We start from the raw sequence: 254,442 nt of genomic DNA on the forward strand, positions 1-254,442 counted from the left end.
AATGGTAACTTCCGGTTGATCAATGTCCCTCGCCTCGCCAAGTTGTGCCTTTGCCCCTGTTCCTTTTGAGGGAGAAGGAGGGAAGTGGTATCATGCGAGAATGCTTGCACTGCATCAATAGTTTAGGATGCATCAGTTAGGCGGAAACGTGCAGGTCGATTGGCCGTCAAATTGAGGTGTGAGCGATCTCAGCCATTACAGAACTACCATATCATATTCTAAGATGCCAACAACCGGTAATGACTCCGTCGTCAGGTTACTCATTTCATATCCTAAAACATTAAGGATGACTTTTCTGTTACTCAATACCTAGCGAGACATCATACTTCACAATGGTCAATAAGAATTTAGGCTGGTAGATTCTTTGGTGCTGAAGTAGATAGACATCTTAGACCATGCAGCACATCACAAATGTCATCACATAATCAAATCAACGGGAACAACTGTCAGCGAAATCATTGTGATATTCGTGTCTATCGACGTGCTTCTATGAGCATTGAACAAGTAATCAAATATGCTTTGGTAAACCCCAAGGCAGCCAAGACTCAGTCAACCCATATGTAACCTAGAGTCAGGCAATGAAGAGAAGACGCGACCTTGTAAAAAAAGCCAGCACAGACACTCATCGTTCACCCTCGCTCCTTACGCGCCATCCCTGTTTAATATCATTTTGTTTCATAGACGCCAGGCATGTAAAGTTAAGACCATGATGAGAAAGTTGGCCGTGTGGCCCAATGTTGAACGAAGAAGATCGTTAAGTACGATGATGCATAACGTACATTGAAGAATCGAAATGAAGAGAAAAAGGAAACAGTTGCTGTAGACGTGGTTGGGAGGCTACGCCTTCTTCCACCTCACTAGATACAAGTTCTTGCCTAAGAAAGATTGACAGGGCTGTTCTGTAAGATGGATGTAGAAGTGCGCCTTTTCCGATCAGTGAGGACTGTGTCTGTGCTCCTAAACAGTAACACGTTTGGCTCCCTCGGGCTTGAGGACGTTGTCGCCGTAGCGGCCACCAAAGTTACCTGGACATTCAAAGTTAGTCTGGCTCCAAAACAAAAGGGTTGAAGTGATGCATACCCTGAGGGTTGTAGTTGCAAACTGTGTACCATGAGGGGAAGCTGAGGACAGTCCCCGCAGCGCACTTGACAGTGGCACAGCCGACCTTGGTGGAGTCCTTCCAGACAACCTGGGTGAAGTGACCGTAGAGGTCAATGTTCATGTCGGAGGGGGGGTTCTCCTGGCCATAGAAAGCCCAGTTGGACATCTCACTGTCGTACCACTGGTTGGTAATACCACCAGCAGCAGCCTTGTTCTTGAGTCCATCAATGTCGCTGGTAGCACCCCAGGATGCGAGGTTCTGGCCGTAACCGCCATTCCCTTGGTCCCTATCGAATTTGTTAGTGAAAATGTCGCTAGGTGTACAAGTATCAACTTACATGTCGTGCTCGAAGACACAGCCGTTGGCAGTGTTCTCGGCGTAGCCGGCGAGCTCATCGTCCCACTCAAGAGCGGGGGCAGAGTGGTTCGCGCGGTGGATGTTGTGGTAGGCAAGCATGACGGTGTCGTAGGCACCCTCGAGAGAAAGATCAGAGGTGTCGATGCTAGCTTCAACGGTGACCTTGGGCTCGGCACGGGTGGGGGTAGGCTTGACGACCTTCTTGATGGTAGTCTGGGCCTTCTCGACGACTGGCGCAGGGGCCTCGTAAACAGGGGAGGGAGCGGCAGGCTTCACAACGACCTTCTCCTCGCTGTACTCCTTGACAACCTTGGAGGTAGGCTTAGGGTCGACCCAGACAGTGACGACTTTAGGCTTAGCAGGTTCCTCCTTGACGACAGGAGCAGGAGCCTCCTCCTTGACAACGACAGGAGCAGGAGCGGGCTGCTCCTTGACGACCTTGACAGCTTCCTGGGTGACCTTGGGAGCCTGGGGGGCCTCGTAGACAGTGGCGGTGTGAGCAGCCTTCTTGGGCTCAGCACCTTCAGTGACAACAACAGTGACAACCTCGTAGACCCATTTGGTCTCCATGGCACGCTCCTGAAAAGCGTTTCCAATGGGACTGGCCGAAGCCAGAATGGCGCTAGCGCCGACCATAAACAAAGATGTCTTCATGATGATCGGTGAAGAGGCACGAGTGGAAATTTGGTGAACTGGAGATAGAGTTAGTTATATACGGCTGCAAGATTTTAGGTGTGGCTGTTTTCGGTTCAGTAAACGTCAGACCAATGCCGCTTGGCAATAGCTGTTCCCGTGTCTTGGATGAATGCGATGAGGCTAGCTGGTAGCGAAGGCGGAATGGTGATTCTTTTTGGAAATGTGTGGGTAAAAACGTGTAAGACATTTGGTGTTGAGACAAAATCGGGGGTTAAAAATAGACGTGTCGATATATCGAGTCCAAGGAGGTTCCCTCGCTGGGATATAAGTAAGGGCTTGGTTGCCGCTATCGAGGTTGACGACAAAGACACTGCCCTTGTTGTTCGGCGATATTCTGTTCATGGCAGAACCGAGTCGGCGTCATTGAAAGGGAGGTTTATCGAACAAGACCTCCCTCAAAGACTGACGTAGGTGTAGAACAAGGCAAGACAAAGAGGACAAGGCAGGCTGACGCAGGTACACAAGTGTGCAAGGTTCAGACAATGATGATTCAGAATATGCTTACCTTTAGTGTGTTGTCTGTTGGTATCGGATGTGATTCAGAACCAGTCTGATGAGCGGATGACAGCACTGTTGGATTTGAGATTCCGTCAAGGAGTCTCGAGAAAAAGCTTTGGTTTGGTGTGGTTGAACAATGGTGGTCGTTCAACGACGAAAGGAGTGACAGAAGGATGAACCGAAGGAAGGACGACTTGAATTGATGTTGCGGTAGGTAAGTAAATCAGATCAGATGGAGATGAGATTTTGAGGGAAGTCGTGAGATATATCAACGGTTCAACCGGAAGTCTTGGCTTTAGAGTTTTGGTTTTGAAGGAGTGGACTGCTATGTACTAGACACGCAAACAAAGGAGTGGCAGGCCCTGCTATCGTTCGACGAAGACTCTTGGAGGGGGTGAGAGGAAAGAGAAGAGGTCGAGATGGCTTCGGAGCGGACGACGACGTTAAAAAGGAACTGCTCGGCGGGTCGCAGACGGACAGGCACTGTTGGGCCAGGGGGCGGATTGGCTGAATGGTGCGGTATTGATTGGATGCTTTGCAGGGGGTATCTGGGGATCTGGCGAGCCTGTAATCGAGAATTAGCTGGGGGGTGTTGCAGATGAGAGGAGCAGGGGTGTTGGCCGAGAAGCGACGTACCTAGCAGAGTAGAGCTCTATCAGAGTAAAGAACGACGGCGGTGGAGAGCTGTTAGTGCAAAGGAATGAATGAGTAGAGAGTGAATGGTTGAAGGGTCTAGACGCGAAAAAGAGCGGAGAAGGATGGGTTGTGTTTTGAGGGAAAGTGAAGGGCGGACCCAAGGAAGAAATGAAGCTACTAATGTTTGGACTATTCGACCACCTGCCCTACTAACATGTCTGCTGTGAAGCGCTGAGCTGCCCGGACCCCAGGTCGTTTTGGTTACTGAGCTTGACTTCCAAGGAACCAAAGTCTATGGCAGCTGGCAAGCACTGGCTGGCACTGCTCGAGGTGTTGTTGTTAGAGTAACCCCTGGAACATGGAGCCGTGTACAAGACCGGCGCTAGTGCCTCACGCTAGTGCGGGATAGCCTGGGCGCTAGAAACCTGGTGGATGTCCGCTGCAAGGCACCAGGAACGAATCATGCACTAACCCATAAATCGGACGCTGACTGGACAGGTCTGTTGATTCATTTATTCAATATTGGAGTCCTCAACTATGAGCTGAGATATTGAGGAACCAATTACTAGATACCCATCGTTGTCATTGGCATTTAATGAATGCTCCAGAACTATGTAGTAATTTTGTTCTCTATGGAATTCAATTATAGATACTTGACTTGTTATACTGTACTCTTCTACTCGGCATCCGGCAGATGCACGGGCCCTGCACAATCATGATGAAACTCGTGGCTTGCTTGTTGCGTGTTGCTTGTCGACGTTCCCCTTTTGCCGCTGTTCACCTCCATCTGACGCCTCTGATGAAAGATATTCATTGTACATCACCACTTCAACTACGATGACAACTGCCGGGTCACCAATTGCATCATGGTCGCATCACGGAGGTTCGGTAGAAACATCGCATATCGGTTTCAAGACCACGACGATCATCACATGTATACTCCGCACATACCATTGCAATGCACGAATGGTATTTTCGCTAGTCGACACAAACTCACATAGCATATCTCAATATATTGCATTGCATTATCGTTGGATACAGCTTGGACTGATCTGTTGCGCTGGCGTCTGACGGCTAATCAAACACGCGACCCTGGGTAATGACACGACAAGACCCCGGTCATGCTCAAACCAAAGCGGGATGAGAATACTACCTAGACCTAGACCTTGGCCAGGTTAACAGGGCACCAGCTCAGTCTGTCTGACGCAGAATTTGTGAACGCCAACGCCAACAAAAGCTCCAGTTAGTCTCATCATCTCAGAGCCCGACGGCCCAGTCAAGACGATTTACTTTATTTCTAACGTCAAACCTTGTCGGGTTCAACAGTCTAGACTCTTCCTCGATCGATGCCGAGGCTTTGTTTTGAATTTCGATACAGCTTAACCCCCGCTCATCATTTCCTCTTGTCCATGCTTGCCACTCATGATGATCTAATGGGTTTGTTAGTGATCATGCTGGAGTAGTGGCTTTGTTTTTTTTTTGTTTTTTTTTGCTTGTTGATTACGTGGTCCTGAAAGCCACCCGAAAGTTAAAAGCCAAGTCTTCAAGCCTCTCTGGAGTTCACTAGTCGACGTTTAATTGAACATCTTTCTTAATCCGTAGTTTATTAATCAAATGCACTTATCAGAGGCGTCGATGCTCACGATTTGACTTCCGGATGCAGCGTTGCATTATGTACGCACCGCTACTTTGGTAGCAGGATGAGATGCCATCCCATCTGCCGGATCAACTCAACTCCAAAAATCGAGGTATTAAGATGAAGGTCTCGTATTATGCCGGATTGCGCACGGTGTTGATTGTGGTCAAGCTGCTGTACTGGGCTGAGGCCTGTTGTCTATTAGTCAGCATCAACAAATACGAAACGCATTCCTAATATATATCTCATACTCGTGCATCTAACGCATTGATTTGTTCTTTACTAGATCACTTCAGACTATCCTCAGCCAAGTCGGATCCAACAATCCCGTCGGCTTCAGTGACACTTCCTAGGCAGGTACGTATATGATCTTCCACCCCCTTTTTACCCTTCCATACTGCTCCGACGATTCACGCGTCTCTGAGAGATTTAACCCAATCATGTTTCCATCATAAGATATGTCCCCATCAAACAAGCTATTTGCCAGGGATTTTGAAGCGGGTTATTGTGGAGTCTCAGTTCCCTTGTCCAAAGGAAGACCCGCTGGAGCCAGCCTTGAAGTCTGAAACCGACCTAATTTGAACGATGCTCTTCTCCTGCTCCTTTCGTCATCTCCCAACCAAGGCTTTTTCTCTCTCTAAGATTGAGGTCTGTTCGTCGCCTGCTTTTCTATCTGGAATATGCCGAGCTATCCTGGCAATCGGATGTTACTACGCATTTGCGCTCATTTCCAATTCGCGAGCCGTGATTTCTCACAACATAGACATACCATACAGCCTTCCCGTAGCCAGCCTAAGATCGCTTCTGTCAACGGAATTATAGCCGCGGGCAAAGTCACTCGGCTCATTTCCTAACCTTTGTGTCCTGTCGAGTTCCACAGTCGGACATTGGCGTGTCACAGACTGATTGGCTTTTGCACACAGCCTCGGACAGGACGACGGGCTGCCTCAGGGTAGGTGGTCGTCGTGAACCCAGGAGCTTGGAACTAAGCTGAACCTCGCTCACTCTGTCTTGGCATGGCAGTCTGATATACAGTCCTGGTCAATCAGTCAATGGCTGTCCACACATGTGGAAAACAATGAATCAATCAACACATGATCATCAAAACCCGTCCATATCGAGGTAAATTACAAACTCTTGATCGACTGTAGTAGTTCAGTAATAAACCATTCATGATGATTCGACTTCTCACACCCCCTCCTCTTCTCCCTTGGACACGTTGACCTAGCCATCAATGCAATTGTCTTGAAGTCATCGAGTCGATCACAACTGCGACCTCAACTCACCTCAACTCCGAAATTAAGCGACATGACACACAATCCATATCTTCTGGATAACCTTGGCAAACAACGTTAAAGAAGCATGAATTCCTATTAGAGAATAGCATTCAGATTGTGGCGTCTGATTTCATTCCTGCATCCCGAGTTGAGCAACTTTATTCTTATTTCCTAGTCCAGAACCATACATTTTAGCCCATAAGCGGCTCTTTCAGAACCCCAGTATTACGCGGCAAGTATTCTACAAAGTGATCGCCTAAAGGCTCGAGGACTAGTCTTGTCATCGGCTACACCGAACTCGTCTATCTGGGTTCAAGTTTGTGGAGAGATATTACGGTGGCTCGGGAATGCCGATCCTAACACTAACACTAACACCAACGCTCAAGATATGATTCTTGAGGCCTTCATTTCGAGCACTACTATGGCCATGATCAAACTTTGATCTGATCAAGCATTTTGAACAAGAGCCCAGACTAGCTGAACGGGCTGAGGGTTCTATACATAGCATACCTAGTTTTTGGCATTCAACTGTCTTCTTTTGCTGATCGATTTTTATCACATGCAAAATACATTCGATAATAGCACGCACCAATATGCTCAAGTCTTCCTAGCATGACATCCTATTACTGATTCAACTAACAGCTGCAGCACCACAAAAACAATACTTATTTTTATGACCGACAATTCCCTCTCGCAGGGCTTGCTTTAACCGCTCTCCTTGATCCTTCCAATAGTAGCTTGCATGTCAGGTTCAGGTATATTATCCCCACTGTTTCACATAACGTCAATGCGGTTGTTATTCCCATCGATGGTACGGCGCTTAAATTCGACCAAGTTGACTCGCCGGTTCTCACGACCACGATCGAATCAACAATGTTTGTACGTGTATCAAAGCTTGTTTGTTTTACGTGGAGTTTATCCTGGGTACTCTGCATGTCTTGTATCCAAATCCGATTGAGTTATACCTAAATCGTCGGATAGACCCTTTCCTTGCAGTTTACCCTGTACCTAGCTGAATACTAATCAACCCAAAATGTTTTATATTATCACATACATCAGTGGTGTTTAATGCAAAACTTAAAGAGTCATGAAGATAATAAATTAACTCCATTAGTAAACTTGAATGCAAGAGGATTACTTACATATTTCCGGGAATTTGATGAGCCATAAATCATCATCGAAGCTCAGCCCCGGAGTGTAATGGAACAGATATGTGAAGTAACGACACAGACAAGTCCTTTAGTGATACGAAGAGAGAAGTTTGAATAATCCAGAACTAAGTATATAATAAAAAATGGAAACAAGTTTCCTTGGACATTGTCATACGTCGCTAGAAAACAAAACAGATCCATCACTCGGGCGACTTGCGAACACAATGTGATACAGCATTTATCTCTTCTCGAAGCAAACTTGCAACCTCGTGTAGCATTCTGAAGCGATACCAAAACAAGACAATATCAATCCCTATAGATTTCTTTTTGACCCTTGGTAAACGCTCATGTAGCGGTATAAATGTCAACAGCCAACCAACGGTGTGCCCCATCCAGAGCATCAAACATGGGCGCTTGGAAGGCCCGTTTCTTTGTTTCACTAAGCGCATAAGCGCCGAGAAACAATGATTCTTTTTTACATCGAGGTTTGATTCAATGTTGCAAATTAGACTGGAAAGAATACTACTTGGCAAATAAAATTAAGATCCCTGCTTTGTGGCTGTGCTTGGTTCGTTCTTGAGGTTCGCATTCAGACCACCAATCGTCTAATAGGCGAACTCTTCGCCAGTATGCAAGGCAGGTTTCCGTTGCCTGTTGCATGCATCAAATCACCATACTCTGTTTCCAGCTCATACCACCAACCCTGCAGACCAGACCAATCGTTCCCGCTGTCGGTCGGCATTCACTTGAAACGAGACGGGCAATTGCATGAAAAGAGTTACCATGCCTCAACAGACCCAAGTGAGGCCGAAACAAAAGCCTCGGCAAATGGGACAAGGTGCATGAATGCCACCCATGGTCATGTGCATGGTCTGGGTGCCTCGCTGTTGTGGGCGAAGGTGTGCGACTTCCGGGACCAGTCATTAACAAGATATCCCTGCTCTAGACCGAAAGATGCGGCTCTTGGGACTTGATGGGGCGTGTTTGTCAAATTTCATACTTACTACTGGCTCTTGTCACCGGTTTGTGCAGGCAAACATAATTGAAGCAATGGTGTACTGAGCGCCATCATTGTTCACCGGCACTGAACTCGAACAATGATGACCTGCTCTTCTGCAACGCTGAATCTCGTCAGCTGGCCTACACCACACATACAACAAAGATAAGCCAACCACGGCTTCACATCTTAGCCGAAAAGCAGTGTTATGAAATTCTCTCGAGTATCTTGAAGTGCCGTGCATTGGGCGTCCAAGGCTCACTGCAATATCGCTCTGCGGCTCACATGTTATTGCATTTGAGGTCCGTACTATCGTGACAGGTAACGTTGTGCTATCATGCCAGTCAACATGAATACTATTAGGTTAGAAACAACTACTATAGAGATGGACCATGAGTAGCCTAGGTAGGTATGTCGTAGTAATGAATCGCAGAAACAAGACTGATTAGCAACCGTACAGCTTGGTGGTACTAATTAATGTGAACGACGGCCCTATGAGCCAATATATTGCCCAGCTTCAATGACACTGAGCATGGTAGCTCATGCGGGGAAGATATTGTGATATGGTTTTGTATAAGAAAAATGGACGAATTTTTGCTTTGATAGCTGGTAATCCACTCTTTGATTTATCGGCAAATATACATGATCGAGCCTCGACCTAACTTTAACTGATTCCAGCATTCTATTGCTGCGCATCCTCCTGCCCCGGAACAAAGGGCTTACCATCACCAGGGCCGATGCGCACGTCGGCAAAGATCTGCTTTGGTCGGAGGTGAACGGGAGTCGAGTTGGTGGGCTGGTCAGGAATCTTCTTCTCAAGTTTCTGCGCATTATGTCAGGAATCCTGCCCAAAACGTAGGAACACAAGTATCGTACCAAGTTATCGTAAACGCACTTGTTGAGCTTCCACTCAGCAGGGCGGCACTGCCATAGCTGGTGGTTTCGGTCTTCAAGGCATTCCCAGTGCTTGCGGAACTCGGCCAGACAGTGGGTGTTGATGTCCTTGATGCTGTTTGTTCGTTGTCAGCTGCTGGTCCCAGCAATGGAGCTTGTCGCGCCCCAATTATATCGCCAGAATGAGTGTTTGGCTGGCTTTCAGAACACATACACGCTGGAGGCACATCTAGTGACTCGTCGACCTTCCTTCAAGCACTCAAACTCTCCTCGGCCGGGGTTGTCGTTCTTGCATTGCATGTAATCATCGCTGTAGTCGCGGCATCGAGCGCCGATGAAGAAAGAGGCTGAAAGAAGAGGCGCAGAACTGGCACCGACCTCCTTGACAGCGGGAATGTCCGAGGGCAACGGAGTGGTGTCGATAAGCACCTGCTGAGAGAATCTGATGGATCAATCGGTTAGCCAATTATCAGGTGTTGTAGTACCCAATTGCACCCGCTGGCGGTTCCCGAGCAAAGACAAGAGGTACACCTCAATAAAAACATACTGGGGCCTTCGGGTAGACATGATGCCGATGTTCTGCGAAGCTGATCGTCGAACGTTGCGGTGATTCCAGAATCCGGGAGTGGTTATGTGAGGTCGCTCGGCTAGGATTTGGTAGCGTAAGGTAGGAATTGACTTTCTGTGATTGGTTAGAAAGTGGGACAAGGCTGGGTAACAAGGCTGCGATGGGGCCCCAGTGAACGTAGCTCTGTTTTCGCGTCGCCCAGCTCCAAATATTTTGAGCCGCCAAATAAACAGTGCAAACCATCAAGCAACATAGATTTTTCAGCCTTGCGATCCTGAAAAAGCCCTACTACGACTTTCCGCCTATCGCGTTAAACAGTATTACACCGTATCGAGCTGATAATTTCTCCTCTCGACCTGGGTCTTGTCCCAGTAACGCATATTATTAGCTAAAGCTCAGGCTGAGCTCTCCGACCGACAACTATCAAGTCAAATCTTCACACTATCGCAATCATGTCGCTCTTCGGACAGGCAAAGCCTTCGCTATTTGGGCAATCTCAGCCTGCTCAGGCCGCTGCTCCAGCTCAAAACACAGGATTTAGCTTTGGCCAGTCGCAACAACAGCAACAAGGAGGCGCATTCGGCGCATCGATCCAACAACCACAACCACAACAGATGCCGGCTTTATCTCAGTCTAAAGCTCAGCTTTCCAATTCTCTATGGCAGCCTGGAGAGGAGACACCTCGTATGTTCTTTGACGAAAACGCACTCGTCTACGCCGTAGTACTGACACATACTCAGACCAGAAGCCGATTCTCGAGCAAATGAAGCTCGTCACTGAAAAATGGGATCCCGCGAACCCTAACTGCGTCTTCAAATACTACTTCTACAATAAGGTCGACGAGAGCCACGTTCCTTACTACAAGCCCCAGCCTCATGAGGACCCACGGGAATGGGAGGAAGCTCTGCAGAACAAGCCAGCCCCTGGTTTTATGCCTGTACTGTGCTCCGGATACGCTGGTGTTGCCGACCGCCTTAAAACACAGAAGCGCGCTGTTTCCGATTTTAACACCCGCTTGCATCAGATTAACGGCAGCTTGGATGCTGTTCTTCAACGTCACGAGCTGGAGACCGAGGTCCGAGCTGTTGCGGCCCGTAGACGGCAAACAACTATTAGTGAACGATGCTTGGCGCTTGCTGCGCGAGTGCAAGTTCTCCGAAACCGTGGCTACGCTCTCAGCGGCGACGAGGATGACCTCAGCAGTCGATTACAGAACCTGGAGCGGGAGGTCCAGGATCCTGCTGTAGGCGCAAGGGAAGAGGAGCTTTGGAGCCGCCTTATCGTCCTGCGAGGGTACGCTGATCAACTTAGCAAGGAGATGGATAAGCCAAGTGGCCTGGAGGAGGAGACTATTGATCCAGAGCGAGAAGCCAAGGCGAAGCGGGTAAGTCAAGCCACAATATATCGGCGATACGTTACTGACTCCTTATTTAGGTACTTGAGGATTATGAGAAGCAGATTCAGCACATCAAGAAGGAGCTTGAGGCTCTAGGAACTGACTATGCAGACTGGGAGAAGACCAGAAACCCACACTCAAAATAGATGGGCTTAAACAGGGTAAATTGTTTAGCGGTAAAGACAGTAAGGATCAAGGGCAGACAAGTGTCTGAGATAGGATCTATATTGGTGGCATAGAGTTGGAGTCAGGATTGGGTATTCATCCTAGGCGTCACAGGATGTGAAACATTAATCTTCGTAAAGTCTGAGCACAATATTGATACAGCAAGTGATACCACAACAACGGTTTTTTGAAACAGAAGATAGCAACGAAGATGCCAAGGCATGTGTTATCACCGAGAGTGATGTTGTTGCGCGGCTTTTCCCGCGTCTTGGAAAATATATTGGTACAGATTAATCATAAGTATTCCGTCCGTTCCATCTAAACCGGTTTTATCGTACATGGCGTGATGGCAACACCATCGTCCGCAAGGATCATAATACCATTATCTTCGCACAAATAGCTCTGCGTTTACACACGGGATGATTGTAGTCTAGAAGATCTTGCCGACAAGGTCGATAGCGAAGGGGGCTGGAATATAGTTAGCACCACTTTACGCAAGAAAAAAAAGATTCGATTAGGCATACAGAGGTACAGAAGAACAGCGGTGGTGATAGCACCCTGGACAGTGAAGGCGGCATCGGCCTCGAGGGCGCGGATCTCCTCCTGTGATTGCTGAGGGGGGGCGACTGTTGAGGGTCAGTTCACTGTTCAATATCAAAATTGGGACTGTACGTACATCCTCCGAACATTTTGTGTATTTAATTAGAGAAGAAAGGGTTGGGTGGAGGGGTAAGAGTCGTAAGAAGCTTGTGGACTGAGGTATGATGCTATCACGATTTGCTGTCATGGGCCAAAGAATTTTGAACAAGCGCGGTTCATGTTCAATTAAGCGCAAGCCAATCAGATGCGGCATACTATGAACCCACTCTTCTTAGCTCTTATCGATAACGATAACGTCCACTCAATATGTCATTCTCAAAAGCGACATAGTCTGATAAAGACAACTTTCGATACTTTCCTTATAGAACATTTGTTCCGCTTGCCAATTACTTTAAACCCATCGAGTCATTTAAGCATTTCAAAAATAACCTGCAATTTGATCACGGACTGCTCATGAAAATGATTGTGGCCAATATCTAGGGTATCATCCCTTTGAATCTATTCATTTCGTAATCATAAAATTGCGGAACATGACTTCCACATAGCGCTTTTCCTCTTCTATATACCATTTCCCAGAACCGTTGATTTTACCAAACACTTAAGCCTCAAAAATCAAGGCGACACCATCGTCACCAGCTGTGACAATCCTCTCTCCTGTCTGACCCTGGGCAAAGCCGAGGACACCACCGCCCTCACCATCACCACGATGGCCCTTCCACTCCTTCTGCAGACCGGCCTCGGCAGCTGTGGCAGTGGCGTTGGGGTTTGTGGCACCAGCACCTCGGAGATCCCAGCGACGCACGGCACCGTCCATGCCGCAGCTGGTGAGTTGCCATGAGTTGGGGATGAACTCAAGTTTGACAATGGCGTGCTCCTCGTGAGCGCCAGAGATGTGTCTTCGGACAGCGAAGCGGCGGGTGGCGTCGTAAACAACGATGGAGCCGTCTACAGAGCCAGCTGCGAGGAGGGTGGTTGGTGGTGTGTTGGGAGTTGAGACGAGGGCAAGGGACTCAATGCTCTCGGATTGTGTGTGTAGGGCGGCGAGAATCTGGCCACCAGGGGTGGCACTTGACTGAGCAGCCTTGCCTTTAGGGCCAGCGCGAGCCTGAGGCTGGGGTCCACTAGGGGCAAGTCGTGGAAGAGACACAATCTTGATGGCACCAGTGGCACCTCCAACGGCGATAAAAGCGCCCTTGGGGTCAATGGCAAGAGAGTAAAGACCGCCCTCAACCGCGAAACGCTGATCCTCGGCGGTCAAAGCTACAGCAGTCATACCATTGTCGCCAACAAGGTTCTTGGCCGTGGCCTCACCCCAGACATCCCAGACGTACAAGCTACCATCCTCAGAAATAGTGGCCAGAAGAAGACCGTCAGGTGTCCAAGCACCAGCAGTACAGCTTCCAGTGTGAAGGAAGTAGGATTGAACGATCTGGAGAGGGTTGGCCTGATCTGTAGGGTCAACTGTGTAGACCCAGACGGAGCCATCAGAAGCACCCAATGCAACAGTGTTGGGGTTTGTGGCAGAAGGGCAAGGCACAAGCCAGTTCACCTCGGGAACTTCCTGCGCCTCACCAAGGAAATCCATCTTGAGCGCATCGTTTGAAATGGTCGCCTTCCAAGCGCGCAGCCTTCCATCAAGTCCACCGCTGACGAGGACATCTCCTCGGGGAAGAGTCCAGGTGAGTGTGTTCACGGAGTCCGTGTGGCCATCGAGGCTGAATAGAGAGTTGACTTGGGTGCTCTTAAGGGCGTCTGCGGCGGGATCGCTCGAGTAACTAGCAGGTAGCGGAGGTCGCGACTGGACGGAAGCGGTGTTGAAGACCCATCCTGCACCAGGAGCTTCATCCTCTTGGCCGGCTGAACCACCAACAGCAATGATGGAGGGGTGCTGGGGATGTTGAGCGATGGTGAAGAGAGAGTCCTTGGGTTCGTCAAAGTAACCGATAGAGTCGTTTTGGAGCAGGATCTCCTCGTTGTCGGAATCCATAGCAATGTCCTCATCGGCGGCGATTTCCTCGGCGGCATCATCGGCAGCGAGCATGTCTTCTTCGAGTTCTTCGTCGACAGGCTCTTTTTGATCGCGGGGGTTAGAGGACGACATGATGGCGGGGTAATTTTATTAACAAGCTTCAATACGTTGTGTTGTTTGAAGGAGGGGAAAACTTTTGGAGATGTAATAAGTATTGAAGAGGAAAAGGGGATTGAGTGTCTAGAAACGCTAAACGGAAAGTGTGTTCTCGAGTTTGTCAGTCGAAGCTTGCTTGATAAGCAGGCAAATGTTTTTTTTCTCGACTTTTTTGGTTGACGGGACGAGGATTTTTTTTCCTGACTGCGGGGTGGCGGCGGTCGTTGCAGCCCAGCTTTTTACTCAAAATGGATCATGACAGAATTGTACATATAGGTTGCGGGTTAACTTTTATTAGACAGTTGAGGTTTGATCATTCAAACAAATAAATACTACTACAGAATAAGAGAAATTTTTGAAGAGTTGAAATGTAGGTGCATTTGTTCTAAAAGATAAATTAGAATCAGAATACCCCTCCATGACTAGCAAGCAGTATGTATTGATCTTGGTTGAAGTATAATCCATACGCCACTATTGCAGCTGCTACAAAGATTCTTTAAATACCTACCTCTTGGAATCAATATCACAAAATATATATTGAAACACACACAATCCAATGTGTATCAAGGAACTTGTTATTAATTATACATTATTGAGTACGTCCCACAAATGGAGGGACTGGTTCTACCTAACAACAAGAAGTAAGTTATCATGACTCCTGCACGTAGTAGAATCTAAAAAGCTTGTTGCAGGGCTATCTGCAGCAACGATTCAGGAATCGATGTACGTAGAACAGCAGAGAGGTATTTCGCATGCGCCAGCAACGCCTGAATGCAAATCTCAAATCTCCAACACCTCAACCCAGTTGTTCTCCGATTGTTTTCTGTTCCAGCGTTCCTTTGCAGCCTGGCGCATTACTCTCTCCTCCTCTCCAACCTCGTCAGCTTGTGTCGCCATCTCACGAATATGATGCTTGAGACCCGACGAGAGCATCTTATACCATCCGCCATGAATCTTGCAGCGTTTGCGATCGCACATGCCCCGCACTTCGTCACCTTCTCCTAAGGGGTCGTCAAGCCGAGCTGCTTTGAAGATAGCCTCTCCCTCTGTTGACTTGGCGAAAGCGTCGAACGGGTCTCGTGCACTGACAGTATCGAGACGTTGATCATAGCCACAAATATCTTCTTTGAATCGGCCTGCATTGATGGCTGCCTGGCGACGCTCGTGAGCGTACTCGAGGAGAGTCAGCATCTTGTGGCATAGAACAGTCTCTTCAGCCAGCTGAAACCGCGCTGCAGCGGCGTTTTTAAGATACTCCTTCTCCTCTTCAGAGAGATGCAACTCGTCGTTGTTTCCTCCCCCTGCGATATCTGTTAATCATTTGTACAGTGCACATTAAATAGTAATAACTTACCATGTCCACTTCCGTTGACGGCCTTTGCTTCGCCCGAGAATGGTTGCTTGACCAATCGCCAAAGGCCCTCCTCGTCGAAACCTGAAAGGCCGCTCTCCAAAAGTGCCATAAACTCCTCCTGAGTAAGCTGGTCGTTGTTACCCCCCTTTCCCTTCCCCTTAGGCAGTTTGGCTACCATGCGCTCCCACCATGTTTGCGCATGTTCGTTGGTGCAGAAGGCGCTTGGCTCCTCATCGGTCAAGCGGGCAGGTTTTCGACAACCGCCCAGTGAGCAGGTCTTTTTGTATATGGTTTTGCGGTCATCAGTTGTGCAGAGTGGGCAGATGAACCTCTCAATCAGCGACTCGCCAATCTCTTTGTTCAAGTCGATACATTCTCCATGGTACCAATCTTCGCAGTTTTCGCAAAATATCATCCATCGGTGATCGTCTGCACCACGGCAAATGCAATACGGTCCGTGGTCAGACTCTTCCAATTCGGATCCTGCTGATTCAGGGGCCTCTCCTGAAGTTGAACCAGACTGCACAGATTTGGCTTTCTTTGCCGCTCTTGGCCCGCCAGTAGTATTAGAGCGCTTACCGGACTTCTTAATGGCCGAAGCAGTGCCCTTTTTCTTTGCTGCTGTTTGGGCGCCCATGTTGTTTGGTTGTTCGGTAGAGGTTGGAGGATGCAGAGGAGATTTGGAGGAGAGATTTTGAGCGTCTGATGGGGTTTGTGCCACGGCATCGTTTTTTGCGTCATTACCAAAAGTTTCTGAGCGAGAATTTTCGCTTTGTCCTAAGTTTGATGACTGTTCCATTGTAGACCGTTGGCGCGTATGTATAATTGCCAACTTAGGATGCAATCACAGGCTTTTAGCGAATGAACAAGTCACTTGACATATGTATGATAATATCATAGAGCTGAGAAGTAATTGTTGAAACGGGTTTCCTATAGTTAAAGAACAGTTTGTCAAGTTTACTCGTTAAAACAACAAGTCCAACTTCGGTGTAAGTTGCAGCCACTGAAGGAGGTTATGATGGGAGAACTACATGGCTGAGACGAATGACTAAGCACCAGCACAAGCCACCACGGTAAAAGCCCGGACCCACGTATTTTTGAAGCTTATGATAATCGAAAGATGTAAGTTTACGTAGTTGATAGCTTTTACATGAGCTTCACTCGACTTATCCATTGAGGTAAATCACCATGTCGAACTCGGTCGCGACGTCAAAAGCCCTTAGGGGTGTGTTTTCATCTCTCTCGACACGGCAATGTCAACGATGTTTCTCTAGCAGCGCTCTTCAGCCTAAGCAGCTCCGGCCGACCCTCCCACGAGCGCCAATTCAGTCGAGACAACCCATTACTCAGCGCCGAACGAAGTACAAGACGATCGAGCAGGCTAAGAGCCGATACAGCAATGGGGTACGAATTGGAAAATTCCAAGAGAAATGCGATCCAATATGAGCAAGCAAAAAGCTGACAAATGCGCAACAGCCATTTTCTTGGAAGGCCGGAATTCTTTTTGTCGGCACTTGCGGCCTGTTGGTGTGGTACTTCGAATTTGAGAAGGAGCGCATGCAGCGCAAGAGAATAGCTGAGGCTGCCAAGGGTGTTGGACGACCAAAGGTTGGAGGAACCTTTGAGTTGGTAGACCAGGATGGAAAGCCTTTTACGAGCGAGATGATGAAGGGCAAACACTCTCTGGTATGTTAAAGAAGCGGGAAATACAGCTCAGCCCATGTATGACATTGATATCTGACATTTGTTAGGTCTACTTCGGCTTCACTCGATGCCCCGATATCTGCCCCGAGGAGCTTGACAAGATGGCAACCATGTTGGATATTGTCGAACAAAAGGCCCCCGACGCACTCCTCCCCATCTTCATCACATGCGATCCTGCCCGCGATACCCCCAAGGCTCTTAAGGAATACCTCAGCGAATTCCACGACAAGTTCGTCGGCCTTACCGGTACCTACGACCAAATCAAGGACCTCTGCAAGAAGTACCGCGTCTACTTCAGCACACCGCAGAACGTTAAGCCTGGGCAAGATTACCTGGTGGACCACAGCATCTACTTTTATCTTATGGATCCGGATGGTGACTTTGTGGAGGCTTTGGGCAGACAACACTCGCCTCAGCAAGCTGCTGCCCTTATTCTTGACCACATCAAGGACTGGAATGACAAGAAATAAAGTGTTGACCATCTAGTTGTCATGAAAAACTGGCGTGGATTGTACGATGACAAGATATTGCGGGTTTTGTAAAGATATTGTACCATCAAAATCATTGACTCATAGACGTATACTGTGATGTATTAACCACTCAATCAATTGTAAATATAGATGCTCCAAAACATAGTAAATATGTAACACTCATGAGATTGTTTCATAATCCAATAATAGCAGTGATTTTCCGAGTTGTTGCTAGTTCAAGGTGATCAATGCTCGGCTCATGTTGCTAGATTAATGTGGGCGGGTCTTGCCGATGAGCGCTCTTATCAACCATGACTCTAACAATCTGATAACTTACAACTAACTTGGAAGAGACAGCCCCTTCCAAGCTCTTTGTTTTGTTTTGTTTTGTAATACAATCAAATACAAATTTCCTATACATGCAGACTTGATTCTTCTCCCTGGCACTCGGTACTTGAACATGCAACGTTTCGGTGTCGTCGGCCAATGCCGATTCGCTGCACGTCGGTTGACGCTGCCTCGGTATGTCGCGCCGGTAACAGCGACGGCCCTGAGGGCTTCATGTCTGTCGCAAAGGACATTTCATACCTCTCGTACCGCTCTATCGAAACCTAAGGGATCATTGGGCGTCAACCCGAACAACTTCGAAGAGCCCACCGATCTGGCACGCAAGATATTCTCCGAATTCGCTTTTGCATTTGAGTACGTCAATGGACCTTCATATATAGTTCCTTCACCAAGTACAGCCTATACCGGTATTCAAATGACACATTACTAACCTTTCGCAGTATTGATGGCGTCTTGTATCAGGGCCGTAACAGGGTGGACGGAGCTGATAAGGTTATCAAAATGCTCAGAAGCAATGGTATTAGATATGTATTCTTAACAAACGGTGGCTGCGTTCCCGAGAGCAAGAAAGAGGAAAGTTTGCAGGAGCGACTTCAGATTCCTAAGCATGAGGACGCCATAAAGGGAAGAATGATTCTTTCGCACACGCCAATGAGTGGTTGGAGTGAGGATATAAAGAACGATGGCACGATTCTGATCACAGGTTCTCATCCTGAGAAAGCCCGGCAGATTGCTCTTGAGTAAGGACTACACCACTATGACTTTTGTATCTGCACTAACCAGTCGCAATAGTTATGGCTTCAAGCGCGTCGTCACCCCAGCAGACATTCTTGCTGAGTGTGGTGATGTGTTCCCCTTTGAGCGCATCGAGGGTGAGATCAATGGCAAACCTGTGCCTCTTCCTGATGGCAAGCGAATCCCTTTGCTCAAAGATCCCTATTCCACGAACATCCCCGCAAATGCCCTAAAGATTGACCATATATTTATCTGGAACGACCCAAGAGATTGGTCTCTTGATATCCAACTTATCCACGACCTGTTGATCTCTCATCAAGGCTACCTTGGCACTGTTTCGAACTTGAACGGCAACGAGAAGCTACCCAACAATGGATGGCAGCAAGACGGACAGCCTGGGTTGTGGATATCCAACCTTGATCTGTTGTGGAAGACAAACTACCCCGTGAATCGATTCGGTACAGGCGCTTTCATGGAAGCCCTGAGGGGGATATGGTCCACGACGACCAACGGAAAGGAACTTCAGTACAGCGCTCTTGGCAAACCTTCCAACCATACCTACAAGTATGCTCACGAAAGACTATTGCAATACTACCACGACATGGCGTGCAACCGCGGTCAAAGCCCTGGGCATGATACGTCCAAGTGCCATCCGCTCCGCCGTGTCTACATGATTGGCGACAACCCGGAAAGCGATATCCGGGGAGCTAGCGAGTTTGAGGCAGAGGACGGAACTGAGTGGGTTCCCATCCTGGTGCGAACAGGCGTCTGGAGACAGACCTCGACGGAGAAGGAGCCCCGGTACAAGCCAGCCGTCATTGTAGACGATGTGGTAGATGCCCTGGTCTGGGCGCTCAACAACGAGGGAATAAAGGCTGATAGGGAGTGGGTCTTGTCTGCTCTATCGCATACCAAGGGTTACGTTAAGCTGCCGCCGTTGGAGGATGGTGTGCATAATGGCGATCTGGAAGTGGGAGCCAAGTACCCCAGTGAGTTGGAGGCTACTGAAGCGAAGTTGTAGACAACAAGCATGTCTGAACAGAGTTCTACCTCGCAAGATGATTGCTGTTGCCTCCTTGTCGTCATTGGCTGTTGTGTCTATATCTAGGTCTACAACTACAACGTTGAACTAATAGGTAGACCTTCCTGACGGAGCTGTGTCTCAGCCCTGCTTCCTGGCGTAGGAATGAGCTGATGATCTATGAACTTTTGCTACATCTACAAAAGTGGTTAAGAATTCGTCCATCGGACATACCGGCATGAAATTGCTTTTTGCTGCAGATGTTGTTGGCGCTAGCATGTTCGTATGTAGCAACCTTGTAGCCAATATCACGACCTCGTTTCAGCTCCCAGGTCGAGGAAGAATCAATTCAATTGTTTGAAACTATGCTCACTCATGTCATGAACTCAAAGGATAAAGGATATGTCTGGTTTTCAAATTGCAAATTAGTAGTATGCTCTATAAAGTCTCACTGGCTAACGTAGAGACGGCAGCAGGCTCACCAGATCAACACCCATGTAAGTGGTTGGGATAATCTTGACAAGGATAAGCCTCAGCTTGTTTTAGGAGCCCAGTCTGCAGCAGTGAGTAGACTATGTCTTGATCACACTGGCTGAATGAGATGATTGCCTAGCCCCCTCGCGAAGAGGGAGGGTATCTAGGAGCTCCCGCCTCCTTCTGGAGTCCCTCGACCTATAAATGGGCTGACTCCTCCTTGCCTAGAATATAATGAAAATTAGCCGCTATCAGCACGAGAGACGAAACCAATAGGACACTTTATGCAATTTAGGCCAGACTTCTTAGGTTGTTTATTTTTGTACTCTAAGACTTAGAGGAACTTCTCTGTTACCCACTCAGCTTCTCGAGTCTCATTGATTTCTGGCGATCATCACTTGGAATGAAACCGAAAGACAGTCCGTCTGATGCCTTAAGCAGCCTCCGCAAGGCGATTGGTCTTAGTGATGGAGACACGATACGTTGCTTTGCTCAAGCTCAAGACGATAAATACTGTATCGGTACCTTGCCAAATACACGAAAGAAGAAAAACAACACTCTTCTACAGACCTTGGCTCTTTATGAGCTTGGTAGCGAAGGTCCATACGCAGCCCAGACGGTCGAGACGACTCTTGCTGAGTTGACCCAAAATCTCATCTGCCGCAGACCCATCATATCGCATGCGGCCAAGTTTGAGGTTGACGGAAAGCGCTATAAAGACAATCTGGAGTATGTTTACTTCTTGTTGACCTCGAAGTTTGCGAACTGGCAGTTGGAGAGAAAGGCGGAGGAATTATGGAACAATCGACAGCATACGCCAACTCGAACTTCCCAAAAACCCATGGCCAAATCCAAGGGTTATGCGAGCAACTCAAAGAACGTAAGATGTTCTGATGAAGATGCATATGAGGACAGCGAGGAAACAGACGATGAAAGCAGTGAAGAATCGGGCGATGAAGACGTGTTCGACACAACCAAAAGAGAGAAGCTCCAAGGACCTAAATTAGTCAGGGAGAGTCCTCATGGTGAGCGAGATCTCTTGGTGACGCCAGTGAGAAGCCGACGTACAAGAAATCGACGCATGGTTTCCAGAAGTACAAGAGCAGTAGAAGGGTATTTCGAGCCACCATTATCTCCTTCACCTAGCGACGATGGATTCATCGTTTCACCAGCATCAGTCACATCTCCGGATCCCAGCGAATTGTTTACTCCGTTGTCGGCTGTCTCGACGCCCGACTCACTTGATAGCAGTGTGGGGATTGAATCTCGGTGGTCTTCTTTCAGAACTTCATATAGAAAGCGACAAGATGCAAGCCCGACACGTAGGGCAGAACTCACAAATCTTGATATTCTCTCAAAAGACATGACGCGAAAGTTGAATCTAAGTAGGAGCATCTCTGACAAAGAGGAAGACTCTGATGATGAGAGTAGCTCTGACACCCAGGGTCAAAATTCTGGATCGAGTCAAAAGGCAGCAACTGGCCCAACTCCTCGTCAACTTATAACCTTTCATCGGAAAATACAACCCGTCCGCGACATTCTTGAATGCATGGCAAAGTCACCTGGTAAAACGGGTTTCGCGTCTGGCTGGATATACGGCTTCACCGACCCAACAATACAGGGCGACCACATCAAAATCGGATACACAAAATATCCTGTTGCAAGAAGGATGAGAGAATGGGAAAGATGCGGCTACAAGCCTCTTGTCAAATTCGAGGTATCCATGCCATGTGCAGTCAAGAAAATGGAAAAGTTGATACACTACACTCTACACATAGAAGAAGAGTACGCATCTTGTCCAGCCACATCGTGCAAGAAGAGGCACGGGGAGTGGTTCAATATATCAGAGGGCGATGCACAGGGAGTTGTCGAAATTTGGGGAAAGTTTAGTAACCTGATGCCATACACCGAGACACGTCAACTGAACGACATCTGGAAGAGTATTGTGACGGCTCAGCTAGCAAAGCCTTGGTCATCAGGTACTAAGACGTGGTTGAAGGAAGAACTGCTTACAATAGTGTCAAAGGAGGCAAAGCTACAGGACAACTTGGAGAAAAAGAAGCAGGAAAGAAAGGAGATCAAACAACAATTGCTAAAGATCGAAGAGGATGAAGAGCGACTTCAAAGACAGCTGGAAGGGTTGGCGATTGGTAACAGGTAATAAGTAAGTCAAGCTGGTATGGTATATTTGGGATGTTTAATCAGGGCTATTCTGTATTTTGAATATGGCGTTCTTTTGTTTGCGGTAATGATGGTGTCTTGTTTTGGAAAGATAGTTCATGTATGATAAACACGAGTTATTTTGATGCTCTGAAAGCTGATGCAGTCCGAGAATTCGATGTTGCCCACACAGATCGATGGAGCACGGTACAGCGGCAACGTTGTGTATAGCCTGTATAAATTCCCATAGACGAAAGAGTAACATCGCAAATAGCCTCTTCGGAGATGGTCACTTGACACTATGCCGAGAGTAGCCCTACTAGAGCTTTGACGCCCGAGAGCGGGTCAATAGTGTTCGGGGCCGGCAAGATGTGATCCGAGAGACCAGGGGAACAAACCTATTTAGGTCAATTGAGAGCAAAACGATGATAGTATATGCACAAAAATAGGTGTATAACACAGCAAAAGACCCTTCTTTGTCAATATCTATCGTTAGAGGACCCCTGGAGCTCTTGTCTTGGCGGTGAAGCGGAGCCCCAGCGCTGAAGGTAGCATGTGAGACACTACCAAAAGCGCTACCGAAGGTCGCTCAAAAGGGTATAACGTCACCGAAACTACGTCACCCCTGGTAGAGGCTCGGTCTGGACTCTGGACTCTGGGGACCTCTCTCCATCTGAACAGCTTTTTTCTTTGTCTACTAACCCTGACTGGCTTCCTGTTTTTTTTCTTTTCTTCTTCTTCTTCTTCTTCTTCGGTGAAGTGGTTTGGGTGTAAACCTTCAGAGAAAGAACCAATTGTTGTTGATGTAAACGACATGACGTGGAAAGACTCTTGGCTCCAGCTACAGTACATTACATTGCATTACGGTAGACGCTGGGCGTTGATGGCGATACCTGTGACGTTGATTCAGGTAAAGGAGAGCGCCCTAAATCGTGCCCATCCATCCATACCTGGTCAATGGACTTCTGTTTTAGTACTTTGATTCTACAATTGAGATCATGTGGCCTCCTTCCTTTGTGAAACTGGCGTCCTTTCGTTTATATAGATGGCTACTAGCCTTATCTCTCTAGTTTCTGTTCATATCTTTCTCCTTCTCTATACTTATCTACAGTACAGGACCCTTTATCGGTGTCATTTTAAACTTCAATCAGGCGAATCATCTCACGAACCAGCCAATACGAATAAGTGATTTCAACCACACCTCAAAGTCCCCGGTTCTAATAATCGCACTCCCTTTACCCTGTCTAGGCCTGCACTGTCAGCCACAAGCGAGCCAGTGACCCTTGGACCACTTTTTTTCTTTTGAACGACAAGTCGGGAGGGGAACAATTGACAGGCAGCTTCCTAGTTTCCTTGCATATGCAGACGCCTCAATCCCTCTCTCTCCCTCTCTTCTTCTTCTTGATCCTTTCTTCACCACGATTCATTCATTCAACTATATTCTTGGAACATCACCTACCTAGAACCCCATACGGCAGCCAACATACATCGGCAACAACTTTACTTCAACTCAAAAGTCAAAAACCCCACCATGTCTACTGAGCCGAGCCCCGCGATAAACGGCTCGTCTGCTCAGCAACAGCAGCAGCCTCAACCTCCCCCGTTACGTTCAGCCCTCAAAAGTGAAGAGGACATTGAACGCCCGCTTCCTCCAAGCGGTCCCCTTAAAGGTGAGTTTTAAATTTTTGTTTGAAAACAGTCATCGCGCCTCGAATACATTGTATTCAGTACAATGTAGCGTCATTTGGCTGGCGCAATCCAATCGCATCAAGCATGTGACAGTGCAATACGAATATTGTATTCTGGGCACGGCATGTAGTTGGAATGGGCATATCCAGAGCAGAGCAATGAATGTGATATTGCATTGGTTGTGTCCGTGTTACTGCTTCCAAGGTCCTGCTCAGTACTATCCCAGTACTTTCACCCTTGCCTTTCACACTCAGTATAGAGTAAAGTCCGGAGCTAACAGACCACAGCAGTCCAGATTGCAGAATCCGAGCCCGAGATCCAGACACTTGAGGACGACTCTCAACCTACAAAGCAATTCCATACCAAACTTCGACGACGCCTAAGTGGCAAGCCTCCACCTTCTCAGCTTCCCAACAGCTCTTCCAGGTCCTCCTTAAGCGATGGCCCTTCCACCAGTCGCGCGCCCGAAGAACCTGCTCCGACTTCGAACCCCTCTTCGCACCACCATCACAGTCACCGCCGTCAGTATTATAGTGAGAAATTACTCGCCCAAGTGGGAGATTGGTTGGAACATGAACGTGCCAAAGCACATGCCAGGAAATCGAAGAAGACGAGCCGCCGTCGCAAGTCCAAGTCGCCCAACAAGGAGGATCAGTCCAAGAGCATTGGAGAAACTGAGCCCGCATCCGCATCCGCGCAAGGATCTGAACAGAGCAACAATGGGCGGCCCCGCTCTAATTCTGTCGACTCCGACTCCAGTGATACCTCTTTTGATAGACTTCAGCGGATTTTGGAAGAGTCTCTAGCTCACATGGGCCTTAATTCGGTGCCTCATATGACCCCTAAGATGTCCCGACCAAAGCAGCGAAAAGTTCCTTCTCGATCTTCTCTGCTTGGCCCTTCTTCCGATACCGAATACGCCGATGGTGATGCAATTGTGCCCAGCTGCGACGTTTGGCTTGATAACACCAAGACAATGAGCTACGCGGGTGGCAATGCAGATGCAGAAGATCAGGACATCAAAGATACTGATGTCAAGGCTGACAAAGAGAAAGAGGGTTGGCTCAGTTTCAAGAACGAAATCATTCGCATCGCCCACACCTTGAGGCTCAAGGGATGGAGGCGTATTCCCCTGGGTGGTGGTGACATCATTTCTGTTGTGAGGTTGAGCGGTGCCCTGACCAATGCTGTATACGTCGTCACGCCTCCCAAGGAAATCGATGAGGCCGACGGCAGGCGAAAGCCCTCCAAAGTCCTCCTACGTATCTACGGACCTCAGGTCGAGCACCTCATTGATCGAGACAATGAACTCTCAGTTTTGCAAAGGCTGGCACGCAAGAAAATCGGACCTAGATTGCTCGGCACTTTCCAGAATGGCCGCTTCGAGCAGTACTTCGAATCCATCACACTCACCCCGAGGGATCTTCGAGACCCTGACACGTCTCGCTCTATTGCCAAGCGAATGCGGGAGCTCCACGACGGCATTGACCTGCTTCCCCACGAGAGAGAAGGCGGCCCTGCCACATGGAAAAGCTGGGATCAATGGTTGGATAATGTGGAACGCATCGCCACTTATCTCGACAACGAGTATGAAAAGCATGCTGGAGCTCAGCACGGTCAACAGGACTCTGTTGCGCATGCTTGGAAGTCGCGAGGTTATGTGTGTGGAACCACATGGCCTGAATTCAGGAACATGATGACGAAGTACCGGGTTCACCTCAACAGCTTCTACAAGGGAGGTCAACGAGAGGTCAAGGACAACCTCGTCTTTGCGCACAGCGATGTAAGTTATTTCGGCACTGCTCTTATGGGTCTCTACTAACATACTGCCAGACTCAATATGGAAACATTCTTCGCATTCGCCCTGATGACGAAAAGTCACCTCTTCTTCAGGCTGCCAATAAGCATAAGCAGCTCATCGTCATTGACTTTGAATATGCGGGACCCAACACTCGTGGTCTTGAATTTGCCAATCACTTCAACGAGTGGACATACAATTACCACGATGCTGCGGCGCCCTGGGCGTGCGACGTGCGACGATATCCCACACCTGATGAACAGCGTCGTTTTATCAAGGCTTACGTCGATCACCGTCCCCGGTTCCAAGGCAGTAACTCCACACCCCGACTGGCCCCTGCTGATAGTAACGCCTCCAGCGGCATTTCGACGCCACTTGCGACACCTGGAAACCCTGCTGCAAGCAGCTCAAGCTCTATCGTTGAGTTTATGCTTGATGCACGAGTACCCCCAGGAGGTTGGAGTGCTGCAGAACGAGCCAACGACGAACAGAGAGATCAACGCGTGCGAGAGTTGTTGGAGGAGACCCGACAGTGGCGCCCCGCCAATCATGCCCATTGGATTGCGTGGGGCCTTGTCCAAGCCAAGATCCCAGGTCTTGATGAGTCTATCAAAGAAGAAGACCTGCTGAGCCCCGACGAGTTCGATTATTTGAGCTATGCCCAAGACCGTACCATGTTCTTCTGGGGCGACTGCGTGCGCATGGGACTTGTTAAACTGGAACAGCTGCCACCTAAGCTGCAGCAGCAGGTCAAGACCGTCGAATACTAAGGGCGAGTGTCAAGATGTATTGGAGGAACGATGCATGCACAATAGGTGAGTGTATTCCGAACCGAAGACTGTGCCATGACTTTTTTTTACGTCATTTTGGAAGATGAGAAGCATACTTGGTACCTTCCTTAGCTTCGTCAAGCTCAAGATAAAGACTTGAAGTCAAGCGATTTGCGTACATCAATATTTCCACTCTTGGAGATGGTGTTTTGCACTAAACAAAGAAAAGATCAATAAATACCATTTCGACACTTTGTAATTTCATAATGCATTCTTCGTCCTCTATGTGTTTCATCTACTGTTGAATTTATGCTGCTGCAAACGAAAGGCCGTAAGTCTTTGTAACGTGATATCTATAGGAAACGGTTTATGCATCTAGCTTGAGACGATCAAGCATGGCATCGATCTTGCGCTGTAGGATCTGGTAGTTGATGGCATCTGAAGCAAACTCATCCTCTGCTTCAGCTCCGTCCAGCGTTCGTACAGCCTCTCCGTCTTTGGCTTCCCCATCCCCATTCTCCTGTACTCCGTTCTGGCTCTGATTTGAAATACCGTTCGTCGCATCTGCGGATATATCTGCTTGTTGTGCCATGGCAGCAGCCAAATCAGCATCGATAATGTCTCCCGACTCGTCCATCATATCCTCAAAACCAACATCCTCGAAGCGCAGTCTGAATCTATCACCCAGGTAGTATCGAATATCATCCAGCAGTTCGATAGTATCCGTCTCTTCTCGCACAGTGATACGTTGGGCAGACTCGGCGATGAGTGCCTGGAAATCTTCCTCGTCTATGTAGTCCTCTAGGCGATATGCCAAATAACGCGCTGCGAACTCTTCTAGGCGCTGGACACGAAGATCCCATGCTGCATGGATAACGTCGTAGATGTTGATGGGCTCCATCTCGGCTTCCTCAACTTCCGACCCAGCTTCGCCATTCCTTTGCGCCTCGCCGTGTGTACGGTCCACGAGTGCATTGGCGTTTCCACTACCAAGAGTGCTGATAGCCTGGGCGGCTTTGCTTTTAAGACCATCAAGGAAGAGCATATCTGCGGCGTATAGCAGATCCAGAGCGTGCTCGAGGGGACACACCGCGGATTCGGTGTAGAGGAAAGCAAGGATGATCTCGAGAACTGCAGGTGTGCAGTCAACAGTGATAATTCGGAGATGATCATCGCGCTGGGATTCGACAAAGTCGCCAGAGAACATCTTCTCAAAGTACTCGCTGCGGATGAGCATGGCCTTGTGGGCGGGATAGAGGACGGACTTGCGCTTGACGACAGATTCCTGGTCTCCAGCTGGGCCAATGGGTATGGTAGGGCCGTCTTCCGTGGGGGTTGCTTGACCTGACTTCTCATCCTCGATATCGATGGGCTCGTCGGCGCGGAGGATAACATCGGCGAACATGGAGTTGTCGTACTTCCACTTGACGTTCTTTACCTGGTCTGTATCAACTATCATCTTGTGGCCCAGGACATTTTGTTTGAAAAAGTCCTCGAATTGTCCTCTCGCCCGCTCGACCTCGGCTTGGTATCGCTGTCGAGCGAGCCTCCTGTCTCCGCCTGCAAGAATAGCTTCCCACAAAGACTCGACTTCCAGCTGCTTGCTGACTTTGCCCAGCCCCTTCAGAACATCTTCTTCAGAGTCTGCACCACCTACAGGCGCAATATCTCGCGGTACTTCACCCAAGTAAAGATATCTCAACACAATAAGAAAAGACTGCACGGGAACAGTGTGAGCAAGCTTCCAAGTGGTTGTTTCCGGAACAGCAGCAAGTTTGGAACGGAAGTAAGGAGATCGTGCGACAAGGATGAACTTGTGTAAGTCAAAGGAACGAGAACCTGAAGCCAGGGTAATGTCTGTCGTCTTTGGGCTTGTGCGGCCAAGAAGGGTTGAAATGTGAGTCGACCAGTAGACATAAGGATCTGAAGACTTTGAGAAATCATATTGGAGAAGCAGATTTCTGATGCGATCGTTGAGGGCGTTGTAAATGCATCGTTCTCCTTGGAAGGTGTTTCTTTCAGCGAGAGCACCTAGCAAACGTATTAGCGGTTTGTTCATGAAGGGTATATAAATCAACTAACTCACCGGATTCTAATAGTAATTGGACAAGTTCATAATGTCCACACAAACTGGCCTAATCATGTTAGTCTTTACCTAACAAGAGACTCCCTAACATGCATACAACAATGAGGGGCGTGTAGTCAAAGTGATCCTTGCCATTGATGTTCACACCTTGGCTGATAAGCTCCTGGCATCTTCTCAAATCCCCTCTTCGACAAGCCATGAGGAAGTCATGAAATTCGGGGGTTTCATCGAGAGGATTCTCATCGAGGAGAACGCCACTTTCGATGAGCCGAGCTTCCTCTCCAAGCTTTCCCTCGAGCTCGAATTTGCGGAGAACCATGGTTGTGTATATATAAGTTAAACCAGATAAAGAAAAGAAGAACGGAATCCTTTTTCTAGTTGAGTCTATAAATATATAAAAACAAGTTTATTGTGTAAATATTTTTTAAATGTCCGAAAACCGCCGCTCGTTTCTTTAGTAGTTCATGATTATCAAAGCATGGAGATCCCCCTCCAAAAACGAAAGAAGTCGCCATCATCGCAGCGGGTTTGACGTAGCCAATTAGATGATCCATGTCCTTTCCCGTTGATATGTATCGCGGAGTCACGTGGCTTTAATGGGTAGCTATCGAAGCCATACCTTAGTACTGAATAAGCAGTACTTCTTACTTTGCCTTGTCTTAATCTTATCATTCATACAGATATACTTTGGCCGCCGTTATACATTTGCATTATTGTTTCTTTTTTCTTTTCCATATCCTTCTCATTGCGATAAAATGATACCTTGATTTATCCTTCATATTTGCAATCCTTTCTATGCCAAGTTTCTTACTGACTTGGTAAATCTGTCTCTTACATTCTTCAAACCCCCATTCTTAGTAGTCCGGAAAGATGACTCCCTTAAAGAAACTCATTCTTTTGATTCTCTTTATTTCGTTCATGGTCTTTGTGGCCTTTTTTGGACGCATACCTGCACTTCGGTTAGTACCGAAACAATGGCTTTACACTCAGGAAACTGACATTTCGACTAGACGAACACCGATAGCTGCACTGCACAGGCTAATATGGATTCATATACCAAATGGAATCATGAGAGTGGACCAGGTGCTCACTGGGGGGAGAGTATCGACCTACCTGTCTCGATTTGGTAACCATATGCTGCATGAGCGACACTGGACTATAGTGGTAAGTTGTCACACTGGCCCTACAATGAGACGCCAAACTAACACCCTCAGCTCTTCTTCTCACTCATTATGATTGTGGGCGAGTACATGTTTATTCCTCAAGCATGGCCAAAGATCGGACCTCTCACGAAATGCGTTGTCGCCATCACGGTCTTTCTCCCTTACCTATTTCTCTACCTGGCATGTTCCGCCGATCCGGGCTACATCACGCCTGAGAACCATGCATATTACATGTCACTCTATCCGTATGATCACACATTATTTCACCCAGGTCATGTATGTCGGACCTGCAAATTCCTGAAGCCTCCTCGCTCCAAGCACTGCAGTCTTTGCAAGCGTTGCGTCGCCAAATCTGACCACCACTGCGTCTTCATCAACTCATGTGTTGGTTATGGGAACCAGCACTGGTTCTTGTTGTTGCTGCTGTCCACTGCTTTTCTATGCACCTATGGTGGCTTCCTCGGGATGTCAATCATTACAGTGCGGGTGCAAAGATACAGTCCTGGATGGTCTATATGGAAGCCCAGCCATATGACTGTTACTCAGTATCTGGCCGGTTGGGGCTGGGGCATCCAGGATAATGTCAATATGGGAGCTTCATCCCTTCTTGCTGCTCTTACATCTCCACTTGTCTGGGGACTTCTCCTCTACACACTGTATCTTGTTTACTGTGGTACTACGACGAACGAGACTCTCAAGTGGTCAGAGTGGAAAGAGGACATGGCCGATGGGTTTGCGTTCCGCCGGTCTATGCCCGCGGATCGCGAGAAGAACGAACGAGTCGAGCCTCGTTGTGCGCGCTGGCCAGTTGATGTTCAGCAGATAATTGTTACAACCCAGGATGGACAGCCTCCAGCCGAGAATCTCCGGCTTCCTGGGCAAGGCTCATGGGAGCGTGTCTGGAATTTGAGCAATGTTGAGAATCTATACGATATGGGATTGTGGGATAATTTGGTTGACGTCTTTGTGCCTGACTATGGATTTGGTCAAAGGGCTGACGAGCCAAATGCAGAGAGACGGCGTAGGAGATAAAACTTGTATTTCCATGCGCTGATATACAACAAACAATGAATGTAATCTGCTTTCAGTGTGTGATCTACAGGCTGAATCTGCGGGGTACCTTAACTTGACTGCAAAACTTAAAAGGATGACAATCCTTGTCAACTGTCAAGCTGATTTATTGGCTTCTGCAGAATCACCAACAAGGGGTTCGAGCAATGTCCTGCTGGATGATGTCAGTTGTCGGCAGGACGTAACAGTATGATGATGTGGAGATAACCTTGACTTTTGAACTGTTTAATCAAAGGATCGTTAAGCCCTGAATATGCAACCGACTGCCTTTGCGGCACCAAAGAACTCGGCTGCTAAGGACACAAGAGACGAAATCGACTCCAGACATATCCTTGGTTATTTATTGTTTGCATCTTAAGGCCTAAATCATCTGTGTCGAAGCCAACTCGCCATGACTCCACTCGATTCCTCTCGTTCTCGACGACTTCAGATGCTTGGGACTGCCTCGCTATCAGCGCTTCTCATCGGTGGGCTTATCCTCATTCTGGTCGGTGTCAATGCCCTCTCAAACTACGATCCGAAATCAAGTCGTGGCTATGATCGAAATATAACCCCTGCCTTTATGATGTCGATGTATATGAAATCAATAGTCTCAGGCCAAGTCGCTTTCAAGATTGGTATCACATGGAGTCTCCAAACATGGATTGCCATTACAGGCGTTGCTTTTGGATTGTTATCATTTGGCTTCGCAGAGACGTATATGCATATATTTGATCATTGGTGCAGCCGACAAGCTCAACGTGGTAGTGGGCTCGACTATGCTCGGTATCTCAACTCTCAGGCCCGGGCGCCAGTACTCTACGGCCTTAGAGGATTTCCAGCCTTTGTTACTCTGAGATACATCATTATCTCCATGGGTGTCGCTACGTCCGTTGGCTACAAGTTCGCCTTTATTACACCAGACGTTTGGGTTGCAGAAAACCTCCTTCGAGATACTGTCCGCTTTCTACCTCATCGAATGTCAATGATAACAAATGACACTTCTTTCTCTGAACCGGAGCCTTGGATCTCCGACTTTCCGCTTGAGGACATCAGTCGCTCGTTTTCGCATATCTATCAGCGAGAGCGATTGCGGCAAGGCAAGGTCGAATATGACGGTGGTGCGAATACAACTCTCCCACCCAGCATGTTGGTTATGGCTGGCCATGCCAGTTGCCTCCATGGCAATGCTTCTGATCCTCCTTTTAGCCACAAAGATTTTGGGCGCATGGCCACTCGAGAACTGGCGTTAACAGCTAACAGTTCAATCGCCGAAGGCACATTCACCATGACAGAAGATAAGGGCGACTGGCAGAGGATCGAGGTACCCAACAGCAGATTTTTTTACCCTCCACAGAAGGCTATCATCGAATATCGTGTTCCCAAGTTTGCAGAGCTTCAAATACAATGGGCAAAGGCACCCAGCAATTCTTCAGGCACATGGGAAGTGCCCGTGGTTAATCGCACCCGATATGTTATGGACGCAGGCGTGTTTCTAGTCTATAGATACGTGGAAGCCCAGAACTGCATGACTATTGCGGGAAGGGGTGGTAGTGGCATGCATCGACGTGCTTTCAACAACGACACTTTCGAAAACTTTCTCCGAAAAAGGGGAGTGATAACAAAGGAGGAAATAGGACGAGACTATGTTAATATCACCGAGAAGATGCCTGAGTACAGTGTTTGGCTAGAAGCCCTTATCAAGACCCAAGATACCACACTTCTCACTGCCGTCAGTGCAATTATCAGAGTGGTCATGGCCGCTTATAAGATGGATCTGTTGCCGACGGGATATATTGAGGATGACGATATGCCATTTGAGGAAGAGTTCGAAGTTTATGGGGCCAAATACACAGGAGAAAACAGGCTAACTTACGAGGGAACCCGAGTGGGCAGGTACTCGGGATGTTATATCGCTGCCGCTGTTGTCTTTGTTATTCTCGGCTGTTTTGCTATCTTGGTTACGATATTCCGCGTGTGGCTTGGTCCACCTGTTCTGACTTCGTGGATGGGACAACATGCATATCTGGCTCGTACGGAAGCTATTTCTCTGTCTCAGGAAGTGTCAGGTTTGGCTTCGGGGTACCAAGTGGCCAGGCGGGATCTCGGAAGACTACGGTTGCCAATCCAGAAGGGAGAGGAAACGGGTGCCATGTTGAAACACGACAATAGCACCGATTCAGAGGGACGATCGACGAAGGAACACGTGGACAGCGGTGAAGTCAATGGAGTTAGACCACATGGGGACAGCACAAGATTGATGGAGTAAAAACAATAGAGTATAGATATTGTCAACAATGAGTAAAGGTGTTTTGAGTATCATTAGCAACATAATTTTTCATGGCGAAGAACTAATTTTATATCATCACAACAGTATCGTATAGCCGCAAATTGTATCCATGGATGATGCATTATTTCGTTTTTACGTCGCTCATAATATCATAACCACACGCTCCTAGGTCTTGCGTAGACCACCCAAGACGACGTCCGCCCTCCTCCACCACAGCAGTGACTTTAACCCAATCACTACCCTCATCTAGAGAGCGCATTGTTTCTTTGAACCCCGGTCATAGCCCAACTCCACGACTCCTGGTTCTCTTCTTTCGCTTACAGAATGGTGCCGAAACTGGAAAATGTCAGTGGCTGTGGCACAGTATGCAGCAGGTATATGTGCGACTTACCCAAAGGTCTGCTTAATGCTCTTGACATAGTACTCAAGCCAGTTGCGCTTGGTAACGTCTTCCTGGCCGATAGGAACACCCTCCCACTTAACTCGCATAACGGTAACGTGGTCAACATCGTTCTGGTCAAACTCCATGTGAAGCTTGGAGAAGTGACCGGCGGGCCACTGGTTCAAACGCCAGCTCTGTGTGATCTTCTTGGGCTGCTCGAGCTCGAGGTACTCGCCGGAGACGTTTCCGCCAAACAGTTCAAACTTGCCGCCGACCTTGGCACCATCGAAAACCTTGGGAGGGGATCGTGTAAAGGCAGCGATTCGTTGGGGGTCGACAAAAGTCTGGTATAGCTCTTCGGCAGTGGTTCGGAACTCCTCGTTATCAGTCACCGTGGTAGTGTTGACGACGCTACCAGTCTTGGACTGGGTACTTGTGGTGACGGCAGGCTTAGGGGTAGAGCTCTGGGGGTGGACCTTGGGGGTCGAGAAACCGCTTGAAGGGTTTGAGCCTGGAGCATGCTGGATATCCTTGCCATGCTCGGCGATGAGGGCGCCGGCAAGCTTCTGGAATTCCTGTCGCAGCTGGGGCACGATCTTTGATCGGACAAGGTCCTTCACGGGCTGCTTCTCCTTGGACTCGGCAAAGATGTCTACGTCAAACTACGAGGGGTCTTAGCGGATTTATTCTACGGCAACACGGAAGGCGAAAGAGCAGGGGAGGTTTTACGTACCACGTACTCGTCTTCTTCCGTGTCGTGGGCGAGCTCAGGCACGGTAATAGTGCCAGAAACATCATCCTCACCGGGAGCAGATCCTGCAAGGTTAGTTTCACGTCTGTAGTCTAAGTAACCGCATTCCCTTACCAGAGTACTGGAGAACCAGCTTGACGTCAAAGATGGTAATCACCTTGCCCTTACGTTGGCTGACGTCGACATCACCATCCATGCTCTGGATCTTATCGATCTTAGCCTTGACCTCACCGTCCTCGACCTGAACCTTGGTGACAGACTCGTCGAGGTAGGACCTGGCCCATCCTGAGACGTCCTTGTTGACCCAGTGCCAGTTGTTGGGGTTGTGCAGAACCATTGTGAAGTCGTGGAAGCGCTGTTGTGACTGTGACTTTTGAAGCTGTTAGCTTTTGATCGGACAGAAATTGAACGAGTGAAAATTGAATGTCGCAATTGGAATCAGATATGGTTCTAAGACCACAGCATATAGGTCATCAATGGAGGGAGTACAAGTCACCCTATGACTGGTGCCAGCTGGTATCTCATCATGCAAGATGCGACGGTGTACGAGACGAACGTTTGTGGTACTTACAATTTAGTGAAAAGGGTATTGAGATTGAAGAAGGAAAGCAAGAGAACGTTGTTTGAAAAGGCAAATAAATAGAAGAGAAGGAAGAAAGCAGAGCAGAGCAGAGCAGAATATGAAGAGATGGAAAGAGAGGAGAGTTCTTTTGGAGAAGAATCCTCTAGAATTTTACTTGAGCCTTGTGCCCCCACATTTGGGGAGCTTCAAGTGGGGCTCATTTCATAGGCGGGCAAGACCCAGCCTCGTGTTTTTCGATCTCGATCTCTTCAGCCTCGAGATGTCAGAGTTTGTCAATGAGCATAGGGTAGGCGATTTCAAGTTGAGCTTTTACTTGGTAGTCATGGAATGCTGCCGTTCAACTTGTCAAGGTTGATAGCCCATATGCTTTCCCCTTCTGCAAGATAAAGTTTATGCATATGTTGCCAACTGTCCTGAGTCGTTGTCGTTATCTGCGTAGTAGGTTTGCCGTGCTAACAACTCGTGGATTGAGTTAAAAGAAACGGTTTGTTACCGGATAAGCGTAATGCGCATGTCAGCTCAAGCAATCAATGGAACCTGAAAGCATATTATCCGATTAACAAGTACTCGCTCAAGGGAGTACAAGTCGGCAACCACTGACAGATCCATGGTTATGATGTTGGTTGATAGCAATAACTAGTAGAATCGGACTGGTGTGATATAAATACGAGTAAAAATCACAGAAATAACTTGGCATACGAGTCAAGCAAGACCCGTCTGACTTGAGACGAACATATGCTTGGCTGATTTGAAACTCGAGTTTGTTGAGTGACAGCTGTGGGATTGATTTAGCCAAAGTGCTATAAAGCAACGCCGCAAATTTAGTCAGCTGTTGCATTTGTTGCTCTGAGAGTGCTGTTCGAATACACTAAGCTTTCTGTCTATTTATTGTATTTGATGCACTGGCCATTTCTATTTAGAGTATCAAAAAGGATATTTGAATTTCACATTTGACCGTCTTTTGCGTTATTAAGATGTCAGTCTGTTCACTCGGTACTATCATGTCCCGTGCTCTGGATGGAACTCTGCGCAAGGATCTCGGAGTATTCGCAAAGCATCCCGTCGAGTAGAGGTAGGTAGGTAGCAATGTATAAAACTCAGTATCAGCCCACGATCATCCCCCTTGCACATACTTATTATGCAGCTACTGTTAGTATTCGATCCAACCATGCAGATTTTTGAAGCGAACGGCTTTTTAAGTCATGGGTCTTGACTTTCTAGGAAATGTGACAGGCAGCGAGGGACGTCGATTAAGCGCCGGCATCCACACCCAACCCGCATAGTCTACCCACCTTGTCCAATAGAAGTAAGTGAAGGGCAACAGCATGATTCTAAGAATAGAATGCTCTGTCTGCAAGTCTATCCCAACCTTTCCACTCAACGGGGTCTGAATTGATGCGATTGCCTACTATAGGTAGGTAGTGACAATCTTCCAGCCATTGTATGTGAGAGGAGAGGCAAGCAAGACGGTGATAATCCGGGTAGATTTTGACAGAATCTCATATGTGCCTCGTGCTCGCAGATATATGCTCCAGCATCAAAGACCAACAGATGAACAAGCACCCTTTAAGATTGACGATACCAAACTACGGTACAATCAGGACGCCATCTCTCAACTTTGTCAGCTGAGTGTCTTTCTTACAAGAAGCGGTCGAAGACTTTGAACTACCATTCCTAGTAAGAATCCCCTCAATACGTGCGTATAGTAGACCTGTAGATCCCCCTTACTGTTGCCCATCCCGAACCAACAATTGGTCATCCACAAACTCCCCACGAAGCGAAGCATCCTATCCATGTCAACTCTCTTTGTTCCACACTCTGATAGCGTTCATGCCACCCCAGCAAAGTCTCCGCCAAGAAGACACCCCAGACAGGGCTCGGCTTGATTTGTCTAATCGGCGATAAACAGAAAGCAGAAAACGGTTTCAAGTCAACATCTCACTCTCGCTTTATTTAGTTACAGTGCCCTCTTGCCTCCTCCTCTCTCCCGCTCCCACTGAGACCCCCGAATAGTGAGCTGTTGTGATTTCAAACTACCTGCTTCGTACCGTACTTTAGGTACTTCCTCGCAGGGGTAGGTTAGTACCTCCTGCTTGTAACAGAGCCCCTCCTCCCCAAAAAGTTCCCAACCCGACCACACTCTCTCTTATTCCCTACATCCTTGATAATCCTCAATCACATTTCTATTCCCATTTGGTTGGTTGTGCATTAAGGGACGTACTAATCGTCCTGGCTGCAGCTACTACGGATGGATTGATGAGAGATATTTCCGTCCTTGACAGTCAATTGACCGACAACTTCTTACACGCAGAGCCTCACCTGCATACCTACATACACTATTTTTGAGTGTCAGTTTCGTTTCTCCAATAAACGCAATCACCTCAAACAAGCAGCTGTTTGGTCAGTCAGATCAAGGTGATCGGCATCCTGTTACTTGTCGTCTCAGCTCCATTGTCGATTCCTGTTCAGCCTGTCGTGATCCTCACCTAAGCCCATCGACTCACTCCCTCTGTTCGCACGCGCCGCCACCCCGCGGATCCATCCTAGGACCCCACGTACCAGAACCAACCGCCAAAGAGACAGCGCTGATACGTCTGTCACTAAGACGTTCCTTTTGGCCTTGTCCCCATCACAAGGACCCTGGACCTAGCGGTCGAGTAAAGTTATAGTCTCTTGGCCCTGCTTAATCCTTCATCATGACTTCTCGCGATCCGGCGCGACTTCGCCAGGGCCTTCTTCCTCTCACGACAACTCCGGGTATCTACAACAACCACCTACAAACGCCCATATCTGCCGTGTCCATGACCTCCAGTCATTATCACTCTGCTGCCCAAACGCCCGGCAGTAGTATACAGCCCTATAATCCTCAAGAATGGGCTCCTACGCAGGCCGCTGTCGCCGAGCGTGCTGTTCAATATGCAGGCGAGGTTCAAGGCAAGTGGCTAACAGGGTCAGTATAATTTGTTGTCATCTGTGTCCTAACATTCGACAGTGTCGCCATTGCCTCCTCCGCCATATAGTCCACCCAGAGGTCAGCAGCCGAGACCCATCAGTACAGTCTTTGACTCTACACCGAATGGAACTCCAACTCCGCCACCCCGACTGAGTGCGACCATGCATCGGCCTTCCCCAGAACCGGCCAATGCGTCGTTCCCTCCTCCTCCAGGGACGCGCAACGGCTCACGGGATCGTCGTTTCCTTCCATCATTAGGCCGCCGTAGAGACACCGACAACTCGAGCACTCCACCACCTCAACCACCACCCCAGAGTCACCGGCAAAGTATGATAGTCCAGACTTCGTTTCATCAACCTAGTCCCGAACATGGAATTGGCGGAGTCATGCATCATGGCCCCCCAGCAGCCCGAAGAGCTGTTTCTGCCGGAGCTGTAGAGACACCCACATCTGCTCGCTCACGATCAACATCTCAGTCCAGGTGGGAGCCAGGCATGCCTCTCCCTCCGCCCCCTCCTGGGCCTCCTCCGCCTTCCTCGGGTAGGTCGCAGAGTGTTCAGTCTATGGACAGGAATTCGGTTCCAATCATATCCCCTCCTGTAAACAGACGACGACCGCCAGCAGGGGTAACAAATCTGGGACCTGTTCCACCTACACCTGCGGATTGGAACGAGAATGAAAGCCAAGCAGGACCGTCGGATCGAAGACGGTCACCGGGCCTTACTATCGATACTTCGATACCCTCCAGTCCACCCATTGAGCCTGCTCCTAGTTCTTCATCGAGTATTAATGGGCTAAACCGGCAAAAGGCAGTACGACATGACAAAACGATTTTGCAGCGGCGAACCGAGAGTCGAACCAGGCACAGCATTCGCAGTTCCATAGATGAGCGGACCCGTCCGGATTCTATGGCGGATATCATGGTGCCGAACTCGACGGATTTGTCGCGGGCGTCAATCGGCAAGTCAACACCTCTCAGCGATACACTTACATCACAAGATTCACGAAACTCAACCCCGAGAGCTCCAGCATCGGGAAAATTGCCTCAAGAAGCTGAAACACCACCGTTCTCCCCCAACGCTCATAAATACGTGCAATATGGTAGCAGTTCGAAGGCAGTCGCTCCCAAAGCGCTTCCTACCCCGCCTCCAAGATCCGGGTCTGTGGCATCAGTCTCTAGGGTCCGGGAATCCTCGAGACCACCCTCAGCCGGTCTCCCAGTGTCAAAGCATCTGGTAACAACACAGACTGCCAGCCAATTTGCAGAAGGGACGGTTGATCGATTTCGCGAGTTCGCTATGAAGGAGTCCAAAGCCGCCACCGATGCAGACAGGGTACGTCTGTTCGCCGATTTTGTTGTGAATGAGTCAAGAATCAGACGTGAACGATATTCTGTAGCTATCGGGGCCATGGGTTCTGAAATATTCGACCTTACCCGCGACCTATTCCGACCGATGGTAACCCAAACGAGAAGAGATTCAGCTTCTTCGCATGATCAGTATACACCTGGCTTATCAGAGCCAGGGCCGTCTCGTCGAGGTTCGGTAGGCTCCAACGTTGGGGAGAGCCCACAGTCTACCTCTAAAGCAGCCAATGTGCCAATCTCGCCAAGCGGCAACAACCCACCGAACGTGAACTGGTCCGGCAATTACATGCCTTCTTTGTCACCGATTCTAAGCATGAGCGTCAGCGAAAACTATGAGAATGGGAGTTCCCGAGGTCGCCCCCCAAGTCGTTGGTGGGAATCAGACTCACAGGGCGAGGCTTCTCATCTGGGCAGGTCCAAGAGAGAATCAAAGTATATGGGTGTGACCAAAACGCAATGGGTTGAAGAGGATCGACCTCCTGTGGTATATGAGGAACAGGGTTCGGTGTCTGAATATCCTCCTGAGAAGACAGGCTGGCACGACCAGTCGGAGCCCAGTCTTACGCCCCAACAGTTCGGCTTTGCCACTGCTTCCAATATGGGCTCGAGTCCCTCATCAATGACCAATCGTGATCAGCTCGACGTATCTCGACTCGTCACGATGCCACCTCCTTATCCAAGGCACCATCCTGCTGTTAACAACAAACACCCAGAGTTGACTTCAATCAGAACTGCAGTGCGAGCTTTGAGCCAGCTCGATGAGTTGACGAAGACGAGAGAACGGTTCACCGTCGAGAGTACCAAAAGACGAGAACAATTTTCTAAAGCTGCGGCTGAGCGCCGTCAGGCTTTGCGAGCACACCTGCAGAATGAGATCAACTCTGGCAGCTTAAGCTATGCAGACGCAGGAACTATCGATGCTGACGAAAAGGTCAACGAGATCGCAAAGAAAAAAGAACTGGAAAAGTCGGAATATGAGCTGTTCCAGAATCAGGTGGTACTGCCTTTGAACGAGTTGTTGACAGGGCGTATTTCACGTGCGACCGAGTTATTCGACGATTTGTCTCTGCATCTATTCGACAACGAACATATCGACGCTGACATGCCGCAAGAAGAAGGTGACGATAGACCAGAACTTTTGGAAAAGTTGACTCTGCTCAAATGGGTTTTCGAGGCACGAGAAGGTCTTCACCGAGCCATCTATGATCTTCTATCGGATCGTAACGGCCGATACTGTGAGGTTGTATTGACTCCTTATCGACTTTCCGGGAATACCGAGAAGCTCAAGTCAGCTGAGGCCTTCTTCGCGGAAGACTCGGCTAAACGCGAATATGCGTTTGCACACGAAGTTCTGGAACGAACACGAGACTTCAGGGGAGTGGTCGAAAAGGCTGTCGATCACGGCGTTGCACTGCAGCTGTCGGCGTTTTGGGATATTGCGCCCCCGCTATGCGAACTATTGGACAGCATTCCTTTGGATCTAGAAGGGTTTAACATTTTGATTCCGGGGTCTGAAATTGACGAAAATCCATCATATGTCGAACATCCAATGCAGTATCTGTTCAGCCTGTTGCTTCACGCAGAAAAAAGCACATATCAGTTCATCGAGTCTCACACGAACTTGTTGTGTTTACTTCACGAGGTCAAAGAGGCGGTAGTACATGCCAAGGGCAAAGTGCTCGAGACTCAAACACAGGATGAGAACGGAAACCCAATTCCCAAGGCCGACAGCAAGGCGCGAGCGCAGGAGATGCGACATTCAGAAGAACACAGACTTACTGAGGACCTGAAGGAGAAGGTCCGCCTAGTGCAAGATCAATGGAAGAGTGCCCTAGGCGAGAACATGACACTCGTCAAGGAGCGATTGGGAGAATGGCTGTTGCAGATGGGCGGCTGGGACGAGTCGCTCGAAGACGGAGGAGTAGGCGGAGTTTAGAAGCCTATATGAGAAGTGAGTTAATGTTGATACCCCTGAGCCATATATACTCGATCTTTTAGAAACGATTACTATTCTGTATATAATTGTCGATTTTGGACCAAACGTGTCCTTGGAATGAATGAGAAATGATATGATAATGAATTGTTTGCTCTCTATGATGCCTGGGTATTGCGTCTGTTTCATACACTTATTCGTACATTTTTTCTGGTAAGAAGAGGCCGAAAAATCTCTCCTGACATGTCCATGCGCTTTGTTTGAGCTCTTGGTGCTTTGTGCATTTCCTGTATCGTTTGATATCCGTTTCCGTGATGCTCGAGATTGGGTGTTTCATTGCATATGGTGACAGTTCTCTTTGACATGCTCAGATTTCGCTAATCACCTCCAGCCGTCTTCTGGATCCCTTCTATCGTTTTTGTTTCCCTTTTCGTGTTCATTCCAATTCGTGTGTGGGCTTTTCACTTGTACTCGACCGGCAGATCCATGCCAACTCTTCGCGCAGTCAAGCGAACACGCTCCTCCTCATCCATACCCATACCAGGGTTATATCGCTCGAGCAGCGTGGCATACATGCGCTGAGATCGAAGGTAAGCAATGGCCTGGGCAGCAGCATGAGCCCGGGCGTCGGGCGATGTCGCATCCTTTGAATCGGAAGTAAATGAATTTCGGAGGCGAGAGTGCAGGGCAGAGCGTGGTGAAGCGAGGACAGGTCGAGGTGGCAGCTCCCGGAGGAGGGAGCGGTAGAGAGAACGTAGAGATGCGGGTGATGAAGCCATTTTGGTGTTTCGTATTCGGTATAAGATGTGGTACTGAAAGCGTGGGAGAGGGATGATAAAATGATTTGGATTGTCGGGTTTGAATTGATGGGATGCTCGAAATGACGGGCCAATCGGATGGTTCCGCTGTGAACAAGGGGGGGAAAATGTCGGTACGTGAGAATGAGAAGGGGAATGAGAAAATGCCCCTCATTGATATCAGAGTCGAATGGCGGGGCAAAGTGGAAGTAGACATGATAGAGATAATAGCTTTTTATTGCCTTAGTCCAAATGACATTTAGTTATATCTCTGTGTTATTAATTACTAATATTGATTAAAGTCAATTGAGTTGATATCATTCCATTAGACTGAATTATACATTAAGAAAGAATGAACAGAGACATATACTCTACCAACTTGTAAATCGCTCCATCGCTAAACCAATTCGTCTCACGTCACATAGCTCAAACAACCTCAACAGCTCATCCCACTTCTTTTCTTTCCCTCACACTCTTAATCAGATCCTTCAATCAATTAATCCACATCCCACTCATCTTAGACCCAGTCACAGCGACGACCCGCCCGACGACCCGAAAGAGACCAACCATACAGCAATTGCGCCATCCCACGTTACCTACTACTATCCTACTACTGCATATAGTACCCAGTGGTACCTTGCTCTCTACCTTGAATGTCAATATTCTTTAGATCCCTCCTTTTCTTTCTACTCACTATCACCCTGGCTATCTTTCTGTCGCCCTCATTCATCCCCCGTCTCCGCCAAATATCTTCCCATCTTCTCATCCTCAATCGACCGCTCGCAACTATGGCCGCCCCGTCTTACGCCTCAGAGCTCAAGATCGCTGAGCTCGCCGTTCAGCGCGCCACCATCCTCACCAAGCGTGTCTTCCACGAGAAGGCCAAGGGCACCGTTGACAAGAACGACAAGAGCCCTGTCACTATTGGTGACTTTGGCGCCCAGGCTCTCATTATTGCTGCCCTCCGTCACAACTTCCCCGACGACGCTATCGTCGCTGAGGAGGAGGCTGCTCAGCTCAAGGAGGATGCGAACCTCAAACAGACTATCTGGGAGCTCGTCAGCTCTACCAAGCTCGACGATGAGGATGCTGAGAAGCAACTCGGCGGTCCCATCAAGGATGTTGAGGATATGCTCGAGTTAATCGACAGAGGTGGCAGCCAGGGCGGTTCAAGCGGTCGCATCTGGGCCATTGACCCCATTGATGGTACAAAGGGTTTCCTCCGTGGTGGACAATACGCCGTCTGCCTGGGTCTCATGGTTGATGGCGACGTCAAGGTCGGTGTTCTCGGTTGCCCTAACCTCCCAGTCGACGACTCAGCCCGCCTGACATCTGACATTGGCGCCAATGCCACCGACGAGGGTCGCGGCGTCATCTTCTCTGCTGTCCAGGGTCACGGCGCCAACAGCCGTCCTCTGACTACCAGCGCCCTCTCTGCCCAGAAGGCCATCTCTATGCGAAGCATCGACGATCTCTCCAAGGCTACTTTCTGCGAGAGTGTCGAGGCTGGCCACTCTGCGCACGACGACCAAGCTCTCATCTCCAAGAAGCTCGGTATTACACAGGAGAGTGTTCGCATGGACAGCCAAGCCAAGTACGGCTCCATTGCCCGTGGCGCTGGTGATATCTACCTTCGCCTGCCCGTTAAGGCGACATACCAGGAGAAGATCTGGGATCACGCTGCTGGTGACCTCATTGTCCGTGAAGCTGGTGGCCAGGTCACTGACATTCATGGCAAGCGCCTCGACTTCAGCGTTGGACGCACTCTTGCCAACAACAAGGGTGTTATTGCTGCTCCCACTGCTGTTCACAGCAAGGTTCTCAGGGCTGTTCAGGAGGTCCTGAGCGCCAAGCAATCATAGAATCGTCAGGAGGAATAAGAAGGGAAAATGATATGACTTGAATGAAAGCGAGAACTCCAAGAGTTTAAAAAAAATAGTAGTTTTGTATATGCTTCGTCAAATAGTACAAATTCTGTACATGATACTAGAATACACACGCCAGCTGCGTCCAATAGGCCACCAAGCCGGCCAATACAAGTTCCCCAAATGCCATTTCTCTATTTGATCTTCTTTTGCTTCAGCTTGATCGTTTGGTCGTTGATGAACACGCCCTTTCCCTTGTAAGGCTCCGGAGGACGCCACATGCGAACTCGCCCAGCGAAGGACATGATAACCTCACGGTCAACTCCCTCAATCAGGATACGTGTAGGCGCAGGAGTCGTAACGGTGACACCGCGGGGGATACCCTCCTCGACGGGATGCGTGAAACCCAGCTTGAGGCACAGGAAACGCTGGCCAGGAAATTCCTCTTTGGCACCTCGCTCTTCGACACTGGCTCGGTAACCAACACCAACGAGACGGAGAATGGCTGTGTGGCCTTCTGAAACGCCCATGATGTAGTTCCTGAGATAAGACCATGTAGTTCCTACACAATTATCAGCATCAATTGCGTCGAGAGCACCGAATATGTAAACCTACCCCACATTGCCTTTTGGTCCTTGGCTTCATTGTCCCGAACGCTCAACAAAACGCTCTTGGCGTCAAGATCCTGAGTGAGCTGCACATATTCGGGAACCTCGAGATCGAGCGATCCTAACAATCAGTCAGCAATTCGCTCTTTTCCCTCCTGGGGACTTATTCTAACGCACCCAACGGTCCCTTGATGTTGATGGTCTTCTTATACACCTTCTTGTACGATGTCAAATCCTTCTTCGCAACAGGTTCTCCAACGGAAAGCTCCACTCCAGGAGGAATCGAGAGAGGTGTTCGGCCAAGCTTAGAGGGCCGTTTCGAGGTCGTGGAGAAGAGTGCGGTAGTGGCTCGTGGTGCTGTCGCCTGCCATGCCGGCACCAAGAAGCCAGGAAGTGTGACAGGGCCAGACGACGAGGCCGTAATGGCTCGTCCTAATGCCTTCCCCCGGCTGGGAGCGAACATGGCAGCCATTGGTGTCGATATGGCTGTCGTGGGCGTGCTGCAATGCTGGCTGGCTTCACGGACGATGTTCAGACCATCGAAGCTCGACTTTTCGTGCTTAGTCATGACATCACGTGCTGTAGGAATCACTCAACAACTGATCGGGACAAGAGTGGTCCGATCACCGACATTCAACTTCATCTCTGTGTGTTCTGTGTGTTGAAGGAAGAACAAGTGGGCTGCTTAGCAGATGTTGCTTTGGTATTGTGCGAGAATAAGGTTGCTCTAAGAGCCCTATCTTTCGTGACGAGTCTGCGTGAATCAGAGCTATTAGACTTTGAGGAACACCCACATCAGTTCAACTTCATCTCATCGGCACATGTAGAACGTGACAATAAACGTTAACTCTATTTCCAATTTCAACTTCACAATGTTTTAGGACTATAGAATTGGTACAATAGTACTTCTGAATTTTATTTGACTGGTACATCTGTCGTGTACTGCCGATTGTGAGGATATCTTAACCCCGGAATTAAACAACTACACCCTGAAAAGAAATTGCAGGCCGGCTATTGAACGCAGACAACATAGACGACCGGTGGTTTCAGCACATTAGAGTATCTTACTCCTCGCCTTCAGGCAGCTCCTCCTCGTACTCCTCTTCTTCCTCGTCAATACCAGCATCCTGGTACTGCTGGTATTCAGAGACAAGATCGTTCATGTTAGACTCAGCCTCAGTGAACTCCATCTCATCCATACCCTCACCAGTGTACCAATGCAAGAAAGCCTTGCGTCGGAACATAGCAGTGAACTGCTCGCCAACACGCTTGAAAAGCTCCTGGATAGAGGTGGAGTTTCCAATAAAAGTGGAAGACATTGTAAGTCCACGAGGTGGGATAGCGCAGAGAGCGGTCTGGATGTTGTTAGGAATCCACTCGACGAAGTATGATGAGTTCTTGCTCTGGACATTGCGCATCTGGTCCTCAACCTCCTTCATGGCGACACGGCCACGGAAGATGGCAGAGCAGGTCAGGTAACGACCGTTGCGGAAGTCGGAAGCAGCCATCATGTTCTTGGGGTCGAACATCTGCTGGGTCAGCTCAGGAACGCTGACAGCACGGAAAGAGTGAGCACCACGGCTGGTCAAGGGAGCGAATCCGACCATAAAGAAGTGCAGACGAGGGAAGGGCACCATGTTGACGGCGAGCTTTCGGAGGTCAGAGTTCAGCTGACCGGGGAAACGGAGACAGGTGGTGACGCCGGACATGACGGCGGAGACAAGGTAATTCAAGTCGCCGTAAGAGGGGTTGGACAGCTTGAGGGTGCGCATGCAAATGTCGTAGAGGGCCTCGTTGTCGATACAGAAGGTCTCGTCGGAGTTCTCAACCAGTTGATGGACGGAGAGGGTGGCGTTATAAGGCTCGACGACGGTGTCGGAGACCTTAGGGGAAGGAACGACGGAGAAGGTTGCCATCATACGGTCGGGAAATTCCTCACGGATCTTGGAGATCAACAGGGTACCCATACCGGCACCGGTACCACCACCAAGAGAGTGGGTGATTTGGAAGCCCTGGAGGCAGTCACAACCCTCGGCCTCACGGCGGACGACATCGAGAACTTGGTCGACAAGTTCAGCTCCCTCAGTGTAATGACCCTTGGCCCAGTTGTTTCCGGCACCGGATTGACCGAAAACGAAGTTGTCGGGTCGGAAAAGCTGTCCGAAGGGACCGGCACGGACGGCGTCCATGGTACCGGGCTCGAGATCGACGAGGACGGCACGGGGAACATACTTGTTACCAGAGGCCTACACACGTGAGCTTGTGTTTTTCGTGGCAGGAGTGATGAAACAAACCTCGTTGAAGTAAACGCTCATACGCTCGAGCTGGAGCTCGGAGGTACCGCTGTAAACACCATTGCTGTCGAGACCGTGCTCGCCAGAGATGGTCTGCCAGAAAGCAGCACCGATTTGGTTACCCTAATAAACATTGTTAGCATCTCCCTCGGGCGAGATGGAAGAGCAGATAAATACTTACGCACTGACCGGTCTGAAGGTGAACCTATCGCAAAGAAAAAGATAAGGTTAGCTTCTCTTGTTTCTGGGGAAGAGTATTGATCAAGCTGCGAGCTATCATGCATTGTTGTTGAGCTGCCGCCGGCCGGCGGGGTACAGTAGGACCAGGAGCACAGAAGACAAGCTCAACGCGTGCAGTAGCTTGAAGTTAGAGGTCAATGGAAAGCACTCACAATCTCACGCATATTGACGGCTGTGGATGTAAAGATGGGATATGGAGAGTAAAGAGAAGAAGAAATGGGCCGAAGTAGTTCAAGAGCTGAAGTAGCCTTAGCTTTGACGGAGTAGGAGAGTGGGTTGGCAGTTCCAGAGGTGGGAGGGAATGTTGATTTTTGTTTGGAGAATGGAGGGTGAAATTGTTCACCGCCATGGTTCAGGGCCCAGCAAGGATGTAAACAAGGGGCAGGGCGGTACTTTCTTGACGATTGAGCCAGTGAGCGCTCTCCGTTGTTTACGTGTTGATCCGTGCACACTCTCAGAAAGGCAAAGCGCCGCCAGATGGGGGCTCCACAGTGGCAGGTACGCCAATTGAGCTTCCCCTGCTCCCTGTTGCTGTCACTGTTATCTAGCGGTTGACAGACCAGAAGATCAAGGCGACGAAATAAGATGGAAAGAAGCCTTCACTGTTTCCATGTTCAGTATCGCTTTTTTACAGATGAACGGTTATTTGTAAGTGACGAAAGGTGTGCTGGTTTCGTTTATAGCCGTTGGCATTGTTACCTGACATTCAGTGACCGTTGAAGTCAGCCACGTTGGTAAGGTCCATTCCTGGAACTCAGTAGCTTCCTCGGTACATATCACCAACGAACCGAAGAACGCCAGCAACATTTGCCCCGCAGCAATTGGCGATTGAACTATCCGAGATGAATAGACGACATTTGACGATCAGCATTTCAACATGAGTCGACCACCCAAGAAGAAACCTGGAAAGCGCATCTCTTTGTGTCACGATTTGCAACATGAATAAAACTGCAATGATGTAAAGATAATCACGATATGCATCATCATTCGAGCTCCGTTCTATTTGCATCGTAATTCCAGTTATGGCAGTCTTGCCGTCTATCAATGTCGAGCTATCAGGCATATATCCGTAAGACACACTCACTTATTGTGTACAGTCATGGCTACCTAGGTAGGCAGCAAGGTTTGTGAAGCCGGCATTCGTCATGTGAGCTAAGCCGAAATTAACAAACATACGAAGACGATTCCGGGACTTCAAGATTGCAACAACTTTTGCCGAATAGAGGCCTTGGAGACCGTGAAATGACCTGCTGCCATGCTCTCACTCGATCTAAATCATCTGGTAAGTAGCAGAAACGTTGGCTTCATAAGTCTTTGGGTATAGAAACAAGTGCATGCCTAAGGAGTATGATCTAAGTAGCATAAACCGACCTACTAATTTCGTCTCTTGCTTCTAGTGGCCAACTTTCTAATACCATAAGGAACACCTAAAACTCCATGCTTAATTCAGGATACCTGACTCTAGCGATACATGAATCTTTGTAGTCCCGGGCGCGTAACCAGTGGAAAACCAAACCCTAGATGCCAACGTGTGCCGCACATGATCGCTCACCTTGCTGAGATGGTGTTTCGATGCATCGTATGGTCACGAGCTATTCGAGATACTACGTAGTATATCTCAAATCTGAGGTCGCTATGTTGTTATTGAGGTGGTTTATTTTAGAAAGGGGGTGACTGAGACGGCACCCATCCTAACGAGAGAAACCCGCCACGACTCAGAAAACAACCCTCATTCGCAACACTTTAGCTTAGGAAGGTATGTCCTGGCTTTTATAGCTCTAAGTGCGACCCAAGACTTTCTTCAGGGAACGACACAGCAGCATAGACAGTAACTCGAGGTAATCTGATTACATTCATAACTCATGATCCTCTATCCCTTAATATCAAGCGGTTTCCCTGACTGCATGTCATGGCGATTAAATCCTCTTTCCCCGAGATCACATTCCTCGTGAAAGACCTGTCCCCCGCGCCCAATTCGTTCATCTCGCATAGGCCTATTCCTCCATGAGATACTGCCAGTACTCATCTCCGTTCTTGTTGTCGACGTGGACGATCTTAGCAACCTTAGTACCGTAGGCATCGGTGCCGTCGTCTCCAACTCCGCGTCGGCTCTTGCAGTCCTTACACTGCTTAAACTCCATCACGTTGTAGGAACTGCAGGTGCTGCCGTCCTGGAGGGTCTGGTTACACTTCCAGTAGCTGAGGTTCTCCCGCACGTGGAGGGTAGGTCTAGTCTTTTTCACTTCGATGATCTTGCTGATGGTATCCTGTTTGTCATCGGCTTCGGTAGTAGGGGAAGAAGCGCTGGACTCGGGCGCGGGTGAAGCAGAGGGTTCGTCGGTTTTGGTGGGAGTAGCGTGCTCAGTAGATTCGGTGCAAGGTTCGATATCGGGATCGGAGAAATCCATGGCCACTACAGCTTGAGTGGTTTCGATGCCCTCCATTTTCGCCAGGTGTTGTAGCTGTTTGGGTGGAGAGGAGAGAAGGAAGTTCTTTGACGAATACTCGTCAAGTTTGATGCACTGCGGGCAGTGGAGGTTGTTTCGAAGATGTGATGTAAACTTCAATGGAAGGTATATATAGATTCTGGGGGCGCATCATCTGTTGGGACTGTGACGAGATTCGGGGTCCATTGTTGTTATTGAATGCGCATTGTGTGTTCCGATCCTCGAGTGATAAAAGAAATTCACCAAATACATATATTCACTTGCGTCATAGGTAACACAAACCACGCATGGTGTATTCATTAGCATTATTAGGGTCCGATAATCTAAGACAGAGTTTTATTGTTAGGGTTTGCGAGGGCAAGTGGTGGCCGGTCAAAACAAATAAATACATTTGACTGCATATGCATTTCGTGCCACAGGTATTTAACAGAGTTCAAGCCAGATGTAAACAGATTAAATGTGTTATACAACGCAACAATCGTTTGATCAATTTGACTATATACTTAGTGCTGCTTAACAACACCGGCAGCATTGGCTTGCGCAGTAATCCTCTTCTTGTAAGCCTGGACATCACCAGGGAACTTCTCGACGGTACCTCCATCACAAACCCACAATGATGTGCACACAGTCTGCAACATGGTAACGTCGTGGGAAACCATCAGCACACCACCCTGGAATTCGTTGAGGGCCACGGCCAAAGCATCCATGGCTTCGATATCAAGATGGTTAGAAGGTTCGTCAAGAACCAGGATATGGGGGTTTGTAAGAGCCAAGCATGCAAAAGCGACACGAGACTTTTGACCTCCAGACAGCAGTCCCATCTTCTGGAGACCAGTTGTACCGGTGATACCGAAAGCACCAAGTCGGCGACGGTACTCTTCATCTGTTCGGCCGGGGTAGTTCTTGGACATGAAACCGACAGCACTGTCCTCAAGGTCGAGAGCATCGACGTGGTGCTGGGCGAAGAATCCGATTCGGAGACGAGGGTGTTGTGAGATCAGACCAGTGGAAGGACTTAGCTTACCAATGAGAAGCTTGAGAATAGTTGTCTTACCAGCACCGTTGGGTCCAACGATACCGATTCGAGAGTCCAGTTGAACGTCCAAATCAACGTTGCGGAGCAGAATGTTGTCCTTGTTGTAGCCGAAAGTAACTTCTGACATCTGCACGATAGGAGGCGAGAGCTTCTCCACTTCGGGGAAGTTGAACTTGACACTGTACTCGGCCTCTGGGGCTTCGAGGATAGGCATCTTCTCGAGTTTCTTGATACGTGACTGAGCTTCCGAGGACTTGGCGGCGTTGTAACGGAACTTGTCGATAAAGGCCTGAAGATGGGCTCGCTGAACCATCTGGTTCTCGTACTCTCGCTTGGCGACCTTCTTGCGTTCTTCCTTGGTGGAGTAGAAGGTATCAAAGTTGGCTCCACGGTAGTAATCGAGACGCTCCGAGTGCTGGTGGATGATGTCGGTTGCGACCTCGTTGAGGAATGCTCTGTCGTGAGATACGACGAGGACGGTACTGGGATAGGTTTGGAGGTAATCTGACAAGAAAGTAATGGAGGGGACGTCCAACATGTTGGACGGTTCGTCAAGAAGCAGCAGGTCAGGCTCACAGAACAGGGCTCGCGCAAGAGCCAGACGCATTCTCCAACCACCAGAGAAGGTCCTGGTAGCATGCTGCTGTCGCTCTGTTGAGAAACCGAGACCAGCAAGGATACTGGCAGCTCGTGACTCGGCCTTGTCTGACTCCATCTCAGCCAACTTGGATTGAACATCTCCCAACTTGGTGTCCTGTGCTTCCCTGTCGCGGTCAATTCTAGCCGCATCGGCAGATGTGTCGGCCAGGGAAGCTCGCTGCTGTTCCAACTCTGCCAAGCGTGCCGTAATTTGCTACAATTGTTAGATTTTATCCAATATTGGAAGGTGTTGGTGTACTAACCTCTTGCTCTCTAAGGAGAACCTTGCGCCAAACATCGGCATCGAGAACCGCCTGAATAGCTGGAGTGTCATCACCAGTAATCTAGTCTTGTTAGCTGTGCTCTCTTCTTGGGGCATTGATTGACTTACTTCTTGCTCGACGTGGAGAATAGAAATGTGCAGAGGAATAGCGACCTCACGGCGAGACAGGGCTCGGAGCAGAGTAGATTTACCAACACCATTGTTACCAACCAGACCATATCGGTGTCCGTAGGCAAGAGTGAGCGTTGTGTCTGTAAGAATACGTTGTCCGCTGATAGATACATCTATGTTGTCCAACTTGATATCCTTTGACTTATTAGCAGAACCGGCACCCAGCTGGAGAGGGTTGACGGCCATGTAAAACTCTTCGTAGGACTCTGTCGATTCGGGCTGGTCGAGCAGCTTTGAAGCCTCGTACTCGACAGTCTTGAAGGTCTTTTTCTGCTGCTTGGCTGCAATCTTTCGCTCAGCCTTTTCGAGCTTCTTGCGGTCAACCTTGGACTCGACCTTTCTAGCGTTGGCAGACTCCAGATCGACGCCACCTGTAGCCACAGCTAAAGTCGACGACATGTTGCGCTGCTGGCTGACCTGAATAGTTTGATCGAGACGCCTGACAGTTGAGGGTCCTCGATTCTGGCCTCCGTTGGACTCGGCGTACTTGTCAACCCATTTCTCAACAAGCTGCTTGATCTTCTCCTCGGTTTCCGGGTTAAACTGGCCTGAGGCGGAAAGTAGAAGTTCGGTGATGGCGGAAGCAGCCTCATTCAGCGGCGAGTCGCCCGAAGTCTCATCATCGTCTAAATAAGTAGTAGAGGCGTGAGTAAGGTAGCCCACGGAGTACTCGGAGACCACAGGGTCGATGTTAGGAAGCACAGCTCTGATATCAGCCTCCATGATGATGATGACGAGTAGACCTGGTGTCGGTTCAGACGAGCAGCAGTGTTAATTCAACAGAGGTCCTTCAATTATCCACAGCTCGAGTCACTTCAACGGAAGATTCGACGAGTTATGAGAATAGATTGAACTGCGATTGAACGGTTCAATTACCTTGAATGCCCCGCCACAGATGTCGTTGAAAATTGTGGGCGTAGTCATTGGGGTATCAAAAAAATTGGCCGCTAGGATCATTAGCGAAGAAATTAGTTGAACAGTTTATCCTCCTTAGTTCATGTATCTTAGGCTGTTTATTTATGTACCCTAAAGCTTAGAGCCACTGGGTACTAGTGAGCCACCACCCCCGCCGATGGCCGTTTCGTGCGGTCTCTAGGGTAGATAGATTGTCGCAAAATGAAGACAAACATGTTGGTAATATCTGCGTGAAAAGTAATCCTCTTACTTTCGTTCATCATTGTATTTCAAATTAAATATGAATGACTCTCTTTCTACCACTGTGATTAACTTGTAATGTTGATAAACCGCAGTTATAGCACCGCGTAGTGTAAGTGGTGTCTCCTATCTGGTTACTGCTGTAGTGTTCAAATTTACGTTGACATTTAGATGACCCAGAAGTGCTAACCAAAATTTTACAACAGAGTACACAAGGCAAACAGAGAATAGCCGCTGCTGGCAAACCCATTAAATCCGGGCCTTTAATTGTATGATGTGGATTGTATCAACAATCTGGTTTACACCTGCAGGAAGTCACCTAACCTATACTCATCTGGCCCGTCGACGTCGAACAACAGGGCTATTCCTTGACGACACAACCATAAAATGTCTCAATATGATGACAAAGGAAGTCGTAGCGCCTGGAAACAGGCTGTGCGTACGATAAGAAGCAAAAGGCAAGGAAGCTGGAGCTGAATCCAGACACGAGAAGAAGGGATGTCGCCGAGCCGGGACTATAGCAAGACTGCTATATCAAGACACCGCAGGGGGCCACACATACAAATGAACTTGTATGTATGTCTTGGGAACTATTGCTCGTAGTGAAAACCTTCAAGATCGCTGCGGGACTAGAATATGACAGGTTTTAGAAGTTTAATTGATCAGATTCACTTCAAGATTAACAATATTAAAAGATCAACCACAAACAACTGGCGGTGAAGCGCTCCCAATTTTGACGAGCGAGATAAACATGGAAATCTTTAGTTTCCCACCACCAGAAAGAACCTGTTTGTCAAACCAAGTAACTAACGAACATGAACATGCATGCATGGCGCGGTTTCGGCAACACCAAACCCAATAAGTTGCTATTATGCGAGCGCCAACGTCTCGACTTCAGGGCTCGCATACCATCTCATCCATCAGCAACCACATGATGAACTGACAAGCGCGGAAAACCGGATTTATCCTACAGGGCTATCCCAGCGATAGTGCCGTGCCTCAGGTCTACTATCCATAGAATTCTTCACTATTGAAAACACTGGCGTTAGAACTCATCAATAACCACTTGCCACGCATCCTAGCTCCATGCCGGTTTCAGTAATTGCAGGTTTTCAGCTGCGAGCGAGCGCACCAATCGTATCATTGGAAGCTTTAGAAAGTCTGATGTTGAATGTGTCAGTGTCAGTATTGTGTGCATACATAAACAAATCTCGACTTGGCGCGACGCGTTGATTTCAATTCGGATTGATTGTTGTTATTTTTGGCCTCGTCACGTAATTAAACTCGACCAATTGATCTAGAGCCGTAATCAAGGAGATTTATGCGCCTGCATTGGCTCTGCATAACTCAACATATTGCCTGCATTCAAGATTAGATCAGATGCGATACGTAGCCATGTGCATTGCGGGCGATCGATGCTGCATGACAGGAAGAGTTACATGTTCAATGCAGAGTCAGACTTGTGCTTGTAACGAGTTCTAATTGTCAAACATACCCAAGTCCTGATAAATGGAATGTTGATTGAAGAATACCAACTGATTCAATGCTGACAATGTCAGCAGTACCTTGGTAGAAACCGAGGAATTGAGTTCCATGATTGAACAAACATTAGTCACATTCCCTTCACACACTCAACTAGAAACAACACCTCCACCTAATTCTGAGACCAATAACCTCCTCTTTCTATCGTATTCACCTCGCTTGGGTTGACAAACACCAACTAACTAGTGGTGCCTGTCCATCGCTTGCCTCTAGGGTGAACGGCGCTTCGGCACTTGTGTACGCTTGAGCCTTTGGACGGGCACTCCGTTCTGTGTTGAAATGATCAAGCAACGTCATTTCAACACCACAATGCTAGAATGCTTGGATCACCTCCACTTAGCGCGACGATAGCTTGACAATCGCGCGTCGTCGAAACATGCCAAAAATGGGCTTCGAAGATGGAGAAACGGAGAACAAGCTAGGACCAGGCCTAGAATCCCAACAAGCGAAGCGAGGTTGTTCTCTGTCGTTACAATGATCATCATCAAGGCAGGTTTAAGAGCCTTAGTACGAACAGTTCTCTCACATCAATAGTGTTCTGGGCTCATGAGCTGCTGTACCGCCTGATCCGTTATGCGCTTCATGTGCTCATGATTATCGGTAGCCACGTTGAGATAAAGTGTAGAACATGATTGACGCAGACAGATCTGTCGATCATGATCACTCGGAATTTTTCTCCATGACTGCGGAGAAGAAAGTCAGCATTCCAGACTTGATGGAGCTATTCTGTAACTGTCTTCATGAGATGAGAGCAAGCCCCAAAGAGCCTCATGATAAGACCCTTGTCCGACTAGTGTTTGGCTGTCACTCATCGAATTTCGTGGCTGTCTGCAAGAGTCCTATCATAAAGCTGTGCATCAACATCTACAACCATCCAGCGGCTTTTGAGTTTGATACTATGACCAGAAAAGAAGCTGGCGCGTTGCGTCAGCTCTCATCGTGAGCACTAGGCACATCACTGTCGAAACTACCAAGCTAGCTGCCGTTTGAGCATGGTTGGTGGAAATTGGACTCTGTTGCTCGAGCCTCGAACCTTGAGGATGCGAAATTCGATCATGATGGCTTGGTTCGCCTATTCAGGTATCTCAGTTTGGATCAGCCTGAATGACTGAGTGTCAAATTTATGATCTGCATTTTCGAATTGGTTCGTCAATATCGGAGGAGAGACAAGTCGGAAGACTTCCGCTGTGCTGACAGATTTGTTTCAGGTACGGACTGGGGAAGTTCTTGCAGTGATTAGTCTCTACCACATCTACTGGACCATGTGATTTCGGACTCTGCAACAGCTCGAAGCCAAAATATACCTGTTTTAGGTATGTAAGTAAGCTTAGGTGCAGGTCCTGGGCAAGATTTCATATCCAGCCTTATCGAGACAAAAGACAGGGCAGGGGTTGTTGCTTCCTGCAACCTTTAACCCGTAGCCGCGGGCCATTGCCTCAACACGAGGAGGATCTGCTTGTGGCTTTTTCTGGGTGTGAGTGAAGCTGCGAGGTACAATTTCGCATCTACAACTTCTGAATGGTGCCCGCCTCAAGATGAGATACGCTCTAACTCAAGATACTCCGAGACCCACCGTCAAGACACAAGCGCCTCTTTCGGACCTTGATCGAGAGGAGAAGAAGCTGATCTTGTTGACCTAAAAAAACATTCCGATACTGTTCCCATGATTCTCTCGGGTCTCGTCAAATCACGCAAGGTTGTTTCATATAACCCCTCAGTAAATGCGAACCAGGGGCGGGTTGCTACTCCGCTCAGAAGGAAAAGGTCGACAGGACAGGCTTATACTGCAGATCATTGGATTGGATCTTTGAAGGTAGTGGCGTTGTTTTGTTGTTATTGTTTACGTTTATGTTTATTATTTGCGGTTCTTCAAATCTTGTGGCTGGCCTCAACTTTTGACAGCCCAGCTAGTAGATAGTTAGCCTAGGATACCGCAGACACAACTTTTGGTGTCTCCCCTCAGAGACACGGATCAGAAGTTGTATCTGCAAGGGCAACTCTATACACGTGTGGCTGATTCCTGGAAATAAGAGAAAGACACATGTCTTTGCTAGTCTCGATCTTAGCAAGAATACCAAGTGATGAGTTTTCTTAGCAAGCTGTATATAATTATGTACTTGGAATAGCTGTGTAAACGGAGTGGGGCCGACTTTGTAAAGGGCATGAAGTAGCTTCATTAAACAAGACCAAACTTGACGGTATACGTCTCATATATCACACAATAATGGGGAAGTTCTAAGAGCTAAGAAGACAAACGCAACAAGAACCTGTTTATGATACGCTACTGTTTGCATATGCATTGCAGACTGCTTAAAACGGCCCGTGTACCGCGTCGAGCCAAGCCAAAAGTTATCCAGACGAGAATCATCATCAAGGGCGTCCTTTGATCCGAATTTTCATGTGCAATGATGGTGCATGATGTAATTATGAAAACTTTGGACAATGGTCAAGCAACCCTCAGTACCCCCAGTGAACCTTTTCTTACCCGGATCTTTTGGTCCCCTTGGTCCCTGAAGTTTCAAAGTATATAATTATTCTTTCTCTTATTCGCTTATCATTTGCGTTAAGAGCTAGCGTTGCACATGATAACTAGTCAAGGGCGGCTGCAGATTGACGGTTGTGGCACAAAGAGGCGAGTTGCTGCTCTCTGGTCGTGGCTAGCTTGGTTGATGAAGCTCAGAGTTCCCTGCTGCTGTTGAAGGCGGAGCATGCTATGAAGTGTGGAGTTGAATCTAGTAAGTTGAAAGTCATGGTGGTCTACAGAAGACATTGCAGCATGTTAATTGTGAGTATGCCAACAATTGATTGCTTTACAGACTTCTGATGCACTCCAGTAAGGAAGTACTGCAGCACTTGTCGCGAATTGGTTAGATAAATGCACGCGGGATGGCGAACTGCTCCGAAGGATCATGGCATGGCCTGTGTTTGTGTTACTACTGGCCGGTGTACACAGAGTACAGGACAGGCAGCATCAACCATCAATGCCAGTCAGACAGATCTCAGGCTGTGCAATACCAATGCAAGATATAAAGTCAATGGGTGCACAACCCCTATCTCTATTTAGTCAAGAAAAAGTCCCCAATTGTACTCTCCGGATGCATTTCTTCATCTTTACTCTGTCCAAAGGCCTCGCAAATGATACCCTCTCCAGGAGCTGCTGTATTCTCAATAGCAGTCACATCGAAAACAACCATAGCAAGGGTTTTCTGATAAACAGGGCCGTTACCAGGGCCACTGCTTACAACCTGGAAGGGCCCTGCTGTGCGATGCCAGGGGCATTGTAAGATGCAGACGCAGACGCAGACGCAGACGCAGATGCAGACGCAGATGAGAAATTGATCATTATGTCGTATCTCAGCATACTCAACACCGGGTGCTCGATGGCGAGATAGGCCGGCCCTGTGACGGGCGGTACTGTAACCAAAGGGAGCGGATAGTTTCGATGTTGTTATGTGGCAGAGCAAAAGCAAACTCGGGTTGAGCAAGCAACGGACAGGGCTCTGTGTATTATGTTTTTCGGTCTCTGCGCCTACGGGCAGGGATCTTGTGCTGTTTTGCGCAGTCCGTTCCGGGGTCCTTGATCCCGTTGTGATCCCCCGTCGTCATCACCTCCGGGGCCGGTGTAAGAGAATAGCAAGCGAGTTCGACAATCAAGAGTTTGGCGATGAGATGTGCTTCTTCTTTTTCTCCATCATGATTCTAGCGTCGGTTCTTTGAACAGTGGACAGAAGAGGATCACCCGCTTGCTTGAGCGCTTTCTGCTATTTGATGCAGTAAGAGGCCGAAATGTAACCCCCGGCCAAAGCCAAGGAGCTCCCCGGTGAAGGAAACCGCCCGGAGATACAAGTACCTGGGTCGAAAGCCATGCCACGATACGGACGGTCGTGTTGCCGCTACGGGTAATAGAGGGAGAGACAGCCGGATCACATCGATCTGAAGATAATAAGCTCTCGTTCCTTGGAATGGTAAATAAAAACGGGGTGAGCTAGATAATAAGCGTTGCACCTGTCCAGGATTCAAAGTTTGTGTTTGAGACGAGATGGATCTCGTGTAGCATTAACGAGATATCTTAGGACTGGTAGTGGAGGAAAACTAGAGGAAGCGAAGTTTGAAGCAAGGCTTTTTCAGCTTTGGATCAATTGTGTCAAGTCAATTTTATTAGTATGCTTAGAAGGACTTTTAATCAGACCAAAAGAGTGCTAATTCAGTGCCTATGATATCAGATTGTATGCAAGTCATACCAAAGTTATTAGGTGGTCCGCTGCCCTCCACTCAATATAGCAACGTTTAATCTCTTGCTGCTCAGCGCTTGAGACGCGCCCCAGTTGAGACCCAATCAATTCCAGGTTTCTCTGCAGTACAGTGCTGCAGCCAGGCTCAGCACCTACCTCTGTGCCTGTTGGATTTACAGGTACCTCGAGGCCCGCCGCGACGCTAAATGTTCAGTGGCTCCATGCGCTAATAGTAATAAGAGACATCTGTGTGGAAATGGAACATATGTATGCAGGCTGGGGGACCTGGCCCTGGGTGCCCTGTTCTGCCCTGACCTTGGCCTGGCCTGGTCCATCCCGTCTGGAGTCGCGCGATGCTTGGTTGATGTACATCCCTGCAGAGACGATCCGTTCTCACACGAATCTTGCCTGCAATCTTGAGGTGTAAGGAAAAACAAGAGCGACTGTTTCTCTCATTCTTTTCTTTTTGTCTGCTCCGCTGCTAGGTTTAGTTTCTAATTTTGATATCCATCTAATTTGACTACCGACCTCCGTGCCTACGAAAACTATTGTTCCGTCGTGTTGGCAGCTGTAAGGGGATACGAATTACCAGGGAATTAAAAACACCCAGCGGAAAAGCAAAAGGGGACAACAGAGGAGACAAGAAAATAATCAATTCTCTATCATCTTTTTTCAATTTCAATTTTGTATTATTTTCTTCCTCTTCTTTAATCTCCTGTAGCGTTCTGACAGCGGCCGCTGTTGTTGTTGTTTGTTTGTTTTAATCTTGAAAGCCGGTGCTTAGGTTTCTCGCTCTGTCCCCACTGGCATTGCAGCAGTGTTTACCTTCCTATACCTTAATCGCGGCCGCAACTGACAGCCGAGCTTGGTTTGTTTTCCAACATTCGCTTCCGCGACTTGATCACATCAAATCAATCTCAATCGAGCTCAGAAGTCCCGTCCATTCGTCGTCTCTCATATTATTCTTCCACAAACTCAATTTTTTTAATTTTTTTTTTACCCATCCTTCAACCCCCCGCACACAGAGAGAGGCACAATCGACCGACTGACGCCGAGGGAGGAGAACATTCACTTGTTGTTTGTTTTTGTTTGTCCGGCCACCCAGCCAGCCAGAATCAGGTTTCGCCTAGCTTCTTCCCGTCTTTGCAATCATCCCCCGGAGCTATCCATCTTCTCTCAAACTCGGGGGGCCCTTTGAAGAATCTTGGCTTGGGAAAGGCGTGTGGGTTACAACGGTTTCTTGTCCTTGCAAGTATCGTCCGCCTTTGTCGACTGCGAATTCACCCCCAATAATCCTTGGGTCTATGGCTTCAACGATCATGAGCACCCCCGCCCTCTCGAGTACTGCCATCCTCCGCTTCTAAGCTAGAATGCTTGTCGCTGTGTTATATCTCTCTCTTGCTTGAGTAGAGCCCTCGGCTTCCTTCGCCATGGAAGCAACCATGCAGACCGTTCCAAGTGTAAGTTTGTTGCTAGTTAGCTTTGTACTCCCCGCAAATCCAATCCACAATCACATCAAGGCAACCAAGGATCACCACCACCACACACCAGTCATCACATGGCTGCTATAGACTTTAACCTATCCCACCTATTTTCTGCCTTATCCTATACTGATCTTGGATCCCTTCAAACCCTCTTTCTTGGTGGCTTGACCAACCTCTTGCCTGTTGCAGCAATAAGCGGTAATTAACTGTGTTTATCCATTCAGCTTATTGGAACTGGTACTGCTATCGCCGCAGCGGCCACTGGTTTGGTGTTTGGCCAACCCACCACTGAACCAAATACCTTCTCTCCTTCGACTCGACGTCTCTCCCATTCCAGACGAGTCTCTATAGACCGCGACCCAAGCGCACAGTCGCCATCGCTTGGCAACTTTGCTTCCTCACGGCCCGCCACGAGCAACGCCGCTGCTGTATTCGGCGCTTCCCACCATCACACTCTCCCGCGCCCAGTTACCGCCTCGAGGCCTCCCCTCTCCCGTTATCAGCGACCGCCTATGCCCCAGACGCAGTCGACTCCCCCACAGCTTAACAGCAGGCAGTCGTCACTCGTGAGGCGCTCCGAATCTCCAGCTATTATCCCCGAGTCTCGAGACTCAATATCCTCCAATGGATCTTGGATAAGGCGCTTCTCTGTTCGCCCGTTGTCCCGCCACGAAAGCACAAGGTCGAGTGTTGGCCCGGACGCGCCCTCTATCTTCTCTCACGGCTCAGCTGCCCCGATATTGCGCGGTTCTCCAGCACCGAATCTCCCTCCTAACAAGCTCGTTAAACGATCTACATCAAACCACATCGGCCCCGACCCTTTGCCAGGACGACGACGTGCGAAATCTCACCTACAAATTCTACCCACCCTACGCCGACCTGCTACGAGCCACCAGAGGTCCGCGACTCTTCAGCAATTCCGACCAGATTCCCCTGCGGTGTTCACACCAACAGACTCAAACAACGTATCATTTGACGATCAGGCACGACCCCACGAGTTCCTCGACTCATCCTCAATCAGAACCCCCACCAGATCGACATCTATTAGAAGCGGATGGAAATCGTATTTTCACTCTAAGAGGTTCAGCATTAGCGGACGTATAGGCTCGAGTAGGCTAGGTGAGTTGAGTCCACATGCTCGAGCCGTCTCTTTAAAGCGCATTCGTACCGATATCAACGAGCGTGGTAGAGTTCATCTGGTGAAACCAAGGATGGTTTCAGCGATACCTGCCCCTCAAGGTTTACTTCCTGCTGCTCAAATCCAACCAGAAACACGTCCTCCTCAGACTGCCGAGGACGAGCCAGCTCAATCCCCCGAGACTTCACCATTTAGCACACCACAAAAATCAGTCTCAATGCCGTTCGCCTCTGGAGAAACGTGGGCGGTAAGAACGACAGGGAGCACTCAGCGTTCCAAACGTGGCGCTGAACCCAGGAGTGGGAATAAGCGACGTGTGTCCGAACCGCTTACTGGTGCGCAATCTGGCGCTGTTCCTCGAACCAATCCGGACCTGGAATTGACCCTCCCCGCTACATCAACGATATCAGACCGGCAGGGATTGTCGCTTGGTTCAGCTGCCAATATGCAGTTGAGAAGTCGCAAGAGAAACTCGTCGTCGCCGGTTCCTCCACCTCCTAGACTTGCAAACTTTCATATGGATACGTCCCGGTTAGGGTATTCTGCTGGGGTTCCCACCCATCATTATCGACCTAACCAACCCTCAGGAAGTTCTACTAGCTCCACTGCCATGTCACAACTGAGGGGACCGCATCACGACAGGGCTTCCACCATGGAGAGCTCTGAGGGTGACACCCGAGATTGTACGTCGGTGGACGATGATGACACTGAATACAAAAGCGATTGTGTGTTTGACTCACTGCGCACAATTGGCTCCGGTCGTGCCCGTGCTGTCGAGACACCGTTGGAATCCGTGTATGACGAGTCACCGCCAAGCACTGCCGGAAATGGTACAAAGACTAAGCGTTTATCTATTCATGAGATGCTTGGGCGGACCTGGGATGAGGACGACAAAATCATGGAGGAGGACGAGAATGCATCCACCCCTGTCCGCACCCTAAATCGATCTGACGTCTCGCCGCATTTCAGACTCGAGTCGAGATTTAACTCGTCGCCCTACGATATTCCAACCTCTGCGACCAAGGAGTACAGCAGGCTGTCCTTTGACGATGAGTTTGATGATGATTGGGCCAGGGATGATGAGTTCCAATGTAACCCCTTATCGCCTCCCTCTAAAGGGAGCTCGCTGAATTCCAGGGGGATCAACCCTAATGTTCGCCTCGCCCTAGCCAATATCAGCGGTAATGGCGTTGCTGATACAAACGGCCACGATACCCATAATGATCGTCCGCTCAGCTCACTCTTCGACTGGAGCGAACCACCAATGCACGAGAAATCCGATACTGGACGATTACCGCGACCGATGACTTCGTATGCTAAGCAGATGGACCCTAGAGGCGGCCGTTCTGCTAACCGCAGAGGCCCGGCCCCCGCTCACGTCCGGAGCCAGAGCGTTCCAGTCGTTCACGATGCTCCTGAAGCTTCTAAACCTACCGGAGCAAAGTACGGCACTTGGGGGATGGCGGCCAAGCCAGTCAGCGAGGATTGGGATGACGATTTCGAATTCGGCGGCAGCGGTGTTGACAACAACGACAAGGATAACAAAATATTCGCAGTTCCGGAATCGATTCGCGCAACGCAACCTAGCGTCAAGGCGCATTCTGGACATATTCGAGAATTTTCTCTTCTTGTTAACGATCTGAAGCGACTCTGCCGTCATGCCAAGGACATGGATATGCTTGAAGGATCACAAAAACATCTGTGGAAAGAGGCTGATGGTATCATTGCTCTCGCATCACCCGATGAAGAGTCGTTTGACGACGACGATGATCAGAAGTCTACCTCATCTATCAACTTCGATGCTTTCGACATCGATGAACGGTTTGGTGATGATGGTTTTGATGATCACTCCATGAACCGTCTTGACGCCGCCTTTGACGGTCGCGAACCCCCCATGTCTAAGACCACGGTGGTTCGAGAGCGACACTCCCCGCGCCGAAGGTCCGTCTTCTCTCCAGAAGACGATATCTTCGGCAACTGGCCTATAACAGAGACGCCACCATCAAATCGACCTAGTCGTCCCAGAACACCCGAAAACAAGTATAACAAGGCCAATGATGTGTCAGGAGTAGTTCGTTCTGTCATCGGGGCGATGCAGCATCGTGTTCCTGAACAGGTACCGGACAAGGGCAAGGTTCACTTTGATACCAACAGCCTTAAAGCTCTTGTTAAGAGGGCCGGTGACTTGCGGGATACACTCTCCGACATCATTCGACAGGCCGACCAGATCACAGATAGCCCCATGCGCACGCCACGAAATATACGACAACAGGAGTCAAGTCCCGCCTTCACTCGAGTGTTTGACGATCCTGGCTCGAGCCCACCCAGAAGAGTGGCGCGAAGCCGCGGCACCAATTCACTTAGAGAAGCTGCGTCCTCTGACAACTCCCCACCTTCTGGCCTACCACAAAGAATGCAGATGATGACTGTCAGCTGATGAACTTGCGCCCGGTTGCTCTCCTCTGGATGAGCGTGTACAAAATAATAATATGGAATTTCATTTGCATAGCGAAGGTCTTGGAGGCCTAGGGTTACTCGATTACACCCGCGGCAGGAGTTCATTTTGCCTACTAGTTGTCACAGGTGTTGGTGTAACTCTTCCGATTTACTCGATTCACCAGGATGCTTGATCCCAACCCTTATGCTTGAGGATCAAGATTTCAATTACCGATGGACCACAATGCCTGTAATGAGGTCAGGCCTTGGACCAGGTGCTTATTACGAGAGTCGAAGGGCACTCGACATGCCCCCAAGCAATGCTCTTAATGACTTTTACAAGTAATATGGTAGACGGAACACGAAACGCAAATGTTGCATCAGCGATGCAGGTACTCGTTCGCGCGAGTATAGCTTGCGGGGGGCTGTCAGTATTATTGACGAATTTTCTTGCGTTCTCCCCTTTGTTTTTACGAGGAAACGTGATGTTTTCGTTTTCGGTTTATTTTTTATTTATTCTTTTCCTTTGTCGTATTCTTTTGTCCCGACGTACACTCTAATGCTTTGATGATCATTCAAGGGAAAAGGAGACGACAAGCCGAGGCAATGTCAAACCAGTCTTTGAACTCGAGAGAATTCATGTCTCTTCCCTCGATGTCACAAACAGATAGTTGCCACCAAAAAGAAGTCGTCTTTGCATAGCAGAAACACCAATGGACATACAAGAGTCAACTGTAACGAGGAGATCAAGAAGAAGAGCAGCATGTCAGGGATGTCAAGGCTGTTGCTTAGGATACATACAGGTTCGGACAGGGCAAAAAAAAGGCATATGGAGAAAAGGAAAGAAGAGCGAGCAAAGGGTGTTTGTATGTGCTTTTTTTTTAAACATGCATTGAAGGAGGCGTATATTTGTAGCCCTAGCCTGGCCTGTTCTTGTTATGACGCATGCATGCATGGATAGAGGTTATAACGGACATGATGATTCACTGCCTATTCTCTTCTCGTCTGTATCCCGGTGACTGGCATGATTCGTATTACTCTGCTCATCTGAGAGTGTGAAGTGGGCCATGTGTATTTGGCCAGCCAGCTTAGGACTGGATTGCAATTGTCTATGTTGGCAGCTAGCCTTGACACTTGCAGCAACCATCCCATCAATTTCTAGCAGCCAAAAAGAACAGCCCTGGCATGATTCTCTACGTTACCTCCCGCGATGGTTGGGTCATGACATGTTTCGTTCACAGTATCAGGCTAATCACAATAGATGGCCTTACAGTATAAACATGGCATGAGCGAAGTCAAGTCAACGTTAGTGGAATAGTCTTCATTCATTCACTTTAGGCACATTGAAATTGGAGGTTGTCTGGTATGATTTTGATCAATTTATCATTCGATATCGAATGCGTCAGAGACGTTTTGAGGCACAGGTTGACTGTGCTGTGTATGCTAATCATACGCTAGGCGTGAGCAAGAGAAGATGCTATGCACGCAAAAAGATACAAGATGCCTTGCGATGGGTGTACGTGAGCCCGCATCATATTCCAACGCCAGTAAAACAAGAGAAAATTCATCCAAAGCAACGCTCGCAATCCGTTTCGACCCAACTGCCATGCTACTGCAGGTTGAGAATGTTATACCAATCAATCGCTTTATATCTGTTATTTTGTTTTTGTTTGCAAAACCCATGTCCGAGAAAATCTGGTGATCGTAACGTCATGTCATACAACCTGGAAACCCGTAACCCCACGGGGTTGTCTGTCATTCCTGTTGTTCGCCAATGCAGATGCAGGGGTCCGTGGTTTACCACAGCTGCACGAATGACAGTCCCTTTCGCAGGGACCTGTCCATCCAGGATCCATCTTCGCGGCCAGGAGACTGAGGCTGGGCCCAGAGCGCCTGCGTACTGAAGTCGCGAGGAGTCTCGCTTGCGCCAGGGAGGAAAGCAGACGAGGAAGAGCCAGGGTACATAGGCATGGGGGGACGGGCCTTCTGGGTGCGACCACGCTGGGAAGTACCAGACTCGGAATACACTTGGTCGAATTCGCTCTTTGTAGGGGTCAATTCGAGGAAGCGGTTGTTCATGGGCTTCCAGAGTTCATCCGAGGCGATAACAGGCTCGTCATCAGCCTCAGGCTTTGACCAGAGCTGGTAGGAGCCTTCGGTATCGATTTCCAGGGTCTTGCCAGATCCCAGCTTGATGGCCTCGTCGAGAGCAGCGAGCCACTCTGCAGGAGTCGCGGCAGGGTGGGACCTCTCGGACTTGATGGAAGAGGTTCTGGTAAGAGCAGGTACAGACATGATATATTCGTCATCAGAGAAGGATGCAACCGAGGTTGCTCTCGGCCTGACTGTGGAGAGAGCGAGCCAGTTGACTTCGCTAACATCCTTGCACGACGTGTGCACGGACCAGAGGCTATCTGAGGTGAGCACCGGCAGAGATTGCTGCGAGATGCGTTGCTTGGGCCGTGTGTCAAGCGCTGCGGGGCTTGCGGAGGTAGTGCGGAAGGTGTTGCGGCGATGATTCAGGCTGAATAGGCCCTCCAAGACCAGTGAATCGATTTCACGCTGCAGCTTGACAGCAGCAGCGTTAGCCTTGGAGTCCCAGAGAGGAGCCATGTTCCAGAGATGGGTAAATCCAAAGTCGGGGAATGCCTCAAGAGCTCTTCGGGGGGAGCGTTCCATTCCTTGGGCAGCAGGTGCCATTTTTGTTGTGCGGTAGTTGGCGCGGCGGTGGCTGAGGCTGAAAAGGCCAACAGGCTCTTCGTCTTCAACAACGGCGGGAAGAGGCTCCCACAATCCAAAGTTGGCCACGGACATCGCCTTATCGCTGGGCGTGGAAGGTTCGGAGCCGCTGACCGAAGTTGCGGAGCTTGATCCGCTCCAGAGACCATCCTCGGAGGGGGTTTCGGAAATAACGGGTTCGGCGGGGGCCCACAGAGATGTGCTGTAAACAGTTGCAGGTTCGGCCTCTCTAGGCTTTACTCGGCTGGCATCGTCTTGGACGATAAGATAAGTTGCCCAGGTCTCCGCATCAGGCTGGGGAAGACCATAAGAAATCTTTGTGTTGACGGGAGAGTGAGTCCACATGCCAGGCAGAGGCTGCTTGGTTCCCCAAAGTCCGAAGTTGTTGAATTCAGCCTTCTTTGCTGGTGCAGTCCAGAGAGAGTTGCTCTTGATAGAAGGCATGCCGGCCTTTACAGGTACGAGGCGTACAGCCTCACCGGTGGGCAGGTATGAGTTCCAAGTGGCACTGTCGGGTTGAGGAAGTCCTTGGTTGGGACGAGTGACGGGAGTACTGGGAGTCCAAAGAGCCATGGAAGATTTGGTTGTAGCTGTTGTTGATTGTTGGAGGGATGAAAATTGAGAAGGAAGAGAAGAAGAGGATGGCTCAGGATATTCCAAGTTAATAACCAAGGTCTGCTGTCGGCCTGTCGGGGTCTCGGATTTGTAGATGACGAGCGGATTTGGCTGAAGCGGGCTCGGAGAGACAGCGTCGTAACTTTGATTTTCAGGCTTAGAAATTGGAATGGAACCCTCCAAGAAGCGGAACAGAAGCACAGGCGCTGACGGGTGCCCTGCGCTTGGAGCGCCACGGGACTTGGACTCCCTGTCAGTGCAGGGCTCTTCATCCGCATGAGGAGAATTGAGGACTCTGATTGGTGCGCCAGGTGAAGCTTGGTCCATGTCCATCAATAAGCAGTGAGCCATCTGCGGCACAGGCATGCTTATTGATGCAATCTGCTGCGGCTGCCGACGGTCTGGGACCCTAATTCGAGTTTTTCCCTCTCGGAGATCAAAATCCGTAGGCGTCATTGTCGGTGTTGTAGTGGGGGTAACTGCGCTAGTATCGGCTTTTATAGTCCAATCTCCAGTTTGTTCAATGTCGTGCTCAACTTGTGTGCGGAGACTTGTCCGTTGATTGGCTTTGTCATCGTTCACATCGCCGCTGCCGCTGCTGCTGTGCTCTTCTTCTTCACACCCACTTGCATTTGTCACTGGCTCATGCTCCAAGCTCTTGAAATGCTTCAAAAACATGGGTTCTGCTTCTGCTTCTGATTCTGAGCCAGAGTTAATGTCGTCGCTGTAAATAAAATTAATCAGCCTCACTTTTTCCCCAAAATAATAGTAATTAGAGCTGCCAAGGCTCACACTTACCCATACTCAGACTCTGATCGAGACTCTATTTCGTCCTCGTGAGATGCATGCGTTTTACCTTGTGGGGCATCCTGGAGCCATTTATCCGTCGTTGACTGGGCCACAGATACAGGCTCAACGCGCTCAAACATATCCTCGTCGTCGCTGTCGTACGTTTCGCTCGAATCGTAATAGTCTCCATCATCCTGCTCGTAGTCGTCCATGTCAAATTGCGAAACGTTGCTCTGACCCCCATCAAGCGCACCAGCCTGATAGATCATCTCAGACACGCTCATTGTTGACAATGGCCAGGGGTTCACTGTCGCACTATCTGATCGATCACCCCATGGGAACTGGAAAATCCCAAGTGTGCCGCGCTTATCAGGCAGTGGTTTGGGGCTCTCCAGAATATCTGGCAACAATGTGACACGTCTGATGCGTCGAGGGGGGTTGCGGATTGGCTTTGCCTGCTGCTGCTGGGATTCAACTTCCAACACTTGGGATTTAGCCTGAGATGTTGGCTGCCATAGTCCATTATCTGATGATGTTGGCTTGGATTCAGACTTCTCCCACAGTCTTGAACTTCCAATTACGAGCGGCTTCAGATCCTTCCTCACGGGGCCACGTTTCGATGGTCCTGGGATCTCCTCTAGCACGAAATCTCCGGCAGGTCTGGAAGCCGGGGTCCAGAGTGACAGCGTTGTGGTGCTGGTAGCGACACCGTCCGCGGAGATTGTGGGGCGCCAAAGAAGCATGGCCTCCTTAGCAGGAGTGTTCTGAACCTGACCAATCAGAGCATCCAGAGCATCATCATCGTATTCGCTCTCTTCATCAGTGTCTGGAGGGGTAGGAGTACCTAAGGGGGCTGTAAACCTGGGGTAGGTAGAGCTAGGCATGCGCTTTGCGTTGGCTTTCAGGTCGGTCTGAGGAAACAGGGCGAGAAGATCGTAGTCCGCATCTAATTCACCGCGCTGGACGAGCCTTGACCCACGGACAGTTGACTGGCGCGCACTTCCATACCCATACCGCGAATCTCGGCTATGCGGCGATCCCACTGTAGACAGCGAATCACGCGCCAACATGGTATGGCGAATCGTCTGCCATTGGTGTTCCTGCTGATTGAGTTCCAGTTCCAGGTTTGTCAAAAGCGCTAGTCTATCATTCTCCGTTATCTGATAAGATGCATGCGGAGAAGCAGAATCTTGTTTGTTGTTAGAATTGCTCATTATCACACCCAATCAATGCCATCTTCACTTACAATTCTGAGTAACTTCCTCCACGCTTACACTGTCGTCGGTTTCTACAGGTGATGGCTCAACATACATGTTGTCAGGCCGGCGGAGAACAAGTGGTGCTGGCGGCACACTCCGACGTAGTCTCGTCGAGTATCCCCTTGCTGAAAATGTTGGACGCACATCCCCCACCTTGACTTCAAGGTCCTCGGCACGTCGCAGCTCCGATCCAACTCCGACATTAGCATTGGCAGATGGCTTGTGCCTAGCCAGGGGTGTCTGGTGGCTCTCCTCTCTGAACGGCAATGTGGTATCCGCAACACCGAGTCGGCTCCGCTGTTGACTTTTCGGCGTAACAGTCACCGTCAATGCCCGTTGTAGGTGAACTTGCATCGCAGGTGAGCGGACATCAGCCATGTCCATTGTCATATCATCATCTCGAACCGTAGAAGGAGTGAGCGCACTCAAGTCCTCAATTGGTAGGATAGGTGACGACCGTCGTCCGTACCTGCTCGCTAGGTCTTGTTTCCAACACGGGCTTGTCTCTGATCCTGGCTCTCTAGGTAGATTAATGGTCGTAGTCTTAACGCTCTCCCGAGATTGTGTAGGCGTCTTGGCTGAGTTGAGGCTTTCTGGCGTCCTTAGGAACGTTGCCGACGCGTCGCCGTGGTCGATCTTTGGCTTGGCTTCGCTGAGCTTTGGCATCGGGGGCATCGGTTCGAGGTCAGCTGCTAGTATCGGGAGCGAGCCCATCGACCGTGATCGTCGCCTCGTATTGCGGTTGCTTGTTGTATCATTCTGTGTTGGTACATTGGCCGCAAGGACATTAGCAAACTCATTGAGTCGAGATAGATCATAATCGATAGCTGCCGGTGTGTCGAGTGGCTGCCTGGATCGATCGGCGCCGAGCGATAACGACCGCTTGTGGTTCTGGAGATTTGGAGATCCTCCAGTTGGGAAAAGAGCACGGTCAATGTTCGATTTCCTGGGGATGGGTCGGGGTCTGTGAACCACAGAAAGGGTTCGTGCAGAATCTTCCCTCTTACTCAGGATTTCCTTCGCGTTACTCCTAGGTATGGCAGCCAACGGTGCGGACTTGGGGGCCTGGTGCTTCACCGAGTGATTCGGATGCAATGCCTGTGCCTTCACAGGCAGAGAAAAGTTGACGATGTTCTCTTCCGTGGTTTTAGGAGTTTGTGCCTGAGATTTCACTGGAGTCGAGACCGAACGAGGAGAGCGTGGGAAGAGAGAGAAAGCTGGCGATAGGAGACGTTGGGGCGACTGTCGGGGAGACTGTTGAGGGGACTGCTGAGGTGATTGTCGGGGTGAGCGTCGGCGAACTCCCTCCATCCCAGGCGACAGGAAAGCTGATGTGGTGGCTGCGATTTCGGGTTCTGTTGATGGTTTCGCAGTTTCGCCCAAGTCCAGTCGTGGAGCAGCTCGGTTGTCTCCATTCTCCAACATTGCCCTTTCGTCCACGCTAGATCCTGAACTCCAACTATTCACCATCGTCTGCTCGGTCATCGCTTGCTGTACTTGGATCGGTTCTGTAGGAAATGGCGGTTCTTGAGTTTTCGGCAGGGGGAACAGTTGACCCAACACGGGAACACCACCCATTCCAATATTCGCTTGTCCAGCGGCAGGCATCGAAATATTAGGTAGTCGCTCGGATTCTGTAGCAACTGGTAGAGGCTTTGACATTCCTGTAAAGTCGCCCCTTGTTGTTGTCGCGAAGTCATCTCGATAATCGGAACCGCCTTGTATTTCGGTAGTGTACATCTGTCGGGTATCAAAGCCCCGCGAAGCATCAAAGTCGGACACATTTGGCGATTGAACGGGTTTGGGTGTTTCGCGAAACAACCGATGATGGAAGGAAGTGAGAAGACCTATAGAGTCAGTTTAGTTCTTTGGTTTACGGGTTCATACATACCAATCAAGATCAAGAGACCGACCGCGGGCACAGTCGTTCGTAGAACTATAGGCATTGGCCCAATGCTCAGCATCAGAGGGGCGCTGGTCTAGACAGGGTTAGCTATATGTATTAGATCTACATTCATTCAACTTACTCCTGTCCAGATGATGAAACCCAAGACAATAACTGCAACCGCACGAGACTGGTTGGAAGTAATAGCTCCCTTTTGATTTTCAGAGTATACCCCGCGGGATATGACTCTAATGAGGAGGAATGCCATGAAAGCAGTGTCTGTGACAGAGACTGTGATTCCAACCGGTAGAACCGCAGTCATCGTCACGCAGACAGTCTCGAGCTGTGGGCGCTGAAAGCCTACGAAGATGCCTCCGAGGACAAGTCGCAACACGACAAGTCCTTGCATGATGCCAACCTCAGTGAGGGAGACAAGGCTGAACGCACTGAAGGTCCATAGTAAACTTTGTTGCATACATACTCGGGCAAACTGGTCGAATGTTGATGCAAAGACAATCATAACCTGGCAGCTCGAGGTCGAGTCGGTATTAAGTAAGAAGGCGCCAAATTGTAATTGGGCCCAAAGGGCTGAGGAAATAAGGAAAGCAATGAGGGCCAGCCTCGGTGCATCTCGGGTGATCTTGGAGGTACGCTTGTTGAGAAAAAAGATAGCAGCGGTACCAGCGTGTGCGACCAAGCCGCTGTTGTTTTGTTATTATATTGGTTCTTTGGTGTAATTGAATGAATGGCTTACAAGGTAAAGGCCGCGATTAAGGCCTGACGGGTAGAGTCCGTCATGAAGACAACATTAGTATTAGAAACGAGTGTGTGGGAAAATTGATACTAGGAAAAGGAGAGTAAGGGGGGGAAGGAAAACAGAAAAGAGAAAAGGTAAAGACGAATGCGTTCTTGGATCAACCAAGACACCAAATCTACAATACTTTAGCAGTATGTGAGATTAGAAGGGAATGAGGGCGGAAAGAGGGAAAGGAAAGAGAGAATGAAATGCGATGCAACAATGGGGAAGGTCATCAAAATCTTTGACAGACGGACATGGCCACTTGAGAGGCAGAGGCATAGAAAGAGACAGAGTTGCACTTGCAACGGATATCGAGTTTCAGAGGATAGTCTTGGGTCAAACTGGCTTTGTTCGAGCCGACTCGCGTATACGTTTGTTTGGTGGCGCAAGACGTATCATGATTGGGTAGAATTGGGAATATCGTGATGTTTCGTCGAGATCCGACGTAGCATATCTGGTTATGAAACTCGACATGTCGGAGACGGCGGCTCTTACGGCTAGACTGAGACGATGTGACCAGGCCTGGTAGGTGTTTGATACAAGACGATCCACTGAAGAAGTATATTAGAACGGAAGCTGAAAGGCACACTGATGCCGCATGACAAGAATAGCAGAGGCGAGATTTGCTATTGCTATAACAGCGAGGTGATATGGATGGTCCCGTGGATCTGATTAAGCGGAAACGGTTCCCAACTTGGAAGGCAAACCAGGTTGGTGAAACAGGACGATGGAGTTTTTGACGGTGGGAATAAGGCCATATTTTCAAACAACTGGTTCGATTGAAGGGAGATGCCGTTAATAAAGGGAAAAGAAATAAATAAAAGAGAAGAAAGTCATTCTTCTTGATCAGATGAATTAACGTGACAGACACTCTCTCGGACAGTGACCGAGAGAAGAGATGGCGGGGCAAAGGAAGAGATGCTGTTGGCTGACAGTGACGACAATCAGGTTCACAGGCACCCTGGGCCTAACTGTCATGATGGTCATATTACCGAGGATATTGAATATCTACCTACCTGCCTACCTAGTCAGGTAGGTGAGTAACCAGGTAGGTTGACGGAATAATATCAATGGTAATGGTAGGAAATTTAGAATTGGACAAGGCGGACATTACCTAAATTCTATATATTCTCGGGGCCTTCAAGTCATGTGGAGCCTCAACTTGTACCCAACCCGAACGCGCCCGAGTAATGACAAGGAACGGGAGGAGAACTGGAGACTTTTTTTTCCTAAAGCGAACTAGCCACAGGCACTTGAGATGCAGCCAATTCTTACTCTACATGATACCCCGGATTTGAGTAATAACCTTACCCAACGCCCAAATTCTAATGTGTGTGTTCTCATAGGCTTGAACTCAAGAATTAATTAAATGATACTCGTAGAGCCTCTGTCTATAAGCCAAACGCTCAACATGCATGTTGCTTTGTTTAGGTAAAATAGTAATTGTCGTTACACAACCCAGCAGCAAAACCGTTGATCTACAATGGTTGATCACCGTAGCATTGCCAAAAACCCAGTCAACATCCCCAATCAACTCGGTGTAACCGCACAATCCAATCAATTAGCACGTAATGATTTGTTCTGCATAAACATAATCATCGCATGCTGAGCCATCACTTTTGGACATTTACCTGATCCACTAATTCAAGTTTGAAATTAACCACCACGGGCTGAACATATATCACTGGAGTAACAAGCACAATAAAAAATTGATAGAAAACAATGAGTAAAACGAGTAAAATAAGAAACTAAAATGTAGAAGAAAAAACAAATAAATAGACAAACAGGTTCAATTCTAAGCAATTCGACATATGCAAAACCACCACAATGGCTCGCTTTATTTTGAATACACTTACCCTAGAAAGACTAAGAGCACCATCTAAGACCTCGATGGTTACGGCCTCTAGCCTCTACACCACCCATCATAAACTCAAACATCCCATGGCAGCCTTTCCCCATCATGTTTTGATCTACAACCTCTACCTGTATGCTTGTGTCTTGACCCTGGGAGGTGTTGGTGCCGACAAGACATGTTCGTCAATGCCGTGCCACCTTCTACTTTTGGAAACCCATATTCGCTACACCGTTATTCTCAAAATTAAAACTGCTCCCGACAACGCCAAGATACCCATAGGTGGCACGACGACCGGAGAACTTGGGGCGTCAATTACATAGTTCATGACAAAGTTTGGACAAGGGGTTTGCCACTTCATATGGACGGCTGTAGAAGAAGCCGTGGCTAGGGTTGGGATGCCAAGCTACTTGGCAGAATTCTCAAACGGCATGCCCACGGATAGCAAAAAGTATACCATAAAGGCTATAACGGATGCAAAAATGGTTACCAGTCGGGCTGGAACAAGTGACTGTAAAATTGTCTATTTATGTAATGATGGCCAAGACGATATATCCACAGGATACCCTTGATATCCAAGACAGGGCAAATATATACATAACGGTACAGAGTATGTGCAGAGCAGATGAGACCAGTTTACCATTGTTCCCAGATCTTACCAGGAAGCACCTCGCGCATAATGTTCCAGTGCCCAGCAGCGCTAGACTGGTGCCACTTGGTCACCTTGCTGGTGTCGTTCTTGGCGAGGACATCTGTGCCTTCATCATCGAGGAAGACCTGCTCCTTGATCTCGTGCTTGGGCAACAACAAGTTTCGGCGGACCTGGCTGTTGAGAAAGTCACTGGTGCTGGGACGGCGGAACTTGATGTCTCCGGGAGTCTTGCGGCAGAAGATGACCATGTTGGTGAAGTCGCTCCCCCACTTCTCAACGTTCTTCTCGTCACGAGGGTGCTCACGGAAGGTTCTGCACGAGGGGAAGACCTGCTTGATGGTGCGGTAGACGAGCGCGGGAGTAGGAAGACCAAAATCACCAGCGTAGTTCTGAAGGGACATGTTAGTAGATGATCACAATACCGATATTCGAATAACCTACGATAGCAATAACTCCGTCAGGCTTCAACAAGTCGCCTAAACCCTGCAGAAACTCGAGGGTGAAGAGGTCAACAGGCTCAGCACCGCCAGTAAACACATCATGGACGATGTAGTCAAAAGTCTTGGATTGCTTGACCAGATCAGCAGTGTACGAGACCGCGTCGTGAACGGCAGCGGGGTTGTTCTCGCGGAGGTCAAAGTATTTCTGAGCAAACTCATGAACAACAGGGTCAATCTCAACAATAGTAGTATCGATACCATGTCTGACAAAGGCAGAAGGCGTGGTTCCGATACCAAGCCCGCTATATCGTGTTAGTGAGTTGCGGAAGAAGAAAAACTGAGTAGTCACCTACATGTTGAGAGCGCTGGCTTCATTGTCAGCCAGTGGAGTCTCCCGCTCAACAAGACGAACAGCCTCGAGCATGACAAAAACACCATAGATAGGCTCAGACACCTTTCGGCCGCCAACACGGACCCATTGACCTCCAAGAAGACTGTGGTCACATCGCATCAGACGGTAACCCATTTCCAAGCTCTCAATAACTGAGACGTAGCCAGTCAATGACTCGCGGCGGTCTAGAAGAGTCCAGTTCTGAGCCTGGAGTGTGTTGTTGAGAGACTCTGTGGCCATGGGTGTCATGACATGCGTGTTCAGAACTGCAGTATGCAACAGCGCAGGAATGGCCAGAACAAGGTACTTGGATGGTGCCATGAGAGCGTATACGGCTCCCACAACAAGTTCCAAACCAACACGAGTAAGCACAAAGGTGCTGCCAATAACACCCTGAAGCTTGTCCATTGACGTGTTCTCAGACAGTCTGAACAAAGACCAAGAGACGATTCCAGGCGCTGCATCGGCGAAAAACTTGGGGAGAACACTCAGATTCGCGTCCTCAAGAATATCAGCAACGGAAGCCGCTGAAGCAATAGCCAAGGGGAATATAGTGAGACCCTCGATGAGAAGAGGGCCCCACCAATTGCCAAGGCGATCAGTGAAGCAACCCATGAGAAACTGAACAGCCGGGATGTTCAGCGCGATAAGCGGAAGAAGCTGCATCGTCGACAGAGGAAGATACATGTTGAGGATCAAATTACCTGCCCAGCCGATGAAGCAGGCGACCTTGAGAGCAGTCGAGTGCGTGACTGCAGCGGGAATGGAGCCATAGATAGGGGACAAGCTAAGTTGCGACGCGCTCGAGGCGACGCCCAACAAGCCCAGGAGCATCAGTGTCTTGAAGTATACAACAGCCTGTCGAGTAGCACGCTTCGCAAAAGTATTCTCCTTGGCCTTTGCCGCAAGGTCCTTGAGTTCCTTCTCAAACCGTTCGGGAGTGAAGCCCTCAGGCGCGCCAGTCGCCTTGGCCAATTGGCCTTCCTTTTGGGAAGCCATTGAGAGTTAAGGGATAGATTGAACGTAAAAGAATGTACAAATAAGAAGAGTATAAGAATGAATAAACGCGAACGATCCGGTCTTGCGGTTCAAATGGCCTGCACCTGAAGCTCGTAGACGTATAACTGTTTGTTGCAGATGAGACAAACTCAAGGTTGACGTGGCGGGTAATTAGTCTTTTTCTTTATTTCTAGGCGGTGGCTAGTGCTGTGGCTACAGGTATAAATGTGGGACAACGATTGAAGAGCGTTGAAAGATAAACCGTAACTATAAGTGTATCTCGATATCTAGAACGACAAACAAGTGTTTCTTCAGGGTTCATCATGTCGGTAGATATGATATCATTAGATCAGTTGTTCTTCTTCCCCTGCATGGCTTAAGAACGGTTCCGAACAGCTATTGACAAGGGAAGCCTTCACTGGAACAAAACCTATCATAGTCACCATGTATCTCTGAGACGCGATATCACAAAGGGATCCCCAAGGAAAATTTATAAAATGCTGCTCATCTTTTGGCCAGCAAAATACTTTCATGAATCTAGTACTACTGCAAGAAAAGACGACATTGTAATTTTCCAGAGTAAAAAGTAAAGACGACAATTGAAGAACTTCTTCACAAGTAATGCCATTTCTCGTATTATACGTAACTCATAACAATCCATTCTAAGTAGACCATGTTGAACTAATTTCGCACAACACAAAAATCTCCATGCTTGAATCTCATATGCGCTTACATGCCATCCCGTCATGTCTCGAACCCTTCCAGAGGGGCCTCGAGAAGGAAACCTAGGTATCATTCGTCCCAAACCTTAATGATCAGTGATAAGACCTTAAAAGGATGACAACAATGCCAATGCCAATGCCAATGCCAATCCAACTCCGTAATCGTACCAAAACACAATACAGAAACGACAAAAACGCCCGAAAGATGTGAACTGTGGCTGCGTATTCCAAACAATACCTTCAAATCGCTCCCAATCTTCAATCATCGGAACATCGAACCCTTCTTCTTTTGTAGTGTCGTGTATGCCATCCCCCTCCAGCCCTACATCCGTGTTGGATAATCTTCCATGTCGTCGTCACTACTGTCCATCTCCTCCATTTCCTCCTCGTCATCGGTGCGTGGACTTCGCATGGCACTCATTTCTGCTGCGGTGGGCCTGCTACCCAGACTGTCCAAAATACCGCCGCTAAAAATAGGCGGCGCAGAAACCGATAGATCAGCGTGGCTTCCGTTTCGACTCATTGAAGGCTTTTCTGGTAGCTGTTTGAGCAAACCCGTCGAGATATCCAACATTGTCATGGCAAACTCAGTCAAGCCTGTGCCTTCGCCAGGTTTTGAGCTCACCGAGAGAGTCCATCGATACTCTCCCAGGCGTCGTCGATACCAGTCAGCTTCCTCGCGCCCTGGTGATGTCGCCCAAAGGAGAGAGCCAAACGTCCCGATTAACGCAAAATTAGTCTTGGAAGCAAAGTACCAAAACGAGCGCAGGTGGTTCGGTCCAAGGCGGTTGACAAAGTCCATGGCGGAAATAAGACGTGCCTTGGCGGCGCTGCGACATATGTGCTGCACGTAAGAGTCGACCGAGCTCGATGGCGAAGCAAGTGATCGAATAATCCGCCGATGGAGGGTGATTTCCGCCGCAAAGTATGCCAAGTGGAGATACCCGATACTCGACAACCTGCTGGAAGAAGGGTTAAGAGAGGAGTATGAAGAGTCCAGACGAATAAGTTGCGGCAATCCACCGTACCACTCCTTAAGCTTCAGCTGAATTGGCTTCGCGAGTGATAACACCAGTTGCGTTCCTTGCTTGCCCGCGTTTGCGACTGTATTCATGGCTTGAAGGGTATAGAATGTGTCGAGAATTTCTGAAAGGATTTCTGAAAGCTGCACTGCACGAGTAAACAACACTCGTCCCTTCTCAATATCAAGTTTTTCTTCCGGATCGTTCTCATCCCATTCGACATCTGGAAAGTCGTTTGCGGTTAGAGGCTGAACACCCCAGTTAGTAGCAAAGATATGCGATGGTCTCCCATGAACGAGAGCACCCCATTTGTCCTGCATGTAAAGAGCCCATGCCAGTCGTTTTCTTAAACCCCTTTCCCACGGTGGTATCTTCCAATGCGTACAATCAAGGTGCAGCCCCAGCTCATGACCGAGTGCCACTAGCTGAGCAGTGGGAGCCCATTGGTCACCCTCGGGCCGCTGAGAGAGCAGTAGACCGGCTTGGATTGTCGAGAGTTTTGGACGAAAGGTTGCCTCATCCAGAGTTGCCCTGATAAGGCTTTCGAGCTCCTTAACGTTGGGCCGTGGCTTTCCAGCCAACTCCCCGCTTTGATCCCACCAATTGATGGCAATTAGATACACAGCTGCCAACAGTGGCGGCGAAAACTCTCGGTAAGATCGTTCATACTTTTCCATAAAGACATGTTTTTGAATGATGGGAAATCCCGGATGAACAACTCTGAAGTAAAGATCGATAAGATGTCTTCCATGGGGCGCCACGAGGGACTCGATGTGATCGGCGTCTTGCGTCACATGCTCGTGCCCCGGAGTGCTAGAGTCAGGCAACATCAAGAAAGTGTCGTGTTCGCTGACTTTGCGAAGGGTACCTCTAGACAAAAGACTTTCGTCATGGGGATCGAAGGAAGAAAGATTGATAAGTGATGGTTCAAAGTCGGTGGTAGGGCCAATATATTGGCTGTAGCGGTCATCTTGGAGGCCCAGCGTGCGTTTCAGCATGGTAGGGCCACCGACATTGGCCATCTCTTCAAGAAACGAACTGCTAGCGGCGGTGCTTGAGAGGCTGGAATTGTGGTTTCGTCGCCTGGATGTAAGACCCGGTGAACTGTACGAGACCAATCATATGTCAGACAAAAGCATGCAAGGTAAAAAAAAACACGAGTAATGTGATGATTGTCAAAGAGAAGAACGGAGTACAGAAGGGAATGATAGACGCAAGGAGAAGGCGCGGGGACTGGTGGAGCAGTCAAGCCAGGATGAGTGTGGAGGGCTCTTCGGCATGAAGATGGAGATGGGGATGAATATGGGGATTTTGGATTGTTCTGACCTTCTTTTCCCGATGATATCTTCGCTAGCATCACCATTAAGCTTCCTCTTTCGGGACTGAGGACTGGAAGAAAGGGAACATTCGGAGCCGGCAGCTTGGCATTGAATGCAACCATCGTCATCATCGTTAAGAATACAGTTGACGCGTGAGTATCGGCATGATAAACAAGGTGGGATGGAGGAGGCGTTGAACGATGAACCCTCAATGGGTGCAGAGCTGGCAACTCCGTGACCCATCTCAAGCCTATGAAAACTGTCGTGGCGATAAGGAGAAGGTTCAGGGCGAGGAGGTTTAGGAGCAATGGCGATAGGCGCCGTCCTCTGTACCGGGGCTGAAGACTGGGGAGACATGGTGGGAGTAGATTAGATCCAGGGCGGTAGATAGAGATAGATAGATAGATAGGTAGATTCTCGCTATCAGTAGATAGTATGTTGCTGTCAGGGCACACACAACTCCAGGGGGATAGATCGTTGAGCTGTACTGTGCTGAGCTGTGCTACACAATAACACAAGCGCCCGCTGCCCTGCAAGTAACGGGCGCAGAACAACTGAGCCTCAGTGGCTCTTTGGAAATTGTCAGCCTCTTTGGGGGTACAGTTCAACGTCGTACAGCAGAATTCCGACGGTGGTGACGATAAGAAGGTACCGTAGGTAGATAGGCGATAGGCCCACGGGGACGACAGTGACAGTGACGCAATATGTTAAGAGCTACGACCACTGAGAAGCAAGATAGTGGTAACGATATCTAATAGAACCACGTTATCCAAATCCAGCTCGAGGGTGTTGATAGAAGATAGACACGCGACACAAGTCAATGGTTGGTGTGAGATAAGGAAGAATCTGGGGAAAGCGGGAAGAAACGATGTGAGGTGATGCAAGGCAAAGCCAAGCAGAGACGAGACAAGGTCAGAAGCAAGGCGGAACAAGCTGACAAGGTCCAGAATGTAAAGAATGAGGGAGGAAAAAGATAAGAAATGGCCCGAGCAGAGTGTGTAAGTGAGTAGAAAGTGAGGGCAAAAGGCCAAGAGTGGGATCCGTATGTAGGATCCAATCCAAGATGCTGGGATTGGATCCAATTGCCAATGTCAGGGACTAGGCTGGCGGGCGCAGATGGGCGCCGATGGAGTCAGAGTTGTTCGGTCGAGTACCGGTCGTTATCTGTCTGATAAGGCTTTTTTTTGCAAGCGGGGAGGCTATTGTTTGGATGGTATTGAGTGAGTATTAGTATTGACTAAGAGAGTCGTGTACCGAACTCGGTCCTTATTTGAGTCAGTTATTTTTTGTGATATGTCTCCCTCTCTCGCATCTATTCCATCCGCAGCCAATCCGATGCTATCTAGACTGTAATACGTTGTTTGCGTTACAGACAAGATGCGAGGCGAGACAATGCGATGATCCGGAAACTGTGCGGCGATGATGCGAATGCAGTGCGGCGCAATAGTTACGCGATAAACGGGGCAAGAGCTTGGGCATATGATACTGGCAGTACAGTAGAGTGACAAATTGCTTGTCTTGGTACGCCCGTCGTGAGCTGTCAGCTGTGCTCTGTTTGTCTGGTTGGTTGGTAGATTGACTGTTTCAATTCTGTAGGCGGGGACCAAAGCCTGGGGAACTGGGGATCAGGATTGGATTGGAATGCAAGCAAGCAGGGTCTTGTCCCTTCCTTCCTTTCTCGATCGCTGCAACCTTTGCTCTTGCCTGGCCTGATTTGATGACTTCCTTCTCTTTTTGGAGAAGGATATTCTGAACGAGTTGCACCTGCTTTTCGATTTTGATTTTGATATTGACAACGATGCTGCACCGCAGTAGCGCAGGAGCCCTTCAAGGCCAGGGAGTGATGAGACAGTAAGATAAGCTAACAGACCTCCTATCAGATTCGACGTCATTCAGAAAAAATGGCGCCAACGCCGTCACTCACTTTAGTATTTATATCAGAATAGTTGTCCGCATGTAGCCGTGAAATATTTGTTTGTTGGCTCCAGTACAACACTCGGTAAGCGATTGCCAAGAATTGTAGGGGAAGAAAGGTCAAAAAGGCAGGAGAGGAGTAGAGAATAGCAGAGGAAGACGACGGCAACGATGATGATGATACCGCTACAGTACCAACCAGTACTAAGGAAGTGTAAAGAAAAACAGCATGTGAGAGGAGGGAAACAAGACGAGAAAGGATACATCCGACTTGATGGCATTCCCCGCATGCAGAAAAGTACCTGACCAACCTAAACTACTACCATCAGTACCTAAAGCTTAGAACCTTTCTAAGGGTCCCGGGTTCTCCAGATCCAACCCCCCAAAGTCTTTTCGGCACAAGCCCTGCCAATGGTGCTTTTTCTCAAGCTCGTCTCTCAAAGTAATTTAAGAGCTACGGAGCAATGTTCCCAATATGGCATTTCAAGTTGGGCGAACACTGGCTAATACTCATTAGTGCCTAGATGATGTGCAGGGTCTGGGGTTGATGAGGTTATGGCGAAACGCCAAATCTTGAGACCCTTATTAAGACTTTATCTTCAAATGCGTCTCTGGTATCTTATCGACAGATATTGGCGGGGAAATCCTGGAAACATGAATCATGTCCAATCAGGTAACGAGATATAACCCCAGTCATGTATGCCTGCACAGAAGAGTAGCACGATGTGAGACGAGTTTCTCGGCTGCGGCGCTGTCACCAACGTAAAAACAACGAGACAACGCCCAGACAAGAGATCATCATCAACTCATTTTCGTTAAGCCGAGGGAAGAACCGGATCGGTCACATCATGAATAATTGAGGGGAGTCTAGGTCCGGGCCCAGGTCCAGGTCTGATGTCGCTGTGACTTGCGTACATGCGAGCGAGTGAGGATAAAGGTCGTGAGAGTTGAATGGACAATTAAGCTTATCTCTAGAAAAGTAGATGAGATAGAAATACATAATGGCAAAAGATAAGTTAAATCGCGACCCGACATAAGAAAAAAAGAGGAACCACCCCAGCATTGAGAGACATTTTTCTGCACAACCACAGACAGATGCCAGCTCCAACACCACTCTGAGGCCATTTAAGAGGTATAAAGTACACTATACTTGGTATAATATAATTAAGGACACCTAGTAAGAAGTACTCACTACCGGCTGACCAAGGGCGTCTCCCTGAGCCCATTACCAAATGGAAAACCATCTCTGGACTTGTCTTGCCTCATTCTGCATGGTCCGGCAGTTGTTGTAACGTAATGGCTCGTCCGGGGTTTTATTTACCGCTGCAGTCAAACACAAAATCCTCAGTAGCGGCTAAATTGATATTTCTTACCTACTATCTCATTGGTAAATTTCCCGACCGTTTCTTGATCCTTCCCGTCGGGTTCTCTTTCATCAACGTTCAAAACACCGCAAATCTCCCCTATCTCTATCAAATACTCTTGGTATAGGCAAGGTACGCAGGTTATCACAGACTCATTGCCATGCCCAGCGTCGGTTACAGGACAACTGACAAGATCCCGGTTCGACCCGATGCTTTCTTGGTGCACGACGTATAAACTTGGCCAAGTTCAACAAAACGTTACCTGTTTGCCAAAATTATCCTGTCATCAGCCAGTTTATCTCCGGTTGCCAAGTGATCATCGTCTTGTCCCTCCCGCGTTGATAACAAACCAAATTATGTCGTATGAATACCTGGAACAAGAATTCGTTAGTAATAAGTTTCCAATTGCTTTCGCAGAACACATAGCTCTCGGTGATACATCAAATCTTTCTAGCAACACTGAGAGCTGCCCCGCATGCAACCTCTTTCAACCAAGATCTTAGCAGCTTTGAGATCATTTTGGTATAATAACTCTTCTATGATTGGTTCATAGAAGAAACACTCTCGATCCGAGAATGTCCCTTGTTCCCCGATCTTGACTCAGCAAGGGAAGAAACGCAACCCTTGCCTGCTTGTCTCGTGGGGCCGGCTCTGTCCCGGCATCCAGTTACTGCACGGGCCACACTTGCCAATTAATTAGGGCGAGGAATGTCTGAAGAGCGTCATCGTTGGGTCCGGAGCTTTTGTGTTGATCGAATCCGCCTGTATCCGCCTGTTTGTTTGTGTACTGTGGACAAGACTCTGCCAACATGCAATGGCGACGTAATTCTATCCAGCGACCCTCGAGACCTCCAAATTTTTGTAATATACTTGGGCTCTCTAAACGGCCCGTCCATCGATGTCATGTTAGAGACCAACATCCACCACGTGAAGGTGGGGACGATTGGCGACAACGTTTAGCGACGGTTTGTGTGCATGTGTAGCCATAGAACTCTTTTCGGAACTCAATCGCGTGCCTGTTGCCAAACCATAATTCTCTCTTCATAGTGCTCAGTCGGTTCATCTGAGCCACACGCTGGGAGCATCATCTCAAGCTTGTCCTGAATCTGGTAGCCCAACTTCTTATAGAAAGATACTGCGTTCATGGTCGCCTCGAGGATGACTGGCATGTTTTCTGCAGCCGCCTCAGCCTGCACTCGGCGAAGCAGAATCGATCCAGCCCCTCGACCGCCAAACTCAGGATCTGTGCAGAGATATGTCACGTCTAATAGATGTTAGTGCTATGACACGTAACAAGGCTCCGTCGGAACTTGTAGTTCATGTACGGATATAGCGGTCAACATTGAGCCTCGCTTCGTCAGTTCCCACTCTGCTCCGAAATACTCACGGAAATACGGCTTTTCACCTAGGACTTTATCCCTTTTGCTCTTGGTGAGGGCAGCATAAGGCCCGAGATACTGACGCCGACAGTAATCTGGGAACTCTTCATCGTCGTGGTCCTCCTCCTCTCCTAGCCGCGGTTGCCGCTGGATATTCCATTTGGCGAAACTTGCTATCTTCCCAGTCTCTGGATCACGCGCGACAAGAACACCCTTGTCAGCGTTTTGAATGTGATCCATGGTATCCTTCAGAAGCCACCCATACATAAACTCCTTGCTTTTTGGGGTAGGGAATTGCGAGTGCATCAGCAGGTTGATGTCCATGGCGGCAAAGAAGGTGTCGGCGACGCCAGGGACCTCTTTTTTCGAAGGGACAACAATCTCGAATGCCATTTTGAAGACGTGTCGTATAAGTGTATTGGAATAAAAGACATATAAGGTGACAGTAAGGTTGTGAAGTTGAGTTTGACCAACCAGAGTCTTCACGATGTGAATATTTGTGGCCCAGGCCCGACCCACGTGACAGCCTATCTTCAAGACTGATTCCATTTCGTGTTAGTGAGAAGTCAGGTTGGCTTTCCTTATTGGAGATCTTTAGTCGTTGAATCCTTCTTGCGAATATCAAGTTTTGTTATTTTGGGTCAGAAGGTGACACAAAGATTCAGTTGCAAGGCTGCAGAACCTAAATATAGCTTGCGGTGGCTGTAACTGCTCCTTTGACTAAGAGCTTCCTCTCACTTAATACTTATAGAAATCAGTCATTTTGGGCAGTTTGTATATATGCGAATAAGAACTGCTCAAGTCGAAGTATATTTCGTGGTTGTCTTCTGGGCGAGGTCTACCATGTAGCAACCTCTCCTGCCAAGGTATCAGGTATGGGTCAGCAAAACAGTGATAGGGTCTTCATTTAAGGACTCACTTGAAAGGATTCTATCCTAGCATACATGTATAAGCCACATATTGTAGTGTTGCAATTGTTTCCTTAGCAATATGCAGTAAGCCTTATTCTTCAGATTTGTTTGGCTTCCACTGTTTGAGAACACCACGAGCTTTAAAAAATACTAGCTATTCTCCAGGTTATCTCATAAAAGAGACCAAAGACGTCAAGATAGACTGTAGGTAAAGATGAATCTATTACTGCTCATCTCTAGCACTGGATTACATCAAAGCAGCTCAGTACGCATGGGAGCAGCAGCATTATCATCATCAGGTAATCGACAAGACTCTAGCCCCTCGTTATTTGAGATATCATCTTTAACTCGTTCTGCATTGTTCTACATAGCCCCCTTAGCACTATGGCTAACTCTTTGCTTTGAGCTCAGAATACCATTACTTTAGTCGATTTTGTTGGAAGGGAAGATTGGAACCTCTTCTTAAAACTATTTACGGATACTGACTCGAGTACAAATATTACCTATAGATATTGTGAGATTCTAAACTTACTGAGTTTCCTTCTGTGTGTTGAGATGGCTGCAGCCGCTCGCCTTATGCAGATATTGATACAAACAAACCATGTGGTAGATTAAATACCCAGGAATGTACCTTTGTCATTAGGATTTGACGCATACGTAACGGAAAGATCAGTATCAAAGATCTTATAAAAATCAGTTATCAACTGTGGAAACATAGCTCCGCAATAGCATGATTAGGAATTGTACCCAGGTCGGGAGTGGTTGACGATGTGGCAGTTTGATACAGACACAAACTGCACCAGCTCACGACAAGCATTTCAAAACTCCGGTACAAGAAAAGAATTCCAATAATTAATGAAAACAGTGGCTTTTCTTAATTGGTATCAAACAGTTACCCAATACTTGACATATACGAGTAGCCCCCCATGAATCCCAGAACAAGACCAGCTCATCAAAATTCTACCGCTTCAACTGCGATCAATGTCCCGTTTCTTGTATCTCAGCCCTTGGAAAGCACTTGCAAAAAGAATGATCAAGCTTATTCTTAATTTCTCAGGATCGTCAACATTGCTACTTATCTATAGAGAAGCTTTAGTTGGCTACTAGGTAGCAGAAAAAAAGGCCTCCTAAGGGCTTAGGGTATAAAAATAAGTAGTCTGAGAACTATAGCGCAAGGAGCATAAAGTGACCTACTGATTTCGTCTCTTATGCTTTCAGCGGTCAATCTTTCTGACACCCTAAGGGTTAGGTTACAGTCACGAAAAAAGGTTAATTACACTTTCAACGTGATTTTATCATGGCAAACTCAAGTCCAGTGTGGTATAAAGTTAATGCTAACACATGAAAGAAACAATGTTTTGCAGCTAAACACAACAGTGTTACTTATACTTGGGAACATACGGATACAATTGCTCGGTAACACGTGCAAGCTTTAAGTCAGACACCATGGCGTGAGACACAACCTGCCGCTATGCAGCTATCGTGGCTACTTTCGTTATATCACATGATCATATTCACGGAAGCTTCAAAGTTGTAACATGACAAAAGGACCGCTATTGGGCAACTATAGACATAGTCTGGCGAAAAATACAATCGTGACTCCCTGAGTCTGCCAGGGATTAAAATTACATAAACGAATTTGTGCGGTTTGCTAGTGATCCTTGTAATGAGTCGCGGCAGTGAGCATGAGAGCTTGCCAAAGACAGATGTGACAAAATGGAAGAAAAAAACAGACAACGTGTCCTATCAATTGGGTATTTAGGCAGGAGGCTTGAAAGAAGGAAGCTCCCTGTTACAAACGTTGAGGGCCTGGCCGGCTCTGGCGTTGGTAAGGGCAGCGGCCTGGGCAGGCTTGGTGATGGACTTGCCGTAGGTGGGGAGGTCGTCCTCAGCAGCAGGAGGAGTGTAAGCAACGTCGTCAAGGCTGACCTTCAAGCTGGGGACGCCCTTGAGGTCGATCTTGTTGCCGTTCAGCTTGACGATCTCGACCTGGATACCCTTGTTGACAGCATCGGCAACCTTGTCAGGGGAGCAAGAAGCAAGAAGCTGAGGGGTGTCGGCAGCCTGATCGGCAGAGAAGGAACCGTGAATGATACCCTCGGCAGGCTGTCGCATGACAACGAGACCACCGACAAGCTTTCCGGAGATGTAGACGTTGACCTGAGCGGGGCGCTCAACCTCGGTGACGTCGAGCTGGACGTTGACGAAGTAACGAGTGGTGCTGCCATCAGCACGCTCATCAAGACTGCGACGACGAGCGCTGCTGGTTCCGTAGAGACGGTTGATGGTGGTTCGAGCAGAGCTGGCAAGCTGGCTCTGAGACATGCGCCAGTACTCAAGTCCAGCGTAGGTGTAACCGAAGCTCTGGATGCTCTTAATAGTCTCAGAGGTGTGGAAGGTACCCTTGGATCGGTAGAAAGGCTGGAGAGGAGAGTTCTGGGTGATGCGGGTGCCCTGAGGAGTAGAGTATCGAGAGCCACCAGCGTAGGAGCCGCTGAAAGAAGACTGGGTAGGGTGCATAGCCTGCCAGTAGGCCCAAAGACGGTCGACCTGGGTGTGGTGCAGCCAGAAGAGAGGGTCGAAACCAGAGAATTCGGTGGCGAGGAACTGGCCAGCACAAGAAGCATCCCAGTGAATGGCGTTGTGAATCTGCTCGAGCGAAGCACCGTTGGCACCAGTGGAAGCGAACTGGTTGAAGGTGGTGGGTCGGGTCATGACATCGTAAACCCATTGCTTGTAGGGTCGCCTGCGAAGGAGTCCGTTGGCGGAGGTGGGGAAGCTGTCGGGAGCAGGGCAGTGGTAGATTCGGTTGCGATCCTCGTCATCCCAGTCTCCGTACTTTCCGTTGAGAGCTTCCTTGGGGAAGTTGTAAGTGTAGAGAGGGTTCTTCATGTTGATGGTCTTGAGACCGCTGCCGTTAGGGACCTTGACGTTGACGTTGGTCTTGGTAAGAATAGTAGGAATGCCATCAACGGCCCAATCCCAGTAGGGAGCTCGCAGTTTGTTGGCTGCATCAACGTACTGCGCACGGTACTTGGAAGGATAAAGGTTGGCGAGTCGCTTGGCGTGCTCGACGAGAATCTGCTCGTAAAGCAGGACGTAAGGTCGGTGCCAGGTCAGGAAGATGCTCTCTCCGTGAGGACAGTATCCAGGCCAGCCGTTGCCGTTTCGGCCACCACCGCCGTTCCACTGGATGAATGGCTTGCCGTGAATACCAGCAACCTGGAAATAAGACTTCCAATCGGTCTCCTTGGCATCGTACATGGAGCGGACGGCTCGCATGTAAAGGTCCCTGGCTAGATGTTAGCATTGGTGGTGTTGGCTACAAGACAAAATGACTTACAGAGTGGGACCACCAGAGTTGATAAGGTCATTGATGTTGCGGCGAGCAGGAACGGCACTTCCACCAGTGACTGGAACACCAGTAATGAAGATGTTTTGCTGTTGAGCCTCGGCAGGGTTGACTCCAGCAACAACCGCCAGAGCGGCAACTAGGAACTTACCCAGCATAATGAAATGAAACTAGTCCAGAGAAATAAAGTAAAACGAATGTACCAGAACAGAAGTCGTGCGTCAATGTACGACTTTGCTTGTTCTGAGAGGACAAGACCGAGAAAGAAGGAAGTGGGAAATGCTCCGAGATATAGTAGCTGAGCCATGGCCGTATTAGACAGGTCGATGCCCGGGATAGTACGAGGCCAGGGGTGTGAAAAGAAGCATGGCTATGGCAACGATCCCTTCTCCGCATCCGAATCTCCGTGTCTGGCGTCTTTCCAGCTGTCAATCATCGTCAAAGGGGTTCGCAACACCCTAGATGACAAGGGGGAGGGGGTGGGCAGGTAGGGCAAAGATCGATATTCCATGGGTCGTATCCACCAGCGAAGTTCTATGAGGTGTGGGTGAAATAGCATGACCCATGCACATGCCCTGCACCTGGCTTTCTGTATCGTTTAGCTTGAAGTGCTCGTAACGCCACATTGGCCGGATCAACGTCTGTGTCCCTGAAGGATGACGAGACTAAAGTTACGGGCTAAAGACTGTCTGTCAGGCGAGCAAGAGGGAGATTGAGGTTGGAATTGATTGCGCGTGAACAAGCCGAGCCAAGCATTAAGCGTAAATGCAATAAGAACAAGAGCTGTAGTCATCATCAGGTACAGTAAGATGCAATCCAACGTTGATGGTGTGCGCGTGTGTGTGAGTACGAGGTGGACTAATTATGTGCGAGGAAACAGCAGGGTATCAAACGATCCAGCCCGGGCCAGCCCAGCCCAGCGGTACCTCAGCGGTTGGGGAAGCTGGAATTAGCTGGAGTTGTGCCTGGTGAGTGGAGCGGACTAGGCTGTTAATGGAGAAGGTCAGCGGCACGACACGAGCAGAGGGACAACAAGGGCTTTGTTAGCGGCTGCAGTCAGGTACTTAGCTAGGACAGTTAATTTATATGAGAGATTGAGGTACCGGTTGGACATAAATTACCCTCAGACTAGGTGCAGCGTATCGCCCAATGAAAGTGCGCTTAGAGCTGGGCCAGTACCTGAAATTCTAACGACCAGGGATCAGTCGTCCTAACCGGCTAGTCAGGGAGTATGAGTGGGCAGAAGCAAATGGAGATGGATGATCTGAGGAAAGGATGCGAAAGATTGTCATGGATATTTTTTACCAAAGTGCAATTTGTTTTTTGCGGCTATACGGCCAGTCAATGAGGCCATAATCGCGAAGGGGACAGGGCTGAGTAGAATACATCCAGGGACTCTGTATGGAATGATTAGATCAATCCAAGGATCTCGGCTCAGTGAAGCCACCCCTACATCTTTTGTGACCAATCGACCAGGCTGGTTGGCCCTGAACCTCGGCGTATAGGTACTAAAAAAGGATCAACACGATGCTCTATTCTGACAACCCGCTCTGCTGCAGCTGCAGTTGTAGGTACCCATTCAAGTTGCATATTTGATGAATTGATTGGTAGCCCAGAACCTCAGCCGTCTGCCCGAGAACAACTCACAGCGCGTCAAACATACGTCAGGCCACCAGGATGTACTCCAGTATTTTTTCCCTTTTTTTCCCTTTTTTTCTTTCATGATTGATCCGACTATGTTTCACTTACGTACTGTTACTACTGACACAACCTAGTAATAGGAGATAAAAAACCTTGCTAAATAAAAATAAACGAAAAAATACGGAATCTTTTGGCGCCGGATCTAGACGGGGATGCCGATCAAATGAGTACCTACCTACCTCCTAGGGTGCGAAGGAAATAGGGATGGAAGTGTCGGCACAGTTATACGAGGCTTTTCAGGGTTATGGATGCGTTTCTGATGACAATAAACAAATTCAACTTTTTTTGTTTGATACTGTACGTATAAAGATCAGGACAAGACAATGCAAGACAAAAAGAAAATCCACAATTGCTTCTTTAGGTCATCTTGTTTACCTGAGGCAACCCAAAATGTCCACATTCGGTTCCTTTCTTGTTGGACATTGATGAATTAAAAAAAGCCCATGACCCTTTTTTAGTATCATGACGGTTTAATTACGGCTCCTAGGCCTCGTGGTTCGTCCTCACCGTTTAAGCTAGACCCAATCTCGATCATCATTCAGGACAGTGGCTTTTCCTTTCTCAGCTCAGCTGCCAGCTTTATTAGGTCCTTTTTTCTCACTCGTGAAACAGAAACAGCCACTCGCTCAACTCTACTGTAGGTACCAACTTTGCCCCCTAAACTATCCCGTACTGAGAATGGAATAGTCCCTAACTTGGTCAATGGTCTCAGACCAAAGGGGCACCATCCTTTTTGTTTTGACTAGACTACTAATCTTGAATTCATCTTGTCTAGGTTGTCTTGCCTTGCCGCTTGCCGTCCCATCCCCACCATAAAAGCCATGTCTCAGGGAGATTTATCATGTCAACATCCCTCCATCTTCTCCTTAGACTCATGTTCTAGCCTGTCACTAGCCGACGCATCGACCTCTACGCGTGATTATTTCCGCTTCTTCGCAAGTTCGCCTCGTTTAGAACTATTGAAGTCTACTAAGAGCGGGACTCGTTCGATTGAGATCTCCTCTGTTTATTTTATTAACTACCTACTCGCTCTCGCTTTCCGCCTCCAGAAAAGATGGTGTTCAGCAGTAAGCCTCCATATGCACGGAGTTACCCTTCAACCACTTACATCTTGACAAGCCTGTGCAGAACAAACTGCCTGTAGATGTTAAGTCGAGCTGCAGCCAATCCCGTATTTCAAACAAGTCTGTAGGCTTCCGCCGCGGAGAAAACCTCGTGTTAGTTGAGTTACTCATTACAGTTGAACCCACACACCGCCCATAGAAATGGGTGGTCCATCTGCATGAGGCGTTTCTACATATACGAGCCCTACGATGAGGTCCAACCAAGCAGAGATGTCAGATGCATAACTCGACATCCAAATATGGCATCTCTAGATGCCGAACTAACGCAGGCTGATCTGATCAGAGTTTACGCCGTTTATTGTTTTTAGCCTTGTGCCTCCCCGCCTCCCAACGGAGAAGTTCAACGCTGGTGGCAACGGGTTCTTGTGGCTACAAAGTTGATGGATGGCGCATGAGTTTTATATAAAAGTCAACGACCAAACATCTAAATGGAAGTTGACAAAGGTGCCAAGGCGTTTAACAATCACTTGACATTGACAGGGAACCCTTTCAACGCCATAATGCCATTCTCGTGACGGGTAGCAGAAAGTGACATTGGGCTAAGTGACGTTGGGCCATTTCTTAGCTTACTGCAAGTGCATATGTGGTTTATTACCTTGCGGCTGACAAGACTAGGCATGCAGTATGGCAGCAACATCCTGGTATCTGAATCCCATTCTCTCAGAATATCTCATGATATGATTAGCTATGCAGTAGCATAATGAGGGGAACCCATGTTCTTGGTGGCTATAGCCTCGATTATAGTTACGATACATCAGTGTTGCCAAGGCCTGTGTCCGTGTCTGTGTTTGCGTCTGCCAACAAATTCAATAATTTATTGCTAGCTCCCTTGACAAACATGGTAAAAGATCTTCAGCCTAGTGCTAAAGTGCAACAAGCTCACCATAGCATGTAACTATTGAACTCTGCTTGCAGTATCCGTATATCCTATTTGGATCACGATACCATCCCTCTTCTGCCTTGTTCTCTCCTAGCGTTGATTCAAGTGTTGTAGATGGACGCCGATCTCTCCAACGGCCCGTTTCCATTCATTCTCCTACAAATTCATCACGATAAAATACTGAAATATTGAATTTGCCAATCATGGTCCAGAAAAAACAAGATCGGCATTCCAGTTACTAAATAAAGCATTTCTGGGTTCCTGCAGATCGTCTTGGCAAAATTGATTAAAGGGTTGCCAGGAACATGGATATGCCATGGTTGACCCACGCAGTGCAGGGAATGTCACACAGAACTGAGCAACTCCATCAAGTTAACGATGCAATTCAATGCCATAATATTGTAAAGTACATTCTGCAACATACGGGTGATAAAACCGAGACTGTCTTTAGCGTCAGCCTGAATGGATTAGTGAGTGAGTGTTTCTGTCTCATGCCCACAAAATGTCTCATTGTTAATTCCAAGATTAAAGTAGATAGCTTATATGGCGCACGCTAACAATTGTGATAGATAGTCATCTTGTGAACCATCCACATCTACATACATATGCGATGTCTGGATGGATGAAATGTCAACTGCTCACCACACCCCTATCACCACGGCTCGTGGCTATATGGTTATGGCTTACAGTAAGCCCTCGGCCCATGCAGGTCCCGGTATGGCAACAAAGGTGTTTGAACTCTATTCAATGCTATCATAGGATAAACCCGCCGCTTGTTACGGGTACAAATGTACTACGTACACGTAATTATCGATTGTTCTGTTTTACAGCACTGTCATAGCTCTCCGTATCCATGCTGACCTGTATGCCTTGGTGTCACAGTGACTGACTGACCCCTATGATCATCACCTCAAGAGCTAAATCATGTCACTCACAAAGAATGTGATTGCTCCAACATCACAAGGTCTCGAAAGCCGTCCTTCCATCGTCTTGTCTGCTCTATGTCCGGCCTCGGCAGCGGACTTCTTGCAAAGCCTCCGTAACCCATCCACGCCTGCAATCCAGCCTTTACACCAACCACACCGCCCTGGATCGCCGTCCAGTCGCCCTGTGAGACAACTTCCTGCATCTTTTGTGCTTCGGAAACACGTCCTTCCATGTAAAGTTCCATTGTCTTGATGCATGCCCTCGGAGCAATGTTGGCCAAGCCTGCTAAGATACCGTGACCACCACCAGCTAGAGAAGGGATCAGGAAGTCAGCAGATCCTGCCAGAACGAGGAATTCTGGTTGCTTGTGATTGTGCTTTGATAGTTTGCGAGTTGCCGCAGCCACTCTGTTCAGCTTCCCTGTGTTGCCACACGTTAACTTGACGCCTATGATGTTGGGATGCTGTGCAAGCGTGATGATGGTATCCGATGACATATCCATGCCATTCACAGCACCAGGAAAGTTGTAGATGATTACAGGTATGGGAGACTTGTCCGCGACTCTTGTGAAATACTCCAGGATGGTTTCTGATGCCGGGCCAAATAACGTGGAATAGTATGACGGAGGTAGCACCAGCGCATAGTCACCGCCAGCCTCCCAAGCCTCACGGCAATATTGGATGGTCTCGCGCGTGCTTTGGCTACCACATCCCACGATGATGGGCACATGCGAGAATCCGCCGTCATTCAGGGCGGCTCTCGTAGTGGCGGTGACCAACTGCCGCTCCGAGTGACTGAGATGAACTGCCTCTCCGTTGGATCCCTGCGTAGCAATACCTGTTATACCAGCCTGAGCAAGTCGCACAGCATGGGCGGCAATTGCAGCGGTATCTACGTCTTCCGTACCCGGGTCGAAAAAACACATTGTTGGGACATAGACGCCAGGGATTAGCGGGCGTGATGTATGCAGCCCGTCTTCTACAGAAACGCTGGTGGCTGACGATGAAGGATTGGCTATCAAGTTGTTGTTCTCAATGCTTGAGTGCCATTGGTTGTGATTGTATAAGTGATCATCGAAAGAAGAGCTTGCTGGTGAAGGGGTATCATTATGAGGAGGCATGATTAGAGTGAGTGAGCTTGGTGATACACAGAATTAGAAAGAAGATTGGGGTATAGAATATGGGGACCAGCTATAGGAGTTTCTGACAGAATAAAACAATGTTATAGGATCCCATTCGAGAGCTGAAGTAGGAATTGCCGGTCTTTATAACCCCAAACTCCCAACTTACAGACGCATTATTATCCTTCAATCCTCTCATTCAACCCCAATTGCACCTCGTCAAACCCGATAACTCACAAAAACTTCAGCGGGGCCAAAAACAAGTCAAATGATTCAATCCATCAACTCCGAGAGGACGAGTAAACCGGTCAGAGAAATGGGCAGCTTCGAGATTGGTAGAGTCGACCAGACACTCCGCTTGTATGCATCTTGTTATGAGGGGAAATGCTCACGAGAGTCGCCTCTTGGGGGCCTTCATGCAGGAAAATCCGGGGTATTCCAGGGTCTGAGAAGCCGCTTGGTGAATTTGGACCGTGGGGGCTCGTACTTGGAGGAGTCGTTCTTGTTAATGAGCCGTATAGTCTGCCCAATGCCTTCTTAATTGCGGTATATTCCACCTCGCAGAGTAATCACTACTCGTCACTATGGTGCTGCGCCTCAACAGCGTATCATTCAAAGATCAACTCAATTGACATGCAAGAGTGCTCTTTCGGCTAGTCAAGGAGGTAGACTGTCGCCCTGAAGCTAGGAACTCAACCTTCGCTGAGCATCACAACCAAGGAATGATCCTTCAGTTGAATAATACCTGACGTATATCCTTTAAGAATCACGATGATCAATCAAACGTAACGAATGCTCGTGTAACCACCCAAAGACTCGTGGCATTCTCTGCTATCCTCCACGTTGGTCCAATTGAGCTTCATTACTTGATCAAATCTAGTTCAGCTGTCAGCTTCAAGCACCTGGTGGCGTGTTGTCTGTTCCTCACAGGACAAGCTCGTCCAATATCAAGCCTTTGAAGTCATCCCATACGCAACAGTTCACTATAACTCTCGGCAATTATCGGTTGTAGAAGGAACAAACAATAATACAGATATGCTTAATTTTGTCAAAGATAAACTCAGTCTACAGACTATGTCGAAATGTTAAGCTAATGGCAAGATAGAGCTCAACAGATTAGGTTCTATCTCGAACTTCAAGCCCTTTCCTACGCTCTCTATGAAGACAGTATGTTATTAGTATATGAGCTTGCCTGAATGATACCAGCTAGCGGGTAGCAGAGAGTATGACCTCTAAGCTTTAGGGTACAAAAATAAACGACCTAAGATTATGGTCTAATTGACATAAAGTGACCCGCTAATTTGGTCTCCCGTACTTCAAGCGGCCAATTTTTCTACCCTGCGGACCGGACATTAATGCGGCGGTCTGCGTGGCTGCATTCATGGAAAGATCTATTGGGGAGTCTGATATCACATGTTGCTGACGTCGTGTTTTTGACCAGCAAGAAAACGAAACCTCGGGAACACTTTTCGGGCATCATCTGTGCTGATGCAATCAATAAGATCTGCCTTGATTCAAGCGATATAGAGATAACTCTAACCAAAAATCGTTCATTCATAACCATGCCCGAAGCATCTGTATGTAACGCCAAGCAAAACAAACCCGACAGCCTCATGCTTGTCAGTACGCCGTGTAGGTGCCAACAAAGGAAATAATAGTCCTTGTTTTTTTATACAATAACCAGATCGTCGTCATCGTCAAGCATGACCTGCCGATCCAACAGTTCATTGCCAAGACTTTCTCTCCCAGCTTCTCGAATGCCCTTATCTGTAACGAAACGAGTCTTCTTCCTCACTGGCGGCTGCCCGTCTTTACGTAACTTCTCTCCATCCTTCATCTTCGAAAGCTTGTCTTTCAAACTACTTCCCCAGCCAAAAGCCGACGGCCCACTATTTGTAGCCGAGCCGGCTTGTGATCCAGCTGAAGAGCTGTCAGGGCGTTTTCGTTTGATGGGACTGAGATGAATAGCAGACTTGCCCAGTAGTCCGAGCGACCTTGCATCTGGCCTGAAGACCTCATCTGCAATATTCGCCGAGCTTGATGACGGTTGCATGGATGAGCCCGAGATAGGCATGTTCGAAGTCCGTGTGCCAGCATGCCGCATATATTCTCTTCCAGCGGCATTGCCGACTTGGCCAAGCTTCTTCATCATGTCCCGCTCTCTTTCCTTCGCCTCCATGTTTCTTTTCAGATACTCTGCCCTCTCTTTTCGGTCATTCGGCGTTCGATCCTTACCGTCGATTAGGTCTGACGCGCTCATTGTACGTGAGGCAAACCAATGCGTTTTTGTTTCCCAGTCGTACTTCTTGGGTTCTTCTTTCTTCTGAGCGCCAAATTGGAAAATTTCTCTAGAGTTGTTCTTCCTGGCGCCGAAGCTGCTTCCGTTAACCTCCATCCTTGTAGATCTCTGTTTGCGAATAGCTTCATTGGAATGAAATTCACAGTAGTGGGTTCGCTTCTTGTTGATCCAGGTGCCGCACAGGCCTCCGTCCTTCTTGATCGATTGACAACCTCCCAGGTCACGAGCTGTTCCAATTTCGACAATGGAGTCATCATCTGAGTTGATGACAAGACTAAATTTGCCAGTATCGTGTCTTCCAGGTGGTGGTGGCATGATTGTGGGGTTGAGAATGCCGATGACAGTTCCCTCAGTGAGCTTCCAGTATCGTGTGAAGCCAGAGTTGAAGAGGAAAAGGTCCAGTTCCCATTCTAAATCGACCAGAGTCATAACCATGTATTTCCCCCGGTCTTCTGTCTTCCCATTCTTCTGTGTCGGCTTGTGGGCGCGAGGCTCTGATTTCTTTGCCAGAATACCAAATACAACAATGTCCTGCTCAATATCTGGTAGAGCAAAATCTGGTGCTTTGACAACTCTAAGTAGATCCTTGATTATGTGAACCTTTTTTCCAGAAACATGTCGGGCAAGGACACTATGCGGTAGGATTCGCTTAGACAAGTGGAACGTCGAGTACGGCTCGATGCCGGCTGCTTGTTCGTCGGACACTTCGCCAGGAGGTGTCTTATTCCTTCTTGTCAGTGCCATCGACGATATAGCTGGGCTATTTATACTGGGCGATTGAATGTTCGGGACAGTGTAGCTTCGTTGCCTTTCCGCTGGTTTGGCGATACCCATTACCTCTTCCCTTGAAAATGATGGAGTTTTGATTGGCTCATCTGGGATTTCGATAGCCTTTTTCTTGTATTGTTCCATCTCATCCTGGCTGATTCCAAAGGTATTTGATCTCAACTTTTGGATATCCTTTTGTCGCTGAGCTCTAGCGGCCTCGTCTGTCCTTACAGATGCCAATCTTTCGTTGAAGCTCAGAGGCCTGCTCTCGAAAGAAGAGTTAGCGCTCCCCGTAGTTCTTGACCTCCGCAGATAACCCGAGTGTCCGATGTCAGTCGTTGTTTGCGAGTCTCTGTAACTGGGCGCACGCTTCAAGGAAACATCTCGGGCCTTGAGTCCCTTATCAATGCCCAGCAGCACCCTGCTAGGCGAGATCGGAACCTGGGGCTCTTGGACCCTTCTGACTGGCGATGCAGGGACTTGGATATTATTTTCCTGGGTGGGGGGTCGCTCTGCCCTCGTGGGAGTTGTTGCGCGCTTTGAACGACTTGGTGGTTGCGATGATATCGCGAGCTCCGAGGTCGTCGCATGCAAATTCTCGACATTATCGTCCATCTTTTTTGACTTGGCGCTCTGTAACTTCTTCAACTTGAGTCGTGCCTGGATCTCTTGGAGCTTCAGCTGCAGCGTTTCCTCGTCTTCGTCATCTTCGTCGTCGTTTTCAATCTCGGCCATGAGGTTCATTGAAGGCAGGTTGCGACCTCTTTTTGACGGCGAAGGTGTGGGCGAAGTCATCATCTGTCGGTATCGCTCTCGTCCCCGCGGTGTACTAAGCAAAGCTTCATGCGGAGATCGTGGGGGCCACTGGGAGTCGTTTCCTTGTTTTGCTGGAGAAGCTGTGTGGGCAAGGTCAGTAAATTGTCGCATAAAAAGGCTTCCAGCCCAGAGTTGTGATCTTTCTTACCAGGAGCCATGGCGATACCGAGACGATGTATACTAAATTGTTGCTGTAGCTAGAAACCAGCCCCGGTATTAATGCGATCACTGAACAGTAAGTATGCGATAAGTCTATAGCATATTCCCAGTTGGTCAGGGCGGCAAGTAGAGTTTAAGTGATGCGATAGCCATCCAGCTGGATATTTCTATCCCGTCTGTTGAGTGTCGGTCGTCGGTGAAAGAAAAGAAAATATCGAGGGAAAACCTATCGATTTTGGGCTGTTGATGCAGGCAGGGAATGTTTGCTTTTCAAGTGTTGACTTGGATTGGATCGGACTGGGCTTGCTTGCATATAGGTCCACAAGCCAACGCATGCCATGCTAGCCATGCTAGTGGGTAGCAGAAAAGTTACACTCCTAAGTCTTAGGGTACAAAAATAAGTAGTCTAAAGACTATTGCATAAAGAGCATAAGCTGACCTAATGATTTCGTCTCCTATACTTCCAGCGGTCAATCTTTCTGATACCCTGAGGCATGCTATACTTTGCTGAGCAATAGGTGGCCTAGCGGCTTCAAGTTCCTGGACGGGTGGGCGCCAGCCTCAAACAGAAAAAGTGGAGGTCCACTAAATTAAAGTCAAAATCTGGCGTCACCCCTGCAACCGAGAGCGCGTCAGAACGCGTCTCATCTAATCTCAATTTCTCGGCGCCCGTCTTAATTAACATGGGTCCCTTCGCCTGGTAGCTACCAAGTTTAGATTCTACGTTGATCTCTTTTACCATTATCACAAGCCGGTCTTCTTTGGAGAGAGCATCAACATTCCTTTCAATCCTTCCTTATCACTCTTTTCTCTTGGATTAGTTCGTTCTACATACCACCTTGTTTCCGTATACTATAGCCTTTTAATTCTTTGACCACATACAACGGCATCATGGCGAGAGCCACCCGATCTACTAAACCAGCTCCTTCCGAATCGAAAGCTTCAGAACCCAAAATCAGTGGTTCAAAGTTCAGCATTCCTCCCCGAGCAGAAAACGCCTCTAAGGTCTTTATTCTTCCTTCGAAAGCCTCCTCCGAAGCGCGTATTGTCACTCTTCCTCACCCCAGACATGGCCAGCCTGCGAGATACCTGGTGTGCCCCGAGACGGGCATCTACGAATTTACCAAAGTTGCAACACCGAAGACGACACCTCGTAGCTGGTTGATTGAGGCCATACCAAACTCTGCTTCCACAGATAACACCAGCAAAATTGGGGTGTCAATGGGTCAGGATCTCTACATGGCTACGTTGATCGACCCCCTATTCCTAGTCCTCCCAGCATTGACTGAAACCCAGTCAAAGGGCTCAGAAGGAAAACGGCTCTTTCTTTCCAGCGACGACCACTTCGACAAGCTACCCCAGGACTGTTCACATCTGTCAGATATTTTGCGATGCGACAAGACACGAAAACTCATCGAGAGTCGAATGGCTGTGGTTTGCGATACTGTCGATGCAGGAGACGAGAGCATGTTCCGATTAAATGAGAGCAAACTGGCCAAGGTCGTTTTGCAAAAGGCTCAAAGGATGCAGGATGGGGGACTTGCTCCAACTATGGAGGAGAAGTTTGTGAAGAAGGCTCTTGAGGCACCAATTCTTGTGCAGAAACGAGAAACCACGGAGACTACAACGGTAGTAAAGACAGAGTCCCCAGCAACAGCTTCAGACTCGAACAATTCTCAGTCAACCGCCGTCACAATAGAGACAGCAGTCTCCCAACCTTCCACAGTAGCTACGACTATGACAGAAGAGACTACCACCGAGAACATCGTCAGCGCCATTGAAGCCTCTTCTGAAATTGTCTCTCTTCAAAGGTTGCGAGTCGCGTTCAGTTTCATCTGCTCAGGTTACGTTGCCCAGACTCTCGCTACCCAGCTGGAAGAGCTTCTAAAGAAGGAATCTCTGGTAGATTTCTCACATTTAGAGGAATACTTGGATAAATTGGCCAAATTACGTGCCGAAGCCATGGCTGCACACTCTATTGATTACTCTCGCAAGCGTGGATTGGAAGATGAAGACGAGGCTTTTATCAAGAAAAGAAAGATGGAGGAGGAAAAGAGAAAGAAAGCACTAGAGAGCCGTGGTGTCCGGGATCTCAAGAAAGTCAACACTAAGGGCATGAAGAAGATGAGCGACTTTTTCAAGAAGAAGTAATAATAACAAGAGCTATTGGGTATATGTCATTAATTAAAGCGTGAGTGTCTGGACTTGGCCCCGTTATGTCCCTCTAGCTCGGCGCGCACCAAACCCTCGACCGATGTTAGAGGCTCCACGACTTGGTATGCTCGATGTTCTGCTTGCAGAAGTGGCAGTTGAGCTCCCGGCCCTCGCAGTACCACGTGCCCGAGTGGTGCCTCTAATTCCCCGGGTTCCTCTTGTTCCTCTCGTTCCGCGAGCGGGTGCAGATGCTGCCAGTCTTCGTCTCTCCTCTTCTTCTTCACGGCGCTGTCGCAATTGTTCGCGTCTCTCTTCCTCTTCCGCAGCTTTACGTTCAACGGCCTGCTGTTTCTGAATGGCTTCCGCTTCTTGCTCCGCCATATCTTCTGTTGCGCCTTTCCATCCAGGGTCTAATATCAATCGCTGGTTATGCTCGGTCTGTGATAATATCCGTGTCCAAGTGTTGAGGAGAACAGAAGCATTGTTGACTGTGCTCAAAACGGTCTGCCGATGGTCAGTGGGTATTCAACAACTCAAGTTATGAGAAACACACATTCATGTTACCCCCTGCGCGCTCTAGAGTGGAAATGACGCCCTCAAGCGACTCATTGATATTCCGGACACCTTCAAGCTCCTTACGCAGTGCGGCTTCATGGTCTAAGGGCTCTGGACGTTCTTGTATCGGTGTTTTGGGGGTCTTGGGGGTTCTAGGAGTCCTTGGGCAGGATGTCGGTGGGCCATCTCCTTGCGAAGGGGATTCCCAAATGTTCGACTCTGTAAATTCTGTTGTATCGTCGGCCATGACAGCAAGTAACTAGGGTATGGAGGCGGGGCCTGTTTGTTGGGTAGCCTCAGCTGGAAGCGCCGGTTTATGGTCGCAGTAAGGTCGTGTGTTTCGGATAGTATACGTTTCGGAATTTATGTAGAAAACATAGTGGCGCATGTAGGGTCAGGATCGGCGCTTGTTGACTTGATAGTAATGCGTTGCCATACACCGACATGGAGCTTAGGTTGTTTAATTCATGAGGGGCATTTCAATTGTTCCCACCTTTCGCTTTAATTCATTCCTCATGCCTCCACCTTGATTGGCTTCTCTTTGTCGCGTAGACAACGCGTCTAGGCGGGGTTGCTCGCCCGACGGACGCGTTCAGGTTGTAGCGGGGCCACTGGGCGACAGAAATATTTACCTCCTCAGTCTTGGATACAAAAATAAACAGCCTAAGAAGTATGATCTAGACGGCATAAACTGACCTACTAATTTCGTCTCTTATGCTCAACGGCCAATTTTTCTGCCACCTTAGGGCAGGGGCCTGTAATTTTAGTGGGTAAACCAAGTCGCACAACCAAGAATAGGGAGGCTGGGAGTTGGCGCACGCTCCAGGGTAGAGTCTGTCCCAGCCACTTCACTCATTACCTACCTAGTTTTGATTGTTCTCCTCTGTTCAAATGTAAACATCTTACCCTACAAACATTCATCTCTAAATCTGCCAACTCCAACTATTAGCAAGCGACTTTTATCACTGCCGACTCTTATTGTTACTTCTCCAAAACTATACCCCTTTTGCAGTCAATCACTGCAACTGATTTAAGTCAACTGCGCTGTTTATTACATCAGTCCACGCACCCTCAATTCGACGTAATCTTTTGGTAGACCTGGCAGCCATCGAGTACACACTTTAAGTCTTGAGTCGATACAATCATTCCAAGGTCAAGCCTCAGATTACAGCGAAAAGGCTCCAACTAGCAATTGTTTTTTTGTTTTTTTCCCCCGGCGCTGCCGCCTAACCGTCAACATGACCGACGCACACGGTTCTACCACTCCTCCACCGCCATCCAACATCCGCACTCCTCCAACTCCTCGCCTTGGTTACCAAGACCACTGGGAACCTTTTTCACCTCGCAAGTCTGCACGAATTTCATCAAAACGAACAAGGACTCCATCTCCCGGCGCATCAGACCGTCAACTTCGATCACCTCAAACCGCCAAAAAGTCTTCTAAGCATCTGAACGCTGCCATCGCCTCACCTATGACGCAAAAGAAGCGAATACCCGCCAACGATTTTGTTCGTCGCGCAACAGAAAACATGCATGCTGAAACTTCTCGAGATGGCGCCAGCCGTCGCACCCATGAGCGATCCAGCTCTTCTGTCATCGGCGCTGGTGGCATGCTTCCCACACCATCAAAGACACCCCAAAAGCCACCCACTGAGAAGAAGACCGCCCACATTAAAGCAGTCGCCCGCAACCTTTTTAGCTCTGAAACCGATGAAGCAATTTTAACTCCCAAGAAGCGATCTGCCAAGAAGTACAGCGGCATTTCGTTGGAAAGCTTTGCTGTAGAGGAGATTGAGGAACCTATTGAGATTTTTACTGATACCCGTGACCGGGTTCCTGTTCGTGATGAACGAGAAGACAACCCTTTCCTCAGTTCAGAAAACCCTTTCTTCAGCGAAGCACCCCATGCTGGACCTAGCAAACGCCACGACAAGCGCAAGGTTAAGGTTCCTGGAGAGGGCGTGAAGACCGTGGATGAGCTCGCTGACCGTAAGGATGGTATGGTGTACACATTGTAAGTCTTACCAACCTCATTTTTTTCTAAAACAAATCACTAACTTTAATAGCCGTGGCAAGAGATTCTTCCGCAAATTCACTGAGCATGAAACTGAAGATCTAGATGAGCGCCAAACTGCAGAGGAAGACCCAGAGGCTCATATTCATCGTCCTCTGACGCGAGCTTCGATTAAGCCTCGTCTCCTCTTCCAGGATGTCAAGACGAAGGAGCAGGTTGAAGAAGAAGAAGCTGTGACAGATGTGGAAGAAGAAGAAGCTATGACGGATGTGGAAGAAAACGACGAGGAACTGGCTTGCCCAGCGACGCCGTCAGTGAAAGAGCGCGAATCTACCCCTGCGCCCCAATTCGCTCCGGCTTCACCACCGTCTACTCGACGAGTCACTCGATCTGCCAATAAGCTGACAGAGAGCGCACCCGTTGTTAAGCGACCCAGCAAGCGAAGCCCCTTTGATTCCTGGCGACGAACAAAGGAAAGCGCCCCCAAATCGCCATCGCGCAAACGATCAGGAGAAAGCATTGACACCAGGGAGACCAAGCGCAGTCGCGTTTAGGCCACTCCTTTCGGTTCTTCGGCGTTACATTTGCTTTCTTATCACATTCTCGCATCACAGTCAAGCGGCTGTTCCACGACAATTCATAATTCTGCACACGGGAATTTCCCTACCTTTTGCCTTATAATGGAAATTAGTACTGGCTTTATCACGGCGTTGGATGGAATTAGAGCGTCAAAAAGGACTAGCAAGTCTGCTAGGGACGATGGAATGTATCGCACAGGAAGACGACGTATTGAATGGTTGATTGATTGATTGATTCATACCTGACCTCAAACAGTGGAAGAGAGGAAGCAAGCCTGAGTCTGTTTCGATTTATTCTGTTTTATTTGGTTCGGTATCGGCTGGTCTGGTCTGGTTTGGTTTGGCTTGGCAAGGAATTTTCCTTAGGCATATTCAATTCTGTGAGCCCCGGTTTTTAGGTAGTTTTTTTCTTCATGATCGAGTCGGTCGAATAAAGAAATCAGACAAGTTCATGATAATAACATGAGTTCCCTGCTTGTGCCCGTAGTTTCCCATGCCAAACGCCAATTGGAAGTGATTCTGTGACGTGCTGACTTGCTTAGCGTTCCTGCCCCACGTCTACGTGCCCCTCATTGATTCCATTCTGCCCAACGTTCATCCGTCAAATACTTGCGTAGATCTACTGTATAAACAGGCATTGCGAGTGAGTTGAATCTTTTCTTCTGTCTTGTCCTCTCTACCCAAGAAGATTCTTACTGACACCTGTGATAGCTCATACTAATCGCCGGCCTTCTCATCACAGTCAAAGATGCATATCCTCGTTACCAATGATGATGGTCCGCCATCACCACATTCGTCTCCATACGTTCACTGTCTCATTCAGCAGCTACAACAGGCCGGCCACACTGTTTCTGTATGTCTTCCTCACACGCAGAGGTCATGGATTGGAAAGGCACACATGATTGGTCAAACCCTCAAGCCTGTGTACTACCGCCCTTCATCCGTCGTCCATGGTGATGATTCTCAAGGTACCACTCACCATCGACCATCTCCTGAAGGAGATGTTGAAGAATGGATCTTGGTTGACGGGACACCCGCCTCTTGCGTCCAGATTGGTCTTCACCACTTCTTCCAAGATCGAGGACCTATTGATCTTGTCGTTAGTGGTCCCAACTATGGCAGAAACACCACTGCTGTCTTTGCTCTTAGTTCAGGAACTCTAGGTGCCGCTCTGGAGGCTGCTGTTTGTCAAAAGAAGTCAATTGCCTTGAGCTTTGCTTTCTTCACCAGGAACCACGACCCGGTCATCATCGAGGCTGCTTGTCGCCGTAGCGTCAAGGTTATTGAGACTCTTTACAAGCAGTGGCCAACGGACGGTAGTGCGGATCTCTACAGCGTCAATGTTCCTCTAGTAGAAGGTCTGGAAAACAACAAGGCCATTTGGACAAACGTTCTGCAGAACTACTGGCGAGAGGGGGGTTGCTTTCAGGAAATTGAAGGTGAGGCAGGAGACGAGAACGAAGAAGAGGAGAGGATTCGCGAGGGCGTAAACGGCGAGGTTGACGATGCCGCCCGATCTATCTCACGAAAAGGACATTCTCACAAACACTTCAAGTGGGCACCAAGGTTCACGGATGTATATAAGAGCGTAGAAGAGTCTGCGCCTGGTAACGATGGATGGGCCGTCAAAGAAGGACTGACAAGGTATGTTTGACCGTTACGAGAAACAAACATTACTGACTGCTCTAGTATCACTCCTCTTAAGGCGAACTTCATGCATGGTGCTGGAGAATTTAACCAGAAAGAGCTTGAACTGTAAGTACCCTCGATCGTGTGATATGTGGCGGGCAGGGCCAGGAGAGAAGCACAATGCCTGTATTCTATCAAGACTATCAATAGATACATTCTTACTTTTTATAAAGGGATTCGGGCTCGGTGGCGAACCAGAAAAGTCAAGAGATGACGTCGAGGCCAAAAGGCCCCTCAATCCAGGCTGTCATTTCCTACGAAGATGCATACGTTCAACCGCTCATCTTATCCGCCTTGAACTCTCTCTTCCCTGAGGGGGTTTTCAATGTGATCACTGAAGTACCAGAGTCTGATGAGCCAGCTCTTGCGAAAATTGTCCCCTCAGAGGAAAACATCTTGCAGATTACTGCGTACGAAGCCATCGACTTTGAGTATGCTGGCAGCCATGAGTGCACCACTCTTATCAACAGCTACATGATCCGAAAGGCTCTTATTCGAAAACACTACCTGTCTACTACTGTGGATCACTGGGTGGCAAAGCATCCTGAGTCTGTCCTAAAGACGCACATCAAGCGCAGCGAAGCCTTTGAGGTCGATTTCGCCGAATTTCTGGATGATGCTCTGGTAGAGGCCTTTGATCTTCGAGAAAGTATGGATCGTAACGAAGAGCAATCAGATCCCAGCTCTAAGGAGTGGTGGATCTTGAAGCCAGGCATGAGTGATCGAGGCCAGGGTATCAAACTCTTCAGTTCGATGGACGAGCTCCAGAACATCTTCGATATCTGGGAGGAGGACCAGCCCGATACTGACGATGAAGAGGAGGTCGCTGACAATGACAACAATGGTGACGGCATTACAACCTCACATCTCCGACATTTCGTCGCGCAGCCATATATCCACCCACCTCTACTTGTTGATGGCGAAAAGCGTAAGTTCCATATCCGCACATACGTAATGTGCACCGGAAGCCTTGATGTCTGGGTCTACAAGCATATGCTTGCGCTCTTCGCTGGCAAGCCATACACTGCACCCGCAGATGCACCAGAAGACATTGAGTCTTTCCTGACCAACACATGTCTTCAAGACTCGCCAAACGAGAACACTGTTCGTCGTTTCTGGGACCTGCCTCTATCAAGCGACATGCGAGACGACATCTTCCGTCAAATCTGTGATGTGACGGGCGAGATCTTCGAGGCGGCAGCAAAGGCTATGCCAATCCATTTCCAGACGATGCCTAATGCTTTCGAAGTCTACGGTCTCGATTTCCTGGTGGATGCTCAAGGCACTGCCTGGTTGCTTGAGGTGAATGCCTTCCCTGACTTCAAGCAGACCGGGGGTGATCTGAAGGAGATTGTGTCTGGGTTTTGGAAGGGTGTAATGAGACATGGTGTTGCGCCATTCTTTGGTATTGAGAGCTCAATTAAGGATCAAGAGGGTGCCGAGGATATGGTTCCTGTCCGCAAGGTAGATTTGGGACGGAGGTAAGGCAACTGCCAGTGGATTTGGAGTTTCGAAAAGGGTAGCCAGTCACCGCCATATCACAATATGTGTGCTACTCGGGAGTTCAAAAGTTCTTTTATTTTACATGCACACCATACACTTTCTTATTAAATTTTGCTATTCAATTAGCACCTTCCGCACATGCAGTGACCATGTCAGTAGAGGAAGCTGTGTTCAAAATGAGCGGAGTATAGTCTGACTTTATGCCTACCTAGCACCTACTATCTTAGCTTCCGTCACTGCACATTCAGTGTAAGTTCGCCGATATCAGGTTCGCATAATGTAGGGAAACCATAACGAGTTGTATTCACATGAAAAATACTGACTGGATTAGGCATAATCCCTCATCTTGTATTGATCAGTTGCTCGAGAGAAGGATATCAACTCCCAATTGGGATTAAGATCCAACTACACAGCCACGATGTAGTGGAGTTGAAAGCGGGATAAACTTCAACATCACTTCATTTGAACAAACGAACTTCTAATGATGATCACCAAAGTGAATCGTGTCCAAGTTCCATCAAAGGTAGTTCCGTTTCTGCTGTGCCGTACGGAAGCAGGGACTTTTAGATGAGAAGGAGGCTGTGCTTAGAAGTACAAAACATAAGGTCTTTATCAAGCAAAATAAAGTATGTTTCATCTAGAAAGTGGATATTGTAATTGTGATTTGAATGTCACTGCGGATATTTGTGATACCAGCTGGATGGTTTGATTTTGGTGGTTGGCCAGGGCGTATTGATAACTTGTGTGAAACTGAAATTGCATTCATCATCATGAGATACGATATCCAGCACAACCACCTCATAACTGTAGGCGCACTTACTAGTCAAGGCACACAATGACTAAAGAAGTCCGACCTTGATCCTACACAGTTGACATATAATCTGTCAGCCTTTAGACATAGCTCTAACATGGTAGATCTCATTACTATAGGGTAATCTCATTTGCCTGAGATGAATCTTATGTGAAATCGGCCTTGCGACTTGCGATTTTTATAAGATTCGATCGATGTGCTAGTCCGGAATCTTCAAGTTTCGTCTTGTGCTTAGAACTTGCCTAAGAAAGAAATAAGTGGTAGTGGTCTGACTGTTCTTGGATAAACTGGCTTATACATGTTGCGCCGAGGAGCATTGAGTCAAGAACCCATGACTGTAGGCCTCAGGGTATCAGAAAAATTGACTGCTGGAAGCATAAGAGACGAAATTAGTAGTTCAGTTTATGCTCCTTAGACTATAGTTCTTAGACTACTTATTTCATACCCTAAGACTTAGGAGGCTAACTATTCTGCTACCCACTGGCAGGGACACCAAATACCGGTTGTCGTAAGAGGGACAAAAAAAAGAAAGGACTGACTCTTCGAAAATGAGTATATAGTAGAATTCCGGTTTCGGAATTGCAACACCAGAGGCGAAGCGCATATGCATCAGTTATCCGGAACGCTGACTCTCCGAGTATACTCTTATGCCTTGGCCCAAGGAACAACAGAGAGGGTTCTACACGGCCCGGAATTACGGGTTTGAGAGCACGCATAAGCTTAGTCTGATTTGAAACCAGGAACCTAGCACAATGCGTATTGATACATCGATATCTCTATATCGATCACATCGAACGTGGCTTGAGTAATTTTTGCTCTGTAGGTCGTACAACTTGCACATGGGATGACAAGCCATGACCACCTAATTGGCCGAAGGCTATGTAAGTAACGCAACCAACACTGCCATTTTTGAGTGATGGGAAGTTTCCCGAGGAGCGCCACCATGATGTCGTGAGGATGCTCTGGACACTACCTCGGTCAACTGGTGAGGCGAAGCAATGGAACTCGTACCCGAAATCTTAAGACGCCGCTTCGTAAAATGTAGCATAGGACTACAGTGCGATGTGCACTATCTTTCAGGCGAGATCAATGAATCATGTGTAAGTCGTGCGTGTGATCATTTTGGGCTGTTGTGTATTTTGCCTATAATGACTCTTAGGAGAAATGCCTCGAAATGGAAAGGAGTTTTCTTTGGGTTTGCGTCGCGTTCTTATAGAAGAAGCTCGGTGATTTTGTGAGCTTGGTCTTGGCTTGACTCAGCTTGTTAGCTTGTACTTAGGCCGGTCTTGGCTTCAATGCTCAAAGACCCTGGCCGCATAAAGTGACAGTTGAAGGATTTCTGGGCAGAGAGATAAAACTGCATTTGATTGGCTACTTAATTCGATATTTGCTACCCAAATTGGACGAGGACAAATCTTTTTCAACGATGATTGTTGTTGAGTTTAGAAGACAAAGTCAACACAATAGAAATCAATGAAGATGTGTTGCGTTTTACAAGGGACTACTATTATGCCGAGATCACTTGACATGTATTCCTAATGCTTGATCTGCTCGATACTCACTCGCTCTGTTATGAGACGTCCCATAGGATGAGCTTTAGGACGTGCGATGTGGCGTTGTGGCTGTGTAGCGACACACGCCACTTCTTGAACGTACGGACGGCCTCCTACAAAGGCCTCCCATTACTGTATGTCACTGACTTAGGTAGTGACAGCAAGATATTGTATTCCCATCGAAAGCCTGTAATGGGCCTGTAAGTGTTTGGCCGTCTGTAGGTGGAGATGTAGTTTCGACCATACCAATGCCAATACTCTTTATTCGTTCATGACCGACATACGACGGGCATAAAAAGGAGATGCCCAAGGTTTGGCACTTTCACTTGGTTCAGTGCTGAATTGCCAAGAATATGTTTCAAGCACGACATTTGTCACTGAGCTCACCTAGTTGGCCTATCTCGTGTTGATGATAACCACTTGCCTACCTGGGTAATCAATCCTGGCTGTTTCTTCACAACCAAAGCCCATCCTTCTAAAAAATCATAAATGAAGCTTGTCTAGATAGTGGAGATTGGATCCGAGCGCGATTGGATAGCCCTCGAATAGCGTTATGGGTCTTTGTCACTGGTTGATACAATATCTCTTGGACAGGATCGATCCCGAGCCTCTTAATCCTGGTAATAAACCCCTGAATACGACTTTGCTGCTTGACTTGTTTTTTCTTCATGTATCAGTCAGGTGTAACCACATTGTGAGCTCTACAATTACTTCTCGTACGGATGTTTGAGAGTGAACAATTCCTCAAAGATGCCATTAGCGCTAAGAAACAAGTTTTACATGAGGCTATTTTGGCAGCTGCGGAATACACGGTAAAGCAATCTTAGGGAATAATTAAGCTCATCAGCCGTGTGACTATGTACGCAAGAACCCGCAGCTAAAAAACAAGGATTGACGAGACCCAATTTACAAGGAAATTACCCATAGAACTTCTGTATTCCTACGGACTAGGCCGCGGGAGTCTTGTTCCTTTATGTCCGTCAGCGCCGTTAGGATTCATCCTTGATGAGGAAGTTGGTTGTTCAAGAGATATGCACATTCCGGATGTTGAAAAACCCCGGTGAATCAAGTCAAATATGTGAGCTTGATATTGATGGGGCCGATAGACTAAGACATATCGTCCACTGTAAATTAGCAAGAATAGTAACGCGTCGTCACGTCGACCGATGCTATGTTCATACCAGTGTGTGATATGATCCGGCAATTGCTTCGAGGTGGAACTGGGGCATTACCAAGCTATTGTTGTTGCCCATTTCGCTTAACACGGTGACAAACATTTGCGGTATTAGACGTCATTTGTTTGTGGTTGATGGATTGGTGTAAATGACAACAAATTGACATGTCTCATGTAAGGACTTTACCAGCAATAAGAGTTGCTTGAACAAAAACAGGTGAACCAACATCACATCTTTTAAGACCTGAAAATAAATACAGCACTGTTTGGTAGATCAAAGACGTTTCACAGAGCATGTTAGCTTGGCGCCAAGTCATGCCATTGAGCGGCCTACTGCTACTCTGTAGATTCTAGAGGCTTGGCTCTGTCGCTTCTAGACGGACCGCCAAGACGGGATGGGATGTTCATGTAGGTGCGTGCACTGTGGCGACAGGGGGCAGAGAGAACGCATGAAGAGCATCATCATGAGCTGCCTCAAAATCTGTTGAGGAAGAACAACGACAGCTGAAATTCGTCACTATTTCGCCTTTGGTAATGAGGAAACTCTAGGTCACGCCGGAACTCAAATCATTACACAGCCTCATCTTGTGAGCGTAAAGCTATGGAGTAGAGCTAGAGAGAGGCCGCCTAGAAGCTACAGCAGTCATAGGAGGGAAATCTTTCAACTTGGACATTGCGGAGATGAAGAGGATCGACCGTCTAAGCATTGATTGATTTATGGACAAATCAATATATCGATCGATGTTTGATACTGGACTCGAAATCTGATTGATAGGGATCCAAGAGCAATAAGCACAGTGCATATTAAGCAACTGCAGTTCATCATCTTTCCCACGGGAAATCATGATGCGGGATTCCCTGTCACATCGTGTCCATGTCATTTTTAGGTACATTCAGCGCCTACCTAATTAATGATTCAATGGACCTGATGGATACTGCATGTTTGGACTCTCAGTCGTCTTTACCCAAAGACAGAAGGACTTCCGTCAATTTAGCGCTTGCCCGGCCCCTGCCCCGGGCTTAAGAAGATCCAGTTTTTAATGCCCTTAAGGTACGTCTCTTTCTACATGCACCCCAAGGTGAAGAGTAGGAGCCAATTAGAACTATCAGCTGGCTTGCACTGCCTCAATCATCCAAGTCGAAAGGAAGGAAGTTCGGTCGAGGCGAAAAACATGTCCTCCACCTCTGGCTCTTGATCGCATTTCTCCTCAACCTTCAACTGAACCTTTGATTGCCCTTTCGAGTTGGCCATGTTTAACTCTGGTTCTTGAGGAGGGATTAATCATTCGATTTCTGAACTTTCTATCGCCCAGTTGAGGCTCCTTCTAGTTCTAGTTTCCTTTTTAGTTCACTCCCTCCCTCCTACACTTACTACTTAAACATCACTGACCCATGCGCTCCCCTTGGCTCCACGCCCTCTTCCCTGGAACTGAAGCTCCTTTTTACTCAAGATAATATCAAGTACTCTGTACTTTCCAACAAGACATTCGCCGTTGCATAGCCTCAATTCGGCTTGCTGTCATTTCCACAACTCCCAAGTCTAGGCTGTCGCTCATCACGGCACTGCCCGGCTCAACATGGCTGATCATGATGACAATCCGCCCATGCGGCGTCGCGCGTACGTGATTGACACTGACGCCCACGGGGCCTCCAGTGACCTAACCATTTATTCATTAATGCTAATCAATTCCTCCAGTCCGACAATCACTATTGATACCACTGCTGTCAACACTAATACTTCTACCGAACCCCCTCAAGAATCACAACCCTCCAATCTACAAGACGACGCAGTTAGCCCTACATCAACAGTTGATCCCGCAGCAACCGCAGGCATGTCGCAACGACCTTCGCGACCTGAAGTCAACACTTCTTTGAACTTCGAAAACAGGGATAGCAGACCAACAAGTCCTCATAATGTTTCTAGTCCAGTGTTATCGAGGTCAGGCGACAAGGGTGCTGGATTTCTGTCTGTGCCTATTAACCACCGATCACGACAAAACTCCGTCGATTCTGACGACATGTCACGATCCGTATCATCACATGGCGATACCACTGTTGTAGCGTCCAACTCAACACAGAACGAGACACTCAAAGGTTCCGATTATGACCATAACAAGATCATCAACGACGAGACCGCCCTGAAGCCAGACACCGGCACCGAGCAAGATTTCGAGGTGGAAAACAATCCCTTTGCTTTTACACCTGGCCAACTCAACAAAATGTTCAACCCAAAAAGTCTTTCTGCCTTTTATAAGTTGGGTGGCATTGATGGTATAGAAAAGGGTTTGCGATCAAATCGAAAGGCCGGGTTGAGTGTCGAAGAAAAGAGTCTAGGTGGACAAATATCATTCGAGGATGCCACATCTAAGAAGCAGACTCCTCAAAACGATATTTCAAGTACGCAATCAGGCGATAATTTTGCCGACCGACTCCGTGTTTACAAGGACAACCGACTACCCGAGAAGAAGGGCAAGAGCCTTTTGCAGCTTATGTGGATCACATACAACGACAAGGTCCTGATTCTACTGTCGATTGCCGCTGTTGTCAGTCTTGCAGTTGGTCTGTACCAGACCTTTGGCGGAGAGCACAAGGATGGCGAACCCAAGGTTGAATGGGTTGAAGGTGTTGCGATTATCGTCGCCATCGCCATCGTCGTCATTGTTGGATCTTTGAACGATTACCAAAAGGAACGCCAATTCACAAAACTGAACAAAAAGAAACAGGACCGCTTGGTTAAAGCTATTCGATCAGGAAAGACGATCGAGTTGTCTGTTTTTGATATCTTGGCTGGCGATGTGATTCATCTTGAACCTGGAGATCTGGTGCCGGTTGATGGAATTCTCATTGAAGGTTTCAACGTCAAATGCGACGAATCGCAGGCCACTGGAGAGTCTGACATCATTCGAAAACAATCTGCCGAAGTCGTCTACAACGCCATTGAGAATCGTGACAATCTCAAGAAGATGGACCCTTTTATTCAATCAGGAGCCCGTATCATGGAAGGTGTCGGCACCTACATGGCGACTTCCGTTGGTGTTTACTCTTCTTATGGCAAAACTCTCATGTCATTGAACGAAGACCCCGAGATGACTCCTCTGCAAGCGAAGCTGAATGTCATCGCTACTTACATTGCCAAGCTTGGTAGTGCTGCAGGTCTTCTGCTCTTCATCGTTCTGTTCATCAAGTTCCTTGTTGGCCTACCCAAGATGCCCCCATCCGTCTCACCTGCCCAGAAAGGACAGCAGTTTCTTAACATTTTTATTGTTGTCGTTACCATCATCGTGGTGGCTGTTCCCGAGGGACTGCCACTTGCTGTGACGTTGGCTTTGGCTTTCGCAACAACTCGTATGCTTCGAGATGCGAACTTGGTGCGACATCTCAAGGCCTGTGAGGTCATGGGCAATGCTTCAACCATTTGCTCTGACAAGACCGGTACATTGACCCAGAATAAGATGCAAGTCGTTTCTGGAACTATCGGAACAAGTCTACGATTTGGCGGCTCACAGCGCGGAGATGATAGCAATGCCTCCACTCCCGTGGACACAAGTGGTGATATCAGCATCGGCGAATTTGCCAAGATGCTCAGCAAACCGGTCAAGGATATCCTTCTCAAGTCTATTGCCCTCAACTCGACTGCTTTTGAGGGTGAGGTCGATGGCGAAAAGACGTTTATTGGATCCAAGACCGAGACGGCACTGCTTATTCTTGCCAAATCTCATCTCGGCATGGGTCCCGTGAGTGAAGAGCGCGAGAACGCAAAGGTCTTGCAGCTTATTCCCTTCGATTCTGGCCGCAAGTGCATGGGCATTATTTGCCAGGGTCCTAACGGTAGTGCCCGTCTCTACATTAAGGGTGCCTCTGAAATTATTCTTTCCAAGTGCACACAGGTCTTCCGCGATCCTGCCAACGACGACTCACTTGCTCCCATGTCTGACGATAACATCGAAACTGTCAAGCAGCTCATTGAGAGTTATGCGAGAAGATCTCTCCGAACAATCGGTATTTGCTACAAGGATTTCCCCTCATGGCCTCCTAAGAATGTCGGCCATGTTGATGGTGGCAAGGAGGTTGTTTTTGAGGACATCTTCACGGACATGGCTTTTGTTGGAGTTGTTGGTATCCAGGATCCCCTCCGAGAGGGAGTTCCGGAGGCCGTGAAGCTCTGCCAGAAGGCTGGTGTCACTGTTCGCATGGTCACTGGTGACAACAAGATCACAGCTGAAGCTATCGCAAAGGAGTGCGGCATCATCCAGCCCAACTCTATTGTCATGGAGGGGCCTGAATTCCGAAACCTCTCTAAGCTCCAGCAAGAAGAGATTATCCCTCGCCTGCACGTGTTGGCACGGTCCTCCCCTGAAGACAAGCGAATCCTTGTTAAGAGACTCAAGGACAAGAACGAGACCGTTGCTGTTACCGGTGACGGCACCAACGATGCGCCCGCTCTCAAAATGGCTGATGTTGGCTTCTCAATGGGTATCGCTGGTACAGAGGTTGCAAAGGAAGCTTCGGCTATCATTCTTATGGACGACAACTTCAACAGTATTGTCAAGGCCCTGAAATGGGGTCGCGCAGTCAATGACGCAGTCAAGCGATTCCTACAGTTCCAGCTCACAGTCAACGTCACTGCTGTTATCCTCACCTTTGTCACTGCTGTTTCCAATGATGAAGAGTCGTCAGTCTTGACGGCTGTGCAACTTCTCTGGGTCAACCTGATCATGGACACCCTCGCCGCTCTGGCTCTTGCTACCGATCCTCCCCACGACAGTGTTCTCGACCGAAAGCCTGAGCCCAAGGGATCGAGCATCATTTCTGTCACCATGTGGAAGATGATTTTGGGACAATCGGTGTACCAGCTTGCTATCACTTTCCTCCTTTACTACGGTGGTTCTAAGGGCATTCTACCAACAAAAAACACTCCTTCGGACGATGAGATCAAGACGCTTGTTTTCAACACTTTCGTCTGGATGCAGATCTTCAACCAATGGAAGTAAGTTTTACTCTATAACAGTCTAGTGAGAAGCCATACTAACATGTACAGTAACCGCCGCCTGGACAACAAATTTAACATCTTTGAGGGTCTCACCAAGAACTGGTTTTTTATCAGTATCAGTGCCATTATGTGTGGTGGGCAAGTCCTCATCATCTTTGTCGGTGGTGCGGCTTTCCAGATCGCCAAGGAGAAGCAAAGCGGAACTCTCTGGGCCATTGCTCTTGTGCTTGGCTTCCTCTCTATTCCTATCGGTATCCTTATCCGCTTGATACCCGACCATTTCATGTTGCTTTTGGTCCCCGAGTTTTTGAAGCAGCGAGCCAAGAGAGTCCCTGGCCTCACAATCTCTGATGAAGAGATGAGCATGTACCCAGAGCCGTTGGCGGACGTTCGCGACGAGCTCAACTTTATGCGCCGCATGAAGGGAGGACGACTGAACAACCTCAAGTTTGCCATCCAGCATCCCAAAGAGGCGGTCGAGATGGTGAGGTCTAGAAGTCCTTCCCGTTCTCGATCTGGCTCTGTCAATGCACCACAGACGCCAACACAGGAGAATCCCTTTGAGGGGACACCAATTGGAACGCCCAATTCAGCGAGAACTCGATCCACGAGATCGCGATCCAACTCTGCACTCGGAGCGCCTACAGTGATGGCGGGTATCGTGGCAGCAGGTGTAGCGGCTGGTTGGCAACCAAAAATGCGACCAGATGATGATGCAGACAACAACGATGTACAAAAGTAGGCGTTGATTGATACCTGGTTCGGTTTCTGTTAAATGCGTGCGTGCTTGGTATTGTTTATTAGTATTACTTTGGGTACGGATAGAACTGGTTAACATCATATCATTAATGAAAGTGTTTGAACGACGCAATTCAAAGGACATTGCCCTACCATGGATACTCAGACGGTGTTGATGATGCATGTATCCGAGCATTGATTGTCGGGTTCCTTCAGAAAGATAATGCATTATGCCTATTTACTATTGCTCAAGTATACATACAGTGCCATCTATGCCATGGATGTATGGAATGATAAGGTTGGGCTTAGGTTGAAATTGGTTAGTGATAATAGGTAGGCATAAATTGTAGTCAGCCAATCAGCAAAATGGTGACAATCATGCATGCATGCGTCCAATCTGGAGGTAAGGAAAGGATTTCATCAGTTTATGTTATCTGACATAAGAATGAGAGATTGATATAGAACCCACTTACATGCTCATCATATATAAATCAAATAGTGATTGTTCCATTTGCCAGGAACTAATACTGATGTTTTCACATGGGATTCTTTCGGTCTGGACTTTGGTGTCCTAGCAAAAGTTAAATGTGAGAGGGGGCAAGTTACATAGCGTTTGGCGTAGTCACACATGGATTGGTACAACATCAGTTGGACAATAGGAACAGAGAGACGGGAAGAAGATGTATATCTTCCTGGTATGGAGCCTAGTTTAGAAATTAGGACAACAGGCGTTGTTTGAGCGTACAAGGTAACGATGTATTTAGGTATATTTTCATCAACTTGACGAATGCCCCTGCCATGCAATGTTTGCCGTCTGTCATTCCAACGCAACAGTGTATCAATTTGTGCAATACTGTACTTCCTTTTCTCTTTCCCTGTCCTTTTCTTCTCTTTTTCGGTTTATTAGTGAGAGCAGTCAAAAGAACCACAAGCTTCTCTCATCTTCTTTCATTTTCTTTCCTTTGCTAATTACATCCTATACATTCCTAAGAAAGGACTTTCTTTCTTTATATTACATAAAGCCTTAGCCCACTTGAAGTAAATCGGTCAACAATAAACAGTTCAGCTACTTAATCTGGAATTATTCTCTTTACATATCCATCCCTCTTTCACAGTAGCAACAATAACCCCTTTGTATCTCTTTCCTTGTCTTTTTAGCGCCGCGTAGTTATTATTTGAATTACCTATACTTTCGACCATTAGAATTGAGTTGATTCAGTCATCGTAGCTTGGGTATCTAAAAGCAAAACAAAGTCAGGTTAAGCCAAGCCAAGCGAATTAACAACCCAACCAAACACGGGGTTCTCGATGGGTTAATAATAGATGCTACCCTCGCTCTCGCTCTCACCCTCACCCTCACTCACTCACTCATCTTTCTGACCCACTTTCTTCTTCCTTACTACCTACACCTTTTAGCCTAGCTGGTAATTACTTCTTTACTTACTTCCTCACCTCACTTTCAACATAAACCATTGAGGATACACACACGCACAAAAAGTCCAACTTTCTATTCTAATTCTCTTTTACTGCTTCTTTTCTTCTCTTCTTTATAAAACTTAAACCCTTTCCATCATGAACCCCAAAAAGAACTCTGGGAGAAGCGTCGCCATCTCCAAGCGAAAAGCTCAACCAAATGCTCTCGACACTCTAGGCGATAACCCAACAGAGGAGGAAATCAAGACGGCTGTTGCCAACGTCGCTTTAGCTGATCTCGAGGAGAGAGTTGCCGATGTTCGAGAATCATGGGAGACAGATTCCCTATTCGAAGATGCTTTTGAAGAGTTGAGCAGCGAGAATACTGTTTCACTTGATGGTGAGTTGCCTACTACTATTATTTTACTTTTGTCTATTCATTTTTGCTAACCATCTTCTCCAATGGAAAAAAAAGACCCCAAATTGTGTACTCCAGAGGAAGCTAGCAGACTTCGTCGGGAACTCCGAGAGTATGGTCCAGCTGTATTTTGCCAACGCACTGTCGATGCTGGCCACTATACCGCTAGAAAGCTTCTCAGCGCTTTTGGTATTCGTCCTCCCGCTTTTCTCGAGGGCGAGAATGACGATGCCTACTTTCACCTGTTATCGCTGGCCATTACACGTGAGCTGGGCAAGCGCGCTAAGATTTTGCGTTACAACACGGTAGACGATGCCGTTGATTTAATTGCAAAGAGCAACAACATTATTCTCATAACCGGGGCTGGTATTTCTACCTCGCTGGGCATTCCCGACTTCCGTTCCCAAGGAACTGGTCTCTACTCCAAGCTTGAGCATCTTGGCCTCAGTGATCCGCAAGAGGTCTTTGACATTGGCGTCTTCAAACAGGATCCTACCATTTTCTATTCGGTAGCCAAGGACATTCTGCCAAGCACAGACAAATACACACCGACTCACAAGTTTATCGCCATGCTTCATGAGAAGGGTAAGTTATTGACCAACTACTCTCAAAACATCGACAACCTCGAGGTCAAAGCCGGTGTTCCCAAAGACAAGCTCATCCAGTGCCACGGTTCTTTCGGAACCGCTACCTGTGTTCAGTGCGGCTACAAGTGCGAAGGAGAGAAGATCTTCCCCGAGATCAAGGCCGACAAGATCCCTCGATGTCCGCGTTGCGTCCAGACTCTGCGCACCGCTGGGGCCCCGCCCAAGCGCAAGCGATCGGCGGGCACCGAGAAGAAACGACGACGATGGGACGCCGATAGCTCCGATGAATCTGAGTACGACATTCCCGAGGCTGGTGTCATGAAGCCTGACATTACCTTCTTTGGCGAGGCTCTACCTGATGAGTTCTCACGCCGACTAACTGAACACGATCGCGACAAGGTTGATCTCGTCATTGTCATTGGCACGTCTCTCAAAGTTACACCCGTGTCTGAGATTGTGTCTTGGCTGGACGCGGACATCCCTCAGATTTACGTATCCCGCCAGGCTGTCAACCATATTAACTTTGACATTGACCTCTTGGGCGATTGTGACGTCGTCGTTGCTGAACTATGTCGCCGTCTTGGATGGTCCATGGTACACGAGATGATTCCCAAAGACCAAAAGGTTGAAGTACGTACCGAGCCTGGCTACAAGAGCCGACATGTCTTTGAGGAGGAGAAGAAGAATAAGAAGAATGCCAAGAAATGAGACCTTTTCTTTTCATCCTCTTTGAACTACAGGCGTGAAAGATTTGCTTTTCATTTCGCATCTTTGTATTTACTATTATTTGTTACTTTCTTCTGCTGCAAGCGGATGGCAAGGCGTCTGGAGGAAATGATATGCCGACTAAAATAAATGAATGGATGGACATGGACGGAGTAAAAGGTATCTAGCGGAACTAGACTTTTTGTTAGAGTTTGGTTATAAGAGTATCATTCTTCTTTTATTACTTTTCGTTCCTTAATATTTAGACCTGTGTGCGTTCTCTACAATTTCATGGATATACTTCTTTTTCTTTGTTATTCTTCTTCGTCATTCAACCTTTCTCCTTAGAGCGGGGCTTGGAATTCGATGGCAACCGAACCGAAATTGTGGCGTGGGAAGAGGAAAAGCAGGGCGCTCGAGAATGATGTGATGTCGCGTGGTGCAAGTTAGATGGAGTCGGGAGATAAAAGTTTTGGTAGAATAAATTGACAGTTAAAATGCTTGAGATCCAAATCTATATGTAGCACCTTCAATCGAGACATTAAAAATGGAAGTACAAGAGTTTGTTGATTAAACTCGACTATCCAACTCTCTTCTAGACTAGGGAGACTATGTTCCGGATCGACACTTTAGTTCACGCTGTTCTAAAGACGTTGATATACAGTCATATGTACTTCTGAAGATGCGATGCAATTCTATTGAGCACAACAGGATGTATCCTAATCATAGCAACTTCTCAGTTACTATCCAACTTTTGTCTCTTGCTACGCTAACACTACTGATATCCCAGACTTACTGTTCAAGTCAAATATTCTATACCCAACCGTTTGCCCCCATGCTATAACCACATTATTCTACCCAGAAAACCCGAAACTCAAATCAAACTCTCATATTTGTCTAATCCAGACTTTTGCCCTGTGTTGTTCTGTGACGCGTTGGACGCCGAGTTGCCCATAGAGCTCATGCCACCCCAATTTGTCGCTGGCGGCGGGGGCATTGTGAACGAAGATGCAGGAGGAGTAGAAGCGTTGCCTGGAGGCGGAGGAAGTGTAAAGGATGGTTGTCGTGCGTTCGAGCTCAGTGACATGCTGGCCATTGAAGCGCCCATATTGCCTGTAGATGCACTGGTCCCGAATCCGGAGGAACCTCCCCACGGACTTGATGTAGCTGGGGTAGCAGCCGACCAGTTGATAGAAGTTCCAGAGGTAGACGTAGACAAGGGCTTCTGTGGTGCCATAGGCTGCATCGACTGCATCGACTGCATCGGCTGCGATTGCGTTGGTGGTTGAAAAGGCTGGCTCGGCGTGGGTTGCATTGGTTGACTGAACTGCGTAGACGAAGGAGTGAGAGACTCGAAACGACCGAGATCCGGTGTCACAGTCCTGAAAGACGGTGCCTTTTGAGGTGCAAGCTTTGGTATGGTGTTGGTCGCAGGTGGAGGAGGCGTAGACCATGAGAACGTGGGTGCCGGTGTGCTCGATTTCGATTTTGCCGGATCATCCCAGCTGGGAGTTGCTGTGCTTGACCTGGGGCTTGCCATACGACCCTTGACGAGGTTCTCAAAATCGTCCTCTGTAGCTCCATTGCTCTGATCAAAGGTAGTGCCAGTGACTCCACCGAATGCCATGAAATCCTCAGCCGGTGCGGCAGAACCGTTCGAGTTACCACCAAGCTCTTGCAACTTTCGCGTTTGCTCATCCTCAACCCTTCGAGATAGACTCTTGATAAGTTCCATGAAACTTTGGAATTGCTTCAAGTCGAGCAGCGGTCCTAAACTCATACTCCAGAGGATGGGTAGAATTTCCATTGCCACAAAATCAGCATCAGCGACCGAGCCTACAACCTTCATTACGTTCAAAGCTGCCATCATAACAGCGGGTTCCTTTGTCTTGATGACTCGGACCAGTGGGACGATCTTTTCCTGCATGGTGTATTTGTCCAGGGCGCTTGATGAAGACGTCTTCTTATTCTCAAGCCCGTTGAGTCCGTCATCTTCGCCGCTATCGTTCTTTCCGCCGCAAAGGATCACAAATGCTCGTAGACCGCGAACCTTGATCGCAAGACTGTTTGTCTTACTAAAGACAGTTGCAATCACTGGGAACAGCTCGTTTTTGATCGTGCTAAAGTCCAGAACAGGTAGGACGACTGGCAAGCTACGAAGAGCAGCATCGACAATTGAGTGTGTTGGACATTCGATTGCTGCTAGTATGACAGGGAGCATGTCTGAAATAGGTTAGTATACGATTAATACACCCGGCTGAAGAGACTCACCATCTTTAAATTCCTTTCCAGAACAATTGTTAGAGACAGAGGAAATATGCTCAAGAACAACCATGAGACCAGCGTCTCTAGCAGGATCCTTCTCTTGTGTTTGCTTTGCGTTGACGACAAAAATCTCCCTCAAAGACGGTCGAACCTTTTCACTAAATGCCCTCTTGGCTGACGGTAGAAGGTCAAGAATTTTGAAGACGTTTTGGAGAATGAGTGATAGAAGATCGCGATCCTTCAGCTCTTCTATCAATGCTGGTAGAATCTTCTTCTCCATTACTGACTTGGGGAACGAGGGCAAAACCTTGTTGAGACCTCGCATGAAAGAAGCTTTCTCATTTGCAGTCTTGGCAGGGAATGAGTCCAAGAATCTAATGGTCGATACCAGGATGTTGTCAAAATATTCGCTTTGCTGAAACTCGCGCGCCGTCATTCGTTGGGCAGGTCGCCTTGTAATTAGTCTAGGCAGAACATCATGCGAGAGTTCTCTAGGGAGAGGGCGCGAAGAAAGGTAGTTGTTAGTGGCAGATGGAACGCTGGAAGAACTCGAAAACAATCGCTTGTATGTAGACAGACTGCCGTGACATTCTAAAGGAGATTTGTGAGGTGAGTTGTACAGAGCAACTGACATGAGTCCAAGAGAGAACATATCAGCAGATGAGTTGAGGTTGTTGTCGACCACAAAGTCAGGGGAGGTATAATCAAGATTGAGCTGTACCGTCTTAGGTAGTCGAGGATCCATGTTGAGGACTTCATATAAGTTGATCCCTTGGATAGATGTGGGCTTGTCGGATCCTTCAGGGGGGCTAGCAAAGGCCAATCCACTGATCTTCCAGTCAGACTGCGTCTTGTTAGTTGAGTTGTCATGATCTGCGTCTGGAATGACATGCCTTTGAGTTGATGAGAACCGAATCAGGCGTAAGGTTTCCATGTACGATACCGGCATTCTCATGCAGGAACTCGAGCGCTTTGCTGACTTGAAGCAGACCTTTTTGAATTTCTAGCTCATCGATCTCCAACTCTCTTCGTCTCTTGGTTCCGTCTGCATCCTCAGTCACGTATCGGCTAGACCTTCCACCGGGTCCTCCAGCTCGTTCCTGTTCGTCCTTGTCCTGCAAGAGACTGGATAGTGAAGCTGTGACAGATTCGGTAACGAATTGCAAGCCTCCACCTCGCGTCTCTTCCACAGGTTCGACCAACTCCAGAATGCTAGGATGTCGTAGCTTTGCAAGGCTAGAGGCTTCCTTCTTTAGTCGCTCAACAACTTCCTCGACCGTCTTTTTGAAGGAGGCTGCGCCAGAGCGGCCCAACGAGTTGCCATGGCTGTCCAACGACTTCCTGTCGAAGACAAAGACACTATATGGTTTTCCGGTTGATTTCTTTTTCGCATCAAAGATCTTCCAGGGACCAGCCGTCGAAGTCGGTGCTGAGGAGATGGAGTAATTGCCGGTGATGTTGGTGGCAGAGATGGACTTAAAGGCCGAGGAGAACATGTTGGCAGCTCTCCATGAATTGGGTCGCAAATATCGAGTCGGGCAAAGGGGGTCGTGGAAAGCAAATGCGTGATCGCCGCAAGCTTAGGGTCGCAGTGAAAGACGAAGTTCGTAGGGAAGTGAACAAGAGGCCGCTGATTGATCGTCGTTTAAGCTATAAGAGGAATCGGGATGACGTTGGTTGCGATCGCGCATTCCCCATAAGCGTCGGTAGGGGTATTGATAGAGTTGACAAATGTATCCTTACCTTGCTTTAGCTTTGGCTGGCAGTTTCCCCACGATAAGCTGATAACGCTTAGGTCTAACTTGTACCTAAGCAGGCAGCTACTAGTGCTGTACGTGCTCTAGTGGGTAACAGAAGAATTGACCTTTAACCTTTAGACGACAAAAAATAAATAGCCTAAGAAGTATGCTCTAAGTAGCATAAAGTGGCCTAGGAATTTAGTCTCTGATGCTCCCGGCGGCCAACTTTTCTAGTACCCTGATGGTGCTGTAACCCTTCCATGTCAGCTCAAACCCCCCCTGTCGTCGCTAAGCTGATGGGGCTTTTGCAGTGCTGCGTTTACGGAACTTTAAGTGACTTTACAGGAGGACTCATATACGGCCCGAGACGGCTGACAACGCCTGGGAACGGCTGTCCCTGCAAAGTACCTCGGGCGCACTTTGTAGCGAACCTCTAGAGTCGGTCGATTTCCAATTCATTGCCATCATCGAGCTCCGATACATCTCCGATCGTAGACAAATGCTGCTAGTACTTAAGTTGATATCCCACCTCGTCTGGACCCTCTAGAATATCGCACTTCATTTTAAAAAACTCTTGTTCTTCTGGTCTTTGTTCGACTTCAGCTTTTTCTTGCACCGTCCCAGCTTTTTACTACCAATTGATTTCTGAAAGTACACCAATGATGAGACCTATGCTCGTTCGCTCCGCTCTACGGAGCGCTCGCATGTCGAGCTTCAGACCGTTGTGCCAGGCGCAACGCTTCAGCATCAAGGCTGAGGCAGCCTCATCTATCAAGCCTCTAGGTCTAGATGCTTCAAAAGTTACCATTGAGAGAACGGGAAAGCCCAAGGGTCTCAGCAAGCCTGAGGATTTGGTGTTTGGAAGGGAGTTCACAGGTAAATAATACCATCCCCTGTCCACCACAAAAATGCGCTGGTAACACTTGCTAAAAATTTGACAGACCACATGCTTGCGATCGAATGGAATCAAGACGAAGGATGGTTGGAGCCCAAGATCACACCCTATCAAAACCTCTCTCTCGACCCTGCGACATGTGTCTTCCACTATGCCTTCGAGTGCTTCGAGGGCATGAAGGCCTACAAGGACAAGAACGGCAAGGTGCGACTATTCCGACCCGACAAGAACATGGCTCGACTCAACAAATCGGCTGCCCGTATCGCGCTCCCTACTTTTGAGCCTCATGACTTCACCGAGCTCATCTCCAAGCTCGCCAACCTTGACTCTCGTTTCATCCCCGACAAGCGGGGATACTCACTGTACCTCCGTCCCACCATGATCGGAACTCAAAAGACACTCGGCGTTGGTCCTCCTGGATCTGCTCTTCTTTACTGCATTGCTTCGCCCGTTGGTCCTTACTACCCCACTGGCTTCAAGGCTGTTTCTCTCGAGGCCACTGACTATGCTGTCCGTGCTTGGCCCGGTGGTGTTGGTGACAAGAAGCTGGGTGCCAACTATGCGCCCTGCATCGTTCCCCAGCTCCAGGCCGCCAGCCGTGGTTTCCAACAGAACCTCTGGCTGTTTGGTGAGGAGGAATACGTTACTGAGGTCGGCACCATGAACATGTTTGTCGCTCTCAAGAACAAGGAGACTGGCCAAAAGGAGCTTATCACAGCCCCCCTCGATGGCACTATTCTTGAAGGTGTCACTCGTGACTCTGTCCTGGAACTTGCTCGCGAGCGCCTTGCTCCCCAGGGCTGGAAGATCATCGAGCGCAAGTACACCATGAAGGAGCTTGCTGAGGCTGCTGATGAGGGCCGCCTGCTCGAGGCCTTCGGTACCGGAACAGCTGCCATTGTCAGCCCTGTCCGATCCATCTCTTGGAAGGGAAGATCCGTTGACTGCGGTCTATCCGAGATCGAAGAGTCTGGTGAGATTGCTCTCCAGATGAAAGAGTGGATCGAAGCCATCCAGTATGGTGACGAGGAGCACGAGTGGAGCTACGCTATCTAAGGTGATGATTATGTGTACGGCGTTATATAGCGGCTGGGAATAGACAAATCGGAATCAAAAATAATTACGCTCACAAGAAACGAAACATATTTGCTTTGCCACAATTGCTTGTTAAGGCTCACAATCAGCGATGCTAGCGAAAGTCCGAGGTTATGTCACAGACCCGTTTAGACGGCAGAACCCCAGCACGTCCAGCAATACCATTCTTCAAATGCAAATAACATGTACAATTGACCAACTTTCACTCTTTGTATGTCAAAATCTTCCGCTTAGTTCTTCTTATCCTGCTTAGATGGGTCAGGGAGAACTCCCTCCTGCTCTAACCTTCTTCGTGCCTCCTCGAGGGCCCAAGTAGAGACACTGCGTGACTGTTAGTACAATCCTTGTAATACATCCCGGCCAGAATTTCGCTCTTGAGAGATTGTAGCTCTCCAATTGCAATTTATATTCTCCGAGAGCAAATCACTCACGTAGTATCAGGCTTGAAGGCGAGTGCTACAGCGGTGGCGGCAAGACTTCCGAGAAGGATATAGGTAGGCCACTCCCAGCCCTCGGGCTCAGGCTTCTCGCCAGGCTTGACACCCCAAAGCCAGCCGGTGGGAGGATCGAATTGGTGCTCGCCACCACCTCCTCGTCGTCGGGCGGACACGGAGAAGGCTCTGGAGGAGAGGGGCTGTCGGACACAGCGTGCAGCGCGCAGAGGCGCGACAGCAGCGCGGATGAGGGCCATGGTATATCGTCGAGTTATCGGTTGAGGTGGAGCGATGGGATGGCGGGCGGTGGTTCAATGGCCGAGTGACGTTGTTGAGCGTGACGCTGGCTTGTTTGCTCTGAACGGATTCGTACAGCACCTAGGTAGACTAATTGCTGAAGTCCGATTTGATAGACTCACGTGACACGAGTCATAGCACCCCTGTCATTGGTGTTTGCAGGTACAAAGTACTTTTGCCTTCTTAACGTCTACGGACAAACGGGAGAATGATAACTATGCTAAACATGATCAATCATGGCTGCACCTATCATGAAATTTATTTTTACTCGTCATAGTCAAACTCACTATTACTATTTTCAAGCATATGTTCAACTGAGAGTCAATTGGTGAGAAGGGCATCACCACTTACCTACACGTCCCAATCTGCCTCATAATATTATCAAAATGAAACCATTTAGAACATAAAACCCGAGGTTAACACGTCAAATTATGTTGTTTTGTTTCCCTCCGATTTTTAGCAGTATCCCAATGCCTTTGACATCCCCTTGGCAAAAGTGATGTACGTCCTTGGCTTGGTCGAGGCCAAGAGAAGGAGGAGTACCAATGATTCCAGACAAAAGACGGATGGGCATATTCGCGGTCACTGCTAACAAGAAACAGGTTCGAGGACAAAAGCATTTGAATTATTATGAAGAAGATGCTGATGATTCGCCTCAGCAGCTTAATTGATCCTATCTTAACTGTATCCTGTTCATGCCATGCTATAACAGCTCGCTAATCAAACATATGCGCCATTGGTCATTTCGTTCAATATATCCCTCGTGATAAGTTTTCCCTTTAATAACGCCTTGTCGCTAATCCTGGCCGTTTTTGGTGAATGCCTACGATTCTCCTTTCCAATGGTTTTCCTGCGTGGTGACTTTGTCTTTTGCGTAGCACCCGCGGTCGTAATTTGTGTGCCAAAGTCCTCAAAATAATGGCTCTCCAATGCATTTGCAGGCATTTCATAAATCCAATTTCGATCCTCCATGAGAGAGATGAATTGGCTCAACATGCTGTCGCTCCCGCTGCCCTTTAACGTCGATTTGCTTCCCACAACGAGCAGCTTCGTCTTTGCTCGCGTGAACGCAACATTAATTCGTCTCCAATCTTTCAATAAGTCTCCAATATTGCAAGCTTCGTTGCTTCGTACCAGACTAAGGACTATAACCTCCTTGTCTCGACCTTGAAAACGGTCTGTTGTGTGCATCTCTACTCCAGAGAATGCTTTGAGCTTGTCTTTCAGCATAAATAGCTGCGCTCGATAATGTGTCATAACACCAATATCTGTATCCGGAACTCCAACGGTTAACAAACTTTCAACAAGCTGAGAGACGATGCGAACTTCAGCTGAGTTGACAATACGTTTGCCTTGGGCCTCTTCACGTACAGGTGGCTGGATGGTGTCAGTGTTAATGAAACGCACCCGAGCCTCACTGTCAAGAAGGTCGTATAGCCAGCATCGGTTGGGGCCAGGCGCAGAACAGAACGATCGAGGCGTTGCTGCGTGAATAGTTGACGCATCGTAATGATGCTGCATCAGAGCCTCCATGCGCGGAACGTAAAGTTTCTTCTTTTTGAGTTGTTCTGTGCCGCACCGAAGCTTTCCGTCATAAATCAACGTGTTACTAAGAGTCATGATGTCTTCGCACATACGATACTGGTGTTCCAGATTGACAACCGACTCGGGATGGGTGTCGGATAATAGTTTGAACAAACTGACATCAAGACCACCTTCACGCGCCTCCTCGTTCCTCACCACAGGAGGCAGTTGGTTGTGATCGCCAACGAGGACGAAGGTTCGAGCCATTCTGATGGGACCTGCGCAAATGGGCAGAGTAATCTGAGATGCCTCGTCCACAATGCAATAGTCGAATGTCCGCTCATGGAATACGGGATGGTTGATACCGAGACACGTTGTTGCAACAATCGGTGTTCCGTGCCAAGCTTCCTTGATCTCTTCAAACGACTTCATCGGATGGCCGGCAAGAGTAGCAAACTGCTGAACTTGAGGGTGCACCTTAGCAGGGGCGCCAAGACGAAGAATAGGTATCCTGTCCGACTCGAGTTTAAGGAGAATATTGTCGACGGCTGTGTGGGTGTGTGAAGTAAGAAGTACACTCTTCCCTTGGGATGTAAGAGCCCGGATGATGTGAGCAATAGTTGTTGTTTTTCCAGTACCTGGCATTCCAAGAACAAGTGCGTAGTCTTGAGCACTCATAACCTTCTCGATGGCTCGATGTTGGTCTACATTGAGGTTGTCTTGATCCGATACCGTGTACTGAGTTGCGGCGGCCTTGAATCTAGGAGCCTCCAAGTCAACTATCAGTCGTCGGGTTTGCCTCGCCCCGAAAATGTCGTCTGCCATCATCTGCACGAGATTGTTTCGGACAGTTGCCATTCCATTGCTGAACTCGTCCTGGTCAAGTCGGTATCTGATAGGAGCCTCTTTAATCTTGCCACTAGTCTCATCTTGAGTTGCACCCTCGTGGGCGACATCCATGATACTGGCGAAGACCTGGTTATCAACCTCATCGAACCCAGGTTGTCGAATTCGAGCATTGTGTAGGCGTCTGTCAACCGCGACACTGATTCGCTGCCTCTTGACTGCCGTAACATAACCAATGGCCAAGGCAAAGTGGCCATCCTCGTCCGAAACCACGATCGGCTCGCCCACCGTCAGCTCAGACTCGAGGAATGAGAAGCCGGCAATCGGGTTTCGCTTAATAAAGGTGTAGTGATAACGATTGATCTTGGGGTTGTCTGTGTCGACTGATGCTGATCCCTCTTCAATAATAACATCGGCAAAGCACCGCGACTTCTTCTCGCGCTCGACGCTAGTCATCGTCCATAACTCTCTCTTGGTTTTCTGGCTCTCCTTTTCTTCCTTGGTAAGCAGATTCTCCCACTTGATGAAAAATTGCTGATGCTGGGGAGTCAAGTGTTTGACAAGCTCGTCGAATTTCTCATTCATTCCACTTGACTCTCCGTCACCGTCATCGGCCAGTCGATGGTAGATGAAGCATGATGTCTTTGCGTAGCATTTGCCACACATATGCTTGCTCTTGAGCATTGGCGGCAACTGAACGCTTCGCTCACGGACGTAGCATGCCAGCTGGTTTCGTTGCATAATCATATGTCGGAGTTCATGTCGAATCGCAGGAATGCGCATTGTTTTTGACGTTTCCATGTAGTAGAGAATGCCATACGCGATCTCAATATCATATCGATCCGACAAGAGCAGTGTGTAGAGTGCAGTCTGTGCCATGTGGTTGCTGTTTGCGTGCTTGCCAGTTTTGACCTCGAACGGCACAGTCAAGGTGCGAGAACTCTTTCCATCTTGCATCACAACTTCAACGGTCGCGTCGATATTGCCCTTCAGTCCGTACATCGGAGACCAAACATGTTCTTCAACGTCCAGAAGCTTAGTAACAGCCATGTTGGCTTTCTTTCCGTTTCGGTCTTCAACGACTGCATCAGGTTTGGCTTGCGAAGATACGAAAGCACCAGCCCAATAGCTCAACTCTGTCATCTTCGACTGCAAGTGCTCTCTGGCCGACGGTATGCCGACCTTGATGGTGTAAAGATCTTCGACATGCTTTTCTGTGATCCGCTCAATGACTGCGCATAGGAATGGCAGATCCCACTTGTTGGCAAGGAGTGCCTCCTGGAATATTTCGTGTAGCATGGTGCCGTAAATGAGTGGTGGTGTCGGTGGGCTGGTAGCTTTGACTCGGTCTTGGAGCACAGCGCGACGCATGCACCCAAAAGAATCAGCAACTACAGTGGCGGATATAAGTTGGTCAGGATGTAAAATGAGAAGATTTTGCGCATCATCGACAACGCATTGTCCTCTTGCAGTGAAGTCGCCTATGACGTGGACATAGGCGTCTGCATGGGCTGGTGTATCATACCACGACCCTCTCAAATGAACCGTCTTGATGTCTTTCGAGTTGTCGGCCTGGATAAGAAGGATCTAAAGTCGCTATTAGTAAAATTTGAATACAGCCGCTGACTGCCCTACCTTTTCTGGTCTTGCATTCCCGTACTGATCCGCGTGTTCGCCCTCTAAAACATTCGTAACCAGGTATCGTTGAATTGTTTTGGGTTTCCGGCTCTACCTGTCACTTAGCATATGGTGGATCCTCCTAGGTTGTGCGACGTACGTCTCCGGAGGAATTTTGGGCTGCTTGAGTTGCTGCCAATTCCACGGCTTCGAAATCAAAGTCTCCTTCAAAGGCATCTCCAAAGTCCTCGTCCAAATCTTCGGGTCTTGCTGTTTTGGGGGCTTGAGGTACCTGTTGCGAATCGGTTGTTATGAGGTCTTCCGCTTCGTTGAAGATGTCATCGTCCAGGTCCTCAAATTCATCCAGTAGCTTGTCATCAAACTCGTCCAGTACTGTGTTTTTGGGCGTCGCTGCCTTTGGTTGCGTTTCCATTTCTGATTGTGTTGCAGTAATGCTCGCTTCCAATTGCAATATGGTGTCGTCGTCAAACTCGCCAAAGTCATCATCCCCATAGTCCGAGGAAGCAGGCTCTGGGGCCTTGATTGGGGTCGGCGATCGAGCTTGTTTCTGCGCAGGGGCTTGCATAGGTGGCGGTATCTGGGGTTGAGGTCTAGGTTGAGGTTTTATCTGGACTGGAGAGCCACTACTAGTAGCACATATCCGCCTCTTCTTAGGAGAAGGAGATTCTGGTGTATCTTGAGGCTCCTCGCTCTGCCCGTTGATGCTACTAGTCACCGTATCGAGTAACGCCGTTACCATTGAAGATTTCGAAGCCTCCAGATCTTCCTTCTCGCTGCTTAGTCGACTTCCCGAAGTCGATCTTTCTATTCTTCTCCTCTTAGGCCAGTTCAGCCCACAACTTATCGCTCGTCGTAGACTAGCTTCACCAGCCGCTGGTTTCATCGGCCTTGGCGAAGACGATACCATCAGCTGCGCCAGTGTTGGGTTTGCTAGTCCGAGGGGGGTTTCCGCAGTATCGTGTCCATTTAGGGAGTATCGATCCCAGAGCTCTAACGTAGGGTCTGCTTGTGGAGACTTGAGGGCCTGTGCTAGCTTTTTAACGTTGACTGAAGGCGTATTTGGCTTTTCCGCAATTGGTGAAGATACAGGCGACGAGCTTCTGGCACGTTTTCTTCCTTTTCGAGTCAACATGGGTGACAGTGCGTTCAAATAAAGATTGTCCTGTCTGTTGTCCCAAAGTAGTCGATCATTTGGCGAAGCTGTCTCATCATCAGCTTCGCCACTTTCCATTAGGTCTCGCCAGGTCAATCGGGTGGCAGGCGTGGTCGTTACATCGTCCGTGGTTCGACAATTTGCTGTGTTTTGCTTGTTCTCCGTGTCGTCTGGAACAGATTCGCCGGGTTTTGGGTGGTATTGAAATCTATTAAGTCTATTCTTGGTGACCTCAGACACTGGCTGGAGAGGGCGAGGCCTGGGCTGTTGCAGCACGGGGTTGCTCCTCGAGCGCTGCCATGGAGAGCGCTACAATAATTAGCCGTGGTCAAATGATAGTTTTTGTATCGTACCTTATTTCTGCCCACCTGATCCGAATAGGATTTCTGGAAAGTCATTATACTTTACAGAGCTTGAACATGTGAGTTTTCAATCTCGTCAAGCACGATGATAGTGGGACATTTGAATTGAATGTAGGGAATGGCACGCGTTTAATGACTTGAACGCGTCGCGATCGCGGTACCCCTTGCAATTGTTGCTGCCAGATCACGTGCTCGATAATCTAGCTCCAGGAGGTATGTATGCAAACCCCAGCTAATGTCCAGCAGCTAGAGCTAGGTACTCCACACCACGAACAGTATGTGCGTCAGTGGACCGAGCTTCTCAGCGTCACCATTTTTGGTCCCGCCAATTCCGTCATTCGACGATCTTTGATATTAAATTGTCAATTCGCAACGTCCACCAGAGGCTTGGCTCCCTGTAGCTCATACCTATACTCACAATGGCGATGAACCCTCAACCCAATGGCCCTGGGTCCGCTCAATCGAGAGAAAACTACAAACACTCCATGCAGGAATGGCGCCAAGCTGCACTCTCCCAGCGCAACCAATATGAACCCCGCGTAAAAGAGCAGGTCACTCGATCGTTTCACGAATACTCTCCCCCATTTTACGCCTCAATCATCGGATATCGACGTGATTGGAACCTCCTAGTTGCAACTTCACGAGTCTCGGGCTTTGCTGCTACGCTCGGTAGAGATCTTGAGGATGAAGAAGCAAAGGCCATCGCCGAATACACCCTCGACAACATTCATACCAACGCCAGTCTGAAATGGCTGAGCGTCGCACTCGCTGGATATATGACCTATCGTGGACGTCGCACCTGGCAATTCCCCTTTTATAAGCCCAAGCTTGGTGGCCGATTCAACCCTAACGAGGCTACCAGCATATTCACCAACAAGAAGATCAGAGGTGCCTACCCTCGGTTTACATGGCATACGCTCCGGTTCACTGCCTATGTTGCCGTCACGATGCTCATGGTTGAGCCCGCCTTTCGAGCTGTCAATTTTATCAGGACCGAAACTGCCATGACACACGACCCAAGGTTAAAACAGTTCACTAAAGATGCAAGCCAACGTGTTGAGCAGGTCATGTCAAATCCTAGCGTTTCAAAGACCGCCTTTACAGGCAGAGACGCACATAGGGGTGGAGATGATGACCCCTGGGCCAGCAACGAAGCAAACAATGCCAGCTCCGAGAGCAGATATCAGTCATATCAGTCTGCTCCCACACAATCTTGGGACAAAGTCCATTCTTCAACCTCTACCCAACAGAGTCAACAGCCGCCCAATGATGACTGGAGTGTCCTAGACGATGATGATGCATCGCCTGTCGCTGCCTCTGCTCGCAAGCAGCCGGTTTCTGCTCCTTCAGGCTCTGCATGGGACCGCATTCGACAACAGTCACAGGGTGCTCCTCGACAGCAGCAGCAATCCGATTACCAGTCTCGAGCTTGGGCGGCCCATTCTCAAACCGAATCACAACCGCAGTCACAGTCTGGTTGGGGCAACCAGGATGCTGGTGGCTCCGCTGATAGCTTCTCATTCAGCAAGTCGGACGAGGAAAGGACTGTTGCCAAGGAACAAGCACAGAATGAATTTGACCGGCTGCTTGAAAGAGAAAGAAGTGGTGTGGACCAAAAGAACCCTTGGGGACGTAAGTAGAACAAGTGATGTATATCGAACAGTGTATTAGTATATAAACTCAGTGCTGAGAAAGTGAGTAGCGATCTGGCTCAAGAACTCGTTCCAACAGATGGAAGCTCTGTGGTATGCGTGATCTAGAGCCAGAAAACTTGATACTTGACTAAGAGAAAAAATAATTTACTTTGTATCTCCTTGAATCCGCTCTTGGACTGGTTATTTTCCGTATTTTAAGCTGGTCTTGAATTTTCTGTTATCCCCATAGAGTGATTGCACTGCACTATGGGTTTGGTAATACCAATAAAACCCTTTAACAAGAGAAATAGACTGGTTTCTAAAATAGTTCAATCATTTTTCTCCGTTCATCAGGACTATAATGTTTTTGACATTGGCTCGATCATGTACATGTCGACTGTCTAGGGTAACCGGACCGGTGCTGGTTCAAATTCTCGGAGAACTGGAGGTTTAGTAGCTGCAGAAACATGGCGTCAGAACGAACCTCTTTAGGAAAGCAATAAATACTTCACTGGGGAGTGGATGGGGTATATGGGATATGATTCGACTGCAGGATCGTGATTGTCAGATGTCCAGGGAAAGACAAAGTTTTGGAAGACGTCTCTTGTTCACAGCTCAGTACAGCAATCTGCAACGACACTATCAAAAGTCTAGAATCTTCAGTTCTGGGATCGTCGTCGGGCTTGACCTTGGCTGAGTCGAGACCGTATTGCTAGTCACGAGACATTATTGTTTAATCTGGAGTTTTCCAGACCGATGTACTTATTCAACGTTTGCCAACAACATTTTCACTTGCAATGTATGTTTTGTTAGTTCTTTTCAGCTGGTCAGACGACCGTCAACAAGTTTACTCACCGTAGTGTCCAGTAAAATGCCGTCGAGTAAGCGTCATCCCTTGACCTCTTGTGGACGACGCAAATAGCAACTGATAAGTGATAATAGAACATAACCGGGTCTAGTAAACCATGGATCGCGTGGTGGGGAACATGCTGCAAGAGTTCCCCGCCATGATGAACGATGGCGGGTCGGCGGCAGTAAAGTGTCGAGTACCTGTAGCTATCCGTACCTCGTACTGTTATTTATGATACTCATTGTCGTATAGAGTTAATGCATCTTGAAAGACAGGAATAGCTTCGGTGTTGATTGTTGTTGCACCGCGCGTCTCAGGTTTCACTCTGTGACCGAATTGGATAGAAATATAATCATAGACTCATGGAACTCAAAGAATTGAACTGGAGAAAGACTGTTTCCGTTCAGGGACATTGGCATCATTGGATGCGGGGTGCACTGTAGCCAAGTCTCCTGCAAGTGACGAAAATGCTTTGTTTGGCAGCTTCAAGGTAAGCTTCACAACAGAGATCGACAATGGGTTGAGGTTATAAGAAGCACTCAATTCGTGTTTGACTACAATCAGGACTGACAATAAATAGCTGAAACTTGAAACATGAGCTTCGCAACAAGTTTACCATCTGGAAGCACTTGTAAAACATCTTATGGACCTTTCAACTCCATCATCTAGTCACAGTATTGATCAGAAAAGTCCCACACCGTCTCACTTGGCGTCTTTATCCTATCCCTGTTTTCACAACTTTAGTGACGACGGGACAAAGTCACCAGTTCCCGGTGGCACTGGACTCGACTGGATCCTTTCTCCCAACGACATATGTCACCTGGACGCTCAATTTTGTTTTGTATTGATGATGCCAGAGTCGAGTACATATATAAATAGGTCAGTCCTCATTGCTTTACAGTAACTTATCCTATCTGTTTGTTTCTAAACCCCTGCCAGATTCGTCGCTTGCTTTGATTCCTTCCTCTAACTAATACCGGCATACTATATACCAATCACGGCTCTCTCATTGGTAAGTTTCTGTCCCTGAACAAAATATCAAATCGTATCGGTGTGCGACGGGCGCAACTCTGGTGGGCGCAGCAGGGTGCGCCATAGCGGGCATTTTCCAATGCTTCTGATAGCAACGGATCCGATCCATTTACAAGCGCCACATTCAGCGTGTAAATCGTGGATCCGATAAGCAACAGGGGCCGCCCAGATGCAACCTTCAGCACCGTGCCTGTTCTGTACTGTACTGCCAAAACTTGTAACCGGTTCAGGCACAGACAGGTACAGGCACATGGATGGGATGTGATGCGACGGGAGCTGGTTTGGTCTGGTCTTCTTTGGAGACCAACTACCAAAAAGTCTTTAAATACCAGTCTTTCCCCCTGTCGCTAAAAGCGCCAAAAAGTCCATGCTATGCTCTCCAATTGCTTTGGTTCCGCACTTATCCTTTGATCTTCATACTAATCGCTTAGTCCTGACCCATTGTCGGTTGCTCTAGGTGCCATCACGCAGCCATCCATCGTCTTACACGCAAGCAACCAGACTTGCTCTCTTATTTTGTTTCTGCAATATTTCTTTCTCGCTCTCCCCCGAGCTTCTAAACATCAGGAATGACCGCCGCCGCCATGCAACAACCTCCCGCCATCCCGCCTCGTCCGGCTAAGAGCCAGGACGGCAACGAGTCCGCGGCCGACGTCCCCAAGATCCCGCCTCGTCCTACGAAACGACCCGACCGCTCGATATCTCCCAACCCTGCCCGTTTCGCTCCATCGCCTTTCAACGAGGGCATCCCTAAAAAGAGCCCTATTTCTGCCCGATTCAACCCCAGTGATGCTCAACAGGAGCCAATCAAGCGCCCTACAAGCGTCTCCATGCCTTCTATTGGTCAGGAGGGTGCTGAGTACAGCGCCGTGACCCATGAGATCAAGCCCGAAGAGGTTCAGGCTCCAGAACAGGAGGAAGCTGCGTCACCTGAACAGACACGTACCATCGCTGAGGACCTCAAACTCCATGCTCCCAAGCCTTCCCTGCCAGCTCAGAGCGCCAAGCAGCGTGTCCAAGCTGTCACCCGCACCGATTCCGATAAGGCAGCACAGTTCGGCATTGGTCGCCCCGGATCTACCCAAGCCACAAAGCAGTCAAGCACCAATGTTTCGGTTAGCGATGGCCGCCAAGAGGTTGAGGATGACCATGGCATCCCTGAAATCGGCCAACGTGTGCCTATGAACCCTCATCTGGGTGATGTCCAGGCTCCTTCACCTGGCCCTGGTTCAGAGGAATTCAAGAAGCACCATCATCGCAAGCACAGCTCTCGTGGTGGGCCCCCAGGTAGCTATGGCCTTCACGGTCATGGCGTTGCTCCCCAGGATAAGCTTGACAAGGAATACTACGAAAAGCATCCTGAGGTCCTCAAGAGGGAGCATCAGACTCCACTACATGATCGTCAGAATGACTTTGCCATGAGCAAGGATGACCTGAACAAGTTGGTTAGAGATACACGATCTCGTGGCGCGGGCCTGAGTAAGTACCATATCTACTCCAAAAAGCAATAGCTAACAATCGCAGGCGCATCGGGTTACCAATCTACACCCACAGACGAGGTTGGTTTCCAAGCCACTGAAGAGTACACCTCCCGTCTTTCACCCCGCCCTGCCTCTACCAGTGAAGGCAAGGTTCAGCCTATTTCGTTCAAATCGGAAATTATTAGCCCCGAGGGTGAACACACAGTGCACGTTGATGATCCCAAGCACCCTGAGTATCGGTCATATGGTGACGGTGATGCTGTTGTGGATGAGGAGCACAAGTACACTGCGCCCATCTTGGCCGAGGACGAGGTTCAGAGCGATGACCATCCTTACAGCCAACGACCCGCTGTTGAACCTGTTCATGACCGTGGAGATAACGGCGACTTTGATGAGCCCCTCAGCCGCCCTCTGAGCAGAACCAATCGACCCAAGAGCAGACCTACCAGCATCTATAAGAACAACGACTCTCAAGAGTTTGCTCCCACTTCTCTGGATGATGTTGAGGAATATGAGCCACTCTTCCCTGAAGAAGGCAACAAGGATGCCCAGAAGCCAGCACCCGGTAACAAAGCCAGGCACCATTTCCCCAGCAAGGACATTTGGGAGGATGCACCAGAGAGCGTGCACTACACTGTGGAGGTTTCGACCCCAGACCAAGCTGGGCAGGTAGAGCATGCAGAGCCAGAGGAGGAACCCCGACGACGATCATCCGCTATGGACCGTCCCAAGACCCCTGCTCATCTCTTTGCTCAGAGACAAGAAGAACTCGCAGAGCAAGAAGCGAATGGTCCTGTAGATGTCCAACCTCCTAAGAACCATGATAAGTCTATCTGGTACGAATCAAAGGAATCGGACTCCTTCCTCAACAATAACAAGAGACCTTCTGCAGGCCAGCGATTCCCTAGCCGAGATATTTGGGAAGATGCCCCAGAGAGTCAACTTTACGAGACTACCGTCGATTCTCCTCAGCCTCAGGTCGAGACAAAAGATGAGCCTAAGGAAGAACTTAAGGAAGAGTCCAAGGAAGAACCCAAGGAGCAAAGTAAGCCTGCCATCCCTGAGCGACCGGCCAGGAAATCATCCGAAGACCGTCCTTCGATTCCCGAGCGACCCAAGTCCAGGCCGCCTGTCTCGGAGAAGCCAAAACCTAGCATCCCTCCTCGACCCACCAAGTCTTCTTCGGGAGATTCGATCGAGACCAAGCAGAAGCCTCCTGTTCCTAGCAGACCTGCTGGTAGCAAGATTGCTGCGCTTCAAGCAGGTTTCATGAGTGACCTGAACAAGCGTTTGAAGCTGGGACCACATGTTCTTCCTAAAAAGGAGGAGCCAAAGGCCGAGGAGGATTTGACGCAGGAGAAGGAGAAGGCTCCGCTCTCAGATGCTCGTAAGGGCCGAGCTCGAGGTCCACAACGCCGAGCTCCGGCAAGAAGCCCGGCTGCCGTTGCTACAACCGCGCCCGCACAACCTGCAGCTCCCTCGTTAACATTCTCTGTTCCTCAGACCTTCTGGTCCATCAGTCCTGAAGGCTCTTTGTCTGTTTCTGGAGAGCAAACTCCTACTTCTGAGCCCGCTACTGAACCCACGAGTGAGCCTGTATCCGAGTCTGTGCCTGAACCTACGTCGGTACCTGAGCCCGAATCTGCTTCAAAGCCAGAGCCAGAGCCAGTCGAGGAGAAGAAGGAGGACACAGTTGATGTGCCCACAGAACCCCAGGAAGCGCTGCCCAAGTCAGAACCTAACCTGGAGCCCAAGCCAGAAATTCGCGGCGAGCCTGAGTCAGAATCTGTTCCTGTGCATAGGGACCCTGAGCCTGCAGCTGGAAAACTTCCTCAAGAGGCCGAACCCACACTTCCTGCGCAGCAGCCCGCTGTCGAACCTTCTCAGGAGCCAGCCCAGGAAGCACCAGCCCAGGAGGTGCCAACACAGGAACCCCAGCATGAGCAAGAGCCTGTTCAGATGGAGAAGAGCCTTGTTGCCAACACCGCTGGCGAGAGTATTTTGGAGACGACTGTGGATAAGAAGGAGGGCGGTGATGTAGTCGAACCTGTTGGAGTGTCTGATGAAGTCAAGTAGTAAACGAAAGATGATAACAATCGATCTTAGTAGGATATAGGCACATCGTAGACGCCTTGGCCGGCAATAACCGCAAACTCAAAATTTGTCTCGAGTTCTTTAGTCGAAAACAAAATTAATCATTTAAAACAATAGTGTTGGTAGTACTTACGCTAGTAGTTTATTCTACGTAATATACAACCTCCGACAATCACTGTTCAAGTATTAGTCTTGTCTCTACCACATATCTGGAACTTGTCACTCGCTCCTTCAATCTTGATCTGATGTCGGATTGTAGTCAGGATACGGGCCGGTATGTCTTTCAAGGAGTACAGCTTCTCAGTGCCCTCTGAAGCAAAGAGGAATCGCTGTATGGTGCCGCTGCTAGACAATGCGGATTCCTGTCCACAGGGTAAGTTGATAGTAATAAGTTAATGATGAATGTAGCAAAACTCTCGAGTGTTACACTTCGGTCACGAAACGTTTAAGACGACTTGCCTTAAATAAAACGATCTAACCACTTTATGTCGTCTTGGACTATTTATGTTCTTTATCCTAAGCTTAGGTCTCACATTCTCTGCCGATCTCTAGAATGTTCGATAGAAGATCTTCGCAGGCGTCTACTGACCAGTCTCTTTGATTGATCTATTGTCCATTACCTGGTTCGTTGCTCAGGAGTTTCGCTTGCATCATCCACGACGCCAAGTTCATCAAAGCTCGAAGCACCCGAGATGGCAGCAGCACAGATAACAGCCCATTGGATATCAAACATCTGGTGACAGTGAACGATTTCGTATCGCGGATAATGTTGAAGATATCATGTCTTGATAGGCTGACCAGATTTATAGTCTCGAGCACCAATCTTTGAGACCTCTAGGCAAGTTGTACAATATTTCTTAGGGCAAACATGTTGCTCTCCGCCATGGAAATGCCCAGTTCAGATCTAAGCGTGTCGACGTCTGCGACAGATGATGGCGAGATGAGCATTGCCGTGAGGTAATCTCTCCTGGTGTATAACTCTTGGGTTGAGCGGGTGTCAAGGACAGCTCGGTCACCCAAGTACTTCAGGACAAGGCTCAAAAACCCCTTGGTTATAGTGTTATTGTAGTGTTCTTAAAATTATATTTTAACGCAATGTTTTAGTTTTGATATTTTAGCCTTATGGTGTTATTAGGAAAGGAACTTACTATTCGGTTAACTTTACTGTCATACCTGTTTTCGGGTAACATTGTCAATGTCACTTTGTTTTTTATCCTTTCTGGAGATATATAGTGACAGAAGCCTAACATGTCTTCTTGTGTTGACTGTCTGCCTCCGCTCGCGTTTGCGGCCTTAGATCCTGGCAAAGTTGCTTATGAGGAGTCTTGGGACGCTATAAGAAGTGAACGTCTCATCGTCAGTATATACCGTAAGGCTTTTTGGGCACCATATATTAAATCGTAACGCCTCGAGAGCGAATGCCTACCTCACGTACGCTTTAACAGTAGCATCAGGGTCTTCCTTGAAATGCCATGATTCCGGGGTTGTGGAAATCTTCAGAGACTTGAAGCTCGATGTATCACCAAGTTGATGCAACAGAGACTACAAATAGGTAGATATATAGGATAAAGACGTGCATAGACATTTATAAACACCATTAGCTACGTCTGGTAGTAGTTACAACGTGCAGGATATTCTGATGTGCAGGGGTGTGAGATGCGTGGAGGGGCGTGTATTTTGGAAATAATTGCGTGGGGTAATAAGGTACATATTAAGTGAGTGCCTGAGGGTAGGTGAGTTGCAGAAACGTCAGCCTCTAGGCTTTAGGATAAGAAAAAACAAACAAATAGCACTAAGAGCCATATCTAATATAGCATGAATGGCCAAGTTATTTCGTCTCTTAGGGATATAACACTGTTATCTGTGGTTGAGGAATGGCTAATTCTGTGGCAGCGTCAGGGTCCTGTCGCCAGGTCCACAAATGCGAGGATCCATGCCTCGTTGTTTATAAACAGGGCTGCATGTAAACCACTGCAGGTACCCGAGACCGGCCTAGTTCAATGCTTATGCTATATATATATTCGTTTCTTAAGGCACTGACTGATAAAAGATAGGAGTAGCTGCAAGAAAACGCTTAGATGATGATATATTGTTGTGCTGATAATTTATTCTCGGAGCAGCGTACGTAAACTATACTACGAGTCTATAGCCATTCAGGTAAATATATCATACCATCCATTCTACGACACAGTTCACAGTATGGAATATTTACATACCTAGTAGGGGAAATGTAGACTGATAATTAGGTATGCAATACAAGAAGCTATACTCATCATGTGATGTCCCAGAAGTATTCCTATCCCCGTCTAGATAGTATCTGGGATGGCGATAAGATAGCCTCTTTACTGCGTGTATTGGCAACACCTGCATCTACCACTTAGTTTTGATTTATTTGAAGCTTGGTGAAGCTGTGTGGAGCGTTTCTAGAGTTACTTGCCGAGTGATGGAGTTGCACCCTGCTCTTGTGACTGATAGTGACTACTAGTGCCAGTGACTGACAGTTGGTAGGTTAATGAAATTTCTCTTCGATTTTGCCTGCCTTGCATCTATGTATGCATCTGCTTACTGGTTGCTGCCTAATGCGTTCCAGTAGTCATGTGGCCTACATTTTTATTCAAAAAAAAAAAAAAAAAGACTCCATCACCATTCAATCACAAGCATCATCGAGTATCACCAAGCACACTCAACAACAGCACTATAAACAACAACTACTATTACCTTGCGTCAAGATGGACTTCATCAATAGTAATCAGACTACCGCTGAACAGGCCAGAATCCTCGAAGATGCCGAAGACCATCCTCTCAAGCCTGGAGTAAAACACTCCGCGAACTATTTCCAACTCCTGGCTGAGCGCAGAAGATTGCCTGTGTCCGCTGCCCACCAGGAATTCCTAGACGTCTACCACAGAAACAAGGTTTATCCATCTACTCATCATCAACGTGCCACACATACTCAAAATATTTCCCAAGGTGGTCGTTCTTACAAGCGAAACCGGCACCGGCAAGATAACCCAGATCCCCCCAGTTTGTCGTTTTTGACGAGGCCAAGAGAGGTCTGGTGGCTTGCACGCAGCCCCGTCGTCTTGTAGCAAAAGATGCAGCAACTCGAGTTGCCGCAGAGATAGACATCACGCTAGGCGAGGAGGTTGGCTACAGCGTGCACTTCGATGAGAAACCGAGCGACAATAGCATCCTCAGGTACATGACCGATGGACGGCTGCTGCAAGAGGCACAGCGAGACCAAACTTTCCAGGCCTATGTGAATACCTTTATCCAAGACCTTTGTATACAATGATGCTAATGGTAATTATTAGTCTTGCGTAATCATCAACGAAGCCCATAAGCAAACACTGCCGACTGACATTCTCATAGGTCTTCTCAAGAAAGCCATACAAGTACGTGATAACCTCAAAGTCGTCATCATATCTGCCACCATGAATGTGGAAAGATTCGTTAAGTATTTCGGCCAGGCAGAGGCTTTCAACGTCAGCAGCAAGGCCTACCCGGTTAAGATCCACTGGCTCGAAGAACCGACTGTAGACTGGCGTTGCCTTACTCTAAACTTTGTAAAGAATATCTGCAACAACATGCCTGTCGGTGACATTCTACTGTTTATGCCCACTGTCAAAGATACGTTACAATGATCCATCAACAAGGTGCTCGGAAACAAGCTGGTAGCGCTGCATTTGTATTATGGGCTCAACGCCGCCGAGCAGCGGAGAGCTATATTTTCTTCAACCGACCCCCTTCGCAAATGTATCGTATCAACCAATATTGCTGAAACCAGTCTAACCATTGATAGGATTGTCTATGTCATTGGTAAGTGATAACCACCAACCTCACGCCAAAGACAGATAGAGATACTGACCCCTGGCTAGATACTGGTATTGAAAAGAAGTCGGGATACAATGCTCGAGCAGATATGGACACTCTCATTACTGCCACTGTGACCCAAGCGTCTGCCAAGCAGCAAGCTGGTCGAGCCGGTCGAACAAAGCCGGGGACATGCATCCGTCTGTATACTGAGAAGACATTCTTGGAGGACTTCGCTCCCTATGCATGGCCAGGAATAAAGACTTCCCCGGTTACCACGGAAGTCTTGAGACTGATGTCCATGGACATCAACGTCGTCGATTTCGACTTCATCACCCTTCCTCCCATGGAAAACTTTCTTCGGGCTTTATACGAGCTCAAGGCAATGTAAGTTGGCTGTCCACTTGAGAGGAACATACTGACTATCTCAAAGGGACCTCATTACAGACCATGGCGTAATCAACGGCCGCGGTCGCAATGCCGCTAAATTCCCCATGGACCCTCAGTGGTGGAATGCTATCTCGGAAGGGCAGAACCTCGGGTGCGGTGTTGACATTATCGCGATTACCGCCATCGCAAGCACTCAAAACTCGATGTTCCTGCGTCCCTGGAATGTCAGAACTGCTGCTGATGCGTCAAGAGCCCGATTCGCCTGTCCAGATTCGGATCACGTTGCTCAACTGAATGCTCTGCATGGCTATGTCCGCACCAAGCACACCGCCAAAGACATGGACCTAGATCAATGGTGCTCCGATGCCTTCATTGACCGAAAGGTGATGGAGGAAGCCCTTCAGATTCGACAACAGCTGATCAACATCGCCGAGGAAATCTTTGATCAGCTCCTTACGTCCGGAACAGGCGACGATGAGTATGAAATCAGCATCAGAAAGGCTTTGGCACGGGGCATACCCTAGAACATTGCTATCAATAAATGCGAAGATATTTACATGATCGTTAATTATGATTTCCCAAGCCTTCTCGCCATTGAAAGCTGCCTGGTCGGCCAGAAGTATAAATTGGTTGTGTTCAACGCCATTACTCACGTCGGAAAAACGTTCCTGGAAACTTCATCAGCGGTTGAGGCAGAGTGGCTTGTCGTAAGTCTAATGTTTTCACATGACACAACATACAGTACACTGATAACCGTTCTTATAGGATCTTCCTTTCTTCAAAGATGACCAACTCTCACGCAAGCTTGACGGCGATCTGCGATAACCTGTTCTTAAGGAACTACTTGATGCTGCCCGTGCTCGCATCTAGTCTTAGTTTATTCCGCTACTCACTGGCTACACCTTTGAACTCTTCTTCTTCTTCTTCTTTTTCTTCTTCTTCCTTATGGTAGGTAAAGATGCCTGCGAAGCCGTAGTCATTGATGACCCAGCGGAGGCACCAGAACGATGTGCTGGTACCTTTACGTGGTGTTCTGGGCCAGTAACAGAAGGCATACCTTCTGTGAAACTAAGATCAGCATGAAGAGGGATAGAGCCGACGATAGGAGCCGACACAACCATACGATACTACCTACGTGTAGGCTTCGGTATCCGTATCACCGCAGCATTCGAATTCTCATAACCTCAAGGCCGACCATCAAAGAACATTTGGTGTGTATGACCTTGCATCTAACTTTACACTTTCAATCTAGCGGTAACTCCGTAGCAGAAACCTTGAGATATAAGCTTAGGATACATATCACAGATAGCCTAAGACGAGATCTAAGACAGCATAAAGTAAACTAATTCGTCTTCTCCCCTAAAGTAAATAACGTCTAGGTTTCTGCGACCCCGAGAGCCTGTGTGAGGGTATCATGAGTATGATGAGAGCCTTTCAGTAATAGCATTGCTCACTGCTGTGCCCTATTCCGAGAGATTGGTCTAATTTCAAGTGTTGGGCGGACGACATTACTTAATGGATATGGGCAGAACGCTTGCACTGAATTGCGATATCCATATCCCAGTAACTACTCCCTGGAGCTTGGAGGCTCGACACGACACCCCCGTGCTTTCAAACGATAGGTTACCAACACAGCAGCATGAGATTGCCCAAAGTACAGTGCATATGATCAATTTTTAGAAACGTAACTCGAATAACACAGTCGTTGAAACTCGTACACTAAAAATAGCAACTTCAATCAAAACATGAGCCGTTCCTCATCCCAGACGCCAAATCCAGCTGGGTATACAGGCCACTGCCCTTGGCAGGTCCTCACTCGTCGAGATAAGCGGATTTTTTTCCACATCAGCATCCCTCCTCATTCGTGAGCTACTGAGAGCTCTGGTCACCTCCTCTACATGGCGAACTCTTCTGCTGTACGGTGCTCGGTCGTAAAGAGTGGTGTAGGTTTCGGATTGCCGTTACTCAATCAACTGGGCAGGTAGGCAATTGGTGCGCCTACACGATCATCTGCGCAACACCTTGACCACCGAGGGTCTTGCTGCCAACAAAGGCCTGTCCCTTGACACCAGCGAGGAGGTAGCAAAGGGCTGTTAGAAGCAGGAAGACAGCGGCGGCAATCAAACTGCTGGAGCCGCTGACAATGCTGATGAACTGCAGAGCAGACATGACACCGTAGGCGCCTGCGCGCATATAGTTGGTCGAAACCTTGCGAATGAGTTCGTCGAACTTGGAAGAAGTCGGGCAGATTCGGAGGAGAAGAGGGACCTCAATAAACAAGATGACGAACGACGATGCGCTGTACATTGTTAATCCAGGGTATGTGGCATGACGCTGAGGGAGCCTTACATGGCAAAAGCGCAAAAGATGATTCGGACAACATGGAACGAGAAAATGTTGGCGATTCCGACAGCCAGACAAATGATCATGGAAATAATTCCAAGCCTATACGCAAGCAATATTAGCCCCTTGTTGATGGCGCAGTTCGTTCGATATTGATCGAGTCGCAAAGAGCAGATTGATAGCTGGCGAGCTATGATTGAAGTTATATACAACTGTGGATAGGCGGCTTACCATTGTCCGTAGATGCCTACATATTTGTTAGTACTAGAAATTACCGGCGCAATAAGTTGAGAGCAACATACTGAAGTTTCGCGTTTGGAATTCTTCTTTGAGCGTCATATTGACAGCTTACGGCGAACGTTCGTATTCGGGAATAGAGAAGCCGAGGGAGATTGAGAGAGAGAATCGATGCGGGATCGAGTTATCAGAGAGTGGTATCGCGAGCAAAAAGGTTGCGATAATAGTCAGGATCGACTCGGAAAGGTGGAGAGATTGATCGTGGGTTTGGTAGCGTTGTGTTGTGACGACGAAAGGTCTAGAAATGAAGAACGTAGCCTTTTGGCAAATGACGGATGGAAATGGTTGCTGAGGTGGTCCCCAGTTTTGATTGGGGCTGGCGCAAGGCTTGGCTTTGAGTTATGTCGACAAAGCTAACCGGACAGGTGAGTGGAGGTCAGAGTAGGGGAAAGGGTCCCTGTAAGGAGGATGGACGGTGCGCTATTGACAGTCAATGTGAGACGTTGAAGGGTTCGGTTCCTTTGATGAAACACAACAACAAGCACATGTGGTTCCGTTTCGCGATCTTTGTCGTTTCTCTTTTCTTTGTGCGCTTTTGGACTTATACTACTTATCTACTATTTAGGCAGCTTTATTCTTTTTGCACAGCCAAGTGACGTACGTTGAATACGCGGCATTGCCAAGCCTCGCCCAGAACTCAGTGAAGCGGAGTTGTTCGCTTACATGTCCGACTCTTTCTCAGAGACACTTGACTGTTTTGCCAAGGTTATTCACGAGTCTTTCGAGGCTGGTCTCCATAATTGGACGGGTCTGTGCAGCGTAAAGATATCAAACATGAGGCTATTCGGAACTGCATCCGACACCAGGCATCCTTTTAAGACAGCATCATGTGGCTACAACAATCAGCACTAAAGGTACCTGCACCTTGAAATGTTCAACTCTGGTCTTCGAGAATCAATTGGCATTCTTGTATGAAGACAAGGCCATTGAAGACCCATCTGAGTCCCTCAGTATAGGCTTCATTGCCGTATCTTTTCTTGTAGTCATTCAGCCCTGTCACTAACATGCCATTGTTGTTAGGCTGTTGAAGATCGTATATCAACAACGTGGTTAGTGGGGTGGTTGCTGCAAGTGCGAATTGCCGAGGACTTCTACACTATTACATCATCTTCAACGCACTTAACCTCTTCTTCTCAAGGTACTAAGCTTAGCAAGCAATGTCCGGATCGCCGGTTTTTGAATGTTCAACTATAGTGCCGTTACCGCAGCATATCCTTAATTTCTCTCTGTTGCTCGCCATAATCATTTTCAAAACGTACCACTACCAAATGACATTGAAGAGACAAGATAATGACTTTTACCATTCTCTCAAATGATCAGGTCAACTCCATCTTGGAGGGCCTTAACATTGATGAGCTTGAAGAGTTTCGCCATGTACTGGCTTCGTCTCTTCACGAGTTCTCTACTGGAACACCAGCTTTGGAGGAGGCCTTCCAGGAACCAGAGCGTACCTCAACACTGCATCCGGAGACAATGGCCGAAACCCTTTACATGCCCTCATGCGCGCCATGCGGAATGGGTTGCAAAGGTGAGCTATTTCTGTTCTGACTGACGAGTTAAACTGACTTGTCAGTGGTATCTTCAACAGGTCTGGAAGCTCGTCGGTACTCAGACGATGCCGAGCAGCCTAGTCCGATTGGCGTTGTAAACTTGTTCATGCCAGACGGAACACCACTTGGCATCATAAATGCGACTACTTTAACGGCCTTTCGAACTGCACTGGCTTCAACCTGCCTTCTAGCGCGCCGTAATCACGTCAAAACCTTGACTGTATTTGGCAGTGGCCTTCAAGCTTACTGGCACATTCGACTTGCTCTTATGATGCGCGGTAGAACGATCAAGCGGGTTCATGTTATAAACCATCGATGGAGCGACAAGGCAACTGGACTATTGAAACGGTTCGCTAACATTGATCCGGAGGTCAAGCAACGGGAGGGCTGGTCAGACACCAAATTTGGACTATTGATTCCCGCGTTCCACGAGTATAAGCGCCTGGTAAAAGAGCAGGTAAGGGAAGCTGATGTGATATACTGTTGCACTACATCACAAAACGACCTGTTCGATGGGTCTATCTTGACGTCCCATGAGGGCCGCAGGAAAGGAAGACTTATCATCGCTGTGGGAAGTCTTACGCCGGATCATCGAGAGTTGCCAGAAGACCTGATACACTTGGCAGCCAAGAGGGACGACAAGCCACATCGCCATTTCCATAAGCATGCCATTGAAGGCGGAGTAATCGTTGTTGATAATATCAGAGGAGTACTCAAAGATGCGGGCGAAATCATAGCGGCTAATATTGGCCCTCATCAGATGGTCGAGTAAGTACTTATGGTGACTTCCAAAGACATAGCTAACACGCCACTGTAGGCTAGGAGAACTGGTGATGCTTCATCGTCTGGCTATAGAAGAGTCTGATGGATTTACCAGCAGCCAGACGTCTTTGACTTCAGACATGGATAAGATGGATGTACACGGCAGGAGCTCTATGTCAACCGTCTATGGTAGTGGAAGTAATACTAGCGAAACGCCAACAAGCCCTACGGGCTCTGTTGACTCCGAAGGGAGGAGGTCCAGCTCGTTCTTCCACTCGAGAAAGAGCTCCAGCAGCTCTTTGGACAAAGAAAAGAGGAAGTCTGAAGATCATCTTTGTCAGTGGTTACGAGACGGCACCGTAGTGTACAAGAGTGTCGGGCTAGGACTGATGGATTTGGTGGTGGGGACACATCTGATCGGGGTCGCAAGCGAAAAGAGTATAGGAACAAGGATAGATGGTTTCTAAACAAGATATATATTGAAATAAATACAAATGTGCTTCATAAATGCTGATTATAATAGTACATTCTTACTCGGCTACCCAGATGGCAGCCATACCCATACCAGTTCCTACACACATTGATGTTGCGCCGACCTTCTGGCCGGTTCTCTTCAACTCATATAGTAGGGTAGAGACTTGTCGGGCGCCGGTGCAGCCCAGAGGGTGACCAAAGGCAATGGCACCTCCCTTGGGGTTGATCTTCTCCTGGGGAATACCCAGCTCGTTGGCGCACCACAAGCACTGGCTGGCAAAAGCCTCGTTGATCTCCCAAATGTCGACATCATCCTTGGAGATACCAGCGAGGTCGAGAGCCTTAGGGATAGCCTTCCAGGGGCCCTGACCCATGAGGAGGGGCTTGACACCGACAATTGAGGCGCAGACGTACTTGCCGATAATCTTCTGTCCGAGCTTCTCAGCGGTAGATCGCTTCATGAGAAGAACAGCAGCGGCACCATCGGAGATCTGACTGGCGTTACCAGCGTGGATAGATCCGTCCTTAGCAAAGGCAGGGCGGATCTTGCCGAGGGACTCGACGGTGATGCCCTCTCGGACACCATCATCCTTGGAGACAGTGATTTCCTTGGTGTTACCCTCCTTGTCCTCGAACTTGACCTTGAGAGGAGCGATCTCCTCATCAAAGAGACCCTCTTTTTGGGCCTTGAGGGCCTTCTGGTATGATGCGGCGGCGAAAGTATCTTGCGCCTGTCGAGTGATACCGAGATCCTTGGCCATCTGCTCGGACAGAACACCCATAGGGACCTTGCAGTTGGCAGCCTCAGGGACCTTCTCGAATTCCTCGGAGAACTCAGCGACAGCGCCAGGACCGTAGTTGATAGACATGCTCTCAACACCAGCACCGATACCAATATCGATCATGCCAGTCTTGATCTGGTTGGCAACATCGACAGTAGCCTGGAGACCAGAAGAGCACTGTCGGTTGAGAGTTCGGACGGCGATGGACTCTGGGAAACCGGCGACCAAGCTGGCAGCTCGCATCTCAGTAGCACCACCACCGGGGGCGAGCACAGTTCCGACACACAGGTCCTCGACGAGGGCGGGGTTGATCTTTGAACGGTCGAGGATAGCCTTGAGGACTCCGGCCATCAAATCAGCAGCGTGTGTGTCCTTGAAACCACCACGGCCTCCCTTGGTGAATGCGCTTCGGCAGGCGGCGGTGACGACGATCTGCTAATGTTAGCGACCAATCCTGGCGCATAAAGTAGCTCTTCGCATCTCCTTAACTTACATCATCGGGGTTCTTCTGTAGGATCTTCTCACGACCGCCAGCGGTCGGGTTACCAGAGATCTGGCCTCCAATCTGAATAATGCGGTCGGTGACTAGGAACCAAGTTAGTTTGTCATCGTGGTAAGCGGAGCGCAAGACAGCTAAACATACCGCCCATTTTTGCTATGATGTAACTGAGTGTGATGTAGTAAAGAAGTTGAGGACTGGGTATAATGCGCAAGACAAAGACAGGAAGAGATGAAATATTTAGATGGAGGAGTAGTATCAGGGAGGATTAATATACAGAAAGATTCTCGGTAGACCTCGGATGTTGTGAGAGAAAAGAGATGGTGGGAAGCTTTGTCTGTCACAGGAGAAGAAGCTACATTAGTACGTTCAAGACCGAAGACCGACGCGCGGGACGGATTTCCCATTCTAAAAAAACTGGGGGACCGAGGCATCTTCTTGCCCCATGCTTAGCGTTGTTCTTTAGCGTCTCTTTTCCTAGCGTCCGATCACATGCCAGTTCTCAGTGGATTCCATTCCCCCAGCTTTTTTAATGTGCAGTAACGCGGGGAGAGAATCTCCAACGAAATGTTTCTTGACTTGTTGCGTCACAAGGTGACTAAGAAAATAGTTACTCCAAAAATGACGATTTAATGTGAATAAGTAAGCACGTGGCCTCGTTCTATCACATGGAAATATTCATTGATTTATTTTTGACCTGATTCATGCGCTGCCACCGCTACTGTACTATACTGTACTTTCCAACACGATGGGTATCGTTTAAGAAGAATAAAACTTGACTATGGGAATAAATAAAACCAACCTACTGTCAAGAAATAAAAGAAAAGAAAAAGATTATCTATAGGTAAAATAGTACCAAACTGACTCATCATTTCATACAGGTATCGTAAGATGAGGAATGCCCTCCGCACTCGGAAATCGCTGGGCTCCAAACACTTCTATCGTCATCTTGAAATGACTGAGATGCCAGCGATAGGGCATCCCACGGCGAACTAGAGTCTTCGCCAGAACCTGAGTCGCAAAGTGGCATAGGAACCGGCAATGAGTTGACAAAAGAAGTATCTACCCTGATCACCGGTATTACTGAAGATTCTGTCAATGCTCGGTTACGGCCAGGATTGAAGTGTTGTGGTATCGGGGACGTAAAAGCGTATTGTCCAAGGGCATCTTGAAGTTGATGTTGTTGCTGCGGCTGCATGTAAGAGGAAGGGCTGAAGTCGGCCCACGATGGATATTGGCTGGGAGGTGCAGACCTCGAGAGCGGCGAGACTGCTTCTGTGTTGGGGTTAGCCATCTTGGCCACTGAGCTAATTGAGACTGCATGTATGAATGTTACTCACCAACTTCATCAACCAGGCGAAGAGACTTGAGGGCATCAAGGCCCAGCTCAACACTGAACCGCTGATCTGGGAATTTCCCCAGTCGAATTCGCAATTCTTTTTGCATACTTCCAACCGTTTCCACATCAATTACGTCCAGCACGCACCAGTGTTTGGCATCCTTCCATCGTGTCTTGGGAACAGGGTGTATCTTGACACCCCAGTTACGAGCAAAGTCGTTATCAACGACACTCGACGCACGGTTGAGATAGCATTTTGCGATGCAGGGCACTTCGGTTGTCTTTGTTTTGAGAGTGATGCGAATCATTTGCCCGTCTTTGACTTTCGCTGACTGAGCTCTTGAAAGAGTCTGAAGGGGCTGTGTTGCGAGTGGCCAGTTTAAGTTATGCCCGGAAGGCTGTGCAACGGGAGACTGCCCTTGACTCGGCGGCTCATCATCCGGGAAAATGGCAGACTCATCAAAGGAAAATGGAGGAAATGGTGAAGACTCTTGCGGAGAGAGCAGAGGCGAAAATGACTGCGAATGTTGCGTTTGAGGTTGTATAGACGGGTCTGGGAAAGACAAAGTCTTCAATCGCCCTCCACTTCTGCTTCGCTGACGAACTGATTCAATAGAATGGGAGGCAACAGACGGACTACTTCGACGCCTTGTTCGATCTTTGGAAATAGGACTGAGACTTGTGGGTGACCGTGAACGACCTGAAGCCTGCCTGATAGTATCTTCAAGCACACTCAGTTTCAAGCGGCCAGGCCGAGAAGCCAGAGCTGGGTTACGCTGTCGATTCGGCGGGGTCATAACTTTTGGGGTATTGATAAAAATGGAAAATAGGCAGAGAGTAGAAGTGCCTGATTATAATGTTGGACGTTGCAAGAAAAAAGTAACAACGGTTGTGGCTGTTGGGTGAGTCGCCAGAGCTAAAACGTGAAACTTAAAACAGTAGAATATCGTAGTTTAGTCAAACCGGACTTAAGTAAAGTATATCAATACTCCGTATCTGCGTAAAGTAGAGAGAAAAATCTGCCAGGGTTTCCCAAACATCGCATCGTGTTAGGCAAGGTAGTCAATATGCAAGTATTGGTATCCAGTCATTGGGTGACATTGAGGATCACCACGCTTCTCGAACCCTAGGCGTACTGTCGGGTTGTCAGCTCAAGTCCTTGATTCCCGCAAAATATGTAGAAAACAAGGCCCTTGACTGGCCTTTGACGCCGGGTGCGATGCACAGCCTCTGTCAACCGAGTCGATGGAGGCTGTGCTAGGAGAGTGACGGTGAAATAAGAGCCGCCTTTCATGACTTGTGCGATCGAGACTGGCCACGCATGATTGAAAATGCGCTCTATCACAATTATGCTATGTCTCACTTTAAATCACAGTTACATTAAAAACAAGTGACTTTATAACTTTATGGTATGCCTAAATGCAGTTTCAACCTCATTTTATAAGGCGATTGCATATTGGGTTGACTAGCTTGACTACTGGTTGCTGCGCCTCTTGGAGGCATACTATTCGGGCGTCAGGCTCCGAAATAAGGAGCTTCTATCAATCGATATTGCAATAACATATTTGTTTACGCATGATGCGGCTCAACAATAAACACATTCGCCTGGCTGTCGTAATGAGCCGCATACTCAAGTGAGACGAATGTTGCCCATTTCAGTGCCGCCTAATGGATTTGAGGACATAAAGATCTCCATGCATGCCCCAAAATGGACTTCATAACCGTCACTTAGACCGGTGACGTCTATCAAACAGACAGAGGGTATACCAATCACGACTATTCTGACCTATCCAACAGGCCTCAGAAGGTATCTTTCACGGAACTCCCAGAAACACCAACAACGCCACCAAGAACAATTTCATCAACTGGCTTATGAAATCTGATTCGATGGCTCTGAAAGTTATCCCCAAAGCCTCATCTGCAGGCGGTTCAGTGCAAAGGAAAGAAACTTCAGAAAGTGGTGGACGGACCTGCTACCGGGCAGTGTGCCAGGTATCGTAATTTGAAGCCATGTAGCCCTATACGATACTGATACTTCATAGATACCTTCCATTGGACAATTTCATGCAGCACCTAGAATGGTGTTCTCCGCAGCTCGCTCTCTAGAAGCCTCCTCGAGAGCAAGGTGTCGTCGAAGACAGCTATACCACCAGCAGAAGCCTGACTATGGAAAAAGTCAAGTGACCAAGGTAGACACTCCGACTTGTCATGTTGTCCAGCACAAACAGACACATGGCGACTTGAGACATGTATACTGGGAACATGATCAAACTTGGGATCGGGGTCTGCCAGCTAAGAAGAACGGCACTGATCCCAGTCTCGAGAGGATCAAATACGTTTACAAAAGCACCGACCAAACTTTGGAGCTTTTAGCAATAAAAGATTTAGAAGACAAGCTAGGGTGCTTGGCCATTGCTTTGGAGAACAGACCATTGAGAGCCGTCAGTCCAGGCGTTGAAGAAGCCTATATGCGAGGAGAGCCTCTTACTCCTCCCGAGATCGAGTTTTCTGAATACAGTGGGGAAGACGACTACTGGGCCTGGGATCAGGAAACTCAAGTGTTCAGGCACTGGGATGAGGATTTGAGAGAGTGGGTTAGCTTTCCTGAGAGGTTTGACTGATGAAGAAGTTGAGGCAAGATAGGATAAAACGTAACAGTAATCACTACACATCATATTAGGTGTTTAAGACACTAGCTAGTCACTTTAGAACACTTTCATTAATAAATTTCATTGGCTGTTCAACTCTCCGAGTACAGCACAACCACATCGTCAACGCCAAGTACTTCCCGTCCGCTCATATCCTCATGATCTCATCAACAGCCTTCCCAAGCTCACAAATCTCAATATCAAGCCTTGCTTTCAGGCTTGTCCTTCACAACCTTGTCATTGGGAGAGAAGCTAAGACTGACGCTGTTTACACAATGACGTTCATCAGTGGGCGTGTCAAAGCCCTCGCCCTTGAACACATGACCTAGATGGCCGCCGCAGTTGGAGCACACAATCTCAGTTCGTGCCATACCGAAGGCGCGATCCTCGTGACGCTCAACTGCACCGGGGATGCTGTCAAAGTAAGCTGGCCAGCCACAGCCAGACTTGAACTTGTGAGTAGCCTTGTAGAGAGGCGTATCACAGCCTGCGCAAGTGTAGACGCCTTCGTCGGGGTAGTGCTTATCGAACTTTCCTGAACCGGGAGGCTCGGTACCCTTCTCACGGAGAATACGGAATTGCTCTTCTCTCATTAGTTGCTGTGTTTAGAGAATCGATTATGAGGCAACTCACCCTTGTTGAGGACAGCACGCCACTCGTCGCTTGAACGCTGGTCAGGATAAGACATGTTGGACTTGTTGCTAGATGAAGTGCCAAATAAAGCGCCCAAGATGGGAATTCCAGACATAGATCGAAGAGGAATAGGTCGATAGGCCAAGTGTGAGGTCAGTGGAGGTCTCACACGGGTAATGTTTGAGAATGTAAAGATGATGTTTGACAGGAATGGAGAGAAGCGCATTGGATATAGGTTTAACGCGTATATTTATATTTGGTTGAAAGGATGAGCTGCCATTTCAAATTTTAAAAGACGTTATAAGCCCAGTGTCTTGATTTAGTGGCAATCTGTGGAATCATTTGCATCATCGAGTGAGGGAGGTTGCTAAGCAGAAGCACAGCCACAGCTTGGAGCATGCTGTACGCTGTAATCGTGGCTCTGATGTCAAACCTCAGCGCAAATACGCCGATAGTATTCCAAATACGATAGTAGCTTATCCCCGACAAGGGAATTATCTAACGGCGATTATTCAACATCATTTCCTCAAAGCTTATCAGTTAAAACTGAGACTAGACGCTACCCTAACTATTCCTTGGTTCAGCCCCAATATATCGCAACGTGGCTAAGTTGGAAAGAAATAGCTTCTGATGATGTAAAAGTCAATTGGCAATAGCACATTCGAAAATGAATACTAAGCATCTTGGCGTTTCAAAGTCTTTGTCAAGGAAAGATAGTTTTATTCAAACTTTCAATAAATTGAGACTCTAGCCAAGGACCAAGTGTCATGTAATGTGAAGAAGAACTTCGACCTGAGCATGGCTGATGCACTGCAACTTCCATGTAGCCTCCCCGCTAAATCCAGGGGCCAGGTACCTCGAAGAAAGAGTCAAGGCCCGTGCATTAATTCCGCTGGGCTCCAACTGCTAATGATAACTAAAACATCACCAACCTGACCACCTTGGCACCTCCTATCAACCTTCATCCACCTCGATTCTAGGCACCTCTTTTAAACTCTAGGTTGCCACTTTGCAACAAACTCTCCTAGAGTGGTCCTTCAGAGCACCCCCATTTCAAATCTCGCGACACCCCAGCCTAACTCTTCAACTCTTTCTCGTCACAATACCATCATGTCTAGGAGAGCCCCGAACCCCGCCGCTGAGCGGGCGGCGCAAAACCAAGCTACCATCAAGAGTCTCCTCAAGTTGGAGGCCAACAAGGTCTGCTCTGATTGCAAAAGAAACAAGCGTATGTTCTCATTTTCAACTCCTATATCCAATCCCTGCTGACTTGGCCAGATCCTCGATGGGCCAGCTGGAACCTTGGCGTCTTCATCTGTATTAGATGCTCAGGCATCCACCGTGGTATGGGCACTCACATCAGCCGAGTCAAGTCCGTCGACCTCGATTCCTGGACCGACGAACAGCTCCAGAGCGTTCTGAAATGGGGTAATGCCCGCGCCAACAAATACTGGGAGGCAAAGCTTGCGGCCGGTCACGCTCCCTCCGAAGCCAAGATCGAGAACTTTATCCGAACAAAGTACGAACTCAAGCGATGGGTGATGGATGGCCCCATGCCCGACCCTGCGACTCTGGATGTTGAAGGCGACGACGATGTGCCCCTTAGTCTCGTCAAGGAGAAGCAGGTCATAGAGCGCAAAGAATCTCTCAGGAAGGCTTCCCTAGGTAACTCATCAGCACCAAGGGTCGTCCCCCCTCCTCAGGGGGATCTTATCGGCGGAGATCCTGTCCCTGTGCGATCAAGCAGCGCTGCTCCTCAGTCATCCAAGGTCCCCCCCAAGGGCGAACCTGCTCCCCCACGAACAACAAGCACAAAGGATTCGCTACTCGGACTCGACTTCTTCGGAGAGCCCCAGGCTCCTCCACGACCAGCCAGCACAACCGGTACCGCCCCAAGCGGCCAGTCACGACCTGACTTGAAGCAATCTATTCTCTCTCTGTACGCATCTGCACCCAGAACTCAACCCCAGGCTCAGCCTCAGCAGCCTCCATCTGCTGGAGGATTCGGCGGTTTCGCTTCTCCCACTTTTAGCCACCAGTCACAAGGCTCAGTCGGCGGTTTCAACGATGCCTTCAGCAACCTCAGCGTCTCAAACGCACCTAAACCCGCTGCCCCCGACCCTTTTGCCAGCCTTGGTTCTGCTGGCCGTACCACATCCAGCAACAGTAATGCATTTGGCGGCATAGGAGGAGGTAGCTTCTTTGACAGCAAGCCCTCGCAACCTTCCGCCCCTACTCACCAGCATCAATCTTCCAACTTTTCCAACTTTGGCGGCTTTTCCTCCCCTGCGCCTGCTCCTGCTGCAGCTCCGGCCGCGCCCAAGCCTGCTCAATCCTCTGCTATGGGCGATCTCTTTGATCTTTCTGCGCCTGTGACCACATCGCCTCCTCCGCCACAGCCTGCAGCCGCTTCCACCGGCTCCGTCTTCAACCTCTCTTCCCCTCAAAACCCTCCCGCTGCTGCACCTGCCAACACCACAACAAGCTCTATGGGTGGTTTCTCTGGTGCTGATGTCTGGGGTGGGGGCGATTGGGGAGCCCCTGCAGCAGCTCCAACGCCTGTTCAGAAGGCCCCTGAACCAGCAAAGCCTGCATCTAACGATTTTGGATGGGGTAACGCGGGAGGCGCTTTTGCCAACACTCCCATAGTCCCCGGAGTATCTGGAGGCTTGACATCTGGCGGTTTCAACCCTATCGCATCACCCAAGGTGTCAGCCGACGAGGAATTTGGAGGATGGACCAGCAGCGGGCCTGCTGCCAGTGGAAGCACTGGCCAAACAAAGTCCGGCGGCTTCGGCGGAGATGATGACTTGTTCTCTAATGTGTGGCAGTAGGTGGTGTGCTTTTGGAAACATTTAGATGGCTTAGGGGTTCCATAAAACGATTGTAGGCATGTTTAGGCGTTTGCATGTTAGGAGTCATGTAAATGCGAAAGGAGATGACTTAAATTGCACGACCGTTACGATCTCAGCACGAGTGATGAAGCGATGTGAATGTATTCAAGTAACGCCGACCCAACGCTGTCAAAACATTAAATCCCCAAGGGATGACTCTCTAGCTTCCTGGTTGTGAACACTCGGATGTCTGGGATACCCTCCAATCGTGTTTTCCTAGCCGTACAAAGTAAAAATGGCAGGCATCCCATTTCCGCTCTAATCATTATGGCACTTCCCAAATTCATCAGACGCCTGCGCTCCCAAGTCTTAGAAAATCAGTTTTGCACCGTAGAACAGCACTAAGAAGATGCCAATTACGATTCCTGACAACTTGAGGATCGCAACACGGTTACCAGATGCGGCCATACGAGTCAAACGACCGGCAGAGCCCTTCATCTGTGTGGTCATAGAGGAGAAAGTATCGGACTATTGGACGTCAGCTGTCAAGTCGTCGTAACCGATGGGCGAAATGAGGTAGACGGACGGTGTTGTCAATGACATCTTGGGCTCGGGCGTTATCGTAAATGTCGACTGTCACGCCACGGAGAGCAGAGACTTTGGCGGAGAGTTCGTCGAGGCGCGCATTGTTCTGGCGCTCTCGTTCGTAGGCTTCGGACATGGCGGGTATGAGGTTGTCGGAGTAGGGGAATGAGTTGTCGAGAACAGGGGCTGTCGTGAGCAGTCTATAAGGTGGTCGATCAGGTCAGTAGGAGTTGTGTGATTGTTTTTCGTTTTCGCGTGGTAGAGAATAAACTCTTGGTTGTTGTAAATTCAGCCGCCTTCCTTAAATCAATGTCAAGTTGTGAAAGGGGTCTGAATTCCAACTCAAACCCTGGCTGTCATGACGAACTCCTGCTTTGGGTTTCCAGAGTCCGCCACGGTCATGCGCCGCTGCTCGGACGTTGCGTAGTACGTACCCTGTAGATCGCACCGCCACATATTGAATTTACTAGCCACTCTTTTCTCTCCAAGTACTCCACAGACAAACTGGAGATATCTCCGCCAATGCAGCTATACCTTGACACCTGAGGCGGGGCAGGTGTTACAATCAAGGCACCGTGAGAGAATATGGTTGGGCAGTAGGGCATCTATAATTCCAGCCGGAAGATGCTCTGTTGCTTCGTCGTCATATACCTGCGCCACATGAATTAAGAAGCTTAGGTTTCTTCAGCGCGTGTGCCGTGTCGTTGCGTCTACCTTAACTAAAAGTGAACCTAACGTCTGCCCACACCTAATCACGACTAAACTGTCGTAAACTTTCTTGTGGTGTATGTCGATCGTACAGCACTTCTGTATTATATCGCCGCATTCTTTATAATACTTCACTTGCTTACAGCCAATGCTTGGCCAAGAAATCATCGGGGCGCAGCATTAACTTGTCTGGTGACGACGCAGGCCGGACAAGCTACGACCTATACTTACCTCTTAACCCCACTCACTCGCTCTCGCACTGAGAGCTTCTTGGCTCATCTCCTTCAACAACAGTTTTTGAACTGCGCATAGCTACACATTCTCGACTATTCGAATATTACCACATATATCTCTCGAACCCATTAGATTTTACCAAGATGGGTATCAACAATCCTCTCCCGTCGTCTATGGCGTGTAAGTCGAACCTCCAATTATGTACTCATGATCGCGCATCATGAGCCCCTCCCAATAAATATGCAGCCAAAGCACCCGAGCCATTGCGAGACCTGACTAACGCAACTCTCTACAATAGCGGAATGCAAGAAGTGCGGCAAGATTCTTACGTCCTTTATCAACCCTCGCCAGTCTTTCGGTCCCGACAAGGTCATTCCTCCTTCAATTCTCGCCAACGCAAAAGGCCTCGCCATCATCACTGTTCTCAAGGCCGGCTTCCTCGGCTCAGGACGTTTCGGTAGTGGTCTCGTCGTCGCCCGACTTCCCGACGGTGGCTGGAGTGCCCCTAGTGCTATTGCGACTGCTGGCGCAGGCTTTGGTGGTCAGATTGGCTTCGAATTGACCGATTTCGTCTTTATTCTTAACGATGCGAGCGCTGTCAGAACATTTGCTCAGGCGGGCTCTCTGACTCTTGGTGGCAATGTTTCCTTAGCAGCTGGCCCTGTAGGCCGCAATGCCGAGGCCGCCGGTGCTGCTTCTCTTAAGGGTGTCGCTGGTATCTTCAGTTACTCCAAGACCAAGGGTCTCTTTGCTGGTGTGTCCCTCGAGGGATCCGCCATCATTGAGCGTCGCGATGCCAACGAAAAAATGTATGGCCAGCGCTTCACGGCACAGCAGCTACTCACCGGCTCTGTGAGACCACCTCCCCAGGCTGCACCTCTCATGAACATTCTCAATTCGCGCGTCTTTAGCGGCATGCGCGGCGGCAACGACGACGCCATGTACAACGATGTCCCCGTATACGATGAGTCGCACGACGACGTTGTGTGGAATGGTCGACGAGGATCTGCGATGGGCGAGGGTGTGCAGCGCGACCAAACAGGCTCACAACATGATGGTTTCGGAAGACCAAGCCGGTCGAACACATGGCAGGACGATGTATACGACAGACAGGGCGGTTTTGGCGGACCTACACGCTCCAATACGGTTGCCAGTAGTGGCGGTGCAGCCAACGACTATGTTTACCGAGATAACCCTGCAGGAGGTTTTGGTGCTGAGAAGAAGGCCGGCCCTGGGCGACCAGCAGCTCCAAAGCCTAATTTTGGCGCTAAGCAGGCAATGCTTAAGAAGAATGAGGCAGTCGCTGTGTACAACTTTGACGCGGACCAGCCAGGTGACTTGGGCTTCAAGAAGGGCGATGTCATTACCGTCCTGAAGCGAACTGAGAGCGAGAACGATTGGTGGTACGTATCTGAATCCTCCCTCCCTACGTCTGAGTCGGCAGAACTAACAAACGCGCAGGACTGGACAGATTGGTACAAGAACAGGCATCTTTCCCAGCAACTACGTCAAGATGAAGGAGTAACGGCTGTCTTTGTATCTATTTAAATACCCTGAGGCGACTTTTCGGATGGATATCCCTGGAATACATGCAATGGGTGTTTTGTCTTTTGTTTGTTTTATCATTGGCGGGTTCAAAAAGACTGTTTGGTCTCGCATGCATATCGTATTGTTGTTCACGTTAAAATTTTAAGTTCAGTCTTTATGCTTGCAAAAGTATCGCACTTGAGTTCATTCCCGGATCATGTCGACGAGAGACCTATCGTGTTACTCCATGGCTCCTACCAATGCTGCTGATGGTTATGATTGTGAGTTTGCTCTTCAGCGCGCGCGTAGTCTTGTTGTCATGTTTGTAGGCGTGAGTGTCTTATCATCAAGAGATAGCCCAACTATAAGCTACCTATTTAAACGCGTTTCCAGCGTAGTAGTCAGCCAGATTTGCCAGTATTAACTCATATACCATCGTCGCCTAACTAACATAATAAACCAAGGGGTCAACATAACCCCTAATGTGGTATTCTGTACACATATTTCTGAATCACTTTCAAATTTTACATGGGAGTATAGTTATTTAAGCAGCACTGTCTAGTGAAGTAATGGATTCGTCTGCCTGGCTGTGCCACTGTACATCTGTGTTGTCCCGAAGTCGTCTTAGCCAGAAGTCCCTCCTCTTCTCCCAGATCTGATGCAAGTATAGCTCTGCGTGTCGCACCTCGTCCCCGCAATGCTCAACCCCTTTTTCGTACTCTTCAAAGAGCGTTGCAGTTGCCTCGTGTAAGTCTTTCAATGTATCAGGATCAGTAACAACAACTAATGGCGAGCTGTCAGGCGTTGAAGATTGTTCTGCAAAGTCTGCAGTTTCCAGAGAGCCAACCGCGCCATTTGGTTCTGATTGCATATCTGTTTGACATTGAGCGTCTTCGTATGTATCTTGCTTAAACTTCTTGGAGGGAATCGTAAGCTCAGAAGTAGAGGTTGAAGTGTTGTCTGCCCGTTTGTGGTTTGAAACCAACTGAACGATATTCTTTCCCGGTGTTGCGTCTCCCTCATTTGGTTGACGTTGCTCAACGTTTGCTCTCTTGCGAGCAATTTTTGTAGCCTGAACTTTCTTCGGACTTTCGGCCGTTGTACCTGCAATAGATTGAGTTGCCGTGCCTGTTTTTCTTAGCTTGCGAGCTTTGACAGCTTCTAATTGCTTTGTCTCTTGTGGTTTGGATCTTCCGCCTGCTTTGTAACCCTTCTTACTCGACTCAAAAGGCAGTGTTCTTGGTTGAGGCATCAGATCCCGATATTCTTGTGGTTTGTTTTGAGGCGACAGATAGTGCCCTGGTTCATCAGTTGTTTCATTCCGCATCAGTCCATTAGCCATGTAACTTCCAACATCGTTATTCTTAGAGTTTCCGAGGTTGTTTGGTCCCAAATTCGCATGCACAACGGTCTCATGTAAGCCTAAGCCTGGAGCTGGTGCGTTGAAATTCAAAATTGTCCCAATATTATTGTCATGCCAGTGAGTCGAGTGTGGGTTGGGAACGAAGGAATGCCCAATAGGTGAGCTCGTGCGAGCTACGTGTGAGTATGCGTTTCCTCCTCCAAGGAACATGCTGTATGGGTTTAACTGTGCCGCAAGTGGTGGTGCATTCACTACCTGATTAGTGAAAGGATACGATTGAACTGGAACCGACACATATCTCTGCGTATGTGAGACCCACGGGTTGGGGGTAGTCGATGGCTGGAAAGGTTGGAAAGGGGCAGTTAGCATTGCAGCGAACGACAAGCCATGTTGAGTTTCTGGGCCCCCTGAGGCATTCATCGGTAAGAGAGATGGAGGTGTGATGGATGACAGTAGTGGGCCATAGTTCGATGTGGTACCATGCGTTGGTAGATTCGTGAGAAGAATCGTCGGTAACGCATCGCTGACATGGAAGCCGGCCTTCTGCAGCAGGCAAACAGTAACACTGAAGTCTCTTGTCTTCTCGAATTGCACAAGAATTGCTTGAGATCTGCCAGGAACGCAGATGCACAGTCGATTGGCTTGTTTGTTGATGCTAACCATATCACCAGGGGGTCCCGAGTCTTCTCCAGTTCCAGCAAGTCGAAGGGAAACCTTGCCTGTCAGTATGCTATGATCAATATCTAATCATAGGATATGCGCACCACTTGCTGTGTCTCTTTTCGAATGAGGATAATCAGTGCCCCCGTTTCTGTATCAACTCGCCGCTGGCCTTCAATTGTCAAGGTGAAAGTGCCATGAGATTGGGAATTATAGGCTCTAGCAGATATACCATCACGTATCTCCAAGTACACAAGTGGACAGTCAAGTACGGGAGTGGGAGGGCCAGACATCTTCATGTATTATCACATAATGAATAAAGTGTAGGCAGCAAAGGAGCTGAATGTTAGTGGGAGGTGGGAAATGGAAATGACGTGTCGTATATTCTACGTACGTTGGGAAGTGGGCTGAGGACGTTCCTTCTGGAATACTAACAAGAGACATGACACCAATAGGTATTAGGTAGATATGAGATAGTTCAATTGCACCTTCCTGACTTCCTTCTGATGGGCCTAAGGACCGATGGTGGTTGTAGAGGTAACTTCATTGGCTGGCTTGCTGAGCGGGTCACGTGGAGATAAGCCATGTTAATCTCAACCGAGACTTTCGACGCGCCGCGCCAACGCAAACTACCAGCGCCGACCCATGCGAATTGAGTGCCAATCGTGGACTCGGCTACTCTCATTCACGACGTCTCCAGAATCAGTCAATAGATTAACAAGGAGACTTTCGTAGACCATTAGACATCGCGGGGGGCGCCTACCTACATACTATTTTTATTGACTGCGCGACGCCCAACGCAGCTCGGCCACCTATATTTCTACAGCACCCTCCGTTAGCGCGCGCATTCGCATCCTAGACTCGCCTACTCTTCTTCAACTCCGATTCGATCATCCAAGATGGCTCCTGTACGCAATGAGGTGCCGCCGCACACGATAGACCGCACTCCCGAATATGAGGAGTTCATGACGCGACTCCGTGATTATCATACCAAACGAGGCACTATACTTGACCCGGAACCCAAAGTTGGCGCAACGCATCTCGACTTGTTGAAGGTCTTTAACCACATCGTGGAAAGTGGTGGCTATGACAAAATTTCGGAGGAAAAGCTAGCCTGGCGTCGAATGGCCTCTGAGCTCGGTATCTACTCCAACAATGAAGCCTCGACTGCATTTTCCTTGAAGGAGAAGTTCTACAAAAACCTTGCCGCATACGAAATCAGCACTGTACACGGAAAGGAGCCGCCGCCAAAAGACATTCTGGAGGATGTTACAGCCAAGGGTGCTGCCTTGTTGACACGTACCAGAGAGAATTATCGAGGCGTCAAACGGGAGAGTAATATTGGTGCTACAGACTCAGCGGCCTCGGGTGACGATGGTACACCCGTTCGCGAACGACCCGTTCCAGATGCTGCTGCTAGTGCGCGAGCATCAAGAGGGCTCAGAGAAGCACCTCCTCAGCGTGTCATTTTCCAGCCAGACACCGGCCCTTCACGTACAACACGACACTCTTCGGCTCACCATGCGACGACTACCAACTCGCCAGCCGCCAATCCTCCTCAGACTCCTTCACACCACCCTAACATGCATGTACCCCAACAACATCACCAGCAGCAGCAACAACAACAACAACAACAAAACTACCAGGGAAACCGAGGGCCCTCAATACTTCACCACCCTACCACGAATCCTGAAAACACATCTAATCTTGTTACTGCCTATCAACCACGGTTTTCCAAGCCCCTGACACTTCGTGCGGTCCCAACACCTAGTAATGCGCCAAACGAGTTCCAAAAGCCTCGTCAACTTCCGCGCCTAGACTCTCGTCAGCCCATGCAACCCGGCAGTGAGTGCTCCCCAGTTACCATTTATGCAACAACTAACATTAGTAGCTGGGTTCGATGGTCCTAATATTTACATGCGGTGCCTGAACGCTCTACGATCAAACATTCCTGCTGAGCAGGCTTTTGCCCTGAATCACTTGGTAAAGATCTCGTTTGAGCGAGGTGACAAGTACAAGTTCGATTCATTTCCAGGTCTTGCAGAAGGATTAGTTGATAAGGCCCTTGAAGTGGGACAGTTGTTCTATCATGTCAACTGGACAGTCTCATGGAACATTCCTCATGACTCAGATGGCCCCAGTGTCCTCGATGGGAATTATGGAACCCAAGACATTCTGGAGCGAATTGACGATCTCATTGAAAAGGATATGCCCGATGTCCTCCAAACAGAGGCTTATGCAGACAACTTGGTGCTGATAACCGAAGCTGTGTTGACGCTACGCAACATGGTCACTCTGCCCGAGAATGCCCACAACATGTCTGACTTTCCTCCCATCAAGGACCTCATCTGCATTGTCCTGAACTTGCCACAGAGGGATTCGCTTGTGGAGTTGAAGCATCTCATTCTGGACATCGTAGAGCAGCTGACGCCATTCATGACTCTGGATTCAGATGACCCGCTGTATAGAACCTTGTTAACCCAAATGGCATCTGAAGACCGAGGTACCATTCTAACAGCTCTCCGAGCGCTAGGCCGCATTTCGATGAACCTCGAAGCCACAAACAAGTTGGGCAACGTGCCTGGACCTGTGCTTCAGCGAATTGCCAGCTGGCTACTTCTCAATGACGACGAGCTTATTGATGCCTGCCTCGACTTCCTCTATCAGTACACCGCCGTCGTACCAAACGTGGATACGTTGATTCGTTCGTTGGCGCCAGAGAACCTGGTCGACCACCTCGGTCGCTTGCTTGCTCACGGCGCACGAAAGACGCAGCGCGAATTCGTTCTTACGCCCGAACAACGAAAGCCTGCTCACGATCAAATTGCGCCTATGCCCGAGGATCTCTTGCAAGAGATGCTCAAGCTGGAAGAGCCTGACCGCGTCCACCGATGGGTCCGCTGCTTTTTCGAAGAGGACAACAGCTCTTACGTGACACAACTGGCTGCTTGGCAGGCGTACCAAACCGCCTTTGTTGGCCCTCTCAAAAATATTGGCCAGCCGCTGATTACTCCTGCCGATTTTATCAGAAACAGTACTTCTGTCTACAAAGATTCGAATGCGCAGGTTCTCAGGGATCCAGGCGACCCGCAACAGAAGTTCATCATCCATGGCATCCGTGCCAGGCCCAAGCCTCTCGGTATGGATGGCAAAGAGTACGGACGATGTCTGTGGGCCTCGAATCCCGATAACATGCTTGAGAAATGCGGTCATTTCTATATCCAGGCCGAAAAGATGTGGGAGCATATTCTTACAGATCATCTCCACGAAAAGCGCAATGAAAAGGGGCAGTTTGACAATGTTGAGAAAGAGTTTACCTGCACATGGGACCAATGCTCTCGTTTCCAGAAGCCTACCAAGCTTCGCCTTCAGGAACTCTCTCGACATATCAACACACACGTCTCTTTGGCACTGCCCAGTGAAGCGCATGGTCGAAAGTCTGAACGGTCTTGGATCGTCCCAGCCAAGACCATGACTGTGACCTTTGAGGAAACAATGACAGCACGCGACGAGCGGAATCCAAATCTCCCGCCCCAGGCTGCCGGCATCCCCCTCAGCGCTGCGCTGGTACTACGGAACATTGCGCGGAACGTGGTAAAAACTGAGGCAGAAGAAGAGATGGTCAAAAGGCAAGCCGAGACGGGCGAAAATGGAGGCTGGAACGAGATACTTTTCAGGCCACTTCTGCCACGCTTGTTTGAAATTCTTGCGGAAAACAGAGCCATGGTATGTTTTCTTTCCTCAACCTTCACTTCGAGTGTCCATTCTAACCAACTTTATAGAGCCCTTACATTTCATCATTGCTTGATCTGATTCGCGTTCATAACGAGGATCGTAGTCAATGATATATTCTCGTCAAACTAACGAGAGACCACGCGGGAGTGAACAATGCAGGACGAGGCGTTTAACGGAGAAGCTCCTAAGCTAATGTGGTGTTGAAAAGGGGCGTTGTACGCATATTCATTCACATGATAGCTTCCTTGGAAGGGTGGAGACTGAAGGTGTTGGCGTGGGATCATGTTGATTTTTGGAACGAATTACTTTGTAATAATACCCTGCCGGTGGGCGTTAGAGCCCCATCGGTCATTTATGAATGATAGATCGGTATACCCTGAGGGTCACAGGATATCGCCGGTGTCCACTCACGAGGTCTATCCTCGGGAGAAGTGCCTGGGTATCCAATCTATCATGTCTAGGCCATTAAATATCTTGATAGAAGTTTGCTCAACTAAGTAATTCGAGAAGGCAGCAACAACCGCCTGTGACTTTAATTTTTGTGCCTTATCTCCGAGTCGCCAGGCTGAGCGTCCTGAAGACTGAACTTCATGATCATGGTCATGCGAGGCCGGGCCGGTGTCACTATAAACTAATGCAAGGCTCGTACGAAATAGATGGGAACCGCATTGATGTGCACCAAGGAATATCGAGCTCTTTCCATGTGGCTGGTTAATGTCAATGGCTCAGTCTTGTGAGCTCTAGGGAGGACGGACCAGCATGCCCTTGTGTGAAGGGGAGGGCTAGGCTTCTGGGGATATTCTGGAACCCCAGCAGTTGCTTGGATCCTTGGCATTCACCCCACTACACGGTGCTGCAATGCTAGCTTCGAGAGCTTTAAGGGGGCCTGCGGGTAATATATTGCGTGCCGATGGATGTATCTACTCGTTTATATCAACGGAAATAACAGCTGACGCCATATTTGGAGGTTACATGCTCTACAGCTTGGCAATGCCTTTAACAAAGTGTAAAGTTTAACATCAAATTTTATACAAAACAGTTCAACCCTCTTTTATAAGCTCGTGCATAGGTAGTAAGCCCACACACGCGGCGTGGGATATTCTCATTCTGTTGCAGCGGCGTTCCCTTGCACTTCAGATCGCTTGGGAGTTACCTTGAGCGGTGGATAGATCAGATCAGTTGTAGACGAGAGCCACTGTGGGTCGTAGAAGGAGATCCAAGTCCGCTCTGTGCAGTGATATCGCTTCTTGACAGAATTCACAGTGGGTATCTATCCTCTTTTACGAGTAGAAACAAACACAAAAATCATCTGATGTTTCGAAATCATTAGCTTCGTTGAGGCATGATTAAAGTGCTAGAAATATTCACCAGGTTTGGATACACACCGTCTTTTGATGTAAGTCACGGAGATTTGGCTCCAAAAGACGAAGGCAAAGACTGTCGTCATAAATTAGAGATCACCACATTTAATAACAGAGTAATTCCGTCATTTCTGTGACTATCGATATCGACAAGAGTTGTTGGGAAATAAAGAAACAGAAGCCCCCCACTGACACAACTAAGAGGTTTTTGTCATTGTTTTTACTATCGCTCAGACCAAGCATCCGAGCAACGGAGAGGAAACAAACCCTCGAAAGTGGTGTGAGCCAATGAGTAGTCATTTTAGGTTAGTGCCAAGGTAGTCTTGGCAATTCTAGGTGTGACCTTGGTGGTTATCCAGAGATGGGATGACACACCGAATGTGAATATTTTCGATTTGTTGGTGTCGAATGAGGTGGGAACAAAGTTCATCCTTTAACTACGATATTACAAAAATAAAACACTAAAGTAAGACTCCTCTTTTGATATTTGTGTTGGATGAGCGGAGATACAATACGTGTCATGTCTCGAGATTTGTGAACACCAGACACTCTCACTCTCACCTTGAGAAACAAAGTGGTCTCGGTGAGGGCTGGACTGGATATCCTGACTCGGCCATGATGAGGGGATGTGCAAGGATTCGTGATACCCGGGATTAGAAAATGAAACCACCCCAACCTTCCAGGCCTTTGGTAGTTTGGTATGTTCTGGTCTGAGTTTCTCAGCTCGGGTCGAATGAATACCGTGGCCTGTTTTCTATATTTGTGCAAGGTTAAACTTTCTGTTTGGGTAGCGGTGTAACAGTGAATCAAGTGTCAAAGAATTCATCTGCCTAGGAACATAGTAACAAAGCCAAAACCTGCCCACACAACGACGCCGATGAATGACATGCCAACTACTGCAAGCCCCAGCGGAATATAAATGGGCCCGGCAACCATTGACGAATTGCTTCGATTCGATTGTGAGACGAAGTGTTTTTCTGTTTTGGTGTTGAGGCAACACTCATGCCACATCCGAGCAAAAAAAAAATCCTATTGCCAGGTGGCCAGGCTACCTTTTTGTGTAGTTGGACCACCATACCAAGCACAGAAACCTGCAGAGATCTAGAATGAAATTAGGCGGGGAAAACTCAAGACATGCCCCGGAACGCTCGGACTCAAAATCATAATGCATTGGCTTGTATTTGCAATCTTGAAGTGTTGACATCCGATCTTGGCCTACAAAAGATTTGTTGGAGATCCGGGCATCCATCTCCATATAAGCGCCCGTTGTGGGTGAGGTGGGGGGACCTAGGAATAGCTACCGAGAGAAGAGCTACCCCTGCAACGTCCCGAGAAGCTTAAGGAAGCATCGTGAACTTGGGGGCGCTTCCTTTCTCCCCGCGACCCGCCATAGCTCATGATAGCTCCAAACTCCCCACGCTTAAGTGATCTCCCACTCCACTTGGTGCGTCCAATCCCTGAAGCCCCCATGTGCTTGTTCTCAACTTTTTGCCCCGCGCTGTAACCCAACCGAAGATTTGGAAAGTTTTAGAAAAAATGGATGTGCAAAAGTGGCCTCAATAACGCCAACGCCTGGTTTCTATGACCGAGTTCGTGTCAACCAAAGACACGCAATGATGTCGTATTGTGCTCGTGTAGCGAGAGAGTTTGTAGGCGCAAGCCGAGCAAGGCAGGCATGGTATGAGATGGGAATGTGAGACGTGGTAGAATAATCAAAAGCAACCTCTAGACCGTCTCTTGAGAGAAGGGAGCTGCATATGCATATTTTGTCTGATGGAGTCTTGGGAATAATCTCAATAACCCCACGTTGTTATCGTGAGAAATGTCAGACCAGATGCGGCAAGATCCGGTTCAACTTAGCATTGGAACCCAGTTATCAATCGAATACCGTATGGAAGGTGAAGGTCATCGGTAGTGGTTGGCAGAATTTGAGTTGCATACCACAAAGGAAGGAACCATGTGTGTGTCTGGCTGTGACATAGAAGGAGGCAAGAGGAAACAACACCAACCTTCCTTATTATAGTATCAAACTTCACCAAAAGTAAAACATGATGAGAATTCAACTATCGCCCGCATCTGGCATTTGGATCATATCATAGGCCAACGACACGACACTCCTAAACGCCATTCAATCAATCCTCGGCACAGCAATGCGTGCCTGAATGCGCCTCAGCTGTGATCCGGTTCAATCTCTTGACGGGAAATGCAACAGCCCTGGCATCGACCCTGTCAATCGATCTTGTGACCATCACAAATCTCCATTCCGTCTCACATTGGACTGAACCCCCCCGGGTGATGCGACATCGGTCTCTTGTGTGTCTAGTCCAAGTTGTTGTGCTACGGTAGTGTAAGTTACCAAGTACTGCCCCTTTCTTAGACCAAGCTAACCAGCTTCTAATTCAGGCACATCCAGCACAAGGAGGCAGGTAGCCTACATACAGTACCTTTTTCCTTATTGTTGATACTTGCAATCAAGAGCTCACCTCACCGTCTTCCACCGAAGTCGGTCAAGAATTCTCATCCCTTGCTTTCCTACTTGTTTGCTGGCTTGCTTCCCCCAGAAAATTAGTAGGTAAGAAAGCGTGCCGTTCGTTGCTCCACCTACGCCTGCGTAATGTACGTATCACATCCGCCATTTCTATATAAATCCGTAGTAAGACTGGGCTAATTTCCATTGACTTTCAATCACATCCACGCACTTCCAAATTAGCTTCGCACAGCCCTTCTTACTCTGAACCATATTACCTTTTCAAATACCAACCTGTAAGTTGCCCCCGTCGTCCTTAACTCCATGTTGTCGTGCCAGAATTCGACGACAACGGCAACTAACAAACCTACCTTGTATAGACATCTCTGTTAGCTCTCTCCACACCACCCACCTACGTACGTAGGCGAGATATCTTTGTTGCATTTGCCACCGAGCTTGCAATCCCCGGATCCGAAGCATCAAGGCCGCGTCTCCGTCACCTAGCACAAACCGAGACAGCTCAAACAATTGCCGTTCTGGAGTCGCTATTGAAGAGCCCTGAAAATAGCACCGGTCCTCCCGCAATCACATAGCCTAGCAACAACAAAAACACTCCGTTTACAACTAAGCACTGCCCTGTCAGTCCTAGCCAAGTTTTCTCTACCGCAAGATCGGCATCGCAACACCAAATCTGATACTGGCCTTTGCCTTCATTCTCACTTCCGGTTCCACAGTTTTGTCTGCCCAGACCCCGCTGCCCACCCCCTTCAGCAAGCACTAAACCACCAGAGCCGCCAAAGTACAGCAGATCCCTTGATTCCAGCCCCAGCTGAAGTCGTTTATACGGCACCGTACCTTATCGCTTACCTTGCTACACCACACCCTTTTGTTCTCCTCACGGACATACCGCCACACTAAACTCTGCACCTAGCAAAGTCCCCTAGTCATTTGCTACACTCCAACTTTTCAAGAAGGAAAAAAAAAGTTTCGCCCCAGGCCTAGAGTTTTCCTTGTATCACTCTGCCATTCCACCTCCACCTCCACAACACACTATATCAGTGATTCACTTTCAGACCCACCTCCACTCGAGTATATATCGAGCTCCCTGTGCCCTTTCGACTCTTCTTTTACCATCCTCAGTCACTACACTCATACTCTTTCGCTTTAAGGTTCGTGTCTTCTCTCAGACCAACCTTTAATATATAACATCCTCTTCTCCCTATATCATCCCTATTATATACCAGTCCTTCATCACAACTTGCTCCCTTCACTTCAGCAAGCACCACCATGTCCTTCGCCGCTCGCAACGCCCTCCGTCTGACTCGGGCTGCTGCCCCTGTTCTCCCCAGAAACGCTGCCCGATGTTTCTCAGCCACTCGTGTGCAGCGTGTCAATGACACAAACATGAAGAAGAACGTGGTTCGTGAGAAGGAGATTCCCGTCACTGTCTATGCTGCTGGACAGGGTACCGGCGATAAGCACACAGTCAATGTATCCGAGGCTGCTGCTCGCATTCCCAACGAAACTCCTGTTCCTACTCCTGACAGCGATGTGGTTCAGCCTCTCACTCGCAAGACCTTTGAGCAACTTCCTCAGACAATGCGCAACATGAGTGTCTACGGAAAGACTATCTTGCTCACTGGTGCTGCCCGTGGTCTCGGAAACTACATGGCTCGCGCCTGTGCTGAGGCTGGTGCCAAGAACATCGTCCTCTTTGACGCCAACCAGGAGCTCGGTGATCAAGCTGCTGCTGAGCTTCATGACAAGACGGGCCTCCCTGTCTCATTCTTCAAGGTCGACGTCCGTGACGGTGCTGCCATCAACGCTGCTGTCGATGAGGTTGTTGAGCACTATGGTGCTCCTGATGTTCTTGTCAACTCAGCCGGTATTGCCGATTCAAACATTAAGGCTGAGACATACGACCCCGCCATGTTCCGTCGTCTCATCGACATCAACCTTACGGGATCTTTCCTCATGTCTCAGGCTGTCGGCCGTGCCATGATGGCCGCTGGAAAGCCTGGCAGCATCATTTTGGTTGCCTCTATGTCTGGCTCCGTTGTCAACTTCCCTCAGGAGCAGAGCTGTTACAACGCCTCCAAGGCGGGTGTCATCCAACTCGGCAAGTCCCTCGCTGCTGAGTGGGCCAAGTACGACATTCGAGTCAACTGCATCTCTCCTGGATACATGGACACTGCCCTCAACCGAGTGCCCGCTCTTGACGCACAGAAGAAGATCTGGAAGTCTCTGACTCCCCAGAACCGCCTCGGTAACGTTGACGAGCTCAACGGTCTCTGCATCTTCCTTGCCTCCGACTCTTCCAAGTTCATGACTGGTTCCAACTGCATCATCGATGGTGGTTACACATGCTACTAAGCAATGCCTGGATTTTACGAATAGCGAAGAAATGGTTTTTGGCAAGGGGTTTAGCAGGATACTGGGCGAAAGGACTTGCTTTTCTTTGTTTGGAGTTCAGGATCGGAACGATGACCTTTTTCTTTAGGCATGGGCCAAAACAAAAAGCGGTGGTATAACGATAAACTAGATGCAGCTCTGGATAGTATAGAGCAAAAGCTCGCCTGCATTAGACGCAGTGCAGCATGATCCTGAATAAGGATCAGAATTAATAGCTATTGGCACTTCAATCCCTTTTTTCTTATGCTCTCAGTGATATGTTTAGGGTAGATTTAGACTTTCGGGTAACTAATTAACGTAGATGGCATTGTGAGCGCTAACAAGTGTCGCTTAAATGGAGTCGAGGCAGATCGTGACTTGACAATTGATGGATGTCAAACCACGTGCAATCCAATCAGTGCCAACCCACCCTGCACGTCAATCGATCATCCCATGCTTCCGCGCAGCCAATCACGATACCAACTCCAAGTTCAAAACGGCAATACAACTTGAGCCAATGAGTTGGTCCAGGTTATGCTCACCGCTCCAACTTTCAAAGACGATCAAAACCGGGTCATGGAAATCGACCAGCCTTTTTTGTTATTTGGTCGCCAGCGCAGAAGGCGGTGGGGAACATCGTCTCATAGTACGTAGATAGCATGAAGGGGAGCAGAGGAACATTATGATTCCTTATCCGTGAGACATTAACAAGAGTAATGTCTTGGAGGACGCAGGAACCGAAACAAACGTGCAGATACTTGTCATGTGAGAGCTATATTCACTCAGGTACACGTACAATGATGATGAGTTGGACTCAGCTACTTACGAAGAACAACACATCCAAACAACACTCGTGACAGCAAATAAACCTAGACCAGCCACCTTCCAAGGATCTAATGCAGGACACCTATACCTGCCATGTCGTCAGTATCAGAACCATTGGTCACTGTAAGCCTAAGAGACGAAATCAATGGGTCAGTTTATTATCTTTAGACAAGGCTTCTTACGCTGTTTATTTTTGTACCCTAAACCTTAGAGGCCAACTCTTCTGCTACCCACTAGCTTGTATACACAGTATCTTGGCCAAGTTTGTTACGGACGACCCCGAGGTGCCACCGCCAGACCGCATCGTTCGCTGTCCCGGCTGATGAGACGGATAGTCTCAGGAGGTGAACATGGGGTATGTAATGCAATGACTCGGAAGAAGGCAAGTGTCTTAAGATGCGCGGTCTATAACTTCTCTCTCTCCTTCCTACCCAACTCTCCTATTCATTTTCAACTAAAGCATCATACCACAACAAACACTCATTTCATCAACCATCATCACTACAATCATTACCGATTCCTAAATCAACAACCAAACCACACTCCTTTTATCGTCAATACACCAAAATCAGCCAACATGCAACTTATCTGCCTTCCTACAATGTCCTTCAATCGCGCCGCTCGATCAATGCGCAGACGCCTTCTCGGCTCAAAGGCTTTCCTCCCTGCCAGCACCGCAGCTGCTTCAATTAGGAATTCAATACCACGGCCCCCGCCGTTCCACTCAAACTCCCACGGCAAACTCAAGCACCAAGCCCAACCTGCGGCTCTTGGTACAGTTGCCGTGCTTGGCAATGGACTTCCCCCAGGGATAGAGTCCTACACTGCCATGATGGAGGGCGAGGGCTGCTCAAGAGCCGGGAAGCATATAGGCTCTTTCTATCAGCAATGGGAACGAGGAAGCTTCATGATCAGAAAGAGCAAGATGATGTAAAACGGGGGCCGGCTAGGTCAACTGTGGAGGATAGTCACGATGATCTGGCCGGTTTGTTGATTTCGCGTTTTGGATTTCCATCAAGTGCTGGTTTACTTGTTGGCTGGGGCAGATGTTGATGACCGTTATGATTGTTACGTCAGTAAGAATAGACTTTTTAAAAAAATGATATCTAAATAAGCAAGCTGTTTTGTATGGTCACCTTGGACACACCTACACATTCCAAAATATCCACGGAGCACCAAGAGAATAGAGCAAAGCAAACGATTTTTTATGATTCGAAGCTGGTGAGGAGAGGGCCAGGTCTAGTAACGTAACAGACCCAACCTCGAGTGCGAACTCGATGTGCAAGAAACAGTTCGTATGCAGGGGGTATATCCAGCGTGTCATTTCTATGTGCTGCCAGGCATCATCATGGTGTCCGCCTGCTGGCACCTTTTTTCTGTTTTTTTCTCTTCTTGCCATGTGTCGAACTTTGGCGACTCCATGCGCATAACATAATCCGAGCCACCCAGCCCTTTGCGAGGCATGGTGACAACTTTCAACTTCAATATGCAAGACCTGCTATAATAGTTGAATGATTTGTGCAAGAAAATGATCATTAGATAGTTGGGAATCAAAATCGTGATCAGGACACATCAAGGTCCGCTTGATTTGTTCCAAGTCGTCACGAGACGACGGAACAGTATTGACGTATCAATACATCAATCACCGTCGTTTAAAATACGCTGGGAATCGGTAGAATATGCTCTCCCGTTTCACCGCGATAGGCATGTACGGGGGAGGAACGGTTCGCTCGGGGTGTACCTACTGCCCCTTGCGAGCCTTTTCTTGCGCCCTTTGTTCTCGAGCAGCTCGTACCAAGGGGGAGAGTTGGATAAGATCAACGCAGCCCTTCATGAATTCGTGCTACAAAGGAATTAGTATGATAGTCGTGAGGTTCATTGGATAAACTTACCCTTAGCAGATCATGAGCACTGGCTCGCTTCTCGGGGTCCACCTTGAGGGCAAAGTAGAGGAAGTCCTTGAAAACGGGCGACAGGTCCTGCTCATTCTTAATGTGAGGAGTGCCGTTGGTCGCAATCAACCAAAGAGCACGCAGAGGAGATTCGGTCAGGTATGGCGGCTCGCCTTCTATCATTTCGATCGCCATGATACCCAAAGACCAAATATCAACTTTGCGTCCGTACTCTTTTCGTGTGACAACTTCGGGAGCCATCCAGTATGGTGTTCCGACCATGGTCGTTCGCTTGTTCTGGGCCTCGTTGATAGTGGCACAGAATCCGAAATCGGCTACTACAGTTAGACATGTATCATACAGAAGCGAACGGGTTGGGACCTACTCAGTTTGATCTTGCCCTCCATAGACAGCAGAATGTTGTCAGACTTGATGTCTCGGTGGATGACACCCTTGGAGTGCAGGTGCTGCAGACCCAAAAGTGTCTCACGACACACTGAAGCAATCTGACCCTCGGACATGATGTTGAAGGTGACAACATCCGTAAGGCTGCCTCCCTCCATAAACTCCATGACTACCCAAAGCTCGCCGCCGCACAAGTAGCTGTCGATAAAGTTGACAATATTGGGGTGTGAGCTATCCTTCATCACAAGAATCTCGTTGATAATCAGGTCCTTCTTAGGTTGCTGCTCGAGGTTCATCTGCTTGATAGCTACCAGGCGGTTCGTGCCACGCTCATGACCAGTGAAAACGCCTCCAGAAGCACCTTGGCCAATCTTGTTAAACCCGCGGTAGATATCTCGAGGATCACCTTCACTGCAAATACGCTTAAGGGAGGCGATAATATCGAGGCCTGCGCTTTGACGGGCTCGGTGTCGTGGCCTGGCTCCGGGTACGGCTGCTCCAGGCGCTTGCTGGCGGGAAGCACTGTGCATGCCGTTCTGCTGACCATACCCAGGAGCTGCCTGTACGTTTGGACTCTGGTGGTGATTAGGAGTTCGCTTACTAGGAGCACGGCTAATTCCTCCAGACATGGCGGCCTGGGCCTGAGCCATGGCCTGTTCTTGCTGCTGTTGCAACAATTGTTGCTGGTAGGCGGCGGCTTGCGCCTGAGCGAGTTGTGGGTTGGGTTGGGGAGCAGTAGGGGCGTAGGTTGGTCCAGCCACGCGGGAGTTGGATCTCGAACGGTGCTCTTCGGGGAGCATGGGGCCGGCGTCCTTGGACACGCCGTAGGACTCGTCGCCTGACTGAGACATACCGATGCCGGAGTCTTTAGTTGCGTATGCGCCGTGAGGCATATGTCGGTTGCCCATACTGACGGGTGGCTTCGGGGCTGGGCGGCTGGGCATCAAGTCTTTACCAACCTGGCCTCGGGGCACAGGAGGTGGTGCTCGGGGATTCTCAAAACTTCCTTCATTATTGACAGTTGGAAACCTGGCGTTCGTAGGTGAAATATTGGTTGGTGACATACCCATATAGTTTGACGGGTACATGCCCGGTGATGCTGCGCCTGCCGGAGAGGTGGCATACTGACCAGCATGATGGAATTTCTCTAGGACTTGGTCCTCTGGAGGTCTCTCAGTGGTTTCTTTGTAGAACTGTAAAATATCAACCATAGTTTGCGGGTTCTCTCGTCGTTCCTTTTCAGGAATTCCACTTTCGTTGATAAGTCGCTGCCATTCTTTCGGCAAGCCCTAGGCGCTGTGAGTATGGACAGTAGTAATGACAAAGGAATACTGACTGTAAACTGGCCAGTGGAACTATCGTAGCCAACATGGGTAACGTGGACGGGATTTTCAGGCGCAGAGATAACTGGCTTCTTGGGCGATCCTACCAAACTGTTCATGAACCCAGAAAATCCAGACTTTTTACGTAGAACAGCAGGCTTGGAGTCTCTTCCATCGTCAGAATATCTTTTGGGGTTGACAGAGGGGCCATCCGTTGGCACCCTTGAGCCGAGGCCTTTCTCAGTCAAAGTCGAGTCCATCGCGGAGAAGCTGTTTGCGGTTCGTAAGACAGGGCTCGCAACGTTGACTTCTACAGGCGCTTTTACGATCTGAGGCGGGGAGCGATGACGGGTAGGGGCTTTCGGACTGGGAATCTTTATTGATTCAATACTGCTTAAAAGACCAGCGCCGTCGAAAGGAGCGCCGATCAAGTCGTCGTGAATAGCAGGGCTATCGAGTGGGCGTAAATGAGAATCGGAAAGACGGTCGGAGTGACGAAGAATAGGCGCCCAATGATTAGCGGGGGTAAAATCGCCCTGAGGTGAGATGGGCGATGGGACAGGTCTTAGGGTGTTGTTGGCGGATAATTGAGGATGAGATCGATCAGAATCTTGCCAGTCGGACACGGTCGCGGGGTTGGAGCGGGCTGGGGGAGCGCTTGGGGCCCTCTTCAGGCTCTGGGAACTGCGTTTGCTCTCGAGGGACTGGGCGTCGAAGGCACCACCATCGAAGCCAGATGAGGAGCGACCAAAGTAGGAGGGAGGTTTCTTAATAAGTTTGCGACGATGTGAAGTTGCGGTATGAGCAGACGCAGACGACGCAGAGGTATATCCGGGGCCGTCCATGATCCAACGGCAAGAGCAGCCTGGGCAAGTGACGAGTTGGGGGGGGCCCTCGGGGCTAAGAAAAAAAAGGCCTTGCTTGCCTTGTGGACGGCTCGGGCCAATGTACCTTTACTGTACTGTACTCCAGTTAGGTGCTGATTTTTTTTTAAGGGACGGGACTGGACTGGACTGGATGGATGTGATGGGTCAAGCAGGTGGAGGAGGACTAAGCAAAAGCCGAAACACAGGGCAGGCAGGGTGTGTGTGCAAGGAATAGAGGAAGAGGACAGGACAGGACAGGATAGGATGCAATGCAATGTGGTGCGTTGCGGTGCGCGCAGGTCCGGTTTGGGTCTCTGTTTAGAAGCACCTCGAGCTCTTTCAGAAGGATAATCAAGGGGGGAGACGAACCAACGATGCAGGCCAAACAATAGCAAGGCGAGGCAGGGCAAATGCAAGAGTAGACGGGGGGCCTGGGGACACAACGCGGGGGTGGTGTGTGGTGTGTGTATTGTAGAGCCAGCCTAACGTGCGTTATAGTAACGTATTGTATTGTCCTGTAGTGTAGGTATTGTATTGTAGTGTATCCGTAGCTGTTGTATTGTATCGTGTCGTGTGGTAGCGTTTAGACTGGCGCCGATGGTCCTGCAAGGGAATTTCTTAAATTACTTGCTTTTGGTTTGCTTCGTTTCTGTTTCGCAGTGATTTTGCTTTTGCTTTTGGTTCTGTTCTAGGAAATCTGCCCGGTGACTTCATAAGAAGAAAAAAAGGGTAAGCTGGGATAGGGATAAAGTGGGTTGGGGAAATCAAGTTCTGGGGGAGGGAGGGAGGGAAGAAGAAGCATAAAAAGCAACAGGCAAAAAAGCGAAGCAAAGCAAAGCTGTAAAGACTCACTTACTCACTCCTTCTTCACTCACACTGTGTTGTGCTATGTATTTTTCCAATTCAAGGGGAACAAACAAATGAACAAGAAAGGGTGAGAATGAGAATGAGAGAGCGTGAGATGAATCGGAATGCGGGAGTGGATTGGGTTGCGGGACGAGATATTACACTGTAGCATCATGTATGGAGGGGGGAGGTCCTCCCGAAATATTGTGATACAAACGGCGGGACCCTCAATTATTTAGGTACAGTGGAAGATGCTCACTGTGCTATGCTGTAGAATCATGGAATCTATCTATGCCTTATTACTGCAGTGCTGGCCAACTGCCCGATGCCCAACCTTGTTAGTTGATGTAAGCCTTTGCCATCATGGCATCAGCAGCTTTTGCCGCAAACTACGGGGGTGACACGGTCACCAAAAGTTTTACTAAAAAAGGAACGTTTTCTTGAATCAACGAACTGTTCCAACAACCTACGCACTGGAATTGGGGGTCTTGATTAGCGAGGTGGTTTGGAAACAACCTAGACATGTAGACAAGGCCCATGCTCCAAAATGAAGGGTTCAGCATGTGGATGATTCAACGTCTGAGCGATAGGAGGATACCAATTAACACTGGTAACTTGAAAACGGTTGTTTGATAAGGATTTCTTCCTTTTAAATGACTCTGGAGTCAAGCTCGTTGTTCAACAAGTACCCTCAACGCTCAGTCGTAAATCACCTAATTGGGTTTATGATAGGCAGGGCACCGAATAAATGGCTTGGACCCTAGACCCCAGCGCATTGGCATTAGCATTGGGTTAAGGTAGGTACCTGCTAACGCTAGGAAAACGTACATGCAGTCCGAGTGGTACTTTGGATCTGCAGAGCGGGCCACTCAATGCAAAGGTACCACATCGTTCCTTGGCAGACGCTGTTCTTTCTGCCCTGCCCTGATAGTGACTTGGTCAACTCCAACTCCCGTCCATGGAAGTCCCTTTTCCCCTTCCAACGTTCTCCCCCACCCCACTATGACTGCAACGCCATTGACATCCATTGGATCTGTTGTCCCTCGGGCCGTTGGCGCGACTCGACAGTGTGAAAGCCTCTTGCCAGCACTTGGTGGTTGGACCAGCTATCAACCATGGACCATGGGCCATGGATGGTATTACTGCATCCTGTCTTTGCCTGTTTCCCCCTGAGCGCCTCGCTCACTGACTGACTGGTGGGAACCTCAGAATGACGACGTAGGGCGGGGGATCAGATATCTGCTGATTGATGAATCATCCCGCCTTCTTTGGTGTTTTGCACTGATTAAAGAGCCGCAATCCTGACACACGATGGCTGCAAAAGGGAGAGCGTTTGAGAGTGAACACTGACTGGCACTACATACAAATAAACAAGTAAGCGGGATTCATCCAGTCCATCTGTTTCCGGTTGAACCACTACATGTCAGTCACTCACCTACCGACAAGTTTCAGTGAATCAATGACATGTCTTGGCTACATACGAAACCCGAAGAGATCCATATCTACTATGATAATGATTGGAGGTACCTACCGCTCACTTTTAGCGTGATTCTTCCTGCTATTAAAAGACTGATAGTAGCAGTATTATTACCAACATCACATCTTTGAATCAGCCGCGCCCAAATTGGGAGCATTATGTCATCCTAAACAATTCCTCGTTCGTGGAAAAGCATGTAGGGCCAGGGTAGGATATTAGACCAATATCAATATGAATGACCACGTAATGATTCAATATCTTCAACGAATTCACCCTGAACAAGATCTAATTCCGATATTGGTGGATAATCAAACACCCTGCATATTCTACTACATGCGCTATACCATACTCACTTTTCTATGCCGGGCACTGTGGTTCTTGAGTCCACTCCGACAAAGCTTGGTAACCAGTCACATAGCCAGCCAGATGAGATATGTAACTCTTCCTCAGTCGCAACCTCATCTCTCACTTCATAACGATCAAGTGTGAGTGGATTTTATCGACATATACCTCTCAAGATAGAGAATGTTCACGGCATCGAGTGGAAGCTAGAAATCAAAGTTTGGCCAACCAAGTTGACCCTCAACCAATCTCAATCAACTCCATTCTTCCTATAGTAGACTAGCACAGGCACAAGCCCGTCCTCGTGGGTCAGGGATGCTCGTGGCTGGTGGAGACTACAGACGGTTTCGAACAAGCTCATGGGAATCAAAGCAGGCACTTGATGATGTGTGATGTGATGTGCCTGTTCGTGGCTGGCTGGCTGGCCTTAGTCTGACTAAACAAACCCGCTGCGCTGGCTCTGATTTCCGTCAGGCGCTACCTGTAGGCCCATCGACGACTAAGCTAGTTGATATCTGCTCCATTAAATGATTAGTTTGTCGCCTTGGTTTCAATATCTCAGTTGAAGAAAAGAAAGAAAGAAAAAGTATTAAGTGCGGGGCTTCAACTAGAAGCCGAACCGCAATGTTGCGCCCAGGAACTTGGTTAGTCTACCTGGTATTCGTAATAAGTCAGTGCATGCATTTGATTGTTGGTGCTGTGAGACCTTGCTTCTTCGACTTCTTACACGGCATCTCACCTGGTTGTTAAACTGAGAAAAAGCAAGACGCCCCCGATCTGACGGTGAATATCGGGAAATCGGACTTCAAGATAACCTTTCTTTTTCTCGGCTGCTTCAATCTCTAAGCGAGCTGTTTACCACTCAACTTAAATGCCACTACGTCGTCCAATGGCCGTTGAAGCCACCAATATTCCAGGGCTATGGCTGGTGGCTTTCTTTCCATTGATGGCGTTTCCAGCCTTCCAAGTGCAAGTCACTGAAACCTCAACATCAAAAGACACGCTATGGACCTGGAACTCCACCACATTGTAACTTGTCTTCCCCAGCATTTTAATGAGGCATTGGTCCATTCCATTGGTTCTGCTGCACTGAAGGGTCTCATCATACATAAATACTGAGACATACGTGAGCTGTAGGCTGGGCTGGGCTGAGTTGGGTTGGGTTAGCAGGCAGATTACATGGGGCTGCTTCTAACAGCAAACAACAGGTACCCAAAGTCACTAAAGTACAGGCTGATGTGGCTTACGTTTCAGAACTGATGCTCACTTCACCATTCAACTACCGCCGGGCGACCTTTAATCTCGATCTTGAACCAGAGCCAAAAGAAAGCCTACTCTCAATCAGTTCATTTCTGCAGGTTTCACAAAAAGTCTGCAAAGCTGACAACGCCGCGAGGGATGCAAATTCCTAACCTCTCATCTTTTCGTTGGCCGGTGCTGTTTAATTGCCCCGAGTACCAGGGGCCAACCTTGCACCACTTGTGGAATTGTTCATGCTCTCGAAGATCCGGGTCAACTCGCCGCCTGTCCGCTTCTCACGACAGGATACCCCTTGGTCCATGGCCCGTCGTACAACTCATCCAGACTAATGACCAGCACTGATCGTAGGAATGCCCTCCTGCAGTTAACTAAATTGAAAAAATGTGTACAGCGCATAGGACGTTGATCGGAACGAACTCGTGTGGAGTCTTTCTCTTGGCTTTGTTGTCTTTTGCATACGTGTCCGTGCCTGTTTGCCTGTATTTGAGGCGATCGCCGACTAGATATCACAACCTGGACAGGTTCGTGGCAAAGAGGCCTATGAGCCTCTCCAACAACCGGGTTATCACTTGACATGATAACCTTTCAATTGTCCGGAGAAGGGAAAGTCTCTAGTTATCTCTAGCTTTGACATAGAATCAACGTACATCAGCGAATGTGGCAGAGAAAGTCTTGCAGAGTGTAGCCGCGGGGCTGAAGTTACTCACCATCCAGAGATGTGTGTGAACAACCGTGCCTCACACTTCTTGCCGCCCAAACCTTCATAGAGGCTAGGGAGCAGCCGAAGCCTCAGTGCCTCAAAGGATCCAAGCGACAATTTGAGCATGTGGACATATGTTGTAAACTCTCATATAAGTGAATCAGCCAAGGTTTTTTCTACGGAGGCCCGTAAACACTTATAACCCATGATTTTACCTTACCCCTACGTAACAGACGGGAAATACCTCCAAATTCTCACAGTCTGCCAGGCATCACATCACTATACCTCAAAAGGACAAGGTGTACTGTCTCCATTCAGTACCTGCAGTAGCTGACAATGCATCGCGGAGAACGCGGCATCTGCAGACTGCCTGCATCAAGCTCGGCAGTGTCTGACACGATAGTTCGACCGGAACACCTTCACTCCGTGATATGCTGTGTGGGTGGGCTTTTAAGGGATGCGAATGCAATGTAACAGCAGTGTAGAAAAAAAGGTTAGTAGTAGTAGCTGCAGGTTCATTAAAGTTGTGAATCATAAGCTGCTTGCCTATCTGTACGCGAAAAAGTATCATCGACCTGATATTGCTATCAAGATCAGTTTTTACAGCTCAATCTAGGTCTTGGCTGTGCCATCCATGATTTAGTGATGCACCAATGTGGCATTGGATTAGCCAAGATACCAGTGCTGCCTCGAGAGTTTGTTGAGACCGAAGGTTGGTTAACAAGCCTCAGAGTATTAAACGTCAATGGCTAGAAGTACGAAAGACGCATTCTAGTAAGCCAGTTTCTGCTATTTAGACTATGCTCATGAGTAGCTTTACCTTTATACCCTAAAGCTTAGAGTAACTTTTCTGTTACTTTAGGACATATTAGACAAGTGCCTACACGTAACTCGTGCACATTTGGCAGACGTATTCTTCCTTTCAACCAGTAAATCAGTTATTGTAGTGACACGCATAGGGTAGCAGATGTCACAGCATGGGAATTGTGGTAGCACAACCGAGCTGGTGATTAAAAATCTTAGGATAGACTCAGATAGGATTGACAACATGGTTATCGCTAAATTTAGGAACAACATTTATTAGTAACTCGAATCAGTTACAGAAGGTTAAGCAGTAAGTTTTTACTATCGCCTTCTAAAAACTTCCATTTATCAGTCCACCCAACCTCTTGACACAGACGTGGCGTCTATCACTTAAGGCGTAGCGCAGAGTATACCGAAAAGTCAAACAAACTCACTTTTTAAATAATAATAAATATATAATCATTATCAAATTAATTTGAAGACATCGCCAGACAAACTTGCACCACACTCATATGTTTTCCCCCGTGATTGTCTAAACCCCACTTCCCCTTTTTAGCTGTGCCTTCCAAAAGACGCCTAGCGCCCGCTACCTCGGACAAGCTTCGCGTAAATTCTAGGTGAGTCTAGGTCTGGCGCTGGATCCCTGCAGTTAAGGGAAAGGTGGCCTACTGGAGCTACTTACTTTCGTGGGGAGAGACACCGTCTAGAGAAACTTCCACCTCACCCTCTCAACTTGTCCAACAACAAATCTTTCTTCCTCCTCTTCAATCCATCTTCCCTCCGAGTCCGTCGTCTTTTCGATTTACGGTCTCTAGCACAGCTCTGGTTCTTCCTCCTGGTTACCGGTTTACATCGTCTGCTGTCTCTTGCACAATGTTCTAGAGGCAAGACTCGCTATACATCTGATCATTCCTCCTCTATCGAACATTCTATTTTCTACGACCTTGTCTGGCCGCAAGCTTCATTGCTCCCGTAGCCAATCGAACTTGGTAAGCATCATATATACACCATTCCTCCAATTGGTTTGCTGTTTATTCTGCAATGGTCACTTTCTGACCTCCAACATCAGCTCACCTATTATCCCTACCGACTTTAGCTTCACCGACCCAAATACAACCTCTTGCAATGGCTTCCGAAGCTCCCACCGGCGAGCTCTCTGCTGCTCAGAAGCTCATGCAGAAGCATGCTGAGGCTCCCCACCATGTAATTGTCGAGGACGTACCTGATGAGGACCTCCCCATCCGTTCTCCTGCCGAGGCCTCTAGCTCTGCCGAAGCTCCCGCTCCCACTCCCAAGGCAGCTCCCAAGCCTGCTTCCAAGACTCTCGATACTCAATCGCATGAGTTGTTCCCTGAGCTTGGTGCTCCCAAGGGCAAGTCCGCCAACGTGGCGCCCATCTGGGGAGCTAAGACCGCCAACGGCGCCACCTCTAACGGTGGCTCTCGTTCGTCTACTCCTGCATCTGGAGCTGCTACTCCCAACAAGCCTATGGTCATTCCTGGTCGCAATGTCGAGACCGTCACTCTGGATCCCCAGTACATCATGGGTCGTGGCCAGCTCAAGAGGCCTATTCCTGATATCATCAAGGATATCAACCGCAGGTCTCGTGCCAACGTCACAATGTCTACCTCTACCAACGGCCGCTACAAGTTTGATGCTACTGGTCCTCAGGATGTCGCTCAACAGGCGCTCAAGGACCTTGTTGCTCAGATCGGTACTCGAGTAAGTTTGCTTCCCTCCATATTGTATACTGGACTAACACCTGCCAGACTGCCATCAAAGTTCCCATTCCCCAGTCGACTCGTGCTCACATCATCGGCAAGGGAGGTTCCATGATCAAGGCCCTCCAGGAGAAGACCGGTGCCAAAATTCAGCTTCCCAAAGTCGACGAGAACAACCCCATCGATGAGGAGGATGACGATGCTACCATTGATGTCACCATTGAGGGTAATGCCCTTTCTGCTGCTTCTGCCCGAGATGAGATTCTCAAGATTGCTGGCGAACGATCTGCCAATGTCCAGACTAAGGTTCGGGGCATCCCCGCCGCTTTCTACCCCTTCATTGCTGGCCGCGAGAACGCTTTGGCCCAGGCTCTTGAAGATGACAACGGTGTTCAGATCCGAGTCCCTCCTATTCAGGCTTACTTCTCAGGCCAGAACCCTGTTACCGCTGTTCCTGACCAGTCTCCTGTTTTCGCTCCTGCTGGCAACGACGAGAGTCATGTTCAGCTTGCTGGTGATCGCGCTGCTGTTCAGAAGGTCCGCGCCGAGATTGAGCGTCAAGTTGCTGAGCTCCACAAGCAGCTTGCCGCCGAGCAGTTGGCTATCCAGCGCGGCCGTCACCAGTTCATCATCGGTGACCGAGGTGTTCCGGTCGACCAGTTCTTCGCTGACACTGGTTGTGCCATCTTGCTACCTTCCGACGAGGATGACGACACCGTCACCGTAATTGGACCTGCTGACCAGGTTAACGCCGGTCTGGAGAGGGCTATGGATCTGGCAATGGGTATGCAGATGTCCAACTTGGACATTGCTCGATTCCACCGTAACGCCCCCGGTGGTGCTGCCATTCACGCTGGCAACGTTACTCGATATCTGCGCCAGCGTAAAGAGATTGAGCGCCTCGAGAAGATCTACCACACCCATATCAACACCCCTTTCTCTGAGGGCGGCGCTCTCCCCTGGGAGCTTTACTCTCGTGAGGGTAAGAACGCTATTCGTGCGCAGTCCGAGATCACCGGCATTATCAACGCCCAGCCTCCTTCTCGCATGACCTCAATCCCCGTCGACCCTTTCTTCCACCAGCATCTCCGTAACAACATCACCGGACAGGTCAAGAGCGACTTCGGTGTCCAGGTTGTCGTGCCTGAGGCCTCCGAGGGCAACGTTCCCGTTCTCCTTGTTTTCGAGGGCCCTGACCCTGCTGATGGCCCTTACCAGCTGCCTCGCACCAAGCCCTCAGATGCTGATGTTCGAGCTTTCAAGAAGGGACTGGAAGAAGCCCAGAAGCACATCCTTGACCTGATCAATAAGCAGGAAGCCATTACCACTGCCACTCTTGATGTCCCGGCCAAGTTCCACGAGAGACTTCGCCGATTCATCAAGAAGGAGCAGGAAAGCCGAAAGGCCGACCAAATTCCCATCCGTGTTACCAAGGTCGGAACAACCATCACGCTTCGTGGCCCTGCCTCTGCCGTCGAGTCTCTCGCCGCTAAGGCTAACGCCTTTGTTGAGCAAGAGAAGGAAGACGAGAAGGAGCGTGGATTCACCTTGTCTTTTGACTTCCCCCAGAAATTCGCCAACCACCTGATTGGCAAGGGTGGTAGCAACATCCGCGAACTTCGAGACCGCTTCGATGTCGAGATTCAGGTTCAGGATGGCAAGGTCGAGCTCAAGGGTCCTAAGGCTAAGGCTGAGACTGCTCGCTCCCACATTCAGAGTCTTGCTCGCACACTGGCAGATGAGACGACACACACGCTTAAGATCGACCCCAAGTACCACAGAGAGTTGATTGGTGCTCAAGGAAGCCAAATCAACCGTCTGCAGACCCGCTACAAGGTCCACATCTTCTTCCCTCGATCTGCAAAGGCTGCGGACGAGGAGCAGTCCAACCCTGATGCTGAAGAAGGTGCTAAGCCCCGACGACAGCAACCTGCTGATGAGGTCATCATCCGAGGTCCCAAGAAGGGCGCTGACGAGGCCCGCGATGAGATCTACTCCCTCCACAAGTACCTCGAGGAGCACTCAGCAACTGCTACTGTTGCTGTTAAGCAAAAGCAGGTTGGATCTCTGATTGGCCAGGGTGGCGCTGCTCTTGACGAGCTCCGCCAGGCTACTGGTGCTAGAATTGACGTGCCCCAGGACCGGGACACCGAAATCGTCGAGATCCAGATCAAGGGTACCGCTTCACAGGTTGCCAAGGCCAAGAAGGTTCTCGAGGAGAAGCGAGCCGTGTTTGACGACACTGTGGTTCGAACTCTCGATGTTGAGAAGAAGTACCACAAGGCTCTCATTGGTGCTGGTGGTAAGTTTCACTCCTTGATGTTTAGTCAAACGTTTACTAATTCTCACAGGCTCCAACCTCCGGGACATTGTTGTTAAGGCTGGTGGCTCCGACGACCGACGAGAGCTCGCCCGCACCATCCAGTTTCCCAAGCAGGAGGCTGATGGCAACACAATCAAGATTGAGGGCCGCACTGATGTCGTGGACAAGATTGTTCAGCGCATCCAGGAGATCGTTGGCGAGCGTGAGAACCAGGTCACTGAGGTTGTGGATGTTCCTATTGAGAACCATCGCTCCCTCATTGGTCGCGGTGGCGACACTAAGCGTCAGCTTGAGGCCAAGTTCACCGTCTCCATCGATGTCCCTCGACAGGGTGATGGCAAGACCGGTGTCAAGCTGACTGGCCGACCCGAGAACGTGGCGAAGGCCAAGGAGCACATCCAGGGGCTTGTTCAGCAGCAACAGGGCGAGACCATCCAGGTTCCTCGCAACCTCCACCACTCCATCTCCAACGGTGGCCAGTTCTTCCGTCAGCTTCGAAACAACTACTCTGTTACTGTTGACCACGCTGGTCAACCTCTTCCCGCCAAGCCTGACTCTTCTACTCGTTCCAACGTCGGAGCTCTGCCTCTGATCACTGACGATGACGATGCCAGCTCTGAGGCTCACTCGTGGAAGGTTGTTCAGATTGATGCTGGCGATGATGGTGATTTCCCCTGGGTTCTTCGCGGTTCATCCGAGAATGTCGAGAAGGCCAAGGATGCTATTGCCAAGGCCCTCGAGCAGGCGAAGAAGAGCGACGCTACCGGTTATCTTGTCCTCCCCGACCCTCGCACTTACCGACATGTCATTGGCCCCAACGGCTCCAAGGTCAACGCTATTCGCAAGGAGAGCAACTGCAAGATCCAGGTCCCTCGCGACCAGGCCAAGGATGAAGCCATTGAGATCGTTGGAACTAAGGAAGGAGTTGAGCGGGCCAAGGACCTTATCCTTGAAGCTGTCCGAGAAGGCAGCAACAAGGCCTGAGAATAATGATTTACGGGTATTGTGATGATCCGTATCATGATCATGACAGCATACGGAGCATTGCTGGGAGAATGAATATTCGAAATAAAAGCAAAGTTTCAAGTTAGTAAAGTATTAATATGAATAAAATAATGATGTATTGTCTTTGCTCTATTGGACTTGAATCGCATGCTGATGTGTCTCTCTTATTCGTGTTCGTAACTCGCTTGGTTGGAAATTACCTTTCTATGTATCAATTAAACTATCACGTGAATGCCATGAAGCTCCCAATCTATAGGACCATACTCCGTGAGGCACTACGTAAGACTTGTTAACATCTGCACACCGCCCACCTACATATCAGAGTTTCTCGTATATTGCAGGGCTCAAGTCCTCTATTGCAAAACTCATATTCCAGACATTGGAAAGAAAATCGCATAAATGGGTTCCCAATTGATCCCTGCTACAGCCCCCTGGGACGCAGTCTCAGCCCAGGAACAACTCTTTGTCTTAATCACAGGCGCCAACAGGTTTGCTCTACCACCTCCTACTAAAAATGTGTCTTGAACTAACAATTGCCAAAGCGGCATCGGCCTCAGTATTGGAGAACGACTCATCGACGAATTTCTCGCTACACGATCTTTGCGCTCGCATCTTATCCTCATCCCCACCACACGATCCAAATCCAAGTCCTTGCAGACGATCAAGGCCCTTCGCGACTATGCACAAAAGGCGGCGCAGACTTCCAAAGCACTACAGTCAAGAGTCGGAAGCTCGTATCGTTGGCAGGACACTGTTGCGAGAGTGCATGTGTTGAGCTTGCAGGTTGACCTTTGCGACCTGCGTGGGGTATACGCCTTTGCAGATACGCTGGTCCATGGGCCAGTGAGCAACCCTGAGGGATTGGAAGGCGAGTATCTTAAGAATGTGCGCATCCCGCGGTTGGATACTGTGGTTTTTAACGCTGCGTATGGTGGTTGGTCAGGGGTCAACTATCCCAAGGCCATATGGGTTATCTTGACCGAAGGGTTGGTGCAGTCCGTCACCTGGCCGAGTTACAAGATGGCGCTTCCTACAGCCCGCTTGAATGATAAGGTTAATTACAACTACGTGAGTTCAATTCTGGATATGAAGAGTTTAATTGATTAACACTGTTTAGCCCAAGGAGCCGCCGCTGGGTGAAGTCTTTACGGCATGTGTCTTTGGCCACTACGTATTAGCTCACGAACTTCTTCCTCTGCTCTGCCGTCAATCCGAAACCGAAACACCAGGTCGTTTGATTTGGTCTAGTAGTCTTGAAGCTATTGGGCGTGTTCTGGACATGTCGGATTTTCAAGGCTTCAATTGTGAGGGCCCGTACGAATCCGCCAAGCGAGTGACAGATATTCTTTCCCTTACTGCGACCCTCCCTGCCGCTCTACCGTCATCAAATCGTTTTTTCACCCCTGACGATCCTGCTGAAGCCCGTGCCAAGCCCATCCGGCCACGCATGTATCTCACTCACCCGGGTATCGTTGCCAGTACACTGTTCCCTGTCCCTTGGTTTTTCATGTGGGCGTACGAGCTTGCGCTCTTGATAAGTCGTTGGATCGGTTCGCCTTGGCACAACACAGACAGCTATACCGGTGCCAAGTCGCCTGTCTGGATTGCCCTACAGGAACAATCTGCGCTTGACGAACTGGACGCTGAGCGCATCAAGTGGGGCAGTAGCTCAAACCGTCACATGCAAGTTGAAGTTAAGAAGACAGAAGTTGAAGGATGGGGCTGGGAGGGCAAGGTTGAGGATGCGGCGGCTCTAAATGCCGATACCGCTGTTGGTGTTTTCAAAAAGACGGTTGGGCGTAAAAGGGGAGCTGTTGACGTGACCAAGGAAGATATCATCAGGTTTGAAGAATTGGGTGCTGAATCATGGAAGAGAATGGAAGACATGCGACATGAGTGGGAGGAAATTCTTGGCGTCAAAAAGGCATAGGGCGGTTCTGGCAGCAAAAGATACAATACAGGTAAAGGACATCCGGCGTTGAAATAGAAAGGGAATGGGTATATTGCGACAATGACAGGCAGAAATGATTTCTGTAAGAATGACATTAATACTAGTAGTAGCTCCCAGTGTTCATCCTTTGAACGCCATGCTTGAAATCAACATTGAGACATGCCTCCTTACGAAACAAACCCCTCACGGGTTGGTAGCCACGGTAGTGTTCGATCGATTCTGTTCATCAGAACGGATGCGACGTAGTGCCGTCTTGTGCTCCCGGCCAAAAAGTCCTAGGCACAAGGGGAGGGGCACCACGGCAAGAGCTAGGACCGCTTGGAAGACCAATGCGTTCTTCATGTTCTTTGGAGGATTGGCATCTTTGCCCGCTGCAAGCGCATCACTAACAATGATGAATATAGCGCCAAAGAGCTGACCCATAGCCCATGCCACGGTTGAAGTGACCTCGGGGCTGAGTGGATGGCTCAATTCGATAAGGAATTCGAGTGCGACAGGGACCAGTGAAAACGAGGAGGCACCCAAGATAGCGAGGACCACGTAAGGGCCGGCTACATCCCTGGTTTCCGGCATCCAAATAAAGACCAAGTAGCTGATACCAACGAGAGGGACGAGGATCTTGAGTGTCAGAAGAAAACTCTTTGTGCGATCAATGATCGGAGAAGATATCGCGGATGCAACAAGACCAACGACAATCAAAACTGCACCACCGATACCAGCTTCGTCATCACTAATGCCATAAGGTGTGAGCATTTGATTGAGGAGAGAAGAGATTGAGTTGAAGAAGCCGACATAGACGCCGAATGGAATGAGAATCAACCAAATTTCCAAAGAACTGCTCAGAACGCTGATGGACTCCCGGAGACTGAGCTTTGGGGTCTCAGAAGCAGGGCCAACTGGCGTAGGAGGGCTTGCAGGAACAAGGAAAGCTGGAAGGGCACAGACAGTTGACTATACCTGTTAGTTGGGTTAAGTTGCACGCAAAAGGAGAACCTACAATGATGGAAATGTACAGGACCATGCTGGAAACATCACCAGATTCCTTCACCATGAATGGTGTAATGAGCTGTCCGATTGCTGCACCAAATGGGTTTGCCAGACTCGTCAGAGCTGTTGCGGCAACACGGCCACGGTTGGTGAACCACAGATCCGAGTATCGAGTTGGTGCTGCAAGGATAAACGGCTGGGCAAAGCCAATAACAATCTCTCCAGCCATGGCACAAGCGATGTTTCCGCCGCTAGTTTTAGTAGAACCAGCATATCGAATCCAGTTGCCGATGAGGATGAGGACAGCAGATGTCATGAAGGCCAGCTTGGGGCCTCGATGAAGGATGGCAATGCTGATAGGGAAAACAGCAACAAATGCGAGGAAGAAGGCGGTACTGATCCAGTTGATAGTCGATTCTCGGACATTATAGTACTCGGCAGCGTGTGATGCTACTGGTGCAAATGTCATCCACTATGAATTGAGTCAGCATGCATATATGGTGATTCGGTTAGTGGTTGGAACTCTAATCTTACATCCCAAGACACAATAATATTCATCAGCGTAAGCTGAGCGAGGCCAAACCATCGTCGTTTGTATGTACGGTACTCGGTTGAGGTTCCTTGGCGAATGCTACCTCCCTCGCCATCACCGTCACCGTCGCCCGTTTCTCTGGCCTCACGAAGGGTGAAGTCACGCGAACCGAGCTTCTGTTTGCGCCAAAAGCGAACGCCAGCGCCGTCGCTGCTCATGATGTCGATGGTTCAAGAATGCCTTGTGTTGGAGGTTTGTTTGTCGTACGTTGTTTCCAAGTCCAAAGCGAAGATGCGAGAAGGTGGAGTTTAAGAATTGCGTGGAGAGGAGAGGGCGTTCTAAGTAATCGATTGGCGACGTTGATCAGTGGTGACAGGGACAAGGTTGCAGCGTGCGGTTTCGTTGCCAGTGTCGGCCAGTGTCAGTATCAATGCCCAGAGACAGCCAGTGCCAGTGTGGTGCTGGTGCTAGTTGCAGTTTCAAGAAGCCCAGCAAGTGAGGGCAAGCTCATATAATGCCCGACTATGGCGGCATATATAAAAAGAGTGTGTGATTCAGTGTTGGCGAATAGATGTGGAAAGATGAATAGCAATTTGTTGAAAGAAAAAGGAGTCTCAGCAGATGATCAAAGACTAATCTTCAACACTACCGTATCACCTCACAATCTTCAAAGTCGCCTCACAAGAATGTCGTCTTTTCCGAGCGGATCCTTCGGTTGTTGGTTCAACCCGACAGTTATTAGGTACTTGACGGTTGATTGCCAGAGCTCCTCGTCTCGGCCGGAACTTTCACCTGAGCATCTAATTAGGGGTACTTTGACTGACGTGATGGGTCGATCAGTTGTGGGCGGTTTCAGCTTGGCGATCCTAGTAAGAAGGAAGCATTGAATATGGAGTCGACGGATAGTTTTAGTTGAACAAGAAATAAAGATCTTATTCTTTATCAAAAGAGGGGGGTTACTCATTCTAATCTATATTGGAAGGACACTGCTCGGATCTCAACTGCCATTAAACACGAAAACCCTGGAAAAGTCGCCCTTCCACAACAGGAAGCAGTGTGGTACCTTTGCTATCACCTGCACTTTCCATGAATCTGTTTCGAGTTCGACAAGCGACGCTAGCGGTAACGGCTTAAAGCTCCCGTCAATGATAGGCTGCTTCAGACCAGGATTGGAACTCCCTAGTTGCGACATCTTCAAGCTTCTACCAACCGAGCGTAGATTAATTACTAACTTGATATAGCCCTTGGCCGACCGGCACTACATGATACGAGAAAAGAGTTATTCGTCGTTAAATGACACTGACAGAACCTCGATGCTGGATTAGTAGTTTGCTATTGATGGATCTTGAGCTTCAGCATGGGCTTCCATGACACTCTGTCAAGCATTCCAATCCATCAGTTGCGAAAAACGTTCCAAGCCATTCAACTGTCAGTGCATCAACCGACAGCGAACTCTAAAATTGAGGGGAAGCGAGACCAACTATAGAATTCAGGATCGGTTAAGATCCCATGTAACGGTACATGCAGTCTTCCCAACCTGGAAGCATACCTTGTTTAACCGAGTCCTCTACGGCGCGGTTATCAAACAATGCAATTGGTATCATACAGCATCCAGGATACATGTCTACCCTTATCGATATTTGCGTTTTCTTGTTATGCCTTTTGGCTTTCATGTTATGATTATAAGAAGACACCGTTGTGATTTGGCCGCATATACATGGAATTCCTATGGATTGAAATCCATGATCTGATCGAAATTACGAAAATGCCAGCTGAGATTGACCAGCATCTTGAGAAAGAAACCGAAACTAAACCATACCAGCCCCAACCCTGTAGACTAAAAACCACAATATGCTTTCAACCGGCTCTGCTCAGACCCATGCCTCTCTCCTGCATTTCCACCTCTGCCAAACTCAACGAACTTAAGCATCCAACCAGAACCGTGCCGCGATTCCGATCTACAACCAAATGTGTTCAATTTCGTATTAATCGCCGAGGTCTCACATGAATAGTGTGTCTGAGTATCGACCTGACTGCCGTTTCATAAAACGTTTATGTCAGAAAGAACCATATTTCCTAGGAGGTTGAGTATCATGGAATAATTGGCTGATTGTGAGTTAAAGGAACTTTCTGGGGGTAGATGAAACTCGTATATACCAGAAACCCCCATGCAACTGTATAATTATCATGTTCCGCCTCTCAACCTTTACTCAACTTATGAGCAAATACTCACAAGCTCACAAATGTGATATCATGATGAGGCTCTAATGCGCCATTGATTCGCCCCAACAGATGTTCTTGACAAAGGTATGCCAAGCGCCTCAACACCATGGGCGTACATAGCAACGAAAAGAACAACGAGGACAACAGCGTGATTGCCGATTACCAGGGGACTTCACCTATCCTTTGTGAAAAGTAACATTCACCACCTTCGCCAGATCAAGTGTGGCGTTAAGTCAATCAATGATCTAGATATAAAGTGCAAGAAATCTATTCAGGCGTAAGAGCGTATGGTACAGAGAGAGCCGACATCAGAGAAACCTCTGGACGACTTGACACCCAACAGATGAGCATTCGTACAAGGAAGCAGCTTTCCGTAGTGAAAAGTCCTGCCTCGTTCCGGCTCAGGTATCTTTTCGACGTGTATGTAGCCATTCCATCGTCGTAGGAACCGATAACCCCGTGATGTTAATTTACTTGAGCTGAGCCCAGAGCTTGGGAGCGGCGCAAGCGGTCGCACAGTGGGCGAGGTGGAAGACTGGGTATACACGTTAGTAATCGATGCTACATGTGAGATTCACGATCCATGACGCAGTTGGCTTCGGGTTGACATACACTCTTCGACACAGTCCTCCTTGGCGCCACCCTCGCTCTCCTGCTGCTGAACACGCTCAACGCACTCGTCGAAGTGGTGCTTGGCGGGGGCACATTGGGGAGCGTTCTTGCACTCTGTGAATGCGTTAGTATATACATATTGCGGGTTATTATCGCGTGTAGGTGTATAGCAGTCGCTAAAATCGCTCGTTGCTGCTGGAACCGGGTATTCGCATGGATGATTGACGAACCTTCCTCGAGGGTCTCCTTGGGGTCGACAGGTTCCTCCTCATCCTCCTCGTCCTCTTCCTCCTCTTCCTCCTCTTCCTCATCCTCCTCCTCCTCCTCAGGCTCGTCCTTGGACTCCTCGGTCTTGGACTCGTTCTCCTCCTGCCATTCATCAGTACTAGATCAATCGGATACGCAAGGCATTTTATGCGCTCTCCAAGACGTCGTGGCACAGTTGTTCAACGTCATGACCAGAGACAGAAAATGCCTTGCTCAGGAAAATCCCGTACCTGGGGCTCCTCAGCAGGAGCCTCGGCCTCAACAACGCTCCATGGCGTCACAGCCTCGACAATATCGGTGAAAGCGTCCCAGATACCCATTGTGACAGGCGAAAAAATTCACAATGACGAGTGGTGGTTTCGATTGAGGTGTCGTTCGTCGATTCGTCGTTCCTAATCGTAAGAGGTCGGAAGCTCTCGGCCAAGGTCACGAAATGAAAACTGATCCGGAATTGAGACATTTTGATTGGTTAAGCAGAGCCGGCTTTGTCATTCAAGATCACGTGACTTGATGCGTGATCTCTATCTTCCTATCTACCGACCGGACTTCAGCCGCAAAACTTCTGATATTGAGTAGAGGATGAACAAGCTGAAGATATTTATTTAATCATGTTTAATGGCTATCCAAAATCGCCTTGTTTTTAAGTTTTGGATAAATTCAGGCAGAAAATAAGAAGAATCTCGGGCAGCGACATAATTCTAGCAGATCCTTCGCAATACATAAACCTGAGAAACAACAAGACACAATACAATGAGTTTATGAATGCTGTGCTTAAATCTTGGTATCTGGAATACGACCACAGCTTTGGCGTGGTTCAATGCGGCCGTTAATCATCATTTTCGTATGCTCCCCGATCAATCTCGCCCCGGACATGATCTTCCAATCGGATATTCAACTGCTGCGCCTGTGCCTCGTCGTAATTTGGTGGTGGTTCATCTGGCGCTCTGGCACTAGCAGCACTCTCAGATCGATTGGGGCGAACATCCGCTGTGGTTGACGCAGATGCTTGTTGTGCGGAGGGAGCTTCATAGGCGGGCAGAGGTTCATCGGGGACGTCAGCACCAGGACCCATCTCGCGGCGCATCTCCTGGTACTGGTAAAGGCGCTCCCGCAGCCGGATATAAGCTTCATTGAAATCCATCATGCCTCCATCTGAAAATGTGAATTTGACCTCAAGTCGAGGAATATCCGGCGGTATGCCACCACCGGATACAGGGATGCAGTCTGACTTCCAGACCCATCCCCACCACATAGAAGACGATGTTGTAGAGTCTTGGAACTTAAGAATTGGAGCGCTGAAAGACTCGAATTTTGGTTCTTGTGTAGGTTTTAAAGGCAGGTATACGATCTGATGTGTCAGTAAAATAGGATACCATGTTCAAGATTTCAACTTACTCTCTTGTTGGTTAGGAAGAGGGTGCCTCTATCACTTTTGCGTTGAAACGAGGCACATCGTGCTCTCAGCTCCTGGGGTACAGACAGGTCGCATGAGATTCTCGATTCGAGCTTCATCAAGATGCGTTCATTGCCTAGCTTGACGAAGCCGCCCTGGTTGAGCATAACCCAGCTATCGGCATTGTCAGGATCGACGGGCCGCGAAGGAGGACGGCTCGTTATAAGATAGTCATGAGGATTGTCCATTATAGGGCGGGGTCCATGACTCCATGGGCCGTGGATGGCGGGGCTGTTGAACGGAACGGGCTGTGCCGTGGCCGCCGTGCGCCGAGGGGGTAAGGCGGAGAAGACGGAGGAGGTAGACGGAGAGCAAGACGGAAGAAGGGCACGGAGAGAGGGATGGGGACGGGGGGTATTGGTAGGGGCACGGAGCAGGGGCAACCGCAGGGCTGACGGTCAGCCTGTAGGTAGTCTACAAGACTGGGCAGGCAAGTGAATCAGGGACCAAGAAGGAATGGTTGAGAATAGCGTAGACAAGATAGGACGGGAAGAGGAAAGGCTCAGAGAAAGAGATTCAGAGAAAGGTTCGCGAAAGAGGCTTACTTTATCGACATTGTCGCGTACAGGGTTCAAGCGACCCTAGCTCGTGGGCAAATGGCTCCAGGCTCCGTACCGGCAGGTTCAGGACGTGCAGGCAGCTCTAGTAGCTCCGAGATCTTGGAGCAAGTGGCTCTGGCTCTGGCTACGGCGGCCGGGTTGGCCTCTGGCCTTGTCTTGTCTTGGGCCTTGGGGCCTGTGGTGGGGGGTGGGCCCTCTCTGTTCTGTTCCGTTCCGTTTTGCGAGCGAGCAAATGAGTCTGGTCAAGTGTAGGTAGGTAGGTAGGTAGGTAGGTAATGGGTACTGTACGGAGTAGCCGATGTAGACAGGCAGAGTACAACGTTGGAGAGTGGAAGTCAGCCGAGGATGAATCTCAGGGCTATGGAATAGGTAGGTTCAGGACGACCCGAGGCCAAGGTACAGGATACCTAGACTGGGGGGTGACGAGAGACAAGAGAAGCGAAAGCAACGGTAGGAAATCCTAGGCCAAGCAAGCCAAGCCAAGGGTAAGAGGCGAAGGAACAATGTGAAGCAGAGCAGACAAAGCTTGACTGATTGATGAGCGAACTCAACGGGACGGAACGAAACGAAACTGGTGGCTGGAAGTGGTGCCGTAATGAGGTGGGGGAGGCGGCGATTTGATTGAATTTGCGGGCGATGACTTGATTTGTGGGCGTTGGGGTCAAGTTCAAGCCGAGTTGAGTCGAGTCAAGCCAGGATGAGCACGATGATGATGGGGATGGTGTGATATCAGAACCAACACGGTACGGTAGTAATACTCCTAGGGAGGTAGGCGTAAGTATGATAGAGAGGGACGTGCAACAAAAGCAAACAGAAGCTGCTAAACCTTGGAGGTGATGAACGTGATGCGGAAGGAATCACTCAACCATGGATGGAGAGTTTTAGTGGATAGAGTAAGGTTAGAGATGTAAAATTTGGGCTTATTAGGCACTGTCACTGGTGCTGGCGCTGCCCTGTGTGCTGATCGTCTTTTTTGGGCCGAGCCGCGCGGATGATCTGGGTAAAGAACTGCCTGTTCACGTTAAGGCCTTCCTAGCTATCCTCTAGGTGACATTCCATGATTATAATTGGTTCAATCACAAAATAGTGTGAGGAACAGTATCACAGTCCCTGTACTGTTAGTAGGCATTAAAGTCAGACTTAGGCATTGAAACAACCCACCACGTGCTTTCCTGAACCGAGTCTTTTCCTTTTTCTGTTACATCCGAACTAACGTTGGCAATCGCTGAATACAACTGTACCACTCTCTTGGGAGACATCCTGGCCAATCTCAAACATGGTCCTTTGCAACCAACTAACAGCTCCTCTGCGACCTGATACTCCATCCAATTTCGTTCTTATAGGGGTCCCCTGTTGTTTTGTCCAGTTCGACTGAGCTTGCTGAGCTACGGATACTCATGGAAAGCTAAACACTGTTGATCAAAGTCAACTCTCAGGATCGTCTCCCGAAAACTCAAAAAAAAAAAAAAAAAAAAAAAAAAAAAACTTTTTACATCCATCAGGTATCAGGCAAGGCGAGATGCTGCAGCTCGAGTCGATCACCCGTCCGTCGTCTCCGACCCCAGAAGGCCAGACCAAGAACAAGGACAGCGTCTCGACTCTCTAGAACGCAGGCAACCATGATTGATCCACAGGGGAAGAAATCCCACCGTGTGGGCTGCCAACGTCAGTTGCATTACCCGACATGCTTGACCACGTTAGCGAAAGCTACCCAGGTTAACAGGTCAGGTTGTAACCAGGGCCCATCTTTACCAGTCCAGCATCCATAGCCAGGCCAGGCACAACCGTAACCGCAATGAAAGAGTAGAAGATGTTCAACGGAAAGGCACGTGGTCCCTCACCGAATCTGACATGATCACGCGTCCCGACTATCAAAAAATGATGGCTGGCTACGTCCCCAGATGAGATGGGCGAGGGGTATCGGTCAAGAACTGTCCCATACAGTATCGCCATGATGGCATGCATCATTTAGCTGCATAGTGCCAACAGCTGGTGCAGCAGTAGAGCAGCCCCGTCCACGCCTGGGTCGTGGGGCAGGAATAGGTCATTCTTTATGAGTGCTGGCTTTGTCCATTGGAGGGATTTTGAGTGACTTTGACAATGCTATAGGTTCATTAAGTACCTGAAGCCGTTTCGAGCATGCCACTTGATCCTGCTGTGTACCTACATATGCCCGGCAACGGCTCAGCAGTTGGACTAACAAGACGAGTGTTCCAATAACCCGCAGTAAATATTCCCACCATGCAAGTTGCAACTCCAAATGCAGTCAACAAACGGCCAATCTTTATAGAGCAAGTCTTGCTACTACCCACGCGTTCCACAATACTTTCGGTTTCTATCCTATTAAAGAGTAGCCTGACTTCCAATTGGGTAAGATATTCGACAATTCTGAACCATGGACCACCATGTCAGAGTTAGAAGAACCCAGTGTCCGTGTGTCTGGGGTTGATAGCGGTTAGTTAAGGGTTGACCTGCCACCCTGACTAGTAGCTATTATAGTGTGACATGTAGCTAATTACTGTACTTTTGACAGCATCTACTGTAATCTATTACACTAGAGATTGATATACACCATGAGATATTGGAGGATTTTACTATTCCCAAAGGAAACCATCTGGTGACATCCAATACATAGTCCTACTTCTGTCCAAAGGATTCATGTCTTTCATGTACCGAGAATATGCACCTAGATGGATGCTCTGGATAATAGTGGGTGAAAGCTAATGCGTTGGTTCCATGTCATATCTTGCCCAGTTTCATTATAGAGCAACTCATGAAGCATCCATACTGCATATAGCTCTCAACTCCCGCTCCCGACCCGTCTCCCCGTCTTCATTATTCACCACTCACGTTTCAATCGCTTCCAAAAGTCTTCCTGAAACACCAGCCTCCCCGGCACATGATAATGTCTCAGCATGACTCGTTGTCCCAAGTGAGTACTGAGTAGACGGCGGATAACCACGGTGGTGACGAAAATACTGACTTTTTGACACCCCTTCCCATCGAGTCGCATCCCTTGTCTATAAGACACGTCATTTTCCTCAAATCGCAAGCTTTTACTAACCGATTGATACTAGGGACGGATATGACACGTAGTAAATCCTGCGTCATACTGCACCTACAGCTACTGTACGGCACAAACCTTCTTACGAAGAGTTCAAACGGGTTACGCCAAAAGAGAAAAGAGTCAACAACAGCAACCAGGGGACAACACCACGTCGGTTTGCCTAGTCCAACTAGTCGCTCCGCTTGAGCTCCTAATCTATCTCCGTCACTAGCTTCGCATTTGCAGCCGCGAATAAGAAGTTGATTCTCAACGACTTCCAATTCCCGCCCTGGAAATAATTCCACGGTTTCATGATTGGCTTCGGGCAACCTCCATTCCCTTGTCCTCCCCACCGAGACCGTGCATGCTAACATGTGTTGGTAATGGCTCTGATTGGGCTGAACGTCCGAGTTGATGCGAGGCTCCGGAGTCATGGAGCTGGCAGTCCCGCTACAACATTGAACCTCCTCCACCGATTGCTGGCAAGCTCTAGTTAAACCGGCACAATACGCACTTACAACGTCAAAAAGGACCTTCACCTCTCAAACCTGCAACTTATTGATAGACTTTTGCTCACCGACTCGTCCGTATTCGCTTAGCATTCCTGCTCTGCTCTAGAACATACAGCCAGCATGAATTACCAAGCCCAAGACCTGACCAAGCTGCAGCAGTACACTGCGTGCGATATCTCGGATGCCCTGCTCAAACTAAAAGTTCCAGGAGCCGGCTTTGTTGCCGATTTGAACCTTTACAGCCCTCCCGAGGGTGATGGAGTATCAGTTACTGTTGCGCCAGTTTCAACGGTCCTGTTCGCTCCAAAGGGACAAGACCTTGCCGATATACAAAGGAATATACCCGAAGGAACGCACTGGGCCGATCTAACAGAGCCAGGTACCATTGTGGTTCTCAAGCAACCAGACGGTCAAAAGAATGCAGTCTGCGGGGGTATAATGGCCATTCGTATGAAAGTGTGTCAAGCCAAGGGCATTGTCGTGGCAGGGCGGGTGAGAGATATTCAGGAACTAAAGAGCACTTCTCTACCGGTGAGTCCCATGGACCCTTTTTCTCTGGGTTAGCTGAACCGAGATTTGTACGTAGATTTGGGCTCGAGGGCTGTCCACTATTGGAGTCGGTGGAGGTAGTGTACCCTGGGCAATTCAGGTACCTCTCGACATTAATGGTACACTCGTCTGTCCCGGCGACCTGGCATTTAGCGATCCAATCAACGGGGTAGTCGTCATTCCCAAGGACAAGGTTTCTTCGGTTATTGAGTTGCTGCCCAAGCTGATAGCGGCTGATGACAAGGTCAAAGAGGATGTTCTCGGTGGATCAACGGTCTATGAGTCCTTCAAGCTCCACCGAAGTAATATATGAGAGACCATTTGAGCATATAACGATGCGATCAAAGCTTGACAAGAAAGATATCATCATACATTGAAAAGACAGGGCCCGACAAACTACCAATTGGCCACAGTACGTGCTGGGGCTGGTCTTTGAGTCGTGCGGTCACTAGCAACAAACACCATCACAGAACTTTATCAGATCTACAAGCAGTTTTTGCCAAGTAGCTCGGGGGTACGGACGGATCGACAATACAGAATTGTGTTTTAATGTTTTATGTCATCAGTTCATTAACATGCCATCATCAGAGTAGGATCTCTACCATGACTTCCAAAAACCAACAATCAACCTTTAGCTCCAGACCAATAAGGAAATACAATGCAACAAGGAAACATATGCTGGTAGATCAAGACGTGTGCCAGCTCATGATAGCCACACATCCTTATCTTTACTCGGGGTGGAGGCTTTATCAAGCCTGAAATCAAGCTTTGGCATCTCAATCTTTGGCGCTGCTTCGACTGGTTTCTTCTGACCACCTCCGGCTTTCTTTGGTGAAGTCCGAGCGTCAGGGGGCGGGCCGTATCGCACGTCCTTGACATCCCAGCCATCTTCAACTGCCGCCCCGACCCAGGTCCGAAGACCATCGTGGACACTTCCATAAAACTTCTCTTTACACAAGCGCATGCTACCGCCTAGACAACGCTCCCATCCGGAAATACGGAACTGCGCGCGAAGGTTATTGCGCTCCTCGACTGTAGGTGTACAGGCCAGAATGGCGTTCATGAGATCAAGGTGAGAAGCAAGGTAGTTGGTCGCGTCCCATTCAACTCCGCCCACATACGGTGCTGCCGGGACTGGTGGACGCTCCTGAGGGAAATGCCGAAGCATGTAGCTGTAGGGACCATTGGCGAGATTAGCGCTGGAGGGGCGGTCCGAGGGAAGGGATACGACGTTGACGTTGTGAAGGAAGATCCAGAACACCTCTTTAGTGACACTGACGACCTCCTTATTCCAAACGCGGTATGGCCTTTCTTGCCTCATCTCTAGAACGAATGGCAAAGGACGCTGGTCTTCCTTGGGCTCAGGATCTCTAAGATGAGCGAGGATGCTCTGCGCACGTGCGAAACGTTCAGCCGAACTAGCGGACTCAATATACGTGAACAAGACCGAAGTTATGATGTTGCGAGTGGTGAATTCGCTAGGACCCTTCTTTTCCGGATCAAAAAGCATGTGAAGGAGTTTTGGGAAGAGATCGGCCTGGATTGAGTCGAGGTATTGCATGGCACGAGCTGTCGTTGACAGTGCCTTGAGGCAGAGGAGAACCTCGTGAAGTAACGCATCTTCATGTTCCTCCCTATCAAACGTTAGTACCAAAATAACAAACAATTTCTAGTCTTGACTTACCGCCACTCGACCTCCATAATGCGGTTGAGAAGATCTACAATCTCCTTCATGCCCCCCTGTTGGATAAAATCCTCGATCCATGCCACAGTTTCGTTCCTCAGAAGCAAGCGAAGCTTGTGAACCTTGCCAACCTCAACGAGCTGTGGCTTCTGAACCTTTCTAAGGTACGCGACGTAGTCACCAGGCCCCTGGCTGAGTTTGATCTTGGAAAGGAGGCCGGAGTTGGACATGGAGCTAGTGGATGGAGCTTCACTGACAACACTGTCTGTGGATTTGCTCCTGAAATGGCGGCCAAGAGTCCCTTCTCCTTTTGATTTCTTGATCGGAGAACCGGGCTCCTTGGCCTCTTTTCTTCCCCGTGACAGATTGAAGCTTTTACCTCTTGATCGCTTCTGCTTTTCTTCGTTTTGTGAGCCTGTCTCGAGGATCAGGCCGCTGTTGGCGCTGTCAGTCGAACACGGCCTGTCTGATCTAGAACCATGTGACTCGGCCCAGTCCTGGCGGATAAACTCCATCTTGATTGTGTTGCTCAAATTTCTCATCTTGTATCTCTGATTCTCGGGGATGTTTCGCCGATCCAGCATGGCTTCCAAATGCTTGTCGATGTCCTTGGGGTCGAGCGCTGGTGTTGTTGGCTCTGGCACGGTTGACGTCGACTTAGATCGCTTGTGACTGAACGTAGTAAAGACGCTCAAGACCTTACCTCGACCACTCCTACTTTGAGTCTCGGTAGAGTCCTTTGATCCTTTTCGGGAATCGTTGGAAGTGCGCGGCTTGGTAGGTGATGGTGGTGGCTCCATTCTACCAAGCATAGGGTGGTAAGACTTTGGCCGCTCCTTGACAGCAGCTCGACTACCAGTATAACTTTCGTTGGCAGTCGGGGGCCTGTGTTCATCCATGCTTCGGCGGCTGCTCTGGGTTTGTTCAATGAGCGGTCTGGATGCGAATTGAGAGTATATAGGTGTTTGGGCAGGGGCCGCTGCAGGCTCTTCGGGTGTTCTGTTTTCCTTATCCTTGGATGAGCTCACGTCATCCTCTGAGTTGAATCTGCCCAAGTTTCGCAGGGTCTTGGGCTTGAGCAGGCCGGCGAGATTTGTTGCCGACTTTGGTCTTTTAGGTTTCGTGGGGGAGGGCTCGCGAGACTTTGATCCCTTGGCCTCTTTGCCCGATGCGGTTATGATGGTAAAGTTGCCGAAGCTGCTCTTCGTTGGTGACTGCGATCGACCTCGTTCCTGTTGCTGTGGAAGACGGGGTACAGACCCTTGTTGGTTGTACTGCAACTCCGCCAGCGCACTTGGGTTGGAGTAGTTCTCAAACGCCATGATTTTGGGGTGGATGGGAGAAACGGGGGCATCAAAGGGATTTTGGAAGGAATGGGTGTCGGTAGAAGCTTGACGACGATGTCTAAAGCCCTCGAAAATGGTCGACTTGGGCCGCGGTCTTCGGACCTGGTCGAAGCTATTCATGTCGTTCGGATTCATGGTTTCGTTGTGTTATATGTAGTATCCGTGCTTTGATATGATAGCTACTGGGTAAGGTAGTACTGGCGCTCGCCCACACCGTTTAGAGCAGATTCTAGTAGAAATGAAGATGCGAAGTAAAGTGAAGATGGAAAAGCGACAATGAACAAAAACAAGTCTCACATGGACCTGTGAGAATAAAAGCCAACAAAGACTGGAGATTGGTGACTACGCCATTGGAAAGCAAAGATGATAAAAAAGTTCAGGTGTCGAAGAGAAGAGCTGGGGGACTGTTGGTAGGGAAGCAAGGTCGTTTAGGCCAAGCTAAAGTCGAAGCACGGTTAGCAGGGCCGTTGCACTGTTTATTGGGGAACGGCCGTTGGCTAGGCGACGGGGATCTATCTTATCGCACCAGTGACTGTGATGATGCTGATGCAGGATGCAGGATGGCGTGTACGAGCTTGGACATTATATTTCTCGGTAACAAATCTGTTTGCGTGTTTTCTTTTTCTGAGCATGTAATCAATTCGTGCACAAAATTAATCGTTGTAATATGAAGTCCCAAAAGGCAATTCGCAGCAAACAGTACCCAGTAAGTCTTAGCTGGACGGTTGATCAACCAACTTGGATTCCAACGCAGAATTTATAAGTCTAGAACAACGTCTTTACCTAGCTCAATTGATTTTTCAATAAGTCTTGACTTATATTTAGTTTACTGTGCACAGATAATCGTATGCGATAAATAAGTTACTCGACGTCTCTCTTAATAATCCATCATCATGAGTACAAAGCTGAATGATGACGAGGTGGTCCAAGAGCCGGGTATATCCTTGTTTGTTGTTTACCTTTAATGGACTAAAAATCGTCCAAGCTTTTACAAGTGGCCCATATGTTCCGAGTCCATATTGACTGGACGGAAGAAAAATGTATGTCATCGTGGTAGCTTTTTTCTCCGGGTGACGGGTTGCTCATGACACGGCAAAGTAAACATTGTACTGACTGGTTATGACTCGGAGTAACAATGATAGAGAGGGATAGAATAGGTAGGTAACTGGATGCGCGTGATGCGGGGTACTTAGCGATGGACGGCAACGGGAATAAACCAACACTATAACAGAAGTTTGATATTGCTCGGTAAACATGTTCAATGTAACACAAAACAGTCGGGACTTGAGATGAAAAATAAACAACAGAATGTCTCTATAGAAGGGATAAGATATTGGGCAGAGACCAATACTAATGAAACTGTTTCATCATGAGTACTGGCATGAGATGTCCAGGCCGGTAGACAATCTGCAACAAAAGAGGTGCCATGATGAACATCATGAAACCTACCTAGAAGAGTATCTTAAATTTCTTTTTTGTTCGTATTTCAAGCAGTAAAAACATCGGAATGTATGAACTCTTTTATACCCTTACCTAAAATCAAAGATTGTTCCCAATGCCGATACTAGATCCCATCAATCTACAACGTAGCATTTGCCGCCGTACACTACCGAAGCCATCTTCCGTCCCCGGACTTGTAGACCCACGACTGCGGCTACTACCCATAAGCTCTAATCCCGCGGGGTCCTCCACTGGGATAAATGTTTAAGCCTGTCTCACATTCTTTTCCTCTTCTTTTCCGTAGTCATAACCATTTAAACATTATTGTTAAATATCTCTGAGATATTATATGAGACCTTCACTCATCTCAAAGCTCAGAGCCACTCCAATCGCTGCCAAAATGCCTGTTCACCATCTCATGGTCGGCACCTGGACCCCTCCAGGAGCCATCTTCACTTTTGCTTTTGATGACGAGGCTCTTACTCTCAAGCTTGTCAAGAGGACTGAGATTCCCCAAGATGAGCCTATCTCATGGATGACTTTCAGTGTATGTCAATTGCTACTCATATAAAGACTGGACTGACATTGTGAACAGCATGATAGAAAAGCCATATATGGCGCTGCCATGAAGAAGTGGTCCAGTTTCGCAGTTGAGTCGCCAACCTCAATAACTCACCAAGTTTCTCACCCAATGGAGCACGACCGTATGTTATAAATAATCAATTGATGGACTGCTACTAAATTTATTAGCCAATGCTTCTCTTGCGACAACCAATACCCGCGCCATCTTCCTCCTGGCTGCCAACAAGCCTCCTTACTCAGTCTACTGCAATCCATTCTACGACCACGCCGGCCACGGCGCTGTCTTCACCACCGACAACACCACAAAGGCTCTCAAGGAGAACGTTCAAAACTACCCCTACCAGCCTAACACTGGCATCCATGGCATGGTCTTTGACCCCGAGGAGGAGTATCTTTACTCTGCCGACCTTCGCGCCAACAAGCTCTGGACCCATCGCCGTCGCAGCAAAGACGATCCCACGCTTGAGCTTGTTGGATCCGTAGATTGTGCTGATGAAAAGGATCACCCTCGCTGGCTAGCTATGCACCCTACAGGCAACTACCTCTACGCCCTCATGGAAAAGGGTAACCGTATCTGCGAATATGTTATCGACCCTGCCACTCGTCTCCCTGTATACACTCACAAACACTACCCTCTGATCCCTCCTGGCATTCCCGATAGATGGACACAGTACCGCGCTGATGTCTGCGTTCTCTCGTCTTCGGGCAAATACCTCTTTGCCTCCTCCCGCGCAAACTCGTTTGACCTGACAGGTTATGTCGCCGCCTTCAAGTTGTCCGACACAGGAGCCATTGAGCGCCAAATCTGCCTCAACCCTACACCAACAAGCGGTGGTCACAGTAATGCGGTTGCGCCTTGCCCCTGGACCGATGAGTGGGTGGCCATCACGGACGATCAGGAGGGCTGGCTTGAGATTTACCGTTGGCAAGATGAGTTCCTTGCGCGCGTCGCAAGAGTGAGGACACCAGAGCCTGGGTTCGGTATGAATGCCATCTGGTATGACTGATATGTAACATGGCCGCAGTAAAAAGCAAATGTAAAACAACAATCACATCACAAATTGGGTCAATATTCATGGTGTATAACTGTCATTGTTATCGTTTATTTCCTACATCAAACGCCTATTATTAACACCGCTTATAGCGACTCAATTCCTATTTGTTTGCGTGTAAGACCAGGGTACGCTGGTATAAGTGCAGCAGTGCTTGAACCGCCACCCATATTCCATTATCCATATAACATAAATCTCGCTTTAGTGCGTACCATTAGTCTTACGGCCACCATCATAAGTCTCGTCGTCCTCCACGGCATGTTCATTATCCTCACCTACGCCCAGCAACGGTGTTCGTTCGTGTCCTTGATTTCTCGCCGGCGATCCTTGGTTTACAAAACCCATGTGAGATTGTGCGCGAGGGGGCAGAGGTCTTGAGCTGTCAGAGGGAGGGGTTCCGTTAGCGCCGAGACCTTGCTTGATCTTAAAGAGACTGCGTGTATTGCTACGTGGGTTGGCAGCTCGGTTGGCAGGTCCAAGGCGGAGCTTAGATCTCATTTCGTCCAGGCTGGCCTTGACAACAACGGGGGTGCCTTCGATGCCACCATCGGATGTTCGGCGCTTCATGTGGATTGCGGTTCTCGCAGAGTTGTGGAATCCTCCTTCATAGTTGCTGTGGAAGGACGCAGCCTCAGCATCACGGTTCGAAGGCGCATCATGGTCCTCAATATCGACCAGAATGGAATCACCAGGAGCCTTCTTCGAGGCCATGACAGAAGCGGCAGTGGCGGCGGCGTGGATTCGGCGGGCTCGAGGAGCAGGAGTAAGGCGTCGGATGGCCTTGTGGACATCAACATACACATCGGATTCGTCAACAATTTCCCTGCTTAATTAGCAATGTTCACAATTAATCAAGGACTTTACTCACTCTCCAATTAGTTCCTCAATAACGTCTTCAAGAGTAACAACACCCAGGGCACCATGGTCTGAGCCGGGGAATTCGGATACGAGAACCATGTGCGACTTGCCCTCCTGGAAGAAGTTGATAATGTCCAAGCAACTTGTCTCTGGTCGGGTCTCAACTATAGCACCGAGAGGCACGTCACGGACTGGGATTCTATCCTCGGGGTCGTAGGTGATAAGAGTTTTGACCAAAAGCATACCGACAAAGTCCAGATGATTTCCAGAGCGGTAGATGGGAATTCGCGAGTATCCGGAAGACAGAATATCGTCCATGGTCTCTTCATCGAGGATATGGTCTTCGGCAAGAGTGTAGACATCGGAAATGGGTGTCATGACCTCAGCGACGGGCTTGTCCTTCAAGTCCAAAACGGCTGTGATAATGGTGACCTCATCCTGGTTCAGTCGCTCGGAGATTTCTCCCAAAGACTTGTGGAGGGTGACAAGAGTCTTGAGACCACTCTTCTTGTACAGGGTGCCGTGGTCCTCGCCCAGAATCCAGTCGAGAAGTTTCGCAATGGGCCAGGAGATGGGAGCGGTTATGTACATGAGGAGGAGGACCGGTGTTGACATGTACCCACCGATAGGTAGACCGAATCGAACACAGATGGACTGGGGAACAATTTCACCAAAGATGACTATAACAATTAGCAGCGCCCAAGTTAGATATAATTGCAATCATACCGATGAGAACGGTACTGCCAACGACAGCGGCAACACCTCCGCCGAGAGTTCTATCTAGCACAACGGGAAGCGACTCGTTGACGATAACGTTTGACAACAGCAGGGTGACAAGAACCCAATGCTTTCCACGGTTTAACAACTTGAGCACACGGTTCGCGTTCTTAGACTGCGATTCCGCAGGGTCGCCGGATAAAACCTGGAGGTAAATACTGTCTTGTCCCATCAACCTGTAAATAGTCAGCAAGCGTCGCTTGTCGCAAAGAGGGATGCAACTTGCGCAATTGTCAATCCAGCAAAAGCACCACCGAGAAGAACCAAAACCATCGAGGCGACGGCGAGGACCCAAAGGCTGGTACCCTCGCCCTCCTCTTCATGATGGCCTTTGGTGTCGATTGGAAAGGCGGACACAGCTGTTAAGCTGGCGCCAAAAACTCGACCCATGCCAATGACAGCCGGCCGTATTGAGCCCATATTATATCTCGGAGCGTGTGCCATGATGACAGTATGATTGACTCGAGAGTCGTGCGCGCGTATCGATGATAGATCTCGTCACCCAGAGGCGAAGCGGGAAGCGAGAGTCGTGTGTCGAGAATAGAGATATAGTACGCGTTCACAGCAGGTAATCAATTTCCGACAGAACAGCAGATGACTAGGGACGGGCAATCGATCTTGGCATAGGAGCCTTGCACGATAATAACCGGAATGTGGCTGAGACAGGGGTGCTGAGGAAGTCAATGTCGAGGGTCGAATAGTGATTTTGAAGCTAAAGATGAACAAAAGGGTTTGTTTGGTCAATTGAAGAATTTGTCTTTTTCGTCTTGATAGCAACCAAAATCCCTACCTCTTCGCAGCCAGAGACGAAGTTTGATCGAGAGTTAAAGCGACGAGGCGAAAGAAGTGGGACGAACAAGCTCAAATTTACCTGCCTCATCCATGGATCATGGCCCTGGCCTGGCCTGAAGCTACCTGCAATTATGGGGCATCGTACTGATGACGCAGGGAGCTGCCAGGGAAGAATTAGCCATATTCTATTGGTCAGCAGTGTCCCTAGACTAGGTCCAGGTCCCCGAATGCGTTCACCAAAGCACAGGCCACTCCACTAAATCTTTGACGTTGCAGAAGCTAAAAAAGAGGCGTTTGCTTAGTTACAATGAGTTGCCCTTAGTATGTCTGGCTAAGGCCGGATGAAGTCATTCACAAGTAAATCATCAGAATCACCGTAAAAAGGTTTATATTGATTTATTTGGGACTGTTTGTTTTCATCAAGACGTTTAATTCTTTGTCTACTACTGCTACTTCTATCGACCAGGCAATCGATGACCTTTCGGTATAGAGCTTACTCTGCGGAGGCACTCAAAACTCATAGTTTGACCAGACTTACATCAAGCACACCCTCAGAGTTATTCAATCCCTCCAAAACTTCATCACTCACCGGCCCGAGCACGCCCAAAATCATCAGGGCCTCGTTTCCATTCGGGTCAGGCGGTGTATCAGCTCCCTTGGTTGCTTCAGGATCCAGACTGGCCACCTGCATGAATTTGATATTGATACCATGCTTGCCAAGCACCATCCCCACTCCTCCGATCTTTCCAGGCTCATCGTAGTTGTGTAGGATGATGAGGGTTCCCTCTGGTGTAAATACACCGTTGAATCGGTCCAGCTTAGAGATAAAGACTCGTTCGTCGCTCGCATAGCCTTCAATTACTTGTTCGCTACTGTTGCCACCGGCTTTGTATGACCGTAGTGTCACCAGGTTAGAATATGTTGATGGAGAATCGCCCGCACGAGTCTCGCTGATGACAATGCCTTTCTCCTTTGCAATAAGCGCTGCGTTGACCATGTTGATATGCGAGTCGCTGAACGTTGATACGAGCCCCTTGATAAGGGCAGCAAACAACGGCTTGGTGTTGGGCATACTAGCCAGATCTCCGTGGTAGATGAGCTCAAATCGTCGACCTCCCAGCATACCTCCTCTACTACGCACAAAGTGTTCTGTGTATAGGCGACCCATCTTTTCAACGAGCTGTACCGAAGGCTGCAGTTTGCGATACTCTTCTGGCATGATGATTGGGGCATTGACTGCACTGGTAGGGAGACCTCCTTGGAGGATCTCCAGGACCTGTTTGCAGACATCCATGGAAACATTCTCCTGGGCTTCAATTGTCGACGCTCCCAAGTGAGGTGTTGCTACTACCTTGGGATGCTTGCTGAGTCTGGCTGCTGCTGAACCTGCGACCAGTGGTTCTGAAGACCAGACATCAATGCCTGCTCCTGCAATCCATCCCTCGTCCAAAGCCTTGATCAAAGCTTCTTCGTTATAGACTCCACCGCGGGCAACGTTGAGCACGCGTGCTGTCTTCTTCATCTTCTTGAACTCTGCTTCACTAACCAGGTCCAGCGTCGTAGCAAGCAGAGGTGTGTGGATGGTCAAGAAGTCAGCCACAGGGAGCAAGTCTTCCAAGCCAGAAACCAGCTCTACGCCAGTTTGACGAGCCATATCTGCGCTCGCATAGGGGTCAACTGCCTTGACAATCATGCCCAAACCTTTGGCCATACGAGCAACGTTCAGCCCGACCTTGCCTAGACCGATGATGCCGAGCGTTTTGCGACCGACCTCGACACCCACGAGCTTGCTTCGTTCCCATCGACTTTCTTTCACGCTGCTATCTGCCTGTCCCACATTGCGAGCGGTGGAAAGGAGGAGCGCAATTGTGTGTTCTGCTGCGGCGAGGATGTTGCCAGAGGGAGAGTTTACAACAATGACACCCTGAGCACTTGCGGCAGGGACATCGATGTTGTCTACTCCAACACCAGCCCGGGCAACCACTCTGAGTTTCCGTCCAGCCTGCACTACCTCGGCGGTGACTTGAGTTTCGGACCGTACAATAAGGCCATGGTAATTGGGAATTAAGTTGACGAGCTCCGTAGGTGATAAGCCTTTACGTACGTCGACGTCAAAGTGAGGAGTGAGTAAAGCCAATCCATCCGGAGATACCTTTTCGGGTACGAGAATCTGAAACCGGTTTGACTGTCCACTGGACGGTGCTTCTAAAGTAGCTGAAGGAGACATGGTGAGCAAAGTGATATATAAGAGTACTTGCAAAGACAGTGTGTATCCCAAGAAACCTAAGATGAAAGGGCACGCGGCCTAGTATAAGTACTGCAAAACCAGAGACTGAATGACGTTCTCTCTTTTTTGGTGCAATCTTTGTTTGTCCTTCTACAAGACAGATAACAGCCACCCGCTCATGATCCTCCAATCCCAGGAGTGTAACTCAGCCCTTGATCATCGTTTCTCGAAGTAAAACTCCTTAATAAGAACGGTCAGGAATTCAAATGCAGAAGCCGTATCTCATATGCAACCATCCCACGGAACAGTGATCTCTGACGCGGGGGTGCTTTCTGTCTGAGTGCACAGCCCTCAAGGTACTGTGGTGTAGCCATACAATGAGAGGTCAGAATTGCTGCATGGTGAAAAGTAACTTGGAGAAAAGTATGACGGGGCAAACAAGAGTAACCATCAATGTTCTTAACATGGATGCAACCCCTCATTTTCTCCAGGTTTAGCTACTGCAAGCCACACGCAGCTCGTCGTGGGGTAATTCAACAGATGCATTGCATGTGTTTTTGCTTTGTATGTCCGTGCCACAAGCTGGATTGCTGCCGGTTGTGCCGGACAATAAAGCCCATTGGTTTCTGAAGGCTTGCTCGGAGATGCATGTCTGAGACTTTGTACTTCCGTGTTGCTGTATAAGCTTAGTTGGCTGATCTCACTTATTCTCGAACACGATTGCCAATGTACGGAGCTTTGACGCCCAGTTTACGATAATTTGATTCTTGTTCTCTCGATCATTGTTATAAACAATCGCTTGAGTTTGGCATGGCCATAGTTGAGCATTTAAAAGTTCTCCTTTCCAGAAAATTTCTCGTTCTGGACAATCTCAATCCAGTAACCATCAGGGTCCAACAAGAAGGCAACATTCTTCATGCGTCCGTCTGTAAGTCTCTTCTTCCAGCTGACGTTCATATCCTCAAAACGCTTGCAGGCAGCTTCAAGGTTATCCACCGAGACACCTGTCTAGTTAGCTTTATCCATACTCGCTTATATGGAGATCCTTACAGATGTGACCAAAGCCCTGTGGCTCGCTGTTACCGTCGTGGTACTTGAAGTTCTCTTCCTTCTCTGTGCCGTAGTTCCAAGTCAACTCAAGGAGGCCTTCTCGTTGAGTGATGGCATTGTCGTCCTTGCCCTCGGGGAAAGGGTGGTCGCCAGGGTAGCCAAGGAAGTAGAGGTTGAAGCCAGCCTCAGGGTTCTCCAGGGTGCGGAGTCGAGACATGCCAAGGACTTCTTGGTAGTACTTCAGGGACTTTTCAGCATCCTTGACACGAAGCATTGTGTGGTTCTATCTCGTTAGCTGCAGTTTACACAATGCCATATCGAGGGGTAACGAACCATGGTGTAAGTCGAAATATCGGTCTCCTTTACATTCTCAGTCTCCTTGTAGTCGTTTCGGGCGACGACCTCGACCCAGTAACCATCAGGGTCAAGGACGAACGCAATATTTCGCATGCGGCCATCGGTGAGCTTCTTTTGAAATTTGTAACCAGCATCCTCAATTCGCTGGCAGGCGGCCTGGATGTTGTCGACCGCGATACAGGTGTGACCGAAACCACGGTGAGGCTCCTGGTTACCGTTGTTCACCTTGTATTCAGGGTCGTTCTCAGTTCCATAGTTGTGAGTCAACTCGATGAGACCCTGTCTGTCAAAAGCGCTCTTGTTGTGAGACAGGGCATTAGGCGAGTCGTAGCCAAAGAAGTAAAGATCGAACTTGTTATCGGGGAATTCGAGCTTCTTGACAAGGCTCATTCCCAGGAACTCGTAGAATTTAGCTGCATTAGTGTCAGTGGGTGCCAAGATGAGAATAGAGTGAGGCTCGATTGCCCTGTCAGTGTGGACATCAGGGTGTCTACAACGTACCGGATGCCTTAGGGTCCTTGACTCGAATCCTAGTCTGGTCAGTTCACATGCTTTATCTGATGACAGTTTGAGGATCTACACTCACATAGAATGATTGAATTTATACTTGTTAACGTCAGAACTGCCGGTGGAAGCCATTGTGATTGATCTGGATTGTCCAGTGGAAGCAGAAATAGGTGGAACAGTTGGTCGGGTGAGGAAGTTTTGAATGGACTTGATGCGTTGTGCTGCTCTTGCAAAGCTCATTGATTGAAGTTTACAGAGTCAGTTGATTATGAATCTGATGATCTGGTCAGTTGAATTATGAGTCTTGATGAAATATGTCTCTGTTGTAATGTTGCAGAAATTGATGATGAGCCTCCGCTTAACCCCACTTTGAAGTCTGACGTCAATGCCTTATTGTCTTATGAGAGTGAAAGGATATTGAGAGGTCAACCACGTCACAAATTCGTCTTTAAGAGTAAACTGTACGACATTTTATATCTAAAGTGTGTCCTATAATATACTGTAAAGATTTATATACTAGGTATCCAACGTAATTAGTTCACGATTTTATCATAATGAATGTAGGGTAAGAGCAGGGTATTTAGTACGCAGCGTCGTCCGTAGTCAACAATTGAGACAGGACTTGTCAGGATGGTGATACTTTAACTCGAATCTATTAACTTCTTAATCGTACATGGCGCTTCTGTTCCAAAGTCTGGTTCGAAGTTAGGTTTGCTTGCTCTGTTTGACTACACAATGATAGTTCCGTGTGTTGCTCCCTTCCGCCAATATACTTCACTACGGGAGTCACTCTCATAGTTTTGTCTGCCTGTGCTAATTACTAACTTACACAGCCTCATCAAAATCATCATGATAGGCTGATTGTCCTATATCGTCATGCACATGTAAGTTGCAGTCTTGGCCTGGGTTACTGGGTAGTAGAAAAAATAGCCTCATAAGTCTTGGGGTATAAAAATAAGTAGTCTAAGAACTATATCCCAAGGGGCATAAAGTGACCTACTAATCTTGTCTCTTATTCTTCCAGCGGTCAATTTTTCTGATACCCTGAGGCTGGGATCTACCTCTGCAACCATTTATACAACGGGCATGATTCTTCAATCCGTGTGACAGGGATTGCAATTGACATGTTTGACCCTTGCAAAATACTGCATATACATCACATATCTAAGTGCATGGGAAATCTTTATACACAAGTAATCTCTGCAATCGTATCTTTACCCAGGATAAACTGCCGAGATCGATTTAATGTTTCATTGCTGACGCTCATTACATCCAACTAATTGCGGGGCCGTCCTTGGATTGAACTGAATGTGGGACTAAGTTAGCGGCCAAACCTAAAAGAGATCGGTTTCTATTTACTATGCTGCTGTAACCGCCCACTCGGCGCAATACCTCGCGTTCTCTCACCTTGTATCCCTTCATTCCAACTTGTTGCAACAAACATTCACTGAACTCAAGAGCCTGTGATGCCATGATATATACACCTGCCAATAAACCTATTGCGCCTTGATCAAACCCGCGATCAGGGCCGGCAATATCATTCACCAACCATTCTATCGACACGAAACAGCTACCTCATCCGCTTTAACCGTCATGGATCGCTTCCGAAATGAATTCGATGCTGCAGTCATGGACGACATTAAAGATGACCAGACAGGTCCTGGCCACCCTCGATCGCCCCTGACGAAAACACGGTCCATGTCCGATGGGGGAGGAACCCCTTCTCGACTTTCTCCTTCACCGCGCATCGTCGACGAATCTCGCCGGACATCAAAAGACGACACCAGTATCCCAACTCCTCAACCCGTGACGCCGCGTCGTCCCAACTTCTCGAATCGCGGGTTCACAATACAAATGCCGCCACGAGATTTTACCCCACCACCGCCGAATTCATACGTCAAGCCTGCTCCTTTATCACCTAAACTCGATCACTCTCAAATATACGCATCTCCCACGAATATACTTCCACGTCGCTCCCGCGGTCTTGACTTTTCTCGGGCTGCCACCAGTCTACACCACTCAACTCTTGCCGAATCGTCCCCAGACTCGTCACCCACCGCCAGTGGCAGGGCGATGAACATACCGAGCCGACGAAGTCACTATGCAGGACCAGAGCAAATGTCTACATCCTTATGGTCTGTTATGGGCAACCAGGAAAAGATGCACATCAGCAGCTCGCTTGGGAGTCAGGCGGTTGGTTCCGATTCGTCCAGTAGCTCTGATGACGACGAGCTGATGGATGAGGATATGGACGAGAGCTACGTAACAACTCCGCAAGTCAATAAGATTGGTCCAGCCCTTGGCCCTCCAGGGTCTGGTGGGACCTTTGGATCCCCTGCCATGAGTAGCCTCATGAGCTTCCAACAGCGACAACGACCCCGCAAACAATCTAAGAAGAAGGCTCGTGGGCCTTTGGGACTGGGGTTTAGTGGCTCATCTTTATCAAAATCACCACCAGCCAATTCTTCACGGGCTCGGCGCGAGAGCATCAGCTGGCAAGCTAATCAATTGCACATTTCTGGTGCAGACTCCGATGAGGCACGAGCAATGGGCGATGTGGATGGGATTGGAGATGGTCAGCGCAATGTTATTCGGAGAGTTGTAACAAGGCGAGGTAATCTCTTGGTAAGTCACTTATACTAATTAACACTACAAACATACGACTAACACAACCAAGCCCAAAACAAAAACATTTGCACGGATCCGAGCTGCGCTTATGGAGGAGAGCACCCCCGCCGAATCCGAGTTTCGTCGAGAGGCCGAAGTTGTCAAACAAGTTCGCGATTGCGACATGGAGCTGGAGCCTAGAATATCCCAACAGACAGCGGAATCAACACAGCCAATTACGGCCCCTTCTTCGCCTACATTGACTCAGCAAGAAGGCCTGAGCGATGTTCCAGAAGATGACATTATGGGCGATATATCCATGGGCCTTTCTAGCAGCTTTAAGCAACATGCTATCAAGAACTCAAAGGGCAAGCCATTCTGGGATGCATTTCCTGAGCCAAGCGGCACTGGTGGTGTCAGAACCACACCGCCTCCTGCTGCTTTCCTTCCACGAGGATCATCCTCAGGTATCAGTGAGGACGTGGCGATGGACTCACCGTCAGTTGGTGGAGCTACTGTAAGTGCACCCTTGTTCGGCCATGACAACAACAACGTTCTAACCACTCAGGCCCCGCAGAATGGTGTCAATCAACCACCTAGCGCTGCAGAAATTACCCGAAAGATCAATAGTAAACGCCGCCGTGGTGACGATGACTTCGATCCCGTTAGCTTCAAACGTCGAGCCGTCAGCCCCGGTATGAGTGTTCATAATTCACCCGTCACGCAAAGCCCACTCCAGCGAGACGGCATGTCTTGGGGTTCTCGCCCTGGAAGTAATGGTGGCGACAAGGCAGGTAGCAGTGCTCCAAGTGAGTCTGGCAGCACACCAGGAAACCTGTCTGGAAGCAGCTCTGCAGCTGGTCGACTTAACAACAACAAAGGAAGGGTCGGTTTTCAGGGAATGGTTGATACCCACGATGGTCTTATGCGCATGAGCATCGAATAGTTTGCCGAGTCTTTGCTCCTGCAAACTTTGCAGTTTTTGGAATTTTTGGACTATGGGACAGAAAAGCATATCGAGGCGTTATGTTACGGAGTTTTGACCAAACGTACTGGTATGGGATTATAAAGTATTTTGCCTTTCACAGCGGCCTTGTTTTTTATTATTATTCTCGTATGAGCAAAGGAAAAAAATACTACGTATCAACAATGCCTCCCATTGTATATGCTCTCTGTAGACGATCCCCAACGCCTAAAAATAGAGCGATGCCCTCAAAGCCATTTCATATCCCTCAGACAAATAAAACCCAACGCCATCTATGCCAAATCGCTATTACCAAATGCGCTGCCCTCATTCCACACCTACACCCTCCTCTGGAACGGTAAGCGTGCCCAGCTTGTCGTCAAGCCAACGCGCCAACTCAGCAGCATGGCGACGAAGAGCAGCTACTGCAGCGGCAGAACCCGTAGTGCTCTCAAGACTAGCTGTTGTCTGCGCACCGGTACTCAAAACGCTATCTGCGCCATCTGGACTGCCAACATGCGACGCATCGCCAGCAGAAACATGAAGATCATGCAGGTTAGGCATGCCATGTTCTAGAGCATCCGGGTTCGCAGGCCCCACGCAAACGAAGAGAAGGCCACATTTCAATCTACATATAACAACAGTCCCGCTTGTGAGCTGCACTGTGACAGTAGCTGGCTTGATGCCTCTTCCCTTGCCTGACTTGTGTGAATCGAGTTGCTGGCTCTGCGACAAGTGATCTGTCTCTTCATCTAGATCCTCCTCTTCGGGCGGCGAGCTGCCGATGGGATCAGGCGTGCGTGAACCAGGCAACGACGCGGCGAGCGCAGGCGCGGAAGTAGAGTGTATGGCTAGGAGGGAGGCGGCGACGGTAGCGTGCGTTCGAAGTGAAGCGACGGGGTGCGGGCTCGCATGAGCGAGGAGCTTGCCGTGGGGGCTCGTGAGGAGAAGCGTGGGGAGCTGAGGTGTTCGATTCGCGTTGAGGAAGGCCGTTAGGCGCTTCGTGAGGAGGAGAGGAGGCGTTGGGTGGGAGATGGACATGACGATTGAACAGTTGATAAGAGGTTTTGTTGAATCGTGTTGCTCCAAGACGATGAATGATGGAGCTGTGGTTCAGAGAATCAACCGTAGGGTGAAGCTCGTCTGAAGTGGGCAGGTGACCTGCTTTGTTGTGTCGAGTCGAAGCTTTGACGGCCGTCGAGTGAGTTCAGTTGGAATTGAAGTGAAATGGGGAAACGGCTTAGGTCCAGGCCAGGTTCATCTGGGTTCAAGCCTTGTCAATATGGCGGGGCTCGAAGTGGGGAGCTTGTGACGGATTCGACTTTATTGGTTCTAAGGATTGACAGACGGTCGTGTAAGATCATTGGCTGCTTAGTGGATGCCCAAGTCTCAAATCATCACTATGGCAAAAGCAAGTATATTCGGTTAAAAGACAGGCAATACAAGACTATGGGCTTGGATACTCAATTAGACCACTCATTCTTCTTCCTCGTCTCCGAAAAGCACTCTCCTAGCCATATCATCATCAATGTCGATGTAGTCTTTGCCCTCTTTGGTCTCCGTCTTCCACTCCCTGTACGCTCTTTCAATAGCATTGGCATAGGGCCACATTCGGAATAATCGAACACTCTTCCTTTGGGGTCCATTGGGATCAAAGTTGAGCAATTCTCTGACGAGAGTGCGTAGCATTTTGGAGTACCGGGCCCGCGCAATCAACGAATCAATGTTGATAGGGACTTCCGAGCAATGATGCCGAGGAGGACAATCAGGCCAGTGACTGATGGAGTCTTCGCATTCATCACTCTCAGGTATGTGCTCGCAGCCTCCATACAGACAATCACATCCTTTTGCAGCAGCTTTCTTCTCAAGGCACCCGCCGCTTTCGCAAAACCGAACATGACAACACCCGCATTGCTCGCAGTAGTGTGAAGGTGCTTGCCCTGTCATCATGGTGAGTACTGTGGCACCTATCGACCAAATTTCGTCTCTAAGTGTATACGGGCGATCTCCCTGAAGCATATGTTAGTAGGTTGGTATGCCTCTTTGCTGCGTAGGATTCGTACCACTTCCATTACGGCCAAATTCATATCGCCCTCCAATGCTTCGCGAGCTGTTTCCAGTGCCTGGAGTCCTTGTCGTGTAGCCAGTGCTATTCCATATGAGCCGTCGGACGAATCATTAGTCTTGTTGCCATTACGGCCATCAACAGCGTGGCATGTGACAGCAGCTGTGCTGAAATCGCCCAGTTTGCACTGGCCATAGGTCTCAGCGCCGCGTGGATGCTGGAACCAGATGTTTTTGGGCTCGATAACACGGTGCAAGATCGAGAACCAGTCTGTGTTAACGGCTTCCCATTCAAGCTTTATAATGCTTTCTGGATCGCCGCTTAGATGCTCGTACACGAGTCGTTTCCCATCATGGAGCCAAGTTACCGCACGAATCATAGAACGGAGGACGTGCCAGCAGAGAGATTCGGGAAGGTAGAAGGAAGAGTCCTCGACGGGATAATGGCGAAATAAGGCGCTGAGATTGCCAGCATCAGCAAAATCCCAGACGAGAAGCTGTACATCACTCCTTCCAGAGTCAGAGACTTGTTGTTTGGTGAAGACTTGATACTGTATGACGCCAGCGATCGAAATCAGATTCTCATGGTTTAAAATCTGACGGATTGTGTGGGCTTGGTTGTGGATCGAGAGTAGAGTCTTCAGTGCGCCGGCTTCCTGGCGATGTTGTGCAATGTTGATAGCACCACGTAGTCGAACCCCGAGAGGGCTACGACTGGCAAGATACTGCTCTTTTCGAGGATCTCCCTGTCTGGTGACGATCCAGACATTATTCTCGGTTTTCCTGAGGATTTCAAATACAGGCTCTTCCTCCTCCTCTTCGTCTGGGTGGTTGTGACGAAGTACAGGCTGGACTCCAATGCTGGCTGACTCTTTGGACTGCATGGTGATGGTGAATCCGACAATGTCTACTTGGATAACAAGATGGCCAACGGCTGCTAATTCTATAGCATTTTCTGAGGGAAGTGTTGTCCTTTTCATGAATTATCTCTCTCATTCTTTTAGACAGTGAACAAAGAACTTTTCTCAGCCACATACTGAAGAGGCACCAATACTGTTGGTGCCTCAATTCTTTGTCCTGGTTGAGAGTGATCCTATTCCTCCCACCTGAACAAAGAACGTAATGACTACCCTCCCCACAACTTTGTGAAGATAGCCTAAGGGCATTTGGGTTCCTGCAAATTGCCGCTTGGACGTTGTTTGTAGATTGTTTCGAACAAAGAGAGGGTCCTATCCGTGTAACGTCACAGTGAAAGCTCAGCGCACTATGGCTTGCTGCTATTTGCCATTATTTCTTGCGATCTGTTGAGCATAGACAGCAATTGATTATTTTGTGGTCATACCACCATGGCGAAGAAACACAGCCGAGGGACGTTGCAGCAAGGCAGGTTGATCGGCAAGGCGACTCGCTTCGTGGTTCATGTGCTGGGCCATGGGAAATGAAGATTTGCACGTCGATTTCTATAATTCTCGACGACCCTTAGCGCCAAGACCACGACCGGTTCCGGCATCAAATTCTCGGTGTTTGCGGCATTGATTGACGCGAGGGGAGGCAACCCGATCATTAGCATGTTTCACTTAATCAAGTGACGATTCGTTGTAATGCAACCACTTCTGAAACTAGGAGCACCGACCCAAGTTTCAATCATAATGGAAATGGTGAGTCGGGCGAGTCGCGGTCGCAGTCGCGTGCTGTGATTGTACAGGTACTGACAGGACATGAGTATTCGATATTTGTTATTATTATCATCCAGTGTTATTGCCGCTGAGGTTGGGCGGTTAATTACGCTGATTGGATGGGAAGTCTTGTTTGACCTTTTGGATTCCGGTTGGCGGTTGGAGGAGAGAGAACAATCAGCCACTAAAACAAAAGAAATGAACAAATGCCAGCGGCAATGCCCAGACTTTTTTCATTCGAGCAAGACCACTGAAGTCTTTTTGACAGCGGCCTTTCAACGCGACCCTTCTCGTGAAAGCCAATCATTGGCTGCATCGTCTTGAAACCTCAAGGATAATGCGGACGTTTTAGTACCTGCAGTTAAATCGCGCCACTAAATGAATAGACGACAATCCGTCTTAGGTAGGTGAGTTGAGGAAAGAGCAGAGGGTTGCACCAAAGAAGATTAACCCCCCGCTCCTCCCATGTTTTACTTCATGCTGGATCATAATGCGATTCGACTTTGGAAGGTACTCTTCTGGTTGGTCCCTTCCCTGTGCTCCCACTCTCATTTGAAACCTCCCATTCCCAATTCCCGTCTCTTTCAGTTCCAGACTCTTTCCCATTCATTATCCAGCCTTTTCTTGGTATTATCGTTGATTTGTTATTGCGTAGCTATAGCTATTATTGTTACAGTCTTGGAAGCTGTTTTCTGTTTTCGTCATTCTTTCATTCCATTCATCCCAAATCTCAAACAATATTTCGTCATTCGAACCACCAATAAGAGCGATCCACCTATATCCTCACCTTCTATTGTCTCTGTTCTCTGCCCATTGAGAAGCAAGCAATCTATCAAACAACCACATTCATTGTCTTTGCGATACTTTCTTTGAATATTGGGAGGTATCACGCACCGATCTACCGACTTTATCTACGATATTACTTTCGACATGTGGTCGACTTTTCACTAAGAACTCTTTTGCGCACCGGTTGCAGCACAACTTCATCACCATCGCTTATTTTCATTTTATATGCTCTCACGTTTTTGTTTTTACTACTTTTCGACAGTAGCAGACTCGACCTTCGCTGGCGAAGGATCACGACAGCTTTTCACATTTCAACTTGATACCCATCAGTTACTTCTCTTTTCGAAACGGTCTCGAGGCTAGTCAATCTTTACTTCACCATGGGATGCTGCTGGGGAAATCGAAAGAAGGAGGTCGTGGGGATTGCTGATCAAAAATGGGAATACATCAATCTCTGCGACTTCAAGAGTCCAGGATGTGGTACCGTCTTCGCTTATATCTACCTCTGGCTCATGCTTTTTGTCTCAGTTGCTGTCTACGCCGTCGACAGCTTCACTGCTGTCAACCTGCTCATTTTCGATCGTTGGTCTTCAAAGATTGACCCTGCCATTTCTTTTGATGTCTCAAAATGGATCTTCTCCATCTGTATCATTCTTTCATTTGTCAACCTGGCCTATGAGGGTGTCCGTGCCTTTCGAGTCATTCGACGGGGCAATATAGCAGAATCTTACCTTGACAGTTTAGCTGTTCGTTGGGAATCGATTCGTCTTGGTTCCCAGGGGTGGAGGAGGTTCCTAGTCTTTGCTGAGCTTACCAAAAGTAAGGAGGGCGCACAATATATCGCTCTCTTTACATACTTTAACTTCCAAGGTAAGTCTGCCTCATAAGTCACGATGCTTTTTACTGATTTTCCTAGCTTGGATCCGTGTGATCATCTGCTCAGGCCCTCGTCAAGTTCTCAATGCCTTTACACTCAAGTCAGTGTATGAGGCACAATTGACTCCAACCGCCGACAATGTTGGCGACTCTATTACCGGATTCTTCGAGAAGATCAAGATTTTGGCCGAAGAAGACTACCAACAGGCTGTGATTCTCTCCGGCATGTGCTTCACTGTCGTTATTTGGGTTTTCTCCGCCCTGTTTCTTTTGGCCGCCGTTCTTTTCTGGGTCTTTTTCCTATACCATTGGATCCCTGCTGCCGATGGCGGTCTTTCTGGTTACTGTGAACGAAAGGTTACCAAGACACTGATGAAGATTGTCACCAAGACGGTCAACAAAGCTCTGGCTAGAGAGGAAACCAACCGAATGAAAGCTGAGATCAAGGCTAGTAAGAAGGCCGGTGAGAAATTCAATCTTGAACGCGCTGCAACTCTTCCGACCTTGCCAAACGTAGGCCCAGTCGAAAAGATGGGTCAACATCCTATGCTCAACCGCAACGACACCACGACGACTCTGCCACCTTATACTTCACGTCCAGGAACACCAGGCGGTACAGACGTTCCTCCGGTTCCACAAGTGACTATGCCGACCAGACAAGGCACCACGGCATCTATCGCAAGCTTTGCATCTCGGGCCACTTCTAGGTCTGGGGCTGGTTATGGCCGACTTGCATCCCCTGTGCCTGAAGTCCCTCCTCTTAACTATGGAGAGCAGCCTCTTTCACGGACGGATACCATGAACTCGCAAGGGAATCATGGCCAGTACCCGACAAGCCAACCAATGGCAGATCCAATGCAATTCATGTCAGGTCGATACACAGAAAGCCCCGGCCCCATGCATCCTAATAATGCGCCTTTCTACCCCCCACCAGCACGCGCACCCAGTGCTCGTCCGATGGATACTTTTACACAACCCATGGGTTCATTTGCACCGTCACAAGCACCTCCTCCTAGCTCGAGAGGATATCAAGCTTACAACCCCGGAGGACGCACTAGCACTGCGGCCTCTGTAACTTCCCAGCAGAATGGACCTGCGATGCAGCGTCAGTTCAACCCTCCCGTCCGTAGTGCTACAGGACCGATGCCTCAACGAGAGCCTCCTCGTAGAAACTTGACCAACCCTATGCCGCCCCGTTCAGCAAGCGCTAGACCGGATAGGGCCCCTCCTTATAACTATGATGTTGAATCGCAGCGAGGAAGATATGGTTGGTGAAAGGCCGACTATGTAAGAATATGCTGAAATTAATAATGACTTACGAAGCGCGTCGATGTTAATAGGTGGCTTCGTTATGTAATATAACTGAATAGAAATGATACATCGTCGTATTTACAAAATCCCCAAAATCTTGACTGCTGTGCTGACACATTGGGGTACTGGAACTAACTGTATCTGCATCTGCATATATGCCATATCCTACCGCAGCACGTAATCAGCTACGCCCTTTAGGAGACAGCGCTGATGATTTGTCAACAAGCCAAACTAAAACTCGGAACAGACGGCATTACGATGACGGATAACTGACTAAGTCCATGTTTGAATAAGGCGACATGGCTAAGTTCTGGTTCTTAAACCTCATCAACGTCAACCTTGCTCATGGTTTGCAATACGAATTCTCAAGTCAATTACTTCAATCTTACGGAAACTTCTTCAATATGCCTTCTGCGACAACAGACTGGCACGAAGGCGAAATTGCCATGCACGAGCAACTGAAGGTTCCCAAGCTGGAGAACCCCACGTTTCCTGGTTTGGCAGACCGTTATGGGATGCGGGTGATGCATTCTCCCTTGGTCGCTTTGGGGACTCTGGATGACAAGGGCCGCCCGTGGACCACTATCTGGGGTGGAGAACGTGGTTTTGCAAGACCAGTCGCTCAAGACGTTCTCGCATTGAACAGCTCGGTTGATACACGTTATGATCCTGTCTTCAGAGCTCTTTGGGATGGTATCAATGAAGAAGGCGTAAAGCAAGGTGCCATCAACAGGCCCAACGACGGCGATGAAAAGGCAATGTCTGGGTTGGCTATAGACCTTGAAACAAGAGATCGTGTCAAATTAGCAGGGAAGATGGTTGCTGGTGCTACTGTCGATGAAGGCAAGACTGTCCAGCTAGCCATGGCCGTGACTGAGAGTCTGGGCAATTGTCCCAAGTACCTCAACAAGAAGGATATCGTACCCCATATCATGGAGCCAGAGCTCATTTCCGAAAAGCTTCCCTTGCCTCAAGACGCTTTAGATATAGTTGCAGCAGCGGATATGTTATTCTTGTCGAGCACAAATGGAAATACCATGGATACCAATCATCGTGGAGGAAGTCCCGGTTTCATACGAGTTATCAAGAATGAAGAAGATGGGGTCGAGCTTATATATCCAGAGTGTAAGTAAGTTCACGCATTTGTCTACAACATGAGCTAACAAATTCTCAGTTTCGGGAAACAGATTATACCAGACATTGGGTAACTTCAAAGTTAACCCCCGAGTTGGTGTTGCAATCCCTGATTACAACAATGCCAATATTCTCTACCTTACTGGTACCGCATCTGTGCTTATAGGCGAAGAAGCTTCTTCTTTGCTTGCAAGGACAAAACTGGCTGTCAAGATATCAGTTTCCTCTGCCAAGTTCGTCAAGTCTGGGCTTCCCTTTCGAGGCTCCCTGGGCGAATACTCTCCTTACAACCCGCCCATTCGCCACCTTCTTTCAGAAAATGATGCGCATCTTGTTGCTGAGAACTCAAACTCTGTAACGGCAACTCTGAAAGATCGGGAAATTATCACATCCTCGATCGATCGGTTCACCTTTGAGCTATCCTCCCGACAGCCTATAACAAACTGGCACGCCGGGCAGTACATCACGTTGGACTTTGAACCGGAGTTATCGAATGGCTACAGCCACATGGCAGATCATGATCCCCAGAGCATCAATGATGACTTTGTGCGAACATTTACTGTTTCAAGTCCACCAGAGAACAGCAAAGAGTTACAGATTACGACAAGACGACATGGGCCAGTGACAAACTTTCTAAGAAAACACAACCCACGTGTGTCGCTTGAAGTACCAGTTATTGGCTTCGGCGGCGAAGAGGGCTTCCGCATCCCTCTGGAGCCGCAGGGTCCTAAATCGATCTTCATCGCGGCAGGTGTCGGTATCACACCTGTCCTCGCGCAAGCACCAGTCATTCTAAAGCATAACGTGCCATTCACACTCCTCTGGACTCTGCGTTACGAAGACTTACCCCTTGCGAGCGACACGTTATCTCGTATTCCTGGACTTGCAAAGTCGACTACTCTCTTCGTCACAGGACAACCAAACAAGGACAAGGAGAGTTTGTTGGACGAAGCGGAGAAGGCTGGTACACGGATTGTGAAGCGACGAATAAGCGCGAACGACGTCGAAAGCTTCAAGGGCCAGAATGCCCGCTTCTTCCTATGCACGGCTCCTGCGTTGCTGACTGCGCTTGAGGAGTGGCTGCATGGGGAGAAGGTTGTGTGGGAGGACTTTGGATATTGAAGCATGTGCCTACCTACATCCTGGAAATTTGGACTGAACTCTATACCTAAGCGATACTTTGCCGTAGTGAACTTGAAACTTCTTGTGCGTGTTATTTAGTTTACTCACATACCATATGCTGTCTGATCTTTAGCGTGCAACTTTAGGGGAATTGCTCCACGACGTCACAGAGGCTTTTACTGCGCCTTGCATACCTATATCTTTTAGAAGAGTGAGCCTAAACTTTCATAAGGCTAATAATGTATTTCGTCTCTGATGCTTCTTAGCTACCGCTAAAGCTAAGTCAGTGATTGAAGCTGTGAGCGTCGTGGTGTTGAAATTTGTTGAGGATAGTATAGATTCAAAAAGGTACATGTAAACACCCTTGAGACACCCTTCCCAACCAGAAACCCCGGCGCTGCTTCCCCCTTTGTTGATCCTCGTCCCACTGGCGCCGTCGCCTGTCGTCGTCGCCTGTCGCTCGAGAGGTGCTGGTCTGTAGATGGAGGGGAAGGTAAAGAAGGGGTAGGTGTCTAAGAGCGTAAAACCCTAGCGAGCTGATCCTTTCTGTGACTAGCGGAGATGGGGGAGAGTACTAGCAATCGACGGTGAATCTCTGGCCGAATAGAATTGAGATAACCGATGAGGAAGTGGAAGGGGTGCACGGTTAAGACAAAGTCTCTAGTTCGGGGGCTATAGACGAGTGGTGCACCAAGGCAAACCGATACACCTAGGCATTTGCGGCGGAGGATATTCGATCTCATTCATCGACTGAAGATGTCGAGTGACGATGTTGATAAATTTGTCGAGTAACGATGTCGAATAAAAATGCATCGTCATTCGCCTCCGAAGAGTTGATCCCGCCCCCCACGGAGAGGGTGACGATATGGACGGGATAAAAATGCCGTAATGATGGTAATAATATGGAGCAGACCTTCGATAATAATGGTGGTTGTCGTTCTATGTAGATATATTAGCTTCGGCTTAGTGTGTAAGTAGCAAGGCCTCAGGGTATCAGAAAAATTGACCGCTGGAAGCATAAGAGTTGAAATTGGTAGGCTACTTTATGCTCCCTAGAGCATTTGTACCCTAAGACTTAGGAAAAACTTACAAGTTTGTTGGTTCGATAAGTATGTTTGGAGGATTAAAGATAGTTACTCCTCCTCGATCTCCACGGTCTCCTTCTCCTTCTCCTTGGCCTTAGGGGCCCCGGCCCTTGCGGCCGCAAGTTCTTCCAGGCGAGCCTAGGTAAGATATTAGCAAAAGAATATGCTGATGAAGTAAGGCCTACATACGTCCATAGTAGCCAATACCTCCTAAACAGAGAGAATGTGTCAGCAATCTGCTGTTTCATGGCAAAGGTAGGGAGATACTTACAAGGGCATCCTCGCGTTTCTCTGCCTCAGCTCTCCAATGCTGTAAACATAAGTAGTTAGTCATCGTCTTTGCAGTAGTCATTGCATATTTGTTTACGAGAACTGTGTTCAGCTCCGCCTAGAGTGGGATAGTTAGCAAAGTTAAGTACGATGTAGATAGAAGTACTTACGTCCCGGAGCTGATTTTGGCGGATTGCCTCCGCCTGGTGAACCTATTTTTGTAAAGTAAGTATTGACCTAGACGTTGACATACCTAAGGTAACAGGGCAATCCTTACCATGGCGCGATCGTAGGCTCTCTGAATTGAATTAGTACTTCCAAGTCACATGTTGTGGGAGGGATACTTACGTCTGCCTTGTCCAAGGCTTCCTATTAACCATATCAGCATCTCAAACGACCGACTCACCTTGATCCATCTCCAGGGAGATATTGATATAAAGCTAAAAAAAAAGAAATGAAACAAAGATGGGAGAGGTAGCTTACCGCCTTGCTGCCGACCTGTGGTAAGCATAGTCAGTTGATATGATGTTCCGTCGGGGATAATGAGGGGAGAGGTTAATCATAGTTACCACAGGCTTATTCTATTGCAATATTAGCAGTGATCAGTAAAAACATGACAGTGTGTTTCAATAGCCTACCTTCTTGGCCTCGGGGGCCGTCTGTTGAGGCTGCTGCTGCTGCTGCTGGGACGACTGTTTAATAGCAGTGATAAAGATGCCAAGTGCTGCCGGTGAAAATCATTCTCACGGAGGAAGATGCCCGAGATGGGCGCGAATACTATAGACCGTTAGATACTACGCCATGCTCGAGGGAAAGATGTCAACATACAGGGGTAGAATTACGCTGAAAGGGATCAATCAGTAGACAGCCTCTTTGCGTTGGATTGAGTACTTACAGAACCACGAGGGGGGTTGCCCCCGCGGCCGAAGCCGCCGCCCCGAGAGGCACCTCGCCAGTTGTTGTTCTGTAGTTTAAATTAGCTTCTGGCACATTTCTATATCTACCTGGAGTGTTTGAATGATGCTCATGGATCTTCAGGCTGGGCAAGTTGGGTATTGATGGAGTTGTGGAACTCAAGGAATTGAGGTGATGCTGGAAACTGCTGTATCTGTAGAGGCTTGGAGAATACTGAAGCGGATGGCAAGGACAGCGACATGTGAAGGACAAGGGGATTGACTGACGAGATCTCCGTAGTTCTAACTCCAATGTTAGTTACCGTGATCAGTATACTGTAGCTTGGGGGAACTTACGCGGCCAGACATTGTGGTTGATAGTGTTCTATTGATATGTTAGTTCTGAAAGCATACGGCGATAGATAGAATGGACTTACGGTTTGAAGTTTGAAGAGGCCTAAACAAGCAATCGCCAACATTAGCAATGTTCCGGTGAGTACCAAGGTAAACCAGTACTTACGAGTTTGAATTGGTGGCAGAACTGACACATTAGTGTCAGCAGTCTGCCATACCAGGCAGAATACATGGGGGTCGAAACTTACATTGGTCGATGTACAGACTGTAAGAAATGGTTAGCAAAATTATCTCAAGACGCATAGCAATCGCTGGGGACCATGGAGGGGACACTCACAGTGGTTGTGATGGGGTGAAAAAAGGAAAATGTTCTCGTCAAAAAAATGTCTAACTAATATTCTCCTCTGTCTTCGAGCATAGCAAGTGCAATACGGCATAATTTACTCACTTGGTAACAGCGAACCTCCATCGTGTGAAGATACGGTAGGTACGCTTGACGATGGCCCCGTGGAAGGTGAGCATCATCCATGATAGTATTTGAGCGTCGTCGACCTTTTGGAATATAGGCAGGTACCTTACATTGGTATGGTAAGACGGGAACCCAGAGAATAGGAATGCTGTTAAGACAAAAGTACACTTGCCGAGGCTTTCGTCTTGCTCGGAACATCAAGAACATCATGAACAAATTGTCTTCTCAACATAGCGAAATGATGTATCACACTGCTGGTTACTCAAGAACTCCTCAGACTCCGACTTGTGAACTAGCTCGCAAGCATTTAACTTCTTATAGTAGTAGCAAAATTGCATTCTGAATTTTGACTGAACAAATGAAAGTACTGTGGCTTTGCCTGTCCATATCTCAGTTATCTATTTTTGTTTGTGTCATACCTACTACCAGCTTTCGGACAAGTTTTTCTGATTCATTGGACATTGTGGATTTGGGGGAGGGGCAGCTTCAAGACGATTTGTTCCAGAAAAGAGCATATTATACATGAACATAGGAAACCAAAAAAGGAGAAAAATCAGTCGCTGGGTATCAAAGTTTCCACTGCCTGTTTTAGTGTAATGACGCATAAGGACGTATTGATCCGTAAGAGAAACCTTGTACTACAGCTTGTAGCCGCCCTGAATGAGACCCTCATTTTACACTATTCCTCCTCATCATCATCCTCATCGTCACTGTGAATGATCCAGCCGAACTCATCGCGAGAGAAGGAGCGGCCTATCGTGGGATCCTTCACCTCGTTATCCCGACGAACAAGAAGTCTAACGAAGTCTTGAGGTGGGGGGCCGTCCCGTTCAGCAAAGTGATCAAAGCTCTCGGGCGATGGGAAACAATCTAACAGGGAGAGACGATCAAGCTTCTGAATAAACTTCGACGCAGTAGCCGATGACCCATTGCTTGTATAGTTAACGACATCGTCCCACTTGACCTCGATATACTCCGTATCGCAGTCCCGATACACCGTATTATGATGTTTAGAAAGGCCGGCAAACCACTTAGCCTCTTTGTCGATGATCCATATCCCCTCGACGTCAATTTCAACCGAGTTATTCATGCTAACCAAATGTGACAAGTACCCCCGCGCAGAATTCTCCCTTTTCAACTTATAAATGGAGTCCGGAACATCCGTAAGCCAGCTACGACCAAACTCGAGGGCAATATTGTTAGGTATGAGCTCATGGTAATAAGCTCCATTGTGACGGGTAAATAACATCTGTACCCCGAGATCATAATGTGGTTGCGGCAGAGCGACCCAATCCTCCACCTGGATGCAAAAGATGTCTCTGGCGGGGTAGACGAGCATACGGCACTCTTCTTCGCTTTGGCATGTATCGATGATTGCAGGGTGAGCAGACTCATGTCCCCCAGGCCAGTCCGCAGGGCACTCAGAGAAGCGGTCTCCATCGTAGATGGCTTGTTTTTGAATTCTGACCCAATCGTAAAAGTGTGAGTGTTGAGCGATAACCTCCCTCGATTCTTTGCACGCTTTCCAAAGGCCGCCGTCGATCAAGTAGGCGGACCTGTTTTTCTTTTCCGGAGGTATTTGTTCCCCGGATTGACGCTAATTACAAGGCAATGGGACTACCTCTCCATCTTGGACGGCGACGTACTGCATGCGGCGATCGGAGGGAGTGATTACGAGACATGCCGCTTCCCAGATTTGTAGTCGCAGTTCCACCGGCAGTCGGGCAAAGGGGTGGAAGACAGACAGAGACATGTGGTAGGCTGTAGTTTGAAGATTGTGATCGAGAAGGTAAGTTGAAGTTGAGCCCAAAGATAGGATATGCGACGTAAGAGAAGATCTAGGTGAGTGAGGGTGAAGCCAATGCTAGCGACTGCGAGTACAAAAAGAAATAAAGGGAATTTGATGACGGACGGATGTTACATTCTATATGTAGTGAATTAGTAAAGTTTATACTCTGTAAGAGAGTTCCAATCAAGCTTCATTGAAGGAGCTTCGTCACGTGTGGGCATGTAGAGAATTGGACTATCAAACTTAAAGCAGGGTGGCTGCACTTAATTAGCAGAAAAATTGGCCTCCTAAGTCTTAGGGTATAAAAATAAGTAGTTTAAGAAGTATAGTCTAAGGAGCATAAACTGACCTACTAATTTCGTCTTTTATGCTTCTAGTGGTCAATTTTTCTGATACCCTGAGGCCGGGGCTGTGACTGCATAATGCGTTAGCGAAGCCTTCCATCAACTCCAGGAATGATGGCCACGATTCAACAAACCGTTAAGTGCGTCTCCCACACTGCCTGCAGTCCATCGGACCAGGTCCCCGGGCGACACCGCGTGGAGGTTGTGGGAGTCCGACTTCGTCGCCCTTCCCCATCCCAACCCATAACGCACAGCGACTCTGGCACGTTGGCTCAGCAGTGCCGGCAACAAGCTCACCCGCGCCGTGGATAGGTCGCGTTGGCTGCTCAATCTTTACTCTCTTCCATCCTTCATTACCTACTCAATATCATTCCACTTTCCAACCTTGTACCGCTTCTTTGGGTTCTCAGGTGGATCAAGAATCTTGTCCTGATCTTCCCATAGCTTCAGTGCCTTTTTCCTTGCGTATTCAGTCAAAGTTGGGTTCCCATTCGCATCCACGACTGAGTATAGTGCCCAGTACGCGTCGATGGCCTCCAAATATGCATCCCGTCTCCTCTCATCAATCTTCCCATTTGCGTGTCTTGCTTCAATATCGGGTATGTATGATTTGACGGCGGCTTCGAAGCTCAGCCAGTCAAAGCCCTTTGTCGGGTCATCCTTTTCCAGCCTCACCTTGACCTCCTTTCCGTCCTTTGTAATAGTCTTCCAGAACTGTTGAAGCCGTGGCGGCTGGCTGTGACACTTCTTGTTCCTTGTGCCATATTCCCTGACCCATAATAGTACGGTTGTACGTTCCACTCCGGCTTCCTCACACATTCGCTGTATGCGGTCCAGAAACGGTGTCGCAGGTGCGTTGTTTTCATCGCCAGCAACAGCTCGCCATTGGAAAAATTTAGCCTTCTCAGCCTCCACTTCCTCGTGAGTACTCGTAAACATACGCTTGTGTATACATTCCCACCGCGCATCGTCCTTCGCTTGTTGTCCAGCTTTGACTTCCCCCCAAGTGCCTGGTCCTGTGTACTGTACACCTTTAGCCTTTGCTTCTGCCTTCTTCTTCTCTATGGCTTCCTCCTTAGTCTTCTTGTTTTGTTCTTCATATTCTTTCTTGATAATTTTCTCATCTTCTTTCTTTATAAAATTTTCCTGTTGTCCATACTCGAGCAAGAAGTCGAAGTCCTCCTTCTCCGCCTTTAGTTTCTCCTCTTCCTGTTTGACCTGGCCATATTGTTCCTTGAGGGTTTGTAGCTCCGCTTCTAGAACTTCGATCTTCTTCGACAGGGATTTGCGCTCATTCTCAGCGTTGTGGGCCTGCTTCTGCTTCTTCTGGAAGAACTCAAAGGCACTTTCCAGAAGGGACTCGTCAGTATCATCAGAGTCCAAGGCCTTGTGAGCCATCTCGAAAAGCTTATCATGTAAGCGAATGCTAGTGGGACTCAGCTCTTTATCCTGGTATTGTTCCAGTTCACATATGACTTTCAAAGCCACATCACCATGCTTGCGCTTTTGTTGAAGCGTATATTGTTTGTTGGAAGACATGGTGCAGTTCTTGTTCTTTCTTGTATCGTTCTTGTTTGTGTTTGCGTTTGCGTTTTGCATTTACGTTTGTATTCTCTCTTGTTATTTTGTTTATGATCGAGGGTCTGGACAGAGGCTCTATGTGAATGGGTATCCGGTGCTGTCAACAGAATCAAGGAAGTAACGGCCGCCTACACCAGCGGACTTCAAAGAAGGACCTCAATTACAACTTACTACCTTCTTCAACGACACCAAAATGCCATTCTTCCCATATTGTCAAGACGGGAACACCAGCCTCTCGACAAGCTATTACCCAGGAACGTACTCAGTAGTACTTAGACTCATAATGACTCGGCCACTTCTAGAGTCCCTGTGCCCCATGCTATCACCTTTACCCCTTAACTGATAAAGACAAGCCACCAGGACTTTCCAAACATTCGATTACTTCGAACAAGAACGATTGGCTCTCTTGACTTCTTCAATCTTGCCATTCTTCAATGGTTAGTTCCTTTACTAGCAGAGGTGACAGTACTAGCCGACATATGGCAAGTAATAGATCAAGGAGTGTTACTTCGTATAGTACAAGAAGCGCTATGTCGATGTAATGAGGCATAAGAGACGAAATCAGTAGGCTAGTTTATGCTACTTAGGCCACACTTCTTAGACTACTTATTTTTTGTACCCTAAGGGTCAGGAGGCCATTTTTTCTGCTACCCACTAGCCCGGTCCTAGATCTCTCCAGCCGCTTTGACGCCCTCTTGCCCCCTCATCGTTCACGTCTCTTGAGATACCTCGACTGTCTCACCTCTATATCTTCTCCCAATCTCTCCAAGGAAGCTTGAACCATATTCCATTGGCATGGACGTCTTCCCAGCAGCCCCGGCCTCCTCTGGAACTACGAGACCTATACATACCTTGACCCCCCGGCCCGTAGAACTTATACATCTAAGATCTCTACAGCTAAGTTAACTTTCCATAGCCCTCTGCGACCGAGGCACCACCGGCCACACTAAGCTGTACCAGGCCCTGAGCTTTCCCTCTATTAGATCGGTTGGTTAGATGAGACAGCTTGTTGTCCGCGACACCTGTATCAGAATGAATCCCTGACCTGGTACCGGATCACACGAGCCATTGCCACTCGCCCTGCAGTATAGCACGCAGAGAGTTCTCTACTCGTTGGTCTGACGGGGAGTAGACCAGCTAAGCAAGCTCAGTTAGGCACAAAAGCGCAAGACACATCTTCATTAGTAAAAGCTACTGCATTTAATATTATCGAATAATTCTCCAAATATATCTCTAGAGATAACAGGGAATTACACAGATACGCAAAACCTAATGGTTACTCACTGGATTTACTATCTAGCATCTGAGATTATTCCAGACTTTTATGACTATCTCGCACTTTTAGGCCCAACTAAGCTTGCCTAATTGATCTACTCCTTATCAGACCAACGAGTACCTACTCCACGTTTGTGAAATAAATCCCGAATAGTCTACACTTTTCCCCGCAAAGATATCCGGGACATGAGTTACGGTTTATCCACTCCCCCGCGGTTTTCGAAGATGCGGATCCGCACTCTTCTCGTCCATATCACGTAAGGACAAATGGAGAATACTTTTTGTAAGCTAGCAAGTTGCTAGAGTGATTCCTGGCTCCAAGTTTTGTTGTCAATGTCATGAAATTGAAGAGTGGAGTGAGGAGAAAGTAGGAGAATCATCGGGCTGAAGAGGACCTTTACGGCACGTCCAATGTGAGGCTTCGCTTGAGCTACGAAACATGCCGAATCGCCACGAGTCATATGTATTGGGGAATGGAAAAAGTTCGAATTGCTCCGATTGCTGAATTCTGGTGGATACTACTATTTCCCGAAACTCGCCCAGAGTTGCTTTCCTTATGCCTCTCAAACCCGGCCATATATGCTTGGTATTATGCCAATCTTGTATCGTCTGAAGTCCCTAATACAACCTTAGACCGATAGAATATTCTCCCTCTCCTGGGACTACCCGCTTGTTTCGTCCGAGGAATATTGGATCAACAATTCCTCGGAATGCTTCTGAGATTGCTGACTCCGAGTTCCCGCGGTTTAGAAGCAGTTGCTGGTCCGCTGTCGGCGACAGGAGATGCGGTTATCGGAAATCTTGTTACTCACGCCAAAGCGGAACCGGCTAAAACTCCCTCAATTGTAATGCAATACGATGGATACCTGGAGAGGAGCGTGTATCGTTGCAGAAACGACAGTAAAAACGCCAGTTTTGGACGGGGTCTGTAGTGGACCTCTCACTATACTCTTTGGAGGTATTAATTGGTCCGGTAAACAACTCAAAGGCATTACTGCTTTCTCGGCGCCTCACTAGTATCTAGGCGAGGTTCTGTGTGAAACGCTTTGATCAAAAAGGGGAAAATAACGCCTTCGCATACAGAAAGCGCAATGTGTGAATATGAATCCTTGACATGGACTATCACATATTGGGTGGATTGAGTTGAGAGTTGATATACGCGATCATGAACTTGATTCGAGTCTGACTTCTCGTTCTCGTGAGATGAGTCTTGCTTAATTGGTGGTTCGACATTTTATAATTGAGCGAAAAAGAACTGGCTATATCTGGCTTGCTTCTCCGAAAATAGAACAGAAAATCTAGGCGTAGACTATTGAGATAGGCTAAATGATTACAGATACAATCCAACATGATCTGATATTCTTGTGGCATGCGGTTTTTGCCATCACGGACGCAGTTAAGAACGGTGGAGCTAGAGCTTGCGATGCATCAATAAATGGTGTTAAGCTTCAGGGATATGCGTGGAGTCTCTTGATGCAGGAGACAATTGAATACATAATAAGTTGCTATATCGTTGAGAGATTCAATGGACGGTCTTCTGTATTAACTAATGTAATCGTGTTTGACTTCCTGAGATAACGTAGTTGCGCGGAGTATTTATGTAATTGTGAATTCAACAAGAAACGACATGACTTCTGATTATCAAGACTGTAAGCTGCTGGAGAAACCACCCCGCATATCCCGACAGGGGTTGAAGAAACTCTGATTGACTTACAGCGCTGACAAAGCCATCTTTGTGGAAGAGATGAAGTCAGATTGGAGAACAAGCCATGTCCCTACGGAAATGCGACTAGGAATCACGAGGGTTGTGCTTGAGGAGTTGATCGACATGGATCATGGCAAGTCGCTGCAGTGATGGCCAGAACTCTCGCGTAATATAAGACACAAATTGACAAAGACTATCGCGGCAGGTTTTGATTTTGAGGCTTGCCAAGATCGGTAACTTTCAGTCTAGTCGATGCTCAGCAGGGAACTTGCTAGCTATCAATCATGTTCTGTCACTTGTCCTTATGTCCTTGTATCACGTTCCCTCAAGCCGGACATCGGTGGAGTGGCTTAGATCGCCGTCGTCATACCCCGCCACGATGAGTTAGAGGACGTGAATGATTTGAGAGAGTGATTGAGAGTTTAAGCGGACAAAGGGAGAAAGAGTCTATTAACTGGTTGTCTTTGTATCCTTTGTAAAAGTTACAACTCACAGCCAAGAGCTGTAAGAACTCATCGTGAATTGTGAGACAATAAGCGAAACTAGTCATTCCAGGCAATGAGTTACCATGTGCAAAACAACAACAATACTTTACTCAACAGAGAAGAGAATTACTCCACAGACAGACCTCGATGGCGTGCCTGGACTTTCACTGTTTGTGGGTGCGAATTCTGTAGGCATCGATCCATGGCAGTTGAGTGCTTTTACGGGGACTGGGGTTCCAATGGCTTCAGGCCCTTTAGCGGTCCTGAAACTGACCTACCAAGTGTTTCGGCAGGTTCCTGCTTGCTTATGCTGCCCCATATTTCCTTCCATATTAAGATTCGGATTCTGTGCACGCGCAGTTGTTTGCCCACCATCTTTTGCCTGCTGTAGACCAGAACTGCACTAGACAGTACCGTACCTGCCCATACCTAGAGATTTGAATCCAATTCTCTCAGTCTAGAAGGCCCAGAAACAAAACCTTCTTCCTCCCTCTACTAATTACTCTTAAACTCAACTTAACTCTCTCAACATCTTTTCACGCTTACTTACAATCAATCACTTTTACTCACAAGTGACAACTCCGCCTCCACCGAGAACGAAACTCGTCCTGTATCATCGACTACTATAAAACAGTCTTCTACTATACTTGTTGATTTCCGGAACCCCCGCCATCGCCGCCGTCTAGACTACATATCGGCTCGGTTCGCCAAATATTTGCGCTGCTCTCTCTCACCTGGACAACGCGACGACATCCGCAATCTTGCCACCTCCACTATTTCAACCATCGTCTGATCGCTTTGACGGTTTTCTCAGACCCAACATTTGCTGCTCAGGCCCGTTCATTTCCCAAGACTCGGTCGTAGTTCGGTCTCTGGACCGACACTGCCGTGCCCCTCGCTCCCGCCCGCCGTCACCTGCTACCGGCGCCGGCCGTTGCTTTCGGATCGCGAAACCCCTCGTTCCGCACAACACGCTACTTTCCACCTCTCACAAACCAATATCAATACCCAAATAATAACAAAATGGCCTGCGACTACCAATACGTCAAGGAGCACACCAGGGAGGACTACGTCTTCCCTTCGCACCGCTTTCAGCGATCATGCTCCCCAGATAAAACTCCGCTATGCCTCGTGGCTTGTGGTTCTTTCAGCCCAATCACGTTCCTTCAGTACGTTTTTCCTGCAGAATATGGGTTCCTCGTGCGATCGTCCACTTTGATCGGACTGGATCCCTCCAAGCCCGAAATATCATGCGACATGATTGAATTTTCAAGACTGTAGCTAACGTTTGAGCAGCCTTCGAATGTTTCCTATGGCTCGAGACCATGCTCGCAATGAGGGTAGGTTGATTGCTGATTGCAAAATCCGAAACACCGCTGACAAGAACCAGATTTTGAGGTTGTTGCTGGAGTTTTGAGTCCTGGTACGTAAATTCTGCATTTCAAAATAACGATCAATAAACTAACTGTCCGGTAGTCAGCGATGCCTACAAGAAGAAGGGTCTAGCACCTGCTCACCATCGCATTGAGATGTGCAGACTTGCCACAGAGAACACCTCCAAGTGGCTCATGGTGGACCCCTGGGAAGCCGAGAGCCCAACTTATATCCCAACTGCCAAGGTGCTCGATCACTTTGACTACGAGATCAACGAGGTCATGGGAGGTGTTGAGTGCACGGATGGTACTCGAAAGCGTTGCCGCATCGTACTACTTGCCGGCCTCGACCTGATTCAGACCATGTCCACTCCGGGGGTTTGGGACGAGCGTGATCTCGACCACATTCTGGGCAATTATGGCGTTTTTGCTCTCGAGCGCACAGGAACTGAAATTGATTCAACTCTTGCGAACTTGAAGCAATGGGAGAAGAACATTCATATTATTCGCCAGGTAAGCCACCTGCAACGCTTGAAGTAGTCACATGACATTAACAAAATAGGTCGTCACCAATGACATCAGCAGCACAAAGATTCGCCTGCTCCTTAAGCGAAACATGTCAATCGATTTTCTGATTCCCGATGATGTTATCAGCTACATCTACGAGCACAATCTTTACCGCGACCTGGATATGCCTGATTCCAAGGGCAAGGAGAAGGCTCTTACGAATGGTCCCGACGCCGGAACCACCACTGGCTGAATTTCTTTACAATTCAAGCAAACGACATAACCAGTGCCGAGTCCTTACATCGGCCCCGATGCACCTAGCGAGCCTTGTGCACAGTGGCCAAATAATTAGACCCGACGAGCAGACACCAAAGCCGAGACACTGAGTTGGAATAGCTTCTAGCCGGTATTTGTTTTGAGTAGTTCCATGCTAGGGTCAAGGGACATTTTATTATAGACCGCGCAGCGGACCACTATGGATTAGTTTGGTCCAGTATTAGATGCGCCCGGTTTGGGGTATAGAAGTTGTGGTGAAGAGGAGGTGGATTCTCACTTTCCTTTATTGCGTCGCTCTTTTTGCAACCTGCTTTGGATACGCACGCAGTTGGCTAGAGCGCACTCTTACTCTGGAGCGGAGTTATTTTATTAATTGAGGCATACCAAGTCGGAGTATCCCGATATTTCGGAGCTCTCCTAACTATCAATCTTGCCTTGCGGTGTTTACGGACTACTAGTTCTCCTGATTGCCAGGGTTCTCTAGCTGCTGATATGCACGTGTGTGGCCAAGGGTTCATACAAGATAGTAGACAAGAGTTGCTTCAGCTCGCCACATTGAAACCGATGATGGTTGATGATTTTAACCTCGATTTGAGAGCTTTATACTAACGAGACATGTTATTATACATATTTGGATTTTTAAATAGGAGATACCCGTTCAATTGACTATGGACCAATTGATCAAGTCCATGTTCAGCTAGGTGTGGTCTGAAACTTTATGTATTTCCACACAACGAATGATAAGCCAGCATGAGAATCTTTTGCATGACAACTCGCCCTCCGTCCAACAACGGAAAGTCATGTCCGCGATAGACAATATCTCCGATTTGACTCCTTGCTTTCTCGGGCAAGATTGCACGAGGACAAGATCATCCAATAGAGGTTTCCAATTGATCACGTCCCAGCATTGCCGAGGCGAAAAAGTAGCAAGGAAGCAGAAAGCTACAAAAGGGACCTGCAGAAAGAGGAAAAGCGCCAAATGAACAATCAACGCTGAGTGGTCGCTTCCTATTCGGCGCATAGATAAACGTGCCAGATCGATAGGGCACTTGGAGGCTTGGCAGCGGTATTGGACATCAATTTATAGTGATAGACCCTTTGCCAAGGGGAGAAAACACTACGCGGATTCGGTATCGCTTTGGGTCTTTTGTACCAGGGGAGGGAAGCTTTTCCCCTAAGGCCAGGATAGGTAGGTACAGTTGGTCTTGGGAGCTATATCGTGGATACAAATAGCTGAGCATGGCCCTGACGATCAATTGAAGGGAACCAGGGACTGTCAGTCGTTCGTTCTGCAAATATGAAGCTCCAATTCCTTGTCTCTTCCCTCATCAGTCCGTTGGTCACGGCCTTGACCATTGCCGAGATTAACGGTGATCGATACCTTTCGCCTTACCAGGGAAAGAATGTCACAGGTGTAGAGGGTCTCGTTACAGCTGTGGGTAGCAATGGGTTTTACCTGCGATCGACGAAGCCTGATCGTAGTGCTGCTACCTCTGAGGGATTGTACATCTTTGGAAAGTCAGCCGTCGGTAATGTTGCTGTAGGCGACGTTATTACCCTCGATGGTTTCATTGAGGAGTACAGGTGAGTCTTGCCAAGTCAATCAGTCAGTTGAAATATCGCTAAAACATCTCTAGATCCAACAAGGACTACGTCTACCTCACAGAGCTCTCTTCTCCCAAGAACATTGTTGTCAAGTCCTCTGACAACAAGTTCAAGCCCAAGGTTATCGGCAAGGATACTGGTAACCCTCCTGGAAAGCACTTCTCCAAGCTTGACGACGGCAATGTCTTTGCCGTGCCCAACAACAAGAGCCTCGTTTCAGTGGCCAACCCCAAGCTGCAGCCCAACTCGTACGGTCTCGATTTCTGGGAGAGCCTTTCTGGCGAGCTTGTCACTGTTTCCAAGGGCTATGCTCTTAGCCGACCTAACAACTTTGGCGATTTCTGGGTCAGAGGTAATTGGAAGGTCTCTGGTCTGAACAAGCAGGGTGGCTTGACTATGGTTGGCAGTGGTATGTTGATCTTGCGCACCAATTGTTGATTTGACTGACTTTATATCTAGATGCTAACCCCGAGGCCATCGTTATTGGCTCACCTCTGGATGGTACAAAGAACCCCGACGACACTAAGCTCGGTGACTTTGTTGGCGATATCACTGGCGTTGTAACATACGCCTTTGGCTTCTACCGCATCCTTCCTCTTACTGCCGTCAAAGTCAGCAAGCGATCTAACCCAGAGCACCCTGCCGTCGGCTTCACCAGCAAGGGATCCTGCAAGGGTATCACCGTCGCTGACTACAACACTGAGAACCTGAACCCCGATTCTGCTCACTTGCCTCTTGTTGTTAAGCAGATCGTCGAGAAGCTGCGCACTCCTGACCTGATCTTCCTCCAGGAGGTTCAGGACAACAGCGGTGCTGCTAACGATGGTGTCGTATCTGCTAACAAGACCCTCGCTGCCCTTGCTGATGGTATCGAAGAGGCCAGCGGTGTCGCGTATGAGTGGGCTGAGGTCGTGCCCGACAACAACCTTGATGGTGGCCAACCCGGCGGTAACATCCGTCAGGCATACCTCTACCGCCCCGACGTTGTCGAGCTCGTTAACCCCAACGAAGGCAAGGCTGGAGATGTTAATGCTGTCCTTGACGGCCCTTCGCTCAAGTTCAACCCCGGCCGTATCGATCCCGCCAACTCTGTGTGGGACAACAGCCGCAAGCCTCTTGCCGCCGAGTGGAAGCCTGTCAAGGGCACCAAGAAGTCTTTCTTCACTGTCAACGTGCACTTTGGTAGCAAGGGTGGTTCATCTTCTATGCACGGCAATGCTCGTACCCCTGTCAACAAGGGCGTTGAGAAGCGCACTGAGCAGTCTAAAGTCACTGCTGTAAGTTCCCAGCTCTCTTTGGCATCTCACGATAAACTAACAATCTGCAGGATTTCGTTGCACAGATCCTCAAGAAGGACAAGAAGGCTCACGTTATTGTGGCCGGTGACTTCAATGAGTTTGCTGACGTTGCACCAATCGATGCTTTCGTCGAGACCTCTGGTCTCGTTGACATCGACGATGCCGCTAAGATCCCCATGACTGAGAGATACACATACTTGTTCGACAGCAACTGTCAGGCACTTGACCACATGTTCATCAGCAAGGAATTGCGCAAGGGTATCAAGTATGAGCATATGCACATCAACACTTGGCAGGACACGGCAGGCGAGGTTAGCGACCACGATCCTAGCGTTGCTTTGTTTGATCTGTGCTAGATATAATGGCGGTATAGATATTTGTACATTATCAATTAATTCGCTTGCATGATCCAAATATTTTCTAATCAAGAGTTATGCCTTGGTGTTGCATCAGTTCTTTAGTAGGATCTACTCTTCGCCACTGTTATCGTCGTCATCGGGCTCTCCTTCCGAATCCTCTTGTTCAACTTCGTCATCTTCATCTCTATCATCGTCCTGGCCTGGATCTGGCATAACAATGCTGTTCAAGAACGTAACCTGAGTGTGTTAGCCAAGTCAGCGGCAGAAAGAACATGCGACTTACAAATCCAATCATTGGGCGAATAATCTCACTGATCTTCTCCTGCGCATCGTCGCGATAGAATAGATCATCGTCAATCTGAGTCCCAACAGTGAAATTCCTCAACTTCAAAAGTGCGATGTCCCGGTGTTCTGTAGTGAAGCCTTTCGGCTTTGTTTTGAGTGCATTATTTTGGTTCTTCTCGGCGAAGGCGAGCAACGCTGCCTCTGGGTCAGACTTCTTGGCTGCATTGGGTAGAAACGTGCGCTTGAAGGCTTCGTCGTTCAAAACACGACGCCATCGATTTGGCCGCTCGTCAATACTGGCGCGAAGCTTGTGCATCTGATCGCCGTCGGGACACCACAGACCACCGCCAATGAAGGATTTCTTGGGCTCGCAGTGGATGTAATAGCAGGCGTAAGGACCTTTACGGCCTGTGCGAGACCATGCAGCAGAGAAGTGAGGCTACAGTTGTAAGTAGAGATCTAGAGGGTAATTAAAGGGGTCATTCGTACCTTGTATGGCGTAGGATCTTTACTGAAGCGGATGTCTCTGTGGATGCGAAAACTCAGGTCCTTGATGGGTAGCTCGGGGATTGTCTCGTCCAGATCAATCACTGATTCTGATGTACATTCAACGAATGAGTTCCAGTCTTTTAGAGCACGCCGATACTCTTCATCATGTGCTATATAAGTCAGTGGAGGTTCTAGAGTGACAGGTGTGTTGTACTAACACTTTAACCAAGGTCGCTGGTTGTTTGCTTTGAGGTCCTTCAAGAATAACAATGTGTTCTTGTGTAACTTGAAATCCTGATATTCCACACCTTCTGTGTCTCGCAGCTTCACCAAGGGGATGAAAGTAACCTTCATAGGGGCATCTTCATCTTCCTCGTCGTCGTCGTCGTCGTCGTCTTCCTCTGGCTCATCCTGGGCTAACTCATCTCCGTATGATTCTTCAGATTCTTCCTTTTTTAGTTGCTTCTTTGGGGGTCTTCCGCGCTTCTTTGCTGGTGGCGCATCACTCTCTTCGGTGTCATCGGTACCTTCAAAGTATTGACTTTTGGTGGATGTGCGCCGGGAGGTTCGGCGAGTGGTGCTAATGGCCTCTGCGGCACGTTTTCGAGGAGGCATTTCGGTTGTAGAAAGATAGTGACTCAAGTAAAAGGATCAATTTTTTCATTCAATGTTATTAATGAATACCTTATCTTGGAACTAGACAAAAGAAGGAGCGTTCATGTCGTCATTGTATTAGCCTGTCGCGATTACGCGTTTCAGGGGAGACACGAGGTCACGTGGAGCTTAGACAATGATCTTTATAAGTCACTTCTGTCAACTGTTACTCAAAAGTGAGTCAACTTTTGCTATGTCTTTTAATATTATCGTATTCATCATTCAAAATCATTAATAGTCAAACTCCTCTGTTATCAAACATATCACCAAGTGTCATGTGCGGATAATAACGACCCATCTGGCCTTGACCAGAGAAGATCTCGCCAACAAGATAGTAATCTCATCCCCTATCCGAGCCTCATGCCTTGATTGCTGCAAGTCGCTCTTTGCACGCAAACAATCTCTCCATGAAATCAATGTCCCCAAGCTTCTCAATCAGCCATTCGTTTGAACGCTGTTCATCGCCTTCTTCCATCATAGGACCAGCGACCTCGGCAAGAATAGCCCAGGTTCGTGCCGCTGCACGAAGACGATTCCAGTCCTTACTCATCATAGCAGCCAATTCTTCCTCCAGCCAGATGATTCTGCTGATTTTGGACAGTCGTGTACTCCAGTCGGCATCAAAAACTCCATCTTTTGCTTTCTTGAAGAGTTTCCCTTCGTACCTTTCCCAAGCTTCGATAGGAATCAAAGACCTCTCTTGCTCAATGCAGGCAATGGCCGACCGAAGACGTCTCACGGCTGCTTCCTCTTGTTTGGGTGTTGGATCTCCTTGCAGTTTGTCTAGCATGCCGAGAAGCGTTGGCTTGAATTCATCCCATTGGTTTGCAGTGACATCTTTGACCACAGTAATAACGTCTAGGATGTCAGATCGGCAGAATGGGGGCAGATGATTATCAGTGCTGGTGACTGAGGCGTCTTCCATAGGAGTGTCTTCTTCGGGGTTCGAAGGCTTGGGAAACGTTGCGCTGCTGTCCACACCTTTCTCGTTTGACTCCTGTTGTGCGTTCGTTGTCCCATTCATTTCAGCAGCCTTTCCACTGCTAGGGTTGGCCTCCTTGAGGTTCATCATCTCTTGTTTAGCTTGAATAGGAGATTCTTCATTTGCAGTAGGCTTGGCGACAGTGTTGGTGTTTGTCTGCTGTGTAGTTTTGGGTACGAGAGAGTTGTTGGCATCCTTGTCGCCTCCTTTCGTGAAAAACTTGATGCGCTTCTTGGGACTGTCCTCGGTCGCAGTTGTGGCCTTTGACGCGGCCGCTGCTTCAAGGCGCTTCTGAACCCTTCTCTTGGGGCTCTCAGGGGGACTAATCGATCTTTTCTTTCCTGAAGTCTTCTTTTTGGAATCTTTCCGACTGGACTTGTGCTCGTGACGTCCCTTCAAGACTTCGATGAACTCAAATGCAGTGTTGGCAGAATAGAGCTGGGCTCGTTTTTCATTAATTTCCATGTCAGATGAAGGTGATACCAGGCGTGTTTCGGGCTTTGAGCCATCTGTGAATTGGAGTGAGCGGTGGTTTGCTCGTGTTGGGGTAGTGCGATTGCGGTTTGAGATACACTCGACGATTTTGCTGCGCATGTGAACAAACTCGGTCTCTGGATTGAGGCCTTTCAATCTGGCTTCAAGAAAGAGAGCATGAAGAGATTCAACAAACTCGTTACTGGGTTTGGTCATGATGGGCGAGGTTATTGTTACTCAGCGTTGCGGGTGAAGCTTCTCACGATAGTGTGAGGATGAGAAGTCTGACGCAGAGAGAAGAAACGATTCTGTGTTTTGAATAAATGCGAAGTTATTAAAAATGGTAGCTGAATAGGCAGTCGTTTGCGACAGCTGCCATCAGCTGCCAACACAAACACTCCATATTGTCTACACTGCACATGATGTTAGCAGCTGTCACGCCTGACCATAGTACTGGCAGCATCAAAACGTGTGTACCTAGGTCTATAGAAGAAGCGTTATATTTTCCCTAACTCTATGTTATTCAAAGCCGTATACTATCAATCTTAAAAAAGGGAAGTGACTAGCAGGTAGCAGAAACAATAGCCTCCTAAGTCTTGGGGTATCAAAATAAATAGTCTAAGAACTATACTCTAGGAGTATAAAGTGACCTATTAATTTCGTCTCTTATGCTTCCAGCATTTTTCTGATACCCTGAGGAGTAGCCACAGCAACATTACCCAACAAGTTCAACTGTATGTAAGTTTCGACCTTTTAGACTCTAAATTGGGTGGTACTTCTCTAGAACAGGCAGACCTTTGTAGACCTTCCTTCTGAGTATAAAATGCGCATTCTCTACCACAGTCTGTTGCTCCTGCCTCTGTCGACAAAACTACCCAAGTGAACACTATCAACACTTTCCAAACAAAAGACTCAAAGTCAACTTCCATTTTTCATCATACCAATCACTGCTATCTCATCAATCACTACATCGCTCAGAAATCATTCTTCTGTAATCATGTCAGAAAAGCCACCTGCTTTCACCGATGATTTCCTCATTCGGCAATTCAAGACCAACCCTCCGGGCAGGTATACCATCGCACTTCTTGGAACTTCCCTCTTTGGGTGCTTCAAATACTACACAGCTCATGACCGCTACTTTAAGGAAAACCCTTACCTCTTGAACCTGGGCGGTAGCTTGGGAGCCGACAGGATCCGAAATGTTCAACGTCTTATCGACCAAGGCTTTGTTCGTTGTCTTAAGCAGCACCAGCCTAACCTCACGGTCATCTACCTTTAAATGGGAGACGGCGATATCACCGAGAATGGCTTGTCAAAATCGGATGCCCAAGCCTATGGCAGAGTAGTCACCAGCCTGCGAGATAAGTTTCCAGATGCGCAGATCGTCATCACTTCGTTCTTTCAACAGCATGGATTCAGCAAGCATGTTATTGAGAACGCAAATGAGATGTTACGACAAATTGTTTCTCAAAGTGGCGACGCAGTCTCGTTCTTGCCCTTTAGAGCTGATCAAAAGAAGATCATGAGCAATGATCAAATTCACCTGACTAATGATGGATATCGAAAGTGGTATGACTTTATGCAAAACGACATCGACAATCGTCTAGACGAAGAGTGGGAGAAAGAATGAGGGCCAGTTTCAGAATAACAAGTTGGAATTAAGAGAAGGGATATCGATTCGGTTTACAGTCAAAGCGTTATACAACCCATGGTTGTATCTTTATAGCGTCAATAAAGAGTAGGAAATGCTAAGGTTGTTGTCATCGAAGCAAACTGTTCATCCTCTCCATTAGTGCGCTGCGTACCTCTATCCATTGGCTCATCCATTGGAGCCAACAAATATCGCACTATGGACAGTGCTACATTGTACACCAAAAAGCATGGATTAATAGATTGATGATGGCTGTGCTTGGGATCTGACAAAGTTGAATAAGGTGGCAAAAGCATATTCATTAGACGGAGCACAAATAGGTTCAGGTCATTTCACTCATGCAAGCCAAGCCAAGCCAAGCCAAGTTGGGTACATTATTGGCTGAAAATCATCATAACATTGCGCTATCTACTTTTGCATACTGCGCATGGAAGCTCCAACCAAACACCAGAATGGTTTTATTTATGTTCTTTTCCCAAACATCAGTCTATGCGTTTACAACTCATCGTGGATGTTGTCATCCTTCTCGCTACCAGAGTCACCAGTTCCCTGGTACATCTTGGAGGTGATGGGGTAAGCGACGTTGGACAGCTTCTCCTTCTGCTCCTCGAAGTCCTCGGCGGTGGCGTCAGCGCCGTGCTCATCGAGCCACTCGTTGGTCTCCTTGACAGCATCGAGGATCTGGAGTTTGTTAGCATGTGCTTTGCTTTCGTTGTTATGAGTATTGTGTGAACTTACAGTCTCCTTGTCCTCCTCATCGATCTTGCCACCAAGACCCTCCTCATCGTTGGCCTGGTTCTTGAGGGAGAAAGCGTAGTTCTCAAGGGCGTTTCGGGCCTCGATGCGCTCACGGGTAGCCTTATCCTCCTCGGCGTACTTCTCAGCCTCGGCGACCATGCGCTCGATCTCCTCAGGAGTGAGACGGCCCTTGTCGTTGGTGATAGTGATAGACTCCTGCTTGCCAGTGCCCTTGTCGTGGGCAGAAACCTTGAGGATACCGTTGGCGTCGAGCTCGAAAGAGACCTCGATCTGAGGGACACCACGAGGGGCAGGGGGGATACCGGTAAGCTCAAACTTTCCGAGGATGTTGTTATCCTTGGTAAGAGATCGCTCACCCTCGAAGACCTGGATGAGAACCACGGGCTGGTTATCAGCAGCGGTGGAGAAGATCTGGCTCTTGCGGGTAGGGATAGCGGTGTTACGGGGAATCAGCTTGGTCATGACACCACCAGTGGTCTCAATACCGAGGGTAAGAGGGTTGACATCCATAAGGACGACACCGGAAGTACCCTCCTCACCGGAAAGAACACCGGCCTGAACAGCGGCACCGAAAGCGACAGCCTCATCGGGGTTAATACCCTTAGAAGCCTTCTTGTTGAAGAAGTCCTCAATGAGCTGCTGAACCTTGGGGATACGGGTGGAACCACCGACAAGAACGATGTCGTCAATTTCGGACTTCTTGAGCTTGGCGTCCTTGAGAACCTGCTCAACAGGCTTCATGGTCTTCTTGAAGAGGTCGATGTTGAGCTCCTCGAACTTGGCCTGGGTAAGGGTCTCGGAGAAATCCTTGCCGGCGTGGAAAGCCTCAATCTCGATACGGGTGCTCTTCTGAGAAGACAGAGTACGCTTGGCCTTCTCGGCCTCACGCTTGAGCTTACCCATGGCCTTGAGGTCCTTGGTGATGTCGACGTTGTTCTTCTGGTTGTACTGCTTGGCGAAGTAGTTGATGACACGCTGGTCGAAATCCTCACCACCAAGGTGGGTGTCACCAGCGGTAGCGAGAACCTCGAAGATACCGTCGTCAATGGAGAGGAGAGAGACATCGAAAGTACCACCACCAAGATCGTAGACAATGATCTGGCGCTCACCATCGTTCTTGTCAAGACCGTAGGCGATAGCGGCGGCGGTGGGCTCGTTGACAATTCGGAGGACGTTGAGACCGGCAATGACACCGGCATCCTTGGTGGCCTGTCGCTGGTTGTCCTGTAGAGGGGTTAGCCGGCTGATGGTACAAATAAGCTGAGCCGTTGAAACTTACGTTGAAGTAGGCGGGGACGGTAACGACGGCGTGGGTGACCTTCTTACCGAGGTAGCCCTCAGCGACCTCCTTCATCTTTCCAAGAACCATAGCAGAAATCTCCTCAGGAGTGAACTGCTTCTTGGCACCATCGACCTCAACCTGGACGACGGGACGGTCATCACGGTTGACAACCTTGAAGGGGAAGTGCTTGATATCTCCCTGGAGGGTCTTCTCGGAGTACTTGCGGCCAATGAGACGCCTGAAGAGTAGCTGTTAGCGATTGTTGGAGTGCAGAGAAGTCAGGGGAGTGCATACTTGATATCGTAGATGGTGTTGGTGGGGTTAGCGGCGGCCTGGTTCTTGGCGGCGTCTCCAACGAGACGCTCATCCTCGGTGAAGGCGACGTAGGAAGGAGTAATTCGGTTACCCTGATCGTTGACGAGAATCTCGACCTTGCCCTTCTGCATCACACCGACACAGCTGTAAGTAGTTCCCAAATCCTGTGGGAGTCGGTTAGCGGGGTCAAGTCATGATGGGAGGAATTGGGAGAAACGTACAATACCAATGACAGTGCCGTAGCTGTCAACATCGTCAGCCTGAACGGTCTGAACGAAGGCGAGAGGAGAGAAGAGGAGGGCGATCCAACAAAGGAGTCCCAGGCCAAGGGCCATTGAGCTCCTTGAACGAGCCATGATGAGCTCTGTGTATGTAGTTGCTTTACTGATTGGAAGTGCAACAAGACTTTATGATGGGAAAAGAAAAGAAAAACAAATCAATCTATGATCAAGCAAAGGCTGTCTCTTGCCTTGCACACAGATTTTATGAATTGTTGAGAGAAGGGGGTATCTTTGAATGTTGGAAGAAGCGGGTTTGAGAAGAGGAAAGGCCGACAACTTATTAAGTAAGGTGCTCTTCGGCTGTCGTGTCTCCAAAAAAAAGTTGAGGTGTCCAAATGGCACAAAAGGCCAGATTTCACATCATTCGTAGCCCCACGTGACAGGGGTCTCTTTGTCGGGAGTGGGGCTTTAGCACTGTACCTGCCGCCCTTTGGAGGTTACTCTCCCTGTAACTTTAGTGGGGGAGATACTTTTATACAGTGTTTGTAGGACAAGGCTGTCGAACCCCTGGCACACTTAAACAGTGAGCGCCTCAATCACAGGGGTTCTTTACAGCGCCACCTTGATTTAGTGATGAGAGAACATGTTGGAATATACGGAAGATCGCGATGCTTTCTATGGCTTTCTATAATCAGTGACTCACATCAGCTACTGCCTGTGATTAATGCAACATTGAGCGAGGCAAATATCAATTGATACATTAAAAGGAATGTGCAATGTTTTATCGGGATATATTCCGTGAATAGAGGAGACTTGGCCTCTCTACTCCAGATTCGAGAATATTCCCACCGTTCATCGCTCAGTGGGTCTCGTTCGGAGCCTAGCTACCGAATGTGTCCTGTTTTGGTGACTGCAATAGAGGATCCTCATATCCCTTAATATCGTGTATTACATACAAGCTCAGACACAAGTTCCCTAGAAATGACTACAATGGCTGGTCGTTAATACTAAAGTTGGGTTTCATGATAGGCCACGTTGAAGTTTATCCCGAACTGGAGATTCCTTGAATTGTGGTTGGTTGATGCTGGGTTGAAGTATCCACTACAGCTACCCTAGAACAATCAGCGTTGGACAAAGGGAAAGAACACGAAATCAACTTTAAACTGAGACAGCATGATGCAGCCATTCTTCAACTGGAATTAATTGTATATAATATCAACTTACTTCGCCCTTCGCTCTGTATCTAAAGTTCATAACAAATTTATTGTATGAAGTCTATTGCTTATGACTGTTTACTGCCTGAAGAACAAAGACAGACTGTTGCATTTCTCACCGGATATACCAAAAATACGTCAAACTCTTCGCCTACGCTTCTTGAACCCAAACAAGAACAAACAACAATTCTGACAAATCCAATCTACATCAGTTGCTTTCCTAATTCGTCAGGGATTCTATATATCTCTCCCGTCCTGTCATCTTGAAGCCAGTGTTGCTCTGGAAGTATGGTAGGGTTGGGGTCTTTGATCGGCTGGATCAGAGTTCGATGCTCATGATGGTGAATCGACAGCGTGCGTTTCGGCTCATATATCGTATGAACATGGGGGCGAACCGATTCATGCACGACCGGTTCTTGGTTGTGAACTGTCCGGTCAAAGTCCAGGCTATTCTGTAGGTGGAAGTTGGCTTCACCGTTTGTGCCGGCTTGAACTTCCTTATTGATGCGATCGAACTCGGCGTCTCGAAGATGAATGGCTTCCAAATTGTGTTTGATGTTGGCCTCTTGGCTAGCATTGGACTCGAGGTTAACATCAGACTCTTGAGATAAGGGCTCGATGTGTGTTGATGCTTTCTCAGGACCTTCTTGCCCGATTGCAAGCCGTGAGAGTTTCGCCTGTGTAGTATCGACCTCTTGGACGTATTCAAAAGGTGTCAAAGGGGCGACATCTATCTCAGGAAGCTCCAACTCTTGCCGCGAGACAGCTAGACGGGAAAGCCTTCTCTCGAGTTCAACCGCATCAGGTGAGTTGGCTGGACTTGTGTTTTGGTGTGTTGTACGGTTCGCGTTCTCCTGTTTCGGCTGATCTTGCCGAGCAGCTTCGTCCGAGGCACCATCGAAATAATCTTTGCCCTGGGCATTACCATCAGCGTTTTGGTCATCGGTGTCTTCCGATTTGATACCGGGACGTTGACGCTCTAATCTGGGAGTTTTGGGCTCTAAATCTGCCTCCAATGGCTGAACAGCTGGATGTACATCATAGCGATTTTCGGGCGCCTGTGTCTGGTGGACGTCATGACCATCTTCTCGTTCTGCCTTTGAGCTTCGACTCAAGAGACTCAATGACTTCCGATGGCGTGGCTGTGACTTTCTACTCAAGGAATTCAGACTGTTTCTGTTGCTTGAAGGCTGTGAGTCTGCACCCTCGGGTGTGTCTCTTTCTTCATCTTTGTTTCTATGGAGCAGACGTGAAGCTCGCTTCTTGATGGCATCTTTGAGACGGCCCGCCATTGGAGCCGGGTACACGTGTGCGTGGAAAGAAGGTGCTCAAAGATAATAGGATAAGGGGAAGGGATTTGCAAAAACAAGGAAGAGATCAACTGAAGTTAGGGAGACTTGTTTGTGTATTAGTGATATTACAGAATGGTACAGGCTATTGATAGGGTAGTTTGCCACGCAAGGGTCAATCGTGTTGGTTGATTGCCTACCTAGTCGGAGAAGAGCTGAGGTCTCAGATTTCTGAGGCCATCCATCAGATCAGATCAGGCCAGACCAGGCCCAGCCCGTTCCAGCCAAACTTGAATCAACTCTATTTGATTCAGAAGAACCTCATGTCATCATCAATGGGCCCGATGCATAACGCATATTTACATCATCTCACTTCAGGATCAGAAAGGTGAGCCACTAGATACAAAGTAGACGAAATTAGCAAGTCAGTTTATGCTTTCTTAGACAATACGCTTGGGTCATTTGTTTTTGCATCCTAAAGCTCGAAGGTCAACATTTCTGGTGCCCTTAACTGCTCTACTGCAATCAATCGCGATGTTAACAGCAGGTCTAGATCACGCTCCCGGGATCAACGGCGAGGATCATAGTGGAAGTTTGCGTTTCTGAGGCTCTCTATGACGCTCTCCATCGGAGCTACACTAACTAGTAAATGCTTAGCTCATGCTAATCTAGGAGCTAGTCTCAGCCACTCGCCCACAACACGCTCATCACTTCCCCTTTCCCCATGTCATGCTATATCCGAACGGAGACATTGGAGACGAGGGCATCGCCAGAAACGAATACTGTTTGCGGATCAACCTCTCTATTGGGCAATCGTACATGCTTGACCCGCCAACTTGGGTGGGTGAGACAGGGCTTTGTCACACAGGAGCAGCTGTCCCGCAAGCAATCACCGATCGTGACGTTGATAATCCCTGAACTCAGCTGAACAGGATGAAAGCTGATTGCTTGTAATTGTTTCTCTGCTGCAAGTGCGCTAAGGGAGGTTGACGTGTGTAATGATCGGTCATAAGAGGGGAACAAAGATCAAGATGCGTACCGAATGAAGATCGCGGGATGACATGAAAGGCTTGGAAGCTCATCATCATCATCATTGAAGTCATAATTACCATGTGGTCCACACACTAAAGTTTGAAGCCGGGTCTCCCTTTGGAACTCACCGTTTGGCTGAGACCTTCAGAGTCTGAACCGGAAGCTCACATACGATGACGTCCACGATGGATGAAGAGACTAGAGATACGTTTGGAAACAGTACATCGTGTGCTATCTTCAAGTATATAACATTAAATGCACCTCGAGTTGTTCTCATTTCATTCTCACTATCAACACCATCAGCCACATCATCAACAAGACAAATCAACAACCACAGCAACAGATACCCTCCAATCTTATATTCAGCACTTAAATTCAATCATTACAATGGAGAAAGCCAAGTCTGCCGTTTCTAGCTTCCTTTCCAACGATGGAAAACACAAAACAACAGTGGATGAATCTGTGAAGAGCCATGTCACTCATGAACACATCAAGCCACACGAGCATGAACAAGTGACAACTGCTCTTGATAAGGAAGTCCATCAGGATCATCATCACACCACAATCCAACCAATTGCTCACAGAGAAGTACTGTAAGTGACGCTCTGCTTAGCCCCTAGGACAACCGACAACTTGAGTCTGCCAACATGCAAGACGAATTGGTTTCGTCACTTTATGAAGGCTCCGAACACTTTTGTTTTGTCTCTTTGCACTTAAGTCTAGGGCTTCTGCTTTGCCCTGGTCAGTTCTGTTTGTCTGCACATGCTAACACAACCCAGCCCTGAGAAGCACCACCACAACCTTGCCCCTGTCCAGCACAAAGAATTTCATCATGAAAACGAGCAAGACACTCGGGCTACTCTTGAACGAGAAGCTGCTAAGTACCGAGATACTTCCGAGATGCACAGTACCACGCACTCTACCGAAGCTGCTCCAACAATGACTGGCGAACGAAGTGAGTGAATAGCACAAGTCAAACAACAACAACAACAGAACTAACAACGTTCACAGTTCATCATCATGTGCATGAGCATGTCCAGCCAATCATTCAGAAGGAAACAATTCAACCGAATGTCGTTCATACCACCATCCCCATTCACGAGACTCACCATGCTGCCCCTGTCCACCACGGAACCTCTACGCTCCCCACCAAGACTCTAGAGGAGTTCACCTCTGAGCGCGGCGGTCTTGCTGAGAGAGCTGCTCAGAAGCTTACTGAGTTCGAGGGATGCCCCAAGCCTTATCGACGAGAGCTCCAGAATGAGCAGCTCGAAGGTGACAAGAGCATGCACCTCCATGGCCACGGTGACAATTATGGCGAGAACCAGGTCCACTCTGGCCGCGAGGGACACGGTATTGGCCACACTGCTGAAGGTCTTGCCGCTGGCGGTATGGCCGGAGCTGGCGCCACTGCCGCTTCCCGCAAGCACCGTCATGGCCTCGGCCACAAGGATCGCCGTGGATCCGGCTCTAGCAGCAGCTCAATGAGCTCTAGCGACGAAGAGTCCCGCGGCTTGGGCAAGTCTTCCAAGCACAAGCACCGAGGTCTTGGTAGTTCTACCGGCACCGGAGTTGGAGCTGGTGCTGCCGCTGCCGCTGCAGGCGCCGCTCACAACCAGCACCAGGGTCGTGAGGGAGGCATTCCCGGCACTTCTGGAGTTGGTTCAGGCATGGGATCTACTGGTATGATGGGCAACACTAGCACCATGGGTGCTAATAGGGGTAGCATTGGAAACCCCAACACTGCTGGCCTTAACAAGCATCACGATGGCGGTGAGTACGACTCCATGAAGACTGGAGGTCTTCACAACGACCCTCTCAAGAACAACTCTTCTCACGTAAGTTTACATTGAGGATACCGGTACAATATGGCACGTTCTAATCATTCACAGGTTCGCGGCGACTCTGGCGTCGGAATGGAGCAGAAGAAGCCGTCTCTCCTCGACCGTCTTAACCCCATGAAGGATGCTGACGGTGATGGCAAGAAGGGACTTTTGGACTAAACTGATGAATTATTCCATCTTGATTAATACTTAATGTATGACTAGTGATAACATGCGATACATGACGTGAGTTTAGCTTAGTATTTCATTTAACATTTTCTCTAAATTACTCCTCTTTGTATCATGACACATCGATTACATACACTGCATAATGTGGTCATTCTACTCCCCCATTAAGCAAAAGCCTCTTGTGGAGTATGCCTTCTTTTGTAACGAATTGTGTAGGTTTCGTAGCGTTGAAGAAGTGCTCGATCTCATAAATCCATTACAGGCGCCCAGACAGTTGATGAGAACAGTAACTCATTCGTGGCTGAAATCATAACTTCTGGTCATTTTAATAGGAGGTTTGCTAAACAGAGTTCCGACTTCACATTGACACATTGTTATGCTACCTTCTCATACGTCCAACTTGTTAGGCTGGTATGATATAAGATGAAGCATGTTCGCAAGTATGACATACAGCTTGACCAACTTCATGTGCCCCTGCCAAGTTTACGTTCTCAGATACCACAAAACAACCATAAAGGAAAATCTAAAATTCACCCCCTCTAGAAAGGTGAAGTGCTAATGGCACATCCATAGCCAAGATCGGACGAAAGATACACCTCCTCGGCGATTGTACCTTCGTATTTCTTGCTGATACCGTTGAGAAAACTGATGACGAGAAGCAGACGAGGGCTCTCCGGGCGGCCCAGCGTCGTGGCAGTGCAATCGGCCTCAAGAGAGGAATACGATCAAGACGCATGCCAAACTAGGATCGCAGGATAACATACAAGGCCTAAGGTTACCGGCGCTCTCATCATTGCAGGTATAAGTTTTTGTTGTCTACACACTAGAAGCTCTTGAGAGCTTACCGTGAGCTGAGATCTTTAGAATCTGAACTGGAAGCTCAACTACGAGGCATCCATGGCGCTTTACACATCATGACGAAGTGACTAAAAACGCGCACTTATGAGGCTTCTCTACGTTATGCATCAACTCATGACCCTGACTGGAAGTGCGGGGTGCCTTGTCGCAGTTGGCGTCCGTATTATCATCTGTGAAGCTTATATCCATTTTAGTTTAGTATTTGAA

The 254,442-nt window shown here is 48.5% G+C and overlaps 85 protein-coding genes across 85 annotated transcripts; 38 read left to right on the forward strand and 47 right to left on the reverse strand.

Moving 5' to 3' along the window:
* Window positions 1-760: 760 nt before the first annotated feature.
* EDB82DRAFT_268508 (CAP domain-containing protein) lies at window positions 761-2,194 on the reverse strand. Its single transcript, XM_025728524.2, has 3 exons — window positions 1,440-2,194; window positions 1,081-1,388; window positions 761-1,025 (listed from the first exon to the last, which is right to left on the reverse strand). The coding sequence occupies exons 1-3, from the start codon at window positions 2,111-2,113 to the stop codon at window positions 958-960; spliced, it is 1,050 nt and encodes a 349-aa protein (XP_025582882.1). The 5' UTR covers window positions 2,114-2,194; the 3' UTR covers window positions 761-957.
* A 6,838-nt stretch (window positions 2,195-9,032) lies between these two features.
* EDB82DRAFT_478450 (uncharacterized protein) lies at window positions 9,033-9,811 on the reverse strand (the record flags this gene model as incomplete). The annotated part of the gene is made up of 4 exons (XM_025728525.2): window positions 9,033-9,173; window positions 9,227-9,359; window positions 9,459-9,686; window positions 9,792-9,811. 4 exons carry the CDS (start codon window positions 9,809-9,811, stop codon window positions 9,033-9,035), a joined length of 522 nt encoding a protein of 173 aa, XP_025582883.2.
* Window positions 9,812-10,264: 453 nt separating this feature from the next.
* Window positions 10,265-11,354, forward strand: EDB82DRAFT_478451 (nucleoporin complex subunit 54-domain-containing protein; the record flags this gene model as incomplete). The annotated part of the gene is made up of 3 exons (XM_025728526.1): window positions 10,265-10,496; window positions 10,553-11,196; window positions 11,247-11,354. The coding sequence occupies 3 exons, from the start codon at window positions 10,265-10,267 to the stop codon at window positions 11,352-11,354; spliced, it is 984 nt and encodes a 327-aa protein (XP_025582884.1).
* Window positions 11,355-11,803: 449 nt separating this feature from the next.
* Window positions 11,804-12,062, reverse strand: EDB82DRAFT_527820 (mitochondrial outer membrane translocase complex, subunit Tom5; the record flags this gene model as incomplete). The annotated part of the gene is made up of 3 exons (XM_025728527.1): window positions 11,804-11,841; window positions 11,898-11,999; window positions 12,050-12,062. The coding sequence occupies 3 exons, from the start codon at window positions 12,060-12,062 to the stop codon at window positions 11,804-11,806; spliced, it is 153 nt and encodes a 50-aa protein (XP_025582885.1).
* Window positions 12,063-12,512: 450 nt separating this feature from the next.
* Window positions 12,513-14,233, reverse strand: EDB82DRAFT_268655 (WD40-repeat-containing domain protein). The gene has a single exon (XM_025728528.2). The coding sequence runs from the start codon at window positions 14,072-14,074 to the stop codon at window positions 12,572-12,574; it is 1,503 nt and encodes a 500-aa protein (XP_025582886.1). The 5' UTR covers window positions 14,075-14,233; the 3' UTR covers window positions 12,513-12,571.
* A 487-nt stretch (window positions 14,234-14,720) lies between these two features.
* Window positions 14,721-16,446, reverse strand: EDB82DRAFT_268663 (uncharacterized protein). Its single transcript, XM_065607349.1, has 2 exons — window positions 15,453-16,446; window positions 14,721-15,399 (listed from the first exon to the last, which is right to left on the reverse strand). The coding sequence occupies exons 1-2, from the start codon at window positions 16,249-16,251 to the stop codon at window positions 14,879-14,881; spliced, it is 1,320 nt and encodes a 439-aa protein (XP_065464176.1). The 5' UTR covers window positions 16,252-16,446; the 3' UTR covers window positions 14,721-14,878.
* A 194-nt stretch (window positions 16,447-16,640) lies between these two features.
* On the forward strand, window positions 16,641-17,626 carry EDB82DRAFT_527823 (SCO1/SenC-domain-containing protein; the record flags this gene model as incomplete). Its single annotated transcript, XM_025728530.1, has 3 exons — window positions 16,641-16,856; window positions 16,929-17,138; window positions 17,204-17,626. The coding sequence occupies 3 exons, from the start codon at window positions 16,641-16,643 to the stop codon at window positions 17,624-17,626; spliced, it is 849 nt and encodes a 282-aa protein (XP_025582888.1).
* Window positions 17,627-18,317: 691 nt separating this feature from the next.
* On the forward strand, window positions 18,318-20,097 carry EDB82DRAFT_268698 (uncharacterized protein). Its single transcript, XM_065607350.1, has 3 exons — window positions 18,318-18,366; window positions 18,415-18,714; window positions 18,767-20,097. Exons 2-3 carry the CDS (start codon window positions 18,476-18,478, stop codon window positions 19,728-19,730), a joined length of 1,203 nt encoding a protein of 400 aa, XP_065464177.1. The 5' UTR covers window positions 18,318-18,366; window positions 18,415-18,475; the 3' UTR covers window positions 19,731-20,097.
* Window positions 20,098-20,447: 350 nt separating this feature from the next.
* Window positions 20,448-22,803, forward strand: EDB82DRAFT_539438 (uncharacterized protein). Its single transcript, XM_025728532.2, has one exon. The coding sequence runs from the start codon at window positions 20,608-20,610 to the stop codon at window positions 22,363-22,365; it is 1,758 nt and encodes a 585-aa protein (XP_025582890.1). The 5' UTR covers window positions 20,448-20,607; the 3' UTR covers window positions 22,366-22,803.
* Window positions 22,804-23,459: 656 nt separating this feature from the next.
* EDB82DRAFT_509037 (kinase-like domain-containing protein) lies at window positions 23,460-26,885 on the forward strand. The gene is made up of 4 exons (XM_025728534.2): window positions 23,460-24,034; window positions 24,341-25,836; window positions 25,887-26,666; window positions 26,725-26,885. The coding sequence occupies exons 1-3, from the start codon at window positions 23,896-23,898 to the stop codon at window positions 26,619-26,621; spliced, it is 2,370 nt and encodes a 789-aa protein (XP_025582891.1). The 5' UTR covers window positions 23,460-23,895; the 3' UTR covers window positions 26,622-26,666; window positions 26,725-26,885.
* EDB82DRAFT_509039 (uncharacterized protein) lies at window positions 26,886-29,220 on the reverse strand. The gene is made up of 3 exons (XM_025728535.2): window positions 28,805-29,220; window positions 28,708-28,756; window positions 26,886-28,652 (listed from the first exon to the last, which is right to left on the reverse strand). Exons 1-3 carry the CDS (start codon window positions 29,024-29,026, stop codon window positions 26,989-26,991), a joined length of 1,935 nt encoding a protein of 644 aa, XP_025582892.1. The 5' UTR covers window positions 29,027-29,220; the 3' UTR covers window positions 26,886-26,988.
* A 357-nt stretch (window positions 29,221-29,577) lies between these two features.
* On the forward strand, window positions 29,578-30,902 carry EDB82DRAFT_478459 (DHHC palmitoyltransferase-domain-containing protein; the record flags this gene model as incomplete). The annotated part of the gene is made up of 3 exons (XM_025728536.2): window positions 29,578-29,666; window positions 29,718-29,871; window positions 29,922-30,902. 3 exons carry the CDS (start codon window positions 29,578-29,580, stop codon window positions 30,900-30,902), a joined length of 1,224 nt encoding a protein of 407 aa, XP_025582893.2.
* A 112-nt stretch (window positions 30,903-31,014) lies between these two features.
* On the forward strand, window positions 31,015-33,393 carry EDB82DRAFT_268826 (uncharacterized protein). The gene has a single exon (XM_025728537.2). The coding sequence runs from the start codon at window positions 31,333-31,335 to the stop codon at window positions 33,187-33,189; it is 1,857 nt and encodes a 618-aa protein (XP_025582894.1). The 5' UTR covers window positions 31,015-31,332; the 3' UTR covers window positions 33,190-33,393.
* Window positions 33,234-35,103, reverse strand: EDB82DRAFT_509049 (activator of Hsp90 ATPase). Its single transcript, XM_025728538.2, has 5 exons — window positions 34,915-35,103; window positions 34,458-34,713; window positions 34,326-34,408; window positions 33,602-34,254; window positions 33,234-33,546 (listed from the first exon to the last, which is right to left on the reverse strand). The coding sequence occupies exons 2-5, from the start codon at window positions 34,678-34,680 to the stop codon at window positions 33,528-33,530; spliced, it is 978 nt and encodes a 325-aa protein (XP_025582895.1). The 5' UTR covers window positions 34,681-34,713; window positions 34,915-35,103; the 3' UTR covers window positions 33,234-33,527.
* A 2,519-nt stretch (window positions 35,104-37,622) lies between these two features.
* Window positions 37,623-41,525, forward strand: EDB82DRAFT_559560 (uncharacterized protein; the record flags this gene model as incomplete). The annotated part of the gene is made up of 2 exons (XM_065609719.1): window positions 37,623-37,864; window positions 37,947-41,525. 2 exons carry the CDS (start codon window positions 37,623-37,625, stop codon window positions 41,179-41,181), a joined length of 3,477 nt encoding a protein of 1,158 aa, XP_065464178.1. The 3' UTR covers window positions 41,182-41,525.
* Window positions 41,310-42,011, reverse strand: EDB82DRAFT_509054 (uncharacterized protein). Its single transcript, XM_025728540.2, has one exon. The coding sequence runs from the start codon at window positions 41,955-41,957 to the stop codon at window positions 41,640-41,642; it is 318 nt and encodes a 105-aa protein (XP_025582897.1). The 5' UTR covers window positions 41,958-42,011; the 3' UTR covers window positions 41,310-41,639.
* A 237-nt stretch (window positions 42,012-42,248) lies between these two features.
* On the forward strand, window positions 42,249-43,912 carry EDB82DRAFT_509055 (uncharacterized protein). Its single transcript, XM_025728541.2, has one exon. It carries the CDS (start codon window positions 42,629-42,631, stop codon window positions 43,835-43,837), a length of 1,209 nt encoding a protein of 402 aa, XP_025582898.2. The 5' UTR covers window positions 42,249-42,628; the 3' UTR covers window positions 43,838-43,912.
* Window positions 43,913-45,034, reverse strand: EDB82DRAFT_509057 (mitochondrial 54S ribosomal protein uL6m). The gene is made up of 3 exons (XM_025728542.2): window positions 44,626-45,034; window positions 44,456-44,569; window positions 43,913-44,402 (listed from the first exon to the last, which is right to left on the reverse strand). Exons 1-3 carry the CDS (start codon window positions 45,014-45,016, stop codon window positions 44,035-44,037), a joined length of 873 nt encoding a protein of 290 aa, XP_025582899.1. The 5' UTR covers window positions 45,017-45,034; the 3' UTR covers window positions 43,913-44,034.
* Window positions 45,035-45,264: 230 nt separating this feature from the next.
* Window positions 45,265-47,309, reverse strand: EDB82DRAFT_269003 (beta-tubulin). Its single transcript, XM_025728543.2, has 4 exons — window positions 47,135-47,309; window positions 46,924-46,947; window positions 46,743-46,865; window positions 45,265-46,694 (listed from the first exon to the last, which is right to left on the reverse strand). The coding sequence occupies exons 1-4, from the start codon at window positions 47,144-47,146 to the stop codon at window positions 45,513-45,515; spliced, it is 1,341 nt and encodes a 446-aa protein (XP_025582900.1). The 5' UTR covers window positions 47,147-47,309; the 3' UTR covers window positions 45,265-45,512.
* Window positions 47,310-48,976: 1,667 nt separating this feature from the next.
* EDB82DRAFT_478467 (uncharacterized protein) lies at window positions 48,977-49,426 on the reverse strand (the record flags this gene model as incomplete). Its single annotated transcript, XM_025728545.1, has 1 exon — window positions 48,977-49,426. The coding sequence occupies one exon, from the start codon at window positions 49,424-49,426 to the stop codon at window positions 48,977-48,979; it is 450 nt and encodes a 149-aa protein (XP_025582901.1).
* A 369-nt stretch (window positions 49,427-49,795) lies between these two features.
* Window positions 49,796-52,531, reverse strand: EDB82DRAFT_449855 (P-loop containing nucleoside triphosphate hydrolase protein). Its single transcript, XM_025728546.2, has 3 exons — window positions 51,496-52,531; window positions 51,368-51,448; window positions 49,796-51,318 (listed from the first exon to the last, which is right to left on the reverse strand). The coding sequence occupies exons 1-3, from the start codon at window positions 52,279-52,281 to the stop codon at window positions 49,933-49,935; spliced, it is 2,253 nt and encodes a 750-aa protein (XP_025582902.2). The 5' UTR covers window positions 52,282-52,531; the 3' UTR covers window positions 49,796-49,932.
* A 7,386-nt stretch (window positions 52,532-59,917) lies between these two features.
* Window positions 59,918-63,546, forward strand: EDB82DRAFT_478469 (uncharacterized protein; the record flags this gene model as incomplete). Its single annotated transcript, XM_025728548.1, has 2 exons — window positions 59,918-59,947; window positions 60,196-63,546. The coding sequence occupies 2 exons, from the start codon at window positions 59,918-59,920 to the stop codon at window positions 63,544-63,546; spliced, it is 3,381 nt and encodes a 1,126-aa protein (XP_025582904.1).
* A 1,001-nt stretch (window positions 63,547-64,547) lies between these two features.
* EDB82DRAFT_509075 (uncharacterized protein) lies at window positions 64,548-64,955 on the forward strand. The gene has a single exon (XM_065608811.1). The coding sequence runs from the start codon at window positions 64,613-64,615 to the stop codon at window positions 64,832-64,834; it is 222 nt and encodes a 73-aa protein (XP_065464179.1). The 5' UTR covers window positions 64,548-64,612; the 3' UTR covers window positions 64,835-64,955.
* Window positions 64,956-65,342: 387 nt separating this feature from the next.
* EDB82DRAFT_478470 (uncharacterized protein) lies at window positions 65,343-71,630 on the reverse strand (the record flags this gene model as incomplete). Its single annotated transcript, XM_025728549.1, has 6 exons — window positions 65,343-67,623; window positions 67,698-68,877; window positions 68,935-70,794; window positions 70,839-70,926; window positions 70,975-71,533; window positions 71,587-71,630. 6 exons carry the CDS (start codon window positions 71,628-71,630, stop codon window positions 65,343-65,345), a joined length of 6,012 nt encoding a protein of 2,003 aa, XP_025582905.1.
* Window positions 71,631-74,119: 2,489 nt separating this feature from the next.
* EDB82DRAFT_432927 (S-adenosyl-L-methionine-dependent methyltransferase) lies at window positions 74,120-75,965 on the reverse strand (the record flags this gene model as incomplete). Its single annotated transcript, XM_025728551.1, has 3 exons — window positions 74,120-74,524; window positions 74,577-74,877; window positions 74,929-75,965. The coding sequence occupies 3 exons, from the start codon at window positions 75,963-75,965 to the stop codon at window positions 74,120-74,122; spliced, it is 1,743 nt and encodes a 580-aa protein (XP_025582907.1).
* Window positions 75,966-77,009: 1,044 nt separating this feature from the next.
* On the reverse strand, window positions 77,010-79,385 carry EDB82DRAFT_547370 (fungal-specific transcription factor domain-containing protein; the record flags this gene model as incomplete). The annotated part of the gene is made up of 2 exons (XM_025728552.1): window positions 77,010-78,813; window positions 79,036-79,385. 2 exons carry the CDS (start codon window positions 79,383-79,385, stop codon window positions 77,010-77,012), a joined length of 2,154 nt encoding a protein of 717 aa, XP_025582908.1.
* A 3,925-nt stretch (window positions 79,386-83,310) lies between these two features.
* EDB82DRAFT_527842 (uncharacterized protein) lies at window positions 83,311-84,078 on the reverse strand (the record flags this gene model as incomplete). The annotated part of the gene is made up of 2 exons (XM_025728553.1): window positions 83,311-83,570; window positions 83,694-84,078. The coding sequence occupies 2 exons, from the start codon at window positions 84,076-84,078 to the stop codon at window positions 83,311-83,313; spliced, it is 645 nt and encodes a 214-aa protein (XP_025582909.1).
* A 2,094-nt stretch (window positions 84,079-86,172) lies between these two features.
* Window positions 86,173-88,204, reverse strand: EDB82DRAFT_269369 (uncharacterized protein). Its single transcript, XM_025728557.2, has 2 exons — window positions 87,940-88,204; window positions 86,173-87,888 (listed from the first exon to the last, which is right to left on the reverse strand). The coding sequence occupies exons 1-2, from the start codon at window positions 88,104-88,106 to the stop codon at window positions 86,355-86,357; spliced, it is 1,701 nt and encodes a 566-aa protein (XP_025582911.2). The 5' UTR covers window positions 88,107-88,204; the 3' UTR covers window positions 86,173-86,354.
* Window positions 88,205-92,000: 3,796 nt separating this feature from the next.
* On the forward strand, window positions 92,001-92,539 carry EDB82DRAFT_269447 (uncharacterized protein). The gene is made up of 2 exons (XM_065607351.1): window positions 92,001-92,127; window positions 92,223-92,539. Exon 2 carries the CDS (start codon window positions 92,264-92,266, stop codon window positions 92,492-92,494), a length of 231 nt encoding a protein of 76 aa, XP_065464180.1. The 5' UTR covers window positions 92,001-92,127; window positions 92,223-92,263; the 3' UTR covers window positions 92,495-92,539.
* EDB82DRAFT_269448 (uncharacterized protein) lies at window positions 92,540-93,892 on the reverse strand. The gene has a single exon (XM_025728559.2). The coding sequence runs from the start codon at window positions 93,698-93,700 to the stop codon at window positions 92,585-92,587; it is 1,116 nt and encodes a 371-aa protein (XP_025582913.1). The 5' UTR covers window positions 93,701-93,892; the 3' UTR covers window positions 92,540-92,584.
* A 1,246-nt stretch (window positions 93,893-95,138) lies between these two features.
* On the reverse strand, window positions 95,139-98,121 carry EDB82DRAFT_465695 (uncharacterized protein). Its single transcript, XM_025728560.2, has 2 exons — window positions 97,732-98,121; window positions 95,139-97,663 (listed from the first exon to the last, which is right to left on the reverse strand). Exons 1-2 carry the CDS (start codon window positions 97,739-97,741, stop codon window positions 95,370-95,372), a joined length of 2,304 nt encoding a protein of 767 aa, XP_025582914.1. The 5' UTR covers window positions 97,742-98,121; the 3' UTR covers window positions 95,139-95,369.
* Window positions 98,122-98,387: 266 nt separating this feature from the next.
* On the forward strand, window positions 98,388-99,925 carry EDB82DRAFT_269459 (ribonuclease H2, subunit B). Its single transcript, XM_025728561.2, has one exon. It carries the CDS (start codon window positions 98,634-98,636, stop codon window positions 99,891-99,893), a length of 1,260 nt encoding a protein of 419 aa, XP_025582915.1. The 5' UTR covers window positions 98,388-98,633; the 3' UTR covers window positions 99,894-99,925.
* A 31-nt stretch (window positions 99,926-99,956) lies between these two features.
* EDB82DRAFT_478478 (DASH complex subunit Duo1-domain-containing protein) lies at window positions 99,957-100,698 on the reverse strand (the record flags this gene model as incomplete). The annotated part of the gene is made up of 2 exons (XM_025728562.1): window positions 99,957-100,400; window positions 100,450-100,698. The coding sequence occupies 2 exons, from the start codon at window positions 100,696-100,698 to the stop codon at window positions 99,957-99,959; spliced, it is 693 nt and encodes a 230-aa protein (XP_025582916.1).
* Window positions 100,699-101,689: 991 nt separating this feature from the next.
* Window positions 101,690-103,019, forward strand: EDB82DRAFT_478479 (uncharacterized protein; the record flags this gene model as incomplete). Its single annotated transcript, XM_025728563.1, has 2 exons — window positions 101,690-102,465; window positions 102,518-103,019. The coding sequence occupies 2 exons, from the start codon at window positions 101,690-101,692 to the stop codon at window positions 103,017-103,019; spliced, it is 1,278 nt and encodes a 425-aa protein (XP_025582917.1).
* A 506-nt stretch (window positions 103,020-103,525) lies between these two features.
* On the forward strand, window positions 103,526-106,400 carry EDB82DRAFT_509111 (survival protein sure-like phosphatase/nucleotidase). The gene is made up of 4 exons (XM_025728564.2): window positions 103,526-103,686; window positions 103,755-104,687; window positions 104,733-104,798; window positions 104,906-106,400. The coding sequence occupies exons 2-4, from the start codon at window positions 103,792-103,794 to the stop codon at window positions 106,215-106,217; spliced, it is 2,274 nt and encodes a 757-aa protein (XP_025582918.1). The 5' UTR covers window positions 103,526-103,686; window positions 103,755-103,791; the 3' UTR covers window positions 106,218-106,400.
* A 4,950-nt stretch (window positions 106,401-111,350) lies between these two features.
* EDB82DRAFT_527850 (uncharacterized protein) lies at window positions 111,351-115,505 on the forward strand (the record flags this gene model as incomplete). Its single annotated transcript, XM_025728565.1, has 3 exons — window positions 111,351-111,391; window positions 111,470-114,760; window positions 114,812-115,505. 3 exons carry the CDS (start codon window positions 111,351-111,353, stop codon window positions 115,503-115,505), a joined length of 4,026 nt encoding a protein of 1,341 aa, XP_025582919.1.
* Window positions 115,506-117,073: 1,568 nt separating this feature from the next.
* On the forward strand, window positions 117,074-118,627 carry EDB82DRAFT_527851 (DHS-like NAD/FAD-binding domain-containing protein; the record flags this gene model as incomplete). The annotated part of the gene is made up of 2 exons (XM_025728566.1): window positions 117,074-117,314; window positions 117,390-118,627. The coding sequence occupies 2 exons, from the start codon at window positions 117,074-117,076 to the stop codon at window positions 118,625-118,627; spliced, it is 1,479 nt and encodes a 492-aa protein (XP_025582920.1).
* Window positions 118,628-119,296: 669 nt separating this feature from the next.
* On the reverse strand, window positions 119,297-122,804 carry EDB82DRAFT_449886 (kinase-like domain-containing protein). The gene is made up of 3 exons (XM_065607814.1): window positions 121,783-122,804; window positions 120,896-121,733; window positions 119,297-120,847 (listed from the first exon to the last, which is right to left on the reverse strand). Exons 1-3 carry the CDS (start codon window positions 122,383-122,385, stop codon window positions 119,499-119,501), a joined length of 2,790 nt encoding a protein of 929 aa, XP_065464181.1. The 5' UTR covers window positions 122,386-122,804; the 3' UTR covers window positions 119,297-119,498.
* A 212-nt stretch (window positions 122,805-123,016) lies between these two features.
* On the forward strand, window positions 123,017-124,661 carry EDB82DRAFT_509128 (aminotransferase). The gene is made up of 2 exons (XM_025728569.2): window positions 123,017-123,504; window positions 123,570-124,661. Exons 1-2 carry the CDS (start codon window positions 123,288-123,290, stop codon window positions 124,577-124,579), a joined length of 1,227 nt encoding a protein of 408 aa, XP_025582922.1. The 5' UTR covers window positions 123,017-123,287; the 3' UTR covers window positions 124,580-124,661.
* EDB82DRAFT_509130 (ESSS subunit of NADH:ubiquinone oxidoreductase-domain-containing protein) lies at window positions 124,662-125,411 on the reverse strand. The gene is made up of 2 exons (XM_025728570.2): window positions 125,050-125,411; window positions 124,662-124,939 (listed from the first exon to the last, which is right to left on the reverse strand). The coding sequence occupies exons 1-2, from the start codon at window positions 125,307-125,309 to the stop codon at window positions 124,849-124,851; spliced, it is 351 nt and encodes a 116-aa protein (XP_025582923.1). The 5' UTR covers window positions 125,310-125,411; the 3' UTR covers window positions 124,662-124,848.
* A 3,873-nt stretch (window positions 125,412-129,284) lies between these two features.
* On the reverse strand, window positions 129,285-130,992 carry EDB82DRAFT_269715 (uncharacterized protein). The gene is made up of 2 exons (XM_065607352.1): window positions 130,864-130,992; window positions 129,285-130,819 (listed from the first exon to the last, which is right to left on the reverse strand). The coding sequence occupies exons 1-2, from the start codon at window positions 130,906-130,908 to the stop codon at window positions 129,479-129,481; spliced, it is 1,386 nt and encodes a 461-aa protein (XP_065464182.1). The 5' UTR covers window positions 130,909-130,992; the 3' UTR covers window positions 129,285-129,478.
* Window positions 130,993-131,139: 147 nt separating this feature from the next.
* On the forward strand, window positions 131,140-132,778 carry EDB82DRAFT_269744 (uncharacterized protein). Its single transcript, XM_025728572.2, has one exon. It carries the CDS (start codon window positions 131,292-131,294, stop codon window positions 132,510-132,512), a length of 1,221 nt encoding a protein of 406 aa, XP_025582925.1. The 5' UTR covers window positions 131,140-131,291; the 3' UTR covers window positions 132,513-132,778.
* A 2,021-nt stretch (window positions 132,779-134,799) lies between these two features.
* EDB82DRAFT_269793 (uncharacterized protein) lies at window positions 134,800-138,147 on the forward strand. The gene is made up of 2 exons (XM_025728573.2): window positions 134,800-135,867; window positions 135,913-138,147. Exons 1-2 carry the CDS (start codon window positions 134,958-134,960, stop codon window positions 137,943-137,945), a joined length of 2,943 nt encoding a protein of 980 aa, XP_025582926.1. The 5' UTR covers window positions 134,800-134,957; the 3' UTR covers window positions 137,946-138,147.
* Window positions 138,148-140,627: 2,480 nt separating this feature from the next.
* EDB82DRAFT_539471 (P-loop containing nucleoside triphosphate hydrolase protein) lies at window positions 140,628-143,106 on the forward strand. The gene is made up of 9 exons (XM_065609312.1): window positions 140,628-140,878; window positions 140,989-141,247; window positions 141,336-141,560; window positions 141,620-141,719; window positions 141,766-141,782; window positions 141,842-142,163; window positions 142,210-142,644; window positions 142,750-142,873; window positions 142,932-143,106. The coding sequence occupies exons 1-9, from the start codon at window positions 140,693-140,695 to the stop codon at window positions 142,989-142,991; spliced, it is 1,728 nt and encodes a 575-aa protein (XP_065464183.1). The 5' UTR covers window positions 140,628-140,692; the 3' UTR covers window positions 142,992-143,106.
* Window positions 143,107-143,838: 732 nt separating this feature from the next.
* Window positions 143,839-144,997, reverse strand: EDB82DRAFT_269831 (uncharacterized protein). Its single transcript, XM_025728577.2, has 4 exons — window positions 144,812-144,997; window positions 144,741-144,756; window positions 144,516-144,611; window positions 143,839-144,465 (listed from the first exon to the last, which is right to left on the reverse strand). The coding sequence occupies exons 1-4, from the start codon at window positions 144,846-144,848 to the stop codon at window positions 144,165-144,167; spliced, it is 450 nt and encodes a 149-aa protein (XP_025582930.1). The 5' UTR covers window positions 144,849-144,997; the 3' UTR covers window positions 143,839-144,164.
* Window positions 144,998-145,749: 752 nt separating this feature from the next.
* Window positions 145,750-147,617, forward strand: EDB82DRAFT_270129 (uncharacterized protein). Its single transcript, XM_025728579.2, has 3 exons — window positions 145,750-146,334; window positions 146,380-147,124; window positions 147,174-147,617. The coding sequence occupies exons 1-3, from the start codon at window positions 146,097-146,099 to the stop codon at window positions 147,583-147,585; spliced, it is 1,395 nt and encodes a 464-aa protein (XP_025582931.1). The 5' UTR covers window positions 145,750-146,096; the 3' UTR covers window positions 147,586-147,617.
* EDB82DRAFT_509157 (Thiolase, N-terminal domain-containing protein) lies at window positions 147,575-149,459 on the reverse strand. The gene is made up of 3 exons (XM_065608812.1): window positions 149,018-149,459; window positions 148,868-148,959; window positions 147,575-148,806 (listed from the first exon to the last, which is right to left on the reverse strand). Exons 1-3 carry the CDS (start codon window positions 149,022-149,024, stop codon window positions 147,649-147,651), a joined length of 1,257 nt encoding a protein of 418 aa, XP_065464184.1. The 5' UTR covers window positions 149,025-149,459; the 3' UTR covers window positions 147,575-147,648.
* A 7-nt stretch (window positions 149,460-149,466) lies between these two features.
* EDB82DRAFT_269905 (uncharacterized protein) lies at window positions 149,467-151,173 on the reverse strand. Its single transcript, XM_065607353.1, has 3 exons — window positions 150,214-151,173; window positions 149,564-150,148; window positions 149,467-149,515 (listed from the first exon to the last, which is right to left on the reverse strand). The coding sequence occupies exons 1-2, from the start codon at window positions 151,007-151,009 to the stop codon at window positions 149,742-149,744; spliced, it is 1,203 nt and encodes a 400-aa protein (XP_065464185.1). The 5' UTR covers window positions 151,010-151,173; the 3' UTR covers window positions 149,467-149,515; window positions 149,564-149,741.
* A 725-nt stretch (window positions 151,174-151,898) lies between these two features.
* On the forward strand, window positions 151,899-152,946 carry EDB82DRAFT_269823 (uncharacterized protein). Its single transcript, XM_025728582.2, has one exon. It carries the CDS (start codon window positions 152,291-152,293, stop codon window positions 152,831-152,833), a length of 543 nt encoding a protein of 180 aa, XP_025582934.1. The 5' UTR covers window positions 151,899-152,290; the 3' UTR covers window positions 152,834-152,946.
* EDB82DRAFT_269889 (putative methionine-R-sulfoxide reductase SelR) lies at window positions 152,947-153,896 on the reverse strand. The gene is made up of 2 exons (XM_025728583.2): window positions 153,494-153,896; window positions 152,947-153,443 (listed from the first exon to the last, which is right to left on the reverse strand). The coding sequence occupies exons 1-2, from the start codon at window positions 153,717-153,719 to the stop codon at window positions 153,061-153,063; spliced, it is 609 nt and encodes a 202-aa protein (XP_025582935.1). The 5' UTR covers window positions 153,720-153,896; the 3' UTR covers window positions 152,947-153,060.
* Window positions 153,897-154,231: 335 nt separating this feature from the next.
* EDB82DRAFT_509165 (uncharacterized protein) lies at window positions 154,232-156,472 on the forward strand. The gene is made up of 2 exons (XM_025728584.2): window positions 154,232-154,721; window positions 154,772-156,472. Exons 1-2 carry the CDS (start codon window positions 154,604-154,606, stop codon window positions 156,325-156,327), a joined length of 1,674 nt encoding a protein of 557 aa, XP_025582936.1. The 5' UTR covers window positions 154,232-154,603; the 3' UTR covers window positions 156,328-156,472.
* EDB82DRAFT_509167 (uncharacterized protein) lies at window positions 156,473-157,340 on the reverse strand. Its single transcript, XM_025728585.2, has 2 exons — window positions 156,914-157,340; window positions 156,473-156,855 (listed from the first exon to the last, which is right to left on the reverse strand). Exons 1-2 carry the CDS (start codon window positions 157,046-157,048, stop codon window positions 156,697-156,699), a joined length of 294 nt encoding a protein of 97 aa, XP_025582937.2. The 5' UTR covers window positions 157,049-157,340; the 3' UTR covers window positions 156,473-156,696.
* Window positions 157,341-157,893: 553 nt separating this feature from the next.
* Window positions 157,894-159,489, forward strand: EDB82DRAFT_270160 (uncharacterized protein). The gene is made up of 3 exons (XM_025728586.2): window positions 157,894-158,034; window positions 158,153-159,257; window positions 159,316-159,489. Exons 1-3 carry the CDS (start codon window positions 157,998-158,000, stop codon window positions 159,377-159,379), a joined length of 1,206 nt encoding a protein of 401 aa, XP_025582938.1. The 5' UTR covers window positions 157,894-157,997; the 3' UTR covers window positions 159,380-159,489.
* A 398-nt stretch (window positions 159,490-159,887) lies between these two features.
* On the reverse strand, window positions 159,888-161,901 carry EDB82DRAFT_539480 (uncharacterized protein). Its single transcript, XM_065609313.1, has 2 exons — window positions 161,509-161,901; window positions 159,888-161,458 (listed from the first exon to the last, which is right to left on the reverse strand). The coding sequence occupies exons 1-2, from the start codon at window positions 161,701-161,703 to the stop codon at window positions 159,926-159,928; spliced, it is 1,728 nt and encodes a 575-aa protein (XP_065464186.1). The 5' UTR covers window positions 161,704-161,901; the 3' UTR covers window positions 159,888-159,925.
* Window positions 161,902-162,040: 139 nt separating this feature from the next.
* Window positions 162,041-165,249, forward strand: EDB82DRAFT_559649 (uncharacterized protein; the record flags this gene model as incomplete). Its single annotated transcript, XM_065609720.1, has 3 exons — window positions 162,041-163,263; window positions 163,394-165,130; window positions 165,187-165,249. The coding sequence occupies exons 1-3, from the start codon at window positions 162,304-162,306 to the stop codon at window positions 165,247-165,249; spliced, it is 2,760 nt and encodes a 919-aa protein (XP_065464187.1). The 5' UTR covers window positions 162,041-162,303.
* Window positions 165,250-170,254: 5,005 nt separating this feature from the next.
* Window positions 170,255-171,340, forward strand: EDB82DRAFT_527869 (uncharacterized protein; the record flags this gene model as incomplete). Its single annotated transcript, XM_025728592.1, has 1 exon — window positions 170,255-171,340. One exon carries the CDS (start codon window positions 170,255-170,257, stop codon window positions 171,338-171,340), a length of 1,086 nt encoding a protein of 361 aa, XP_025582943.1.
* Window positions 171,341-172,784: 1,444 nt separating this feature from the next.
* Window positions 172,785-173,117, forward strand: EDB82DRAFT_527870 (uncharacterized protein; the record flags this gene model as incomplete). Its single annotated transcript, XM_025728593.1, has 1 exon — window positions 172,785-173,117. The coding sequence occupies one exon, from the start codon at window positions 172,785-172,787 to the stop codon at window positions 173,115-173,117; it is 333 nt and encodes a 110-aa protein (XP_025582944.1).
* Window positions 173,118-173,184: 67 nt separating this feature from the next.
* On the reverse strand, window positions 173,185-173,753 carry EDB82DRAFT_270279 (uncharacterized protein). The gene is made up of 2 exons (XM_065607354.1): window positions 173,335-173,753; window positions 173,185-173,270 (listed from the first exon to the last, which is right to left on the reverse strand). Exons 1-2 carry the CDS (start codon window positions 173,580-173,582, stop codon window positions 173,252-173,254), a joined length of 267 nt encoding a protein of 88 aa, XP_065464188.1. The 5' UTR covers window positions 173,583-173,753; the 3' UTR covers window positions 173,185-173,251.
* Window positions 173,754-173,924: 171 nt separating this feature from the next.
* EDB82DRAFT_559658 (kinase-like domain-containing protein) lies at window positions 173,925-176,647 on the reverse strand (the record flags this gene model as incomplete). The annotated part of the gene is made up of 4 exons (XM_065609721.1): window positions 173,925-174,026; window positions 174,076-174,410; window positions 174,461-175,769; window positions 175,817-176,647. 4 exons carry the CDS (start codon window positions 176,645-176,647, stop codon window positions 173,925-173,927), a joined length of 2,577 nt encoding a protein of 858 aa, XP_065464189.1.
* A 6,575-nt stretch (window positions 176,648-183,222) lies between these two features.
* On the forward strand, window positions 183,223-189,076 carry EDB82DRAFT_547391 (uncharacterized protein; the record flags this gene model as incomplete). The annotated part of the gene is made up of 7 exons (XM_065609497.1): window positions 183,223-183,819; window positions 183,867-186,120; window positions 186,170-187,098; window positions 187,600-187,634; window positions 187,689-188,031; window positions 188,143-188,214; window positions 188,264-189,076. 7 exons carry the CDS (start codon window positions 183,223-183,225, stop codon window positions 189,074-189,076), a joined length of 5,043 nt encoding a protein of 1,680 aa, XP_065464190.1.
* A 102-nt stretch (window positions 189,077-189,178) lies between these two features.
* On the reverse strand, window positions 189,179-190,987 carry EDB82DRAFT_270407 (major facilitator superfamily domain-containing protein). The gene is made up of 3 exons (XM_025728598.2): window positions 190,619-190,987; window positions 190,095-190,556; window positions 189,179-190,048 (listed from the first exon to the last, which is right to left on the reverse strand). The coding sequence occupies exons 1-3, from the start codon at window positions 190,832-190,834 to the stop codon at window positions 189,281-189,283; spliced, it is 1,446 nt and encodes a 481-aa protein (XP_025582949.1). The 5' UTR covers window positions 190,835-190,987; the 3' UTR covers window positions 189,179-189,280.
* Window positions 190,988-193,309: 2,322 nt separating this feature from the next.
* On the reverse strand, window positions 193,310-194,038 carry EDB82DRAFT_527875 (ubiquinol-cytochrome C reductase hinge protein-domain-containing protein; the record flags this gene model as incomplete). Its single annotated transcript, XM_025728599.1, has 4 exons — window positions 193,310-193,374; window positions 193,452-193,565; window positions 193,682-193,820; window positions 193,949-194,038. 4 exons carry the CDS (start codon window positions 194,036-194,038, stop codon window positions 193,310-193,312), a joined length of 408 nt encoding a protein of 135 aa, XP_025582950.1.
* Window positions 194,039-194,544: 506 nt separating this feature from the next.
* EDB82DRAFT_527876 (uncharacterized protein) lies at window positions 194,545-195,359 on the reverse strand (the record flags this gene model as incomplete). Its single annotated transcript, XM_025728601.1, has 2 exons — window positions 194,545-195,066; window positions 195,114-195,359. The coding sequence occupies 2 exons, from the start codon at window positions 195,357-195,359 to the stop codon at window positions 194,545-194,547; spliced, it is 768 nt and encodes a 255-aa protein (XP_025582951.1).
* A 3,951-nt stretch (window positions 195,360-199,310) lies between these two features.
* EDB82DRAFT_270542 (ribonuclease E inhibitor RraA/Dimethylmenaquinone methyltransferase) lies at window positions 199,311-200,307 on the forward strand. The gene is made up of 2 exons (XM_025728604.2): window positions 199,311-199,820; window positions 199,876-200,307. The coding sequence occupies exons 1-2, from the start codon at window positions 199,410-199,412 to the stop codon at window positions 200,149-200,151; spliced, it is 687 nt and encodes a 228-aa protein (XP_025582954.1). The 5' UTR covers window positions 199,311-199,409; the 3' UTR covers window positions 200,152-200,307.
* EDB82DRAFT_270567 (armadillo-type protein) lies at window positions 200,198-203,082 on the reverse strand. Its single transcript, XM_025728605.2, has 2 exons — window positions 201,523-203,082; window positions 200,198-201,472 (listed from the first exon to the last, which is right to left on the reverse strand). Exons 1-2 carry the CDS (start codon window positions 203,001-203,003, stop codon window positions 200,542-200,544), a joined length of 2,412 nt encoding a protein of 803 aa, XP_025582955.1. The 5' UTR covers window positions 203,004-203,082; the 3' UTR covers window positions 200,198-200,541.
* A 1,477-nt stretch (window positions 203,083-204,559) lies between these two features.
* On the forward strand, window positions 204,560-205,957 carry EDB82DRAFT_509266 (uncharacterized protein). Its single transcript, XM_025728606.2, has 3 exons — window positions 204,560-204,855; window positions 204,904-205,012; window positions 205,059-205,957. Exons 1-3 carry the CDS (start codon window positions 204,658-204,660, stop codon window positions 205,895-205,897), a joined length of 1,146 nt encoding a protein of 381 aa, XP_025582956.2. The 5' UTR covers window positions 204,560-204,657; the 3' UTR covers window positions 205,898-205,957.
* On the reverse strand, window positions 205,958-208,412 carry EDB82DRAFT_509267 (uncharacterized protein). The gene is made up of 4 exons (XM_065608813.1): window positions 207,804-208,412; window positions 207,527-207,753; window positions 206,811-207,480; window positions 205,958-206,765 (listed from the first exon to the last, which is right to left on the reverse strand). Exons 1-4 carry the CDS (start codon window positions 208,019-208,021, stop codon window positions 206,144-206,146), a joined length of 1,737 nt encoding a protein of 578 aa, XP_065464191.1. The 5' UTR covers window positions 208,022-208,412; the 3' UTR covers window positions 205,958-206,143.
* A 333-nt stretch (window positions 208,413-208,745) lies between these two features.
* On the reverse strand, window positions 208,746-211,021 carry EDB82DRAFT_509271 (D-isomer specific 2-hydroxyacid dehydrogenase). Its single transcript, XM_025728609.2, has one exon. It carries the CDS (start codon window positions 210,594-210,596, stop codon window positions 208,887-208,889), a length of 1,710 nt encoding a protein of 569 aa, XP_025582959.1. The 5' UTR covers window positions 210,597-211,021; the 3' UTR covers window positions 208,746-208,886.
* A 229-nt stretch (window positions 211,022-211,250) lies between these two features.
* EDB82DRAFT_559677 (Glyoxalase/Bleomycin resistance protein/Dihydroxybiphenyl dioxygenase) lies at window positions 211,251-212,642 on the reverse strand (the record flags this gene model as incomplete). Its single annotated transcript, XM_025728610.2, has 5 exons — window positions 211,251-211,600; window positions 211,647-211,929; window positions 211,980-212,416; window positions 212,505-212,533; window positions 212,590-212,642. The coding sequence occupies 5 exons, from the start codon at window positions 212,640-212,642 to the stop codon at window positions 211,425-211,427; spliced, it is 978 nt and encodes a 325-aa protein (XP_025582960.1). The 3' UTR covers window positions 211,251-211,424.
* A 1,305-nt stretch (window positions 212,643-213,947) lies between these two features.
* On the forward strand, window positions 213,948-216,236 carry EDB82DRAFT_270676 (uncharacterized protein). The gene is made up of 3 exons (XM_025728612.2): window positions 213,948-215,135; window positions 215,188-215,634; window positions 215,686-216,236. Exons 1-3 carry the CDS (start codon window positions 214,104-214,106, stop codon window positions 216,061-216,063), a joined length of 1,857 nt encoding a protein of 618 aa, XP_025582961.1. The 5' UTR covers window positions 213,948-214,103; the 3' UTR covers window positions 216,064-216,236.
* A 16-nt stretch (window positions 216,237-216,252) lies between these two features.
* Window positions 216,253-217,448, reverse strand: EDB82DRAFT_509279 (uncharacterized protein). Its single transcript, XM_025728613.2, has one exon. It carries the CDS (start codon window positions 217,120-217,122, stop codon window positions 216,409-216,411), a length of 714 nt encoding a protein of 237 aa, XP_025582962.1. The 5' UTR covers window positions 217,123-217,448; the 3' UTR covers window positions 216,253-216,408.
* A 109-nt stretch (window positions 217,449-217,557) lies between these two features.
* EDB82DRAFT_527885 (uncharacterized protein) lies at window positions 217,558-219,029 on the reverse strand (the record flags this gene model as incomplete). The annotated part of the gene is made up of 2 exons (XM_025728614.1): window positions 217,558-218,091; window positions 218,145-219,029. The coding sequence occupies 2 exons, from the start codon at window positions 219,027-219,029 to the stop codon at window positions 217,558-217,560; spliced, it is 1,419 nt and encodes a 472-aa protein (XP_025582963.1).
* Window positions 219,030-220,841: 1,812 nt separating this feature from the next.
* EDB82DRAFT_270723 (uncharacterized protein) lies at window positions 220,842-222,883 on the forward strand. Its single transcript, XM_025728615.2, has 2 exons — window positions 220,842-221,477; window positions 221,524-222,883. The coding sequence occupies exons 1-2, from the start codon at window positions 220,988-220,990 to the stop codon at window positions 222,756-222,758; spliced, it is 1,725 nt and encodes a 574-aa protein (XP_025582964.1). The 5' UTR covers window positions 220,842-220,987; the 3' UTR covers window positions 222,759-222,883.
* A 55-nt stretch (window positions 222,884-222,938) lies between these two features.
* EDB82DRAFT_270755 (uncharacterized protein) lies at window positions 222,939-225,235 on the forward strand. The gene is made up of 2 exons (XM_025728616.2): window positions 222,939-223,919; window positions 223,969-225,235. Exons 1-2 carry the CDS (start codon window positions 223,094-223,096, stop codon window positions 225,048-225,050), a joined length of 1,908 nt encoding a protein of 635 aa, XP_025582965.2. The 5' UTR covers window positions 222,939-223,093; the 3' UTR covers window positions 225,051-225,235.
* Window positions 225,236-228,800: 3,565 nt separating this feature from the next.
* EDB82DRAFT_478520 (uncharacterized protein) lies at window positions 228,801-229,561 on the reverse strand (the record flags this gene model as incomplete). The annotated part of the gene is made up of 2 exons (XM_065608107.1): window positions 228,801-229,421; window positions 229,463-229,561. The coding sequence occupies 2 exons, from the start codon at window positions 229,559-229,561 to the stop codon at window positions 228,801-228,803; spliced, it is 720 nt and encodes a 239-aa protein (XP_065464192.1).
* A 1,050-nt stretch (window positions 229,562-230,611) lies between these two features.
* On the reverse strand, window positions 230,612-231,793 carry EDB82DRAFT_478521 (uncharacterized protein; the record flags this gene model as incomplete). The annotated part of the gene is made up of 1 exon (XM_025728619.1): window positions 230,612-231,793. The coding sequence occupies one exon, from the start codon at window positions 231,791-231,793 to the stop codon at window positions 230,612-230,614; it is 1,182 nt and encodes a 393-aa protein (XP_025582968.1).
* A 4,530-nt stretch (window positions 231,794-236,323) lies between these two features.
* Window positions 236,324-237,433, forward strand: EDB82DRAFT_432245 (uncharacterized protein; the record flags this gene model as incomplete). Its single annotated transcript, XM_065607715.1, has 5 exons — window positions 236,324-236,469; window positions 236,597-236,640; window positions 236,685-236,723; window positions 236,777-237,186; window positions 237,236-237,433. The coding sequence occupies 5 exons, from the start codon at window positions 236,324-236,326 to the stop codon at window positions 237,431-237,433; spliced, it is 837 nt and encodes a 278-aa protein (XP_065464193.1).
* A 1,182-nt stretch (window positions 237,434-238,615) lies between these two features.
* On the forward strand, window positions 238,616-240,810 carry EDB82DRAFT_270828 (Endonuclease/exonuclease/phosphatase). The gene is made up of 4 exons (XM_025728621.2): window positions 238,616-239,040; window positions 239,094-239,470; window positions 239,521-240,338; window positions 240,389-240,810. The coding sequence occupies exons 1-4, from the start codon at window positions 238,754-238,756 to the stop codon at window positions 240,713-240,715; spliced, it is 1,809 nt and encodes a 602-aa protein (XP_025582970.2). The 5' UTR covers window positions 238,616-238,753; the 3' UTR covers window positions 240,716-240,810.
* Window positions 240,731-242,210, reverse strand: EDB82DRAFT_270865 (uncharacterized protein). Its single transcript, XM_025728623.2, has 4 exons — window positions 241,711-242,210; window positions 241,493-241,662; window positions 241,002-241,442; window positions 240,731-240,955 (listed from the first exon to the last, which is right to left on the reverse strand). The coding sequence occupies exons 1-4, from the start codon at window positions 242,105-242,107 to the stop codon at window positions 240,827-240,829; spliced, it is 1,137 nt and encodes a 378-aa protein (XP_025582971.1). The 5' UTR covers window positions 242,108-242,210; the 3' UTR covers window positions 240,731-240,826.
* A 129-nt stretch (window positions 242,211-242,339) lies between these two features.
* EDB82DRAFT_509302 (uncharacterized protein) lies at window positions 242,340-243,906 on the reverse strand. The gene has a single exon (XM_025728624.2). It carries the CDS (start codon window positions 243,816-243,818, stop codon window positions 242,505-242,507), a length of 1,314 nt encoding a protein of 437 aa, XP_025582972.1. The 5' UTR covers window positions 243,819-243,906; the 3' UTR covers window positions 242,340-242,504.
* A 744-nt stretch (window positions 243,907-244,650) lies between these two features.
* EDB82DRAFT_509304 (uncharacterized protein) lies at window positions 244,651-245,527 on the forward strand. Its single transcript, XM_065608814.1, has one exon. The coding sequence runs from the start codon at window positions 244,882-244,884 to the stop codon at window positions 245,230-245,232; it is 351 nt and encodes a 116-aa protein (XP_065464194.1). The 5' UTR covers window positions 244,651-244,881; the 3' UTR covers window positions 245,233-245,527.
* Window positions 245,528-245,693: 166 nt separating this feature from the next.
* EDB82DRAFT_559693 (78 KDA glucose-regulated protein-like protein precursor) lies at window positions 245,694-247,965 on the reverse strand (the record flags this gene model as incomplete). The annotated part of the gene is made up of 4 exons (XM_065609722.1): window positions 245,694-247,236; window positions 247,292-247,532; window positions 247,589-247,773; window positions 247,831-247,965. The coding sequence occupies 4 exons, from the start codon at window positions 247,963-247,965 to the stop codon at window positions 245,749-245,751; spliced, it is 2,049 nt and encodes a 682-aa protein (XP_065464195.1). The 3' UTR covers window positions 245,694-245,748.
* Window positions 247,966-249,001: 1,036 nt separating this feature from the next.
* Window positions 249,002-250,769, reverse strand: EDB82DRAFT_270928 (uncharacterized protein). Its single transcript, XM_025728627.2, has one exon. It carries the CDS (start codon window positions 250,334-250,336, stop codon window positions 249,248-249,250), a length of 1,089 nt encoding a protein of 362 aa, XP_025582975.1. The 5' UTR covers window positions 250,337-250,769; the 3' UTR covers window positions 249,002-249,247.
* Window positions 250,770-251,752: 983 nt separating this feature from the next.
* Window positions 251,753-253,374, forward strand: EDB82DRAFT_539506 (uncharacterized protein; the record flags this gene model as incomplete). Its single annotated transcript, XM_025728628.2, has 4 exons — window positions 251,753-251,958; window positions 252,145-252,320; window positions 252,377-253,203; window positions 253,258-253,374. 4 exons carry the CDS (start codon window positions 251,753-251,755, stop codon window positions 253,366-253,368), a joined length of 1,320 nt encoding a protein of 439 aa, XP_025582976.1. The 3' UTR covers window positions 253,369-253,374.
* Window positions 253,375-253,806: 432 nt separating this feature from the next.
* Window positions 253,807-254,383, reverse strand: EDB82DRAFT_509311 (uncharacterized protein). The gene is made up of 2 exons (XM_065608815.1): window positions 254,223-254,383; window positions 253,807-254,163 (listed from the first exon to the last, which is right to left on the reverse strand). Exon 2 carries the CDS (start codon window positions 254,111-254,113, stop codon window positions 253,901-253,903), a length of 213 nt encoding a protein of 70 aa, XP_065464196.1. The 5' UTR covers window positions 254,114-254,163; window positions 254,223-254,383; the 3' UTR covers window positions 253,807-253,900.
* Window positions 254,384-254,442: the final 59 nt, after the last annotated feature.

Source organism: Fusarium venenatum (genome assembly GCF_020744135.1).
Source record: "Fusarium venenatum strain MPI-CAGE-CH-0201 chromosome Unknown EDB82scaffold_3, whole genome shotgun sequence".
Lineage (NCBI taxonomy): Eukaryota > Fungi > Ascomycota > Sordariomycetes > Hypocreales > Nectriaceae > Fusarium > Fusarium venenatum.

What these genes read in the sequence shown, in the direction of transcription:
- EDB82DRAFT_509165 (XM_025728584.2), top strand. Translation starts at nt 154,604, where the DNA reads ATGTCTAGGAGAGCCCCGAACCCCGCCGCTGAGCGGGCGGCGCAAAAC. An exon ending in TGATTGCAAAAGAAACAAGC is followed by an intron (nt 154,722 to 154,771) that starts GTATGTTCTCAT and finishes TGACTTGGCCAG; the next exon opens with ATCCTCGATGGGCCAGCTGG.
- EDB82DRAFT_539480 (XM_065609313.1), bottom strand. Translation starts at nt 161,703, where the DNA reads ATGAAGATGTCTGGCCCTCCCACTCCCGTACTTGACTGTCCACTTGTG. An exon ending in GAAAAGAGACACAGCAAGTG is followed by an intron (nt 161,459 to 161,508) that starts GTGCGCATATCC and finishes CTGACAGGCAAG; the next exon opens with GTTTCCCTTCGACTTGCTGG.
- EDB82DRAFT_268508 (XM_025728524.2), bottom strand. Translation starts at nt 2,113, where the DNA reads ATGAAGACATCTTTGTTTATGGTCGGCGCTAGCGCCATTCTGGCTTCG. An exon ending in TGTGTCTTCGAGCACGACAT is followed by an intron (nt 1,389 to 1,439) that starts GTAAGTTGATAC and finishes CAAATTCGATAG; the next exon opens with GGACCAAGGGAATGGCGGTT. An exon ending in TTGCAACTACAACCCTCAGG is followed by an intron (nt 1,026 to 1,080) that starts GTATGCATCACT and finishes TTGAATGTCCAG; the next exon opens with GTAACTTTGGTGGCCGCTAC.
- EDB82DRAFT_270279 (XM_065607354.1), bottom strand. Translation starts at nt 173,582, where the DNA reads ATGGCAAGAAGAGAAAAAAACAGAAAAAAGGTGCCAGCAGGCGGACAC.
- EDB82DRAFT_269905 (XM_065607353.1), bottom strand. Translation starts at nt 151,009, where the DNA reads ATGACCCCGCCGAATCGACAGCGTAACCCAGCTCTGGCTTCTCGGCCT. An exon ending in TCGCCTGGTTGATGAAGTTG is followed by an intron (nt 150,149 to 150,213) that starts GTGAGTAACATT and finishes ACCCCAACACAG; the next exon opens with AAGCAGTCTCGCCGCTCTCG.
- EDB82DRAFT_509128 (XM_025728569.2), top strand. Translation starts at nt 123,288, where the DNA reads ATGATGAGACCTATGCTCGTTCGCTCCGCTCTACGGAGCGCTCGCATG. An exon ending in GTTTGGAAGGGAGTTCACAG is followed by an intron (nt 123,505 to 123,569) that starts GTAAATAATACC and finishes AAAATTTGACAG; the next exon opens with ACCACATGCTTGCGATCGAA.
- EDB82DRAFT_269889 (XM_025728583.2), bottom strand. Translation starts at nt 153,719, where the DNA reads ATGCGCTTCTCTCCATTCCTGTCAAACATCATCTTTACATTCTCAAAC. An exon ending in GCGTGCTGTCCTCAACAAGG is followed by an intron (nt 153,444 to 153,493) that starts GTGAGTTGCCTC and finishes TAATGAGAGAAG; the next exon opens with AGCAATTCCGTATTCTCCGT.
- EDB82DRAFT_509311 (XM_065608815.1), bottom strand. Translation starts at nt 254,113, where the DNA reads ATGCGTCTTGATCGTATTCCTCTCTTGAGGCCGATTGCACTGCCACGA.
- EDB82DRAFT_509037 (XM_025728534.2), top strand. Translation starts at nt 23,896, where the DNA reads ATGTCTACTGAGCCGAGCCCCGCGATAAACGGCTCGTCTGCTCAGCAA. An exon ending in TCCAAGCGGTCCCCTTAAAG is followed by an intron (nt 24,035 to 24,340) that starts GTGAGTTTTAAA and finishes AACAGACCACAG; the next exon opens with CAGTCCAGATTGCAGAATCC. An exon ending in TCGTCTTTGCGCACAGCGAT is followed by an intron (nt 25,837 to 25,886) that starts GTAAGTTATTTC and finishes ACATACTGCCAG; the next exon opens with ACTCAATATGGAAACATTCT.
- EDB82DRAFT_268663 (XM_065607349.1), bottom strand. Translation starts at nt 16,251, where the DNA reads ATGGAACAGTCATCAAACTTAGGACAAAGCGAAAATTCTCGCTCAGAA. An exon ending in CGTCAACGGAAGTGGACATG is followed by an intron (nt 15,400 to 15,452) that starts GTAAGTTATTAC and finishes CAGATATCGCAG; the next exon opens with GGGGAGGAAACAACGACGAG.
- EDB82DRAFT_269715 (XM_065607352.1), bottom strand. Translation starts at nt 130,908, where the DNA reads ATGACTTTCCAGAAATCCTATTCGGATCAGGTGGGCAGAAATAAG. An exon ending in ATCAGGTGGGCAGAAATAAG is followed by an intron (nt 130,820 to 130,863) that starts GTACGATACAAA and finishes TAATTATTGTAG; the next exon opens with CGCTCTCCATGGCAGCGCTC.
- EDB82DRAFT_269369 (XM_025728557.2), bottom strand. Translation starts at nt 88,106, where the DNA reads ATGCTGGGTAAGTTCCTAGTTGCCGCTCTGGCGGTTGTTGCTGGAGTC. An exon ending in AACTCTGGTGGTCCCACTCT is followed by an intron (nt 87,889 to 87,939) that starts GTAAGTCATTTT and finishes ACATCTAGCCAG; the next exon opens with GGACCTTTACATGCGAGCCG.
- EDB82DRAFT_269793 (XM_025728573.2), top strand. Translation starts at nt 134,958, where the DNA reads ATGACCGCCGCCGCCATGCAACAACCTCCCGCCATCCCGCCTCGTCCG. An exon ending in ATCTCGTGGCGCGGGCCTGA is followed by an intron (nt 135,868 to 135,912) that starts GTAAGTACCATA and finishes TAACAATCGCAG; the next exon opens with GCGCATCGGGTTACCAATCT.
- EDB82DRAFT_539438 (XM_025728532.2), top strand. Translation starts at nt 20,608, where the DNA reads ATGAAACCGAAAGACAGTCCGTCTGATGCCTTAAGCAGCCTCCGCAAG.
- EDB82DRAFT_270542 (XM_025728604.2), top strand. Translation starts at nt 199,410, where the DNA reads ATGAATTACCAAGCCCAAGACCTGACCAAGCTGCAGCAGTACACTGCG. An exon ending in TAAAGAGCACTTCTCTACCG is followed by an intron (nt 199,821 to 199,875) that starts GTGAGTCCCATG and finishes ATTTGTACGTAG; the next exon opens with ATTTGGGCTCGAGGGCTGTC.
- EDB82DRAFT_270129 (XM_025728579.2), top strand. Translation starts at nt 146,097, where the DNA reads ATGACTTTTACCATTCTCTCAAATGATCAGGTCAACTCCATCTTGGAG. An exon ending in ATGCGGAATGGGTTGCAAAG is followed by an intron (nt 146,335 to 146,379) that starts GTGAGCTATTTC and finishes CTGACTTGTCAG; the next exon opens with TGGTATCTTCAACAGGTCTG. An exon ending in GGCCCTCATCAGATGGTCGA is followed by an intron (nt 147,125 to 147,173) that starts GTAAGTACTTAT and finishes ACGCCACTGTAG; the next exon opens with GCTAGGAGAACTGGTGATGC.
- EDB82DRAFT_268826 (XM_025728537.2), top strand. Translation starts at nt 31,333, where the DNA reads ATGACTCCACTCGATTCCTCTCGTTCTCGACGACTTCAGATGCTTGGG.
- EDB82DRAFT_509267 (XM_065608813.1), bottom strand. Translation starts at nt 208,021, where the DNA reads ATGGCACACGCTCCGAGATATAATATGGGCTCAATACGGCCGGCTGTC. An exon ending in TTTGCTGGATTGACAATTGC is followed by an intron (nt 207,754 to 207,803) that starts GCAAGTTGCATC and finishes GACTATTTACAG; the next exon opens with GTTGATGGGACAAGACAGTA. An exon ending in ATTGAGGAACTAATTGGAGA is followed by an intron (nt 206,766 to 206,810) that starts GTGAGTAAAGTC and finishes CTAATTAAGCAG; the next exon opens with GGAAATTGTTGACGAATCCG.
- EDB82DRAFT_509304 (XM_065608814.1), top strand. Translation starts at nt 244,882, where the DNA reads ATGGGAGACGGCGATATCACCGAGAATGGCTTGTCAAAATCGGATGCC.
- EDB82DRAFT_270676 (XM_025728612.2), top strand. Translation starts at nt 214,104, where the DNA reads ATGGATCGCTTCCGAAATGAATTCGATGCTGCAGTCATGGACGACATT. An exon ending in CAAGGCGAGGTAATCTCTTG is followed by an intron (nt 215,136 to 215,187) that starts GTAAGTCACTTA and finishes AACACAACCAAG; the next exon opens with CCCAAAACAAAAACATTTGC. An exon ending in CGTCAGTTGGTGGAGCTACT is followed by an intron (nt 215,635 to 215,685) that starts GTAAGTGCACCC and finishes CTAACCACTCAG; the next exon opens with GCCCCGCAGAATGGTGTCAA.
- EDB82DRAFT_270407 (XM_025728598.2), bottom strand. Translation starts at nt 190,834, where the DNA reads ATGAGCAGCGACGGCGCTGGCGTTCGCTTTTGGCGCAAACAGAAGCTC. An exon ending in ATATTATTGTGTCTTGGGAT is followed by an intron (nt 190,557 to 190,618) that starts GTAAGATTAGAG and finishes CTCAATTCATAG; the next exon opens with TGGATGACATTTGCACCAGT. An exon ending in TCCTGTACATTTCCATCATT is followed by an intron (nt 190,049 to 190,094) that starts GTAGGTTCTCCT and finishes TAACAGGTATAG; the next exon opens with TCAACTGTCTGTGCCCTTCC.
- EDB82DRAFT_270723 (XM_025728615.2), top strand. Translation starts at nt 220,988, where the DNA reads ATGGGATGCTGCTGGGGAAATCGAAAGAAGGAGGTCGTGGGGATTGCT. An exon ending in TACATACTTTAACTTCCAAG is followed by an intron (nt 221,478 to 221,523) that starts GTAAGTCTGCCT and finishes TGATTTTCCTAG; the next exon opens with CTTGGATCCGTGTGATCATC.
- EDB82DRAFT_268655 (XM_025728528.2), bottom strand. Translation starts at nt 14,074, where the DNA reads ATGTCGTCCTCTAACCCCCGCGATCAAAAAGAGCCTGTCGACGAAGAA.
- EDB82DRAFT_270865 (XM_025728623.2), bottom strand. Translation starts at nt 242,107, where the DNA reads ATGCCTCCTCGAAAACGTGCCGCAGAGGCCATTAGCACCACTCGCCGA. An exon ending in AAGATCCTACGCCATACAAG is followed by an intron (nt 241,443 to 241,492) that starts GTACGAATGACC and finishes TTACAACTGTAG; the next exon opens with CCTCACTTCTCTGCTGCATG. An exon ending in TTCGCCCAATGATTGGATTT is followed by an intron (nt 240,956 to 241,001) that starts GTAAGTCGCATG and finishes TAACACACTCAG; the next exon opens with GTTACGTTCTTGAACAGCAT.
- EDB82DRAFT_509055 (XM_025728541.2), top strand. Translation starts at nt 42,629, where the DNA reads ATGTCAATATTCTTTAGATCCCTCCTTTTCTTTCTACTCACTATCACC.
- EDB82DRAFT_270567 (XM_025728605.2), bottom strand. Translation starts at nt 203,003, where the DNA reads ATGAATCCGAACGACATGAATAGCTTCGACCAGGTCCGAAGACCGCGG. An exon ending in ATTATGGAGGTCGAGTGGCG is followed by an intron (nt 201,473 to 201,522) that starts GTAAGTCAAGAC and finishes AACGTTTGATAG; the next exon opens with GGAGGAACATGAAGATGCGT.
- EDB82DRAFT_269459 (XM_025728561.2), top strand. Translation starts at nt 98,634, where the DNA reads ATGGCGAGAGCCACCCGATCTACTAAACCAGCTCCTTCCGAATCGAAA.
- EDB82DRAFT_509266 (XM_025728606.2), top strand. Translation starts at nt 204,658, where the DNA reads ATGAGACCTTCACTCATCTCAAAGCTCAGAGCCACTCCAATCGCTGCC. An exon ending in TCTCATGGATGACTTTCAGT is followed by an intron (nt 204,856 to 204,903) that starts GTATGTCAATTG and finishes CATTGTGAACAG; the next exon opens with CATGATAGAAAAGCCATATA. An exon ending in TCACCCAATGGAGCACGACC is followed by an intron (nt 205,013 to 205,058) that starts GTATGTTATAAA and finishes TAAATTTATTAG; the next exon opens with CCAATGCTTCTCTTGCGACA.
- EDB82DRAFT_509057 (XM_025728542.2), bottom strand. Translation starts at nt 45,016, where the DNA reads ATGACTAAGCACGAAAAGTCGAGCTTCGATGGTCTGAACATCGTCCGT. An exon ending in CAACATCAAGGGACCGTTGG is followed by an intron (nt 44,570 to 44,625) that starts GTGCGTTAGAAT and finishes ACTGATTGTTAG; the next exon opens with GATCGCTCGATCTCGAGGTT. An exon ending in GGACCAAAAGGCAATGTGGG is followed by an intron (nt 44,403 to 44,455) that starts GTAGGTTTACAT and finishes ATAATTGTGTAG; the next exon opens with GAACTACATGGTCTTATCTC.
- EDB82DRAFT_269744 (XM_025728572.2), top strand. Translation starts at nt 131,292, where the DNA reads ATGGCGATGAACCCTCAACCCAATGGCCCTGGGTCCGCTCAATCGAGA.
- EDB82DRAFT_509111 (XM_025728564.2), top strand. Translation starts at nt 103,792, where the DNA reads ATGCATATCCTCGTTACCAATGATGATGGTCCGCCATCACCACATTCG. An exon ending in GTCAAAGAAGGACTGACAAG is followed by an intron (nt 104,688 to 104,732) that starts GTATGTTTGACC and finishes TGACTGCTCTAG; the next exon opens with TATCACTCCTCTTAAGGCGA. An exon ending in AACCAGAAAGAGCTTGAACT is followed by an intron (nt 104,799 to 104,905) that starts GTAAGTACCCTC and finishes CTTTTTATAAAG; the next exon opens with GGATTCGGGCTCGGTGGCGA.
- EDB82DRAFT_269448 (XM_025728559.2), bottom strand. Translation starts at nt 93,700, where the DNA reads ATGCCTCCTCATAATGATACCCCTTCACCAGCAAGCTCTTCTTTCGAT.
- EDB82DRAFT_509302 (XM_025728624.2), bottom strand. Translation starts at nt 243,818, where the DNA reads ATGACCAAACCCAGTAACGAGTTTGTTGAATCTCTTCATGCTCTCTTT.
- EDB82DRAFT_270828 (XM_025728621.2), top strand. Translation starts at nt 238,754, where the DNA reads ATGAAGCTCCAATTCCTTGTCTCTTCCCTCATCAGTCCGTTGGTCACG. An exon ending in CTTGACTATGGTTGGCAGTG is followed by an intron (nt 239,471 to 239,520) that starts GTATGTTGATCT and finishes CTTTATATCTAG; the next exon opens with ATGCTAACCCCGAGGCCATC. An exon ending in AGCAGTCTAAAGTCACTGCT is followed by an intron (nt 240,339 to 240,388) that starts GTAAGTTCCCAG and finishes AACAATCTGCAG; the next exon opens with GATTTCGTTGCACAGATCCT.
- EDB82DRAFT_509075 (XM_065608811.1), top strand. Translation starts at nt 64,613, where the DNA reads ATGTGTATTTGGCCAGCCAGCTTAGGACTGGATTGCAATTGTCTATGT.
- EDB82DRAFT_269003 (XM_025728543.2), bottom strand. An exon ending in ACCTTCAGACCGGTCAGTGC is followed by an intron (nt 46,866 to 46,923) that starts GTAAGTATTTAT and finishes AATGTTTATTAG; the next exon opens with GGTAACCAAATCGGTGCTGC. An exon ending in TGAGCGTTTACTTCAACGAG is followed by an intron (nt 46,695 to 46,742) that starts GTTTGTTTCATC and finishes TCACGTGTGTAG; the next exon opens with GCCTCTGGTAACAAGTATGT.
- EDB82DRAFT_539471 (XM_065609312.1), top strand. Translation starts at nt 140,693, where the DNA reads ATGGACTTCATCAATAGTAATCAGACTACCGCTGAACAGGCCAGAATC. An exon ending in ACGTCTACCACAGAAACAAG is followed by an intron (nt 140,879 to 140,988) that starts GTTTATCCATCT and finishes AGATCCCCCCAG; the next exon opens with TTTGTCGTTTTTGACGAGGC. An exon ending in TCCGGAACAGGCGACGATGA is followed by an intron (nt 142,645 to 142,749) that starts GTATGAAATCAG and finishes TGATTTCCCAAG; the next exon opens with CCTTCTCGCCATTGAAAGCT.
- EDB82DRAFT_509271 (XM_025728609.2), bottom strand. Translation starts at nt 210,596, where the DNA reads ATGTCTCCTTCAGCTACTTTAGAAGCACCGTCCAGTGGACAGTCAAAC.
- EDB82DRAFT_449886 (XM_065607814.1), bottom strand. Translation starts at nt 122,385, where the DNA reads ATGTTCTCCTCGGCCTTTAAGTCCATCTCTGCCACCAACATCACCGGC. An exon ending in CGGTTCTCATCAACTCAAAG is followed by an intron (nt 121,734 to 121,782) that starts GCATGTCATTCC and finishes AACAAGACGCAG; the next exon opens with TCTGACTGGAAGATCAGTGG. An exon ending in TGGAAAGGAATTTAAAGATG is followed by an intron (nt 120,848 to 120,895) that starts GTGAGTCTCTTC and finishes AACCTATTTCAG; the next exon opens with ACATGCTCCCTGTCATACTA.
- EDB82DRAFT_270160 (XM_025728586.2), top strand. Translation starts at nt 157,998, where the DNA reads ATGGGTATCAACAATCCTCTCCCGTCGTCTATGGCGT. An exon ending in TCTCCCGTCGTCTATGGCGT is followed by an intron (nt 158,035 to 158,152) that starts GTAAGTCGAACC and finishes TCTCTACAATAG; the next exon opens with CGGAATGCAAGAAGTGCGGC. An exon ending in GAGAGCGAGAACGATTGGTG is followed by an intron (nt 159,258 to 159,315) that starts GTACGTATCTGA and finishes ACAAACGCGCAG; the next exon opens with GACTGGACAGATTGGTACAA.
- EDB82DRAFT_269447 (XM_065607351.1), top strand. Translation starts at nt 92,264, where the DNA reads ATGTCTGGATGGATGAAATGTCAACTGCTCACCACACCCCTATCACCA.
- EDB82DRAFT_509054 (XM_025728540.2), bottom strand. Translation starts at nt 41,957, where the DNA reads ATGGCTTCATCACCCGCATCTCTACGTTCTCTCTACCGCTCCCTCCTC.
- EDB82DRAFT_449855 (XM_025728546.2), bottom strand. Translation starts at nt 52,281, where the DNA reads ATGGAGGCTGATATCAGAGCTGTGCTTCCTAACATCGACCCTGTGGTC. An exon ending in TTCTCCACGTCGAGCAAGAA is followed by an intron (nt 51,449 to 51,495) that starts GTAAGTCAATCA and finishes TAACAAGACTAG; the next exon opens with ATTACTGGTGATGACACTCC. An exon ending in TTCTCCTTAGAGAGCAAGAG is followed by an intron (nt 51,319 to 51,367) that starts GTTAGTACACCA and finishes TAACAATTGTAG; the next exon opens with CAAATTACGGCACGCTTGGC.
- EDB82DRAFT_509049 (XM_025728538.2), bottom strand. Translation starts at nt 34,680, where the DNA reads ATGGTTCTGCACAACCCCAACAACTGGCACTGGGTCAACAAGGACGTC. An exon ending in GCTGGTTCTCCAGTACTCTG is followed by an intron (nt 34,409 to 34,457) that starts GTAAGGGAATGC and finishes CTAACCTTGCAG; the next exon opens with GATCTGCTCCCGGTGAGGAT. An exon ending in CGGAAGAAGACGAGTACGTG is followed by an intron (nt 34,255 to 34,325) that starts GTACGTAAAACC and finishes GACCCCTCGTAG; the next exon opens with TTTGACGTAGACATCTTTGC.
- EDB82DRAFT_270755 (XM_025728616.2), top strand. Translation starts at nt 223,094, where the DNA reads ATGGCTAAGTTCTGGTTCTTAAACCTCATCAACGTCAACCTTGCTCAT. An exon ending in CGAGCTTATATATCCAGAGT is followed by an intron (nt 223,920 to 223,968) that starts GTAAGTAAGTTC and finishes ACAAATTCTCAG; the next exon opens with TTTCGGGAAACAGATTATAC.
- EDB82DRAFT_509167 (XM_025728585.2), bottom strand. Translation starts at nt 157,048, where the DNA reads ATGTCCGAAGCCTACGAACGAGAGCGCCAGAACAATGCGCGCCTCGAC. An exon ending in AAGATGTCATTGACAACACC is followed by an intron (nt 156,856 to 156,913) that starts GTCCGTCTACCT and finishes GACGTCCAATAG; the next exon opens with TCCGATACTTTCTCCTCTAT.
- EDB82DRAFT_269823 (XM_025728582.2), top strand. Translation starts at nt 152,291, where the DNA reads ATGGTGTTCTCCGCAGCTCGCTCTCTAGAAGCCTCCTCGAGAGCAAGG.
- EDB82DRAFT_509157 (XM_065608812.1), bottom strand. An exon ending in TACAGAAGAACCCCGATGAT is followed by an intron (nt 148,807 to 148,867) that starts GTAAGTTAAGGA and finishes TAACATTAGCAG; the next exon opens with ATCGTCGTCACCGCCGCCTG.
- EDB82DRAFT_509279 (XM_025728613.2), bottom strand. Translation starts at nt 217,122, where the DNA reads ATGTCCATCTCCCACCCAACGCCTCCTCTCCTCCTCACGAAGCGCCTA.
- EDB82DRAFT_270928 (XM_025728627.2), bottom strand. Translation starts at nt 250,336, where the DNA reads ATGGCGGGCCGTCTCAAAGATGCCATCAAGAAGCGAGCTTCACGTCTG.
- EDB82DRAFT_268698 (XM_065607350.1), top strand. Translation starts at nt 18,476, where the DNA reads ATGCTCAGAAGCAATGGTATTAGATATGTATTCTTAACAAACGGTGGC. An exon ending in GCCCGGCAGATTGCTCTTGA is followed by an intron (nt 18,715 to 18,766) that starts GTAAGGACTACA and finishes CAGTCGCAATAG; the next exon opens with TTATGGCTTCAAGCGCGTCG.
- EDB82DRAFT_269831 (XM_025728577.2), bottom strand. Translation starts at nt 144,848, where the DNA reads ATGACGCTCAAAGAAGAATTCCAAACGCGAAACTTCA. An exon ending in ATCTTTTGCGCTTTTGCCAT is followed by an intron (nt 144,466 to 144,515) that starts GTAAGGCTCCCT and finishes AACAATGTACAG; the next exon opens with CGCATCGTCGTTCGTCATCT.
- EDB82DRAFT_509039 (XM_025728535.2), bottom strand. Translation starts at nt 29,026, where the DNA reads ATGGTTCTCCGCAAATTCGAGCTCGAGGGAAAGCTTGGAGAGGAAGCT. An exon ending in ACTACACGCCCCTCATTGTT is followed by an intron (nt 28,757 to 28,804) that starts GTATGCATGTTA and finishes TAACATGATTAG; the next exon opens with GCCAGTTTGTGTGGACATTA. An exon ending in CCAATTACTATTAGAATCCG is followed by an intron (nt 28,653 to 28,707) that starts GTGAGTTAGTTG and finishes TACGTTTGCTAG; the next exon opens with GTGCTCTCGCTGAAAGAAAC.
- EDB82DRAFT_509130 (XM_025728570.2), bottom strand. Translation starts at nt 125,309, where the DNA reads ATGGCCCTCATCCGCGCTGCTGTCGCGCCTCTGCGCGCTGCACGCTGT. An exon ending in GCCTTCAAGCCTGATACTAC is followed by an intron (nt 124,940 to 125,049) that starts GTGAGTGATTTG and finishes ACAGTCACGCAG; the next exon opens with TGTCTCTACTTGGGCCCTCG.